Raw genomic sequence first — 239,161 nt, 5'->3', positions numbered from 1 at the left:
AAGACAGTCTGGAAGAAAGTATTTCAACCTGCTGAGTGGGAAATTAAAATCAGCACAATGTAAACATCACCAGTAAAATAGCTCACAATATTCAAAATTACTAACTTTTTATATTAACACTACTGCATATCCACACTTGAATTTTTGCGGCAACCTATGCCAGCTATTGCCGTAGTGCAGCAGCTGCACATCCAGACGAGATATACTGTAGGATTTGTGTTGGGCAGGAGTGGGGAGTAGATGTGGGTCATCCCTATGGAATCAGTGCTGCTGGTTTCCTTCCTGGCACTGCTGCAGGAGGCTGAGCAAGAAGGGGCTTATGCAGGTGACAAAGGTCATCAGCCAGAGAGAAGAGGTGCAAGGATTATGTGAGTGATGACGTGTATTTACCCCCGGGAACTGGGTGCTCTGACAGCTCAGCACACCCAGCACCTGCTGTTTTGGAGAGTTTGCAAACTAAATTGGATGGCTCTTCTGCACAGCAGACCTTACATAAACAAATGTGTGCCATTAAATTGTTGGCTCTCTTTCCCTATTGAATGGCTTTTGAGTATAAAGGTTGAATTAAACAAATGTTTTATTCCACTGTGGCTTACACCACTACGATATCTTTGCTTCCAGATGTCTGTGTTTTCTAAAGCTTCTTATTTGCCATTAATCTTTCTTTTACAGGCTTTCCAGAAGAGGAGGTTTGAGTCAATCTGAAATGTGGACACAGTAGGATAACTGGAGCCATTTGACTCTTCATAGCATGTAGTTATATCTAGCAAAGAATCTGTATTTTGTATGTAGCAACACTTAAGGACCAGAAAAAGACGTAATGTTCCACTCAAGCCTACCTACCTTATCTATACAGAGACTGAGATGGATTGGTTTCATGCTGACTGAGAAGTGTCTGAATGTGACAATTTCTCAGATTAAGATTTAGGAATATGACAGATGAAATTTTTAATAGAGTTTTTCAGCACATTGGCAACAGCCCTCATCCCAGAAGAGGAATGCTTCAGATACTGGTTAAAGACTAATGCTCAATAAAGAATTCTCCTTCCAAAGAAGTTGGTTAGACTGTTGGATACGTTGATTGCAGAATCACATAGCAGACCACAATAACACAAGGCACAGTTTGGTTTAAAAAAAATCAAACAAAACAACCACGGGGAGACTGCTTTTTATCTCACGGACATACATTTGCAGTACATCTTCAAATCGCTCATGGAAGCCTTTTGGTGCATCACAGACTATATTGCATCCTACACAGGCAAGTGATAAAAGGCATTTCACTATTCTGTAATCCTGTGCCTTCTGCCACCAGTATTTTATAACTCCGTACATTTCAGTTTCCATGAATCCTGAATCTTAGATCTTCTTTTGAACTGCTGGGTGACTTACATGTAAGGAATTCTATATTGGGTAGGAACCTGAGCCATGCAGCTCACTCAAGACCAGTTTAACTCCCATTTATGAAACTTGGGTGTCACATGAATATGTAATTCTTTGCTCTCTATTATAGCCCAGAAAAGAAAAATTGGGAAGTGGTAAGTTGGAGGAAAACAATTATCGAAATTATTTATGCTGCTTTTACATGCAAACATTGCAGAGGAACAAAGTGACCAGAAGGTAAGGAAGTATGTTGAAGCCAAGATGCTGTTCTGCTGTTCTGTACAGGTAGCTTTAAATAACCCTTCAGCAGGTGAGATGTTGTGGTATGTGTCTGCACGCCTACATTTGGGAAGGATATTATCTAGATGATAAAACATTCTAAGAGGTTTAGCTGGGAACCAGATGCCCAGAAAGATACTGCAGTCGGTTCACAGGTGGTTGTTTTCTTAGTCTTTATTAGAACTGTTCATCACAGAACACACCTCACACTATGAAGCGTTGCACAACCCTTCCTAGCTATTGTTAACTAATTGGTTTAAATTAGATTCTACCTCGAGGAACTTTCCATTTAGATAGGCTCTTAGTTTAACAGAAAGTACAAATTTAAACCTGTGGGAACCTGTCACAAAAGGGTAGGAGTTAATTTAAAATGGTGAATTAAGTTTACAATTTTGAGTTAATTTAAGACGAAGCAAAACAAGGAGTGGGAAGCTGCAATAATAGACTTCACATGGGTTAAAGAATGATTGAGTAAATCAGTGTGACTTTCTCATGTGACAAGCCCCGCCACCTCATCTAACTCAGCTGGGCTAACTGAAATACAGAAATTACATCTATAAGGGGAATTTTAACTGAAAAGATGGAGTTTTGTGTGTACTGACAAACCCAGATGCAGTCTACTTTTTTTTTATTTTTTTATTTTTTTATTTTTTTAAGAGGAGTGAAGGCTGCTAAAGGGATTCACAGGCTAAACTTTTATTTCTGTTTTCTGGCAAGGTAGAAAGGTTTGGCTGTGGGCTGAGAGACACTCTGCTTCCATTTCTGTTTCTGCAGAATCATATGATATACATTATGATTTTTTAAGGCCAGACTTTGGACTGTGAAATCATCTCTGGAGAAGATCACAAGGCAAAGTTTCTCTTTTTGTGTACATGTATATATCCCAAACAAAGGAGTGTAAATGTCTTGCTAACACTCTACCACTGGTATACAGATGTTACAAATCATGTTTATGTTCATGAATATTCATTGCCTAAACAGTAGCAGACCTGAAGAAGTCTGAATGGGAAGCTTAGCAGGAACAGTCTTGCTATCTCTTTTTTTTTTTAAATTATTATTTTAAAAGTGTTTTTATTTAAAAGTGAGTTAAAATTCTCTTTAAGAAAACCTCTTTGTTGAATTTAACAATGAGTACTTGTATTATAACTGTATGTTCCCAAGCTTGGGCTTTTTTCCTGGTTTAAGCCTATTAATCAAAAGTAACTGCAGTGCCTTAGAGCAGTGCTTTTGCATTGACTTGTACAATGTTACGTGGAAAGCTCTAAAGAACTTTGGCTTGTATTCTGAAAGGCGGAGGCAATAACAATCATACATAATTTTGCTTTGTATCCGGGTTAGACTATTTATCGTCTAGTCGTGATCCTGTATGTTTCTGATAGGTTTGAATACAACAAGATTTCTTGGTCAGTTTTCATTTTCAGCTGTTGCTCAGAGGGTATCTCGGTGGGAGCAGTTTCTTCTCAGTTATACCTCTGTACTGGGGCAAAACACCTTTTTTTCTCCTATAAGTCTCACAATGTGATACACCCTGCGCATACCAAATCTGTGGGCAGAAAAAAGTGCTGAAAAAACACTCCTTTCTTCCACTAAAACCTCCTTACAGGTTCTCTAAAGGAAACATTTCCTTATCTCTCCCCTACTGTGAACACTTTCTTTCCAAAAAAACCCCACACCCAATCAAGCGAACAAACCCATCAGCAAGCTCTGGGTATGGTACATACCTTGAAACGTTGTCTCTATGTGCTCTCATCCCTGGGTCGCTCAGTTGTGCCATAGCACACACAGCTTGAGCAGGCTGTGCCACAGCACGCGCAGGGCCAGGGCTCATGAACCATGAGCAGCCTGGAATCATCTGTGGGATGCAGCTTTGTTCCAGACACCCTTTTGCACATTTGAAACCTCCTTTGGGGTCTTACAAGAGTCTTGAGGTGCCCTTGTTGTAATCCTCGAGCATTATTCTGTACTGGATGAAGTAGGGTTGAAGCTAAAGCACAGATGAAGGACTAACCTGCAGCCAAGTTGTGGAAACATTCAGGCATCTCAGGCTCTTAGCCAGGCTGGGAGTTTCAGGATTTAGAAATGTTCTTGTCTTTTTCCCCATCTTTCCCTGGCTCTCTTGATTTTCTGTTTTGTCTCTTAAAAGGGGGAAAGGAACAGGTAGAAGAAGAAAGCTGGCAAACGTCAAAGCTGGGAATTTAAAGGCAACATCAATTCTTCACAATATTTTGATTTGAACCGAATTTTATCCAATTATTTTTATTTCTGGTGCTCTACCAAACACCAAATGACATTGTCCAGGCCTTGTATGACATAAAAACTGCCTGGAAGAGATACAACATGGTTTTTAACCATGAATCTATCAAAGGGTCCTAGACAAACGTCACAGTCCCAGCCACTGAATCTGGCTCAACATTGGGTGGAAGCATACCTTCGGGGAAAGGATATAAATAGCTTTACTAACTGGATGAGAAAAAAAGGTAGCCTGGGAAAATTCTTTTGTTCCAGGAAGAGGATGGAAATGGTACTACTGTTTATATTGATGGGGATACTCCTATCGTGTAACGTAGCTGTCATTTCAGGTTTTTTAAAAAAATAAAAGTCTAAAAATTACAACAGAACATATGTGGGCGCAAGTCATGGATCTGGCCAACGTCACCTTACTTTGGGTCAGACCCTTGGTCTCCTCATTTTGTACTGATACAATTTTCTTTCTATGGTAATATTGTGAAGTAAGAATGAGGGCTGTATGGAGGATCTGCGGGTTGCTGTTGAGGTGTTGATAGCATTTTGCAAAGAGAAAAAACTTCCTAGCACGCTAAATCTTGGCATTTATAATTTAGAAATTAATATTAAATGCAAATTTATTGCACAAAATGAAATGACAGATAGTGTATTTCAATTAATATGCAAAGTGTTCATCCTGGTAAACGGGAGAAGCAGCCAAACATCTGGAGTTACAATAAATAGCATTTCAACTGAAATTATATAGCGCCATTATAAGTTTGTAAGAGACACACATCCTTTGATATACACTGTTTTTCCTAGACTCAAGTGACTTGTGCAGATGGTTATCTGAGACTGTCCCAAAGCAGCCCAAGCTAGCATTGCAGAAAAAGTATTCTGTCTACGTTTCCACAGTGAAACACGTATAGTTGTTGCAGTCATCTGCTTTTGTGGAGCCTTCTACGACTATAGCATTGCACAAGCAGCAGAGGTCACCATGCACCCAGCTCCACCAGCCTCAAGCACTTCAGCTAGGAACTGGGCTGGGCATCAATTCCCATAACGTTGGCTCAGACCGATCCAAAACGCGAAGAGTTCTAGAGAGCAAATGGCCGCATATGGTGGGAGGAACATTATAAGTGCTTGCAGCAAAAACTGACTTCAGGAGAAAGAATACAAACATTAAAGTATTTGTAATTAATAATCATTTCAAGATGCTTGCCATTAATTTGAAACTTTTTTGAAAACTACCCTGCTCAACTAATCATCCTATACTAGTTCCTGTAATTTGTCCAGTGCTCTGAAAGAAATTGTAAAATGACTGATCCGTGCCCTTTAAAGCTCTTTAATAATAAAGTGAAATCCAAATGTTTCATTTTAGCTCTGAAGCAAAGCTCAAGCTCCATGCCGAGCACAATTACAAATAATATATGAACTAGCGTGATGCTAAGTATAGCCGTCCAGCTGGTGAAGAAGAGGGGAAACTATGTTCACTAGTACATATGCTCACAAAGTTTAAAACTTAAGACTTCTCCCATTGTATCTTGCCTTCTGAACAGTGTACAACTTCCTGCTGATACCGTGATGTACTCAGCTGCGTTTGGATATTTCCATGGACAGTCTGTAGAAGAACTGTTCTCAGATAAAGGACAACAGTAACCATAGGACTTTAATATATCTACAAATTATAGGAAAAATTCATGCCTTCATACCTTCCATTATAAATTGTGCTTTGATGCTGTCACATCCATAACAACGGTAAAAAGCATTTGGGTTTATTTATAAAATGAATAGGATGGCATCTTGAGCTACTCTGAAGTCAATAGAAGCTTTATTGACTTAACAGAACTGCAATTTCAACCTTATTCTTTGCATGGATGATACATTTGTATTAAACCTTTATTATTCTCCTTTCACAGTCATTATTTCAACATTAGAACATTCTTTGTGGTACCATGTAAATGGACTGAAACACATACTCAACAGTTTTGAGTAACTTTGAGTAGTTTGAGCACAGAAAGAATTTTTCCCCTAAAATTACATAAAATGAGTTTGGCAATTTTAAGAAACGAGTAGGAAAGGAAGGTTAAATCATCGTAGCTGCGCTTTATTTCCTTTAGTCTTATGTTATGCAATAATTCCTGATTTTGATATTATGCCAGTTGTTAAGGTATAATGTCCAATATACTGTTTTCATTATGTTTTGTTTGAGGGGGAAGAATTCAATAATTTAAATTCAATAGCCATGAAAATGTTGTTAACACTAAGTTGTCCAAGTGTTCTCTGAAAATACTGGAGTGAAGCATTTTGTATGTTATCTCTTCTAATTCTTTTGGTTGATGAGGCTTCTCTGAGGTTTTTTAAACGAGCATAAGATGAGAGCAGTTCTAGCTTTAAACTGAAGTCAAGGTGTGGCTGCATCTCATAAAGACGAGGAAATTGCAAGCACAGCTGAAATTCTGTCCTTGGGTTAGGTTGTGTTTTGACACTGGCGCAGCAGCTCAGCAGTCAGGCTGAGGAGGAGGAGGGAGTGACCACGCACGCGGCAGTGAGGAGCCTTGAGGGAGTGGTTGCAGAGACACAGAGATTAACTTTGAGATTCGTAGCCACGGCTAATTTACAAAAGGTATTTTAAAAACGGTTTGTGAGTGACGTTTTTTAACAAAGACAGTGGCTGCTTCATATCTATTTTACGGCTGAGAGCAGACGGATGCAAAACCTAATGGCTGGTAACAGTTTGGTTTCAGCTTCTCTGAACCCCTGTCTCCAGCGTTTTTTGTTTGGCCATTGCAGTAACCCCAGGTTGCACGCCGCTGAAACATTCCTTTAAATGAAGGTAAAGCTGGGATCAGCGCAAAGTCTGTTAACAATCAGTTTAGACTTGTAGAAATTAGCTAGTGGGATCTCTCTCCTAAAAAAGGAAGGGGGAGGAACACGTCTGTTTTTCCACTGAAAAACTCTGATTGGATACCTAGTGTGTGCATGTGGGATCTCCACACAGAGGTTTTCTTCTTTAAGTGATGGGTTGTCCTACACACTCATTTGTTGACAGGGTTGACAAGAGGAGACATGGTTCCTAGGTGGGGATTAAAGAAAGATAGGACAAGGCTAAAGGAGAGGAGAATTGGTTGGGGCTTAGGGAAATGGCAAGCATCCATTCTAGCCACAATTGCTTTAGGGTTCTGGTATTATTATTTCTGCTCTGCCTCTTTGGGCTTTTATTAGGGTCAGGCAGAGCCAGAGGAAATCCCATACAGCGCAGGTACAATACAGCAACGTTGCCAATAAGCCAGAAGGCTTGCCTGAGGCCAAAGCAAGCAGGAATAGACAAAGTCAGCTGCTTCAGAATTTGAACAAATTAATAGTGCTGTGCCCATTTTGGACTGAGGAAAACCTGGGCCCTCCAGTGGGAGAGCAAAGAGGTCCTCATCAAGTTGTCTTCTTCTAGAACTCTCTTCTGAGGACTGTAGCACAGAAGGGGATGATGTAGTCCAGCTGTTGTAAAATATAATTTTTAAAAAATAATTATTATGAATCTAATGAGACAAATGCAGTGGAATGCCATGGAAATTAAATTACTCTTTCTGATAAAATTAGTATTTTAAAATATTATAGAAATCATTTATAACGGTATCTACAATCAATATAAAGAATTTAACGGAGAAATATGTCGGTTCTGCTAAAAGTGTATGCTAATTCTACACTGACTCTAACAGAATTTTTCTATAAATAGAGAAAAGTTTAGTTCACATCTTAAATGATCCTTCATCCTTATGACAGTTCGTGTAGCTGCTTAAAATTTACTATAGCTTTACCCTTTCTCCCCAAACTAGACAATATTAATGCATCCTGCATTCATTTACTATACATTCCCTCTAGCCCATATACACATTATAATATTTGCAGGCAGAACATTCTGTTTAACTAGCAATCTAAAGTTTCACGTCTCGCCAAGAAACGAAAGGTTTTTGAGTAGCAGAGATTAAAAAGAAGAAGAAATCCCAGCACTGTAAATTGTAAAACTTTACACCTTACAGCTGCCAGCTGTAATCCACAAGGAGACAGAATTCTTAGGCTCCTAGGAACATAGACTGGGCTATTTCTTAGCAAATACTCTTCTTGTTCCTTCAGAAAGGAAAGGAAAGGGAAGAGAGAAGTCCCAAACCCCAAAAGAACCCCTTACATATAGAGAACATAACATCGATGAGATTTTTTGTCCTTGAGTGTGGAAGGATTGTGGTGATTTGATAAGATCTGTTAAGATTACATTTTGCTTGTTATTACAGTTGAAATATAACAGCTGAAATGTTACACAGGCTAAGTCAGACTAAGCCTGAGCGCATTTTCACAAAGTAGCATTTACATAAGATAAGGACATGGTGGTTTCTGGTTCTTTTTAGCTCGAATACCTTCATCTTAATATTATCACGTTATCTTTATCTTAAACCAGCTTTTTCTCTAAGATTAAACATATTTGTTTAAAAAGACATAACACGGCTTATTTTAATAACCCAATTTCTTAATAATTTTAATAAATTAGCATCAGACAGAAACTGCAGTGCAGTTGAGGTTCCTGAAGTTACGGCTAGCTCACAGAAGCGAAGCAACACATTTAGCACCGACGGGATGCTGGGCAGCACATTGCCACGCTGAGACCTTCAGGGAGGAAAATTATGCCCTCTTTTGAGTAAATGAGAGGGTCAGCAGCTGCCTCATTTTTCCTCTAACAAAAGAAGAAAAATGGAAGACTATTTTGGGCAGGTCCAGGAGAGTCTGAATTTAAGAGGTGTGGGCCGGGGAGGGAGAGAAGGGAGAGACACAGGACCAGTTACAGCTCTGTGTACCTGTTTGTCACGTGCCACGTGTTTGTCTGTCTCTGTCATTGTGATGAGAGAGAGAGACAAAGGGAAGAAAGAAGCATAATAAATACCGAAGAATCAGTCGAAGATCAAATCTGAAGATGAAATAGGCTCAAACGCAGAGCTCTGAGGAAAAGCTAGAAGAGGAGAGAGAAAAAAAAACCTTTTGAGCAAACCTGCGTGACAGCATGCTCTTTGTTAATGGATATTGCTTATAAAGAAATACCTGGATCCATCATGAGTTTGTTTTCCTAGTGAAAATACCCCAGAGAAACCTCTATATGATCTAGCTACTCAGGGCAAGCAGAAAAACCTGTGAACCTAATCTTATAACCCTTACAGTTCACTAGACCTTGGGAAAAAAAATCTGTATTCTTGACAACATTAAACATGTGCATTAGATAGGAAAGGGACTTTTTTATCTATGTGTTCACCTTTTTAAAAACAGTGGCTATTTATTCAACTATTTCTTGGTAGTGTCTTTTAATTGCACCCTTGCTGTCAGCTGATTTTGATTTTGTTGATTTCTTCCATGTCCATTTCTATAGGACATACTTAGCTCATCTCTCCAGTCTTGTATAGATGATTAGAATCATAAAGATAATAATTTTTGTTTGCTATGTTTGTGCTAAGTTTGCATACACTCCCCTCTTTCACACTTATTCTCTTTTCGACTGGTACTATAAATCACTTCTGCAAAATTAAATATAAAACAAATCCCTTGTATTATGGAAGAACTCCATGAAGTCCCTGGACTTTGACTGCTTTAATTCAGGTCCACAACATAGGTAGGTTTAGTGCTAGGCAGGTTTGTGAATAGAATTAGAAGACAGACACTTCCTTAAACTACACTTAAAAACTTATCATCTCCTCATCTGTGGTTTTCGACATGACTGTCACCTTATGATCTTTTCTTCTAGTTAGGAAAGGGAGGCAAGAGTCATATGGAAATCCACTCTTATTCTGTGGTTCTTTTGATATGAAGCAAGTGACAGCAAAATGGAAGTAGTAAACACAAGAGCAATTTGTGTCTGGAAGTTAGGCTTGTGTTAAGCTGCACTTACTGAGTTTGACCCAGGGATAAGCACATGAAATGCAAGATCCAAAGGAGACTCGACTAGGTAGTTCTGGAGTTTCCTTTTTTGGTCTGAAATCCTATGAAACCAAATCCCTTCATGGTGCTTTGGAGACAGGTCATTAAAAAGAACAAACCAAACAAAAAACAAAAGAAAAACCAAAAGGCATGGAAGGTGCCTTTTCCCTTTTAGCAGTCCATATGGTGTGGCTGAAAAAGGTGACTCCACCATCAGGAAGCCTGGCTATCCAAAGGACCAATGTTCGGTAAAAAATGTTTTCCTTGTAAAGAGTGAACGAACCTGCCGGCAATGTTCTAATGCTGGAATGGAGTACTTTCCAGAAGTCATATTCTTATACTAATTTGCCATCGGTATCGCCCTAAGAAAGAACGCACACTGCATTTGGTGTAAGCCCTAGAAAGCATGAGCCAAAGTCCCATTTGAATCCCACGTCAAAGCCAGCTACTCAGTGCGGAAGTATCTCCTGGCAATAGTAAAAAGAAATCTAAGAGAGACCCAGATTTCAAAAGATTTCAGGATAGTTATGCTTTTCACATTTTAATCTTTCCTGACACAACAGAACCGCTCTCCCTGCCATCACATTTCATCATTGAGTTTCTATGGCAGGAAAACTGCATACTGAAGAGCTCTTATCCTCTAGCTGAAATCATGGATAAAGGGGCTTAAGTTGGAATCTTTTAGACTATAAGTATTTTTCTACATAGGTATTGAGGAAAGCTCCAGAGAATGCATTCACTTTGAAATCATTTTGATAAGGAGCTATACGTGTTTTATAGAAAGCATTTTTAACAAGTTAACTAGATTTGTGAGGGTTTGGGAAAATATTCTTTTCTTAAAGTTTGCCAGGCTTACTAGTTCAGCAAGAGCCGTTGAACATGTTGCTTTAATAAGTGACCACCCCTGCTCTGCTCAGTAAAAAAGAAAGTCATTAGTTCTCCGTTTATCTTTTGTCTCTCAAAGGCAAAATTCTTTCCAAGTTTAAAGGATTAATTAATTTATAATTATTATTATTACTCTTGCTTGTTGTGACTATTATTTATACTGGTTACATAGAGAACACACACACACTATTGAGGTTTATAGTATGGAAAACTGCTGTCAGTTGAGATACCTACAGTACCTTGAATGATGAAGAGCTAGAGGAGCTGGGACATAAAAGCATGGTCAAAGGAAAGGAGACCGATGCACTCTTTCTGCTTTATGCAGTCAATACAATTTAAGGGTTAATTTGCTCATGTAACAACAGGTTTTGCATATTTTTCAAATAGACCCTTACTCAAAATATTTTAAATTTGTCAGTAACCATGCTTCTGTTTCATTTGCTTCATACTCAAACTGATATCATAGAGCTACGTTTTAGAAGTCACCCTGTTATCTATTTTTCGTCTTTTCAATAAAAGGATACAAGAATTACTACATATACATTCTGGAGAAGTTCAGTGGGACACGCCAAAAAGACAGGTGACTGTGGAAAGAACAGCCTCACAGCTGGCGCTCTGCTTAATAATATTTTATTAGTTTTTCCAGTATATGAATGTCTCTTATTTTATTCAAATGAAACATGTTGTCAAGGCTAACTTCTTGTAACTTTTCATTGTTAAGGTTTCTCCATTAGGTTTTCTGGGGCCACGTGGGAATATTCACTCTTTTCCTACAATTTTTGTTAGTGACAAGTTAAACTTGCAGGCTGCCACAATATCCTGCTTGGGTTCTGGACATGAAAATGGTCCTAGCTCATTTATTTTCTCAACTTTTGCAAACTGGGTATGGTTAGTTAAAAGAGTAATCGGAATATCTTCTCTGAAAAATTTCTTCTTTCTTTGACTTCTTTTCCTCCTCTTCTCAACACTATAGCGATCTAAGATTGTCAGCTTTATAATCATTTTGAGCACGGATGCCTCTTCCTCCTTTCTATTTCATCACATATCATTTTCAAGTGGTTTGGAAACACTCAGTAAAGATGCAAAATATTCCTTTTTTGAAGACTTATTGCATGCAGGTTTTTGAGCTGCACATGTTTTCTATGTATGCTTGAGTGGTTTATTACATCTCTCCCTCTTCCTTTTTCCTCCTTTAGTTCACCTGTGGCCCAAGCTGTCTTATTTGATGCACTTTTGTTGGGCCTCATTACACTGACATTTGTATTTTTATGGATGTTTTCCTTTGATGTTGACTGTGAGGTGAGTAGGTTTCCTAATGAAACGTACATCAAAGAGTTTGTTCACTCTTTCACAGATGTTCTTTGGAGAGAGATAAGGGGAAGACATCTTGAAAATTAAATTTAAATTACTCGTGAAAAGGCTTAAGCTGCAGAGTACTCATCTCAATAAAACTTCCGGCCAGTGCAAAAGGCCAGCTGGAAGAGGGCGCCAGGATCAGCCCATGCGAGTGGGAAGACGGAAGGGGTTAGTCAGGCCCTTCCACAGCCAAAAGCTTTAGCGGGAGATTTTCAAGCCCACTGTCATCACTCTTCCCTCTCCCCACCTCCTCCAGCTATCCCGCCTTTTTCCTTGGGCTCTTTCCAGCCACTGCCACTTTTTCCTTGAGCAGCAGAAGCCAGCAAGCCTTAGCCACCTTTGCCCCTTCTGGTTGTTCTCAATCTGCCTTGGCCCATGTGCACCATCACCTCCATGGAGCAGCTGTCTCCCTTCACAGCTCACCCTTTGCTTCAGGCTGCCCCTTTCTTCAGTTTCCCCTTCCTCCCGTTCTGTTTGCCCCATGCTTCGTTTATACCAAAGATGTTATTCTCATTGACACAAACTCCTCTTCACATTTCCCCTGGCAAAATAAAGGATTCACTTTGTGAATAAAAATGAATACCTGAATGCATGTACACAAGAGACAGTGAGGTGAGAAAATGACAAGTAAAGAACAAGGAAAGCTAGAACAAGGCAAGCTAGAACAAGGCATGATAGAAGCAAAAATACCCCCAAATCCCTTTTCTGACTTCACTAAGCTAGCATGCAGGAAGACAGGAGACACTGAAATAATTCAAACTGGGAAGCAAGAGGAGAAAAAACTCAATATGAGGGGGAAAATTCAGCACTTCATTGTCAAAGACTGGTGTATAATACTACCCAGAGGACTGAATCAGTAATTTCTGTTGAGGGAACATAAATTTAAAGGCATATTAAGGGCATAAGAATATGGGAAAAGGGAACGTGATAAGGGCGTTATTCACCTGGAAGAATAATGCCTTTAATCTTTTGCCATTAGACTCTGACCTAGTATGTGACACATTACAGAAAAATTATTTGTCTGAGAATATTTCTAGATAAAGAATTTCAATAGCATTTTTGCAAGGATGTAAATATTATATCTGAAATATAATTTTCAAAGGAAAGTGAGAGAGGTGCAGGTGATTTAGATCCACCGATTGTGCTTTATAGAGAATTGTATTGATTACTCGACTGCAAGTGACATGCCTGGTAATTTTGTTATGTTAAACTGTAAGTGCTTCATAAATCTGGGGAGAAAATCATGGTAATGTCACTCTCCCAAAATCAGAGACCGGGAGACTTGCTATAAGTTTGTGAAAGTTGCTGTTTTGAGGATCTGCATCAAGTGTTAAAAATCAGTTGTATCATACATTGCGGCAAATAACTTCAGTGAGAAATTATGATTTAGAAGTGAATACCATTATTTTTAACGTGGAAATAAAAGCTCTTCAATTTTAATTCTGCTTAAATTAAAGTGGGCAGTTCACAATATTGTACCATATAACAAGCTGTGGTCCAGTCCAACTGGACAGTCCAACTATGTTTGTGGAGAACCTCTCAAACGGCATGAAAAAGCCTTGAACAGAGAGGACCAAACCTTGGGTCACGTTGACAACTGTGTGCTTTTCCATTCGCAGAAAGTTACCCCAGTAGTGCTAACTACTGGTCTTGGTGAAGTTATGCGACTGCTCCTGTCCGTGCTGCTCTCCTTTGGATCGTAGCTGAGTGAGAGGCACTTCGCCAGCCTCCTGACTTTCGTGTGGACATTGATGGGGGACAGAGCTGTCTCTGAGGAAGGAGGTCAAGCTGACACAGGCTGAGTTATGGTTTTGAAACTGAGCAGTTTTGTTGCTTCAGGGTACTGATATTTGATAAAAGCCCCTGAGCAATCACACATTTGTAGTGACAGTCACATCAGAATAAAGAAAGTGATAATATATAACGGAAATCTCAGGTCATATGCTGATCTAGCCTAACACCTGTAAAGGAATGGCCTCCTGTGAAATGCCGGTGGTCCACAGAGAGATGCATATAAAATGCTTAAATCAAAATACAGCCTTCAGATAATGGCTTAAATAGGTCCCCAGAGGATCCCCTTTCCTAGAACCAGCTCTGTATGTGACAGCCTGTAAAAGGGAGGAAAGAAACACAGATCAATTTTACAATGCTGGTTGTGAGCTGAGCGCCACCAGTGGATGAGACCGCTGCAGACCTACTGTTGTAGAATTCAGCACTAAACAACACTAGCAATGGCACAAGTGAATCTTATAAACCAGATTTTACTATTAAAGGCCTCAACACAAAGGTGAAGTAATTCCAGCTGTCCTGCTGGACCACATGAAAGCAATATGTGATAGCTAACTAAGATATTTATACCAGGTGCAAGTGACAGATGCAACCAGCACGATGACAGATCAAGAGCTCTTGTAAATCTCATCAGGAGGGTCCATTTATTAAGAGCTTCAGCACCTCCAGCTGTTTCACGTCAGCAGATCTGACTGAGTTGCTGTGTTAATAGACCTTATAAAGTTTCTGTGATTATCTTACTCAGTCTTTATTCTAAATTTTTGGTTGTCAGGCTGATGAGCTACAGGAAAGACAGTTGAAAAGTTCCTTGACATAGACCTAATTTCCACTCCCGTTTTGGTTTCTATTTGGCTGTATTCAGACATTTCCTGAGGCAAGCCTTTTCCACCTGAGGAGCAGAACACAGCACAGGCATTTTGAACAACGGCAGGAAAGGAAAGTATATGTGGAACTGCTTCTATGACTGTGAATCCCTTTCCACATGCAATAGTGATCCTGGAGAGCAAGGAGCCGAACTTAGATAAGCTGCATGAATCATCCTTTCCTGAACATGTGGAGGGTAGTCTGAGGCATTAATTCGCATCTTTCCCAGTGAAAGTATACTACAGTCTGTGGAAACTGTGGACTGCATTAGCAGACATTTTCTTATAGTCTCTAGAGAATGAGTTTCCCCTGACCTAGGTATCCACTCCTGTGTCATGGCAGTCATCTTAAGAAATGACAAATTGATAATAATCTTAGCAAAATTTAGTAAAGCAACTGAGCTAGTATAAAGTGCACAGATGGGCTGAAAATTTAGTTTCTCAAATAATATTCATGTTATTGTTATACCCATTATCTGATTATTACACATGACACTATTTATATATGATGAAACAAATGCACTTTGTTCTCAGTTTTCAAGCCTGTTCTGTTTTCTCAGTTAAAAGTCTTAGTTATGGGAGTAACCACGAAGTGACAAGGGCTGCCACTGCTCTGGAGAATGCAGCCTGATCTGACATGGGTGGTACGACTTGATACTGTGACTCCGCACTGCAGAACCAGCCATGCCTCAGTTATGACAGCCATGGAGCACCAGATTGCCCTGGGAACAGGCCTGGCATGATATCTCTCTGGACTAAAGAAAGCAGCTTTACGGGTCCAGTGAGAATGCCACAGCAAAGAAGCAGGAAATGGGGCTTTAGGGGCTGGGGAGTGGTGGGATGGAACACCAATCCTTCAGTTACACTGAAGTAGCTCCAGTGACTGTTGAAAAATAAAGGTTAGAAAACTAGGTTGCATCCCTAATGAATGTAAATCAGTGTTCTTATTTATTTGGAGGTTTTGAACAAAGAAGAGTAAAAGTGAGCATGATGGTTTGCGTACATAAGGCTGTAATGTGAAGAAATAGTAAAGGAAAACAACTTCAATGCAAAACTGGTCCATTATGCTAATTTTATTCTAACCTCCTCTGAGTCTGGTGATTCTTGGCCAAGGATTTGTTTGGAAGCTGATGATTCTTCACTCTCAGTGCTACTCCAGTATCTCAGCTATTTAATTTAAAGTTAGCTTGCCTACCTCAACATTATGTTGCAGTCTCATCTATGATGCCAGTGTAGATGTGTACATCTCAGGTCTCCAACATTCATGGTCAGTTTTGGTGTGTCAAGAAACTGTTATAAAAGAATCCGCAGTGAAAGAACTGTCTCAAAAATTTCTTCTTTCATTTCTGTTTTTCCTTGCACAAAGGGTAGTCTTGTATTTTCAGTCTGCATAGCCTCAGGCAATTGATGCAGTACAGAATAATACTCTTCTATTGAGAAAAGAATTACTATGAGAGGTATTGGAGAGCTCTGTAACCTCAGAGAGCATCAGAAAGTCAGTGCTTCACAGAGGCATCGCAAAACTCCCCATTATCCAGGTATTGCAAAGCCACGGTTACACCTCTGCAAGGAAACCTTCTTAATATTTACTGAATACCGGTCCAGGCTTTTCAGGAAGGACACAAGCTCAGAATCATATCTGTAACTTAAACCTCAGAACCTGAGAATGGATTTAAGCATATCAAGATCCATTACCTGCATGTTTTCTAGCCATATTAGTAGATGTAGCCCTGCTTCTGCTCTAGCTTGAAGTCTTTTTGCTCTTGGGGGACTTCTGCCCTCCTTCCTTTTTCAGTGACTTGCACATCTCTGGCTGGGGGCAAGGGGAGGGCAAGGTGTCCAACTTCACTGCTGTTAAGTACTGGCTTTGTGCATCTACTGACTTTGGCTGATTAGGCACATGCTCATCAGGAAACCATCTGTGTCCTGAAAGCCCAACAGGGATTTGTGGACCATGCCTTCAGGCTTACTGCCTAGCAGTGTTGGTGCTGCCATCAAAACTGGCTCAAAACCAGCTTGGGCAAAAAAAAACCCCGCTATGTGACCACCTGTGACCATTGTAGACACTGTGAGGATTAGTGGGGAGTTGTTTCAGCCAGTTTCACTCTGGGAGGGTAGATAACTTTGTATAGCGCTCTTCCAGATGACTTGCAGCTCTTCGCTGTTTCTGTCCCTGGCAGGTACACCTTAGCCTTGATACATCTCTCTTAAGACTTTGCTTTTTTTATTTCTTATAACTAAACTCTAGGGCACACTATGAGATTGCAGAGGATTATCCTATTTCTTTTCCGTTTGTCTTTTCTTCCTTTTCCCCAGTTCCCAAAGCCTTCTGGTTAGCATTTTGAATTTATACCTTTATATATCTTAGTTTGAACATTATTGGATTTAGGCTGCATTTCTCTTTTGCAGCCTTCTGAAGTCACACCAATAACACCTTATTCATTATATCATGAAACACAACAAATGAATGACATTCTTATTTGATTGACAGCTGTCTTAGCATTGTATAAAAGCTTAATCTGGCAGTAAAATACTTCTGATTAATTCATTGTCCCTACCCTGTATTCCCACCATTAGTTTTACAGGGACTTCTACTGTGGGGTCTTCATCAAGGACCTCTTTGGGAAAGTGTACAGACTGAGGTGTCTTGCAATGATTAAGCCTTAGCCTTTGCACAGTCTCAGACTCTTCCCCTCTCTTTGTGTGAGCTCCTGAGGTCGATTCATCTTCTGAGCAATCATTTGTATTTATTTGACGCAAAGTATCTGCCTACTGGTCACCTGCAGATGAACCTGGAATGTCCCTGACTCTTAAAATCATTGTCCTTCTCCAGCTGCAGCAAACAGGGATTTTCTTCCTCTGTCATCACCTACAGCCATTTTCTGTCAGGGCCACCAGATTCACACCCTTTCCCAGCTCTGTGAGAATCCCACTGCAGTCCTTCTGACACACTTACCAGTCAGTACTGTCAGTATAGGAACACTTGGTAAAGTTTTTAACTTATTGTAGATTTTTTTTAAAGTATGTTTTTAGAACAATCTATCACCAAACTGCCATAGGGCTCTTTGTACCCAAAGCTCTAGTTTGTCTTTCACTGCCCTGGCCAGTGCCAAGTTCTGTGGCCACAGTGGCAAGGCAGAAATGATGTGTTGAGGCAGCTGCTTGCACACTTTTGGTCCATGAGGCAACCCCCAGCACCAATAGCAGTCCCGAGCTCTGTTGTCAGCTCTAACAGGACTTAGACATGCAGATGTCCATCCCAGGCTCCAGGACAGACTTTCATACCTGTCCACTTGCTTAGTTCCCTTATGGGCCTATCCTAACTGTTTTCTTCCATGTCTCTTAGTCCATAGGAAGGTTGCTCCCATGGGAGAATGGTGCACAGAGGTGCACATCTTCTGTGAGAAGCTGACAGCCCAGTTAAGGACAAAGTCCTAACAAGGAGCTAAAATAGATAGGGAGAGTCCTTACTGAGTCTACAAATGTCCTGAAATGTCAGTTCCCATCATTGCTCCATGCCAAAGCCGGAAGGGTTCTTTTTCTCCACCCTCCATTACAGGGCCCAAGAGCCCAACACCCTGATTGAACAGACTGTCGCTTGCTATCCAGATGTTCGCCCACTCCTGGGCAGGGACATAGGAAAATGTTTCATGTAGCAGAAACCTTAGCAGTTCCTGCACATTCCTGAAAGCTTGTAATGAGGCTGAGACTCATGAAAACACACCCAGCTCTCACACCATGGGAGCTGAAGTGAGGGCATAAAATGCCAGAGCAGCTTTACTGTGAATGAGGAGGGTACACCAAGCCTGGTCTAGAAAAGCATGTCCCATAATCATTCTGGCACTACAACAATTAAGAAGTTTGGCAAAGCCCACCTTGGCTGCACACTCTGGAAGTACGGTGGAAGCCATAGGCAGGCAGTAGTATGCCAAGGAGACAGCCTGGCAGTCTCCTCCTTATGCACAAAGCCCAATATTTCTTTCATCTCCCCCTTCCATCAATAGCTGTCACCACCTTCATCAGACGAGCTACTAAAGTCCACAGATCATTCACTGTGATTCAAGTTCATGCCCTCTCTTATCAGAACTGATCACTCTCCTTTTCTTGTCTAGTCAACATGTACAGAGATCAGCAGAGAAATCAAATGTTTCTTTCAGATGCTGCTTTCTGGATAATATGTTCAGAACAGGAATATTAATTCACAGATCTTGTCCAGAGGAAGGACTTCAAGGGAAGTGGATTAGCAGACTATATTCTATAAAGACTAGGAGGTTCAAAGAGTCTACAAACATAGACTTGTGTTATTTATTTTCTGCTTAGAATCTGCTCCACATGGGATCCTCTCTTAGGCTTGCTCTGGACCTATTTCCATGCCTCAGATAGAGGACCATGCAGAAGGACAGAAAAGACCAGGTTCTGCAGTGAAGGACAGCTCTGAGAACTTTGACCAGGGCACACAGGCCCTCTTTTTGATAGAGGTGCCAGGTTGGTATACTATGTATTTCACCAAGAATGATCAGGTTCCTGTCACAAGAGGTTAATGATCAACTAAATCTGTGAAATCTTTGCATCTTTACAACCACATTTTTCTGTCCTTCCTTCAGTGCCGGCAATACCTCCTCCACGTGCTGATGGGGTACTCCTCAACTTTCTTCTTGTGTCCCTAGATCCTCACCATCCTGCACCTGTAGACTGTAAGTGAGCAGCCACACCTATTGTGCTGCTGCAAGCGTGTCCAAACTGAGGGGGGGCCACACCACAGTGATGGGGTAAGTGTGGGAGTGTCCATTGCTTGAAAATGGATACTTCCAGCTGAAGCCCTAGATTTTGAAGACTAAATATTAGAGGGTGTGCGGCCCTTATTCCTGAATCTTCATTCCTGCCCTGGAGGACACAGCAGACTAAAGTAATTTATAAATCTTGTTTTGTTTCCAAACAAATCCTAGTGCTTTAAGCACGCTTCTTATTTGTCATATTACTTTAAGAACAAAGAGACTGTCTTTACGTTCCCTGTACACCTTTCAGCATTTTGCCTAGTCCAAGCAGGAATGCTAGTATTTATATTCTCTATATATTCACAGAGTATTCTGTGGCCAGAGGGTCTATGTATTATTGTTATTTTTGGTCCAGCTTTCAGGGCCTGCATATTGCCAACAGCTTTTTTTTTTTTTTTTTTTTTGTAAGGAGACAGTAAAAACTTTGCATTTGACAACATGTCTGTGTCTCTTGACTCAGTGCACTTTTGGAAAGCCCTCTCCTCTGGTATTCACACTATATCATCCTCCACCACAAGACAATTTAAAATAAGATATTTCCAGTCCTGCCAGCTTTCTCTAAACAAAGCCTGTGAGTTGAGAATGAGCTCAGTATACGCATGACGTGTATTGTCACAGGCATGCCAATGGGAGGGGAGCTATTAGGGTAATTTAGGATATCTTAGGACACTTTGGGGAGAACCGTGGATCTCTCCCTGTCCTCCAGCTGGCCTTCCTTCAGGGATCTGTCCCCCTTTTCCATTCATTTCAACAATGCACTTTAACCCTCAGACCATCAGTCTTACCAGGCCCTGAATAAAACACTGAAACAAAGTCCCTGGACAGCATGGTTTCCTGTTTCTGCTGCTGTCACGGAGGAATGGGGTGAGGAGGCAAAAGCAGAAAGAAATACTCCGTGAGGTGGCAGTTTGAGCTGCATCTGCCACTGCAAGAGCCAATGGATGCCCTCTAGCAAAGCTACAATAGGGGTTCTGATGCCTTAGGAAGCTGCATCAAAGCTGGCCCTGAACCTGGTAAGGACAAATGTGACATTCTCGCATCTTTAGAATGTATAAACTCTGTATTTATTGAAGATATGAGTCAGTTAATGTGAATAAAATCTGCGTGAGAATACAGGCCCTGGTAAAAAGGGCTAAACAGACACTGTTTGAAAAGTCACCTAAATGAATAACAGAGGAACCTGAAATTCTTATTTGGAACTGTCTATATAGTATCATTTAAATGACACTTAAATATCACTAACCATAGTACCATATGGTACCATTGTACTATATTTTAGAATCATTCAGGTGCATAATTCCCTTTAATATCACAGACTATGAGGCACACAAATATCTTTGCAATTTGTGCACAAGGTCTCAAATTTATATTAGCTCTGAAACTAGAGCTTTGACTTGTGGTTCTGTTGTTGTGAATTTTTATTCACAGGCTGCCTGTCTTTACCAAAAAGTTTGTCCACCAGTTGCTAGCTTTTTTTATGTTTAAGCGTTTTGAACAGTTTTGTTTGTCCTCAGTGTAACTAACCTCATAGATGGATTATTAGGCTTGCAGAATTTGTTTACATTTATAAATCTTTTCTCTCATAGCTGAAACATTTGTTGAGGGGAGAGGGAGGTTTCTGCTGAAAAACTCTCTTTCTTTATATAAAATGTTAGAAGGAGGCCATACGCCCTGGCTAGGCTGGCATGAACCAGTGTATGGCTGCACATGCAGTACACACTGTACTTTTTTGGGTAATTTTCTTAATCTCTCCCAGCCTCTGCTCCTTTTATACCGACAAACTTTAATAAGCTGAAAGAGCCTGTGAAGGCTGGAACTTTCAAACCAAAAATGCAGTGCTTGAAAAGAAACAGAATGATCTCATCCATCCCTAATTTTTAGTGCCTTTTCTATGCCTAGTAGACAGCTTTACTTTTATAAAACTTGAATCCTTGTCAGCCTTGAAAATACTACTTATTGACTTTAAGTCACTTGTATTTACTTTAAGCAATTGCCTGTTGTGTATGTCCATGCACAATAAATTTCCAAACAAAGTGTCAAGTATTTTTTTACGTTGATCAAGAGATCTAATTTCAATGTTGAGCTATTCTCCAACTGCACACAAGTGAAGAAGTTTTTCAACGTACTGTGTACAGTTTTGCACTCCTATACATCCGACATTAGCATAATGCACACAGAGAGTGGCTTTTGTGATTGTTGATCCTGGACATTTCAAGGGCCCCCCAGGCTCTAGTCAAAAAGTCTACTTTTGATTCTGATGGGAGAAAAGTGCTTCCTTCTCTGGCAGCAGGCTGCCAAATTATGCATCCCATGCTGGCTCTTTCCTGACTGGCACTGCATAATAGCTGTGGTAAAGATTTTAGTCTTTACCTCTAAAGCCAATTTGGCATGAAAGATTGATAAGCAGATGACTCAAAAGCAAATGTAGTATTTCATAAGATAACATAATGCAGGAAGAGCTGCTGAGTGTTTTCCCCTTTTGCACAGTAAATGAACTAACTAGCCGAATGCATTGTTAGGTATCTGTTAAAGGGCTTTTGTTTTCCCATAAATAACCCCTGCAAGTTTGGAAAATGAAATCAGCCGTCACAAGCAGGCTTTTGGAAATGTCACCGGAGCTGAATGCAGTCAGCATGCTCAAGAAATCATTTGTCATGATTCAATCAGTGGGCCAGAGCGAAAATGTAAAGAAGGACTGCAGCAGAACAAAACAGCTTCAAGTTCCATGCATACAACGAGTTCAAAACATGATCAATCCAGCAACAATTAAATATTTATAGTGACCTGTATATTAAAGAAAAAATAATTACTGAAGTGGGAAGAGCATTATATTTATCAAAATAAGCAGAGCAGAGCTGCAGCCAGAGATGCAGGCAGCAGCAGGAAATTGCTGGACTACCTCTGTAGGTACCTTCCAGTGCTGTGGATCCAACGCTGGACTAGGTCCCTGATTCATTGAAGTACTTAAGCATGTGTTTCATTCCCAGCAAGTTCAAAGAGACTTAATCTTGTTCTTAAAGTAAGCATCTGCTTAAATGTTTAGCTGAATGAGGGCCTACTACCTTGATCCCATTTTTATTGGAAACATCCACTGGCTTCCATGACTGCAGAATTAGACTCTTAAATAGGACTCACAGAACTGTGGATCTGGGCCTTAATCCATCGCCTGTTTTGCACTAAGGATTCTTCCTGAGCAGAGGATGTCCTGGCCATCAGCAATACATATAGCATATTTATCCAGCCTTGGGATAGTTAATGGATCAAGGAATATCCTTACATGAAATCTTCTCAGCTGATTAGGATGATAGAGCCTGACTCAGCAGAGTGTGCTGGAGCATGACTACAGAAGACAGGGTAATGGGCACATTATATTGAGGTAATGGGCACAAACTTGAGCATAGGAAGTTCCACCTAAACATGAGGAGGAACTTCTTTACTTTGAGGGTGGCAGAGCACTGGAACAGGCTGCCCAGAGAGGTGGTGGAGTCTCCATCTCTGGAGACATTCAAAACCCGCCTGGACGCATTCCTGTGCAACCTGCTCTAGGTGACCCTGCTCTGGCAGGGGGGTTGGACTAGATGATCTCCAGAGGTCCCTTCCAACCCTATGATTCTATGATTCTGTGATTCTAAGATGGATAATAAAATGAGGTTGGTTTTGGTCTGGGGATGCTATGAATAAGTAACACGGTTCCCAGTTACTCCCAGTCTGTTTTGCCACATGCAAGATACAGCTACCAGAATATGATCAGGTGGACCAAGGTCATAAAGCTCATGGGGTCACGGAGCAAGAGAAGCTCTCATGTTTTGCAAAGATGCAGACCAAGGGCCGCACTGCAGGGGCGCGCGAGGTGGAAGCGGTTGTGAAAGTGTCACGCTCAGCACACAAGATCTGTCAGGTCTATGAGTAGCCCCATTAAAGTCAGTGAGAACGAAAGACACGCTTTGCTCTGCAGAGATGGGATTACTCATGCGCCTAAAATTAAACATGTGGTTAAGTGCTTTGCTGAATCAGGGCCAGAGAGATGGAAAATGAGCACTGCCAGTACTGATTCTCTCCCATCCTCTTTTCCACACAGCTGCCTGCTGACGCCTGCCGACTCTTTTTGTAAATAAGTACTGTAGCTATAGTACTTTATTAATTACTAAAAGAAACTGGGCCGTATCCAAACTCCTGGCCTCACTGAGGTTCTGCTTAAGACAAAACCTCCGTTAATGCCAACTTAAGATTTGACTCCATGATCATAAAAATGGGATTCTGTAGCGTAAGAATGGAGCTCTTCCTAATACAATGGATGGAGATGAGGTTCCCTGTGACAGAACCAAAGTAGTGGGAAAGTATAACTGGCAGACAAGTCCAATGGAAAGGTAAATTTTCTATTGGGAAATGTACAGTAGAGAGCTTTTTCTGCGCTTTTCTTTTGTGTGCACTTAATCAGTTAACTTGTCAAATCTTTTTGCAGGAATTGGCTTTCATTTTACCATAAATAACTCTTACAATATCTGAGAAAATGACATACGTTTGTGCACAGCAGATTTATTATTAACACATTTGCTCATTTAACAGGTCTGGTAATAATTATTAATTTGATTCATCATACAAAAGATTTGTGGTCACATCAAATTGTTTCTTTGATTTTCAAACCAAAAATGCAAGCCAGAGTGTGGAATCTCTGTGTGAATCAGGGAAAATGTCATATGTGTGTGTTCAACATAAAAGACTCTTCGTATGACAAGCATCTGGAATTTATGTTACATAAATTTGGTAAATTACCATATTCTTACATTTTCTTACCACTTTCAGAATGCTGTTACAAGAGTTATAGTCAACCTTTTCTAGAATAGGCTATATTTCCTCTGCCCACGTAAACATCCCATGAGAAAGCAATTGAGATAAAGTGTATCATATAAGAATAGAAGCGGTACTACAGGTATTAGAGCTTAATGAACTGTGTGTTTTATTTTTGTGTAAATTATAAAGCTATAGATTTTCTGATAAACACACATGATAGGGCTTGTTATGCATTTTATTGCCTTTGGAAATGTGGGCATTTGGTCTTTCTAATTGAAAAAGGCAGTACAAAATAGACAAGATCTAAACCTTTAGAAGTGTTGTCTTCCCCTTTCACAGTGCAACTAAGTTTAAAAGATTTTAATACTGCATAGCGTGTGGTTTGTTCTGTTAAGCTAAATCAATATTAGAGTTGAGACTGAGGAATTCTGAGAATTTTTGCACAAGTCGTTTAACTTATCTGTTTCTCCACCTGTCAGTGGAGAAATAAAATAGTGTGTTAACTAATAACTGCCTTTGAACCAATGCAGTAAAATGGAGTTAGAATTATAAAAAGCCTAAAAAATTAGATGAAAAGTTATATGTAAGTACAAATGATGATATATAATATATATTAAATCTAGTATATAGTAGCCAATATATAAAATATGTTATTATTAATAATAATACAATTCATAAATGCACAACAATCCTTGGAAAACATGGTGTTCTTCATTACTGCCAGTAGCTCTGGATGTACAAGAGAAGATGCTCCAGCCACTTGCTTTTTAACAGAGAAAGTGAGTTGCCAGGCTGGACACTTATCAGTAAGGTTTTGCTAGACACGGACTAAACCCAGCAAACGGAGAACTGGACACATACTTCTGCCATGCTCCAGAGGTCCATAAAGCCTCAACAACCATACTCCAATGTTCATCTCCTTCTTTCTTGGTTCTTTCCTTGATAATTGTCATGGAAAGAACAACCCTAGACAGTTGGTCAGGGTTGGTTTTTGTCAATCCTCACATATTAAATGCACTGATGTTATGTCTGTGGTGTTTTAGGCATAAGGGAGATGTGCACATGCCATACACATCAGAAAAGAATTAATGGCCCTTCACAAAAGGAGAGCGCAGCTCTCACGATGTTCACATCTCACAAGAGCCACTTTTAGTCAGCTGCTGTGCCCATACTTACATTACACAATGCTGCCCAGTTGAAATTTGAACATGGAGAGGAGCAGATCCGTGTTAAGCTTCTTGCCTCTAACTGGTAGCTGAGCAACTCGGTGGCTGAAACTCAAAAGGGCTGCTATCAGACCTCCCTGTGGAAGGCCAGACCTGGGAGCTGGTGTTTGCTTTCTTTGGCTGTCAAAAAATCACCTTAAGCTGAGCTCAAGTAAAATGCATTTAAAAAAATACCCATATTTTTTCTGCATTGCTGTTTATGGGGGAATAAAGACTCTTCGGGGAATGCAATCCAGGAGAGATGGCAGAGGCTTTTGTATGAGTGTGTGTGACTAAACTAGTATTAAAGTGACAATAACTTCTATATGACCAGCTTACTGTGATATTTGGGTGGATAAGCTAAAAGGCATGGAGGAGATAAAAAGGAACAATGCTGCACTGTGCCGAGCAGGAAGGGAAGCCCAGGTGTATCCCAGGGGAAGCACTGACCTGTGACAGTTTACGTCTGGCACTGGACTATGTAATTTTTCTCTGCCTACATCACCATCATCTTCACTCCCACTTGCCCTAACCGTTTTACAGTGCTGGTATGATGATCTGAGAACAGCTCTTGCAGTCCTGTGCAAGGATGCCCCAAACTGGGTAGGACAGGACCAGTGTGCCGTGGGAGGTGAGGTGTCACACTGGACGAAAATCTACTGTACAGGGGCCAGGAGCGAGAAGCCTGAATGATTTCCCCTTCCCACCAGCGAAGACTGGAAGCTGAAGTACCGCTATCTATCAACTCTTAGAATGGTTTCAAGAAGATAAGGTCCCTCTGTCTAATGTAGCTACAGAAGCCATTGAGCCTGCAAGTCAGACAGGTCGTGTCAATTAAGAATGACCGAGTTTCACTGGACTGTCTGAGACGATGGGTGTGCTCTGAACTATGCTGGAAGGCAGCCACAAGTCACATGGCTCTGCTTGGGAAAACTGCCCGTGGAACAGTGAGATTAATTTTGGTCCAAAAAATGAAGTTCCGATAGTTTGGATTGGTATCTCACAGAGACAGTCTGGCCTCTGCCTGTGGCACCTTCAGCCTACCCAGTAGCAGGTGCTGAGCTGAGGGGTCTCAAAGCTGGATTCAAGTAATAGAAATAAATACACTTTCATGGCTGGTCATTTTCGCTTCCTGATGAAGGGAGAGCAACACAAAAGAAGGAAGCATGAGGTAAGGACCACGAAGAAAGCCTGGGGGGATGATTTGTTATGGTTTAGGATCATATGAGAAGACTTGAAAGAGTGTCAACAAAATCTGGGTGCAGTAAAAGTGCATCCTTGCAGAAGGTCTTAAAACAGGCAACAAAACAATAGCAAGAGTTCGTGTGGTCTAGACCAATGGCCAAATATAGGAAACCGCAGTGTTTGCTTGCTCGAGCAGAAGTTGGCAGAGAGGAAGAAGTGCCTGAGAGTGGAAACTCGCTGTGACGGCCAAGTGATGTCCAGCAGGGACCCAGACGCTTCCTCACATAGCACCAGGAACTGTGTGGGCGACCCTGGCTCTGTGTGCTGAAGGGTGGATCAGGAAAGATGCCAGCAGTGAAAGGAGCATCTCTGGGGGAGTGTACGTGAGGGGAGAAAAGCAGAGTGGCAGCAGGGAAAGTCAGAGCGAGACACCACTATCCATTCTGCAGCTCCCATCACACAGAGCAGTCTGTAAGAGCAATTGGGAACTGAAAACAGCTTGTCCTGCAAATGACCTTATGAGGAAGAGCAGCTGAGTAAGGGCTCTGTCAGTCAAGGAAAACACAAGTCCTTGGGTTTAGAAAGCAATGTGAGTCTGTAGGTGCTCACCCCTGGAGCACCTTCACTCAGTGATGATGAGGAACATCTGAGGGTCGTGCTGACCACGGGCCAGAGTGATCCACCCGCACACGACTTCAGCTGAGCGCAGACGTCTGAGGAAAGAGCAACCCTTCCCTGAGACCGCGTACTGATGGGCAGAAGCAGTCTAACAGCTGCCTGGGGCTGAATGGAAGGAATCACTAGGTAGACCAGCACAAGAAAAACTTATAGCACATGCTTTTTTGGTAAAAACTGCCATATTGAGGAAAACATGAAATATGTAACCTTCTTGTACGAATTTTAGGTAATGCTGCTTTTCCCAGAATATGCGGTTAATCTAATGGTATAACTTCTAGTCGTCTTCTGTGAGTGGGCTGAGGGGCTGGAAGGCTGCAGCGTACGATCTGTCAGAACACCCCTGCAGAAAAGCATTGCCTTTTTGATTGCCGCTAGCAGCTTAGTCTTTCCTGAAACCTTGTGCGGCAGAAGCATTTGGTGTTTTGCCAAACAAAAAAGGAACGGGTGTTATACCCAAACTGCTTGGAAGAATTTACCTCTCTTTGTGTTTCATGCATACCTCCACCGTGTACCCAGAGTGCCATGGAGGAGAAAGCAAAATCTGTATGCGAGTCAGAGAGGAGACTGACACTGAAAAGTGGTGGAAGCTGTCTGGATTTGGCTGAAAAATCAGGATGAAAATGGAGATGGGCACTTGTAGCCAGTCCTGTGCCAGCCAGCAGTGATAATGAAGGAGAGACCACCAAAGGGCAGCATTTTCCTAATAGTTTATCATATTGTTTCTAGGAGCTCCTTCCCTGACATCGCTACATCACAATTCAGATATCTGAAAGTGGCAGTTGTGAAAACGGCACTGAGAGCCTGTAGATGTCAGTCAACACAGGAGTGCTCAGTGCTGGCCTCTTCTCTCGTGGTAGGACACAGTGGAAAGGTCACAGAGTCTAGAGAAGATACGTAAAGTCCCCCGACTAACACTGTGAAGTTTGAGCAATGGAAAGCACCATTGATCAATATTTTATACTTCAATGTGATGAAGTGTAGAAGTGTGATTAATGGGACAATTAAATTCCTTTGCTTCCAGTGGAGACCTAAACCTGCATTTGGGTTGGTTTTTTTTTCAGTACTATAAATTTTAGCTAGTTTAAAGGTGCTCCCTAATTTCATTTTGAGCTTTTATCCCGATTTTACAGTGGTACGGTGAAAAATTATGTCACATTGTCAGCAAAAACTATTAGATTGTGATCCTTTAATCACCCATATTGAGCATTAAGGCCCTGATTCAGCGGTGCATTTCAGCATGCGCTGAATTTTAATTACGTGTGAAGACCATTGTTATTCAGAAAAGTGTTTAGGCGTGTGCTTGTATGTTTTGCTGAACTGAAGCTTGAGAGCAATAAGAAGGCATCTGGCACTTACCTAAGAGCAATCAAGGGTGAGTCATAGCAGTGAAACCGAAGCTGTGACCACAGAGAGTTATTACATCGCGCAGTCTCCCGACCCTGTACTTCAATAATCAGGGAAGGGAAAGATCTGCTTATCCCAGTCTTCAGACTCCTGAAGTGTCTTTTTTGCAGGTTGAAACCACATTATTTTGCCAGGCTCCTTTCATTTCTTGTCAGTCGAGGATGATGAATATGGGAATGGTTTTTTTTCATTGCGTTTTCCACAGGACAGATAATTCCCAGCACGCGATGGTGACTGTTGAACAAACTCCCGCTGTAAAACCAATTGAAAGGCTCCCATTGATTCTAAGGAAAGCTGTACTGGGCCCTGGGTGAGTCACTGCATGGGCAGCTCCGGTCTCAGCACTTCTTGTCTTGCCTCTGTAACGTGGCAGCAGATCAAGGTCTCCCAGCCAGTGACTAACAAATGCTTAGATCGGAGAATCACTTCCCGACCCGAAAGTCTGCTGACAGCAGGCTGCTGCCTCTTTCTAGCTGTTTCTTTCTTTCTAGCTGTTGCAGTCGTCAGTGCGAGCTGCCCCAGGTAGCCCCAGGATGGCAGAACTGTCCCTAACATCACCTGGCACAGCCGCTGGGCTGGACTTTGCCCTGGATGCTGAGCACCGTACCTGGATGCGAGGCACCACTGCTCCGCTTGCCTTAGCTGTGATGCTTAGGGAAGAATTTAATCCCTTGCCAAGTCAGAGTAATAAATGAGGTTACTCCCCAACTGATTATCAGCTGTTTTACCTGCAGTGCCCAGGACTGTTTAACTCTTACTATGACTGATTAAAAAACATAATGGAAAATTGATTTTTTTTCTGCTTTATAGGGGGAAAATCAATGCAGATTAAGAACTGGATAAACAGTGAAAGGGAAGAAATATGACTGCAAATTCCACTGGACCCAAACCCAAAAACAAGAGTATATGTTCTAAACTGCAGGAACGCACACTTTCTAAAGCCTCCTGAGTCTCTACACTGGTAAAATAATCTCAAACAAACTTGAAAGCAGATTGAAAATAGATGGGGTGTCTCTAAGTGAAAAGAGACAGTTATCCTCTGCACCTGCTAACAAACACAGTCCCTTTTTGTTATGAAATGTCTCTAACTTAAAATACCGCCTGAAAGTAAACTCCTTCATCAATTCATCACAAATTCTTCAAAGACATTTTGGAAGTCTCTTTAAGCCATCGGCTTTATTGTAGCTTTATTTAGGATTTGAGGAGAGAGAATGCTGCAATCAGAAAGAAAGAAAGACAGACAGGCAGAGGAAATGATTACCTTTCAGTCCCTGTGATTTAGAAAGAATAACATGCTTCTTTCTTGATCTGTTGTATTATATACTTACAGAATAAGCTTTGACAATGTGGCATTGAACTGTAGCTCTCTACTGAAGTGATATCATCCTGCATTGTGTACCGGGGACTTCTGGACCTGGGACTTCTGTGCCCTTCCTGGAATGCCATCCTCCCGCTGCTTTTGGATTAATCACTGCATGCTCCCCTCTGTACCTTTCCAGCAGAAGTGATTAATGCAAAGGGTAGGCAGCCATGCCCTCACCCCTGTGTAGTCACTTCTCTTCATTTAGAATAAAGGTTAGTTTTGACAGCAATACTAGTGGTTTTTTATGTTATTCTTTTTCTGTGCTATTTTTAAGTTCCTCAGACTCTTTCAAACAAACCTAGGTGAGTTTTCCTCCTTTCTCAAGTTGGGCAGCCACACAGATTTATTCCTCATGGAGAAAAAGGTTGTTGCTGCAGTGCAGTGCTCTGGGCATTTAAGAACTTCTAAAAGTACAGCAGCAAGTAGCTACTTTTTCTGGCGGGATACGTTTTGGGATGAACAGCTGAGCTTGCTGTTCAGCTTTTTAGACCTTCTCAAACACTTCACTACTTCGCCTCATAAGGAAAGTAGGCTGGGGAAAACGTTAGGCATTAGTTGTGGCAAAGAGCTTCCTGGCTCCATTTTGACAACAGGATTAAGAAAACATGATTTCTAATAGCTACACAGCAAATTAGGGATGTTTGACATCTGTTTCTGTAATTCTGAGCTCCCTAAATGCTCTCAAAAAATGTCCAGAAGCACTGGGGGTCTGTGATAGGAACACCAGAAGAAGCACCCCAAGAGGAATGTATCTGGGGAACCAGGTACTGGGTATAATGGGTACTGGCCCCAACCACAGCTGCCTGCTCAGTGTCTCAGGAAGCCCACATCAGCCCCCTGCTCCCCTTATTTTCCATCACATCCTCGGCACCGTGTATGTCTTTGTCTACCCATTGGCAAACTTTGAACATCAGAAAACTTATAAACTCAAACTAAACCATTTGGCTTAAGAAGCTGCAATAAAAGTGATCATTGGAGAATATGAATCAGATAAATGTGCTTTTTTGACAAGAGTTTATTTTTTCTACTGAAAAATAATTTACTATTCCATATGTTTTGCCACTGAAGGTTTTGCTTTTAGAATGCATGTTATAGACATTATCAGACATTTTCTATGATGCCTAGTTCAAATATATGCAAAAATGAGACATTTTTTCTTTTTTGTGTAAATAGGGTTATAGCAGTTTCCCCACAGAGTGTATGGCAAAGGTGGAAAGAGATAAATTTACAGATATCCTACGTGAAACACTCAGCCAGCCTAATTGCTGTCTCTTTGTACCAAAGCCATGCTGACTTAAGTGAACTAAGGATTTGACTACGTTTACACAAAATCAGGCTCATGACTCAGTTCCTTTTTGCTGGTAAAGCTCTTGGGTTGCTCTCAACATTTTTGGAGTCTTGTTTGGTAGCTCTTTCGCCTGGCTGGTGCTGCTCTGTAGCCCCGGGGCAGGGCTTCTCTGGCGGTATTCATGACTAGTTTTTGTCAGGAATCTCTCAAAGTTAAAGAGAGCTTTTTTATTTAAGGAGAGTTGGAATTGCAAATAAAGAAACTTTCTCTTATCTGATTTCAGCTGTGACCAAGGGGGGGGAAAAAAAGAAAAAAAGTACTTTGCGGGTTGTTTGTGGGTTATTTGTACACATAGAGGATTGTGTCACAGGAACGTTTCAGCCAACTACCATCTGCTGCTGCCACTGATGGAAACTGTCCAAATCAGCCCAAATTAGGCAAGTCCCTGAGACCAAACCGGATGAAGAATGAAGAATTTGCAGTCAGTTAAATGTTCAAAACGGCTTTCTAAGGTAGGTTGTTTTCTCCAAAGCCCCCCCGCTAAAATATGCTGCAACATACAACGGAGCAGTGTTGAGGGTGAGTCCAGGGAAAGAGGGATAACTCCGGGGTAATGGGAAAGAGTTTCCTGGAAACAGTTGAAATATGCACCATGCTCTGGATGGGTCTATATGTTGTGGGTGCTGGGAAAGGGGTGGAGAGCCAGGAATCACTCGGGGATATGTATTTCAGGATGGACTGGTGAGAAATACTAGGCCAGAACAGGGGTATTAGAGCCTTTAATAACACGAGACAACAAAGCAGACGTGGGAACCCACCCTTTGCAAACAGCGCTTCGCATGTGCATGTGATTAATGGCTGTGGTGAAGGGTTAGTGAATAACAGCCTGATGCCAAATGGATATCAATGGGATCAAACCATGCGTTTGGCAGATATAGGAAGGAGTATTCATTGTTGTACACGGAATAAAGGAGAGTGCGCAGCAACTCCCTGAACCCCTGGTAGAGCTCTGGCACGGGGACAAGAATCTGGCTGTAACCCTGTACAGCAAGGACCACGCATGTACACATGTGCACACAATTACATGGCATGAACGTAACAAGAGAAAATTGAATATAAAATATTACAGAAAGCCAATAATTCTGGTTTATATCTTTCTTTCTCCTTGAGGCAGAAAAGAACCTGGCTATTTTAAAATCTGGGATCTATTTACATAGCCAAATGTAATGCTCTTTCTTGTGCAAAATAGGTTAGGAAGGAATTTAAAATGTCAACATTCCCTAGACCTGTTTATCTCTTTTCATGCCTCTCTCTGTATTAAGTATTAAGAAATAGACACTAGATGATAGAAACTGTGACAGTTCTGCTGAAGCTATGACAAGTTATACCAGCTGCAAATATGATCCAGAATCTCTGACAAGGTACCTATGCTAGAAAATAGGGTTTTAACCACATGGTAGCTAGCATATGGGAAAATCCTTTTGTTGACAGAGCAGGTTGCATCTTCCAGTTGTTAGCAGATTCAGGAAACCAAATGAAAACTTTAACACAGAAAGTCAGTATTTTCCATGAGATGTATTCAGTAGTTTACCTTTGTTTTCCAAAAATTCCTAAGGGAAATGGAAAACACAACATTTCTTTTTTACCAATTTTACCTATAAATTATAATGAAAAACAATCTCACGATCCTAAATTCTCTTAAAGGTTGCTAGGGACTGATCAAAGTCCCAGTTCGCTGTTACCAGTGCACAAAGACCTTGGAATAAATTGGACAGTTTGGTGATGGTAAAGGTTATGGGGAGCTGGAGCTAGGTATATTTTCCCAAGCAAGCAAAGTAAGCAAACATTACTAGAAAAAATAAATTAAGGGAAGATGAAAGAAATGAAAATGCTGTTCCTTGGAAAACACAGGGAATTCTCTCCTCTGTGCCAATGTACCTGGGAGAAAAAAGTGCCTGATTAGGGTCTCCAAAGAGTTTTATTTTTGGTGTGTACACTGGAGATTATAACCTTGACTTCATTGCATCCTATGGCACACACCAAGGTAGCTGGCATCCAGCATCTGTATGTAAAAGCCTGTGGCCAACCAATTGACTCACTGATCACAGAAAGTATACAGTTCTATATCTATCTGTTTGTGTGACACAGCAGAGGAGGAATCTGTGTCACCTGCATATCCTGAGTCACTGCAGTCAGTTAAAAGCTGTGGATGCTCCACTGAACTGATTAAACTTCTGCTACAAACCTTGTGTACAAAAAAGCCCTCAACCAATTCATGTTTTGTATTTTTCCATATTTGCAACTAAAAGAAGCAATTGCCTTAGCTGTAAATCAAAGTAGCAATGTCTGTAATCCACTAAAAAAAAAAGTAGTAATATGTTGAATACACTAAAAATAAAATTTAATGTGACTTTATTACTGGCATGTGTTAATTATATTTTAAAGTTTGGAGGCAGAGGCCACCTGAGATTTCCATATAGGATTTCACGTATACTGAGAAGATATTTCTCAAACTGAGCAAGCAGAGGAGAAGAAATAATTTAGTTCCTGCTAATTTGGTTGCTGTTTCTGCTTTATTGTTCATTAGGAATCTAGAACTCCTTGACTATCCTCTCTGGACTTGTCTACATTACAGTACAAAACGTCATTTGGTTCCAACATTATTATGAAAAATCTAACTGAGTCTGTTTAGAGGGATTCAAAGGTTTGCTCCTTATAATAATTTTCCTTTGTTTATTTAACTCTTGAGAATTGTGCTTGTGCTGGTGTTAGATATGTTTCGGTAATGTTGACACGTTCTCTCTAAAATAAGAGTAATCATGGTTTTTCTGGCTTTACTTCATGCTTGTACAGCAGGAAGCCAAGATTGTACTGAAGTAAAGAAGTAAATTAGGTTATTCCATAGAAAATCTGCAGGGATTGAGGTGGAAATTACACTTGCATCTTTGGCTGGTTTTGCTCTGCCGTGGGACGAAGGTCTGATGTTGCTGCCATAGAGACGTATCATTTTTTGTCCAATTTTCACAGCCTGGATCCCAGGTTGTACATTTGAAGGACAAATGAAGTAGAAGGAGACAGATCTTGACTAAAATTAAACTGTCTTTCAACATCTGCACCACAGGGGAAATGTCAGTACCCTGAAAAGTAGAGGACTGATGGACAGCACGATGACTCACGTCTTTCTATGGGAAGGAAGATGACAAGAAACAGATTTTCAGCTGTTGATGAAGCTTTTCCATCTACTGGGCAATACATCTGCCAAGAAATGATGAGAGGCAGGATATGATATACCACTCGTACTCCCTTTCCTCCACCTGCATAAAATCCAGGCTGTTTGCCACAGGCTTCTTGGTTATGTTGCAGGCATCCATCTGTCAAGTAGGACTTTTCTCAGAATTAACGTCTTAGGCCAAATTAATCCCTGGGATAATTCCATTGTGTTTTGTCTAAGGAAATATCAATTACTGTGAACGGAAGGATGATCTCATGATGAAAGCAGATGAATGACTGGGAATCATGGCTGGGATCTCGGATACGTTCCTCTTCTGCTATAGAGTTCCTGTATGATCTAGATAAAGCGACACAGATGCCAGTTGCCTTGATTTCCACCTGTGTAAATTGAGGTTAATTATAATTTCCTTCCAGAGCCATCTTTTAGGGATGTGTATTTCTTTGAGCCGTTTTGATAAAAGGAACTACAAAAAAAGAAAACTGGTATATTGCTATTTTTATAAAGTATGAAAAAACAAACAGTAAAGAGGCTCATGTTCTGGGAGACGACAAGTTGACATATCTGCAATTAGTAAGTTTACACTGTCAACTTATTCTGAACAAGAAGGATTAAAAACTCTTTTTGATCTCACTTTGAGCTACCTCAAAGGACAAGGGAGATAAATATGTAAAGTAGACTAGGATTAGTCTAGAATGGGGTAACATTAAGAAAGTCATCCTTGAAACTTCAGAAGAGACTGAAAACTACCTTTTGCTGTGCCATTGCTCTTTTACTTCAAGCAGTAAGGGGCATACCACCAGAAATCAGTATATGAGTCAACAGTGCCCTACAGCAAATTAATTTACAGCGGCTACAGTATGGAAAACCAGAGCATCCTTCTGAGATCTGAGACACACCATTATTTCCTGCTGCACATGGTTGAAGAGAACGCAAATAGTCAGTTTAGTAGATATTCCTAAATGGGAAGGCATCTGATGATGGAATTGGCAGAGGACAGCAAGACTAGTATGGAGACACCTAAAGTACTGGGTAGGAAAAAATCTCCCAGTTTTTCCATTGAATATCTGGAGCTTTTTATCACAGGAGAGCAGAACCTAATCTGACCGTTTTTTTCTTGACTATAACAGGATATTAAACCAAAAACTTTGCAGAAATGGTGGACATATATGTTAGACCTCATTCAAGAATTTAGCTGCAAGGAACTACACACTTTTCCTTACAATTTTTATCAGTGAACTTATTTTGGAGGTAGGTGACTATATAAACTAGTTTGTTTTCATAAAAATAATCAGCTAGGAGGGAGCTCCCTCAGCCCTCGTTACAAACGCTTTATAATTTAAAGCTCTTTACCAGAGCTGTCAGGGGTCACAACCTGCCCTTTTCTTCCTGATTTGGAGTAGTCATCTGATCCCAGATTGCACGAACTACCTGAATGTCCTAATTGCCAGTGTAGAAGCAATTACTCTTGCATACAAATGAATAAATGACTATTGTATTCAAATGGAATCTTTTGGATGGGAAAATGTCCTGTCGCAGACGGCCTGATGTCGGCACAGTAACTTCAGGGTTATGACATTACAGCTCAAATCCATTCCCCAGGTTAGGCAAAGACACCTTGTGTCTCCTGTCTCCTTGGCTCAGGCTCCACTTGAGACTGGTCTGTGTTGTGTTGTTTTGCACACTCCTGTCTCAGGTCTCACAGGCACTGAGAGGCAAGAAAACACTTGTTTTGGTAACAATGATACGGCTTCAGGATATGCTAAAGCTTTAAATGACACGACAGGGTCTTTTTTTGGGTGGTTCTGAAAATATCGAGTGGCAGTCTAGATGCATAGGGACTTTAACTGTGTAGAATTAGGTGCTTTGAGACTTTAGGTTGTCTGATGTCAGCTGAACACGAAAGCCACACTGGCACCTAGATGTAAGGCATAGAAGAATTTTCTGAAGAAGGAGATATCCAAGCCCCTTCAAGAATTTAAGTTTTAGTCCTAAAATTTTTCATGAAATGTGCTATCACTTTTAATCACAGCCATCCATTTGGAGTAATCATCTCCTTTGAGATGTGCTCACCTGTGAGTTCTTCAAGTGCTCTTGCATGTTATGTGCATACGAGGAACTTCCCTATAACTATCTTTTTTCTTCCTAGAGGGAGTCCGTGTAATTAGATTAGGTCAAACTAAAATTGCATTCTTTTTTTTTTTTTTTTTTCCCCTCTCTCTCTCTCTCCAGCTCTGCAGCAATACTCTAGCTCCACTGACTGATCTAAAGTAGGAACTGGTGCCTCCTGGAAATGTACTTCCTTAGGAAATGCGTTCAGTTAAAATCTCTTCCAAGTACTGATGCAAGTCCTGCCTGTGCTTGTTTTTCCTGCGTGTCTTCAGTTTTTACAGTTCTATTTCATGTCGATTTCCATGAGATTTTACTCTTTTGCGGTTGCAGCTTATTCTTACTTTGGTTGTCATTGCTGATGTTATTATCGTAGCACTCACAAAAGAAAAAAAAAAGGCAATTTCTTAAAGAGAACAGAAATGCTGGTCTCTTTGAGAGTTAATTTGATCTTGTCAGCATTGCAGGAAAACAACAGCTTAGATCGTAGTCCACAAAATCAAACAACTTTACCTTTATGAATCAGCGAGTAACTCTGAAAGAGGCACTTGGCCGAAACATTCTTCTCTACCCCATTTTTTCCTGCGTTTGATAAAATAAGGTCATTCGTTCATCTAAGTATTCAACTAACTTGATTTCCTTCCTTAGATAACACCAGCCTATCCCTGACTACTAACAACAGCAACTGTGTGGGTGTTTTGAAATGCACCAAAGTTTACACTTCTGAGGCTCGTTAAGTCACATCTTTGGATGTAATTTAGGTTGCTCAAAATTATACACAATGTGTTATGACATTTATGTGATGGTCTCTGAGCGTAAGAACTGGCAAACAATTAGTAAATCCCACTTGATTATTCCTATAGTAACATTTAATATCCAGTTACCTCATTCTAATAAAAAAAAATCCCAGCAGCTTTCGGGGGGTTAGCCTCTCTCGTCTCAGATGCTTTGAGGAAGTTGGCACAAATATTTTCTACAAGCTCCAGCAAATGAACCCGGTGTATAGAAATTGAAGTGTCTAATCTAATCTGTTGAGGGATCTGCACCACATGCATTACCCTGACATTTAAGGTCTCATAGTCAGTGACCGGTTAACCAAATCTGTCACTGAGACAGACATGTATTTCTACATGCTGTGCCACAACTTAGTCTTTCAGGCACAGTTTAGGTGAAGTACGTCGTAGCACAGTGACTCAGAGTCTACAATGTCTTTGATGAAGAAATTTCCAGATTGGTAGTAAACCAGATGACTTTTGATTGCCCTATTTGCAATAAAGCATGGAGTTTGTCTACTAAGCTGTACACAACCGATCAGCCGTTAGTCTGCATAACGCTAGTTATCTTCACAATTACTGTTATTATTATGTGTTGTTACAACCCTCTACCTCTTCCCTTTTCCCTGATACCAGAGTCTGTGGCAATGACTTTCTGGAAGTGAAGGTTATTTTGGAAATGGCTGCTTAGTGACACATCCGAACTTCTAAATTACCTCTTTCAATACCTTGTGATTACTGTACATCACACTGTAAATCTGCTATGAGTCAGAACGTTATCTGACACCTCCAGATGATATAGTAAAATATGTTCATAACTCCAGTGCGTTTATTACTTTTAACTAACCAAGAAACAGAGTGAACTCCTCTAGCACACTTTGATTTCTACCCTCTTGCTTTCTCCTGAGGTGTTGTTTGCTTAACAAGGCCGATAATTTTTATGTTGAACTTGCCTCCAGCTTCCTGCCCAGCCTCATTCCACCCTCTGCCCCCAGCTTGGCCTGGCACACAGGGCCTCGGAGCTGACGAGTGGGGTGGTACACGCACACGTTCTCATCTATTTCTTTCCACAAAGCAGGTTTTCTCCCTCAGAGGAAGCTCTTGACTTATCCTTTGTTTATATGGAGAAATATATCTACGAGATGCAGATTTTGTAGACTGTTGTGAGTGCAGCTAAATCCACTTGGATTTAGGCTGGTGGAGCCCTAATGCCACTACCTGCGTCCATCCTGGGGCACTGGGGACGTCCAGCAGAGCAGCAATTCTCCGCAGAGTCTACACACTTCATCCCACCCTTTCTTGACATTTGGTTTTATTAGCCAGAGTCAGGCTTTGTTAAACTTTTTCCCTGGAGGATTTGTTTTGTTTCTAAAGCTTTCCTGCCTGCCCTCATCTACCCCAGCCGGTAGTCCTGCCTCTTTGAAGAAAAAATCCATACAGTTTCGATGGAGAACAAGAGACTTCTGCCACCGTGACTCAGCAGCAATTATACTGCTTTTTGTGCAGAGTTTATTAGGATGTTCCAGCGAAGGAGCTGTGCAAACCCAGTGCGTAAGCCCAGCAACCCCCCTGCAGCAAGAGGGACTAAGTCATGATGATCGGGATCTTGGGAGTAGGTCCAGAAACACGTTGAGAATCGGCGTTCGAAAGTGAGGACTGCAGGTCTTCCGACAAAGCGTACCAACTCTTTAAAATCTAGGTTACTGTGTTCTGTGCTTCAGGCTGAAAAGTTTAATGCCAGATCAATGTGATCCGCTAATGGGTTCAATAAGGCCCCTCCAAGCTTTAATATTCTGAAGAAAATGCACCCTCCCCCCATGCCTGCAATTACCGCCACTGATGGTGATAACGCACCCCCTGACTCTGAGTAAAAGCAGCTGAGATGTTTGTGACACTTGGGGCAGACTTCACAGGAGCACTTTAAGCATTGCTTGAAAGAGGTCTTAATGCACTTAATATATTTTGAGGTTGCAAAGAACAACATTAAATAATCACATAGGGGAGAACGAAAAACCTGTTAAAAGCTCCCCAATTTATTAGACACAGCTTGATGTACAGACTCCCATGCTTCTGGGACAGCATGATGTGCCACTTGATGGAAATCACAAGGAAATGCTTATAGAAAGGGCTGTCTAGCAGAAAAAGGAGGACACGTTTTTAAAACTCTCTTAAAAAAGGAAACAATCAGCTTGATGGACCCAAACCCTTCCCATAACTTCATGCCTCTATATCCCATGAATTATTGAAGATGGATTCGGTGCATTACTTTCCACAGCTGGGTTTCCTGTCCGAGCCGTTGATTTGTCCCACTCACCGCAGGCGGCTCAGGCTGTGCCCACCTCACCCCATCGTGGGGCTGCCCCGAGTGAGCTCTGGTTTGCGGCGCTCCTTGCCTTGGGGTGTGTTTCTTTCCAGTGTCCCCCGCTTCTGCCCAGTTTCAGTGGTTACCTTTGGTTTTTGCTTAACTGGAAGCCGAGCTGAGAGCTCCCCATGGATGTCGACGCTGACACAGAGGGAAATACCAGGCTCGGGGTAAGTGGGAGCGTTGAGTCCCCTGCTCTGCCATCCCATTCCCAGTGGAACCCACCCTCTCTTTCCTCCTAACGAGCTTCCATCTGACCTATGCTGGGGGGAGGGCAGGATAAAAAGAAGGAAAGGGGGGAAAAGGGGAAGAGGAAAAGAAAGATGGGTAAGGGAAGAAAAGGGGAGCAGGGGAAAGGAGGAAAGGAAAAGAAAGAGAAACTAAAAGAGAAAGAAAAAACTGAAAATAGAGAAACTGATAAGAGAGAAACTGAAAAGAAAGAAAGAAAAACGACAGAAAATAGATGGAAAGAAAGAAGTCGGAAAGAAAAAAAGAAAGGAAAAAGGAAAACAGAGAAAGGGAAAAGCGGAATGGGAAAAAACCCCTTGAAGAAGAGGGTCGTGCCCAGCCGGCGGCAGCGGCGGGGCCAGCCCTGCCCAGCGCACGAACCAGCCCGCCGCTGCCGCCGGTGCGCACACGGCCGCGGCCGCGGCCACAGACGCGGGTGGTGCCTCCGCGCCGCCGGGGGCGCAGGCGGGGCGCGGGGCGGGCACGCGGGGCGGGGCGGGCGCGTGGGGGCGGGCACGGGGCGGCCCCTCACGCAGGCGCGGTGGGAGCCCGGGGCGCCCCACGCGGGCGCTCTCAGAGCCTCGGCGGCGGCGCCCGGCTCGGCAGCCAGGGGGGCGCGGGCCGGGGCCGGGCGCGAACCGGAGCCGCGGCAGCGTCGAGGCTGCGGCGGGAGGAGGGCGGCAGCTGCTGCTGCCGCCGCCGCCGCGCCCCGCGTCGCTCCGCCCAGCCCAGCCGCGCTCTCTCCGTCGCTCGCCCCGCTGCCATGGGGTAGGGGGCGGCGGAGGAGCGGGTTGGGGGGGGCGGGACGTGCCGTCAGGCTGCGGCCGCCGGCGGAGTGCGGAGCGGCGCCCCGCGGTGCCGGGGGTATCGAGGGGCAGCCGCGGCGGGGCTGGGGCGGGAGGCCGGGCAGGGGGGGCTGCCCCGGTGCGAGCGCGGTGGCGGCGGCGGCGGCAGGCGGAGAGATGATCGCGGAGTTGTTGAGCAGCGCCCTGGGGCTCGCCCTGTACCTCAACACCCTGCGCGCCGACTTCTGCTACGATGACAGGTAGGGCGGGGGGCGGCAGGGCCGGGCGGGGGGGTGCCCACCTGCCGGGGGTGCCCCGGGGGTGGCGTTGGGAGGGTCCCGGCGGCTCCTCGGCTCCGGGTGGCCGCGGCGGCGGACGCTCCGGGGGCTTTGACAGCTCCCGGGCGGGGTGGGTCCCCTCCAGCCCTCCCCGCTGGGAAGGGACCCGCCGCTTTAACTTCGCGCGTCCCGGGCTGATCCCTCGCGCGCCGTGTCACCGGGCTGGCGGCTCCGGCGGGAAGTTGCCGAGCGCTGTCGGGCTCCTCCGGGCGGCCGCGGGCACCGGAGCCCCCCGCCGGGCCGGGCAGTAGCGGGGTCCGTACCTGCCCCGCTGCCGGGCGTACCCGCCTTCCGGAGCTGCTGAAAGGCGCTGTCAGCAGACGGGAAAGAAAAAAAAGATATTCCAATTTGTGCTTTTTTTCCGGTGGCTTAATTTGATCGCAATTAAAACGGATGCATAATTAAAATGTATCGGGGAAGGCAGCACGCCTGGCTAAACTTATTAACCGTCCTGGGGTGTTTTCATGCTCCATTGGAATTAAACCATCCAAAAAAAAAAAAAAGTGAGCAGGGATTTACTTTGACAGCTTTTCATGTGCCTCTCTCCTCGGTGGCGAGCGACCGTCTCCCCTGTGTGCGAGCGGGCAGCTGCCGGCGGCTCCGCGCTGCCCAGGCGATGGTTGCCCGCATCGCCTAGGTGGTAGCCAGCCCCCCTCGGGGGGTGCGCACGGGCGCCTCTGTGTGTGCCAGCGGCCGGTCCCCGCTTCGTGGCTCCGTTTCGCGGTGCCGGCGAGCCCTCCGTGCGGCTGCGGGGCGGGGGGCAGCGCCCTGGAGGGAGGAGGGTCCGGTGGGAGAGGACGGGGACAGGTGGGGCGAGGTGGGACAAGGGATGCGCCCGAAGCGGGAAAAGATGTCGCTGGATGAGCGGAACTTCCCAGGGCGCCGATGGCATGCCAAAGGGTCGGTTGTGTCTTTGATCCGCCTGGGGGAAGTAAGACCTGCCTGTCCTGGAGACAATTAGTTACTAAACTTGGAATTCTCTTCCCGTACGCCGTACCACGGTGCACCTGCCGTGTTTAAGGGTCTGTCACTGCTTCCAGAATAACGTGTCGTTCCCCCCCGCCCCGTTTTCAAGGGTTGCTGCTATTAAACCTATTATACTCGAAGTAAATGCCAAGTGTTAGTCCTGGTCCAGGTCCTTGGCTGAGAAACAGTGTCAGCCGCAGAATGTGGCGATTCAGGCTTCAGTCCTTCAGGTCATTTACATGCACTTGGAGCCTTGTGAAGCAATTAAGTGTTTTTAGGTTTCTGTGAACCTTCCAGTTATCCCCAGTGATTTTTTTTTTCTTTTAACCTTTCAAAACTTCATTCACAAACAGTAAAAGAAAAAAAACCTGCTGTTATCCTGATATGCGAGATCTAAGTTGGATCAATAGAAAGCAGTGAATATTTTGACACACTGACACTATTTCAAACCCGCTTGTTATAGTTAAGCACCGCAGGAGTTGTGGAGTATTTATGTAACCCTAAGGAGCATATGTTGCAATATTTAGGCAAAGCTGGGTTGTTTGAGGACATGCTTATAAGGCTGTCCTGCCAGGCTGGTTCAAATTGGCTAGGCATAGAAAACAATTTGAAGTACTAACTGGTGTTATTGATGTAGAGGTCAAGGTTACTCTTGATGTTGCCTGCGTGTGCTTTAATGCAGCTAGAAAACAGCGATATTTGAGTGTCATCTCGGAAAGGGTGGAAAAGATAATCACACGCTGTCTTTGCTAGTGCTAATCCCAGACTATTTTAAAGGTGTTCTAAAACACTGCTTTGTTTATGTGTTTACCTCCCAACTAAATAAAGTACTTCTCATCATCGTAGCTAAGATTTAGGCATTCAGTAGAGTGCTCTGAAAGCTAGTTAATGGCATTTCTGTATGTGGGGTCGTCTAATTAGGATGTTTTTTACTGCAGCACTGGAAGGGGCAAGGCAGAAATGGCTGTTGCATGCTAGTAATTGTTGAACTAGAAAGGGTTATCTATTCAAAGAGGCAGGCTCTCATCTCAGACCCAAAGTATTCTTTCACCTGTAATCACAGAATCTCGCTGCCCTGCAGGAGCTGGCTTGAAACGTAACACTAGAAAAGGAGGTCGATGCTGGAGCTGCAGGACACAGCCCTCCATGTGGGAGATGGATCACACTACTAACTTTAAGTGAATCAAGATTGTGCATTTAAGCTGGGAACCTGCACTGTTTTGTTTCATGAGGGCAGCATATTGCCATAGCTTTTTCTGCTTCCTTTGCCATTATGTTGAAATTACATCAGACTGTTCTTTTTTTAATATAGTGATCAAGCTTACTATATAAAGGGTGTCTGTAATTGCTTTCTGTATTTTTTTTTTTTTTATGTAGGTTGCGTAAGATTAAGTGGCATCGTAAAAACTTCTTATAGCAAAATCAATTTCCCAATAGTAAAACTTAATATTTTAGCAGCAGCACGGCACCAAACCAAAGACTGTATGGACAGTGATATAACAAACTTTCTTGTAGTCTGGGCATTATGACTCTATATCAAAGGGTTCAATATTTTTATTTCCCACCCTTCACCCAATTAAACTGAAATTGAATGACTTTAAAGCCTGAGGAAGTTGAGTAAGCAAATGTATACATTCTTACTTTTCAGCATTAGTCTGCTGAACTTGCTGTTTCTTTCAGGCTAGCCAGATATGTGGCATGCACATAATCAGTGCAAACATGTGATCTTTTTGATCAATTGACTTATTGATTACTCTGAATGAAAGTGACAGCCTCTAAACCCGGGAGCCAGTGTAAAGAAGAAACACGGCTTTATTTTTTTTTTTTTTTTCCTGGGGACCTAGAAAACACAAGCTTTTGCCACCCTGTTCCCTGCTACTGTTATTCTCACAGACAGCTGTGGTATTTCCTAGTTACATGTGTAGATTATTAGGGGGGGAATTTCCCTCCCCAACTCAAAACCTCCCTGTTCATCCAGGAACAAATAAATATTTCCCCCCCCCCTTTGCTTATTTGTTTTATTTGAAGCTGGATGTGGCGTGCAGTAATGTGAAAGAAGACACGAATGCAGGAAGAGGGGGAACTCTAACCATTCTAGGATTTTATGAAATATTTAGATGTTGTTGGTCTAATGCCACAGTGAGCTCAAACTGCTTGTTAATAAAGGTTTATTTATTGCTGAGCAAAATCATCTTGGAACTGATAACAAGGGGTAGGGAGAAATGCAATTTCCATTCCTGCGGCTGTATTGAAGATCTTGCTTGTTGCACTGTGTTAAATCCAGCTTTTTGACAGATTAAGGGGGGCTAATCTCTGCACATGCAGTTCTTGTTTCATGCTAATATCTACCAGTATTACAGGAGGGAAACCCATTGCTGCAATTAGGCTTACACGCCTGCGTAATTATTTTTCCCTGCCATTTAAGCCCCCCCCAAAAGGAGGCAATTTGACCTGTGGGTGCCTTGCATTGAAGTTGTAGTCCTTCGTGTGACCTGTGCTAAATAAGACAGGTCACTGACAGTTTATAGCTGGGGTGTGGAAGATGTAGTGCTCTGTGTCTCCGAGGTCATGCGTTGCTACGGCAAACACGTCACAAGCAACTCCTCTATTGAGGTGTTCCTTTCTTCTCCCAAGTGTCATAAGAAAGGCATATTTTAAGGAGAGTCTTAGTAGGAATCTCTAACCTTGAACGATGTGTTTTTTCTGTGGCACGCTGACAAAATTGGCATTCCAGAAAATATGTACAGATTTGTCTGTCTCCATGTAGGGCTCTTCCGTGAGATTTGGTAGCACTGACCAACTTTCTCCAGCTCTTGCTGCATTTTATTTAGCAGGCCTGAATGGGGCAGCCTTGCCGACAGTAGAACGTATCCAACAGCCTTGTTTCAAAGTCCCAGGGCAGTATTGCAAAATGTCTTGAAGAAATCCTGATAAATGCCTTCACTCTGTAGCGTCAGACTCGCGTCATTTAAAAATAGGCCGAGCCCATACACGTTCGACAGTACCTCTGGTGGGTCTGCCACATGAGATTTAATCTAGCAAGTGACCCAAATACGTGCACTAGAAGAACAAGTATAAGTACACTGGGGAAAATTGCTTGCCATCTGTCTCCTTGTTGTATGTGTAAATTTAATTATTAATTTACATCTGTGGTTTTTATGGCCTCTTTTTGCCATCTACTAACTTTTCAGCTCCAAGTGCACCTCTACAGTAGCTTTCAGTGGATCCAGTTTGCGGGTGGCTGCTATCTTCTGAATTCCAGCGGTGAGGCTGGTGATGGGGAGAAGTGGGGAGAAAGGGACTTGTATACGTTCTCTGTAGTATTTTCCCTTTGTCTGTTCTGTTGCATCTTCTGTGTGCTAATTTCAAATTACCATAATTTATATATGAAACAAGGACTTTAATATGTTGATAAAGAACAACGTAATCCAGAGAAGATGCACAAGTAACTGAGGCCCTGTAGTTTTCGGGTGTTGTAGTTGAGCACCAACCAAGGAAATCAGTAACTGCTTATCTAATATGACAATCCTGGCATGATAATATCCTATTAATATGATACTTGTTCTATTTTTAAATGCTGAACATCATCTAAAAATATAATTGGCTTTTGATTTTTTTAAAAAGCGTTTCTGCATAAAAATTTCTGTCGAATGAAACACTTTGATCAAAATACGGAATCTTAGTTTCATCAAAATAGTGTTGTTTTGTTTTTTTTTTTTTCCAGTGGAGATGCTGTAGTGTAGAGATTTTTGGAAGCAAAAAAGAAATTATGTCCCCGCAGGCTTTTATTTTAAGATTCTTGTTGCATATATAACACTAGCATAAACCGAGTAACTTCTGGTAGCTGGTTCAGAGAATAAATTCATGACTGTTAGCAGACGGAGAGTCTCCCTGAGCCACAGACGGGATGCGCCTCATCTGCAGGAAGTTCTTCCAGCACACAATGGAGTTACAAATTCAAATGATCCACTTTCTCCAGCATCTCCCATATGTATTCCAGCTGCACTTCTGAATCCTTTAAGTTTGCCAGAGTGAAAGTCGCTCAAAAGGCTCAGAAGTCTCTCTCATCTCAATTTGTTAACCATCTGATAGCTGCAAGAGTGCTGAATTAGAGCTCCTTTGCCTCCCTCATCTGGAAGTTTGCCCTTCCCTCCTTGTTCGCTGCTAGGATTATTTTTTAATTTTTTTTCTTTTTTTTTTTCTGTGAAGTTGACTGAAGCAGACTTTGCTGTTTGTTTATGGAATTTCTTTCTTTATCTGAAATATTTGATGCTGAAGCTGTAGATGCAAGCCTGCTGGCAACCTGTGGTGAAAGTTGCTCCAAATATACAGTTGGAGAAACAGACTAAATCTGAAGACAGAGATGCTTGTTCTTACTGTTACTTGTGTAGAAGTGAATCCGTTCTTTGGGCCAATGTTTTAGGTTAGATTTTTTCATTTTTATTTCTAAATATTTTATAGGCTTGACACAGCTTTTGGTTTAACTATCTCTTTTGAAAAAGATGTCTTTTTGGACTGTCCATTTCCGTCAATGTTCTTTTTTCACCCCTATTTTTTGTCCAAAATGGTTGTTTGAAAGATGGAAGCATTTTATTTAGAGACTGGAACCTTATGGTGGAAGTTCTTTGTTCTCCGACACTTCAGCCCTCAGGTTTTTAAATTAGTTTTGGATTGTCTCTTGATTGCGGAAGTCTATTGTTGGCCTTTGAGGCTTTGCAGGCTTTGAACTCCCTGTGCTTTCCCAATTGGGGTGAATGATCTTATAAACTCTCCTTATCTCCCTTTAAAGTGGGAGCTTGTCATGTGGGCAGGTTATTTAAGTCAGGATGACAGCAGGATTTCATTTCACTTATTCTAGATTGCATTCTTAGGTCGTATTCCTGCAGACTCACGATAGTCTTCTAGACTTATTTCTGTTATTGCTTGCCTAGGTGGTCCTTCCCCAGTAAGAGGGAGAGGGTGTAAATCCTGTAATTTCTTTCCCAGTTTCACCCTCTGCAGAACTCCATACTAAACCATATTTTCCCCGAAGGCCAGCCCATTGCTGAATGAAACTCGAAGAGACGGAGGAAATTGGTTTTTGGAATTGCACCTTTAATATTACTTAACATGTCGACTCTATTGCTCAGCTTGCTACTTCGGGACAGTTGAAATATCTTCTGGACCTGTGAATGGCTCGTAAGGGGCGTCTCCAAAGGCAGCGGCGTGCGCTTTGGCTCTGTCTTCGGAGGATGCTTCAGCCTAGCACGGGGTTGCTGTTGTTCATATATGACAGCTTAATGTGAAACAAAGAAATGTGCTGGATCACTCGGGCGGCAGCTAAGGATCAAGTAATCTGTCAATCTCTATTTTACTTCAAGGAAAAAGAAGACCAGTAAATCAGACTGTTTGAAACTGATGAAACTTGGCCACCCAGGATCTGTAACCGGGGATGGCTGGTCAATGTGCTCCGGTGCTCTGCCACCTCGGCCATTCCTGGCCTTGTTAAGCTTCAAGAGGGAGAAAAAGTAAAAGCGGCTTCCTTGAATACTAATCCTTGCCTTCCGTACGACATTGTGAATTACTCTCTTAGCCTTTGTTGTCCTATTGGCTTCATGAGATTTTTCAAGAATAGTGGAAGGTTTCAATTGGAGGTAAATAACCATCATTTACTGTCTTCATATCCCTTCTTTCCTTAATCTCTTCATCTTTTTAATTGCTATTTGTTTTATTGGAAATATTGTACTTTCAGCATACACTGTTTTGTCTTTATATCTTGATTCTTTTGATTTATTTTTGTTTCCTGAGTTTATTCGAATGGCCCATATTCATGCTTCAAAAACTGTTAAAAATCAGGGTAACCTCTTAAAACATATGGAGGTGTATATACGATCACTATAGTAAATAGAATAGCGGATTTTTATTGTATGCCTACAACTTGAGACCAAGTCTGTTTTGGCATCAGTCTTCCAGCAGAGAGCTGGACAGACTTCCCCTTAGTCTGCCACAAAGGCTCCTTAATTTATTTGCAGGGGTCACTGTTGACTGCCTCGGAGCACTTCTTTCTCTCCAGGAGTTAAGCACATTGGCCTCAGCAGTGCTCCCGGTCCCAGCTGGCCCAGGAAGCCGGAGACTGACAGGTAATTGAATGAGGGTTTTCCACATGGTGGTACACGGACCATTACTGCTAGATGAGGAGACTGGTCTGTGGCATCCCCTGTTATTCACCGACCTGTCAGCAGACCAAAAAAAACCCGCCCTGACCTCTGACCTGGTGTTCAAGGGAGGACAGATTTTTCTGAATTTAGCATCCTGTTTCCAGGATGTTTTTTTCTGAACTTAGCATTACTCTAGGCTATTTTGCTAATGAGAGGATTGTATGATTTTAAGTCCTATGTATTTTAGTCAGCTAGTCCAGTATTAGTTCAGAGGAACAACACAGTAATTGGTAGCAGAACTATCGCTGTAAAGTCTCTGCCAGTGCCTGGATGCTATTTTCATGCAGCTTGGTAGTTTGTGTACTTAAATCCTAAAAAAGGATTTGAACTCTTGAAACAGGGTCATGATTCAGGGACCAAAATGGTCATGGAAAGAAACCCACTCAGCAGCACCCTGAACTGTTCCTACATCTGTCCTGTCTTCCCACCCCCGTGGCTTTTTACCTTTAACAGTTAATGACTGCTGTGGGCCCAGGAACCAGGCTCCAGTGTGCCTTTCTCCTAACTGCTTCCCATCATTGCTGCAGAGTGACCTGCACGCTATGCTTCTGGCACCCTTCTGGTGGGAAACCAGTCTTTGAACCCCCTCAAATCCCTAAATAAAAGATAGATACGGCGCAAATGTTTGTCTGTAGTCACAACTTACAGATAGCATTTCACTTCTGTACACAGCGTTTCCACTTGCTTGGCTACCTACTCTGAGTAAGTGCGACTTCTCTGAGAATTTTCTCCCCTTCTGTTGCAGGGCAATGTAACTCAGAGTTGGATGGCTTTCTGTGAGTCAAATACTTTCTTTAGGAGGCAGCGGCTGGCTGATAAGTGGGTAGGCTTCCAGCATTGTGGTGCTTCAGGAGTGCCCTTACAGCATCTAGCCTCCAACTTCTATGCGGGGAATGTTTCTCAGTTGATGCTGTTTAAAATAGCTCTTAGGTTTTGCTCAGTAACTATTGAAACTGGTAATGGTTATTTACTTTGGTATTAAAAAAACCCAGCATGTACGAGTTCCAGTGTATGAGTAAAGCACTAAGAAATACTCTTCCACTGAAAATAGTCTCCATAAGTTGATGTTTGCAGTGGTTTGAAAAATTACTTGGTGGGGGAAAAAAACCCCAAGGCAGTGTATAAAGATTTTCAAGAATTAACACTGGTACCAGGAAAATAAACCTGTCTGTACATGGCGGGGTCAGCCAGTCCCCTTATTGTGAAGTATCACAGTTAAAACCAAGCCCCAAAATCCATCCAACTAGCACCAAACTGTTTGGTTTTATCAAAGAGCCCCTTGATATGTCTTTATCCAGATCCCAACAGGAGATGAAAAACTTCATGAGGAGACAAGCAGCTGTGTAAAAAAAGATTGGTGTGCTGGAGTGGCCTCTAGAAGGTAGACAGAGGTGATCTGTACCTGTCATCATTTAAAGTCTAAATATTCAAGTGTGTGGCTGGTCTCTGTTTTGGATGCACGTGTCTGGTGGTTCCTGTGCCTGCCTTCCAGCCTGGCGTGTTTCTCTGAGGTGTGTCTTAGAGTTCAAGGATGCTGTAAGTGAGGATGTGAGTTGTCCCATTGAAGTTCTTTATATATTCATGTCTATACTCTTGGTAGGCTTTTAGTAGTCACTTTGAAATGAAAGATGCAGTTCGCTGGATTATAAAGTAACAGGTCAACATCTTGGAGGCAGCATGGGGAGAACTAGAACTCCTAATCCAGAATTTTATTTTCTGCAAAGGACTAATTTGTTCCAGGTCTCTAACATGAAACCTTGAAATGGGAGTTCATTCTGAAAAATCAGCCACTTCTGGGACTTTGACTTTGGTGTCTTGAGTCTTGTGTGTGTGTCATTTGGTTCCATCATTTCCAGAGTGTGTTTTTGATGGTGAGCCTTTGAGAGGCCACAGGAGGATCTCACTGCCCAATGTGCAAAGCAGCACATTAAGTGATACACTTAAAAGTCTGCTTTTTGAAGCACATGGTGCCTGTGACTTTATAGGGTATTTAGTAGTGCGTCACTTCTCTTCTGCAGGCTGCTCATGTTGGTGCTTTTACCCTTTTGTGTGACATTGTGGCATTACGGTAATGTAGGAATGTTCTCAGTTTAATTTTACAGCCTGACAACATTCATGGGTTGGGATCAGTTACGTTTGGCCTGCTCCTTTGTTTGAGTGGGCTTGTACCGGCCTACTTTGAGGGGGGGATTATGTCCAGTTGGAAATTCAGATGAGATGCTGGCAGTCACCCCTGGTCATTAGAGTGGCTGTCCTAACCCCAAATAACAGTGAGGATTTTTCTTACCAAAGTGGAAGGAGCCCACGCTGCCTTGAGTGTGACTCTGTGGGTGTAAGAATCCACTTGTAGCTGTTGTTCTGTAGGTCATGAACCTTCTGCTATATACTGTTTTTCATGCTTCATACCCTTTCTAAAAACAGATTTTTTCTTTTCAAATAAAAATATATTTGAAGGAATGCTGTGCCTTGTCGTATCCTCTCATTTCCAACAGTTATGTGAAGATGAAGGTGCTGCCATGCCTTCTTTTGTACTTGATACTGTATTTATTTGATTTGACTGCCTAGTGTGGCAACAGTGTTGATTGTTTTTATTATTTTAATAACAAGATAAAGAAGAAATTAAACTAACAAGATAAAGAAGAAATTAGACTCAGAAGCGAGGCATAGGCTCAAAAGTGAGGCAGTATCTTAAGAAGCCTTATTTTATGTGTTATATACATCACCCCTCTAGATACCACTAAAATAAGAAAAATATTTATGTCTTGGATTAAGCCTTTTTGTATTGGCTTGTCTGTCCTTATTGGTGCCAGAATTTCATGAGTGAATCATCTTGGGCAACTCTCTGAAACAATTTGTGAACTCTGGAAGTTTGGTTTGTGGGTGTCTACCAAGGTCGCTCTCATTCTGCCATCCTTTCTTTGAACTTCCAAACCTCCTCCCAACTCTCACACCAAAAAGAAACACTGTACGGTTCCTGGGAAGATATTTCTAGGAATGGTATGCATCTAGCTGTATTTCCTTGCTGCAAAATCTTGAATTGTAACAAGAATTTCCTTGTAGTAAATTCCATGAAGATTCAGTGTATGTGCTTCATTTTCTTCAAACAATTTCAGTTGTACTTGAGGTAACTTTTAAAGGTTATTCATTTATTATTTTTTTCCAGGAGGAAAAGGGGGCTTGGTCTTGTGGAATTAGTGTTAGTTGCAGAAGAAAAGTTTCTTTTTTTAATTAATTATTTGTAATTAAACTTCTGATCTACATTTTTATAATTAAAGCAGAAGAAAACTCAAGCTTTTTAAAAGCACTTTGATCTGAATTAAGGTTCCAGTGCCAAAAAAAACAATTTAAATGCTGCATGGCTGTATAAATAAAGCTTGCTGAAAGAAAAAGTACTAAGAGAATGATAAGAAAATTTAATCAAATAAAATGGCATTTTTGTGTATAGCAGCCTTCATTTTGTAGCACAAACAGTTCTTTATCTTCTTTGTAACACCACTATACTTGAATAAATTTTCTATTTGTGTGAAAAGACATAGCTGTATGTTCTATTCCATTTCACACTACATTACTCATCTCTTGTATGTAAATCACTTGGCTTGTTAAAAATGGTAGTATTTCTCTTTAATAAACATCATGCTTCTGGAGAGTTCTCAAGATGCACTTTTTTAGGAGACAAAAGACTTAAGTATGGGGAAAGGCCACAAAGAAAGTGGTTCCTCGCGTTCTTGGCCTCGTGCTAAAAAAGCAAAACCCAAGCTGGATTGCCCCAGAGTACCGTCTCTGCTGTCGTTTGCTGCCAGACACGTTCATGCTTTTCCTGGGCTTTGAAATGACTGCCGAAAGCAGCTCTGCACCAGCCCTGCGTAGCTTCAGCTGGCATTACGGAGCCCGGTGGTTGTGGTGATGTAGCTTGCAGAGTATTGCTGGCAGGTGGAACCTGAGATGAAAGCCTTCTGCACCTGAACAGGCTGTGTGTCTGGATGTGCCCTGAGCTACTGTGCAAGTCATAGAATAGTTAGAGTTGGAAGAGACCTTGGGGATCATCTGGTGCCACCCCCCCCTGCTCTGGGCAGGGACACCTCCCACTAGACCAGGCTGCTCAAAGCCCCATCCAGCCCGGCCTTGAACACTTCCAGGGATGGGGCATCCACAGCTTCCCTGGGCAACCTGTTCCAGTGTCTCACCAACCTTACAGTAAAGATTTTCTTCCTAATATCTAATGTAAACCCACCATCTCTCAGTTTAAAACTGTTACCCCCTCGTCCTATCATTACACTCCCTGATGAAGAGTCCCTCCCCATCTCTCCTGTAGGCCCCCTTTAGGTACTGGAAGGCTGCTGTAAGGTCTCCCCGGAGCCTTCTCTTCTCCAGGCTGAACAACCCCAACTCTCTCAGCCTGTCTTCATAGGAGAGGTGCTCCAGCCCTCTGATCACCTTAGTGGCCCTACACCTTGTACTGCTGCTGCTTCCTCTCTCTCTGTTCCTGCTTGTAATGTGATTGCAGGCTCTTGTCAGCTGAAACCGTGCCTTTAGTAGGTCTGTTGCATTGGTTGGTTCAGTGTGGCTTGAGCCTTGATAAGGGCATCTGGCTAGTTTAAAATAATGGCTTGGGCTTAAAGAAGGGAAGTTTAATGGAGGTTGCTTTATAGGCTTTTTCCTTAGCCCTTTCCATAGAATTGCTAGTTGTCTAGATGTCTAGATGCTGTTTAGCCAGAGCAGGTTGGCCATGGCTTACCATGTGGTCTGCTGTAGCACTGTACTCATTTTTAATAAAGACAAGTCTCACTAATTCTGTCTCGATTAATGTTGAATGAGTAGGTTTGTATGCATTCAAAGCAGAACCCTAAATTACCCTGATTTATGGTGGATTTAGATGCTTGGAGCTTCATGCCTGGCAGATACAGGGTTAAAAGCAAAAGAAAGGATTGAATGTCCAGGGAGCAGGAAGCTAGTTGGTCCTCTGGAATTTAAAGCCTGCTTCTAGCACTTGACAAAGAAAATAATGTGAGGATATTAATAAAAGAAAGTTGATGTTTATAAGCAAACAGAACTGATCTGCTGAGGTACAGTAAACCTGTGAGAGATTTTGCAGGAAACTCTTTTCCTCTAGGGGACAGTCAGCTCTTTCTTTCATTTTTTTTTCTAAATGTTCCAGTTTCAATCAATGTGTGCAGTCCTTTCTGAAAACAATAAAAGGCCACCTCGTTTAGGGGCTGGGAGAGGGTCTGGTGAGGTGAGGGAGGGATCCCACAAAGAAGAAAGACCTTAAGGAATATTGTCTTTCACCTGGTTGTGTGCTGCATACCTAATCTGCTAGCTTGTAATATTACTAAGTATTAATATTTGGTATTTTATTATTTTGGAAAATGATAAAAGTACTGACTGTATAGGAGTACCTGTAGCGTTTTGTCCATCTGATACCAAGATGTGTGCTCAGCTTACTGTAATTCTGAGTTGTTGACTTGATGTGTGTGGAAATCAGAGAGTTTTGCAGGAGAAGAGGCGGCTTGCTGCTCTTTACGCAGCTCTAGATCTCAATGCTCCTCGGGGATAGTGTTGGAGAAGGAGTCTTGTCTAAACAGGAAAATTGGATAGTACAGGTCTGCAGGTACCATGGTGATGGGTATGATATACATATCTTGAAAGGCTCTGATGCAGTAGCTTGAAGCAAGGTACCACCCTGTTATGCACAGCTTTCCAGAAATCACATGCTGTGTGTGATACTTAAATCTACCAACTTGGCTCTGTGCTTGGCTTGTTCTGAACATCTTGCAGACCGAAATTTGTAGACTTTGTTGAGGCTCCCTGTACTGTAGCTTATTATAGGCAAAGAGTTTCAGTTTATGTTCGTGCTATGCTAATTTGTAATGACGTGGAAAAATATATGAGCTTATTTTACAGTGAAAAGGTTTAAAACTCATTTTCTTACTACTGAATCCTAATGTTACGGTATTGTTTTCTGAGTAAGTAAAATGCCTCTAAAGCATGAAAATAAAGAACTAAGACATAGGTAAATGTAAGTACGGAAAAGATTACAAGAATAAAAAGTATTTTATTAATGCCTATGCCTTATTCTTTCTGTAAATATTTAAGGAAAAACCTAAATGATGTAGAATTTTCAGTAATGGGTGGGATTAAAATAATTTTATTGAAATTTTATTTCCTTCTGTTCTAGTGTAATCTAAGCAGTTTGCTTAAAAGTATAAATTGCACTGGATCTTAGTGTGGGCAGGGGTGTAGGGACATCTGTTCATTGTATAGCACGGTGGGAGTGATGGCTGAGTGGTTTTGCCTGAACAAGGGCACTGAGAGCACTCTATTTTGCATACCTCTTTCAAGATAAGAAATCGTGGGGAAACATCTGTGTGTAGAGTATGAAAATGCTCAACGTTATACTTTATGTGCTGCTATACGTGGCTGAAAATTTACCAGTGGGTGGAGAGTATTTGTTTTCCATCCTCATTTTTTGTAGAGTGAAATCCTATATAAAATGCGTGAGGTAGCAGAGCACAGTCCTGTTAAGGAAGAGCAGATACTATGATAATTCTTAGCATGAACCTGAAATTGTACCAGTTAGTCCTTCGCCTAGAGTGAGTGAGCACACTTGTAGAATAAGCTGCTCAAGGAAGACTGCTTATCATCCTGTATTTTGTTTTGTCAAAAGCAAAAGAACCCTGTTTGTAACAGGATGGTTGCATTTAATATGCATATTTAATTGCCCATGTAATAACAGACATAATTTTTCATCTTATCTATAGCTGCAATGCTATCTTATGTCTGCACCAGCAACGCAGGTCATGGAGGGAGTGAAGGGACGGACCCTGCAATCAGGCAATCTTCCCACAGAGTGATTAAATTAGTATTAAATTATGCCCTCGGGAGTTTCTAAGCTCATAAATATAGTAAGCAGTATGGTAATCAGAAAAAGCAAGTTGTTTTTTGTATTCAGAGAGTCTTTATTTCTTTAGTCATTGTTCTGAATTTCATCAGGAACTCTTGTACAGCAGGAACTTAAATGGTTTTACTTTCTGCAGTGAAGGATCTCTGTTGACTTTGCTGGGTTTCCTTTTTTTTTTTTTTTTTTTTTTCTGGTGCAGGTTAGAATTTAGGTACTTGGGTCACCTTACCCTATCCATGCTAAATAAAACTAAGTGAGGAAGCAAGTGCAGAGATTATGTTTCAGCTGTTGCTTCAGGACTGACTAAACCTTGATTTAATTAAATTCAGTTTAGATTGGCTGAATATTGCTGCCATTGTAATTAAAGAAAGAAAACTGCAGTTTACTAATCTGTTTCTCTGTATGTCTCTTGTACCTGCCTGAAATTTATTCTATTTTTGAAGTGCAAATGAACAAGTGAACTCTCCAGCTAAGCAAAGTCAGTGTTTGTGCCTAGATGATTATGCATTAACTATTTCATGCTTATTGGAATGGAAAAAATGAGCAGATTGGAGAGGATGAATAGCCTGCGTAGTAATATCCAAAAAGGAGGAAAAATATAACCTAATAATACGCTTTAGTGATGATCTGTTTATTGTGTCCTAACTTAGTTAAGGGCAAGATAAAAGCAAATAATTCTGTAGGTCTTACGTGGCAATAAGAGATAAAATGGCAGCGTGTGCCTCGGCTTTGCGGCTAAGACTTCAGTTTTACAACCGCTTGGACATGTGTTCAGCTTTTCAAATGTAAATAGTCCCATTAGATGAAATCTGGGTCCTACTGGAGTCAATGGTAAAACCTGTGGCAATTTAAATAAGGCTAGAATTTCATGAATGAGTTCAGTGAGACTACTTGTGTACATAAAGTTAAACACATGGCTAAGTGTTTGCCGGATAGAGGGCCTGCAAGGATACGCGAATAAGACCCTTGCGACGCAGTTTGAAGTCTGACCCGTCTTGCTGTTGTGTGATGGAGAGCTGCAGTGAGGAAGTAGGTGAAGCTTTTGGGCATAAACAAACACAGAGTATATAAAACATCATAAATAACTACAATTCATAAAATGCTTGGTTGGTCCTAAATAATGAAGCAGTGAAAATGTTTATGGGCTGTGCTTGTAATATATTTTTATTTTATATTTTTTGGCACAAATGCATGTAAGGAATTAGTATCATTATTGTGTTTTGTTATTCAGAAGAACTTAGTAGCAGGAGACGCTTTCTTTTGGAAGGGGAAGGAAGTAAAATAGAAGTTACAGGCCAGCCCCCCCATGCCCCCCAGTCTACTGCTCAATGATAGCAATCAAGGAACATTTGGTAATTATGTCAACTGTTGTAATCATCATGTATATTAACTACTTAATTTCATATCACACTTGGTAAAGAAACACTGTGGATATTATCATAACTGTGATGGTTCTCCCCATCTGAGGCTCTCCCCTCCAGGTGCTTCACCGTTTTGCAAATTTGATTTGGAGCTGCGTGTGCAGCAAAACAACTGTCATATACACTTACAGATCTCCGCGTCCCTCTTCGTGCAGAACACCTTTGCGGAGCCTAGTTTCACCTTCCTTGGCGAGAAATGTTATTTGAACGACTGCCCCCTTAATCCTGTGAGATTTAGATAAGTGCAATTTTCCCGGTTTTTGAGGGAGTCCTAATTTACATTTCATAACACACACACAACCAAGCAATTAGCGTGAAGTCTTACGGCAGCCTGACAGTCCTTTGTGCCTGTGGAAACAGTTACACAATAGTGCATGTGCAAATAATGTTATCAGGTACCCTTTGTGCGTGCTCAGCCGTTTTACCTGGAGCATACTAAAAAGCTGCAGCCTAATTCTCATTTAAACTCAGCCTGCTCTATTGTACGATGAACTTGGAGAAACACTGAGGTCTTAAGAAAAGAATAGCTACTATTCATTCTCTTAAATGCCTTCATTTTGTCATGCCGTTCAGGCTATTTTTTCCTCCGTGCATGGTTTTAAGTGCCAGTGATGGGAGGAACGTGACCCCCGTCCCTCCTCATTGAGGTTAGGTTCAGGTTCCAAACTTACCTTACAGGTGCGTGCAGAACCTTGTCTCTTCTGCAAGTTGGAGACTAATATTGCTTCTGCTTTTGGAGAATGGAGGAGAACATGCCAACTCCACTGTCCTGCTGATTGTGCAGCCCAGTTGTTGTTGGGGAATAGACAGGCAAGACTTGGTGTAGTGGGCAAATAGGGAAAAAAGTAAAGCAGCAAGGGAGTAGGAGGTTCAGCATCGGAACAAAGCTCTTCAGCTGTTGTGTGCACAGGTGTCTAGAGCAAATACTTCCTCACTTCTCACTCAGTGTTTGTAGTTTTTAAGGTTTGAGGTGTTTTTGTTTCAGTCTGATAAGATGCTGATGCAGTTCCATTCACTTCAGTTTACATTATCCTGCTGCGTAGGGAGCGGTACCTTCAGGTGCTTTCAGGAGCACTTGAGAAGAGATTTTCTGCCCCAAGGAACTTCGTACTGAAAGGTATGAGAAGAGCAATGCATGGAAAAGAGGCAGCAGCATATGCATAGTGGTCCTGCATGTTAGAATCTGTGTCGTGTTTGTAGGTACGAGAGCCATCTAAACATTACAGTGACAGTGACGGAAGGTCTGGAGAAAGGAGAAAGCAAGACAGAAGACATGACAGAGAAGCCCTTGGTGGCTGTTAGGCATGTGGGATGCAGAAGATCCAAACCCCGTATGGAAACCGGGAGAAAAATTGCTCTCAGTGTGCGAGTGCTGCTGCTGCATTTGCTGAAAGAGACATTAGCGCTAGATTTTGGCAGTCTCAGCTGTTTCTGTTGTAGCGAGCCAGGCTGGGTCAAACTGCTTAAGCCACGGACGCCTTCCTCGCTGAAACGAATTTGAGAGGGATCACACCATCAGCTTGGCCAACGGGTCTGGAAGGTGTAAGTGCTGGCTGTGCAAGTGGGGGTGAGCAAGCGGTGCTGATAATCTGGTCAGAGGGTACCAGGGAAGGCTGGCCAGAGAGGTCTCCGTGGATTTCACTCCTGCCTTTCACGAGTTTTCAGCTTGCTCTTCTAACCTGTTCTCTCTCTGTCTCCCTGGGTGGTTTTCTCCTCTCATGTTTCCTACAATGGAAAGCTAATAAGACATATACAGAAAACAGACGCTGGAACCAAAGTAGGAAAAATGAGCAATGGCTTAGTTAATAGAGTTAGGCCCATTCAAGGAGAAAGGCACAATGTGGACTAAAAAAAGAGATAAATTGTTTGGGAAAGGAAAATGGATAAAACAACGTGGCTGAAGACAGAGGCTCAGCTGTTCCTGGGCAAAAACTAGATGGCTGCAGAAGCTACGGTTTTGTGGTTGCCTTGTTTGGCTATTCCTCACACTAAGTCCTAGTTTGGGACAGACGGCGACGATGCGAGGCACTGCTGCTTTCAGCTGGTCCTTGCCAAGGCTGCTGTGTGGCTAATGAAGCGCTGGATTTTAACCTAGTCTTGGCAATAGTGGTTTGGATGGAAGGCCAAGCTGAGCTATCAGCAGAGACAATACTATTTTTAGGGCTATGTATATGAAGAAATAGTTGATGATATAAAGCTATAGAAACTCTTGGAAAGTGGCACTGTGCCTTGTGCTTTGAAGACTTTACTCCGAAGAAGTTTTCAAATCCCTCCCAACATGAGAATTGACTGTGAATTTCAAGCACAGCATTGCACAGTATGTGGCATTCATTTATTATCCCATTATTAGATTATATGTTATGAATTAAACAAGTATCCTTTTCCCTGTGTTTGCTTAGGTTATTGTTATAGAAGACAAACATACATCTTTAATACCAAGTAAATAGGCTCTTCTCTTTCTTTTTGGACTTCATCTTCTTTTGTACCATGTCTACCTTGTAAGACAAAGGAAAACTTAATTTTTACACTAAAGAAGAAATGATTTGTAAAGACACGTTATACTGCCAGGCCTCCAAGACTTGTGGTCTGAAACTGGAAATGTAGCCGCAGCTAGTGTATTCTGAGACCAGGTCAATGTTGATTTTTGCCCAAATGTTTGATGGATGCTCTCAAGGACGTTGAATAAAGCTTTAAAAGTTTTCCTGCATTTTCCTACATATCGCCTGACTTTTGATGCTGGCACGAGCTAGGTAGAAATGCACTATGTAATTAGATTGATATCAATTTATCACGAAAAACAGAATAGCGGTAGTTCCCCTTGCCCCCACTTGCTGGTTCATATATCTCCCTCTCTGATCCTAAACCAGGAAGAAAATACTCTGAGACTTTCATGTTAGTTTTTTTTTTTTTTTAATATATCATTTTCTTAGACAGGAGGAATGCTTTAGAAGTGCTAATGGCCATGGCCTGTGTTCACCTTTAGCTGATGGGGCATTTCTTATAATACGTCTGTATTCTGTGCGTGATGAGGTCTGAGCTTTGTGCATACTGGCAGAACTGGTCGGCAAACGGCACCGGAGCAGCACAGATGAGCCAGTAAGAGCTACAGGGGAAGTTGCCTCGCGCCTTGGCAGTGCTGCTCTCACCACAGCTCTTCGTCAAGGTGCTACTATGAAGCATATTCAGGTGGTAGGCATATAATAGCAGTATTCAGAAGGCAATAAGAAGAACTCTTATAAATGAAATTAAAAAAATATTGTGAGCATTCAGGAATGCTAATGCTTTTCATAGTATGATTTCGTCGCTTGCTTTGGTTAACTATCTTAAGTCCATGTAGCAATAATATTCTATTTTTAAGGGGATTTAATTGGAGTTTTGGAGACCCTGCAAATATGAGGGATAACTGCAGTCTCTGTCTAACCTAATAGAGGACTAAAAGGAGGAAATTGTCCAGGGTAAGGGCTGACTTATGGGCAAGCACTTATGGGCAAGCACTTATTCTTGAGTTCCTCTGAGGTCTAAATATACTCGCAGACTCTGAGCTGAAACATCATTGTATTTTTGCCTCAATGTTAATCTGATTTACTTGGATTTAGATATTTCTGGCATATGGTAGAGTTGTGGCTCTGTCTTCAGGGCAGACGTAGCCAGAAAGCTGAGGTGGAGACCAGTACCGCACTTAGTAAATGGGTTATCTGCAATATGGGTGGTTCAAAAGTGCAAACGATATCCTTTCTAATTTATTTTCATAACATGAGTTTTGAAACAGTCAGATCTTTCTAGAGTTGGGTCTGCGCAATCTAAGAGACTACACAAATAGAAACTGTCCCAGTCCTAAAGTGCTTGTCGTTCAGGCCCTTATTCTGGAACAAAAAACCCCACCCAAAACCAACATACTTCATATCTACCCCTGCCCATTTTTTATTTTACTTAGTAGGTTTGCTTATATAAACCAAAACATTGGTATAGCTGTCTTATTTTTTTAAGAACATAAAAATCTTAGAGATTTTGCTCATGTTTTATTTCTGATTACTTCATGCTGTGGGTATTGATGAGGTAATGGAAATCTGTATCTGGAGCATTGGTGTGGGGAAAACAAATTACGTGCAATGTTTTTCATCAACTGTAATTAAAGGAATGGCTATTACAATCAAAATTAATTGCGTTTAATAAAGGATCACTTTCTTTCTGATTTGTAATGTATCCAAATCACACTCCAACAGAAAACTGTTGGAAAGTTGTATTTTGCTTCTTCAGTGTACCTATCTCTAGGAGAAAAGGGGATTCAGTACTTTCTGAAGGTAGTTATATTTCTTAAATCACTGAACTGAAAGGCAATGGTTAATGTTAATAAATATTTACTTTGGTTTTAAGCTTGGAATGATCAGCAGTGCCACAAGCTAATCTGTGGATTTGCCTGGGGTGGTATTGTGAGGCTTCAGAGTGATATATTTGAAGTTGCGCTCATCCGTTGAGTTACTGAATAAAATTTGCACCTTTAACAAAGACCTGCCTATAGCCTTAGCAAGGTAGATAATTTTGTGCACATTTTTGAAGTAGTATTTTACAAAATCTTTTCCCTTTTAATTGCTTTAACAGTACTTTCTTCTGTGTGTTGGTTTGTGTGTTAATTTTCTCTTTTTCATCTTCCAGTCCTAATCATGTAGTATTAGGAAAACTGTTGTTTTCAATATCAAACAAAACCCAAACCCTACCAGAAAAAAATGTTGGGAACAAAAGCAGTTTCATATCATCGTAGACCATGAACTGTGAAAGGGATGCAAGTTCAACTAATCTTCTTGCATGCCAATATTAAATTTGTTCTGTCTCCTGGGTTTTTTTTTTGTTGCTTGCTTTGTCCGTATCCGCTTGTTCTTTCCTATGTCGCCCTTAGATCGCACCTCCTGTGGGCTGAGGACGAACCTGCTTGGAGCTTGTACAGTGTCTTGCAGGAAGGTGTCTTCACTGTTGGGTTTGATTCTTTAAATGTTGTTACTCTGTTCTCTGGACCTGGTCTTTGTTTTTTTTGATTCTTATAATTCATGTAACCTTCTGGCTCTTGCTTGTGTAAGTATTTGGTAAGGACGAGTGTCAGGATTTTATGTTGGTGAATACCAGTAACGATGTCTCTTCTATGTTACCTGAAGTTTTTTAACACTAAGAGAGCATAAAATAGAAAAATAATAGGAAACAATGGTGCTTAATGTAAAATACATGCTGCTCATGAATTTTGTCGTGAGCTGCAGTACACCCTCCCGGCCGTCTTTGACCCCTTGTCCGGGGTCGGGGCCATCTTTAGATCTGGAGCATCATCGGGGCAGTCCTGAGGACACGCTGGTTCCCCCAGAGCGGTTGCTGCAGGACAGGCACGACGGCCTCGGTGAAGGCCCCTGGCTTGTCCTCCCCTGCCTGCTTTGCTCAGATAATCCTGCAGCAGCTGTTGGAGTTTCCCTTTGATTCCTCTGGCTTCGGCAAAGCTGCGGGGGCTCCAGAAACCTGGCCCTGACCCCTGCTGAGCTGATAGAGATAAGAGCAACATCATCCCCAATGAAACCGATGTGCTGTTGCCCTATTTCAACTAAATGAACGCTAGGGATTTGTTTTCCAAGGATGAGTGATGGGCACTCCCCCCCTCCCCATCGCTGGTCCCAGGGATGCCAGCTGCACGTACTGTGTCCCCAGTGCCCCCGCAGAGGGGGTGTGGATTCGTGATGTGCTCTCAGCCCTTCCCTGTGATTGTGTTCCTGCTTGGGAGAGGTGGCAGGAGAGAGCGGGTGTTTGTAGATCAGCTCATGCTCAAATTTGATGGGGACCTGCTTGTCTGTGGTGGTGTGATCTACTGCAAAAAGTGTTGTCGGTGGATGTGTGTGTGTGTGGGAGGAGCTGGGGGCTAATCATCAACGAGATCAAAAATACAGAGCGGCCAAGTTGGTCCTGTGTTATCTGGGGCTGTTTGCCAGGCTCTATGGAGCAAACAGCCCTTATTTTAGGTGATGTCTCACTGTCCCTGAAGTAAATGTTTCTCTTTTAAAAGTTTCCCTCTTATTGTTTTTAGCTTCAGCATAGATTTGTGAACCATCTATGCTTAGGAAGGGTGTTCTGCAGTTGATTCAGTCCTTTTCCTACAAAACTCCCCCAGATTTGTAAATGTCTTAATGTATAAGCTGTGTGAGGAGGCTGGCGGTGAGAAGGGTAGGTGTCATTTCAGGTGATTAAATCATTCTCTAAATACTGATAGTCAGTTTAAACATATACCGCTCAGATTAACTGCCTCCATTTTATAAACATACCTGGTTATCTGTCAAAACAGTCCACTTTCTCTTTTTGTTTTGATATCATGTTTAACTTTGCTAGGTAGATGCAAGGTAAGCATTTGAACCTGGTGTGTGAGAGCTTTTAAAGTGTATAGGTATTCCAGATTTCCCTTTTCTAGGGCTTCCATGTCACTGTTTAATAATAATATTTTTTAATGATGATACAAAGGTTATCCTTTATTATTTCAATGTACAAACACTTTTCTTTGAGCAGCTGAACTTTGCGATAACCCCCACAGCCTCTAACCTGCTAACATGCAGCATTAATCCCAGCATAACTGCTGAAGGGTGCGTCTAAAAGACTTACAAATGTATTTCCTCGCAGTCTTGTGATGTCATGAGATTAAAAATGCATATTCCTCAGATCAGTTTTTGCTGTTATCAAAATGTCAAGGTTGTGGCTTTATTACGACGCGGGTGGTGTAAGTTTGGCTTCGACCCTTCTGTGACGTGTCAGAAATTCCTTTCTGAAAACGTTTCAAGCTCTAAAGTCACTTGATCTCGAAGCGCTTCTCTTTGCCCTGACGCTGGAGGTGCTGGTCTGAGAAGCTGTGGGTGAAGGCAGTAGCCAGCGGGTCCCCATTGGCATTGCAGTGGGGGACCTCGGGCAGCCTCGTTCCCTCCTGGCTGCCCCAGAGATGATCCAAATCCCAGGCGTGGACCTGGGAACCTGCTGAGAGGCACCTGAGCTGATGATGCACCCTGTAAGAATTAGTACCTAAGTGCTTTTTGCATGAAATGTTGTGCATACCATCGTATCGGTGCTTAAAAAGCATAATGAAACAGAGCTCTTCATGATTGTTTGCTCCTTTATGTAAAAAAACCCAAACCAACCTTAATTTGTCTGTTCTTTTCTCTTCTTTTAAAGCAGTCAGAAATGTGAATTTATGTATTGGACAGGGGAGTCCATCTTTCATCCCTTTCCCTTTTCATCTCCAAAAAGTAGTAGGAAAAAAGAAAATACAAACGCGGTGTTTGAATTAATTTTCCCCTGTTTTTGAAAAGGGCTTTTCTCACCTATGGCTCTTGTTTGGGCTTTGAAAAATGGCAGTGTGTGTAACTGCCAGCGTGCCTTACAGTGACTGTGGGAGCACTGGATGGGGACTAACGCCGGATGGGGATTAAAATCAAATCCTCCTTTGACCATTCAGCCTGATCAAGCTTCACTCTGCTGTGCCGGTGGCTCTCTGCAGGTCTTCCAGATTTACAGCCCCTAATGCTGGGCAACTTTCAGGAGTTCGTTTGTGGTATTCCTTAAAAAAAAAAAAAAAGTCTTGCCCAAATGTTAAACTTTTTTATTCCTGTATATTCCTCCTGTTTGGGGAGATAGTGTACAGTAGGGAAGAAGGTCTTTTTAGTCTCATTAAAAGGCAGTTTCTCAAAAGCTTTACTTTCTGGTTCCAGTCTGATATTCCATACTTTTTGGTGTTTGGTTTTGGTTGGGTTTTTTTGTTTGGTGGGTTGTTTTTTTTCTTGATGCGGGCGTTGAGTTTATCCAGATTTTTCAATTGTGTTGTGTTGTGTTTTTCTCCCTTCCTCAGATTTTTCTCCTTTACCGTGGAAAAACTTTTCTACTACAGTTTTGAAAATGACCATGTAACAAGTGACACAAATGATACGAAAGTGCTGTTGGTCAGGCAGCTTTGCCTGAGTATTTGCAATGATGCTGCTGGGCACTGCTGGCTCTAATGGAGGCAAATCTACTGGCACATACCTCAAGGGCAATGTATTTTTTCTCTTCTCCAGGTGTTTCTACTTGTGATTTTTACTCAGGTTCTACTCAGGTATTTATTCTTTGTGGTTGTTTTCATTTTGGATTGCTGAAGCAATATTGCTGACAATGCAACGCCTGAAGTGATTTGCTTAGTTTTTAAAGTATTTTTTTAGGAGTTGACTATATATTTGCAAGATCAGCCTATTGCAGAGCATCTCGGTTTATTTATTTATTTGTTTTATCTGCCAAGACAACAGACTAAGCACGCTGTCAGCTTTAAACCAGTGCCAGTCGAATGCACAGATGGAGAAAACCTGTTGTGTGTCTGTGCTTCAGAGTGGGTGTTCCCCCAGTACAGATGTGCGTAAGCAGAAGTCACGTTTGCATTTGCTGCATTTGAGCTTTGTTTCAGATTCTGCTTCTGTTTAAGGACCTTCTCTCTAACTCTGCGATGTTTCTCTCCTAAGTAGGTGGGTGGAAGAACCAGGAGGTGAACTGCTGGTTTCAGAGGAATGTTGTACTTCTAACTGGTGTTGCAAGCTCTTAAATTTTGTATGATCTGTTTGGTCTTTCAGATCCCTTCTAGAAGAGATATTCAGCAGATGTATTGTAACTAGACTCTATTGGAAAAGGTTACAGTCTGGAGAGGAATGTCCACTCTGTACTTTAAATCTCTTTCCATTAAAAGTTTCCTTTGTTGCCAAGGAAATAAAGCTATGATTGTGTTATAGGGCTGACAGTTTTGCTAACTATCCATATTCCCAGAACAAAGCTAACCTTGTTAAACTGTAGAGGCTGATGTAAAATTCAAGGACTCTTATTAAAGTGTTTGATGGGACTGAAATATAAATCTACCCCTCTGCATCCACTTTCTCAAGGGGATAGGACCTCCTATTTTATGGATTTTGGTAATTGTAGCAAGTAATTAGGCGCTCTCTCCCCCTCTGGTGATGTAAAGAGCTCCACAGACTCTCTAAGCTGGGCTGCCTTTACTGAGGATTAAGTGTGTTGGGGTTCTCCCTGCTGCATTTCCTGCTGCTGCTTTTTACTACTCCTTGGTGTTGTAGGTCTTTGCTGGGAGGAGGAGGAGGAGGAACTGTTACCTGCGCCCCGTGCATAACTGTCCTGTTCGTACTTTATCTCTTCATAGTGAGAGGTGTTATTTTCATCCCTCTCCTTTTTCCTTTGATCCACATTCTTGGGAAATAAGATACAGAGGCTGTGGTTGTGCTTTCTGTTGCAGTTACGGGTGCTTGTTCAAGGACATTGGACTTAAAGTTTTACTATGTGCACTGGGAAAGAGGAGGAAGCAAACGGGTATCTGGGCTCATGATAAAATGATGTTGACTCAAATATTGGTCATCAGAACATCAGTGTAAGACTTGGTAGTGAGCAATCTCCAGTGAGACCATGATGCTGCATCATCATCCTCTTCCCCCAGCTGTTTCTGAGAAGGAGAGAGGAAGTGATATTTTCCCTTACTTTTGAAGTTGGCAAACTTGGTGATGGCTATTTTATTGAATAAAGAACAAACACAAGTGGAGGTAGTTTGAATTATAGTTTTTTCCTGCTATGCTTGTTCTTGCTGCATATTTGGACAGATGGTCCTCAGTGGTATTGAATACCAGGAGCCTTTGGGATCAGTGGGAAACATTCAAGTATATTAAACTGTCTCAATAGAGCGGGTTACCTGTGGCTGTTTGAGACAAGAGGGAACCTTTCTTTCATTACAAACAGTGCCAAGCTGCAGCACACCGCTGCTTTTGAAGCTATCAGCAACTGCACTGTCTTGCTGTGTAGCCCATTTCTGGTTCAGAAACTTGAGCCTGAATGACATACTAGTAGTATGAGCAAGATTTATTTTGCCTGACTTTGTAGTCTTAAAATATGTAGGTCTAGTCGAAAGTAGTTATGGGGGCGAGAACATTGCTCAGAGGGAACAAAGATGAGCAGCTCCTGCAGGCTCAGTCAATCTCCTTACGAGAGAGACTTTTCCCCTTCTGTCTCTATTCATATTTATTAAGTATTTTAAATCAAATGTCTAAAATGTTTACTTCTCCTACATGTATGATAGGATTCTCTCCTTTACCTTGAGCATAGTTATTATTAATAACCTTTGGAAATAATCATCTTGTGGGAAGGAGTGGGTACTGACTTCTTGGTTTAGACAACCAAGATATCAAAGATGACCAAATAGCATGGCTAAAATATGCAGAATATATCAAGTTAACCTTTGTTTTAAAAAAAAATCTTCCTTTGCCTGTAATACTTCATTAGAAGACCATCACGTAGAACAATGATAAGGTAGAGAGACTAGCAGTGTTGCTGATCTACTGCATATACAAATACTAGTCTTTTTTAACCAGGATTACTAAAAAAAAAAGAAATCATTACAAAATCAGTGGCACATCTTTTATCCTCCTTCCCATCCCTCATTTTTTATGCTTAAAAACAAAAAAAAAACCACCCAAAAAACCCCAACGCAGTGCTGTTAGCTCTGAGCTGGAGTTTCAGCTGATGTAAGTTAATATATAGCTAGTAAACAGAATTAGGCTGACTCACAGCAAAGAAAGATGTTCCTTATTTCAGCTTTCATTTGCAGGAAGAAGGCAGACTGATTTCTAAAAACAGCTACAATTACAACAAATTAGAGAAATCAAGATATTCCGTAGAAACACAGAGAATTCACGGGGTTCCCTTGTCCTAGGCCTGCAGGAAGAGAGAGGCATGATGCAAGTGATGTGGTTAAATTAGGTCATGGCATGAGCTTCGGTGGGGATTGCTAGTAAATAATTCGCACAGTGGAGGAGAGCTTCCTTCCTTAATTGTTTCCACCTGGTAGCAGGCTATTGTCAGACCAGGGACCCCTCTGCCCCTTCAAGCAGTGCTTTGAATGAGAAATATACAGCGCGTTGGGAGTAAGTAGTGTTTGGATAATAGCTAATTCTGTCTGGCTTCGTTCTACAAAGCTGTTTGGAAATGTGATAGAGCAGCATTCTCCCTTAGGAATACGTGCTTTCCCACTGCGGTCTCACTTGGGAGACTCTTTTCCTGGATTTTCGTGTCGCTGCTACTGCAAGAATGATGGCGTGGTTTAAAAGATGAATATAAAAACTGAAGTGTTACATCAACCTCTTAAAGCACTGTGACTTCTTTGTTTTAGAAAAATGCACTCCAAAGTTGTTTAGGAGTGTGCTGCCTTAATAGAAGACAAATAAAGTAGAGAGTCCTCTCTTATACTCTCAATTTAGTTACTGGGAAGGAGATGAGTACATTAATTTTACGCATTTGCCTTGCCTAACACAAAAAAAGAGGGAGGGGAGGGCATGCATGGGAAGTGATATCACTACCCTATCTTGAAAAAAATCATAATGAATTCTAATGCTAGCACTTACTCTTTGGAAATCAGCTCGTCTCATCTAATGCAGCTGTGGAATTGCTCAGAAATTCAGTCCAGTTTTAGTAGCTGAAGGCTAGAATATGAAAGTCACTCCTTTGTAATCTATGCCTTTTAAAAAGTGTGCTTGATTTCTGCCTTCAAAGTCTGGAGGACTTGGAAGAAGTGAAACAGGATAAGCTTTCATCAGGAAACAACTGAAATGTGGTGTTTCGAGGCAAGTATATAGCGCATAGGATTACTGCAGACTGCTGTTTTCCACCTATGGTAGTTTCACAGTCTCATTTAATTTCTCTGAAATGATGGTACTGTAGCCTAATTAATAGTTTGTTGTATTTGTTGATGGGCTTGGGATCAAAAATTCAAAATTAAATTACAGCTATTAAAAATGTGCCAGCAACGAGACTTTCAGCTCTCTAGACATATTAATAAATGCAGTCACATCGGTTACTGACAGCTGCTTGCTTGCGTTGGACCGACAGCTTTGTCACGATTGAACACACGTATTTGCTTGTACACCTCCGTCCCTGACATGAAGGAGGCAGAGGAATGTGTGTCGCTGGGGAAGCACCATCCACCCGGGCTCCCCTGGCTTCCAGGAGCTGCGTGATACTCGTTGTGGAATATTAAGCAGGGGCGAATCTGCCTCCGTATGTTGGAATGAAATTGCATATTTCATTAGAGCCTAATTTGTTTTTCATGGGGAAATACCAGAGGCTTCAGCAATTATCATACTTGTAAGACTGGGAGAAAGATGCTTGGATGAAATCTGGTAAACAAGACTTGTCAGTGCTCATTTAGTAACTCCTTTGTGAATCATTTTGAACTGAATTTGCATGATTGTAGCGGACCCAGAAAAACTTTTGCAACAATTATCCAGTGGTATCACTATGTAATCAGCTGGAGCTAATGGGTACACATCTTCCGAATCTTTTTTCATGGCCGTTTCTGCCCTATTAAGACCCTTCCTCTGCCTTCCTGGGGGTATTCTGAGACAACCTGGGGGTGCCCTAGAGAAGATACGTGAAGGATCTTGATCGGTGGGTAGGAAGGAGGAGGGATGCCAGCCTTTTGACATAAGGATTTCGCTCTGCATTTTTTTAAAATCAGCACGGTTCAAGGACCAAGGTGCTTAAATCCCTTGTATTGAAGCCTGGATTGAAAATGCTCCATACATCTCAGGTTCGTGATTTAATCTAGGAACCAAATTGAGCCCGTGTAACTTGCATGCTAAATTTTGAAATGCTTGCCAGATTAAAAAAAAGGAAATTGGAGAGTAAATAGGGCCAAGTAAACTCTGAAGTTGCAGTGATTTTCTCTTTATTCCAAGTAGTGCAGTAGGAAGTTGAGTCTTGAGCTGTAACGAAAAAGGAATTTGTGCCTTAATATTGTTCGGAAAGTTACGGATTTGTAAATGACAGAGTTCAAGACTGACAGAAAAAAAATACCTAAAATTGGAAATAGCAGTACAGGCTTTTTTGGTGGGAGGGCAGTAAAGGGAAAAGTGTGCCGGGAGCTCTGTGGGACAATGTAATTTCTGTTTCCAGCTTATGGAAGTGGTTAGCAGCTGCTTATTGCCCTTAACACTTTGTTTTTAATTGACAAGGTTCCCATCTTGAAAGTTTTTAATTGTATGCTTGTATCTCATTGGCCTTGGCTATCTCTGTACAGTGTAAGAAGCCTGGCATATCTCTTCCACCACAGCGGCAGAAATCAAATTGCATCAGAACAATCAGACATTGTGAAGTGAGTTGTTATTGAAGTCTCTTTGCTGAGACGCAGCTGTTTCTCAAGCATATGTTATCACAACAGCTACAAGCCTCAGTAATGCTGCATGGGAAAGAAAGAATTATCACCGAATTACTATTCGAAAGAGGAATAGAATCCAAGCGAACACCCATCTTCAAAGAAGCTGAAGTATAGCTTCACTTGCATTTACTGCCTTTTGGGTGTATTCTTTTTTTGTTTTTTCATTCTGCCACATAGATGGCTTGAGGAAAAAGCTACTAAATATGCAAAGACCACTTTCAAAGATGGTGTTACTGGACTGGGTAGTCTGTTCTGTGCAGATGCAATTCCAGGGTGCCATTGCACGTGTTTGTGGTCGCGCATACGTGTAAAACTGACTTCAGAAGTTTAATGCGGTTCTTAGTCCACAGCTGCTATCGTAATCACTTGATTTGATAGTTGGTATTAGGGCTGGAAGTAGCTTTGTCAGTGTGCTTGTAATGTCAACTAAACCACTCCTGGTGACTTTTTTTTTTTAACAATTCAGAGGTAATTTAATAATTTTTAAAGATATCATCATTGCTATTTAAAAGATGTGTTGGCTAACCTAAAATACAAGGGAAACATTAAAAATGCTCTGGAAACATACTTTTGAGCGCTGTCTAAAATGTTTCATTTTAAATGATGATAACACTTCACCTGCAGTACATCAGTTTCCTGAATTTCAGTAGCCTTTGGTTGGATCCCTCCATGAACAACTGATCCCTGCTAGCAGCAGAGCAATCTTTTCAAATGCATTGCCATGCTGTGCATGCATTTCTGTATTGTGATACTGTTGCCTCCAGTAATTTTTCTAAAGCCATACTTCCATATCTAATATTCTTGGTTAGTAATTTAACCAATCTCCTCTACAAATGTGATCTTTTTGTTTCCACTTGATTGCTGTTGTGTGTAGCTGTGCAATTGCATGGCCTACTTAATTTTATGGTTTATGGACAACCTCTTTTCAAAGGATTTGGGAATCCCTCTATCCATTAGATAACATCTATTTTGCCATTACTCTCATATAATTGTGTATGATAACATAAAACGGAGACTCCTAAAGCAATTTGATTATTCATTCAGATAAGATGTCTTACCATAAATCCTCGTTGACAGTGGAATGGAAACAGAGTGGTTTTAGCAGCTGAGATGGATGTACAAACTGCTCCAGCATTCTCTGAGCATGCTACGAAATGGTTTCCTATGAGGGAATTCCTGTAGGGTATGGCCATATGGTCTTTGGTCCTTTTTTCTGGAAACGATTTCTTATAAAGATGGCGGCCTCGTGTCTCTTACTAGGTAAAAGCATCAGCGTCCTCTCCTGGGGAGCAAAAACGTAATGAGGGAATGGGTTTGGTGGTGAGGCCTCTGCCTTTATGCTGCAGGGTGGCAGGGCGAGGATGTGTGCTGCAGGAGAGACGGGGACGGGCGAAGTTGTTCCAGCATTCGTGTTCTGTAGTGAAGGAAAAGAAAGGTTACAGCGTATAGCACAAGGAGTGCACTTGACCTTAATGCTCATGTTGTTACAGAGGAAGACAAAGATGCCCTTTTTGATGTAAGCATCTTTCTCTTGAACCTTTAAGCTTCACAGTTGGTGGGAAGGGGAGGAAGCTGCATGGGGCTGCTTAATTAATTAGCAGAGAATGTAATTGTGACTTGTATCCTTGATTTATCGTTGAGGACTAATAGTGAGTGACAGCCTGAAGAATACTCTTACATAGTCTGTCTCAAACTTCACGGCTGGGCATCAGCTTGTCTTTAGCATCTGTGTTACGTGTGTTGGGTGGATGCCCAGGTTGTCAGAAACATTGGTGACTGCTCTCTGCATCTTCATCACAGCATCAGGAAAACAAACCAGAGATCAGGAGGCCAGCCCAGCTTTCTGGCTTCTCCTCCTGCCTTGCGTTTGCTTTAGGTGACTGAAGGCATCCTCGATTACGGCTGCGATCTGTGCTCTGTGCTGTCAGAAGAGGTGTGCTTGGGTCGCAAGGGAAGGTAGCAGCCTGGTTCTTACTTGCTGCCTCCTGGAGGTGAGGTGGGACAGGAGAGAATCAATTAAGAAATGAAAAGCACTTTTTAGAATATACCAAGTAGATAAAACTCCCAAAAGAATAAAACTATTTGCAGGACATGGTGAAAGTTTCAAAATTTGCGTAATTACATTAACATGTGTAAATCAAACGCATTTCTTGCCTCACAGTGAGAGAGGCTGGTTTTAAATATTCTATGAAATTTTTGTTTAATATTTGATAGTGAAAGAGTTTTTTTAGAGCATGTAATTGAGTTGGATTCATGGGTAAACAAGTTAAAAGTGATTTCCATCTCTGTTTCTTGTTCCACATAAATCCCCAATTTTCTATGCTCTCTTGAGTACTCTTAGCACTTTAGAGGTAAAACCTTTATTTTAGCTGACATCAGAACCGCTTTCTCAGTGAAAGCAGTTTCTGGTATTAACTAACCGTTCCTTCTTCAGTAAGAATATTGCTTAATTGAAAATCCTGTCTGTAAATACTAATTCATACTTCCAGGTGACCTCCAGGTATGCTTCTAATCTTGTCTGTGTAGAAGAGTGCTTAAAGACCAAAGACAAAGAGAACATTTCTAGAGGGACCATATTCCCAGCTTAGTTACCTGAAGATAATTTCATCTGTATCACTTAAGACTCAGTATCCCTTGATACACGGTAGTAGCATTTTCTTCCGATTTTGTTGTATTTTGCGAGACTGTTAATCGATGTATTCATGCTTTGTGAAATGCTAGGCATAGATCTGTTGCGTATTATGTTTTTATAGGCTTCTGCTATTTTGACAGTATTGTTGCCACCAGAAATGTAAGATTGATTTGAAATTGCATCTGTACTATGCCAGTGGGTAGTGCATCCAATCTGAACATGAGCTAATCCATTTTTGTTCTGAACTCAGGGAAAATACATCCTTTTCTGAAAGACCCGATCTCCTAGAATGTTAATTACCTTTAAAACATCTTGCAGAGCTGCATGAACACAGCTTAATAATTATGCAGATTTAATCAGGAAAAAATGTGTTAACCTCCTTGATACAGGAAGCCTTGCATAGTTCTCGAGCAAAGAGATTTATATCGCACTGTCCATCAAGTTAGGCTTCCGTGGATTGTTCTGAGCTGCAAGCACAGGGATCAGCTTTGGAAATGGACAGTTTCACAACTGCTTCAAAGGTAGCTTGCAAATGAAGTGGTAAGTTTTAGTTAAGGGAGGCACATCAAAGGTTGATGTGCTTAAAGGAATCTTGGAATTGCTAAACTCTGATGTTTGGGGATAAGTCCTTGCAAGTGATTATAAAGGTAACCCTTATCAGCATTTTGCACTGAGAGGCAAGCCAGATCCTTGCCAGTGTATCTGTTCAATGTGGAAGTGTCGGAAAGTGCCTCACTAGGAATTAGTTGGTACGGTGTAAAGTCTCAGTCATCCTTTGGAAATTGTGCTTACTAAGTACAAGAATGTTCTTGGTGAGGAGAAATAACATGCTATCAGGAAATAACTGAAGAAAAGTGTATAGTGTACCATATACAAATTGTAGGGGGAGGCAAATTCTTGGCAAGGAATTTAGGAATGTTTCCATTTAAGACTGCAAAGGTCCAAACAGTTTCTTTCCTTTTTTTTTTTCCCTCTAAGAGGGAAAAGAAACACTTCCTTCTCAAAAATTGTTAAATGTTTTGTTCCATTTTGTACAGTAATGACTATACCTGTAGACTGTCAACTGGTGAATGTAAGATCTCGCCTCTTGTGGATACGGTACTCAAGATACTGTGTACTCTACATGTTAGTCACAGTTAGAAGTTCCTATCAAGGAAGCCAGCAAATGAGGAGATAAGGCTGTGCTTAAAAATGTACAAAAATGATTGTAGACTCATTTATCTGACTGCTCTGGTACACACAGCATTAAAGTGTATAATGAATAACTGCATCATGGTTCATGTAGGGTTTAACATTCTTAGGTTAGGCTTTTATCAAAGGCATTAAAAGAATGAATAGCTATCGCATGTATAAATCATATGGATAAGCAGAACGTAAAGCAGAAGTGAAGTATGCTGCACCCCTTAGTGGCTAATTGCAAAGGATAACAGCGTACTTCCCCTGGAGGATTATATAGCTACCCCTTCAGTTTGCATAGGTCCTGTGCTGAATCTCCAAGCTTCAAATCCTCTTTGTTTATTTGTTTATTTATGACACCTTATTGTTCAACTTTGGAATTATTACATGGTAATAATGTGGAGTTTTCTCTGGTAATAACCAGCGCGTACAAATAGTTAGAAGAGTAGAGTACGGTGCTGTCTCTATATTGATTCCTCCCCCCTCTTTTTTTTTTTTTTTTTTTCCTAATTTTGTCATGGGTAAGATCTATACTTGGAACACAACCAATTAAGACACTTCTTTGGTACAGTTTGGAAATAAGAGAAAGCACGTTAGAGGTATGAATGGATGGATGGTTAACTGGTTTTCCAAGACACGCTGAGAACAATGAAGTAGCTATCATAATGTATTTTCATCTCCTTCACTTTGGGAGCTAAGACATTTATTTTTGATTGGTAACCTTTCAGCTGTGCTCCATGTTTTGGTCATCATGTTTAATCAAGATCTAGATTTTGGTCTTGATTTGTATGTTACTGTACTGCTGTACTGAGCTACTGCTTAAATCTCTTGAATGAATAAAATTAACTACAAGGGTAGAGTGATTTATTTGTTAATAGTATTCCATACCATTGCTAGGTGGTCCCTACCACTAGGTCTGAGTGCACAAAACTGTCTGCGAAGTCTGCAAGAGAATCCTCAAATCAGTTCTCAGAAGTAGGTATCTTCCGCTAGCTGTTACATTGAACGTGTCTTCAGGAGAAGCACCCAAAAATCAGTCTGCTTGGAAGCGGACCGGGCTATTTGATTGTAAGGTTTTCTTCACTTTGGAATTTACTTAGTTTCTTTTTCCCTTTGATTGGTGTGAAACAGTCCAAACTGGGATTAGCTCTGAAGCAGGCTGTGAAGTCCTTCTGTTTTCCCAGGCTTTAGGAAGAGATGGTTATGTTGACTTTACTCTCCTTAACCTCTGTTCTCATCTATGGTCAGTGTATTCTGTGGATTTCTGGCAAGCAGCACACCTTATGGAAAAGAATTTATTTAGCTCTAACCTTTTTCATGAAACACTGAGCCTCTAGCTATGTATAAATATATATCCCTGTACTTTATCCTGCCTGGGGCAATGTCTGTCTGAAAAGTACTGGGTAAAAAAAATCTTATTACTCATTGAATCTGGTTTTGATGATAATAGAAAGCAAATCATATTGAAACAAAAAGAATGTAGGACTTTAAATTGTCAAATGAAATTAGAAAATTAATGAAGAGGAGTGGTATTCTCCTGCATTCTCCTTCTGCCTCTGATGTTCACATCTAAGCATTAGGATGATACGAGGTTGTGGGTTGTGTAAAGACTTAAGCCATTTCCTCTCGTACCATCATTTTTTCCTGTTTCAGTTAAATGAGCAAAACGAGGACTGACCAAGTCTCTAATACTCCCACTGTAATTGGGTTCTGTATTTGAATTATTGCAAACTTGGCAAAGAGGCGTCTGTGACTGCGCTGATATTTTGATAATATGGAGGTGCTTACAATCTGATTAATGCATGCTGCATTTTTCTTCTCTCCTGCTGGGAATAAAAGTCTGGGGCTAATAAAATGTTTCCTGACCTTGAATAGGAAGGTATAGTGTTTTCTTTCTTGATAAAGATGTAAGTATGAGTGCTGATTTTTACTGATTTTCTTGCAATAAAATTTGAGAGGCATAGGTAAAGATACAATTTGTGAGAAAATATGCATAATAAATTTGCCTCTGGCTATCCTTTTTCTCTGTAGAATTGTCAGCTATTTGTTGCAGTAATTGTCCATGAAGGAGCAAGTTTAAAAAAAAAAAAAAAAAGATTTTCCTTTCTGTAGAAGAAAATAGCTAAGAAAATAGAAAACTTTTTTGATTTAAAGGAATCTTCTATTCAAAATTTATACTTAAACCAGTGAATTAAAAATACTTAGGATAATTGTTATTCTTTTTTGTGTGTACAACAACTGATAATTCTACTTTGCCACTTCTTAACACAGGTAGCAAAGAAAACACGGAAGGAAATTGAACATGCCTGGCTTTAAAAGTTTGCTAAAAATGTATCTAAAAAATTTCTAAAGACTACATTTCTCTTTTTCCTTTATGATTTCCGAAATACTTTTAAATTTAGTGGTGCTTCCAGCTCTTTCCGGCTGTTTTGAGTTAAAGTGCTTTCCTTTGGAGCTTGGAATGACAACATAATATGAGGGTCTGCCTACAACTGAGGTTGAATTAGGAAGTGTAGATTCACTTGCAGAATCAGGAGAAATTCCCAGCTGAAAGCATTTGAGCTAGTGATTTTTAGCTTTTCATAACAATCAAAGGGTGGGGGAAAAAAAAAAGAAATCATGGTGTGTTCTTCCCTCCTGATTATGCAGCTCAGATTCCTTAAAAACAAAGGTTATCCTGGTGTAGCTAAGGTCCTTCTAAAGCAGCAGTCTTCTCAGCTGCAGGTGGTAATGGATGGGGATGGATGGAGATGCAGATGCGCTTTAAGCTGGGGAGCTGTTTGCCAATCACCCTGTTTCCCGCCCCGACACTGGCATCCACTTCTTTGAAGAGCTGGCTCCAGATTTTGTCAGGAGTCCCATTTGGCCTCCAGTCAAATCTGATCAAATAAAGATGAGAGAGAAATTTATGTCTTTGCTATACCAGACGTTCTCCTGCTCGTATTTATGTTTGGTCGTTGGCACACCCTATTTGTCAGAGAACTGCCTTTAAAGTGGTATTTGCACTGAGCTCTTGACACCTTCTAGCACAGCATAACCTGAGCCTTCTCCAGTGGTCCTTGAACTCCTACATGGAAGATGGGGGAATTGTTTGCGTCTTGTGAAACAGTAGGTCCTCCCAGCCCTTAAAAAAGGGATTAGTGCCATAGTCACTGTTTAAAAACAACAAAAATAATAGCTAGCACAGCCTTATGGCAATCCTAGAAGTTGGAGGATGATGATCGCTGAAGGTTGAGACTGAAAGGTATCTGTTTTTGTTCTGATGTGTGTGAGATGATGGCTTGGATGTTGTTTATGTTTTGTGGATTAAGGATGAGAGGAGGAGCTCCGGAAGGAGACCTTTGTTCCCAGAGTCCTCTGGCATTTAAGGTTATAGAGAGCACATCTACACCGGAGATGATAACTGAGCAGGAACTATGACTTTTTTGTTGTTATATTGTTTTTAGAGTTGGTGAAGGAAGAGAGGCGGGACACTAGTAAAAGGTGTTTTCCTCCTAGGGAGGATGTTTTTCCTGTCTGAACCTGTGACTGCAGCAGGAGGGAAATAGAGGCCATAGAGCTTGCACGAGCCGTGTTTCTCTGTAGGAGTGGATTTGTAGGTTCTGATGCAGTTACACTAATATGCAACTATCAGCTGGGGCTGATATCTCCTAAAATGCTGTGATTCTACCCTGATCACTCCTCATTCCCAGCGGTCAGCAGTTTGGTGGTCAGCTTCTGTCTATGGGTAATTGTAACTAGCTTGGTTCCTCCTTCTGGGATGGGTGGGAGGTGCAGGCATGGCTACGGGAGTGTCCTGCTCATGTTTAAATAAACAGTTGAGCTTCTGACAGCGGAGGGTAACATTTACCAAAAAGTTCAGAAAGATTTTGCTAAATGTCATCAGCCGCCTGTGCCTGGAAAGTGGAGGGAGGGATTATAGAATTTGCTATGGGTGATGTGAACCTGCTCTTCTGGCTGGTTTTGTGAGGGTGAGGGTCAAAGGTTCTTTCTGGGTGCATTTTGGAGGCTTTGAAGTGATGGTATTACTTGAGTTTGTAAGTATTGCCCATGCCCAAAGGTAACAAGGGTCAATCATGTGACACAAGACTATGTAAATTAAATACACGTTATTTTATTTAATGACATTATGCCTGACCCGCTCCTGCTCCACTTAGTGAGAAACCTTTGGTGCTAGTCTCGCAGCCTGTTCAGATAAGAAAAACCAGACCTTTCCCTGCCTTTTCGTGGTCTGACACAGCTGATCTGATTTTTACCTTGCTATTATAATACCAAAAAAAAAGTTAATTTGTGTACTTAATGATACATCTTTGAAAACAAATTTGTAATCATTATTCAGATTGCCATTCATGGCTCTGAAGTTCTAATGTGTTGTGTATTAGAAAACATTTTAATAGTTTGTCACTCTTTCGAAATAGACATGTTTATTTTTCCTTTGTGTTTTTCAAAGGCAGTTTGCAGCAGATCAGTAGTTCTTCAAATCAGGCCCCTGATTTCTTGACTTAGATTACTCCATGCTCACCTATCGCCTAACATTGTACTGTGCCTTTGAAATAAACACGTGTTGGGATGGAAGTCGCTCTCTGCAAATGTAGTATTTCTTGTAAAGTCCTCTGAAGTGATCAAGTGGTTTAAAACATTGCGTTGAGAAGAGGATTGTTTTTCTCATAAATACAAAAAGTAGTAGCAGCATTTTTTTTGCTTTGTAATGTGTGCAGAACGGTATCAAAGAATTTGATAACGTGTTTAAAAAACCAAACATGCAGAAGAACAAACATATAAAAGAAGGCTTCGAAAGGCTTTTTTTTTCCCCAGCGCTCTTATATTAACAGGCAGAAACAGGGCTCTGAGCCTTATCTTGTAGGGATTTACACCTGATAGGAAACCAGAGTGCATTTTGAGGGACAGAAGTATGTTATTGTCTTTGGAATAGTTACTAAACCTGGTAGCAGCGTGGCTGTTTACAGGGGATAATGCCTCCAGGCTTTAGGCAAAGCAATGTGGAGGATGTGAGAATAACTGGCCCTGGGAGACACCAGAGAAAGCTGGAGCTTGTCAGATAGGCTTCAGCATCCCACAGCAGCTGATCCACAGTGAAATCCAGCAGAAATAATGGTACTTTGTAACTCAGGCAACAAGAATTTAGGATCCAGTGTTGCTGCTTATTTCTTTCCTGAAGTGGTCTGTTGACATTTATGTGGTTTCTTTTGTGTGCAGATGTGACTCTCTGGGGCTATGGGGAAGGCTGGTAGTAAGATATAAATGTGTACTGTTTTCTGTGTCTTTGGCTCTGAGATCTTACATGTTTCTTATTTAATCTTTTTGAACCCTTTTAATGGGAATTTTTCACATGTAAGATGTGTTTAATTTCAGAAATACAGCTATGTGATTGCATTGGCCTTATTAATGTTTGTGCAGTTGTAATGTAACATGATTTTAACACTAATAGGATTCACAGCTCAGGGCAGCAGATTTTAGGCCTGCAGTATGACTTGGGAAAAAAAAATACCGAAAATGATTAGCAAAATTATTTATATATTCATTAAACATCAGGCCAGAGCCAAGATTCTTGTCCTGTGGGTGAGCACCCTGCTCCTCGGGCACTGGGCTCGACAGCCCTCCCAGCTCTCTCCCCGCCTGTTCTTCCTCTCCTCTGACTCTGCACGTTCGGTAGGTTTTGGCAATAGTTTCCACAGGAAAGACTGTCCCCCGCTGACCCCTGGAAAGCCTTCGAAGCTGGTACTTGTGAATGCTTTGCTGAAAGGTAAGAGATCGTGTTTCAGATTTGGGAAAAAGGGGAGTTGGAGTCCCTCTGGGAAGGGAGCAATGGCAGCCCTGCCTCCTCCCTGGCGTCCTCCCTCGCATCCTCCCTGGCGTGTCTCAGCCTCCATGTGCTAGGCAGCCGCTGCTGCTTCTCTGAAAGGGTTCATTTTTGCATGAATGAACGAGCGAGACACAGTATTTTATTTAGCCCTCAATTTACATTTACCAAAAGTGTGAAGGAGGAATCCAGTTTGTGCTGACCTATGGTAAAACTGGAGGGGTGGGAGAAAAGATACTGGTTTTCATTTTCAGTATGGCTCTGCCATTGAACTTGAGGTATGGTAGGGCCTCCATCCCATCCTTTCAGCCAACTTGAGCTCCTTTGGAGTAATAGGCTTTTCAAGTTGTTGATAGCAGTGTTATATTTGTAATTCTCTCAGTCTTCTGACACCTTGAAGTCTCTTGCACAGAATGGAAACAAGAAACAGGTTGGGTAAATATTTTGAAATAAAATGCCTAACCTTAGCTTTGACCTTCCTTACACCAACAAAGACCTTTTACTGAGAAAACGTTTTTCTCTGTTCAGGGATGTGTGCGAGGTGATTCCACTTCCACCCCGTATTTCACATAATCTTGTATGTTTGCCTGTGTTGGTTCCCCTGCTTCTTCCTCTTCAACTCTGAACAAGTCAAAGTGAGATTTCATTGATTTATCTGTACAGGGAATCCTGTGCAGGTAACACAATAGTCCCGGTAGGCATGACAACTAACACTTAAAATACATACTTTCATACAAAAATGACACTAATATGAGAGTACTATTAATAATTAAAGTCTATCTGAAACACTGTTTTGAAATTGGTTTGAACCTACACTCAATTAAGAAAACTGTGCCGAGAAACTCTACGGTTTGATACACGGCTTTGAACTAGTAGCTATACACAGTCTTCACAAATAGCTGTGCTATTATTTCCTTAAAAGTTAAACTGAAAATCTCATCCTAACCTACATAGAGAGAAAGAGGTAGATGCTTCTGCAGCAACATGCATCAAATAAAGGACAGTATAAGGCTGGTTATGCTTTCAGAGTAACATCAGTTCAGAGCGGCATAAAAATGGGAGTGTGGGGGAGCAGCCAGAAATTTGAATATTTGAGATGGAAAAGGTGACCTTTCTGCGTTTGAGCTTGTAGGGATGTGGAGTACCTTCAAACACGGGGTTGCTAGTTAGCTGGTGATAGTGAGTCTGATTCGGATGTTGAGTTCTACTGCTGTAAATTAAGTTTATTTTGAGGGGTGGCAGGGTTGAATTTGCAGTTGTGTTAGTGAGGGAAACTTCTGGCTCAGCATTTGCTTTTTAATGCCAAAATTTAGCCCACAGCGGGAAAAGCTTCTGTCATTCTGTAAGTCCCCAGATGCTATTTTCTGGAAGAAGGTAATATACAGATGCGAGAGAATTGTTCTTGGAGTACCAGCTGCAAAAGGTTGTATGTCAAAAAAAATATGTTATGGATGTCTAGCTTATAAAGAAAAGGGGAGGCAAGTATACTGTTGCCTGCGTGTTCTGCTAGAAAATATTAAACTGAAGCACTTTAAAAGCCAAGAAGGACTATCTGAGTAAAATCAGAATAAAAATATATTTTCACATAAATTCACCATGTAAGGCCAGAAAGGAATGGTAGAACATCCTATGATCTGAAGTATAGTAGATGCTATTAACTTTCACTCAATTATCCCTTTTGTAAGACATTAAATTACTCGACAAAAATGTAATTTAGGATTATATAACACTGCTGCCTGAGTGCTTTGCTATTTTTTTCAGTTTTTATTTTTAATGAAGACTTGCAATCTGTTCATGTGTGACTCCTAGAAAGCTGAAGACACATATATTCACTATCTCACCTAATGCATAATTTCTGCAGTTATGATCATTCCCACCCACCTCACTTTTCATCTTTCTTCCTATAGAGCCTAAAAGAGGTCAGTTGGTTTCTTGAACATTTTACTGCTAAAATCTAGTCTCAGGGTTTTGGATGAGCTCTGCATCCATGCTAAGGGACATGGGTGGTTAGGGAGATGTCTTGACAGGGTGTGAAATGCATTTAGGGGGTGGGTTGTGCTTATGATGGCTCTCCCTGCTGTTCTTTCCTCCAGAGGAAGGTCAAATTTTGTTCCAGATTTTGTTCCAGGGAGAAGTACCAGCTTGTGCCTTGAGATTAGTTGAAGAGCCAAATTGTCTTTCCTCCACTTCTCTTGAAGTGCTTCCTCAGTGTTCACTTCATCAGCTTTCTCAGGGGAGAGGGGGGAGCAGGGGAGTTAGATTGCCTTATAAGTACAGCAAGTTTCTATTTAGTTGATGTTAGAGTTGCAGTATCTGTAGCACAAGTAATTAATTAACAGTAATAATTGAAGCCAAACAATACAATTAGAGGGCAAGATTTCACAATCTGACTCTGTGGGGGAGAATTAGTACATCAGGTAACAAATCAATCACAGACCGCATCAGGTTATTAAAAGTCCCAATGATATTTGGAGTTTATTTATGACCAAAACATAAATCCAACTGTAAGTCTGGTTTCCACAGAAGAGTGTCAGACTCTCAAAGCAGTGCCTGTGTCTAGTTTTGTTGCCTCTGCACCTGCGCAGTGTTGTGGTGTCCTGGGAGTTTTTGACTTAGGTGGTGATGCAAAATGCAATAAACCTATTGAATCCTGAGAAAGGAAAAAAAAAAGTATTTTATTTGCATTTACTTCTTATTTTCTTTCTTTTGTTAACATATAACTGTAAAGTGGGAAGCTTAGCAGTCTTCGTCAGCGCTGCTCTGAAGGTTGCTTCCAGGTCAGCTATAGAGAATAGTATTACGTGACCTCCTGCCTGGGTCCTGGTCGGCTTTTGCTGCTGGAGGGCAGAGCAGTGGGTGGGTGCCTGGGGGCATCCCCTCGTGCCCCGGCCACTCAGGGTACGTGGGCTCTGTGGACCTGCAGGATGTGTCCTGGCCATGTCAGGGCATTTGGGCACCTGATGGGTGAGGCCGGTCAGGAGACCTCCAGTCAGCTTCCTCGCTAGGGTGTTTCTTGGGAATAAGGGTAAGAGGAGCCTTTGAAGGACTGGGAAAGCGCATTTATGTTGAACTACACAAGTTGTTGGAGGAAATCAAAGGTAGGTATTATCAGCTGAACTGACTTCTAGCTCACTTTCTTTTTTTTTTTTCTTTTTTTAATTGGGTTTTAAGATTGGTACATCTTTTTTGAAGATGAAGGGAATCTCCTAGTGATGAGGTTCAGCATTGCTGCCTAAGCAGGCACTGCAGTGGGGTTTGCTTTTTTTTTTTTTTTGCGTGTTTTTATGGGTAAACTACATTTCTCTGTGGTTGCTGACTAGCCTTCACTTTTAATCACACAGGAATAAGGGCACATTGAATACTATGCAATAGAAAAATAGGGAAAATTAAATAGAAGAACTAATGTTGAAGACATGATACGTACTCAGGAGGGAGCTTCCTATACTCTTTTACCATATAATTCTGTGTAGGGCTTTTTATTACAAGATACTATTTTAGTTCTTGACAATGCAGGTTGTCAAAGGCACTCAGCTGATATTGCCACTTGTCTCTCTATTCTGATACAAGAGTCTGTTAAAATCACTTGTAATTTTAGGTGAGAACTAGAATATCTATTTTAGCAGGGCTTTCAGCCGGAAGCAGCCATGGAGCCGAATCAGTGCTTGATACTTCATGTTTCATGAAAAAGATTTGAGAAATATTGAATGAGAGAATACAGATCTTTCAAAATGTGGAAGATGGCATTTGCAACTGTCATGTAGTCCAGCGTCTTACCCTCCGTAATGTCCAAAATCATTTACGTCTAAGGGACAGAAATGTTATTTTTTGTACAATGAGCAATACCAAAAAATGGCTAGAAATGTTTATTGTCAGAAAGACATTGTAAATCTTTTTTGCCTGAGTCATTGAATAAATGTTGCTGAACCACAACACTCAGATTTTACAGCACTTAGATTTTACTGATAATGCTTACAAAATAAGTTTTATTCTGGGTAAACATGCTTATTGTGATGTGCTGAGATTCCAGAAAGTCACTATGTGTTGCATTGTCTCTATCAAACCGCAGGTTAGTCCACTGGTACGTACTCATGTGATTTGCAGATGAGTAAACAGACTGCTTTATTATCTTGCCAGATACTCATTTTCTGTAAAACTGGCAGAAATGCTTTCTGACACTTGCTGAAAACCATCTTTAAAGGATTTTTCCACTTCTCATCTTCTTTCTCTCCTGGGATGGTACTCTAAATGATAATCCCGACTGCTCGTTGATGGTAATAAATTTGTAATTTTTATAGTGAATCCCATTATCCAGAACTCAACCATTGGCAAAACACTGCTCTGCAACACCTACGTGCTAGCCATGTGATCTCATGCAATACTATCCCGTTTCATTTAATTTCATCGGGATTGATTTTTGATTAAGCAGATGGCTCGGGTCTTCTCTAAGAGTCCATAAGGAAATGCCTTGCCAGAAATATTCTCTGTCTCAGGACATTAACGTTGCTGTGATATGAGTGTTTGTAAGGGTATATTCAGCTTTTTTGTGATGTTCATCAGGAGGGTTTCATTGCTGATCCTCGGACTCATAAATGGAGACCACGATTCGGTTGGCAGGTGCTTTTCAGAGCAAAGCTTGTTTGACCAGCAGGATGCAGGTTCTGTGGAAGCCGGTGCTCAGGCTGCTCAGGCAGTCTCTGTGAAAGCTTAGCCCTCTCTCTGGTTTGAGGATGTGGATATATCTAAGGCAGCTAGTATGAACTGAAGAAAAATAGTACAAAAAGGCAACCTGGATTAGCAAAATGTTTAGTTTTTTTAAAACCACAATGGATTCATCAAAACAGAATGATTCCAAGGTGTTAATTTTTATTGCACAAATCATTACTTTAAAAAATCAGGACATACTAACTGTAAAAAAGATTTGATTCTTTTTGACTGATAACTATTACGCTATATTGGATAGTGACTAAGTTTATAGCTATTTAGTATAAAATTTAACTTTTTATTAAACACATTCATTCTTCCAGTGTTTACTTATGTACAGTTTTGATTTTTACTTTGTTAGAAAACAGTAGATGACACTTCCAGTTGTAAGATTTTTTCCTAAATTTTTTTTCAGATTCTCTTTTATTAGGCTACTTTTGGTTAAATATTGTTGTGTTGCAGTATCTTGGCTATTATTGCATTCGTTCTTAAGACAATGAAGGCCAGTGGCATACTGTTGGGTATCAGCAAAAGAGCAGCCAGGTCAAGGGGAGTGATGGCTCCCCTCTACTTGGCAGCTGGGAGCTTGCATCTGGGGAACAGCATCCAGTTTGGAGCTTCCCAGCACAAGATTTATGAAGAAGAGCAAGTCCAGCAGAGGAATGTTGAGATGGTTTGGGGGCAAGGGCATAAGTGCAGGGGGAGGCTGAGGAAGCTGGGTTTGCTCAACTGGAAGAGGAGCGAACTAAGAAAGATCCGATTGCTGTCTTCAGGTATCTAAAGGAGGGCATTTAGAGGACATGGATCTTCTTGAAGGCGTGTAGTGAAAACAGAAGGTAACAATCACATGTTGTAGTAGGGAAATTCTGATTAGGTAAGAGGTAAAAAAATATTCACAGTGTGAGGGGTTGTGCACTGGAGGAGGTTTCACAGGTATCTCTATTCTTGGAGCCTTTAATAATTAGACTGATCAAGGTACGGAGCAAACTGATCTTTGAAATTAGCCCTGTTTGGTGCAGGGGCTTGGACAAGATGACCTTCAAAGGTCTCTTCCAACCTAAAGTACTTGATGGTTCGATGAATATCCATATGAATGATGGAAATTTTTTTCTTTTTTTGAGTTCCAGTTGTCTTGCATATCCTGAATAACTAAGAAAAATTACGTTTATAAGAACTTTCCCCCTAAAGTCTACTTACCAAAGGAGGTAGTTGTAGTGAAAGGACTAGATCTAATTGATTTTGCTTACCCATGTCCCTCCAGATTTGTTCGTGGAACTAGAAGAGATCACACTTTCATTTTACTGATGGACTGGAAAATAAGCTCTCCTGTTTCTGCAACTCCCTGTGGGTTCATCAGTTTTGCATAAATTAGTAACTGAATGGAGCTATTTGCATGAACCAAGATAAAAAAAAAATATATATAGCCTTGCTGTATTCACAGAACATGCTATAGCTGTCAAAGCTGGTTTATCTCTTTAACGAACTACACGTGCTTAGACAGACAAACAAATTATGTGGGTTTTTTAAGAGCTCACTATAAAATTTGCACTCTTGCATCACCATACAGAGAATGTTGTTCTTGAGACTGTTAGTACATTTTTACATACATAAAAATTCATCTGTCTTGGTCTTCTCTCTGCCAGGCAGACCAGGTGCATTATGTATGTAGAATAAAAGTATAAAGAATACGTATAAAGAATGAAAAGGGTGAAGAGGATTCTTTAGAGGAGAAGGACCTTAAAAAGACAGGAATTTTGTTCTGAAAATTTTTAGCAGCTAGAGTAGTCAGGCTTTTAAACTATTTAACTTGGGCTGTATGGCTGGATTTTATTATTATTACCTTTTCCCTCTGTCAGTGTAGCTCTTTGATTTTGGATTGAATGTTTGCTGAGATGGAGGGAAAGTTTTAAACAGGTGCCATGAGAGAAGCTGATTGAGCGAAGTTGTGCCTCAGCACATTTTATTTTTCAGTTGACTGTGAACTAAGTGTAGGGAAACAAAGCTGGGCAACGTCCTTGGACAACACTTGTTCAGCAGTACATCACCTTTTAAAACTGATATGGCTGATCATCAGCTCAAATTAACTGTTTGGAACTGGGATTGTTTTCATCTGTCCCAAATCTTACCTTCTCACAGTGACTGCTTGGCAGGACTACAGAATATTAAGGAAAGAAATGGGACTTTCTTTTGCGTGGCCCCAGGGGAAGTGAGGGATAGGACTGGAGGAAAAAAATGCTCATGAATTATGTTGGTATTGTCTCTGTTCCTCAATTCTTTTCTCTTTTGTCTCTTACCTGGTGACCCTCTTGGTCTCTCTGACAGACCCAGACCAGGGCTTATGTCCTTTCATTCTCATCTTCCACCTTCTTCCAACTTCTCCTGGGTCTGAATCACTCTCTTTCTCTGAAATGCTAATCAGAGGCTATACCCGTACCTCAAACTATATACTATGGCTCAAACATCCTTTCCTCATCATGTGCAATTTCCATGGGTGGTGGAAATTAGGGGGCATGTACAGTGAGAAATAGTTCCTCAGAAACCAGTAGTCATTGGTTTCTGTGTCTTCCTTACTCCATTTGCACATTTGGAGCTTCAGGGACTGAATCTGGGGGCAGATGGTGCAAGCAGCACTCCTCAGTGTCCTGGTTTCTTATGTGGACTATGAGATGGGTCTTTAAAAACATCAGTGTGTGCCTAGAAATGTGGTAATGGTAGAATCACTCCTTTCTGTCTTAACATGAATAGAGAGTGCTGGGCCATATCGTAAAGCCCCGTCTCGTTTCTTTGTTTCTTCCATAGCATTAGTCTGACTATTGCCATGTGTAGTCGTCAGCTACTGCACTATACGGGGTGGGGTGGGGAGGTGGGGGGAACACAAAAGAAGAAGAAACCCAAAAAACCAACAAAACAAACCCACAAACAAACAGCCTCCCCACAGCCTGTTGGGAAAGGTGTATAGGAAGGGGGTTTTGGTTACGTGTTGGTGTGTGTGGTCACGCTCCAACCAGCTACATACATATATTGCGGACTGTTCCAGCAGCACGTTTTGCCCTCTGGTCCTGCTCAATGATTCGTTCAATGCTGTCGGCCATAAATGCTCTTTGCTATTAAAAGGTAAAGCTTAATTGTGGATGAGACATCTTAAGGAGAGGACAGGCCAGTCTTTTCACCCAGCACTGCTTTAGCAAGATCTTACATAGTGGCTTTTTGTCTCAGACAATCTGTCCTTTCTATTTCCTCTTAATACAATTAGGAATGGAGTTCTGTTTTGTTTTATCTGCTTTTGAAATGTATTCAGGGTACTATTTTTTTTTTCTCATGGAGAAAAATAAACTGCATTTCCAGGGAGAGATTAGACCACAAGCTTAGAAGCAATGCAATTTAGATTATAAAGCATATAACTGATTTAATGCATTAGTAATAGCAGTATTTTTCCGGTATATAGCTTCACAACAAAATGAGAGTCATCACAACTACAATTACATATTTCAGATGCTTCAATGTACGTCTTTTACAAGTAAAATCAAGCAGATGCTGTTCTGTAGCAAGAAATGGGTTAGAGAGAAACAAGGTATTGGCCTTTGCAGGTGTCCGTGGGGTATGAAGTTAGATTCATGGGCTTCAATTCTGGCTTCAGGGGTCAGGGCACAGCTTTGGTGCTGTGAGATTTGTCTCCATCTCCACCGTTGGTCTCTTTCTGTATGCAGTCGTGATGGGGGTGGGGGTAATGTTGTAGCTGAAGGTCAACTGAGAAAGATGTAATCTGCTGGAAATGTTAGCTTATTCGAAAAGCATTTTTATCCCGTAATGGCTAAAATGATGGCACCAGATGCAGAGTAGTGGTTTTGAGACGATTTGTATTGATCATCTTTGCTGGTCTCCTGTTTTACTGCCTATAAGTACTGCTGAGCTTTTTGTCCTAAGCTGACGATAATATATAAGGATTGTCAATAGCTTTCATTGTCATTATTTTGAATTTGCATATTAACACACACATGTATTGTAATTACCCTATTCTTTATGGCTGTTTGCTGTATGTACAAGAGGAGAGGAAATAAAAAAAAAAATAATCTGCATTTTTCATTTTGGTCTGTAACTCTGGACAATAGTCTTGATGCAGTAGCATGTAATCATTAGAAAGGGCTATAGATAGCAGTTGCAGTTTTAGAAATTTAACATTTTTTTCCTTCGTTGTAACGTGTGACCTTTTCATCTCTTTGATCCCTTAAGCTGTGGACGGTGTAACCTTGGATTAGTAGAAACAAGAAATGCTGTGCATCATCTAATGACATATTTCTTCTGGCTACATCAAAGAAGGTCAGATAAGATCTGTTGTAGGAAATCTTCTGCATAGTCTACAGGAGTGAAGGTTGTAGCCAAGGATACTGTGACTTCCTTTTGCAAAGCAGGATAAAACTGGAATGGACTGCCATGATGGTTTATCTTAAAAAGCTTAGGGAAACCTTGAACACATTTGAAATAATATTGACAGTGCAAGAGCAGATCTTCTTAAGTGGAACTTCCTTTCCTACATGCTGACATTGGAAATACTAGTAAGAAGTTACTGAACGTTGATACGATTTGTGGCTAATTTTAGATTATTGAGAAGCTGCTGTTTAGTTCACTTGTTTTTGATACTGTGGTGTTCAAAATTCTCCTCAAGGAGAGGTGGTGAACAGTATTTTTGTCTTCAATCTGAAACTAAAGTAGTAGAAATATTACTTTTCAATGTGCGTTGCTGTTGTTTAGCCCTGAGGTTAAATAGATTTCATTATGTCCTCTAATAGGCATGGATGGCAAATCTGGCTTCATTCCAACCTCGTCTGTAAAATGGTAATAAAGTTTTTCTGGTTTGGAGATGGTGCAAAACTGGCAAAGTAAGTTCAAAGATGTAGTTAGTGAGCCTTCTTTCACTGTACATGGTGCTCTTCATCTTTAAATAAAACTACTTCCTCTCTTGAAGGCTTAAAAACTATCACATTTTCTGCTGTAACCTTGCAGAACAGGGACGTGTAGGGATTGTGCAGAAACATTTGGGATGTAAAGAATTATTTAAAAATAATATGTACAGAGGGAGAAAGGTCAGTCATGTTTTATGTAGAATTTCCAAGGTGCTTGTAGTTGGTTGGAGTTGTTGTGTGTAGGTACCTCATGGACAACAGCTGGCTTTGATGTCAGTCTGCATCTTCTGTCCTCTCCTTGTAGCTCTTTCCTCCTCTCTCTGGCAGAGGGAGAAGTGACACCTGCATTGAGCAGGCGTCCCAAGGCTTCATGTAGTGTGACAACCTGCCCCACAGTGAAATGCTTCTTCATTGGCATTGTGTATTGGTCATACCTCGGCCAATATTATTGGGTGCAACGAAGCTATGGTGGTGTTCACATTTAATTGATGGCTTTTAAGAAACCTGTGCAAAAGTGCATTTTTTCAGCTATACGATGTTGTGAGTGATGTTCACGGAGATGTTCAGTAGCCTTACTTAAAAGGTAAGCTTGATGGAATACAGAGGAGATACCAAGCTAATAAAGTACTTACTATTGGCCAATGGAATTGATGGGTTTTGAGTATTTTCTATGATAATAGCTGAATGTAACAGGTATTTTCTTTCTCTTATAAAAGAATGTGTAGTGATTGTAATGAGTAATAATCAGATGACGTTAGGAATGTTAAACATCCTGTGCATAAAATTGTTTGACAGCTGGCCTGGCCTGAATCAGCATTTTCCTTTAATCTCACACAGTGTACGAAAGGGATTCTGCTCCCATCCGCCCCTCCCTCCCTTTCCCAATGACTAAATGTTTTATCAGACATCAGTCTTCGTATCCATTAGGAAGAAAAATAACCAGTGTGGGAAGGAAGTGAGTTTCCTATAGCTGCGGTAACTTGGGCCCTTAGGATAGGAAGAGACCAGAATAGCTGTTAGATGAGAGGTAACCTTCAGGATGTAGAGGAGAGAAGAAATTGACTCAGAAAAATTCAATCACGCAGCCTAGAATTTTTGTAATAAATATTTCCAGAGGTAAAGTAGACAGGATAACAGTTAAAGAATTCAGTTTGAAAGTGTTTTTGCAAAGCTCCTTGTGGGGGAAGTGAGGACGGACTGCTATTTTTGCTCTGGCGTTTTAGCAAGTACAAATCTTTAGCTTTGGCATTTCTTATCTTGAAAATCTATTCTTAGTTTAAGCCTAAATAACAAAACTCATATGCACGCGCTGAAGTATTGGTTGTATATGACAGCTAGTGTGTAAAAGTGCCTACAGTAACAAAGCATTTAAAATAAATAAAGTATTTCAGAATTTTTCTTGGCATTAGAACTTCTGTTACCTCAGAGCAATACCTTTTAATCTCATACTCATTCTGGATGAAAATGCTTCTGATTCTTTGCGATTCATTTCTGAAGTGGAAGCTCTCAGCAGCCAAGCTGAGATCTGGATATCTGCGGTGTGAGTTCAGAATTTTTAGCGAAATGTTTTGTGTACTTCAGGAAACTTTGAGTTGAAAAGATGATGTGGTAATTCTTTAAAATTTTGCCTTTCATAGAATTCAATGTCAAACTGTATTCTGTAGTTCCTTTAGAGTCCAGTGTAAACTATTTGCTAAGTTTATGTAGAAGCTAATCACATCATGAAGTATTTCTAATCACTTAAGACATTTGGCTTCCTGGTTGTAAACATAAATGGTATTCTTAATCTCCAGGCTAGATCACTGGGAAGAGTAGATCAAAATACAATTAAGACTGTCTGTGTTTAAAGCATCTTTCTACTGATACTGGTTGAAATGGTGCAAATGGTTGCAGTGGTTGCAAGTCAGTGAGTTTGAGGTTAGCACTAGTTGTTAAGAGCAAGCTTTTCATCTGTTTTGGCTGGTCGAGGAACTTACAGCTGCTCAGTCAATGTCTTAAGTATTTCGATTTAGTACAGAATGGAACTAAAAATATTTCGTTAAAATACATATACCAAGAAAGGAATTCAAGACAGCTAGTAACAACCAATCTCTGACAAGATTTCTGTAAATAGAAAAGAAAAAGTGAAGACTTCAGAATGGGTTTCTTGGGTATTTGTGAGATCATTTAGACAAGTTTTGTCTAATGTCCTGAAAAATATCTTTGGCACTTCCTAGTTCATTAAGTTCGTACCTCTGTGACGCTTCAGATCATATGAACAGAACAAAACTTTTGGTACAAAATCTTTTTCACCAAAAAATTTTTGAGAGTGAATAAGTTTGGTTTTTGTTTTTTTTTTTTTTTTTTTTATTACTCCACTCCCTTTTTTCAGTCTAAATTCTCTCTGTACCACTGAAAGCCTTTCCTCCTTCAAGTTAGCATGGAATCACAATTTGATCATTTCCTTTCTGAGCTTCTACTGTTTGTTTAAACAGATGAAAAAAAGAAAAAGCAAATATAACTCTTTGCAGCAGATGACTCCAGCCGGTATGTTTAGAGGGGGCTTAGCTGCTGGAGACCTTTTTTGTTTGCCAGTGATTTGTTGTAGAACAGCTCTGCCTGAAGCACTTGTGGTGCTTGCTGGATTTGGTTCCTGGGTTTCAAGTTTCTTGTTACTCTTGTAACCTTAGCATGAGTTCTGTGACAAGAAGAACCGTAAAAAATGAATGTTGTGTGCTAATCAGGAGGGTATAGAGACACTTTGGGTGGATGAGACTGAATCAATCAAGTAGTTTTAGAGAGTGGTCAGGGTCTTTGGGTTTGCAAGTGTCTACCCTTATTACCTTCATAAAAGTGAAGGAGTGGGACGTAGACTATGAATACGTGCAGTATTCTGTGAGTATATTTGTGTGTGTGGTCACTGCACGGCTAGGTAGAAATTCCTGGTTACCTTCTTGTGTGATGTTTTTTTGGTCTAATTAGAGCTGCCCCTTGCTGCTTCTCGTTGTGAAGGATGCTTGCTCAGAGATAGTTTAGGAGCTTTGCTTTAAAGTGTGGTGTAGAAGTCGATGCCTTTGAAGCTGTGTCCCTCTGGAGGATGACAGGATAAAGCCTGGGAATCATGCTATATTGCTCTTAAACATGAAACCATAGTCTGGGTACAGAAAGGTTTTTTAGTGACTGAGATGAAAACAAGCATAGGAAACATTTAATTCTTCTTAAAAATTCATTGTAGCAAAACTCTTAAACTCTTCTGTAACTTAGTTCATTTTGGAGATTTACAAAGTGATAATAAACAGGACCAAAGGACTGTTACAAGTCATACTGATGGAAGGGGTTGTTTCCAGTTACTATGCGGTTTGCTGACGGGGCTGGGTAAGATGCCATTCAACTATTAAGCATAATTTTCAATATCAGCAGTGTTACTGAAGGCTTTTTGACCATTTTGCTGTCCTAAACAGTCTACCGCGTAATTTATATCTGTCTTTGGGCACCAGAACATTGGAGAATATAATAAAAATAGTGTAAGGTTTCTGAGTAGCACTCTGAAAGATGAAGTACTAAAATGAGTTTCCATTTTTAGTTCTTAATTAAGAAAATGTGCTTAAATTCACCCCATGATTTAATTTTTAAATTATTATTTTTTTTATTTTTTTCCCCGTGGCAATGAGTAAGTAGCTGCTGTCAGGTTTCTTTCTCGCTTTGTAACTTGGTTGGATGGATCAACGCGTGGCTACTGGCTACAGAAACTTGCCAAGTACCTTCAGAATGCTGTAGTTATGGATTTTATTTTTTTAGTTGATGGTAACTTTTAGTTCATATCTGATTTATGCCATGTGGTTCTGCTGTGGTACGGAAACACTCTGATTCAATGCAAACTGGACAATGAATTCTCCAAAAGAGGAAGAAACAGAGCTGAGTAAAGTCTGCAGAGTCCAGAGCAGTCGAGTCTTATGAACTGATCAATTTGCAATTGCAATGAAATGACCTCTGCCATTTGTGGCTGTTTTTTCTTGCTGGAAATGTTGGGACAGAATCATGTTTACTACAAGAGTGTGTGGTACGTGGCTGGTCTAGAGGGATTCATCTGCTTCACATACCAGTCTGCAACCACAAACCATACGTTTTTAACTGTTCAGTACATATGGGAGTTGGGAAGGAATCGTTAGCCTCAAAAAATGAGACGGAGGTTGGGGGAAGTATCTCTGCAATGGTCTGTTTCATCAGGGGGTTTTGCTTAGTAAGCACACATACCATGTGAAATAAGGGTGTGGGAAAAATATGTACCTATAAATCTCAATGTCCCTCTGTCAGTCTGGCTTGGGGAAGAGTTTTATCATGACTCAGCTGAGGTGATTTGATCAGATATTAAGTGTTTGAGCAGGGCACATCAACCTCAAAATTTAATGTAAGTAGAAACATTAAGGCATCCTCTCTATAGTTGTGACAGATTGCTGATGCTTTGGAAGAAGGTGAAATCTCCCCTCTCCCCATTAATCTAAATTAATTAATCTTCCTGGCCTGCTAATAAGAGGAATTGTGGAGCATGGAAAGTTGCCACATTCCTTTAATGTCTTGGGTAGTAGTTTTCGTTGCCTTTGCATTTTGATTTGTCCCTTCTCTAATTCTCTTGTGTGGTAGCTGCTCCGTACACATATTGCTGTGGACGCCTGAAGATCCTCCACTGTTACCATTATTAAACCTGTTAATCAGTCGGGGACAGATAAGCTGCACTTTTCTTTCCTGTACAGCCTGGGAGAGGCAAAAAGGGCTCCATGTAGCAAGAGAGACCTTTCAGAGGGAGTGCTCTGAACCTCTGTTAATAAGTTCCTTAGTCTTCCTGACCAAGCTACCAAGAGTAGCTTGGTCTGTGTGGAAGAGGTAAAGATATTTTTGAATGTGATCTGTAGTTCATAGGTGCAGTAAGGCTTAGATATAAGATTGTATTCTTAAATTGGCTCCAACTTCTTTACTATGTTAATTTTATTCAGTACATGGTACGTGCTCCATTGTGCACAGGAATCTGAAAAAAACCCAAAGTGCTCGGGTAAGCATCAGAGTATTTACATATTTGACATTTTAAAAAAAGAATTTACAGACAGAATTGTACCTCCGGATCAGCTGTCAGGCAAAGCAAATGGTAAAAATGAAACATTAACAGGTGGCAGAGAAGCTAAAAGTTTGTCTTCGTAGCACCAGATTATTGTCTGCCTCGTGGTGAATAAAAGTGCTGTTGCTGAGCTGTGTGAGTGTTGCACCTTACTGTTCCTGGCCTAAGGTCTTCCTGGCATATTAATTTTGCAGATTTGCTCTCAGCATGGACAGAAGGAAGAGTGATTATGAGCCACTTTTTTTTTTTTTTTTTTTCCTCTTTAACATCAGACTCTGAAGGCCTAGTAGCATATATAATTTGATAAAATGAAATATGGACGGGAAAAAATATTTAGAGTTCTCTCAGCCCATTACTGTACAAACCCAGAATATTTAACTTAATTTTTTTTTTTTATCGAATACTCACCGTATATGCTGTTGGTTACCCAGGGACAAGACTGAATAATCTTTGTACTTGTGTGGGAATATCTGTTCTTGGGTTTTGACTTGCAACTCCTGCTTCTACGTAAAATATAATGCCATTGTGATTATCAGGCTGTGTCAACGCGGCCACTGATACACGTCAAGATTTGTGAATGTCACTGTCAGATAAATCCAGGAAAAATCACCTGAGTGGAATGACCGCAGAAAACAAATTTTAGAGGTATTTAGTGTTGCCATCCGATATCCAGAGTGAGCTAAGGCTACTGCATCTTGCTATTCTGTAGTTGAGCAATGAAATGAGCATTTGACCAAAAGCTGACAATGGAAAACAGTGGCCTGTGTGAATGCTGGTCAGTACTACTCCTTGGGCTAGGGGTTTTAAAACAAGCTAACCTGTGAAAATAGTTCTTAAAAGAGATGGCAAGGAGAATGAAAGGTTGGAGAATGAGCTTGAAGTTCATTAAAGCAGTGAAATACTTGGATTCCTCAAATTACATTTAATGGATGCGAAAATCACAGCTTCATTTAGAAATTTCAAAGAATGGAAACCACACTCAAGAGCATCGTACCTTTTGTACATGTAGCCAGGTGCTGATAGCTGTTGTCTCCCGAGTAATAAATTTGTAACTCTTCTGGAAGCGCTTGCTGGCTTTTAATATGATTTCTAGGAGTTGGGAAGGAATGTGTTTCTGCATCATCTCAACTGAAAGAGACGATGAAAGCTGGGGGATTGCCGGAGTTGGGTAAGTGGTGAAGAGCTGTGCAGGCTGTGGTTGAATCAGAGGTTCCGTGAGATAATAGCGCAACAGACCATAAAAATGACCGTTTCCAGCTGTGCATTTTATAAATTAATCTTTTATACTGCCAGATATTTAATCAGAATAAGTGGGCTGGGAAGAAACTCTTTTTTTTTGAAGGTGCTTGAAGACTAAAACATTTCAGAATAGAAGCATTGAGCGTCAGTGTATTGAAGGTTGGCAAGTTTTAGGCAATTTTGGAAATCTGCTTTACTAAAAAGCTACTGTTATGAATGCAGATCTTACTAAGCAGCTGCACTTTTTTGGTAAAACATAATTTGTTATTTAATTAGGTAAGAAACATATTGTATTTTGATACTTTACAGTTAAAACGTCTTGTAGATTATCAGAGTACACAGTTCATCAGTGTGTTGTTCAAGGCTGTCATTGCTACCCTGACGATCAGTTCCTATCTTACAGATGCTCCCATTTTCCCATCTACTTGACTTGCCATCTCAGTTGAAGATTTTTGTAATTGCAGGTGCAAACATAGAATTTGCCTTTGTCTTCTGAAATTTAGGAATATACATTTTTATTTACCTCAGAATACTAAAGGATATTGTCATTGCCATAAAATGTCATTAATTTTTTTTTTTCTGTGATGGTGATTTGGTTACCCATTGAGGTAATTTTCTTCCTGAAAAACTGATTTATTTAGTAAAACCTGCACATGATTTGCTGGCTTCCTAATTCAGTAACTTCATTTTTTTTAATATGCTCAAGTAAGCAAACTAAGAGTTAATCTCAATGCTTAAAAAAATCAAATGCCCTATCTCTGATTTCTAGAGGTCACAGAATCTGTTGTCTCCTAAAATGTAGGTAACCATGATATGTGTCCTGATGGACCTGAAGGCTGCTCTTCCTCCAGATCAAGCTAGTAGACTTTGCTATGACTTCTTACAGCAAATTCCTGCAATGATATGCCCCTAGTATTTTGTTTTTTTAATACCAAAAATAGAAGCAAATCATTGATTCTTACAATGCTTAACTTAAAAGCGTCTGATTTGCTATCATGTAACATATTCCAATAGTGTCTTGAACTAAGCAGAGGTCTGAGCTTTCTGCAGAGTTCCTGTTGGTTTTGTGTGATTTGCACAAACAGCTTTGCAAAGTAATTACTTGGAAAAACTTGTGTATACTAATTCTTCCTGAAAATATTGAATGGAATATTAATTGGATTGTTTCACTTTGACACGTGACTTAAATCACGTGCGTTGAGCTTTTGTGAGTATAAGCAGGTTTCCTTTGTCTGCAACAGCTTGCTCACAGTTTGTGTGAGTTGATGTAGCTTTTGGAGACTGCAAGAATATTTGCCTATAGGGTTTCAAATGAAATCCGTTTTCTACAGCTGTTGGCCTGCTGATGCCAAGAGTCCACAGATTAAACTGTTTCTTTCTCTTGTAAAGAAAGATCTGCAAGTAGGCTTGTAACCCCCCGCCCCCATTTCCAATCCCTCCCCCTTGATAATGGCTATATTTGAGAATGAAAGAAAAATCTGTTAAATTAATTATATTCAGGAAAAATATGATCTTCTCTAAGTTAAAAATGTATTTAAAGTTGAAAGTCGCTGTTGAATTTGTAGGTCTTCTTCCCATCAGCTGTCTATATTAAATCATGTAGCAGTTTTAGTTGTATTTAGGATGGGAAAAATAGTTCTGTCAAAACAGTATCAGCATGTATTATGCAAATATCCAATAAGCAGATGCCAAACTTTTGAGTCTTAAAATTAGTTTGGTCAGTTTCTGGTGTGCATTTTGTAAGCAGGCTTTCAACAGGATTTTCAGATCCTGGAGTAGGAGGCTGGGAAAGAATTCATCCTTCCTGCAGACACCGCTGGAGCATCCACGTGCAGGTGTCTTACGCGTGTGGTTTACACACAACCTTTACCAACCGTACAAGCCTTTATGCTCCCCTTTTTCAATCTACATGTGTGCAAATTAGGGCACAATAATTAAAATACATGTATGCACGCATGGGCGCACATACATTCGCTGTCCCCTATGTGTACATTTACAAGGACTTTTTGGCAACTAAAACCTATGCAGTATTTGAAGCAATTTTAATTTATTGCTGTATCAGGCATACAAACCTGCCTTATTAGCAGCTAGGTGGCTAAGACAGGTGATGCTAAATTTATGTGTTGCAAAAGGAGACTCAAGTTGTCTACTTTCTAATTCCTCCTTCTTTCTCTCTTTCTATGGATTATTTTAATACTCTTCATTTAGCGAGTGGGGAAAGCAGCATTACTTAATACAGCTCACCCACACTAATGAAGTTGGCAACCAAAGAATTTGCATGCTGTAATGAGGTGCTTGTGTACAGTAGGTTTTAAAAGAAGAATATATAATGAATTGTAATGGAAAAAAGGTATGGTGGGAACAGATAATGTAGTGAATGTGCAGTCTGTAAAGACTGCAGAATGTTTTCCCTCTGAGGACGGTACAGTTTTTTCAAAATTTTAAATTCACTTTTTTGTAATCTCATTCAGACAGAGGAAGGAGTTCTCATTTCTTTGCTGCTTGTCATGTGATTAAATACTAACCTGTATTGTATTATATTTTATTACAAAAGATTAAACTCTTGAGCAAGTTTAAGAAACAGGTTAAATGCCTATTGACTTAATGAATGGCATTAAATATCAGAAAAAATGGGTTAAACTTTGAATTTGCTTCAGGGGAAAAAAATCTTGCAGGGTTCAAAGTTGATGTTAAAGTATTATAAACAGAGGGAGCAAGCAAGTTCCAGAGGAAGATTGCTGCAGCGGAGGTAGCTCATTCCAGGTTTAAGCTGGTTGCCATAATGACCTGGAGCGCATCCCAACTGCTATTCATTATAAATCTGAGCAATTATGTTATGATAATAGGATAAAACGAAGAGCGATATCATAATGGTGATATTGTCTGGGAAGATCTCAATAGAGTTTGTTAGAAAGTAAATGGGTGCAAGTCCAAAGGATTTAAGTCTTCATTAAGTGTACTTTGCAGAGAGGGGTGAGTGCTGAACGGGATTTCTGAGGGATGGATGGATGCTCTTCAGGCCAGGCTGAACCATCACGTTGTACCTCATCGCGGCTTGAGTTTGGGTAAAGCAGAGAGAGAAGGAGTTTTAGTGTCTTGTCAATATTTTCAGATGGAGTGGTAACCTTTTTCCTTTCTTTTGTTGGTTAAAAAAACTCAAACCAAACAAAGGAGTAGGTGCCATTGAGAGTTGTGACCTGGCTGCATTCACCGGGTCATAGTTTTCCTCGTCCGTTAGTCTGTAATTTCCTCAGATAAACCTCCTTAGAGCTCCCAAGTTAAAAAGAAATGTCAGACCTTGAAGAGGAGATAAGCGTTAAAACCACTAATAACGTCTGGAATAGAGGAGGATTATAGCAATGATTTTGATGGTAGAGAAAATACAAGTTTTGAAGCCTCACGTTGGTGATGCAGAATTCCCCACAATTTCGTGCAGTGTCTCTTGTTTAGGGAAATAAATAGAAGTTATGGTGATATTTAAATTTCAAAGCATATTGCATGTTACAGGGATGTCTTTTGATCTATATACAGAGTATCTGAAACTTTGAATGCAAATGTTACGCTCCTTGCTATTACTTGATTAATAAGAAGGAATGAACATAAAAGCAATTAGCATCTTCATGTCCCCAGTCTAAATTCAGCTTTCCAGAGGAACTGCTTTGCATAAACAATATGAATCAAAACTTCTTCCTGCGTGCAGAAGGAAGAGCTGTCAGTTAAATCAAAAGACCTAACACTGAACATACTGGTATAGAAGTTTTTGCTCTCTTTGAGGGTGATGTAAGGAAATATAAGCAGCTGCAAATACATTTAGGACTTCTGTGAAAGAAAATGAGATTTTTACTTGCCTACTTGCAGAAAAAGTGGAAAAATCACAAAACAAAACCCACACAGAACCAAAACCTCCTTATACCTCACCTTGATACTATCTATTTTTCAGGATATCTTGAGAATTCTGGGTATGCTCTGTAATCTGGTCCTGTGAACATTTCTTATCATCCAGCTTTGTTATGGACTTGGTCTACTTGGATGCAAACGAAACTTGCCAATTAATTTTCCTTCTTGGGGTTGCAGTCTGTCTCTTAGACTTCATTGTGTTCACACTCACCTAGCCTGAATTGAATTTACAAGGACCAAGAATTGAAACTATTTGCTTCCTCCCTAGAGACCTCCCCTACAGTGAAGCTGATTTTCTTTTATCAAAATCAGGTTTCATGAGTTTAAGCAAATTAAGCGATTTCAGTTAAGTGATTCAATAAGGATGGTACATTGTCCAGAAGAAAAAACATGAGTGAAACACTAGACTGTATTCAGTCTGTCTTTGGGCCATAAGATGCAAAATATGAGTTCAGGAAAAGCGGGGGTGAGGTGTGAGCAGTCACGGGGTCAAGTTTGTTAAATAAGTTAATTGAATTCTGTTTATGGATGTTCTTTTGTAAGCCAGCTTCATAAAGAAAGGAATGTTCTGAGAAAGCTCTACCAACTGCAAGCAAAATCACTTGGCTTTTAAAGAAGTAGAGAAGAGCATTTCCTTGCAGGTAAAGCGGAGGTAGAGCGGGGTCGTGTTGCCTCTCCGAGGAAAATCCCTCACCACTCAACAAGTTGTCCATCGCAACTCTTAGTCCTGGAACTCTGGAAAAAATGAACTGTACGTTTTCTCCCATGAAGCGGCTAAGTGGGGCTAATATAATATTTGTCCTGTGGAAAGGAACAGCATTACTGAACCTCTGGAAATAACTCCTCCAGTATGATGTTCTGTGGTCCCAGGTGGTAATCTTGTCACGTTGTCGTGAATGTCTAATAAAGCAAGACAATTTAGGGTCTAAATTAAAGACATAGCACTACCTAACAGTTGCTTTCTGTAGCTATCAGTATATAAATTGTTTTTTTAGCATATGTGAATTATTTCAAAAATAAATAGGGATTTTACAGTAATGTGTTAATTGACCGATTAATAAAACTTCCATTTAAAGTCTAGCAGTAGCTTAACTTGAGTCCTTCTAGGAAGCAGTGAATGTTTCACCTTCTCAAACCATGTAGTGTTCTATTTCCAACAAAAATGTACAAAATTACCCTTTTTTTAAATTTAAAAGTGATCTTGCTGGGTTTTTTCCCCGCCTTGTGATGGATTTGATGCATGTATTTACTGCATGAACAGCTATGGAAACATATAGCAAATTCAGACATACATTGTCCTTAGTAGCTATTTGGGTGAAATGGGTGGAACCGCATAATATTTAACAAGCAACAGGAGAGGCTTCAGTGTGTTGCAGGGCGTTTGCTGGGTGAAATGCTGTGAACTCTTGCGTGCGGGGATTGTCTGCGGGGATTGTCTGCAGGGATTGCGTGTGGGAGACAGCAGAGCTGTCTCATTTACGAGGGGGACTTGAAGAGTAATGATAATTCATAATGTAAAGTAGAAACCATTCAAGGTAATATTATACATCATAATGTAAAGTAGAAACCATTCAAGGTAATATTACACATCATGATCATCAGTACCCCTCATCTCTTGCCTTATTTACGTGCTTTCACTTGCACCTTCTTCTCCCAAAATAATAGATAATCGTGGTGTCCAACAGAGTGCCGGTGGCTTAACATTTGTCATCCACGTGATTCCTACTGGTGGGTCTCGCGTGCTGCTGGCTGTTGCAGAAATGTTTGGTGGTTTTGTGGTGTGGAACATGTTGTTTTATAGTGCCTGAGCAGTGGCCAACAGATTTGTTTCAACTGTAACCGCAGCCTGATTCAAACCAATTACCCCAGGGAACGAATCCTGGCACCTTGTGTCGGTGCTGTTACCGGGATAGATGTCAAGAAGAGAACCAGGGAGCTCTGCAGCTTCAGAGTCAATCCAGCTGCTTTCTTGTGCAGCACTGCTATTGCTGTAGGCGCGTCCTTGTTCCTCCTGCCTGCTGAAAGGAAGAAAGGTGAGGACTAACTACTTACCTAAGATTAGAGGAAACATTTTCAAGAGAAGCACTCAAAATGTGATTCACCTCCAGCTTGTTTGCCTCTCATAATTTTGAGTGCTCTTCATTAACTGAATGTTGTGCGCTATTTTTCCTGCGTAGACCTCTAGGGAAAATTTAACTTAACTAAGAGAAACATGTTAATACAAATTAAATACTTTTTTCCCCCCCTAGATAACATGCTGTCTGCCAATTGCACAGGGGTATTAAGTGTTTCCAAAGTTTAATTGTTGATTTTTTTTTTCCCTTTTTACAGTGGAAGTGCTTTTCAAGCTGTTCTCAAAAGTTGAGCCCCCGCATTCTCTCCAGGGTAGCTTATACAGTGGTGGCTTTAACTTTTAATCAACTGATAGCTTGTTCTTGCATTTTGCCCCACCTCTGGCACTTCAGCACTTGCAAGTTTGACAGTGTTTTGGCGGGACTTCACAGGCACAGTAGTTCTGGGCGATCAATAGTCTCCTAGCTGTGCTAAGTTACCTGCAATATTGCCAGCTTTCACAGTATCACTGGACATGTTCCTCGCTGTCTTTCGCTCGCTTGCTCTCCCTAGCGCAGGTGACGTACAATGAAAGAATTTGCTTGGAAAATATGAACCAAACTCCACAAAGTTTATCAAGAAATCCATATTCCAGAAATAAGACATATGTAGTCTTATTACGTGTCTGTCTCATGATGTACTACTGAAGACATTTATCATTCTGTTTTGATAGTTACTACATCTTAGTTGCTCAGTGGTGTCATGAGCAGCTAATGTTCTCATTTTTTTTCTGTCAGAAGTGGCATTCTGGGGAGTGTGAGCTAAGGAAAAATTGATGCTAACATGCTAAAAAACTTAGAGGGACTTTTTTTAACCTCTGAATGCTTACTGATTTTTTTTTTCTACTCTATTGGATCAATCCATAGAAATTATGATTCTACGTATAAAAAGCAACATATAACTGAAGCTATATATATACCACTGCCATTGGTATTGTGTGCCGCTTGATTGTAAGAACAAGGAGAGAGTAATGTTTGCCCAAGGTTACTGAAGCTAGGCCTTCACTTAGAAAAGGGAAAGCTGAAAATGATTAGTTTTCTCAGTGCACTACGATGGCAAAGTTTGAGTAAAATGGGAGAGAGTTCCTCCTGGAACTACCCATGTAAGTGATCTTCAGATGCTGGTGGTGCCCGTGAGCCTCCTAAGAGAGGCTGGAAAGGAAAGTGCTTGTCAGATGTAGAAGAGCCTGCCAGAATGGCCCTACGGGTCTTCGGTATTTCAGCTCAGTATCTCTATTTCCAGTTTTGAGGCACAGATCTCCCAGGAAGCTAAAAATCCTTCTTCTCCTTGTAATATACCCATTAAAATGTACACTAGAAGTGTCAACATTTCCCACTGATCTGCCGTTGCAATAGCCAGCACCAACGCGGTGCTGCCTGTTTGAGGAAAGGCTGGACTTTGAGCAAGGATGAGTGTCATTCCCAGAGTCTCTTGCTTTTGGAAGCTGTTCTCATCCAGGCCAGACCAGATGGTGTTACGATAACCACCTTGAAGATTCACGGTGCTGAAGGAGGATATTGTTCTTTCTGTTCTTTATTGTGTTAAGCTGAGAGCTCAAACTGTGGTACCTGCGGAGACCCAAGAAGCAGAGCAGGAAGAAAGGGAAATCTTTGATCTGGCCATGAGGATGCTGAGCAATACTCTCCCTGGTATACTTTGGCATCTGTGACTCAAAGTAAAATTTTTGTATTTTGATGATTCCTCCTTGAAGTGAAACAAAATTTCTTTTTCTCAAGAGCCTCAACAGGAGTTTTGCCTCAAGTATTTATTTTCTTTTTAAACGCAACTTAAGTTATTGAGCAACTGAAGTGCTTAAGATAGTGCTTGTGTTGGAGCTGCTCAGTAGCTTAAAGTAGGAAGCCTTGTAGGGTCAGGATTGAAAAGGAGGGGGGGTAACGTGTATTTGCCCCAGGTGTGGGTGAAAATAGTGGAATGCCAGTCTGTTTTCGGGGGGGCAGATATGAAATACTGACTGCTGTTGGAGTGCTTGTTTGCTCCCCTTGTGGTTATCCGAGAAACAAATTTTTAATATCCATAACTATATCTGACTCTGGGACCGGATTGCAATCCTTTCTCTGAAGTATAGGGCGTTTATTATTATTGCTTTATATTAATGGCTTATGTTCTCTTTGAAGTGTAGATTTTTTTTTTTTTTTTTGCTTTTGACAATGTGTGGTTTAGGTTCTTGTACACTTACTGGCCAGAAGCTGTTTGGGTAGTTCAAAAAAAAGCGTGAGAAGGAAGTCCTTTCTGCTGCCTTCGGTTTGGTTTCTCTCTGGTTTCTGGAGCGATGCAGAGGAGAAGGAAAAGAAATATTCTTGTTGTTATAGTTTTTAACATTGAACAGCTGCCTTTTAAATTATTATTATTTATTTATTCCTACACGTGCATTCTGGCGTGACTCGCAAGTGAAATAGAGTTCATGGGATTCATCCTGTTCCCTCAGGGACATTTGTCCTCATTGGAGAAACATCACACATTGTGACAGCATTGGCAACCTGTCTTCCGTAGAGGCTCAGCGCTGGAACCGGAGGGTAATCGTAGATCAGGAGTGAGGCATATTGGCAGAGCTTTCTCGTGCTTACGCAGCACCTGCCTTTACTGTGACTTGATCTGTCCCAATAGCAGTCACAATAGCAGTACAGGAACCAAATTCACAATCGGCGTGGCATGAGGGAGAAAAGAATTGAGTAATTATTGCATCGTGCTTGTAAATTCAACTACAGAACTCCACTGGTGACTTCCAGAGTTGATTCTGTAAGCACCTAACGTGCAATGTGAATGCCCTGATGAAGGATAGCTTAAAAAGCACAGTCAAGCAAATATTCTGATCAAGATTATAAATGGCACCTAGGAATTCCTTTCCCCCATACCTTAATATGTCAACACGCTAACAAAATAGCCTTGTAGAGCACAGTGTGGATACCTACTGTAGTACGTGACTTCTCTGAAAGAGAGGCCACCTTTACAGTAAATGATAATTTCAATTGTTGTATTTTGCAACCAGAGCTATGTTTCAGGAGAGCTTCTGATAGAGGCAGTCAGCAAACTGGCAGGTTGAGGGGTGAAGAAGTGCTACCATCAGTATTCTTGATATTCAATTTGCTTGTGCAAAGCAGGCTTCTATCCAGACTCATGAAGTCCTTTGGAAGAAAAGTCTCAGAATGTGGAGGGTTTTTTATGTCATTGCAAAATACTAAGCCTGTTTTTCCTTTTTAGAGAATCTTGCTAAAGGCTGTCTTCACTCTGGTTTGCAGCTTCATTCAATCACATTCTGTTTTTGCTCTTTTAAAGGTTTGGTTTCACTGCAGTATAACTTTCAGCATCTGTAAGAACTCTCTGTGGATCGCTGAACAATAGCGGGGAGCAAAATCATTGCCAGCTCCGCATGAACTGAAGCCTGTACTTTAAAATCTTCTGGGCCTTAATGCATCCATCTAACTTCGAGGTCCTGATTGATCAGTGCTGGGAATAGCATCAAATTCCAGCTGGTTGTGATGTGCCAGGTCACGATTAAACTGTCTCGTTTGGGAAGCGGGAAGGAAAAGGAGATGAATAAATCCATATTTTGCAATTCCTTAAAAAGGCAGGAATCCTGTAACTCTACAGGTGTGGAATAATTTTGTCCACTTATTCCTTAGTGGCTCAGAGCTTTCCTAGACTGAAGTCAGCAAGGAATGGCCTTATGGGATCAAGCTGCTGTTAGAGAAGTTGGGGTATGGCGTTGCCTATGATTTTTGTGTATGAAAACCAAAGTGGTCAAAGCTGGTTTAGCAAAGTTCTGAACTCTTGTCCAAGCTGTGCCCTTGCAAAGTGTGCAGTAGTATTGCAAATAAAAGTTTTTTGTATGTAACTTAAAATGCTATCTTTTTGCTTTCTGTTTAGTGTTATTAGATGAGGAATCCCTTAGCTGGAAGAAAGACCTGACCTAAATGAATCCCTCTCAAATAAATGAATTGCATTAAGGTCCTGAGTATGTTATCTCAAAAAAGTTTCTTCACCAAATGCCTTTTTTTCTAAAATACTGAACTTTGGAGTTATTAGATATGTTAAATGCAGGTGCAGTGTAGTGAAACTTTAGCCCAGTGTAAAATAATGCATTTGTTTGATTTTGTCCAAATGCATAAAACTTCTAAAGATGGAACTCAAGATGGAACTGCGGGTCAGAATTTGAATGTACTGCAGTGTTTTGCTATGGAGGTGTGGTGTAAGTGACTGAATTCACAAACAAAAATAAAGCAAGTTTGTAGGTTTCTAAATTACATTTAATTTTAAAGATGGTAACTTCTTGTGTCAAGTAATAGAAGATAGAAAAAGCTATTATGAAGAAAATGAAGAAACGTTGTTTTCCTTTATATTGATAGGCTTATTTCTGAAGTTAATTTTAAAATCTATGGTCTACTTCTTCAATCGGTCCCAAAGTACTATTTTGAAAGGTGCTGCTGAATTGCTAAAACCACAGAGTGGATATTCTGCTATTATAATGTTTGCTCCTTAATTTCTTTGAGTTGAGTATTTAACATAGCTCGCTACTTGCTTATAATAGATAATGTTACAATTAATTGCCACCTCCATTCTCTTGTCTTTTCTCCCCCCTCAACTTTGCTTAACTTTCCGGTCTAAAGATTCATGAAAAAAAGATCTTTCCTGAAGCTTCAGAATAATTAGTCTTTTGACTTTAATGGTAGACGTTGATAAAGGGAATTTAGATGCACTTTCCCTGAAGTTTAAATTCTCCTCCATCCTTTACAGCAGGATAGTATGATGTTGCACATAAGCAACTGGAAAAACACATCTTTGTGCCCCATTACATTCAAAACTGGTCCTTAAGGAGACGCTATTAAAACCAAATTGCATTTAAAAAACCAACTTTGTTTTTCAAGAGAAAAGAATGTGCTCCAAAATCTGAACTTTTAATGACATTTATATTTTTTTCTTAATTCTTATCTATGACTCAGATGAGGACTGAATGCATGTTTAACATATTATACATATGGCATGTATTAAGTGTATACAGTATTGTGAAAGTTGTTTTTTTTCTCCTTCTTGGGACAAAATTTCCTGAAAGATCCAATGAACTGTATTAGTAATCACTCTTAGACATAGTATGAGGCATTTCTTAAATTCTTAACTTGAACCAATAGGAATATAGGTCTGCATTTAGATGTTACACTCTCTAGAGCATTTGTTGTGGTTAAGTTAAAAAAGTAATATATGAAATATGCCAGTTAATAAACAGTTAATGTACAGGTGTTGTTACAGAAAAGGCCCCATTGCATTGTTCTGTTTGGCAAGGTTATTCCCTTTCCAATTCGTCTATCTGTAAACAACGCTTAAATTTGAAAGAACCGATTTATTTTAACATGCTGAACTGCTGTTCCTGACCTATATTGTTCTGAAACATCTGTTGCCCTAAATTTTTAGGTTTAGAAGTAGACTAAAGCCTACAATATTTAGTCAGGTCTTGTATCGACTTTGTTGTCTGAAATTCCTCTTTGATGTTCATTTTGCTTGAATGATGACTTCAGATTTTGACTCCTAAAAAAAATAAAAGACTTTCTTTCATTGTTCGAAGGTTTCAGTCCATTTCCCCCCTCCCCTTGTGAATTCAGAGATTTAGAATTATCTCAGCATTTTGGCCCGTTCCTCTCGGTCACTCAGCTGTGGCTCTGTTCATTTGTATCTTCCTTCTGTCTTTGGAACAGTGGCTACCTGTTTACTCTTACTAGAGTGCTAATTATATTTTCAGGAGTCTCCTCATTTAGTCACTCGAACACTTAGAAAAACATACTGAGTGATACTTCCTGAAGCCTCCAAAAATGTGGAAATATTTTAAAAAATCCTGCTTTTTATTCCTTTTAAGATAAAATCATGTTTTCCCATTTGTTTATAAATGTATGGCTTATAAGATTAGCAATGCAACGTATACCTTCTTAACTAAACTAATTATGGGATGGGTTGCTATTTAGTCATTGAATTTCAACAAAGTTCCTTAACTGATTAGGAAGATTTGGGTCCTGCGAAGTGTTTTTTTTTTTTCTCCATTTTCTCCGAGGATGATGACTTCGATCCTGATTGGTTTTATAATAATTGAGATACAACACCAAATGTGACTGGACTCATAATCCCTTCTGGATGTCCTTTGGTTCCCCATCCACTGTTGTTTTTAGCTGCCCTGCGTTCCTCTGCACTTCAGTGGTCCAGCTCTCCCCTTGGTCTCCTACTGCCTCACCTCCCTTCTCCTCCCCTCTGTGTAACCCTGGTTCTTGCTCTCCAGATCTCCGCAGCACACACTCGTTTCCCATTGCCGTTTCCTGACCGTGCTATGTATTATATAGAGGTTTGGCCCGTTGGGCATAGGGTAGTTTGACTTGATGCCAGGGAAGCCATGAGAAGCAATGGGCTTGCTGGCTGCTGACAGCTCGTTCCTGAGTGAAGCAGCTGCAGGTAAATTTCATTCTCTGATGAGAGCAACCCTTTTTTTCCCCTCTTTTTCATTTTTCCTTTGGGAAATTTGACCTTTTTGAAAAAGGACAAACATCTCATCAAAGTTTAAGAAAGATATGGAGTTTATACAATGCTCCAATTTTAAGAGCGTAGCAAAACCATGCAGTGGTGTGTTTACCCCACTCTTAGATTAAATTTGAAAAAGGTAAAAGAAATCCACCATCAACAGAGGTCCAATATATATGTTAACATCTAAGCTGGTGTTCTGGTCTCCCTTCAAAGCCAGTGGAGGAAAACAGGCACTCTGGGGATGACTCACTTAAAGATGATGTCTAAAATGATCAGATGAATGCTTATTTCTCAAAGGTAGGCATCTAAAGTTTGGAGTGTGTAATCACACTGGAGAATCCCTTCAGGGATGTGGAGCGTTCCCTCTGGAGCAACAATCAATAGTAATTTTGTTTTTGAGAAACAAACATTATGATCTGTAATTACTGTCTTTTTTTTTTTTTTTTTGCCTTTCTTTTTAAAGCATCAGTCTTTGTAATGAAATAAAGCAGAGTGGCTGAATAGGTACAATTGATTCTCTTCCAGAAACGTTTCTGTATAGTTTCCATCCTCTGTATGATGGGAAGTGTGAAGTTTTGTGAGGAAATGTTTGTGCTGTCTTAATGCTCTGCTAATTTGGCCCTTATATACAACATAAACATTTTTGGCTGCAAGTGATGTGGACTTGGCCTCCGTTTATTTGTGTTTATTCAGAAAATTGTAACTGCTAATTAGTGATCATGTCACACTGACAACAGAGCCATTTAATTTTGTTCTCCACTTTGGAAGGGGGAGGGAGTGAGAGGGAAGAGGAGGGTTTAGAGATTTTTAGCATAGCTTATTGTCTACCCAGATGAGAAGCTTTGCTGCCCTGTAACTTGTGTATTGTCCCATAGAGTTTTGGTAGCTTGACCCACTCTTCAGTCTGTTGACCCTTGTCTTTCTGCTCAAGCTTGTGCCTGTCTGATGCTAATTAGAGAGCTGTTTTCAGCCGTGTCCTCCTGAAAACAGGATCTTGTCCAAAGACCGCATTGGTGGTCCCAAACAGAGTGATGCAACGCATTTTCCCAGTTGCCCTCGCTGCCTGCACTCTGAGCATTTACCATACGAGACGCATTATGTAGTTATTAAGCAATGAGGTTAAGACACCAAGTGCTTAAGCACTCTAGCGTTGGCGTGGTCTCCGACTAGCTAGATAACACATTCATAAAGGAGTACGCTGGTGTCCTGCCTGTCCGTGGTTAAATTCTGTTTTAATTCTTTTAAATGTAGCTGTTGATTCAAAACACTGAGAGTGCTAGATAAAAGACTATTATGTTGGAGATTCAAATAGTGCAAGACTTTTTGTCTGCTGGGGTGCCTTTGCATTCCTCCTAAAAGTAGTGCAGAGAAACTAATAGGCATTTGGTGTCAGGGCTCCACAGAATAACTTGAATATTTTGCAGCAGCTGGATGAATAGAGCCAAAAACAATGTATAAATTACCCTCAAAGATATGTTTCTATTCTTTCTTTGTTCGTGGAGGACTTGGTTAAAACTGAATCTTGCCGACAGAATTTTTGGTTTCTGAATAATTACTATAAAGCTGTTGCGTTGCACCAGTCCGTTAGACTATCTTGTAAATATATTGTCAAATACTTTGATAGAAAATGGACTTGCCCAAGTCCATTACAATAAGGTAAGTATTGTCTTTACAAGTACATCCTGAGATAGCTAGGCTGGCTTGGAAATCAGATGAACTAAAACTTATGTCTATAGGTTTCTGTCTTTTTCATTGTGTTACGATTTCATAATAATTTGAGGAAGGTCAATGATGACGTTAGAAACTGCAGATGCTTTGTGGGTTTTTTTTCTGTGTGTTTTTTTGTTTGGGTTGTTTTTTTGGTTGTTTTATTGCTCATGGTCAGTATTAGGAATGATGTGATAAAATCTGCTTATTAGTCCATTATAAATTGAAAACCATTTTTAAAATCCAAGCTACTTTTCAGTTAGGAAAGGCACAAAAATTAGTTTCTGTTATCTTGAAGATTGCACTATGTATTAATCAAATGAGTAACTCCAGAATACTTATACTCAAAACCAGGTGAAACTGAGTTTTACGTGCGTATTTACAGGTGTGTAAAGTTTATTCAGTCAAGAAAACAGTCTGCAAAAACTTTAAAAATGTTACAAGTTTTACTTCCAAAAATTTCTGTTAGTGAAACTTCAGTGCCTTCTTCAGTGAAGTTTTTGAGCAAAGAGGACTTTGCACAGTCCCTTTTTAATTGGGAGCTGTGGGCCTTATTATTTGGAACTTGATTAGTCAATGCTAAAAGATCCAGTCAACTGAGACGGAAAACTTACTTTCTTGCTGAATAGTTTTAAAAATTGCAAATAGCAACCTAGAATGCAGTGGGCTAAGGGTGATTATTATTGTGTTAAAAGTTTGTTGGTATGTTTGAATATTTAGAGAAGTACTATAATAAGTAGGTTGCCAATGGGATGGAAAAAAACGTCTCCTGGTCTTGAGTCATCTTGTTTGTTCATCAGATTGAAAAATTACTACACAGAAGAAAAATTACAGGAGTAAAAGCTTTTTAGCGCGTCTGTCTGTGGTTTGTAACGTAGCAATGCGGATTTCGTGTGTACGCATTTTGTTTCAAGTGTCTTTGCTGTGAGTGATTACTGCTGAGCTTTCTGTGATCCTATCACAGCCCCAAATTGCTCTTAAACAGGAAACTTTGTTCGATGGCTTTTTAAAAAAGAGTGCTTTGGCTGATGTATTTGGCATGTACCTTGTCTGTGACTAGAGTTACAAGATATCTTATTATTAAGTGAACAAGAAGAAAAACTGTAATATAGAAAAATGTCATGACACACAAGGTCTCTTCAGGTGTTTTTAATCACAGCACTGCTTTCCTCTTCCTAAAGCAGCATGGAGCTTTTCACCCCTTCATCACTCTCTGCTTTACAGATATCTTCCTGAATGTTACATCACTTCCAAAGAGCTTCATTTTTACTCTATTAAAGAAAAAAGCAGAGCTAAACTCATCCCTGCTTAGAACCCATGAATCTCTGAACTTTTTTTGGTTTTCTAGTAACTGAACATTTGTATAAAACATAAAGTACTTTTAAATGTTGATTTGAAAACTAGTATGCTGATGCCATTTGATCTAAGGGCCAGCTTAATAGTTTGTTTAGAAACTTTATGTTCTACTTATGCAGGAAATGTACTCAAATATTTTGCTTCTAAAAATGAGCAAAACTATGTAAAGAGCAGTGTGAAAATCTCTGCTTTTATGAGCTAAATATAGACTACCTAGAGGTTGTTTAAAAAAAACCAAACAACCTGGAACTTGAGTACTGATAGCCTTTGTAATTTTATTTTATTTTACTGCAACTGTGGATGTTGTTATCTATATTGCTAATCTTTTATAGTCTTACTAAACTATTTGAGTCAATATCCTTCAAGAGTTAATTCCCCCTACTCCGCTTTCTTGCTTCTACTGTGAAAACTTTTTTTTTTCTTCTAAATTAGAGACCTGTCTTCCTCCACTATTTTTCTGTAAGAGCATTGTTTCATTATTCCTGATGCATTCTGAATGCTTTATTTATTTATGTATTTCTCCAGTGGAGTGGGGTTGGAAAAGGTCATTAAATAATTGGGCATTTTCCATCCCTTTTTTCTCACAGTAAATCAGGCCTTAATGCTCAATTACTCTTCAGCTATTCAGGCTATTCCTGAGTAGGTATGAACCACTACATTCTAATTTGGCAATATTTTATAATTTCTCTATCGGCTTTTCTACTGACACTTCTGCTATTGGTATAAATGGCCGCATGATGCAAAGAAAAGAAGAGTCAAACTCAAAGTGTAACAGAAGCTGTTCTTTAATACTAAATTTCTAGATGTGCATCTTTTGCTACAGTGCCCATGTCTTCAAGTTGTCACTTGTGACGCCTTTTGTACGGCTGTGTGTAAAATTGTGAATAAGCCTTTTAAGTTAAAGAGAGTAAGTTCTGTGATGATAATTATCAGCAAAATTTTGCTTTTAAACATTTCACTTGTTGACACTGATTTTCATATTATAGCACTTAAAAACCAGAAGGTCTATTGTATGTGGCAGTTTATCGTATTTAATGCTGACTCGTACAAATTCTAACCCCCAAGCTATCATTTCTTTAATAATTTTCCCAGCATTCTTTGATCATAACCTTTTTTCTCCCTAATAAGAATGTACGAATGGTCATACTAGATCAAATTGTGTATCCATCTAGCTTAAAATTTTGTACACAGGAGTGAACAGCAGGTGATCAGGGGTGTGTAGGAGAGCAGAGGAAAACGTGGTGATACTTCCTCAGACCCTTAATACCAAAAACCTGCATTTTGAATCTGCTCTGAATGCCCATTAGAGCATGTGTGAGAAACAGTAAAGCAAAAACCTCACTTCGTATTCACTTCTTATACACCATCAATTATTTACGCACCTTTGTCCTGTGGCTTTTCTGTGGTCTTTTTTCCAGTTTGAAGGATCTCAGTCTGTTTAGTTGCTCCTTGTAGGTAATATGTTCATCTTTTTCCTATCTATGTTTTCTTATCTCCCCCTTTTTTTAAGAAAAGGGAAACAACGCTGTATGTGGGGCTTTTAAATGAATAAAACCCACCAACTGGGTGCACCCATAAGTATATAGCATGACATAATGATTAAAAAAAACAGTCCTTATATTCTACTTGAACAGTAAAATAATTCTTAAACTCAGGTTTTAGAGTGTTTTATAGCTCCTGAGATTTTTTTCTTCATGGGCAATAGCTAGATCAAAGTTCATTACTTTGTGTGTAGGTATACTCAGGATAAGTTCTGCTTGGCTATATGCACATCTATAGACTATATGAGGGTTTACTAATATTGAATTTTGTCATGTAATTTGTTGTATGATTGCAAAATATCATGAGGATTTTCTGCAGCTCTTCAAAGGTGGCATTAATTTTTATTATTGGATTAACAATAGCAAACCTTGTCATATCATTTTCACTGTTATTCCCTTGTTCCCCTACTCCTGTTTTTCAATAATATATTAATAAGAGGAACAGCAGAGGTGCTTTCTGTATCTTTCTAGACATCTTTTATTGGGTGTTAAGAATTTATTGTGAACTTTTTGTAATGTTTAATTGTTTCTTTTAGCTGCCATGTTTTAAATGAAAATAGCATTTTCTTCAATTTCTTTCAATTCCATTCCTTACATATCAGTACTGACCTCTTGAGCTTTTTGTCAAAACCAGTGAAAGGCAGTGGAAATTCACTGTCTTTTAGAAAAAATCACCAAAGTTGAATCTGTTAGGATGAAAACAAACCTTTAATTTATGTAGTAAGTAGCCCTATTATACATTTATTTTCCTAGTTTAATTGCATTGCTAAATTGCATTTAGCTCCATTTGAAAGTATTAGAAGATCTGATTCTCCTTTTGTTGAATTTTTATATCAGAATTTTCACCTACATAAATGGTTACTCCCACTTAATACAAATTAAAATGAGAAGACTCACCATCTTACTTGCACCAGATATGGTTGTGAACAGATTTTTGAGAGATAAACAGGAAGCCTAGGAATGTACAAGCAGTTTGTCCTTCATGAAGGTACATGTGCTTTATTTAAATATGCAGGAAGATTTACCTCTAACTTAGTTTTGCTAGGCTGCTTGGGAACTTCTCACAGTGCTGTTTCATCTTGACTAACCTACATAATTTCCTGCCATCAGCGTTTTTTCCATCTCCTCTAGGTCATTAATAAATACATGGAACAGTGTAAGTCTCAGCGCAGCTCCCCAGGGCACACCGCTGTTAACTTCTTTCTGTGCCGAGAGTTGGCCATTTATTAATACTCCTTTGCTTCCTACCTGTTGGTCTGCTTTCAGGCCATGACAGGACTTTACTACTCACTCTGTGGTTACCAAGGCTGTATATTCTTTTTCTTTTAAAAAAAAAAAAAACAAACAACAAAACCAACAGCCTCTGATGTAGGACATGTAACCTGCCTTCAGGGCTTCTTCCTTATCCGCTGTTTTCTTAACTCTCCCAAAGAGTTCTAACAGCGGAGAGAGGCAATATTTCACTTGTAAGGGTTGTACTTCTTCTCATCCCTGTAATGCTCATCAAAATGCTTTATATCTCCATGTAGATTCAACCTCATGGTCCTCAACATCCAGTTATTTTTCACTTTTAAGTATGCTACATTTTACCCTTCAATAAAAGAGGGTAAGCAGAAAATCATAATTCAGGTTGATGGTGTGTGGTAATTAATGATGCAGCTAAATGTTTTCCAGTGAATGTGTAGCACCGGTGTCCCCTTATTCTGGTGCCTACTAGCAAAGAAAGTGAAATTATATCTACATAGGTTAAGGATTTTTTTCAATTACCTTTTTTGTAAAGCATATACTTTTGGTTACTTGAAATAAAACTGAAATTGTACCCTGAAGGTGATTTACAGCATATAATGCACACTGAATAAAAGAACCTCCTTCTTCCTATCTACTGTAAATAATTCAGCTTATTAGGAACTGTAAAATAGTTTAATTTTTAATTTGGTGTTATTACAGCATTTCTTTTACGTAGTATTTCTCTTATATGGTATCATCCATTTGGCTTCCAGTTTACCTTCTCTGGTTTTCACCGCTTCCAACAGCTGACGTTGTTGCTTTTTTTTCATTTTGGGTTCACTGCCCCATTTCACACTTGCTCCTGATTCTCTCAAATGTGAGAGCTAAGTAGGCTGTTTGCTTGTTTTAGCTGAGTTGCAATTTATAAAAAGAAAAGCTTTTTGTTTAGCGGCAAACCCCATAGATGTAATAAGTGCCATAGCTGGTGTGTAGAGAAGCAAAGCTGGGTTTATCTTTTTCTAAAACATTTCAGAGTGCTGCAACTGTCACTTTGAATTCAAAACCATCAAAATTCTGTCTTTAGTCTGTTCTAAGGTGATGTAAACTTTGTTTCAAAAAAGGTAATTCCCATGACATTTGCCACGTTGGTACTTCAAAGATTGTGGGCAAGAGCAGTGCGATCACAGGATTTGTGTGTATGCATAGACTAAATGTTGCCGTATGCAAACACCTTACTGGTTTAATATTTAGAAATTTGGATTATTTTGAGGCAGGCAGGGGTATTTTAAAGCATGATGGATGTGTTACCTGCTTTTTCTCAACTGATGTTATTTAGATTATAAACTTTTCAAAGTAAGAAAACAAATAATGTGGATGAAAGGAAGATTAGCTGCAACAAGATAATGTGCTGATGTACTAGAGTATATCCTTGTGTTTCAGTATTGAAGTGCGTCGTTGCTCTAATTACACGGATATGTATGGGGATACAAGTGTGTGGATCACTCAAAGCTTGCTTTTATTTAGAGAACTACTTTAAAAGCAGAAGAAAAATGATTGCATACCAAGTATTATCATGGATTTGTCCCTAAAGAATGTGTGGGGATAAATAGATTTGAAGAGAGGGGTGCCCACTTCTGTTAATAACCTGATCATAAATTTCAATGTCAGAAGGCTGCTGAGGAGGTGAAGACCTTGTCTTTTGGCTTCATTTGCTTAATTCTTCATAGAGACCATTCCTTTGGGAAATACTTAGGTAATACCGTTTATTTAGAGTGCTGAAGGTAACAAAGTAAGCAATTTGTAGCAGACTGCTTTGATTGATAATGAGTGCTGCTGCTTCTCATCTTGATCTGCTACTGAGCAGTGAGCTGGGCAGAGATACGTAGCTCTTCTTTTACACAAGGACTAGTTTCTTAAAGCTTGAAGCCATTCCTTGTCACCCTCCCTTGCCTCCTCCCAGGTGAGGTACCATGTTCTATCTGAAAACATCCAACCTTCTCCCTAATAAAGAAGAAAACAGGGAGGTGGTGGGTCTTCTGTCACTTATACTTGCTCTGGAGTTGTGAGGGGTTCCAGTCGAGAGCAGGCTTCATTGTGTAGCATCTAGTGTGATCACACAGGAGAGAAAGACCTCGTGCTAAAGAGATTTGTCCAAATAGATGAAGGGATAGATCAGTGGAAACTAAATTCCTTCCTTTTTTTTTTTTTTTTTTTTTCTGGAATGTAATGCTGTACTTCAGCATTAAGAAAAGACAGACATCTTCATCCTTTGAGAGCAGTCAGGGGCTCACCTTGCAGGAGAGCTGGTGCCTGAGGGAGTCACTCAGTTAGGTACATGCGTATGGAAGATGTGAATGTTAGGTGTAAGCATTGATGCTCTCAAATGGTCCTTCAGAAGACCCAAGAGGTAAACTAGAGGAGGGTGGTGAGAGGTTTTCTTCCCCATTGTGGCAGGAGCCTAACAGTCGGGCTGATAAACCCTGTGGGCCTGTGGATGCTGAGCTGTAACGTGTGAATGATCAGCCTGGCTCACCGTGTCCTTCTGGACAGGTGTATTTGCACCTGAAAGTGATTTTTAGCTCTTGTTCTTCCTTCCTCACAGTTACAAACAAAGGGATTTCTCTCACTTTCTTCCTTTATTTAAGACTTGGTTCATGGTTCCTGCTCTTTTCCCTCCCTCACCCTTTGTGGCGTCATGGTAGCAAGGAAAGGTGGCCATGCAGGTCTTTCCAATATTCTGGGCAGGCCTTGCTGAAGGAAGATAATTGGGTACACGCGGCTCCAAGTACGTGGTGACTTATCTTGAGTTGGGGAGGGGTGTGCGGGTGTTGGGGGGTGGAGCAGCCCTTCATTTGTTCAGCTGTTAAAAGCCTCCAGGACAGGCGTGCTTTCTGCAAAGCCTTTGTCTGCTATTGTTCACTTGCTGTCGCTGTAAAATCTGCTTCATGCTTTTACTTCTGCTGAAAGTTCTCAATAGAATATGCTCATTCACACCTAAATCATCCCATCTTTCCGGCCAAAAAGTAATTCCGCATTCTCATAATGAAATAAAAGAAAAAAAAGGCATCTAGTCCTCTGGGTCATTTGTTAGAGGATGACATCTTATAGGTCAGGGCAGGAAAAGAGCTGCTGCTATATTGATTTGGAATGCCACAGAGTATTTCTTGAAGGCTGGAAGTCATTACTTTTACAGACCTGTTATGTCTTATGTGCTCAGCATAAGCTTACTCTTTTGGCCCTCGCTGTATGCTCTCCTGCTGTGGTCCAAATGTTTCATGCGCTGGCTACACAGCCTTGCTTCCGCCTCCTATCAAACACAGCTGATTCACAGATCTGTGACCTTTCCCTGATCTGCTGGTGTATAGTCCGGGGATGTGGGAGGGACAGAGGAGCTCTGTGATGCTTTGGAAAATGTGTTATAAGAAACAGATTCTCAGTACCAGCTTTATAAAATAGGCATTCCCTTTCATAGGGTTTAATTTGCCTTTGGCAGAACAGCCTCACAACTCCGCATGGGTTGTGTTGTGAACCCATGCATAAGTGCGTGTTTGTTGTGTGAATAGATGCCTTTTTCCCTGGATGCTGCTTCCATGGAATGATGTGTTAGACTTTTATGTCAGGCTTCTAAGAACTGGGGACGTTTGCTTTTGTGTAAAATCATTTGGGTAAAAGTCCTTTAGAGCTAATCTGGGGAGGAATTAAACAGAGATGTCTTTGCTGCTTATTTGGGAAGTATTGAGCTGCAACTTGTTTCATAGTCTGAATAGAGAGGTAGGGAACGAACTACACAGAAGTTTAAGAAAACAAAGGAGGAATTTTCGGAAGAGTTACAGGCATGATTCAAGCTGATTAGCTCAAAAATTGTGAGAAATTAAGTGATCTGCTGCTGATATCTTCTGCTTACAAATGCAGATCATTAGTATAGGTTGTTATCTGCATGCACTCTGTATTGCTTTCAGTACATTTAATTTTGATGACTGGAAAGCCTTTGCATTCCTCCACCTGCTGCTTTTTACAGTCTTTAAACGTCATGAAAAATGCAGGCTTCTTGTTTCAGGCTTAAAAAGATTTTTGTGTACCTTCTCACTTGGGCTGCCATAAAAATGTCAGTGGCTTGATAATTGCAGACTTCAAGTTATTTCATGTGATGAAACATGAATGTTTCAGATAGTTGGCATGGAAAGGGGCACACAAGATTTGCTTTTCTGATAATAAAGGTATTTCAGTATTCTAAGTAATGTACAGTCCAATATTTACAAGTAAGGTGTATACGTGTAAATAAACAATTCACAATTCTTGTGTACGTACAGGGCTTCAGGGCTTGTGTACATGCAGGCAGGTACTGGATGTACTTGCTCAGTAGTAACCACTTCCAAATTTGTTTCAAGTAAACCAGAGTTTAAAGAAATTCTTGGGTAACACGAGTGATATTTTGTTATTGCATTGTTATTGGTATTGTATCATAAGCACAGAGCAGCCATTCTTGCATTATATATGATATTTTTAAAGCCTGTAACCTAACTCATGTGGTAAGAGGACACAAACAGTCTTTGAAAGGAGAATTTGGCATGAAACGTGATTGTTTGCAAAGCTAACTGATTCATTGCTGATCTTTCATTTTTCATACTGCTAGGCTATTCAGATAAATCCAGATCTTTCTGTAGCTAATTCATTGTCGAAATCCCGTTTCCGTCAGCAAAGCAAGATCCAGATATGCACTTCCACTTAAAGCTTAAAAGCTCTTTTACATATCTTTTCAGTTTTTCTGCCCTGAAAGATCGTTCAATGAAAACATTAACACCTAATATTTTTCTTCCAGTACTATTATGTTTGCTTAGGCAATAAGTAGAATTTTATGTCCCTCCGCCCACAACAGAAGAAAGAAAATTCCCAAATGGGATCTTCTGTGGCGACGAGTGCCTTCAGCTCAGAGCTCAAGCGGAGGCCCCAAAACTGAGCCGCTATTTTTCTTTTCCACTGGAGAAAAACGTATAATGTCTTAGCGATATTACTTGTACACTTCCCACTAGTGATGTAATCCCTCTCCATTCCATCAAACTAATGTCTTCCAAAGAAAATATATAAAGGAAAAAGGGAGGAGGTAGGACTATTTATAATTATTTTCATTTGTCAAGCAAGTTAGTGCTTGTTCTGTCTTTATTTTACTTCTTGTGCTTGAAACTGAGCTCTCCATTAACAATGTATTGGTACCCACATCACTATAGTATTTGAGCTCCTCACAGTCTTTGTAATATTCATCCTTACAGCAAGGTAAATAATTTTTTTTATTGCTCTTCTACAGACAAGGAATTATGGGTCAATAAGTTTTTTAAAGTTAGATCCCCAAAGAATTTTTCTGTGCATTTCGATGATTTCAGTAGGCATTAAAATTCTGGTAATCTGAGTTATGTGACACCACCAAGGCTAGAGCTGCATCCCCTTCGCTTGAGGTGAGCGTGACAGACAGTACTGATGGGTACCCGTCCTCTGCGCGGTGTTTCATTAGACCACAGAGATAAGGTGTTTGACAAAGCCAGCTCCAAAAGCCCCTCCAACTTGTGAGGCTTCTGTTGGTCTTTGGGACATGGAGGCATAATTTCCTGCTTTTCCAGATGGTTCGATGTGACCTGGAGCTGCAGCAATCAGCTGATATTAAGAGACAACCTTCTTACCCATCTCTCTAACAAAATGTACAGCACTCGTTATCTAAGCAGTGAACCGGCAACAAATTAAATAGTTGTGCTGTTCATCACAGAACCTTAATTAATAAAATCTGACTCAACGTTAGCAAGCCTGCCCATAGGCACTTTATTGTGATTAGATATTGGAAAGAATCATGGTAACTTTTTTCATACGTTGTTGTTACTGTATTTATTATATTTTTGGTCCTGGGATTTCATTCTTGCTTTCAAGGATCCTGAAAGTCTACAAACTTACAGAGGCAGGAAGGAATACTGTACTGTTGTGTAATAAAGTATTGCCCACATTGTTCTTTCTGGTTTTATTTATCCCCTCTGGTTGCTTGATGCTTTATTCCATGCCTCATGTTGATATTTTTAAAAGGAGACTGAGGATGAAGTAAGAATTGACTGAGGATAGATAAACTGCATCAATAAAATGGTCTGAAGCTCTTTGACTTGTCTCTTTGGGGCGGGCCTTGCAAAAAGCCTGGGGCAGATGCATTAAACTACTGCTACTGTCAAAATAGTAGCATGACTCCACTGACTTTAAAATATTTGCATTAAGATGCAGGAACTCCCTACAGATTTTTAAAATATGATTTTTTTTTTTTAACATGAAATTGTAAAATGAACTTATTTTTAGCTTAATAATATAAAAGAAAAGCCTCATCAGTGAACAGCTAGCTTTTTGGATTCAAATATCTTAGATTTTTCAAGATTTTTTTTTTTTTCTAATTATGTGTGTGTGGGATGACAGTGAAAAGCAATCAAGTAATGTAGTATTGTGGGGAGTATTCTAGCTGTAGTATTCCAGTAGTAGTCTTTTTGCCATTAGAACATGGTAATCACTCTGTATTCTCAAATTGCTTACAGTAGCAATCTACTTTATTCATCCTTTTTAAAGGGAATTTTTACTCTGGAAATTAATCTGGCTGTATTCAGTTCTGTTATTTGCCATTTTTGGACCTCTGTCCTAACTATGGGTAGCAGTGTTCCTTTTGACAGACTATGACCTGGACATAAATGTGAGAAGACTTGGAGGTGCCAATAAAATGGGACCCATCAGAAGTAGCGGACTTATTTGGGCTGTAGAAATCAGGTGCCTAAATAATGGTGCTGTTGGTAGAAGGTAGCGGTGTGCACGGCTTGTCTGAGCAGTGATGGCAGGACTCCAGTGTGTATTCAGATGTCTTTTTAGGTGTGGGCCCCTAAACCAACATCTGACTGACCGCTATTGCTGCTTATGAGTATAAAACTCACTAGTGGTGAAAGTTGCTACTAAAGTCTTAAGAACAGAAATGATGTTCTGAAATGAAGTCATGACTCTCTTAATGTTGCTGTTGAAGCCAAGCATCTGGAACTAGAGATTTAAGCGAAATGTGAAAGCCAGGAACCCTTTTTTGTGCATGCTGCATCAAACTTTGGCACTGCTGCGTTAGTACCAGACATTTGAACTCTGAAATGTATCAACTTCTGCAGAGTGTAAAAGGGTCTATTTGTGCAGTCTAGAAGTGGTAGCAAAGAGAACTGCACTGATTTCCTACTGATCTTATGAATGCATATACGAGGTATGATTTTTCTTTTTTTTAATGCTGATTTGAAAATGTGAACTGTTTAGTGTCGTTTCAGACCATCTTGTTCAATGAAGCTCATTATTACACGGCTGTGAGAGGTTTAAATTTAGGTATGTTTCTGTGTAGACTACCAGTATGTTTACTGATCTCTCTGCAGGAAATAAGGTGGCAAAGATGAGTAATACCTCTATCTTCTGTATACAGGTATAGAACAAAAGGAATATTTTCAGGCCTTTTTGGTTATACCTTTATTAGTGTGAGTCTTCCCCTTGTTGCTCCAGCAAGAGTTACATTCAGATGTCTATTCTTAAGTAATTTCACCATGTAAATTTTAATGGAGACTATTTTGGAATGGAAGAAACTATCCTGCTGGAGCGTTAAAAAAACCCTTGTGTAAATAGTGCAGAATGGAGTGTTGGTTTTTAACCTGTTTCTGTTGGGAAGCATGGCCAGGTAGAGGACCGTTGACAAGAAGATGTCACAGTGTGTATTAACACCCAGCATTGGTCCTTTTGGCCAGAAGCATTTCTTCTGTTGAGGAATTGGCAGCGCTGTCTGAAAGTGATGTTTTTCTCTAACTGTACCGTTTAACGCAAGGTTGATAAACTTAATGCTGTTCTTGATTTGGTTCTGGATAAAGGAATCTATTTTTCACATTGGTAATGGTTATGTAGGTTGCATGTCGCAAGGGTAGGTGCCAGCTCCACGTGTGCTTGTTCCAGGTGGCCTTTCACACTTTAGAACCTAGAAACCTTTACAGCGCAATATGAAAACAAAAGAACATCATGTTGTACAGAGACTGGGAGTAGGAGGAAGGAGGTGGTATCGAGGAGGTGTTACAGGAACTGCTTTTTCTACTGCATTGAATTTTTCAGGTAATGAAGATGCTAGCTTTTTTTTTTTTTCTTTTTTTTTTTGTTTTGTTTTGTTTTGTTTTGTTACTCAGCTAATACTTTTTGACCTTTACAACCTGATTCGAAGTTCAGAGTAGTTAAAGCAGTCTCATTGCCCTCTGTGGCTTTTGGGTCACCGCAGCAGAAAAGGCACTCAGACTCCTTGCCCTTTTATTTGGGAACTGTGATTTCATGTGGGCTTCCTGTTCCTGTGAGATGATTGCTCTGAGTTGGCTTCATTCAGAATTGATTACAGAAATGACAAGTTGAGGCTGTCTGTGCTTTCAGTGTGCTATTCAGTGCCTATTAAGTGTTTGTCAGGCTTTTTATAGACAGTCTGTGAACTTTAAAAATATAAAATGCTTATATGCAGTATGGTAAATGGGGATTTAGCTAAACTACTCTTATTAACATTAGCTGAATGCCTTTAGTATTTATATAGTATTTTATGCTTTTGAAGTGCTGTACTAACATTAATTAATTTTCAAAATACCCCTGTACAGTGCTGTAGGTGAGAAACTTGGTGGCTAAACACCCATCAGCAGTACTGAGAATGTCCCCACGAGGGTATAGCAAAATGACTGAACAAGGACGTTCTAAATTAAAAACCGGTTTAATTTAGTTTAAACTAATTCACTAGCTCTAACTTTTGTTCATGCAGAACAGTAGATGACTGTGCTTGCTTTTAAGACTCCTGGCCCTCCTGGGCATAATGGGACAGTAGCATGAAAGAAACAATTCCACGTTTCTTTGCTTCCCCCTCTAGATTATGCGGCTTTTTTTTTTTTGACAAATATATTTAATGGGTTTGTAGTGCCTAGAGAGAGGGACACTGGAAGGTGTGAAGCTCATATGTATGTTAAAAAGAACATAAAACAACAACATACTTAATGATAGAGCTGTTGATGTAATTGGATAAAAGTAAAGGGGTGCATACTCACAGCAGTCCACAGTCAGATTTGAAAGTTTTCTCATCTACCTTTAGGAGCAAGATTTCAGAACTTGGCATGAAGAAATTCTTAGCCAGATTATTAAAAGCTGACACCATCCAAATGGGTAGATTATTTGAAATTTTGATCACTTGCTTAATAGAGTGGTTAAGTTCCTAAGAGCCAACACTGCATCGTAAATCAACACTTGGTGAGAGCGGGCAGCACCTCTACCATTCACTCCAACTATCAACAAGGAAAAAACCATTGTTTTCCTGTAAATTGGTTCGTTTCTAGATTATTACAGCATCTGTTAAAAACCAACCAGCCCTTACCCCACCTAGAGTTGTCCATAAATCCAACACTAACACAAACTAGGGTAAAAAGGAAAAAATTAAGAATGTTTAACAATTACTATTCCTTTTAGTTATACTAAAATGTTTTTGCTTTTTTTGCTCTTAAGTAAAATATGGGGGGGAAAGATCCCTCTGTTTTTAATAGTGGAAAGGAAAAACTGTCCAACATTTAGTTTCAAGTTGTCAGGCCCTTACTGTTCTTAAACCATACTCTTTCTAAAAAGAAGACGTTTTTCTATAAATATTAAAAAAGTTACCATACCTGGTACCTCTCTGCAGATCAAGGTGATAATAGCAGTGAAGATCAAGGCAGTTACATACCGGTAATTTTTGTTTAGATTTATTTCCGACCTCTTGGGCTGAGGAAGTCACTCTGCAATTTATCAGGGAAAGGTTTTCCGACACATAATTTCTTTTCCTTCCGAGCTTGTCTGTGACTCTCGCATCCACTTCCTCCTGTGTTTCTAAAGGTGCACAGGAAAGCTATGAAGCATAGCATCATTTTGTTGACTAAAAGGAAGTTTATACATAGTTATTTCTGAATGGTTTTGCAAGGGAGGAAAATGGCATAAAGGCATCTTTCCCCACTTTCCTTAATTTTGGCCATCTTAAGAGCAAGCTTTAGCTTCATGAGACTTATCGGAACCTAAGGGCTTGTGCAGAATGACTAAATTGGGGAATCGTGCTCAGTGAAAGAAATATGTGTGTCTGTGGCTGCATGCCTGTGTGTGGCTTTTCTTTTAGAACAGCTAATTTCACTCAGTGGGGTAATCAAAGCTGAAAAAGGGAGGTGGAAACTTTCTTTTAAAAGTAATTTGTAAAAAAAAAAAAAAAAAAAAAAGAAATCTAAAACATTAATTGCATGGAGTTGATGTTTCTAACAAGAACTATCATGTATTTAGGCAACTTAATGGATTTGTATTGAAATTTCATTTCTTCAGTGGGGGGAAGTAATTGTATTAATTATTGTGTGGTCTTTTTTTCCCCAGTATGGTTTAGTAATCCTACATTCTTAGATGGAAATGAGAGAATATAGAAGCCAAGAAAAAAAAGCAGGAGGAGGGGAAAAATGTCTCCTAATCTGATGTAGAACTGGAGAAATGTTAAAGGCTTTGGCTACTTAGAGCAGAACAAATCTGAACTCTTACAGCAGCAAAATACTTGAGGCTCTGAAACTGTAATTCTCAAAATTACAGTGCTGAAAGCCAGTTTGTGCCATTATAGTATTGAATGTTGTTGTGCATGAAAGCATCACTTATAATAGAAAAACGTTACTGAATGTTAGATTGCTGCTGCTGCTGTAATTATCTTCCTTTAGATTATCTTTGTTTAGCTAGATGACTCTTAAAAAAAGAACATCAACCAGTAAAGCATCATTCACATAAAACAAATTCTTTACAGGAATATTTGTCTTGGAATGCCTGAATTTTTGTTCGTACTTACCACTTTACCCCTTGAGCTAAAGATTTCTCAGAAACTTGATCAGTTGGACTTTTTTTCCTGAGCACTAGTTTCTAGTGGCTGTTAAGTTATTGTACCTTTCCCTAGAAATCAGAACTAGGATATCAGTGAGTATTTGAGTTGTTTGGATTAAAAAAATAAAAACAAAAATCCTCAACATGTATTTAAGTTATTTTTCTGTAAGACAAGATCTCCCTTACTTTTAGAAAGGCGTTGACAGGTTAGACAATGTTAATGGCAAAACAAGGAGATCCGAGTTTGCATCATAATATCCCCTTGGCAGTGAGTATTGAAGTTCAAAAGATGATTTCTGTCATCTGACCGTAACCACACTTCCAAAAGGGCTAAATGGCTGCTTAAAAAATAAACCACATCACTTTATTGAGGGTGTTGAAAAGTGGTGTTCTGTGTCTTTATGATTCTAGCTATTATGTCAGTTTTACTACTGCTAGCCTGGCAGAACAGGTAGAGTCATGAGGCTGAACTGGTTCATACATCACCTAGAGAATTGCTAATGAACTTCCAGCTGCCAAATTCTGCCTGCAAATTAAAAGTATAGCACGATTTCACCTTGTTTATGTGGCTATTTAATATTCTGCTTTGCCTTTTAATATCTAATGAAGCTGCTTGCTGCTCCAAAGCCTTACTCTTGTTCTTATGTTCGACTCAAGATGGTTGTCCTGTACATTAATTTTGAGTGTTACTGTTTGGGGCACAGCAGATGTACTCCGATGCACGTCTTGTTGATATCTGTAGTGTTTAGCGCTGCGTTATATAAAATGTCACTGCAGTTGGAGTTAGCCCACCAAACTTTTGCTCCTAAGTCATCACAATATAAGCTTCAGAGGGGAACAGCTTGATTTGCAGACCCCTGGTTGATTTTGTGGAGTTAACAGTTGGGGAGTGATAACTTTTTTTTGTGAGCACATTTGATCTGGATTAGAAGACTATAAACCTAGAACTAAACAGTCATTTTCACATTTGCTTTTCCAAGAAGCAGCGCTCTTTCATTTCTGGTTAAATGACATGTAATTAAACAACTGTGACAGATGAGGGAATATATCTATGTCCAATTATGAATTCCTCTGTTTTATAAATAGGAGCTATGATTGCAGCCACCAGTGTGGATTAGAACTTCCATTTTGTAGCAGAAAACAGGCAATGCCTGAGGACCTGCAAAAGGAACGTAAAGGGACTTGTCATCAATGGGTAGCTCTATGTTTGTAGAACATGGGTTGCTCGAGGCGACCATTAATTTTTACCTAATTTCTGTCCCTATTGGGCTCCAGCATGGGAAATCTTAACAGAAGGGTAAGAACAATGAAAAGTGTGTTAGACTGCTTTTAAAGAGAGATGCCGTCATAACACGGTTTTCTAGGACTGGAATCCAACAGCTCCGTGGGAGAAATAGGGGTAGGCAGAAACTGGCTTCCCTGAATTGTAAATCTAGGTAACAACTTGATGGTCCCTTCCCATCTTGTCTTTCCTTCTCCTCCCAAATGAATCTGAGTTTGTTGAAGGGAATGGATGAGGTTTGAGTGATTCAGGATTAGCTCTGGGTTTAGGGATGGGATTTCACTGTTCAAGGAAGAGGGTGGGAACTAAGCAGTGGCTGGGTTCTGCCTTGGTCCAGCCCCATGGGAACATGCAAGATTCATTGCATTTGTTCTCCAAAATTAAGACTCACCATTAGAAAGACTAACAAAAATCTTCTCCCTCATTCCCTCCCTGGCCTCAGCTGATAAAATGAGTACCAAAGTGGTGCTAGGTAGCTTTTTGTTCAGAAGAGCTAAAAGCACCTGGTTTTAGGAAATCAGTTGCGATACAATAAGGATTTCACTTTTGCATGAGGAGCTTCTTAATATATGATCTAATTAATCATAATAACCTCTGACTTCTTTATCTCCGCAATACAGAGCTTTGCACTGTCTCCTTCACTGTAAATCCATACCTGTAAAAATAGTTCAAATATTATTACTGGTAAGTGCATTGTTCTTTCTGAGTTGTTGCAACTTCTCTACTGGAATATTTCTGGCTATATTCAGAGAAGAGTTTATCCACTTAAGCAAGGCTTTTTATATTAATGCTAAGTAGGCAAGCCACTGAAACACTCATGAAATATGTAGAAGTAATACTTGTACAATATTATATTTAGAGAGAGATCTTTCCGTATTTGTGAGAGTTTCAGAAGTGTTGGGGGAACGTGCCAATATTTGAATATTCTATTTATTTTTCCTATAAAATCACTCTCCTAAAGCCAAGGAGTAATTTAGTTGTATATCAACACCAATGACCAACTTTATCTTCTTTCCAATCATGGACATCTGGGAGTATATACTTAGGCCTGTACTGAATGGCAGGGATGAAAACGACTGCACTTACAAGTCCATCTGTATAGGAGTTTGTACATCACAGCAGTGAAGTTCTTCATTTCCCACAATTGAAAAAAAAATAATACATGCTTATAATTTCCTAGCAGAAAAAAAACCCAGAAGCCTAAAACTAAAAAGCCTAATTATAATTAATTGAAAAGTTTTCTGCAGAAGCTAGTGTCAGCAATTTGCATAAATTCTCATTAAGGTGAATAATATATTTTCTTCAAGATCCATTAAACAAGCTTGAATCAGTTGAGCTTGAAAAACATCACCATGAAACTTCAGTTTAAAAGTCATTACACAGCATCTAAAATAAGTTCTGAAAAATTAACAAAAACGTATTCAGGAGACATCAGCATCCTTCAGACGGTAAGAAGCCATGTAATAAATACCAAGAGGAAGGGTGGATTGTTGTTCCTGGCTTTAAGTTAATTCCACAAAGACAAAACATGCCTGGTGGGAAGGAAGCCTTGTGTCGCCAGCACAGTGGGGTGTCGTACCGGAGCGAGGTATCTGCAAACTACTTTTTCTGCTAGTTTCAAGAAGAGAACATGAGGAACTGGCAGGTACGCTACAAGCTGCAGTACCTACCACCTCTACCTTATGTAATGGATACCCTACTGCAGGTTTGGTTTGTGTTTTTTTTTTTTTCTTTTTTAAACAGTTAAGCTAAACTGGCCTTTAAAACATTTATTTATGTATGTAACCTAAACAATTTTGTGTATTTCTATCCACTTTTACTTTTCAGGATTAATTCAGATGCGGTCTTTCAAATCACAGGTTCTCACTGGTTGGATGCGTTGCCTTTACTCTTTGTTTAATGAGCAACTTTCCTTTTTGAGTTAGTCCATTTGGTGATAGGAGCTGTGTGAAATTCACTTTAGAGCAACTGTTATCTTCTTTTAGCAATCTTTTGTGTGCCAGGAAAGGTGGAGTGGCAGAACTCAGAGTTTCTGCTGTTCTTGGCAATGCTTTCCTCTCTTTATTTAAGGCCATAAAGAAATGCACACTTAAAATAATTACACAAATAAATAATAGTTCTGTTTTATTAATTGACTTTTATTATTGCTGAGAGGTGCACTGGATTCCTTCCTTGCCATTTAGTGAGCAGTCATGCTTCTGTACCCTTTTCTGTTGCAGGAGCCAAATTTAAAGCTTTAGACGTTAGCACTGAATCAACTTTCTAAAGCAGCAGTTTCTAAATTGCAGCATATGTTTATACACATTTGTATAATTTATGACTGTCCAAAGTGGTAGTTGGCCAGACTGGAACTGGTACTGCTGGAACTGGTACCTGCCAACCTTTATTGTGGTACCCGGTCAAAGAAAAAAATAATCTAAATTTGGTCCCTGTTCTAGAACATTTTGCTTGCTACTTTCTTCTGTTCAATGTTTACAGTCTAAAATACAGAGATGGGGCCATGAATTTCAGGATGGATCAAGATGACTACTATTAGCGAGTTCTAAAAACATTATTCTCTTTATCTGTATCAATTTAACACTTGCTGTCTTTGAGAGAGACCTTTTATGGTAAAAAGCGGTACCACTGTCAAGAAAATAGAGTAGTAAGTATAGCTTTATGTGTTATTTGTGCTATCAAGGTTGAATCATACTTCTCCCTGCTTATCATTAGGCATAGCATTATGCATTTTTTCCTTGTGAATTTGTCTTACTTCTTACTCGAGAGAGATCAGCTGTACAGGTAGAAATGCAATACACTGATTTTTTTTTTTTTTTTTTTTCTTATATTATGGAAACCTCCCTCAATTAAAAAAAAAAAAAAAAGTTTGAAGCATCTGAAAGACAATGTAATTCATGATTACTTTTGTGTCTCTGGAGCCCAGATTGAGAAACTGATTGATTGTTTATTTAGTAGCAGGGTGTCCTTAAGACTACTGGCAAATGCCAGTTATTTTTGAATGTTCAACTCAGAATTTGTTTCTGATGTCCCCACATCATTGTGGTATTCCTGATTATATGAGTTGGCTGTTCAGCTTCTTTTTGTGACCCTGGAGAAGAAAGGGAAAAAGAAGTTCTTTTGTTTATTTATTTAAAAAAAAAACACAACCCACAATTATTTTACAATATGGTGACCTGAAGTACTTTCTTTGTTTTCTGATAATTGTCACCATTATTTCTTATTTTATTATATTGGACAGTTTGGTTTTTAGTGTGTATTTCTTTTGGCTTTGTAACAGCATTTAGATTCTTTATCTTATTATTTTAATTAAACTGCACCCAAAATGTTGCATGACTCATCTGTAGAGGAAAATACACAGTAAAATGTCTCCAGATAAACTCTGTTTTGATGGTTTTTTTCCCCATTGCTTTAATTTTTGATGCTTTTACATCTTGTTTAAAGAGCTTGTGTCCCACGTCTGACTGGTGTATGCTAAGATTCGGCTGAACAGTTCCTCTAAGTATTATGGGAGGTCTATAAGTGATGGGTGGCCCAATACCCAAAGTCACCATTCTATTCAAATAAACACACAATGAAAGTATGTGCAAGACCTTTAACTCTTACAGGAGCTTGGCTGTGTGCCATGGTTCTGACTTAATGGAATGGCTGATTTCAGGGTTGCCTGGGGCCGCAACCACAAATAAGCATATATATCTCTGAGGTCATTGAAACCAATTTTATTATTTTCATAGCTATTGGAAATAAGTCACCTGGCTTGATTTATACATAAAGTTGCAGAATATCAGCCCACAGAAGTGACCTTTAATTTAAAACTTTCATCTGTTTTGTTGGCCTGTAACATTGGCCTGTAATATTACAATAACAGCAGCTTGCGTCTCTAGAAATGCTGTTCTGTCTTTCTCGGTAGTTGACGGTTAAGCAGTCGCTGTAAGTTTGGGATTCAAGTTGAATATCTTGAACGTGAAATGATCCTCATACTCAGCACTGCTGCAGTTCCCAGCTAGATTCATTCCGTTTTCCAGGGGTGGGACTTTAAACTCCCAGCGATTTTGAAAACGCGATGGTGAGTTTTTGGGTTTCCTATGGGCTCCCAGTGCCTCTCATGAGCCAGGAGCTGTCTCTCTTCCACATTGATTTCTACAGGCTTTTATTCTACAAGCCTAGAATTGACAAGGAACTAGAGTGGGTCATTAAGTTGATTTGAATGAGGTGCGCATGGCTGATTACATGCAACATCTGGGTACATTTTTCTAAAATAGTTGGATAGCAATAGCTTACTATCTCAGTATTTCTTCAGATTTCATTAAAAGAACATGGGTGTCTACACTGAAATCTTCATATGCCTTCAGTGCTACATTGTCTTAGTGGATGGGATGTGTGGGTTGGATAACTGTATTATTTATTGGCTATATGTCATAATTCATTTTTCAGTGTCTTTCTGTCTACCACAACATGTTAGGAATCTGGGAAATTTATGATGCATACACAGCATTGTATTATTTCAAACAACTAATTTCCTGTGGCGAGAAATAAATCTTGAATTCCCCATTACTTTCTAGCAAGATCAATGTAGAGCCCTAGAAAAAAGAAGCAAGTCTCGTAGAGAAGAAACTGCTTATTCCTTATGTTACTGTAGGTTGGTTTTAATATGCAGAAATAAATACGTCCTGCTGTTTTATATGGTTTGGCAAACTAGAATTTTCTTCATTAAATTTTCAGTGGCTTGTAATGCCATGGGAGACAGCAAAGAGGGAGCCTGAACTCTGAAAAGGTAACATTCCCCAGCTTCGTAGGTAATAGGTATGTGCTGTAGTTTATATATAGATTCAAATGGACTGTTGCTCTTTGAGGAAAAAAGAAATAAAAAGGGCATTACAATATTCTTTCTTAAATGATATATATAAAACATGTGAAGATCCCTAGTAGAAAACAGACATTGTTCGAGCTCAGGCATGTCAAGTTGAAGCTGCTTCTTTCCAAGGTGAAATTCTGTATTTCTTCCATCCTTATGTGAGAAGCTGAGATATTTGAAGAGAGTACGTTTGCCTTGTCAACAAATGCGGCAACACAGTACCCACTGTTTTTCTCTTTTTGAAGTCTTAATGTGCTGACTGACCTCTCCAGGCCATCTGTTCTCTGGTTCCTTTGGGTCACCTTCATTGCACGGAGCTGCATGTGTTTCTCTTAATCTACCCTTGATTTATTTTTTTTTTTACCATATTGGAAGTTTCTTCTTACTGTGATCTCAACCAGTCCTCCTTTGAATAGAAAATGCAAAATTATCACTGTCCATTAGCAGTGCTGGAATCTTGAGAGAAGACTTACAGTTTCTGTCTTAATAAAATGCTACACATGAATTGTTTCCCCACAAACCATTTCTGTGTTTAATGTAGGCTACTGAAAGAAGCAAACTGTTCACTTTTTTAAAGCTTTCAATAATTTTCATAAAGCTTTGTGTTCGATCAGCTTTCCTCTGTAGGTCTCTTTAGACAAAACTTATTGCTGTGGTTGTCTAAAGGCCAGAGCTATGAAATGCCATAACCTTTTGTGGCACTCAGGTTCCTCATCTACCAGGAAAAATGCAGTCCTCCGTTGTGCTGCTGTCAAGGATCATTGGACTTAAATGTTACAGTAGGGAAGTTAAGCCTAGCAGTTAAATATTGGTTTGATCTTCCGGTAGATCTTCAGGCTTTCATTTTTTAGAAGGATATTTCTTAAGTTAAAGCTGCTTAAAAAAAATAAATAATAAAATGGCACACAAATCACTAGTGGAGAAAAGCGCAAGCGGTTGGCCAGCATAGAATTGCACTTGAAAATCTGGCACTGTTTCAGTTCAACACTAGCTGCTTTTTGTAGTTCAGTTTGATTTGACTTAGCTGTAATGGTATCGTCAGGAAGGTTGATCAGGTATGTGATTCTGTCAACGGCTTCAGTTTACCTGGATTGCCATCTGAGATCCTTTTTACTTACTGCCTGCCTCCAAACAGCTGCTCTAAAACATACTAAGGCATGGTTGTTTTGGTTTTATGCTCGGAAGCCTAAGGAGTCCACTGAAAGGCTGTAAAAGCTTACGCCAATTGCAGTTGATTATAAAACCCTACTGGTTTCAGTGACATAAATTGGAGGTTATTCCGTTACTAATGTGGATTAACACTAAGATAGCAGAAATCAGAATTTGATCCTGTGTGTTCTGATAATATAATTCAACTAATTTATCATTTTCTGGCTTGTTAGCTCAATCTTTGACAGCATCCAGTAAAATTCTCAAGAACATGCTTGGTGTGGACTTGCATATAATGGCAGCTATAAAGCCCATATTTTCTTGTGATAACTGTGATTAGTCCTTTCGATGTCACTCCCAAACTGTTGCCTGCTACCTGGCTGCTCTTAACCTAGGAATTAATAGAAAATAAAATTTATTTTGAGCATTGCTATGGTTTCAGTTTCTAGTGTTTCACAAAAGTTGGTTTACTCTAGTAGGTCCCTGCATCTGGATAAGCTTATCGAGGCACAAAGATGAAGCAAATCAGTAAAACTCATTTGAACCTTTTTCAGTAGGATCAACAGTTTCCAAATGGGTGGGTGCCAGTCTGCTCTATTAAAGTACATTTATGTAGGGCATCCCGCAGTGCTCCTGTAGAGAAGTTGGAGAGCTGGAAAGAGCATAGTTCATTCATCCAGGACTATGCTGAACAGTCACTATGTTCACTAGAAGTCCTTACACATCTTTGTGGGACCAAATATTGTTTTTAATTATCTGGATGGTTTTACTTTTTGGTAGAATTTAGTTTTCATAAAAATTGGTTTTGACGTAAGTCTGTAGCAAGTTCCTTTTTTTTTTTTCCTGCTAAAAAAATTAAACATAAAGTTTCCAGGAATTTGTCTGACATGGCTATGGCACAAACTAAGGATAAAGTCTAACTCTGTCCATCACAAATGCTTTCTAGCCAGTTTTTAGCCCCTCTATATATTCTGTAGAAGCTTTGCCTAATAGGAATCTGAGATGGAAAAGTGCTGCACTATTTTTAATTTGGAATCCTCTGAGAAAGTACTTCAAATATTTTGGTTGATTCACTGGTGAGTAAACTATCATCACAGAGAAATGTAAGCCTTGGGTTTTATCTCAAGTATATGTTAAAGTTTCTTGATGATTTTTTTATCAAGTTAAGCTTGGTTTGTTTGGTGTGTTTCCTCAGACTATTACACTGAAACGTCAATACATCATCTCTGGTTCATGATTGTGTAGCTGGACTTTGGAGCTGACTCAGGATAAGTTTTAGTCCACGGGAGGGATTTCTCTTGCCCTAATGTTATTTAGTATCTGGCTATAAATAGGGCTATGACCACAACCATCTGTGACTGCGTATCAGAGAAGCTGGTAAACTAAACTAGGAAGACAGTAATAATTCTGAAGACCAGTGGCAACTGTTTGGTTCCTTAGACCAGACTGATTTCAGGAAAGAAAAAATTTAAGCATTGTGTTTTCACTTACCCCTTTATTTGGAAATTGCTGTCTAAAAGTGGTACCTTTTGTAGTGTGTTAATACATTTATGGACAGTCTTTCATGTACATAATTGGGCGACTTTTGAGGGCAGTTATACTAAAAATAGGAAATACTACAAGAAAAAGATACCCAAGAGTTCTAGTTTTTTGCCATACTAAATAGTCTTTTAAGGCCTCAGCATAAATATTTGTAAGATACAAAATGTGCTTAACCTAAATGGAAAATACTAATTCTGTACAATGTTATTTAAAAAAAAAAAAAAACACCCCACAAATCTGCTAGCATGGTATCCTTTCGGTAGGAAAAGCGATGAGAGGTGCACAATTGGTGTCGGAACATTAGTTTTATGGATTTATGCATTTTGTGGTGGGGATGAAGGGAGGGAATGGGAGACAGCACGATTTTGGGTGGGCACAAATTCCAGAGCTGATAGTTCGGAGTGTGTCGAGGTTTCTGCTTGGCATTTCTTTGGATAATGAAAGCCCGGGTGGGTCTGACTGCTCTCTTGAATCACTTGATTCTTACAGTGAAAAATAGGAATGGTAGCTAGGTCTGCGATTGGGGTTTTTTTTCCCCCTTTCTCCCAATAAGGACAATTTTTCACTATGAGTTCTAAAGCCAGTATAAAGGTTAAATTGACCTCTATGTATATGCATACACCAAATTGTTTTCACTAAATAGATTTTGAATAACACCTTTCAGTTAAACCAGTAAAACTATAAGTTTAGACCAGACCTTGGTTAATGAAGGGGTTTTTTGGTGCTTAAATAAAAGGCTTGAAGAAAGGAACTTACACAAAATAACTTGATGTTTTTCTTTATCCTCCACCACCCTCCCCACCCCCAAATATAAAAAGGAGAGTGTCTCTATGTTATGTTGTGGTTCAGAAATCTCTACTCATTATTTCTATATTTGTATGTGTACGTGTTCCTGGGTATTCTGTTCAATGCTTCACTAAAAATAAAAGTCAAAGTGCTGCCTAAAAATTCTTTCAGGCTTTAAGTTTAGAGTACACAAGAGGCGTGTGTTTAGGCATAATTATGTACAATCTCCTTGAACTTTCTGTAACTGCTGTGTCAAAAAATAAATTGAAAGGAAAAAAAATTGGGTAATTTTTCAAAAATTAAATTACTGAGCTTCTTTTCTCAGTATAGTCTGCCACGTACTGAAAAAAAAAAGAGAAGTGTATAGTCATGGGACTGATGTATGACTGATAAACTATTCTGTAGTGGCACCTGCATAGTGTGCCTCTATTTTCAGATAATCGCTTAAAAATGTGTGTGTCTTGGAAAGGCTTGATGTATATTCAGAAGGTGGGTTGTCAAAAAAAAAAAAAAGTACCTTAATATCTATACAATGAATCTGGTTAAGAAATTCAACATGTCTACTCTAGTACTGTATTCTCAGGCCTTAAAATGTCTGTCTTTGTACTGTTGTGAGTTACTGTATGGAGAAATGGCAAAAATTATTTATGTTTTATTTTTTCAAAGGAAAGTGAGGAAGAGAAATAGTGTAGTGCTGTATTCTGCTGCAGAACAGTAAATCTAATAAGGCCTGCTGGGCCCACTTTTCTCATCTAAAATAGATTTGAAAAGGGCAGCAGAGGTTCCAATATGAATTCTGACCATGCTTCAGAAGCTGGTATTACATATATATATATATATATATTCATATATATATATATTAAAAATATAAACAAATGGTGAGTTATTGCCAGGCAGTAGTTTGGCACTGAAGAATATTTTAAAGAATAACTTTGAATGTGTGTTTGAAAGAATATGTTATCGGGTAAATACTAAGTATCTTGAAGTCTTAGAGGAACAGAATTTGCAATTTCGCTTTGTATGGTGTAGTCAGGAGAGAAGGTAGCTTATGAAACAGCTGTGAGAACAGCAAATAGCGTTTTTTGGTTTAGGATTTTAAGTATTTTTTCAATAAATGTATTTTCACAGACCTACTGTTCATGCTGTGGTGAAGAAACGCAGGGAGCCAGACACAAAGCCAGGAGCCCTTCTTCTCCCCCTGTTTTTATCTGCTCCCTCCTGAGAGGAAACTGATAGTATCCCATTGTTCAGCATCAGAAAATATTAATTACTTCTCTCACTTCCCTCCAGCATGCGTTTTTTACCTATGCATGAATAATGAAGTGGTACTATGCCAGGCAGTTGGTATTAATTAGGGTTTCAAATTTCACATAGTCCATCTTTTAGTGTTTGTTATGTCAGGCTAAAGCTTAAACTGAGAGGGAGTGAGGTGCACTTAGGGTTAATATTACAGCCAGATTCTTTCAGCATATGAGGACACACTTAGAAGGTTTATGTTATGGAGAAAGATACAGTTCAAAGCCTTTATAGTTAACTTTTGAAATATTTATGTTCCGGATGGAAAAGATTTTTCAGGTCATCTCAGCCTTCTTGTAACCAGAATGTTTTGAACCTTTAGTTACTTAAAGTTTTCAAAGCTCTTTTGGTCAATAAGAAAATCAATACATGCAGCATACTTCAGTGTAGTTAAGGCAGTGCCGAAAAACATTTAGTGTTATATGTAACTACTTCCACAGCTTCCTTCTTCTGAATAACACAGTCGCAAAGGTATAAAGTCTAAAAGTCTGCAGCTGATGGGCTGCTGAATCATAGCCTACTGGTGGAAGATGGAAATGTTCATGGAAATAAACGAGGAGCACATTACCTTGCTTAGATGTCTTCCCCCCCCAACACATTCTGCAAATTTATGTTGCTTACTTTAAAAGATCAATTCCTTTAAAAGACATTGTGCAGCTTAGAAAATCTTAGAATGTCCATATGTCTTTATACTGTGGTACAACAAGACCATAATCTTTCTCTGTGGTTTTGTTGTTTGTTTTCTGGAGGGCTTTTTGTTTATTTCTCTGTGTATTCATTTTTGACAGTGGTTGCAATCATGTGAGGGTATAGTTATAGTTGTCTCATTCATCCATCTTTCCACTTTGCTTATACCTAATTCAGGAAAGTCTCACCCACGAAAGTTTTATGACTAAAACACTACTTACAGTCCTGTTATTTCTAGTTCCTGTTTGTTCTGGTACTAAACGAAAGTTGACTATGAAATTACTGCTATAGGACAGTAATAGTCTGAAATTTACAGTATATTATAATTTGTTAATATATTCTTCTGAAACTCTGTACTAATTACATGTTTAGCTAATAGTTTTCACTATGAATTACACAAGATAGGAATATTATCTTAAAAATATATGTTGTCTTCAATGTTTGAGCTCTGAGTTTGATGTATTCAGGTATTTCTATACAGTTAGAAAAGGACCATGCTGTTAGTAGAAGATAGCTAGGCACTTGTTTACTTGAACTTTATTTCCCTTTTGTGATGTTAGGTTTTCCTTTAATTAATTTAAAATATAATTTGAACTTAGGTGTTTCCTTCAATGTGTTTGGTACATACAGTCCTATCCTCAGGGCCTAGCTAGCAGCTCAGGATCCTATATATCACGTAGCTAGTTGTTACCCAGTATTTCCCATCTGAACACAGCTGAGTTATTAGCTGTTCCTTAGAGATTCTCCTAAGAAAATTTGCTTTTAAGAGAATCTGAAAGCTGCAACTTGAAACCCAGAGGACGCACAGAATTTGGTCTCCTGCAGGTGTCCCTAGTTGATATACAACATAGAGATCTTTTTTTGAGAAGTGGCATGGATAAAACTTTACTGCCTGCTGGATTTGTAGATAAATTCCACTTTCACAACTGTTGTGAAGGAATGAACTTTAATACAGAACATGTAAGACATAATTGCCACCAGAAATCTACTAGAATGGCAGATAGTTCCCTTGGGTCTATAATTGATCATGTAAATGAATGTGTTTTTCTGTACTTATGCTTATCCTTTCTTAAGACATCTCTATGTACTAGATAGTATTTTCTGATTTTTCTTTATCCTATCAATACAGACTATGTGTATATTGTAGTCTAAGGCAAGTATGAGAATTGTCCAAAGTATGACAAGCTCTACTTGCCTGGTTTCTGGCCACACACCTGCCTAACAGGTAGCCAGTAGTAGTTTGGAGGGTTGACTCAGCTGCTCTGTGTTTTGGGGCATGTGAAGCTGTTTGTACTCTAAAAAGTAGGCTCTGGCTGTGTTTTCAGGCTTGTCATCTATACAAGTAACATACAATCTTGAAAGCATCCTTAGGATGACTCATTAAGATCCACTGTAAAAATACTCCAGGGTGCTTTCCCATTGCTATTTATGAAAAAGGAGTAAATGAATAATATTCAGAAATGATATTGAGGAAAACCAATGAAGAACCTCCAAGTAGAGACTTGACAGTCCATCACTGCCTATCTGTTTTATGTGAGAGAGGGCTGGTCAATGGCTTCCTGTGTGCACGTTTGGGAGTTCTCCTTTTTCTTTAAAATATGTTCTCTACTTCAAATGCTGATGTTCATTTTCAGCATATGGGGACCATTAGCAATATTGAAGCTGGACATAAGGCTTAACGCGTTAAATCACTTTAGAATGTCGCATCTGTTTTTTTACCCCGACGTTAACACCTGGATCAGTTTAGCACTAGCGCAGAAGTTTAGGACATATATAGCTGTTAATTTTAAAAACATCTGGGATTTTTTTGGTGTGTGTATGCATGTATATGTGTGTGTGTGAACTGCTGGATCTCTGGCATTTTTGAGTTTGATGAAAAAAATCTTACTGAATTGCGTTCAAGGTGTGTACCAATCTAGGCAAATAAGCGGTTTATAGGAGGAGGCAGAAGGATTCTTTCGAGTGGATTAGAAATTATGATTTTGCCTTCACAGCTTTTGTCTTTCTTCAGACTTCCATTTTTGAGGAACTGATAGCTGACACTGATTCCTTCCACACACACCACCCCCCCCCCCCGAACCCATCCATTTGTTGTACACTGAATAAGATATCCCACTCTCCCAGGATGCGTGAAATGGGCAGGCATTAAAAATTGAAGAAAGCAAGTTCCCTGACTGAGTCTGCAAACCTTATCTGAGGCTGCTTGAAAGTAAAAATGCCAATTGTGTTGGAGCTTTGAAAAATGACTTTCCCTTGTGACCCGCTGCCTTTTAGCGAGAGCAGAGTTTAGGGCTGTGTTTGAGTGATGAGTGCAGTTGGAGAGTTTCTCTTGTTATGCCCATTAGCAAGACTGGACTAATCTGCGGGACGTAACCTGAAGGTAAACTGTAAGTGAAGGAGAAGACAAGGCTAATAAGGTGTTTTGTAGTTTCCTTTATCCCAGAGTCTTTCCCGGAGCCAGCAATTAATATTATTTTCTATCTGCGGAGAGACCAAGTGGCTGCTAGTGCGGGAGGCTTTACGAAGGACATGTCAGCACAACCTGCTAGGCCGTGAAGAGGGACTGCATTCAAATTTGCCATTGAAATTGGCGGCTAAGCATCAATACTGCAGCAGAGTTAACAGCTTGTTAATTTAGTAATTAAAGAAAAACAGGGCCTTGCCCCAGACAGGTGTCGGGCTGCCAGGGGCCAGACACAGCCCTGGGCCTTGGGCACCTCCCTGGGGCTGAGGCCGGGCTGGGACATGGGCCAGCAGGTGGGCCTGGCTTGGCAGGGCCCATGGCTGGGCAGGGCAGGACTGTGGGGAGCTGGAGACTGGCTCTGGGGCACGGGCTGATGGCCCCAAGGGGCTGACATGGGGTCCTGAGCCAGGCAAAGGGTGGAGGGAGGCCCAGGGGGCTGGTGTGGGGTCCTGGTCTGGGGACAGGGTCGGGGGAGCTGGCGAAGAGAGGTCAGGGCTGTCAAGGCCTATTAGTGCCCTTCAGGGTCCTGAGACGAGCGATTTGTTACTATTTATTTTTATTCTTTTATTTTATTAGATACAAAGCTTGTATTTCTCTCCCCTTCACCGAGGTAAACATTTCATTTCCTTTTTTTTTTTTTTTTTTTTTTGCCAATGCTGTCAGACAGCCAGGCTGGGCACAGCCAAAGCTGGTTGTGGGCCCATGGGCTGTTTCTGTCTGACCCACCATAACGGTGCCCAGTGTGGTGTTGTCCTTAGTCTTACTGACACCTTATTTGCTTTTGAAGGAAAAATGATGCAGAGTTGCCTGGCTCCAGTATCTCAGGTGCTCGTATTCCTGCATCTTCTGCACAGTCAAGTCTAATCTTGGCCAATTGTGTTCTTTAATACATTTTATAATGTGGAACGTGGTAGTTGTTGAACATTAACAAGCAGACTATGTGAAAGTTGCTTTTTTGCTGTAGGACATCTAGTTTCACTCTTGTATTAGACTCTTCTAATATCCCAAAGCATTACACAGACTTTTTTTTAATTCCTTTTACTTTCAAACATTTAGCAAAAAATAACTGTATGGAAAGAACTTTTAACTTTATTTCAAATCTTGACTCAGAAAATTAAACATTTGGCCTGACTGGACCACTGAGTAAGCTGGAACTGGCAGCTTCTGTATTTTTCGTGCTGACTGACAGGTATTAGTAAGGGCTTAGAATCTGTTACCTTTATGTGCAGGAGAAACTAGGAGCACTTCACAATTTTTTGCTGAATTCAGTACCCAAATGTGGAGTGATCAATACTGTATCGTTCAAGGCTTCTTGTTGTAGGGTGGGATGGGTTTTTTGTTTTTTCCTTTTTTTTTTTTTAATTTTTAATATGAACAGGTCTGAACAGGAAGGGATCAGGGTTGCATCAAGTTTGTTAATAGGCTGTAAATAAAATTTGGCTGAATTAATGCCTTCAGAATGTACAATAAGTTTCTTTATGATTTGGAGAAAAACAGTTTACTTTTGGTGGGAAGCAGTCCAATATGAGTATGTGCTGCATGAAAATGCTCAGTTTAGAGGGAGAGGGCTGGTCTCTTCTTAACAAGTGTAGCAGCTAGCGTGGAGCTTTTTGTACATGTCTACTGATAGCTGCAGTTCCGTTTTTGTTTTGTTTTTTAAAGTGGTTGCATGGCTTCAAGTATTGGAAATGGCCACATTTGCAAACAATATAATAAAATCTACCATTTCATGGCAACGACCTGTGCACCATCTAGGCTCTTTGTAGCAGAATGCTCTGCCTCAGGGGAGGGCAGTTGTGCTGACATATTAGTGCCACTTATTTTCTTAGTATTTCCCCAAGAAAAAACACTTTTGCAGTTCAAGGTTTCAACTTTAAATCCTGACATCTGATAGCCATTCTTAGCATTTGGGAGTCTGTAGTCTAACATATTATGTTTTTCTCAGAGGAAGGACTCTTTCTAGCCTAACACCTGCTTTATTCTTGCTGAATTCCCAGTTTTCTGATAGTGGTTCTGAGAGTGATACTACAAACTGAAATCACAAACAGAGGAATTGGATTTCAGGAAAGGACTACACCAAAGGACAAGATAAATAATGTGAAAACAAAGATCTTGTTTTCTTCCAGTGTTCTTTTGTGACTGGACTAAAATGAGAAAAATGGGTGTGTGTGTGTGTGAAAACAAATACAAGCAACCCGATCCGCTGCATAAGTAGAAGTCAAAATGAAAATTTTCAAGTATTCTAGAAAGCATCATCAGATCTTTAAAGGATTTAAGCTGACCTCTCTGTAACCTCCATATGCTCGCAGACAAAAGGACATGCGGAGAGGAAGCATGTCTGAAAGCATTACAGCAATGTGCTCCGCACAATGGAAATGCTGAGCTGCGTGGTATTTAGAGTATTTGCATGGAGATTCTGTGGCATAGTATATCAGTGTTTGAGCATTTTTCTTTACAGAACAAGACAACATTCCTGAAACTAATACCATAAAAAAATGGGATTTGGATACAGGTTCCAAGGGACTTGTTTTATTGGGGGTGAGAATGTGAGGGGAGTCTTGGAGTATGAATTAGACTAGGGCATTTCAAACACCGGTCTGAGTTTCACACCAATTTTCTTTCTTCTTCATCTGAATTGAAAAATTGTTAATTACGGGAATATATTTATTGGAAAAGCAGAAAGAGAGAATGAATAAAGAATTAGATATAAATCATCTCTCTTGTTTAATATTTTTAATAGAAGAATCTTGAGCTGGCTGGATTCTTACTTACCCTGGTAAAATAAATGCTAAATGAGTTAAGCTCAGTAGTAACAACAATGCATCTTTAAATAATTGCTTCAATACAACTTTGGTTATGAAGGCAAGTAACTAATTAAATTCTAGTCATCTCTTTGCGCTAAGCAGGTCTCACACCTTCTCCCACAGCATAAATTTTAAATGCAAATGATTTGATTTGGACTAACATTATAGGGGACAGATTTTTACAATGCTGAATTAGACATGGAGACTGCTAATGGCTGGCACCAGTCCTTGCCAGGATGGTTGGGAACATAAATGCTGAAAGCCGCAACATTTTTTTTTTTCTTTCCAATCAAGCTGACACAGACTTGAATTCATAAGCTTATACAACCTAAAAATGTTTTTTTTCCTCACTTGTAAATATCAGAAATTTGAAGAGAAGGTGTATTTTCTTCTGTAAAATATTCTGCTGTCTGCCCCCAGCAAGGTGTTAGCAGAAAAAGTTGTCAGTCAAAATATGTATGAGACAGTTGTGGGAGTGCCCTGTACAGCACCAGCGATTTGCATGCTCCTACCAACTTCTGTATTTATTGTTCGTCCATGTCAGTGAGATTCATTCCAACATCTAAATTAAAATTTCAATATAAAAGGCCAGTTGGGGTTTTAGTTCTGAATTACTGGAGGATCCGTTCTTTCAACAATAATGTTTGTCAGTTTTTCATATTTCTTTTACATTTTAATTATAACTCATCAAATCTTAACTGATTACTCCTGGGTTAGACTCAGAAGAATGTCACTGAAGGGTGTTTTAATTTAATGGAAGCAGCGTAACATCTGTTTCTAATGTTTTAAAAGCCAATTTATATGGAAATTTTGCTTTATTGAGAAGTCAATAGATATGTAGCTTTCTAGCACCTCCTGTAAAAATTCAAAACTTGAATTAAAGCAGCACCAAAGCGATGCCATTCTTTCTCATGGCAGCAGTGTGATTGCATTTTCACAGCCTTTCATTTGTACCCTTTTCTTTCTGCTGAAATTAAGTTTTCATTTGTCTTTTGTAGTCGAGCTATCAAGACAAACCAGGACCTTCTGCCTGAGACGCCGTGGACCCATATCTTCTACAATGACTTTTGGGGGACACTGCTCACTCACAGTGGGAGCCACAAGTCATACAGACCGCTCTGCACGCTTTCCTTCCGCATTAACCATGCCGTCGGAGGGATGGACCCGTGGGGCTACCACCTTGTAAACGTCCTGTTACATGCTGCAGTCACAGGCCTTTTCACAAACTTCTCCAGGATCCTGTTTGGGGATGGGTACTGGACCTTGATAGCAGGCCTGCTGTTTGCATCTCATCCGATCCACACGGAAGCCGTAGCAGGGATTGTAGGGAGGGCAGACATTGGAGCCTGCCTCTTCTTTCTGCTTTCCCTGATGTGTTACGTGAAGCACTGCTCTACCAGAGGTTCCTCACTGAGTACTTGGGGCTGGATCTTGGGAGCAGGGCTGTGTGCAGGATGCAGCATGCTGTGGAAGGAGCAAGGAGTGACTGTTCTGGCCATTTCAGCAGTGTACGATATCTTTGTATTTCATCGGCTGAAAATGCGTCAGATCGTTCCTGCTTTATACAAGGTGAGTCTCCTTTTCTTTCCCATAACTGATCAGTTAAACAGGTGCTAAATGAGTTTTCAAGTACACAATAATTCTTAGTAGTTTAGTCAACTCCCAAAAATAAGCACAGATGTCTAATGCTGAAATAACATTCAAAGCAGTTTAGTATGGGGTTTTTACATTGTGTTTAAACAATGTGTTATTATCCATCGCTATTACTTGGCGCTGGGGATGTATTTTTTTCAATTACTTTCCCTACTTCCAGGAGCTCCCTCCTCATTCTGTTTAGCGTTGAGCTCTGGATATCTGGCTGCCTTTTGCAAAGAATTCATTCATGCTTTTATCCTCTTGTATCTTGCAAACTCAGCTTAGTATGGTCGGGTGCAAGTTCGACAGCTGATATCATCTTCAGGCTCCCTGAGGCAAAGGTAGAGCTCTTATTGTTCTAGTTTAACACACATGCATAGGACCTGGGTGCATGCCTTTGGCATGTATTTTTTCTCCCATTAGTAGGAGCTGTGACTCAAATGTATTATTGCCTTAACAAAATATCTATTTATCATTTTTTAACTTCTCGCCCAAGAAAACGTAGGATAGGCAAACAAACAAGCCCACCCAAACCCCTTAACTTCCCCCGCCCAAAACCACATGTATTTTAGTGGGACCCAGAAACCCCAGCTGAAATCAAAACTCATTTACATCAGTTGCTGTACAAATGAGTAAGTTGAGTATATGTAATTTTATTTTCAGTGAAATGGCTTTCTTTCAGAAAAATACTAACTTAAAAGGAAAATGTTTCACAGGGACATGTGTTGTTACATTTTTCAGTGAGACATAATCAAGAAAAGCAATAAAACAAAATAAGGCTTTGTGATTTATCTCAAATACTGTGATTTTAAAATTTTGATTTCTCACTCAAATGAATTCAAAAGAAATTGTAGATTTTGATAAAGAAGTGATGGCTTCTGCTTGTATAGAATACGTATCTGTAGTATACAAGGAAAATAGCAGTCAAAAAAACAAGTAGTATCTGATGGTTCCCTCTTAAACTGCTGTGACATGTTGACTTGGTTATCATGCTCTTTTCTGACGAAACCAAAAAGGAAAGAATAATTTCTTCTTGGTGTTTGTTTTGTTTTGTTTTACTCATATCTATTGAAGTGTGTAAAACTGTTGAATATTAGTAGCCAAATACTGTATGCTACATTGTTTACCTAATGCTGAGCAAAACCAAGCAGTCAAGCAGTTAAGTTTTTTTTAAATAGTGCATCTGTAACAGCAAGCTTTATTCTGAAAGATACAGGATGAGATTTTTTTTTAAAGTGCTTTGAGGAGTTTGGTTCATAACTCAAGTGTTCACTTATCGTATAGAATTAAACAGTGGTAAAAACATTCATACGACATATAGAAAATTCTGAACGCCTTGTGCATGACTTCACACCAAATCTAAACTGGTGTTCCTCGCAGCCTCTCCTCATTGCAGCCTGCAATGGCTAAGAGACAGTCATGGAGCTGGGAAGTTTTTTATTACGGAGTACTCATTGCTCAAAACCAAAACCTTTGCAGACATTTCTGATGAACTTTTCATGGGGAAAAGCTTTTTTTTTTTCCCCCCTTTTCTGCTTCAGGGACAGGGTAAAATTGGTCCAGAAAAAACCTAAGTGACACAGGTGAAATCCAAGCTTCTACATCCTAACTCTTTGAACACAAGGCCTCATTTCCCATGTGTGGAGATTTACATTTGGACACCTGGCTTGTGTGTCGTTGTTTTGTTTTTTTTTGCCTCGCATCAGACTTGTCTTGGAAAGCAAACTTGTGTCAATGCCTCAATGTTTTTCCATCTGTAACGATAGAAATAGTAATTATGTGCTTTGTAAATTGCAAACCTTTATGGAAATTGGATTGTAGCTGGAGGGAATTTTATGGGGAGGATCCACAGTGAACAAAAATATGAATGTTTTTCTTAATTTGCCAGAAATGCATTTCCTAAGTCACTAAATTACTAGGCTACATTTTCCTTGTACATCTGTTCAGGCTGAGTGCTGCTGACCAAGTTTTACCTCAATTCGAGGGGAGCTTCTGTTCAGTCATTTTCAGTGATGAGGAGTTCAGCTGGGTGCTTCAGTTATAAAATATCTTCAGTAATATCTTTTTTACTTAAATTTTACAAAAATCATTGACAAATTATGTAGGTTTTTCGAAGAACACATGGTCCTGCAGGGCTTGGGATGCCAGGAATATCTTAATTGACCTAGCCTGCTATGAGAAGTCTTTCTCTTTGAGTACTTGTCCGTATACTCTTGTACTCCAGCTTTGCATGGCCTCTACCTTTAACATCTCAGTTTCCTGTTCCCAAGCACTCCATGGGAAGTAAAGGAGTGAAATACAAGCCTTCTGTAAGGGTAATCACTGTAAATTCAAAATAAATAAATAAAGACAGACAGGTGTCTCAAAGAGGAACAAAGGTAGCACCTTAAAAGCAAATTAAAGCAAATGCTTCAGTCTTCTGGAGAACTCTACACTCTATGATAAAAACATTTTAGGGCAATAAAAACATTAGAATTGACCTAAAAACGAAACTGAAAATAATTATTCTAGTGGGTTGCCTTCTTTTCAGTCAGTATTTTCTGAAACACTTTCTCACTGTGTTTATATTTTCTTTGGTCTTTGAGTTTTACCCTTTCACATAAAATACTGTTTAGAGAATGTTCGGGTGAGTGAGACCTGACCTGCTCCATCCGAAGACTGGAAATTGTTTTTGGAGGATGCTATTTAGTTGATATTGATGCTTGATTTGAAAATGGCCAATGCACTTGTAGTTGAGAAATTTGGGTTTTGATTGTAGCATGTCTGACCAATGTTTGACAACTCCTGACCACGAAGGCAAGTTAGATGCTCACCTGTTGATTTGAAGTTACTTTTTAGATTTATTTTCAAGTAATTCCAAGATGATTTCACTGTAAGATTGGCATTTTAAAGTGATAACATGGCTCTTCTGAAACCACTAGTAAGAACAGAGCTAAGTTTTCTTACTGAAAGCTTTGGTTTTAGTTTGATTCTGTGTGTTTATGCATGCAATGATGAAGACAAGTGGAGTTTTTTTTCTTTGTTTTTTTTTTTTTTTTTAAGTTTTGTATTTAAAATAATCAAAATAAGTGCCCAAGACATTAATTTTTGCCAACAGATTAATTTTTGCATTATGCAGATTTAAAGCACAGATTCAAACAAAAATGAAGAAAGCTTTCAGCTCTGCATCTGTTTGGGATCATTTGGGTGTTGCCTTTTTCTTGCTGCTTTGGCCTTAAATAAAATGTATCTCTAGTAAGAACTGACAAATTCTTCCTTGAACAAACTGTAAAATCTCCTTAAGCAAACAAAATCAACTTTTGGATTAAGGGTTTTATTTATTTTTTCCATGTTGGTGCCTACACTTTTTCGTACTTGAAAAGACATTCCTGCATTGCAAATTGCATGAGGCCAAAGTAGCCATCTACAGATGAGTCATCCTGTGGTGTTCAACTGGCTCGAGCATACGAAAAACTGTACGGTTTAAGCTGAAAGAAAAAAATCTCCCACCAAACAAAACCCCATCTCATCAGAGAACTCTTTATTAGAATGTCTGGGCAATTAGGAAGAATTGCGTCCATTTACCTGTTCTGAAATTTTTTTTTACTGTGTTTTCCCAGTAGGGAACTGGGGGAGGGCAACTGGGAGGAGGAAGGTGCGGGGGGAACCATCAAAAAGGGCAGTCCAGGAAAAAATTATGGTCTTTTGTAGTTCATTGGAGGGAAGAAGTGTAGAATGGAATCAAGGAAGAAATGAAAATAATTTTAAGAGCTGGTTAGCTTAAATCTGAACTAAATAAGTAAGCAGTAACAATATTAAACTGAATGCAGAATAAACAGCATGCCACTCCAGCTTTGTAAGAGAATGGTGAAAAGGAGCTACCCCTTTCAATCCACCTAACCTTAAGCTAAACCCGGTCCAGCTGAGCTGACACAACTGTTTCCTAGGCTGTGCTGCAAACTGGAGCTGAGAGGAAATGCAGGTAAAAAATAACCCTTAAAAAAATCCCCCCAGATATCCCAGGTATATCTCTAGGAGTTATTTTAAAACTCAATCAATTCAGTTATATGGAGTCCTCATCATTGCCCTACAGACAGCTATACTGGCAAATATTGAGAGGAAAGCTGAGGTGCGGTGGCAGAAGCAAGGAGCGGAGAGTGAGGGATTTGGGGGAGTGGGTTAAAAGACCTGGGTTGCCTTGCTGCCAGCCTGTGGCTTTCGGCTTCTATAAGCCATTTCAGAGTATATCAGGGCAAACTGAAACACAGTTAATTATGTTTAAAGAACAATAAAACCACTGGCCTTCTTCAGGATGGTCAGTGAAGGATGAGCTGGAAAAAGCTGCTTTAAAAACACTCCAGCAGATGGTAGGAGATGGCATTGGGGTGACAAGCCGTTTTTTTTCCATTTTGTTCTTATCTTTGGGTCGAGCATCCAATGAATATGAAATGGTGGGTACTACACAATACCAGTAGCTGTTTACTGGGCTCACACCTATTATCATGTGAGTCCTGATTTGTCACATCAAGTACATGACAGCATCCAAGTGCGATTTGAATAGACTGGCAAAGCTTCTGAACAAGGCAGCTGCAGAGCAGGACCACCAGCAGAGCAGATGAATATTACCCCTTATTTAGAAGCTATTCTTAATGCACTTTAAAAATGTATATCGTAGCTACTTATTAAACTATGCAGCTCTTTCCCCTGTCATCTGCGTATTGGTTGTTCGGTAGAACTTGGCTGCTGATTTTTTTCCTTTTGCCAAGTCTTGTATTCCCGTCTGTCTGTGATGTTCTCACTCTGGCTGGCAAAGTTGTCAGTCTGGACCCCGTTTCATTTGGTTAGCTCTATTTTATTCCGTCTGCCTGGCTTTCGAAGCACATGCTGACAAGAATGTATTCTCTGTCTTTAAGGCAGCAGATTTTGGTGGAGGTGTGTTTATTGTGGTCATAAATGAGTTGTCTGAAATAAGAACAGTTAAAAAAAAAAAAAAAAGTGGTGCTCTACTGGAGCCAAGCATTTGTTATGGAAGAAAGTTAGGCTTTTGTTTGATTTTTCAGCATTTTAGACCTTGAGTCATTTCCAGTGTAGGTTGCATAGCAGGTACGCAGATTGATTGAGTTGTCGTGTATCACACGTATCAGATGATGGTACCTGTCAGCAGCTAGGCTTGCACATGTTAAACCACCAAAAGTGTAGGAGGAGGAGAGGGGAACCTGACTACTGGAGAGAGCTGTGATCAATTTTGTAATTATAGAAAATATGCAAATTCAGAGGCCTAATTCTTTTGTACTTGCAATCTCCAGCTTGAGAGCAAACCCATTAATCAACATTGCAGTACACAGTCTTCTGTCCAATTAGTAGTACAAAGCTAATATAAACCCTACTGTGCTGCCCTTTTTTCCTTTTTCTCTTTTTTTTTTTTTTGTTTCTTTTTTTAAGTGGGAATGGAGCTGGACAACATTAGCAGTTAAAAAGATGGGGCAAATGCATTTAAAGTTCATTTTTAATATAATGGTTATGATAAAGTATTTATTGCTGTGTGGTTTATGTGTACAAACTGCCTTACAGAAATAACTAAACCAGATGCATGTTCCACTAATGTTTCACTGCTACAGCATGGTAACATTTTACCAGATCAACATATTGTTGGTACAGAGGGTTTGCTACACTAAAATAAGGAAAACTCTCTTTTCCCATCACTTATTTGATTAAAATCCCACCCCCGCCCCGGGAGCCCGGTCTCACATGTGGAATTAGTTATTGGTATCTATAACCTAACGTGAACCACAAATTGGATTGCAGAATGCATCATCTAACCTTCTGTGCTATTATAACAGTATTGGTTTTGTAAAAAGCAATTTTCTTGGAGGCCCATATTTTATTTAAGGTAATGATGTAAACCTGGGGTCTCCGTGGATGACATGGTCAACCACCAAACCAAGTTTTATAAAACACTACTTTCTTTTATGGTCCTGGAACAGCCTTAGTTGTGGGTGATGTGTATGATTCCTGCTCAAAGTAGAACTTGCTGGGTATTAGATGAAGCTACTGATTTTTGAGAACACTCTAACCTTGAAATAAGCCACTTTATGCATTCTTTACTCTTTGAAGTCGCTACTTTTAGAATTTATCATGCTTTGGAAAGCAATTTCAAAGTAAAATGCTGTTCTTGATTTAAATTTGCAGTTTTGTCATTCTCTTCCGAGGAACTCCAAAGCGTTAGCAGTGTGGTTGTCGGTCTTGCTGGTTTTTCACCTCTTCTCCATCTACAAGTTATGCCATTCTGCAGCAGTGTTTTATCACTGTTTAAAATATAGCTTGATGGTTTATTTTCTGCTTGTTTTCTGCAATCTAAGGAATTTTATTATGCTTGAACTTACCCACAGGCCTGGATATTTTGGCAGATCTGATTGGTAAGCTATTATTTTGTAAGTTATTTCTCTCAAACACTTGTGTGGGTATGGTCCAGCCTTAGTCCTGTGGCTTTGAAATGCAGTGTTAGGGCAGCAGCCGCTCCCTTGAAGGACAGACCTCGTCCTTGGAGTCACATGTTTAGTAAATGTATTTTTCCTTGAGACTGCTTTTGTCTCACTTAAAAATAATAAATAACTTACAGCTTCAAAACATGACCTGACCTCTTGCAGGTTCATTTTCTCTAACGAGAGCTGCATATTCAAGTGCACTAAGCTGTTAAATGTTGCATTTGTGCGCTGTAACCTTTTGTATTTGAAGAGCTGAGGAAAAGATTGGGAGCTCCACTGCCAGCTGGGGCCCCATTTGTTCCCTAGCTGTGATCTCTCATTCTGTGGTGGTCAGCTGGGGGTTAATTCTTCTGGCAGCTTTAAATCTGTACAAAATCGTGGAAATGCTGAGACGAATGTGCCTGCACATACATTGCTCATATTTGCGGATGAGCCAGCCTGGTGCTTTTCTCTTCACTCTGCTGGATGGCAGCAGCATGAGGCCTGTATGGTCTTGACCATCGCTCCCCCTCCCCCTAGCAGATATTTCCTAGACAAAAGAAGCTTTTTGCAATTTACTTCTTTCTTGACAATTTCAAGTAGCTAATACTGTTGTTTCCTGTAGTTCCCACAGCTCCTTGCTGCTTTTCCTTTTGATCCTGAAATAAGAAAAGCAAGATTGGCTTCCACTATCTCTCTTCTCAGAGATATTGATCTCCTGCAGGTCCCTGTGATGTCAGTGGAGTGGTACTGAATTGGACATCAATATGTATAAATAGCTGTTGTTTCCTGAAAATATTTTCACAGGGTGTTTTAAACCACTGAAACAGATCACATATGACAGAAATACAGCGTCCTAAGGCAAATTTAGCAAATGTTGTGTTTTGTGGTTTTTTGCCTTTTTTCTTTTTTATTGTCTTTTTGTTTGGTTTTGGTTTTGTTTTGTTTTTAAATGAGGAAACATAAGATATCTTGCTGAAGTCACTGGCTTAAAACGGATTATATTTTAATATTAAATCTGTAATGTCTGTCGTAGAATTGCTACTAAAATCTGCATTACTTTTGTCTACCTGCTTGAAGTCTACAATAATATTTTGGAGACTGTATTTGAGAATTCCTCTCTGGAAAGGTGGAAAAGACAAAGGCTTCTTTAATAAACGAGTAAGTAAGTGGAAAAAAGAGAAGCCTTTTTCATATTCACAGGGACTGTGAAGACATGAAGAACCTTCAGTTTAACAGAGAGGTTAGTTTGCAAGATAAAGGTTGTCACTGTCTTCAGTCTTGCCTAAGATTTATACCGCATCGTAGCATGCAAAGTATGCTGTGTGTTCTTCCATTCTTCCCTCTGGTTTAAAAGGGATCTCTTTTCAGGCGCAGGGTGAAAAAGCTTCCAGGGGATTGCACAGTTGGTGTTAGCACTTATTTTTCATTCTGAGGTTACATGCTAATTACTAATATCAAGAACGGCGTGACTTTTTCATGGTGCTGTTTAATTACAGGTTATTGGTGGGCTTGCCACTTTGCAGTTTACAAAACCTGTGCAAATAGTATCGATCTGGCAATGTTACTCTCCTAGCTTTTAATGTTTTCAAAATCAAGTTCAAACTTACCACAGTGTGTAACAACTGTGTTTCAGAACATTAGGAAGATTTGCAGGTGTTGGATTTTCTTCATCTTAGTGATTACTTTAGCTACCTAATTGAAGAAACTTTGTAAAACTGTGTTTTTCTGACAGCTGGCAATTTTCCTGTTTAAAATATCAGTATTAAAGAACAGTTATATTTCATGCTTTTTGGTAGGGATGGTCAATGTATTAAGTATTTTATGCTGGAGATAAGGGGACTGTGAACTTTGAGGTGTAGGAAATACATGCAGCTTTGGCCCATCTTCAGTTTTCCGTTTGTTCACGAGCTGGAAAGCTGTGTCCTGTTTCCCTCTAGCTCTGCTTCTCCCATGTGTCGGTTGTCTGGGTGCTGGCCACAAAATGGGAAAAACCAACATACAGTGCTAAAGCTAAGTGGTGTCTCAGTGAGTGAAATGTCTCCTGGTGTAATTCCTTTCATGTAGATTTGCTGCAGGAGTTACACCTTTCTGCTTAAACCTGTTTTGGTGCCTTGGTTAAAATGCATGCATTCATGATCATATTCGTCAAGTATGTATCCCTTGTGTTTGTTAAATGCCAGAAATTTTATACCTGCACCTTGCATACAAATGATCAGTCGTGAGTACTTTATATTAGCCTCCTAATGTCATGTTTAGGCACTTAAATGTCCTGATTTGATGAAGTGCTGCGTGCTTGTAGTTCCTGGTGAGCTTTACTGAATGAACCCGTGGCACTTGGTTGATCACAGCTAAATAGCAAGCTAGACTGTCTGCTCCCAGCAGTCAGGGCACGACTGAGTAGTGTCAGAAGAGAAAAATCTGTATGTCCCCAGTCAGAATCAAACAGATTAGGGAGCAGGTGCAGCTTCTGGATGCTCTCAGTTCTGACTCCCAGCAGTGCGTCACAGCACCTTTGGGAAAGATAACAGAGCTGAGAGTATGTGAAGATCAGGCTTCTGATTTTTTGAGCACCTTAACTGCAGTCACCTAAGTTTCAGAACTGTAGTGCTCGGAAAGCATTGCCCGCATCTATTCGATAGAACTGGATTCTCAAAGACACTTGTCTTCTTGGAGTCCTACCCAAGACTACTCATGTACTCCTGGTACCTGAGCATGATCTCTGATTCCAGACCTGGGAGAACATGCTTTGAAGGAGCAGGAACAGATGGAAACCCCGAGCCACGAGGGAGACTTTTCTCTTGGTATTAGGTTTAATTTTGAATTTCCTGGCTTATGCTCATTTTTGCTTAAGTCGTAATGATTTAATGATTATGTGCACGCTTTTTCCAAGGTGAGTGATTCTAAACATTAACCTATGTAGACAGTTACAATATTAAAAAGAGGGAAAATATAAGTATATGAGATTTACTGTGGAAACAGCCAGTTGTGATAGAATGCAGCAAACACTTTCTGGCATATTTACTGGAGGAACTGAATGATATTTTGTACGTATGCCTGTATTTCTTTTTCCAGCTGCAATGTAGATTAGGTATGGGGAGAGAAGGAACACAGGCTTGCAATCCTGTAGCTGACTTTATGGGTCAGTTGTTTGGAGGTAAATTTCTAGCCTCAGTAACCTTGAATGTCTCTTAGAAAAGAGAAGAATCCCTCGATGCTGTGGATAGTCCACATTGGGCGAAGGGAGGAAACAAAATATTTTTTGTTCCGAAGTTTCTAGGAAACTAATTGAAAATGCACATGAGGAAATGATGTTAAAATTATCCAGAAGCTTTTGGGGGAAGGGAGGGAGAATTTGCGTACTTTGTGCTCTTAAATGCCAGGTAGAACATGTGTACCTTTTTATGATCAGAATGGTAAGACTTTCAGACACATACACTTCTAAGGCTGTAGATTTGATTGGGTTGTGCAAAAGTCAGAGCTTCTGTGACATTTAATCACCAAAATCTTGTTTTTCTCCTTGACAATAAAATATAGAAATAAATTCCCATAGCAACGAAGTCTTTAAAGTGAGTGTAGGGGCATATTGAGTTAATAAAGGCAATGAGGGAGCAGAGGAAAAGAGAGGGTAGAATTGTATTGAGTCTCTGTAAATTCTTTCTCTCCCAGAAAACAGGACTTCGGGGGTTATGGATAAATTTTTTGCATGTTTTAGTCTGCATGTTTTAAAAGTATCTTGGGCAGCTTGTACTGCTGTAGAGCACAATGAAGCTTGCATCAACAGCAGTGTTTATTTAGTAGGAATTGTGAGATTATAGTTTATTTTTAAAATATACATTTATTGTAGTTCCATCTCTTATTTGGAGACTTTTATCCTTAAAAGACATTATTAGAAGTGGCAAAACACCGCAACAAAATAGCTCTCAAGAGTTTTAAAATAGAAGCAATGCCAATTTTTTTAACTGTATTTCTTGTTTCTTTGGACTACTTTATATATAGTATTTTTGGCTTCTTGTAATTTGAAATCTGTGGAAAGTAAGCATTAGCAATTTTGTAGAGTGATTTTTGTTGTTATTGTTGCTTTTGTTTTTTGTTTAAACCATTATATATTTTTACCTCTTCTGACCCGAGCTTTTAACCAAGAACTTGACTTTTTGTCAGTAATTCTGGTTGAGAATATGGATTAAAAAATACCTGGTTCCATGGTTTTGCAATCCTGTTTATTTACAAAGAAAATCCCAAGTATAATTTCTCCTAGAACAAAAAGTATCAAATTCTGTATTTTTATCCCAGTTCTAAATCCCTTTCACCTAGCATTGCAGAGCTCCCTCTTGTATCTTACTCAGGAGGAAGTTACCTGCATAATGTATATTTTTATCTTGCTTTCTTTGCACCTTATGTGATCTCTTACTGATGCACATGTATACATATCTCTCATGTAAGAAAAAAACCAAACAAAAAACCCCCCAAAACCCCTAAAAGCCCCACAAACAAGCTAAATAAAACCACTCACTCCAACACAAACAAAAAACCCAAACAAAAAAGAAGTCCAAACAAAAGCAAAACCAAAAAAACACCCTCAAAACCAAAATAAAACCCACCCTACCTTCTGTGCATGCATCTTTTTTCTGGTAGTGACGTCTTTCCTTGGAAGAGGAAATCAACTGATTATTTCAATCAACTTCTGTAAAAGATATTAATGGTAAGAAACTCTTATCTTAATGGTAAAACGTAGAAGCATCCAAGCTAGCTAACTCAAGGAACCTTGGTACAGACTGCAAAAACAGGTCTAAAGGCAAGGTAAGTAGATGGGGTCCTTGGCTGGCTGATACTAGATTGGTGTTAGTGCACAAAATTTGAAGCTGGCCAGGCAGATACATATACATTGGTCGTGATTTGACCTGAGTATTCATGAGCCCTCTTTCTATCAAGATGCACTGCAGTCAAAATAACTTAGCACTGTCATTGTCTCCGGCCCTCTAAAATCAGAAGAAAGTGTTAAGAATCGAGAGGTAAATGTTAACTTTGGAAAGTTTTCAGTTGCTTTCTGTTTTGCAAATCTATAGAGTAAATCTTTTCAGGATAATCCTGAAGTTTGAAAAGGGGGAAAAAAAATTCCTTGCAGGATGAAAATTGTGCTGCTTACTTGCTTTTAGGCTTTTAGGGTACAGTAAAACGAAACTGTGAGCTGGCTGCAGTTGTGGCAGATTACTTCATCTCTAAACAGCACCACTTTTTACCTGCAGTTACACTTTAGGTGTTGTATGTAAGCCAAATTTAAAAAAAAAAAAAAAAAAAAAAAGAACAAGCTGCTATGTTCGTATTCTAATTATTGTTTTGGTAGCTCTGTGATGATGTATTTTGAAGATGTGTAGTTTCTAAATTGAAATTTAAAAAAACACGCCTCTCAAATCCATCAATTTTTACTCTAGAAAATTGTTTTTGCTCCATCATAGACCATGATATATATGGTACTGTATTAGCTCTAGACCCTTTCAAATAACTGTATGTACCTTGGCACTGCCGTGCTCGTGATATGGTGTGTTGTGAACAATCTGTGCATAGTAACAAAAAGGTTGATGTGTCCTTGTGCTCTCAGGTGGGTCTCCAAGGCTCTGCAGTACCCAGATGGCTCCTCTGTGCTCTGATAATTTGATAATAACCCTTGCCATCATCATGTGAAATAATGAAGATATGAGTGTCTGTGTAGCTTCTTCACTAATACCTGCCTTGTTCATATTTATGACTGAAATCTCCATCCAGTAAGGAAGTGATGTATTTGTTAATAGCTACATGGAATAGATCTCTCGTTCAGTGGTAGCCTGGTTTCCTACTAGAAATAAATTCAGTCTGAAATGATAGCCTTATTCTGAAACAGCAGTGATTTGGTAGGTTTATTAATGAAAATAATGCTCCTTGACATAGTCCTTAATGCTCAATGTTTTTAGCTTCAGGTCTAAACCAATCCTAATTAAAGCTTCTTTCCCCGCCCCCCCCCCCCCCCAGCCTCTGTATTCAGAGGAAAGAGTTTCTGTGCCTGCTTAAGTCCAGCTCTTTGGTCTAGCTGCCTAAAGTGTAAGGAAGAAAGGGACAAATGAGTAATGAAGGGTTGATTAAAAAGCTGGGTGTACAACATGGAAGCAAAAATTTGAGAATCTATACAGGCTAACCATTCCTATATTAATCAGCAGAGATGTTCTTATAAGCCAGAAGATGTAGCACCTCTCCTCTGCCCTTATTATAGGCAGTGTTTGTAGGTTTGCTTATGAGTTTTGGCAGACTAGTGAAAAGTGAAATTTTATAAAATTTTATTTGATATGTGACCTTGCGTTCTGTGGCACTTGGTGGTTAGCAACCAACATATTGCCTTGCTGGTGTAATAAATTCGTGTTTTAATACAGTTGTTTTACTTGTAGTGTAGCAGACAGCTTCAGACCCTCAGGGGGAGCTTTTTAAGTCTGTCTGTCTGTCTCTCAGATGGTCTGCTTTGCTATTTCATCCTCTTGGCTTGGTTACAGTATTTTGATTAAATGTTACATTAGTATGATAGACAAACCCTTTGAAATATTCAGATTTGTTTTTAAAAAAGGTATTTAAAAAAACCCAACAACCCACAAAGCAACATAAATGTCCAAAACCTCATTGCAGACTTAACCTTTTTGAGTGTCCCAAAGCTTTGCTGCTTGGCATCAACAGGCTTTTTGTGAGCTCGTTAACGTGAAGAGTTGCAGCAAAACAGCTCAGAAATTTTCTCACTAAAAGTTCTAGAAATGCTTTTTAAAATAATATGCATTTGCATCTTGTATCTTGTTGAATCCTTCCAGGAAACTCAATTTTCTATGCATTAAAGCAAATAAGTAAATTGTTTTCCATTATTTTTTTTTCCTGTTGGTAATGTTGGTGGCTGTGGAAATTCAAGTACATTGTTTTCTCTATACATAGTTTTTTGGTAATCTGATATATTCTGCCATTAACACTCTGCTACAGCTAATTGTGAATTACATAGGCTGCTTGCAGAAGTATAGACTCCTTGTGGAAGTTTGTTTAAATGTAAATGTCCAGTTAACATTATCCCAACTTCAGCAGTTCCGCACTTGAATATATATGTGTGTGTATATATATATATAGTATCTCTCTCTCTCTATATATAGAATATATATATATATTCTATGTGCTGTCCTAAGAGTGAAGCCCACATGGTTTTAAAATGGGACTGTAGTATTTTTCTGTGTGATGTTTTGTGAATATCCTACTGAACCCAGAAGGGGGGCTTCATGCTCAAAAGTTGTTCTTTTTTTTTTTATTTTTTTTTATTTTCTAACGGTATTTAATGATCTAATAGAAGCTGTCCTTATGATATGCTTAAGCCATCATAGGTGCAACTCTACTTGTGTGTAGGAAACAGTGATATTCTTCCTGGCTGTGAAAATGATTTGAAAAGTAGTCCTTCTGTCACTAATGCTAAACTTTTTTTTTTGAATGAACAAACATGTTTGCAAGATCCTGAAAGTTCTTAGTCAAGATTTGCTTCTCAAATTTTGCTTTGGTTGCTGTATTTTCTTGGTGCGTAGGCCATGAATGACTGGGCCTGAAGACAGAGTATCTAGAGATACACCCCTCAAAATGGGAGGCTGTTTAAACAAGATCTAAACTGTCAAAGGATTGGCAAAAAGGCTTTTTGACTTATGACAAGTTAATGTGTGGTTTTCAAAGTCCTTCTGCAACAAGTTTCTCTTGATATCTTTCAAGTTACGAGAGAAATAGCAGAATAGGGAAAGATGACTGTGTTTTGGGTAGCTCTTCCCTAATGTGCAGAGAGAAAATCTTTCATTTGTTGGAAACTATTGTGTCTTTTGGATGGTAAAATATTTAGGCGGTGGGTAATACAGGTAAATAAATCCTAAATGTTTACCCACAGCTACTTCAGATAGGAAATGTCAATGCAGCCTGGCTGCCACTCAAGTCTGGTTAATCAATTTCCACATTAAGCATACCATTTGGACCCCACTGGACACTAAGGACTTTCCATCTAAACTTAACAGCAGCAATGGACTTTAAAGGATTATGGTTCTACTAGAAGATTTCTCTGATATTGAAGTATGGGATTATTGTATGTATGCCTTAATTTGGGAGTTTAGATTTTTTTTGTAAGGTTTGTCGCCATCTCTAAAAAACTGCGATGTTTTTCAAAGACTGCTCAAAAAATTATGTGGATGAAGATCACATTGAAATGCTTGATGCAAAGTCAAAATTCCTATTGCATAATCACAGTTAATCTGCTTTAGCCTGTTTGAACTGCCTGTCAGGGACATCCAGATTTGATATGTTGCAGAAAAGAATACAAGATTGTCATGGGGCTACTTAAATATGAGAGAAAGTGGTGGGTAAGTGACTGGAAAATACCAGGATCATGACGTGATTTTGTACCCAAGTGGCATTTTTTCATGAAGTTAACAAACGCTTTTAATAACAAACAACATTACTTTTGTAAAGGGGAAATAAAAGAATACATGGACAGATAAATCTTTCAGAAGAAACCCAAGGGCAGTGAAAACCAGAATGATTTAATGGTTGCCAAAAAGAGTGACGTGAAAGACACTGTTAGCAACAGAGAAAGGGAAGAACTTCATTAGAGACTGTGAGGAGGGGCTGAAAAAAACAACCCTCACCCCCTGAAAAGCCCCCCTCAAAAACTATGCAAAATCAAGATGCAGACTTTGTTACTAAAATAATTTTCTAAGAATAACAGACCAGTTTGAGCAGCTGGGAAACAAGGAAGAATGTACATGAAGTTAATCCTATTTTTTTTGTTTAGAAAGATTGTAAAGTAAAACAAGATGATGAAGAGAATGGAATGTAATAAGAAAAATATGAATTCATAATGTTGTCGAATCTTGAGTTCAGAGTTTAAATTAGAGCTCAGGCTTTAAAGTTTTAGTTTCCCACTCAGTAGAAATCTTAGTATACAGAGAGGAATGTGTGTGTATTCATATTTTGATATGCATTCATTTAGTAAGTAGATCATACACTGTGCTAGCACTAGACTTCTGAAGGGATGGTGGCTCATCTTACCAAGAAATTCTGAATTTTTAAATGTAAAAATTTAATTAAATACACAGATTCTTTGCAGTAGTTTCAAAAGTTTGTTGTCTGAATTTTGAATCCTACATTTCTGTTATATTTCGTATCCTTCTCAATTTTGCTTTAAAAATAATTCATATTGGTTTTGTTAAGACTGTTACCACGGGGATGAAAACCTAGGTAGCTGACAGACAAACCAGAGGGATAAATGACTGTCACAAATAACTGGGATGTTAGAGGCTTATATTTGGGTCTGTATTATTCTATGTCTTTGTAAGTATTTTATAAGAGTTGCTTAAAATGCACTAAGGAAATTTATAGAGGATTTTGTAATTAAAGGACTCAAGTATACCACAAGTGAAAGGAGATAGCACAAATGACAGCTCTCAAGCTAACAGAGGTAATCTTTTTGAGGTCATTTGAAACATTTCCAGATGACTAAGATAAATACCTCTTTTATGTATCTTGTCCTTTTATTACAACAGAGGATCTCAGAAGCATGCTTTTTTTGGTTTTGTCCTACTAAACTCAACCCCTGTGCCTTTGCACCTTGCCCATCTGCTGCGGTTTTTATGCTGCCAAGTGTTTCTTTAATAGGTGCTCTGTTGTGCTCAAGTATACATTTGGAACTGGAAGAGGGGACCTAAACTTAATGACATGAAATTTCAAAGTGGCTTTAAGAGATGAGAGCAAATTTGCTTGTAAGAAATGATAATCTAAAACTAATGATCACATATGTTCTCTCAGGTAAATGAAATTATTACCATACCTAAAGTTGCAATACAGATTTGCCCTTCCTATCTTCCACTTACCATTTACAAGTATTGCGAAGTTATACTATTAACTGTGATTTCAGAAGAGTGCCATTGGGATTGAATTAAAGAGGGTTTAGGCTCCTGGAATTTATGAAGATATGTGCAAACATTTAGGCACTACTACCAAAAATGGATTAGAAATGTGGATATGAAAATTTGTTTGAAAAAATGCTAGTTAATGCAGTGGATTTGTTTGAAAACAGGCCAGCTGTGTAAAGAAAGTTTGGGTGGTGGTGGTAGAAAATACAAACCAGATGTTAGGAGAAGAATATGAAAATCCTAATTGTGAAAGCGTGTCCTACTATATCTTCCTAAAAATGATAAGGATCAGTGAATTTAACCTGAATGTCTCTGTGCTGTGGTAGGAGAGAAACCATCACTAAAATAGATTCTGTGGGCTATATCATTCTGCCATAATGCAAGAATGAAGTTATTCCTTGCTATATAACTTTTTGACATTGAAAGCCAAAACTTTTTCAGAATTTTCTCCACATGAGATGATTATGGGTAAAAAAAGTTAGACACCAGACCAGAGCAGCAGCAAGTCAGGGGCTAGATACTTTGATGTTTTTTTATCTATAAGGGAAGCTAGAAAAGAAAATATGCCAGGTCAGCATAAAGATGATTGAGAGTTGACTGTTAATTTATAAATAATTGAATAACAATGCTTGAATGGACTTTTTTTCATGTCCTCTAGCAAGGAATGAGCCTCTCTTATACCCGATTGTGGCAATATTCCTCCAAGTTAAAGATGGAAACCTATTATACAGGATGAATAGAGCCAGGTTGGAAAAGTTTATAATCAAGAGGAAAAAGGTAGATAAATCATGGAAGCGGAATGTGTTATTAATTCATAGTGAATTGTCTCATATCTTTAGATCTTGCCTTTACCTTCATGCTTTGTCAGAAGAAACACATCCTATAAAAATATAAATCTGAAAAGAGAGAGGAGAAAATACAAGTTGGCCATATATGCTCATTTGTCAAGACAGGTCAGTCCTGACTCTGCCATAACCACACAATAGATCAGGCCAAGACCTGAACAAGACATTTCTTCAACTAGTTTCTGCGAAATAACCCTTTGCTTTAGAATAACAATATCATACACACCAAATGTAGACACAGTTCATTTATACATACCCATACAGTAGACTTGTCTTAGAAGGCTTTCTTTTAGTAAAAATAAAAGCAATTGCTCTCCTGTGAGCTCTGTTGAGTCCCAAGGACACAACTGTTTATTGTTGTTTTAATGTGATCAATGATAACCTCAAGGTGAAAATTTCAAAGTCTTATCTAAATATATAATCTTTAATATTCCAGCAAGAAAATGAAGTAGCAAAAAAATCGCTGAACCTGAGAGACCTGCTAATTGTCTGTGCATCTCTATCAACCATGTCGAAGAGATACTTTGCCAGTGAGATTGCGGTGTGCATGTCTCTCTCTAGGGCTAGTAGAAATTTTTATTATGAAGAAGGATTTTAAAATGCATTTGACCAATCTTACTTTTTATTGTCAACTGTTTGGATAAATAGCAACTGATTTAAAGCAACTCAGCCAGACGTCTGAGTGACAGCAGATTTTTTGAGTTCATGGGATATGCTGAAGAGCTTTTAGCATATTTTAACATTTTATTGCGTATCTCTGGAAAATACTAGCCTCTCAGAAGGTTATGCTGTTGTGTCTCTCTCCTGTCAAGTCATCATAAAAATATGTGTGTGGAGCACCAGGGGGTCCTCACTTCCTCTACCCATCAAACCTAAAAGGGAAAATATTATTCCTCCAAATTAGTGAATGTTACATTTTTACAGAAAGTTGAAGTCCCCTGCCTTCTGTTTTGTTAACTACTTTATGTATGATGCCACTTAAAACCAAACTTGTCAGTCTGAAGGTAACATCACTAATGAAAGTTGATGAGTCGGTGTATGTATAATGAAGTCTTCAGACCCCAGGGTGCTTTTCAATTATTAAGCAAGAGTAAAGCTTGTTGAGATCTGCATCACTGAGATGGCTTAGGAAAAAGCCAGTGGGAAAAGATAAGTCTTAAGCTGACAGTTTTAGCATTTAATCTGTAACTGCACAGATTACTGCTAGTAGCACATTCCAGGCATGAACCAGGGAAATACAGTCTCATCAGCCCAGAGCTGTAGGGGGTATCAAGGTGTCTGGCACAACCATGGCATAAAGAGCTGCAGAAACCAAGGGAACAGGCTGGTTCAGCAGCATTGTCCCTTGTGCAGAGACGCAAGGGGACAACATTTTTGAGCTTGCTTCACCCAAATTCGAAACACAGACCTGATGCCAAGTACTGGAAGTAGATAATTTGTTATGAGTCAGAGAAATAGAAATTTATTAAAACCCATGTCTGCGAGTTACAGGTGATTAACACAATTATTTTCCCTTCTATGTATATTCCTTTTCTAATTCTTCAAGTCCTGTTTTGTACTCCAGAGGGAATTTAATTTCAGAACTCTTCCTGATAATACTAGAACCTCAGCATTTTTAGCCATCGTAACTTCTCCCCACCCCTTCAACAAAATAATATTGTTGATACCGTCCTCACAGTATCCTCCTAAAGCAGCTTCAACAAGAAGATGCCACCTCCAAACTTATTCCTAGAATTTATAACCCAGCTATAAAAATCATCTAGGTGAAAATTTAGCACAGAGCATAAAGTTTGATTCTTTGGAAAGTGACAAAAAAAATAGATTTAAATTATAGATAGAAAATTACCAAGTTTTAGCTCACAAAATAGTTTTAGAAAGTTAATCTTCAGATGGTGTTGTATCAGAAACTAGTAGTGGTGTTTTAGTGTAAGTTTATTTTAAAGAATACACAGCTTACATTACCTTGCTTGGCATTTCTGTCCACCTTTCTACTCATTTACTTTAGTGTCCATCAGTCAAGGTGAAGGGAATTTGACAGAGGAACAATGCTCTCAAAGGTGGAGCCCTTACAAGCTCTATTAAAATTGGGACTCAGAATAGAGAAGAGACATCAAGTTGTCCTGAGAGAAAAAATAACTCAGGAGCACCTTGTTAGGCACCCAAAATCCATGTAGCAGCAATGTGTTCTGAGTTCTGAAAAATTGCATTGTAGCAGGCACTAAGAGTCTGGTCGTGGGATGTGCCTTCAGTGGAGAGCAGGCTTCGTTAGTGCTACTTCTTACAAGCTAATCATGTGTAGATGTCTTAAAATATTTTTTTTTGTCCTTTTTCACTCCTCCAGAAATACATAAACTTTTAAGTATTATGTAATATTGATATGTATTCCTACTGCCCAGGTGCTATCAGGCAGAAGTAGGAAGGTATTCTGTAGGAAAATCTGAATTTGAAACAAAATTTTCTTTCCATCCTCATCACTTACATGGGAGCTGTTCTTATGTAGCCCAGCATCAACTGATACGAAAACCCTTCCTCATTCAAAATATTCAGAAACAAATAATAGAATAGGCTTTGTCGGAAGGTGTGTTTTCAGTCTGGCTTTTTTTTAAGGCAATCCTGGAAAAGGATTGCTACTAAACTATTCCTTTCCATATGGACCCGTGTCCAGTGTGACCCATGTCATGTTGTTTTCTCTTGTCATTTTGCTTTCCCATCTTTTGCGATGGGAATTCCAAAGCAATACTCTGTGTATGGTTTTTAGGAGAGTCTGTATAGTATGCATGTACAAAAAAGTTAATTTTAATACAGTACAAAGAGAAATGCTCATCGATTAGCTGAAAAATTCTCCACCTTGCGGCCAAAATTTTAAATATTTACAGTATCTATTAAAAATGTTCTTTAGGTTTTCTAGCATTTATTAATTGCTATAAAGGATTATCTCAGAAATGTATCCAAACAAGGAATAAAATGTTTGTCTCACATGACAGTGCCTCAAAGTCTAGATTTTGTCCCCAGAAATCTGGAAATATTTGCCCCTTTTTTTTTTCTTTTCCCTATTGGTCAGCATTCTCTGCTAAAATAGTTCCCATGTGCTATGTTTACCAACACATATTCAACTTCTGGCGTGGCAAGACAAGTAGGAGTTTTAGGTATCTCGGGGACTGGCAGGCAATACCATTGAGCCAGTATTACCATTGGCAAGTTCATTATTCTGTCTAGATTCTTTTTCTGTGGATTAGGAATAATAATAGTACGCTATTTCCATGATTTCTAATTGCAGCTATCCTCTAAAAATCTTAATTTCTATAGGCTGGTTTCCTATAAATTTATTGATGTATTTCTGGAAGTAGTAGAGATAAACAGCTCAGAAGATTTCAGGGCGAGAAACAGGGAGGAATGGGATTGTCTGTAAATGGTATTTATGGTGTAAATTCTTCTTCCTTGAAAGTCATGCTTTATTTGTGGTTTCAGGTTTCAAGTATGAATGGAGTCCTTTTATGAAGTTTCTAAGAGACCGGTAATTTTGAAGACAATCTTTTTTATCTGTATGATGCTTTTACTGAGAAACTTTCCAAATAAGTCTTAAGGAGAAAACAGATATATGGAATATCCAGTCTTAAAATTTGGAGATTAGTGTGTGTCAAGAAAAGGCTTGGTGTTGGAAGAATTTCAGAACATGGTCGTTTTGTCTAATGGTAAAATTACAGCTTTTCCATTTATAGTTTTACATCCTGAATTGAACTCCATCAGTAGAGGTGTTTGGTAACTTTTCTCATCTACCTCTTTATTATAGTACGTTTAGGCTCCACTGCTTTAAGAGGAGTGAATGCCAGTTAAATTAAGTGGTGGATCTTCCTTTCTTTTATGGATGTTAACTTTATCAGGCTCTAATCAGTTCTGCCAAGTTGCATGATTTACAATGGCTGTGAAGATAGCACTATAAAGATTGGAAATACCTTAGTCTTTAGGGAAATGTTGTGATTTGCATATAGATCTTGTAGTTTATGGAGGAGATATATATGCTATTAAGTGATAAGTTTCTTCATTTGAGCTTCATCTGTTGCACTGGATACTGTAGCAGCACAAAAACCTGCTCTATCTTCATGTTTCTGTTAGCAGGTCTTGCAGTTACCCATCAAGAGTTTGCTGTTCACCGAAGATAAGTTAGTTTGGTGCAATGGAGGTTTTCTCTTAAAAAGGTGGTAATTTCCCACCTGTACAGCCTTCCTTACTGGCCTACAGATTTGCGGCCTCAGGTGGGTCATGTTTGCCCGTTATGCCAGATGTGCAATCCATTAGGAACTTGCACTGAACACTTCACTCTTACTTAACAAAAGATTTTTGTAAAATAGCATGACTGTTGACCACCTGGGACAAAGCCAAAATGCGAGGAGGTGCCCAAAACGAAAGGTCAGATTCCATGGGTTTACCCAGTGCCTCCCCTGCTGCTTCCCTCCTCCTGCTCTCTGTACAAGCGCTACACCTGATAAAGCACCACCCAGCATTTCCCAGCAGGGTCATGAGTGCTGAAAGCCTGTCAGGAGATGATTGACAACTTGGTGGAAGTGCCTCAGCTGGACCATGATGGCCAAACCAGGCAGCGTTCCCACTAGACATATTTATCTAGGAATTAACACAATTACTCTAATCCATTGGACAAGTTGTCTAATCTCATAGGTTTGTATAGCAGAGAAGGTGTCTGTAAGAGTGTCAGAGCTGTAGGCATAATGAACACACACTGATGATTTGCAATCGTTGTGGAAAAATTGTGTGGGGCCAGGAGATAGCTTTCTAAATAACTTCTGAAAATTATTTGTTAATCTTTTTTAGGCTTTCTCACAAGACCTTGTTTAGTGCATGCAAAGTGCTTGTTACATGATTTAGAAACAAACAGGTATACCATTGCTTTAAGTTATTCATGAAAGTATTTCCCCGATAGCAGGCTATTAAGAGAAATTTTTGGAAGGTAGCCAACTTTTTGTACAAGCTGTTTGTAGTTGCCCAATGGCTGTACAAAGTAGCATCCAAGACAGACATGAGAAGGTAAGAAAAACTGAGCTAATTCCTAAAAATAGGCTTTACATTCCCAGAGATGTACATGTTACACTTTTCAGGCTCGTGTTCCTATTTGAACTTTGTTTCCAGGATAAAGCACTATTTGAGTTGTCTGTGAACATTGCTCCATGACCAAGCACAGTGTGCGCATCTTTCTCTAGGTATAAAGCTGTCCCAGAGATCCAGCTGACTGGTCATGGAGAAGAGATATGCTGCCTTACAAAGTACAACTTTTGTAGACATTCAGTAATTTTTAGTGTTTGCGTGTCAAACACACGTTCACTGTACCTAGTTTGCTCTTCATGATCTCCACTGTCCAGTTTCCTCTAGACGTAGTGGAGGAACATGGGGGGATTTTGGGGCAAGTTATATGTTTGGGTGAATGATTGGGATTGCTCTGATTTTTCAGGTTTTTCATCCTCTAATATCTGCTTTTTATGGGCGAGACTGTTGAAAAGGCATGTGATTATGGCTATGAAAACAGCAGTTAAGCATATTCAGTAATATTTTTTATTTATCACTCTGTTTACAGTTCAGGCACACAAACTGGTGAAGGCTTAGAGGAAGTTTTTGACTTTGGATAACGTAAAGACGATTAGCCAACCAAAAATATCTCCAAGTAGCTCCCTTCATTCTCCATTTGCTTATCTACCCCAAAAGCTAAGCTTGGATTTCTCAAAGCTTTTTTAACCCTCTTTAGACTCTGCTGGAAACTTTCAGGCTTATCGCTAAGCAGTTAATGTTAATGAAACAATGAAGGTAGTTAATTCACAAAAGGAAATCTGTTTAAGCTGGTGGTTATGGTCAGTTGGGAGCTATCATGATCCTCCGAAGAACAATTGATTCATTCAGCCGAATTAATTTACCATTGTAATGGCGTAAAAAAACCAAAACCAAACCAAACCAAAAAAAGCAAAACAAACAAAAAAACCCAACAACAAAACCACCAAACAAAAAAACCCAACCAAGCACTGAAACCCTCAAATTTATGAAAAATTATGCAGTCTCTTTATGTGTTGTGGAGATTGTCTATGTCTAGTTGAAGATGTTCCTGCTCATTTAAAGGTCCCTTCCAGCCCAAGCTGTTCTATGTCTAGCAGAATGGGAGAGTTCTCAGTTACTGCAGCGCATCCAGCTGAGTCCCTGCCAATTCATTGTATGTGTGTTGTCTCTGCCTTCAGTATCTGAATTTTTTCTCCAGTCTGAACAAGGATAGTTTATCAAAAATGTCAGTGCTTTAAACACTTCATCTTTAGTCCAGTTACTGGCGCATTTTTCTTTTGGCTCACTTCAGGCTGTGTTGTTTCACTGTCACACAGGTGCCTTGCAAAGCTCCTTCTGCTTTGTTTTATTTCCTGCTGCCTTGCCGTGCTCTTCCCTTACTCCCTACCAATCTGCAACCAAAAGAGGTGACCCAGCCGGCTGCCAAAGAGGGAGTTCTCAGGTGGGACAGCTGGTGGGAAGGGAGAGGAGAGAAGAGGGGTCTGTATCCCACTGAGGGTCGAAGTGGGCAGGGGAGGAAGAGCTGAGACTGAGGTGGGAGGGCAGGGAGGGAAAGCAGAGTTTTTAGCTGCTGCTTCTGCTCAACTGGAGCAAATACAACAGGTCTCAGGAGTAGGTTCCTGTACCGTGTCTTAATCCCATTCATGTTTTGTTCAGTGACATTTCTTATTCTTCAGAATACGCTTCCTGAAATGTTTTGCAATGCCCTTTGAGAAACCTCGCTATTAAACTATTGGTAAAAAGTTTTACTAGGTATGTGGAGGGGAATTACTTTAATGTTAGCAAAGAAAGAACATAGGGACAAGGGGATTAAATAGTGAAAGATTATGTAACAGAAGTAAAGAGTAACTTTATTGCAGAGTTATCTAGTAGCTACGCTTGTGCTTGGTGCAAGTTCTATAACCTTCTACTTTATGCTTTTGAATTGCTGGTTTTGTTTGGTGTGGTTTTTTTTGTTTTGTTTTTCTTTTTTCGCTAAGGTTATTAATTTTGCGTGCTCTCACAATCTGCAATCCAAAATGCAGTTACTGTGTAGGGGAAAACAAGCATGATTTTGCTTATATATTTATTCTTTACTGAGATTTTCAATGGTATGACTTAGCAGGTATATGCCAGCTATTCAGATAGTTCTGAAGAGGTTTGAATGGTACACTTTCAAGCCAGTAAGATTTAAAGCTGGGCCATTATGATTCAATTATGGCTCTTAGAGGATATAAAATCACATTGCTGAGTCAAAAGAAACCATTTTTCCTCCCGTCTATTTTGGGCTGGAGGGAGAAGTGTTATATTGTCAAATTATTTTAATCTAGAGAATTTTGATTAAAGTTCAGAAAGACCTTGCACATTCGTAGTTGGTGTTAACACAGTCACAATGACATGGTCAGGACTGCAAATGACTTATTATCTGGAAACTCATTCTATGGAGAAGGCAAAATGAAGTTTCAGGGGATTTAAAGCGTAGTGTTCCACTCTTCAAAATATGTTCTTCTCTTGCTCTTACAAATTTCTTTTCTTTAGCAATCAGTACTCTTTCCATTTATTAAAACAAGCTGAAATGGTCGTCTTTCTTTGCTTTTCATTTTTTTTTTTAATTTTTTTTATTTGTTTCAACCCTTCCATTAATGTATAGCACAAAGGAATCAAACAGAATGGTTGCATAATGACACATAATATGTTTATACTTGAAAGAACATTATTTAAAGTACTCAGTCATGTGTATCTGTCCAGATCAAGAACTCAGTCACAGCATAAAGGGTTTTGGGGTTATGTTTTTAACATTCCTCACATAAATACATCAAAGCTCAAGTATTTCAAGAGCAACCCAAGTTTTTTATGCTTCAACACGCTGATGGATCTGAAGCAAAAACAATGTGCCACTTTTCCATTTGTTTTTTATTGAAGAAAGGATATTTGCAGGAAAAAAGATCTCTGTGTAGTGATGCAAGTTACCTCGAGCGTTAGCTAGATGGCACTGAAACACACTTGTGCTGCTGTATTAAAGTGACTTGTTTGGAGCTATCTTTGTTAAATGAAATTTCAGTAATAAGGTATCTCTTAGCTGATTCTTTTCCTTTTCAAACCATACATATATATCTGTAAGTCTTCATCTGTATGTATGCTCCTGAATGTACAAGCCTTTTCATATCGATTAATTATGTTGTCACAGAAAGACAACATGAGATGGACAATGCTGGAATTTTTGCAAGCCATGTTACATTTTTGGATTTTTATTTTCAGAATTTGAAAGTCTGTATTTTAACATACAAGGGATATCCTTTTCTTTTTCACTGATTTGTAAAATAATCTTTTCCAGGTTACAGCTATAGAAGGACAGCATGCTTAGCATTAATGGCTCTTTAAAATAAAAATTCTGCATGAATTGCAATTGTGGGATAAAAGAGAAAAATTACTCTCTAAGAAGTTAGCAGTTGTTCCAGCGATACTAGCTGCATCATCAGAAAAGGTTAGATACTACCCTACTTGGGGTCTGCTGCTGTCTGGCGTTGTAAATTGTTAGGAAATACTCAGAAGACAGGTGAATTGGCATAAAATATTCTTGTTGGATAGCTTCAGGGTAAAAATGAACAAATTCTAGCATGCAAAAAGCAAAGCTCAAGCACTTTTTCCTCATCTGCATTTCTTTCCAGGAAAAAACTTCATTCTTGCAAAATGCTTAGACATCCTGCATTATTCTGTACTCATCCACAGTGACTTAAAGAACCTTAATGCACGCTTCTGCTGTCTCCCTACCTACCTCCTCCTCAAGCTGCGACTGTTGTCACTTTTGAATTTTTAGAACTAATCCTGATACGCTGAACCACTTGTAAACAAACAGGTGTTTACTTAAAGATCTTTGTCGTTGTACTTTTTTGGGGGGGGTGTGGTTTGCACAGCCCAGCCAAGTTGGTTATTAGGTTCCTGTCCTCAAAGGAAATGATTAAAAGGCAATAATTGAATCTGGCGGGGAAGTGACAGGTCATGAGCAAGTGTACTGAACATCTTACAGGCTCAGGTTGCAGCCCTGGGCTGGAGGAAACTCCTCCAGGACTGTACCCTAGCTTAGATTCCAAGCGAAGACAGCCCAGCTTTCTGGGCTCTCTTTTTAATCTCTTCTCTACCTGGTGCGGTAGGTTTTGCTCCTGACCTTAGAGAAATGCTAGATTTTTGCTGTTAGTTGCAAAATGCTGTATGTTGGTTTATCTTTTCTATTTGGAAAATCAGAAGTTAATACAAAGAGAAGTTGCCCTTTTATTCGATAAGGTTTCTTTCTGTCAGGACCAATAATATTTTTAAAACAAATGTCTTTGTATGCAAAGAATAATTTATTGACAGTACTTTCAAGATCACTTTGTGCAGTTACAATTGGTGTGTCAGTTTTCTCAGCATTTTAAGCCTTACGTCTTAGGCTGGTGAGGCTGTCTCAGACAGAGGTCTGAGGTGTGTCCTCTCTGGACGAGAGCATGCACCAAGAATCTTTAAAACTTTTAGAGGTTGTTTTTTAATACAAATATTAAAATAAAGCAGACTCTCATAGAAGAGAGAGAACAGATATGCTGGGCAATGTATACTCAAATAGCTGTGTTTGAAAGCAGGTTTTGTCCTTGACTATTTTTGTCCCTGCAAGGGGAAGGCCTCTTTATTTTTCCCTTGTTTAGATGGATCCTTGTGGTCTCCGGTAGGTGTCTAGAAAAGTCTGCCTGTTGTCTCAGACACCTGTTTCCCTGCTTTACTCAAGCCTCCTGTTCTCATTCTCATGGCTTGTTGCTTCCCACAACTTTGTCTGTTGTCCCCTGCACTGCAGCAGCATTTTCCAGTTTGGTGCTCTCTGAGAGATTGCTCCCTCCGCCTTCCCAGCGTCCCACTTGGACCAGCGTGTAGCTGCCTGGTAAAACAAGCTGTCAGCCCAATGCTCTTCTGACAAGCCACAGCCCTTTAGCAAAACATACTCATACTGTAAACTGTGAGCAACGAATTATACACTTGTAACATCTGTCCCAGTGAGAATCTCAGCTTTCACGGGGAAAAAAAAAAAACCCAAACCATTATACATAGTCCTCATGGTTTTGGCCAGTGCTTAAGAATGTAAACGTTTTTAATCTGGGATTTCAGAAAGCAAATAACAAAAATTAAAATGAAGTGGGTTTTCTAGCTTTCCAGTTATTTCTGTGATAAGATTCAAAGGCTGACTGTGGGTTTGACAGAAGTGAGGTCAGACCCAGCTGTTAACGTTCTTGTCTGACGGAGGTCTGCTGCAGGCGGTAGGTGGTGTTCTTCATAATTTAACTGTTGGTTTAAAGCCCTCTTTGTGTATGCTTGTAGTATGTGGAAAGTATGTAAACCTTTCACACAAGCACTTGGGCCAAGATGCAAAGAAGGACTTAGGGGCACAGTTGATCCTAAATTATTACATTTGCTCAAGTCCAAAAGGTGGGTCTTCAGGTCCTGTTCATCTGTCACTTGCAGTTGAACAGGGTCCCTAGACACCATCCTGAAGTCCTTAAGCAGCTGCTTTTAGGCATACACTGACAAGTTTAAGTGCAGAGCTCTTGTGAAGCCTATCTAGGTCTGCATACAGCACCCACCTTTACTTCTGTGCCATCAGGATTTCAGAGTGCTTTGTCCCGCTTGTGGTCTAGCACACTAGGGCTGCTGTATGCCCTATGAGCTCTAAGCAATGAGTATGTATGTGCTCAAATAGATACTAAATTAATTACTTTTCTGTGAGATACCAGAGCTCAGGTGTCCTCCAAAACAAAGGACTCAAGTCATGCTTACTTATGTTCTTTGTCAACTTAATCACTGCATTGCATGCAGAATCAATCAACTTTGAGAAAAGAAAATGACAGTCTTAGGAGGACAATATCTGTATAGTCTGGGGTCTGTCATAACAAATACAGACTGACGTGGAAATTCTAGTTTTCCCTTGAAAAGAAGGGCATCTCCATGATTCTGGAAAGTCACTGACAGAAAGGAAGGAAAATACATTGTTTTCCAAAAAAAGGTCCAACTGCCTAATTCTTCCATTGGTGATTTTGAGACTCGAGTAAAGTTTCTAAGAAACTAAATCAGGCATTTTTTAGAGACTAGCCTAGATGTAACTTCACCTAGAATGTTGGTTTCTGTGGAGTCCATCCTTAAGGCATTTCGCTTTCAAACATTTAAGATGCTGATGCTTCCAATCTGGTAGGTGATTAAAAATGGAGTCACTGGAGTTTTCAGCCTTGTGATGTTTTTCATTATTTTCATAATTTTCATCATTTTAATATTAGAAACATTAATCTCGGAAATACCTCAGACAAACAGGACAGCAATACTGAAACTCTTTGTTTCAGAGAAGTACAGATACCACTACAGGGTAGTCTTTAAGTTTAGTTCCTGTTTAGATATGTGAATTGTGGAAGATGTAATTTTTAATAACTGGAAAAATGTCAAGATCCCTTCAGAGGGACTCCTGAAAAATTTAGCAGTTGTCACTTCTGTCACTGCATGTATTTTAGTTAATGATTTTTCTGTTCTTGTGCAGATAAGAAGGAATTTTAATGAAACTCACAGGTATGTAATTTAAAAATGTTAGCCTTTTCAGTCAAATTTTTCATCACTGAAATGAATATTGCTATCCAGATAAATCCATAATGTGTGAGTACTCCTAGTCTTAAAGGTTATCCACATTTTTTCTGTAAGCAAGGTCAAGAAATGTGTTTGCTGCATTGATTGGCAAAGTTGAGAAGTACGTAAATGATTAACAACCTCTGACTTTTTTGCAGCCTAGTTGCTGTCTTGAAAATCAATTGAGCGTGGTCAGTCCCTTTCTGTGACATCTCAGGATGCATAATGCTAAAAAATCCTGGGTAGCCTGCTATGCCGACTCCTCCTGAGCCAGAATTCTATGTAGAAAAGGAAGTTTAGAATTCATTACATGGAAATTAGTCATGTCCTCATTAAGCAATTGGACAAAAAAAAAAAAAAGAACAGAATATAAACCCTTGACATGCCAGAGGATGTACGTGCCACAGTGTCAGCTTCACCTACAGAGGGAGGTATATATAGAAGAATAAATAAATAATATGTATATATATATGTACTGTTGGGTAGGAGTCTTGGCACTTCAGTACAAGTTGTAGTAGTCCTGTTTTAAATTTTTTCACTTTTCCCTCTAAATTTCCTATAGTCTCTTGGAACTAGTTTTTTAGTGACTGCGCAGGTTTCTAGCTTAGTGGAGAGCAGAAGAGCTTCACTGTGGAGCTGGCAATAGGAGAATCTCGTCATGTCAAGTGTTGGAGTTACTTCTGTTGTACCCACCCAGGATAGGCAGAATTTGGGTCTATTTTAAAAGACTGAGTCCTAGTCAAATTGGAATTGGTGTCAGCCACTCTCATAGCATATATTTACATGTTCAAAGACAAGGAGAAGGGAGAAAACAAGGAAGAGAGGTCACAGAAGAGGTTCTCAAACCAAAGCTGACTTTCTGGTTTTGTTCTCGTGTTCAAATTCATTTCAGTGTCTTTTCCTTTACTTTGTGATTCATTTTGAATAGCTCTGCTATGGAAGAGTTTGTGTACTCTTCTGCTCCACCCCCCATTTTTTTCAAATTCATACCTCTCTCTTTGGGAAAGAAAAGGATTAGAATTTGAATTTCTTCTTATTTTAACCCATTACTGTTCTCCTTGATATCTGCGGTGTTGCCCTTTTCTTCTCTTGCTTTCTGATCTTTGTTCCTCTCTTTTAAATTATGATTCTCTTACTTGTGAGATTTCCTTCCATTCCCATCATATTTATAGCTTTTTACTCCATTTCTTCCCCTCACTAAAGCAAAAACAGCTGTCTGAAATATCCCTGTTCAATATTATTTTAAAGGAAAGAGAATTCTGGGATTATTTTGGCCATTCCTGTGTGAGGCAAGAATTTGATAGAAGTGCTGTGTATTAAGAAGAGAGCAAGCTCCTAGTGTTTTCCAGTTGTATTGTGCTAAAAGCTTCATTTCTGCTTTGGACACTACCTGAAAACTATGCAATGATGAAGAGACTTCTTTTGGTAGCTAAAATTGCTTTAAGTTCTCTAGACTCTTTTATTCCTTAATAGCAAAAAGCACTAGTATAATTGTTGCTGTGATGGTAAAAAATATAACCACCTTTATTGGAAGGGGGTCCATTTTCGGACTATTTTTTTCCAATTATAACATGTATGGTTTTCTAGCTATGCTGCTCTCTCTCCCTTCATACCTGGCTTCACTCATATGTAAGAACAATAAGTCTTTTGTCTTTTTTCTTAGTGAGATTCTGGCAAACAACGTAACCGATAATGGTTCAAAACTGATTAATTCTTTCATATCAGTTTTTCTGTAGTAGAGTACTAGTAGCTGAAATTGTCAGCTAAAGGCTACAACCTGAATTTAGCTGGACTTGCTTCATATCTTTCTACCAGAATATTTAAATCATAAAATTCTGAAAGCATAAGTGGTAGGTGATATTATACGTGGGCTTCCCAGGATGCAGTGTTGACTCATATTAATTAGATTTTACAAGATGTTAGGCATAAAGGTGGACACCACCATTTCCAAAGCACCATTGCATTTCAGTGTAGTATGTTGTAGAAGCAAACAGTAAAAGGAGTTAAGGGTGTAGAAAGATGAAAATAAAGTCATTGTAAGCTATTACTTATGTTAAATAGATGTGCAGTGGAAGCATATTAGAGGAAAATTTCCAGATCTCATAGTAAAAGGGGTCACTGTCTGTAGTGCTTAATTATTTGCATAATTGACACTTAGGAGGTAGCAGAGCCTTCCTGTGCACCATAGAAAACATCATTACAAATTTCTGCTACTTCTACAAATACAGTATCTGAATTTAAAGGGAGTAGGGAAGGATTAGAGCAAAAGGAGACAGAAGGTGGTTAAGCAATCTGCTTAATGGAATTCAGAATATCTGTGTCAGAACTGGTGACAGAAGAAACATCTTGATCTGGTATCAGGTGCATTTCGTCGTAGTACTTGTATGAAGAATCTCCACTTTTTGGAACTATTTGAGGATAGCTATTTCATGCATGAGCGAGATATGGAGAAGGTTTAAGACAGAGTCTTAAGGTGCTTTTGACAGGAGAATGATGAGATGATGGTGGCTCTGTAGGTGGGGCAGATGGTTTGAAGCACAGACAAAACACTAGCAGTGAAGTTCATCTTACTATTTAAAGATTATCACGGAGCTGAAAATGTGCATACTTCCAAGGGTTAAGGAAATGTATCACGCAACTTTCTGCAAGACTAAGGAGTTTGGACCTTTACTAGCATGACATTTGGGTAACTTCTGTACTGACCTTGAAAACAAGCAGCTTTTGTAGAATGGTCATGCTTAAGACTGCCAGGCGGGAGGGAATTTTGTGGCCATGTAATCCTTCTTTGTGCATGATGGCTCAAGGACTTCTTGTTTTAATGTAAGTTATTTTACGTTTAGTGCTGCTTTGGTTTATTTCAAGACTTAGAAAAACAAAATGTTACTGCTTAAGATATGATAGTTGTAACTGCTCTCATGTAAGTATTGCCATTATGCTGAAGAAGCAGGGATGTGTGTGTGTTTCGCTACAGTGCATACCAAGAGTGCAGCCGTCCTAGTGATATTCTTGGAAGTCATGGTTTGATAGGTGTCTTTGGTAGCAGTCATGGCTTAATGAAGTCACACCGCTTCCTTCAGCTTTCCACCCCAATACGCTGTTCCCTCCACTGGGCTGTCACTTTGTGCAAGGAACTGATCACCCTGAAAACTGTAAGAAAACAAATAAACAGAAGTTCCTCAAGTAGCATTGCTGTTTAAATTCTCATATTGTGAAAAAGCCACAGTCTGAATTTACTAGTTAGAAAACAAATGTTATTTGAGTGTTAGTCCAGTTATGCCTGCATTTTGATTTTAAAAAGTCTGGCATATTCTGCTCCACTGTCTTCTCCTTCCCACTGCCATCCTTCATTAGCAAACTCAGTAATGTAATCTGAAAGCCAGGTGATTAATTTCTAACACACAGAGCTCTTATGTGTCAAATTTATGCATGAAGATTATGGCATATGGGTTACTGAAATTTATTTAAAAAAAAAAAAACAAACCAAAACGTTATTAGGGGGTGGATGTAGCTTTCATCTGGACTGGATTAAGGGGAGGACTCAGGTTTGTGTGGAATTGAGTTTGGGTGACCAGCATGCTTAGCGCTCCCCTGCAGGGGAGAGTGCTGTAAGGAGGCAGGTAACTGCCGCAGGCTTCTGCTGAATTAATGGAGGAAAGTTACCCCTCTGCTCTTTTGTGGCTGCTTTGCCAGCCAATGTCTTGCTTCAGGGCACAATTTTTTTCTTGTTTACGCTATGGAGTGCCTGACCTTAGGCAACCTAGTTTAGTTCGCTAAACCTTGCTAAGTTTTATATACTGAATTATGTCTATTTGCTAATCTCTACAAATCTGTGTTTTACATTTGAAAGCACTTACTAAAAAGAAGCCAAAAGCTCCACATAGGAACAACTACTTCGAGGATTTTTATTTTGATGGTTTTACTGTAGCAGAAATGTTCAGTGATGTGGGTGTCTGCATAATGTAACACATCCTTTTCCAAATCCTGCCTTTTTTTGAATTCTTGAAGAAATCCCACACTCATTAAATAGCTTTCTATTATGATAACTTGGAGAGAGAACTGCTGTACTTCGGCCTTCCCACTGAGTGTAATCTCATTATAAATCATCTCTTTATGGCTCCAAAATGCTGTGCTTCCAAACTTTACTCGTTAATGAGACTGGAATGAATTTCATAATGGCTGGCTGTTTGCACCAGAGCCGTGCTCAGGAAAGAGTGTTGCGTTTACTTCCTCGATGCCTGAAACACGTTTGCAATGCATTGGGCCTACAAACCAGGAATTAATAAGGAAGGCTCTCTGTGTGTGTATGAATATGGATGCATGTGTGCAGGCAAAATGATTTCCATTTGCATCATTTTTATTTCTTCCTCCTTTGTTTTGTCCAAAAAGCTGTTATTTAAAACAAATGTTTTGATAATGGTACTGGATGTGCTTAACAAAAAATAAATATCTTCGTTTCTTCTAAAAGAATATCTAGTTTTTAGTTCCCTTCAGAGAGGATGGATTGTTTTACAGCTAAACTGATTTGAACACACATCATCACCCAGCGGGAAATATTAAAGATCTTATAATAAACTAAACAAGATAACTGTGCAGGCTTTCAAGTAAGTTTGATGTAATCAGTTGAGGGGCTTCAGGGTACCTCTTACAGGACCAGTAATTGACCTCTTTTAAGTACTTTACCCCCTAATAATTTAGTTGAGAAGTATCTTGTTATTGGCTCACAGGAGATTGCTAACTGCCTTATTTCTTCACATTAGCTTAATGGAGAGTAATGAGTCACCATGTCAATTACAGTCCCATGATATGAAGTAAGTTTTGTCATCCATATTCTGCTTCACCATTTTTCATCTATCTTTATTTGTATTATTAAGGAATTGGTTTTGCATTACTGAGGTCAGTAATTGCTTTACCTTTAACTCTGTCTGTCTCTGGATCAGACCCTAATAATACAGTTCATGTTTTTAAAAGAGCTGTGCTTAAATGTCCTTTTAAATACCCCTTAAGAAGGTATCTAGGCTAAGGGCAGAAAAAATTAACACTTTTTTTTTTTTAAGTATCTTCATATTTCATATGTGGGAATCAGAGTAGAGGACATTCCATTGAAGGTGTTCTATCATTTTTATCAAACATGCTTTTGAGGAAGTCTGCTGAAGTGCTTGCAGTTTTTATTATTGGCTAAATATTCTTATATTTGTGCATTTCTATTCCTGTGATATCTTTGCAACAGTCTTTGCTATCATTGGGTAGTCATTACTTACATAGCTAGCCAGTGCTATTTGCTGCAAAAAGTTTAATTTGTTCTCTCTACCCATTTTCTAATAGGTATTCATTCCTGTTTCCATTTAGTGTATTAAGTAGGGAATGAATATAAAAAACTTCCCCAGTAATTAACAGGACATAGCAAGATCTCTTCAAATTAGTCTTTGAGCATAACCGATTCTGTAAGAGACTACCTTGATCTCATGAAAAAGAGGAACAAATGAAATTGATATTAAAATGTTAATTTTCCCAGTCTTGCTTCTCTGAGATTGCAGTACTTACTGGTCAGGTTTTACAAAGGTTGTTTGTTTAATTTCTTCTATATTTTTTTTCCTCTCCGTTGCGTTATTCTTCAAACATCGAAGCATATATACTTTGAACCTCAAAGGTATGTAGTTCTCACTGTAAGTCACATTTATGAAGGCTTTCTGAGACTAATAGTCATTGCTACATTGCCTTTAGCTTCTCCAGTTCGTTGTGGTTACCATTGTTTGAAATGCGATGCTATTGTAGCATAGAATAAGTAGAAATTATATAGAGGTTTTATCCAGACCGTAGGAGATGTCCTTAAGCTGTTATTTATAATAAGCACTGCATCTGAAATAAATGACTAGTATAAGTGGCTGATACTATGAAATTTTTTGCTGCTTCTAAGGGTACTGACTTCAGGTATAACAGTTGCGCTACTTGTGAGTGTCTTTTGGCCATCCTTTTGTACCACCTCATAAATAGATGTATTTTTTGTGGGTGGGTAGGTGTAGAAGGATGGGGGTGGGTGGGATTTATTTTTTTTTAATAATTTCTTTAATCACAACATAGATTGTGTTCAGTTTCTCACACAAATATGTTCTGAGTCACTTCACAATTTTTTTCCCCTATCTTGCTGAACCACTGGAATCTGAAAATAAAATATCTGCACATTAAACAGCTTTAAATACTCTTTTTTTCAAAGGAAATAAGGACTACTTGTATGATCTTAAATGAATCTTCCTTGATCGTATAAAGCACCTTCTGAGTTGATAAGCAGGTTTTGTATTTCATGTGGACTTTCAATATTATTTGTGTTTCTCTTTGAAAATGTTGTAGGTGTTTAAGCTTTACTAGAAGAATTATAATTAAGTGTTAAAATTTGTAATGTATTTTCTTTGTTATGAATATAGTTTGAAGATAATTTTGCCTCTTGTTCTCTTGCTATATTTTAAAGGTACAAATAATACAAACAAAACACCTCTATTTTTTAGTTGCAAAGGGAGTAAAAAACCCCCACATAAGACGCTTCTTGTGACCCACTGTAGAAACTGACTTTTGTAGCTCGATGGGCTTCCAGCTGATGGATTTCTATTGCACCTAGATAGCATATTTTGTCAAAACTAGAACGAACTTGCTATTTATCCCATGTACAGAAATTGGTTATTGATTACTTCCTTCTTCCTGGATTGATAAAGTTGTTTAGTCATTGCCAGAGGCTGAATCTGGGATTAAATGACATTTTTGCTCATAAAATCCATTTCTGTTTGCTTTAGTCAGTTAAAAAGTATGTGTCTATTTACATTCAGTGTTTTTTTTCCCCACTGCATATTAAACCAGCTTTTAGGCTTTAATTTTCCTTTATTGCCATCCTATTAGTGTAGGAAATATGAAATGTGGCATAATAATTTTTGGCGGTAGGTTTATAGGTAGGATTGCAGTATGTGCTCTAAGAGCCATTTTATACCTTGCTTCCATTTTTCCTTAAGCATGCCTGTACGTTGTACAGAAGAGCGGAACAAACCTCCTTTAGAAGCAAAAATGCTTATCCATCTGTTCAGGTGAGCAGGGCTTTAGTAAGTTGCCAACACTTTGTACAGCATGAGTAGTTCAAAAGCATTGTCAGGTGAGATTTACTTAGTACGGTGTAGGAGATAAAAATGCTACAGTTGGCCTCAGCCTTGGGTACTCATTTTCAGGTGTGTTTGTTACTCCAGAGGCCAGCCTGGCTATTCCAGCAGATACAGCCTTTGCCTTTCCAGGACTTGGGCAAAGCTTCATTTCTCCTCAGGGCTCTGCAGGCTACTCATCAAGTTGCTCAAGCATCATGCTGAGCCATGCTGCCCACCGCAGCTGCGCCGCGCATCTCTGACACTGTCCTGCTTCCTTGTTGTTCACACCGCAGAGGCGAACTGGTGCTCTTTTACACAGCTGGAATTTTCCCTTGGTTCCCTTTGAATTTATATGAATTGCTCTGTCACATCGTGCAGTTGTGTATGCTAATTGGGTTTCTTTGCATGTTGGTAATAAGAGTTTTTAAAAATTTCAAGCATGTTTTTCATCTCATTATATGTGCTCATAGCTTTTTGCAGAGTCTTACTTGGATTGTTTACTTTTACTCTTTATTCCTTTTTTTTTTTTTTTCTGTCTTATAAGTTATCAAGAAGTTATAACATTATAATGCCAACTTTTTGAGTCAGTATTGCTGGTAGCATTGTCACTTGGTGAGCTTGAGAGGTGGCCGTTAACTGATATAAATTGCTGACATCAATGGCACTATTCTACTAACCAGAAAGCTTGGTATTTTTAATTTTAATTATTATTATTACAAATAGAAATCAATATTTACAGTGTTTGATGTTGCGCTAAAGCTCTCAGCACAAAATATCTCTCTTTCTATGTGTTTTATTTTTATTTTTGCAAAGTCATGTATGCATATGTCTGGGGGTAGAAGGATGCTTATGGAGAAGCTGAGGAGGGCAGAAGAGGAAATGTAGCAAGAAAAAAAATGCAGTTTTTACATTATCGTGTCCAGGTTAGAAATAATTAATTGTCTGCCCCAGAATGTTTATAATTAATCTTTTCTTTGCCCTTTTTTTTTTTTTTTTTTGCTTTGCAGAAGTATTTATACACAGTAGTTTTTAAGAAATATGCTCTAGGATGAGATAATATCTTAAGAGTGTGGGTGATTGGGGAAAAAAGAAGTGTTAGTTTGTAAGAAGTGGATTTTAGAAATGTTCAGAAGGTGCTAATGTGACTGGGCGAACAAAACACGAGGATCATATTAACTAACATTTTGCCTGAGTTGGAGGGAAGTGAAACAAATGTTAAGACAAAGTAGGACTGCAGGAAGCTCTAGTACTTAATGCAGAAATGACCAGAGCATGGATGGATTATCCTTTAAAAGGTCACAAAGAGAGAAAAGTATGCTTCTTTTCAGTAGAAATGCTGATGATACTGTTATGGTAATCAGAGGAAGTTACGCCCAGAAGTTACCTCAAGAGGCCATACAGTGCGTTATTTTGTCCCTAACTCAGGACTGACAATACTTCTATCTTTCCAAAAAGTTACACGTTTAATTTATTCTTAAAGGCAGCATAAAGCCACAGGGCCAACTTCCATGGCAAATTTTTCCAGTGCATCCCTATATCAGACAGTGGAAAGTGTCTCTTGATAGCTGACCTGAATCTTCCTTTCTTGAACTGAAGCTTATTATTCTTTTGGACATGGGTATAGATAACAGATTATTCCTTTCCTGTTTGCAGCAGTCATTTATGTGCTAGAAGGCAGCTGTCGTGTCTAAACAGCATACGTTCGTTTTTTCCTCATGGGATGTGTTTTTCTAGATCACTAATCAGTATCATTGCCCTCTTCTGACCTCACTCCAGTGCCTCCATTTATTTGTGAAAGTTCTGTGCTGAAATCAGACACTTTTAGGATTTACCGGTATTGAGAAGAGTGGAAGGATTACTTCACATGTCTCGAAGGGTGTGCTTTCATCTGTAGTCTCAGTATAGTGTTTTACCTATTTAGCAGCATTTTTTAAACTATGCTGCTTGTGATCTGTGATAATCCCTGATGCTTCTCTGAAGAAGAGCCAACTACTTGTTCCACATCTCATACTTGTGTAGCTTTAGGCAGTCATCAGTTTCTCAGCTGAGAGGTTAGAGGTTTAGCTGTGTGTTTTCTTGGTGTTTTTTTTTGTGTTTTTTTGGGTTTTTTTGTTTTTTTTTTTTTTTTTTTTTAAATTTAAAGATTCATATTAAAGAATTAAAGATTTTTTTAAAGGAAGACTTTGGGCAATTTTAGATGCCCATATTTATAACTCAATTTAAATTTTAGTAAGGCAAGTCAGCAGCCATAAGGACTGCTTAGCTTGTGCTACTTGCTAATTGCAATAAAAATACATACACATAATCTTCAGTTGTTTTATGAATGTACCAACTCCCTTGTTGAGGAAAAATTGTGTGGGTTCATAACACTAGAAGTAAATGTCATTTAATATGTATAGTCGGTCACAATATTGGATAAGCTATAGGCAGAGTTCCAACTCAGAGAAAAAAAACGACCTTTAGGCCAGCTGCTGTTGTATCACCAGTGTAAATGAGTGAATCTCATTTAGTGGGTCATGCGAGTAGGAACAAACTGGGTAGGTGGAGAGGGAGCTGTAAAGCCCAGTACCCCTTCCAGCCCATACTCAAGTAGGAGTTGTGTCAAATAGCTTTGCCCCTGGTGTGGATGTGTTTTGAACTCTAGTTCAGCTCAGACTCATCTGAGCTGTGATCCAGGAGCCTCTACCTATCCTGGAAACGAGACGCTGTCAGTCTAGTGATTTGGGAGCATTTTGCTACTTTGGGAAGCCCCGGTTCTCAAGCCAATGTATATTCAAGGAGTTCTAACTTGGAAAAGAAACTCCTGTGAGTAATGCCTTGTGACTTAACTACTTTCTGCATTTCTTGAGTTCTAAAAATAACATTTTGTATGTGGTTAACCCTGGTGATTTTGATATCTGGACTGTCTTGACCGTGTACTGTATTTAATGCTGCTGTGTGAAATGGACAAGGTGAGGTTAAAAGAACAGTGTCCTTTGAAAATCCTTTGGATACCACTTAGGTGATGAGTGAGCTTTGGCAGGGGCTGCCCAATCAAGAAATTTGCTGCAGTGCCATATTTAAGAGCAGTATAATGGAGTGAGGAATTAGCATTTAATGCAAGGGAAATGTGCAATGTGGGTGGGTCATGCAGATGGATTTTCGTGGGGAGATGAAAAAGGTTTCTGCAGTCACAAACACTAAAATTGTAGTGCTGGTACTTGACTGTTAGCAGGCAGGAGAGATGTTAAGTCTGATCTAAATCAGTGCTCATTTTTTCCCCAGATGAAAATGACTACTTATGAAAGGTTAGAGGATTTATGGGGGTGTCAAAACATATGGCAGATGGGCCGGATTAAGGCTCATGAGTACAGTAATCCAAATCCTTTCTGCCAAGCATTACAGAGGATCTCTTCCTGCTGCTGGGTTACTCTAAATGTACACAGTTGGAGGAGCACAGGCTGTCAGGAGGCTCAGAGGAAGAGTTGCTGGTGAAAGTGCTTGTCTGAGCAGAGTTGGTTTTGAAAGCACTTTCTCTGCAGGCAAAAGTCTACTGGGGAACTGATTATATTATTTAATTTTAATAAATTGCTGTAACCAGTTGGTTGTTTTGGTTTTTTTCCTTTGGTTTGCTATACAAAGCCTGGAAGAAAGTGAAGCCTAAATGTGAGCTAAGCTTTTCTAATTATCTCTGACTATATTAGTACAGAGGGATAAAAGCTGTGCAAAAATCATGAGTGTTGAGAGACAGAAAAGGGGGAATGAGTTTGTCATTCCCCTTCTGAGCCAGCACTATCTATGTGTGATTAAAAAAAAAAAATAATAAAAAGGCATCCTACTTTGATTTTTGTGACAGAATTTTAAGTCTTAGTGACAGTTTTAGTCTTGGTTTTAGACCGAGTCCTTTGAAATCTGAAAATTCGTAATGGCATGTCAGTGTTACACAGTATATTGGTAGCAGTAGTTAACCTGTAGTTAATTTTAAAAAGATGTAAAGCTACTGGATTTTGAGAAGATCCACGTCTGAAATAGTTTCTGGGGAAGGACGCAAACCATTTGTGTCTGAGGCAACAAGAGGATATTTGCACTCCACTTCTGTAGTCAGGTAATTAAGCTAAAGAATCCATGAGAGCTCCTTCTCTAGTTAACTAGTATTTTACAGCATGATAAATAGATAGGCTGCAGAAAACCACCTACTTGGATATCTCTGAGCTCCATGAGTGAACACTTAGATATTTCATTTGACGTTGGTGTAAATTTTTTTTTATTTTTTTTTTTAAATGAAGTTTTATTAAAGCATGAAACACAATACTGCATATAGAAATGTTGTGTTCTTTGTAGAACCAGGAAGTGTAAAGATCCAGACCTTACAGATCTTAAATTTAAGCTTAAAAGAGAGGCTGCAAGTAGTTACTCCAGCAGTGAGGATGGATTAGCTCTGAGGTACAGATTATTTGCATTCTAGGGCTAGGAGCAAGAGGCAAGCTTTTCATTGTTACTGTTTTATGATGTATGAAGAAGACCTGAAAGTTTTTAGCAGGTTTTGCTATTATCCATGAGAAACGACGTATCTGCTCTAACATGGTTTTGTCAAAGAACTTTGTAATGTGAACTTTCTCTGCATTTAATTGAAAAGTGCAATTGTTAGATCTTTAGGAAAGAGAGATTTTCTTCCAGTTTTTAAGTTAGTAGTCTAAGCAATCCATGAAAGCTCTCTTCTCATCTGTTAATCAAGTTTCACTTGCTTAGCATTTGGGATGTCTTAATCTTTCGAGTGGTATATAGTCTTCCAGCAAAGACCTGCTTTGAATTTCTAATTAAAACAAAAAAAACACCACAAATGAACAAACCCCCCTATCTTTTACTTCCCTGCCTCTTTCTTTCTAAGCTGCTTCCTCTTACAAGACTATAGAAGGGTGTATAAAAAGAGCAAAAAGGTCACATTTAACATTTGAGAGTTGTTTATATGCATGTTTGAAGGAAATGAGTTTGAAAATAATTGAGCCAGAGGGGTGGGCAGAAAATTTTTCATGTAGCAAAATATGACAGGAATGAAAGGACAAGTTGAACCAGGGACATAAGGCTCTACTATGAGGGCATACATGCAAATCCATGAAATCTGAATAATCTTTTTATTCCAAATATAAACTTAGTTGGGAGTTTTGGTGATAACCAGTTTACACAGCTTTATAACATTAAAAGCATTTAAACAGTCCTGGCAGGCAGGGATGAAACAGTATCTGAGATGAGTTGTGAAGTATTATCCAGCTTACAAACACAAGTAGGTTGTTACAGTAGGTTTTCCAGGGAACATATTCATCTAAAAGTGTAGATGTGGGTTTTGATTGATTTATTACCAAAAAAATGTTGATTTTCCAGGATATAGAAATGTACAAAAGCTAATAAATCAAACTGGAATTAATATGGCAAATGAAATATGTGGACTCACGCTTTGCTTCATGTATAAAACTGCCAGCATTTTTAGGAGGTTCTGATACAAGTATGTAAATATTCTCATTATAACTTTGTTCCCTACTAATGCCTCCATTGAATTATTCCTTATTGCCTCAAAATTGAATGAATTAGTCTAACTGCCATAAAATACTTTAAACATCACAAGGAGAAACTCTATAGACATATGAAAAAGAATAAATTTCTTCATAAGGTAAGCAGATAAATTATGATGACTAGACCACGTCTTGTTACTGGAACATCAGTAACCTGATGGTAGAAAACTATTGATAATTGATCTAAAATGGAGCAACACAATCATCTGTATTTCATGATACTGAGGGAGAGTCCCCCCACAAAGAAGAAAAATGAGCTGTTTGAAAGAAATATGATAAAACATTCCAGTGTGAGGTCCTGCTTCTGAATAACTGAGGAAATATTGAATAACCATCCCAGGAATGTGTAGTGTGAGATGGAAAAAACAGACTTAATAAAATGAAAAATGATTGACAAATAATTCTTTGTAATAATGGGGGGAAAGATTATCAAAGTGCTTATGCTGTATCTGGAGCTATTTGGCAAATAGTTTTTCTTTTCTTACAAAAGGCACCTGAGAAGTTGAAATATAAAAATACACGTATTTTAGCTTTTACAGATTCTTCTGCAGAGAGAGTAATCCAAAACAGGTTTCATTTAGGGTGCCCAGTATAATTGAGAGCAGAACTTAAGCTCATCAGTCCTAGAAATAGGTGAGAAAATCTTGATTCCTGATTCTCATTTAGGCAGAAGTGGTATGTTTCTGCAAGCACTTGAATAAGTAAGCGCTTTTGGATGTGGTGGGAGGCAACGCAAAAAGGAGCTCCAGCTGGCAAATGTTGAGTTATTCCATAAATAAGTGGAGGTTCTTGGAGTTGCTAGCATGATGACATGGGCAGGTGGAGGCAGCTGCATGCTTCACATGATATTATTTAGATGGGTATGAAAATGTGAAAGGTTTTAGAGCTCTTATTAAAATGGTGTGCTTGAAGAAAAAACCCCAATATACTGTTTGGCTGTAAGATGCAAAATGAAGTGCGGCTTTCAGTAGTAGGCAGATCTGAAGGATCCAAATGGTCACTGTAGTTAATAGGTAGGAGCTGGAAGACCTAAACATGGAATCTGTGTCTGATTTCCTCTCTTGCCTTCTTGGAAAGTTTATTTGGTTCTCAGGTGAAATACCGTAGAGGAGACTTTAATTAGGGAAAACAGAACTAGAACATTCTTTAAACTTTAAAAATAGTTAAGGCAAACTGGTGTTTTGGCCACAGCTAGGAGCAAAGAAAGGATTTTGGAGGTTATGTAGGAACTATTGTAAGGTTCCAAAAATTTCTCTAAAATAAAGGGCTTTCAAAGGGTTACACAACTAAATCTTAAGCAAGGACCGACAGCCCTAAGATCTTTAAAGGCTTGACTCTGATACAAGCTTGATATAGCTTAAATGAAAGAGCCTATTATTTTAGTCTATGGTCAATATCATATCCCAACATTTCGTGATGCAAATGTCAGCAACGAAGTTCTATAGTGCTTGTTTCCATTACCAAGGAAAAAAAAATGTATCTGATATTTCTAGGTTCCTTTTGTTTATAATTTACAGAATTAAACACCTGATGTTAATTTATACTGATGGGTCTTTTGTTTTGTTTTGTTCTTTCAGAGAAAGAATTTGACCCTCTTCTTCAGCATTGGTTTATTGACCTCCTGGGGGACTGCACTGCTGGGTGTCCGCTTATACTGGATGGGCAACAAGCCACCAAGTTTTTCCAATTCTGACAATCCAGCAGCTGACTCGGACAGTTTTCTCACACGTACGCTGACCTTCTTTTACCTGCCAACAAAGAACCTCTGGCTGTTGCTGTGCCCAGATACCCTCAGCTTTGACTGGTCTATGGATGCCGTGCCTCTTCTGAAAGCAGTCAGTGACTGGAGGAATCTACACACTGTGGCCTTCTATGCTGGACTCCTCCTCCTTGCCTACTTCAGTTTGAAGGGCTCCAGCAATGAGAGAGAATGCAACGGGAGAACTGTAATGAATGGCAAGCAGAATGCTAATGGGCATAGCTGCCACTTAGAGACAGAGTACAAGACACTGGAGGTGAAGTCAAGCTTTGCATCAAAAGAAGAGAATGGTATAAAAAAGCATGAAATGCAGAAACTGCAGCTTCCTTCAACTGAGAACCTTGTCATTCTGTCTCTGTCTTTGTTAATAGTGCCCTTTGTTCCTGCCACAAACCTATTTTTCTATGTTGGCTTTGTAATAGCAGAGCGTGTGCTGTATGTTCCTAGTATGGGCTTCTGCCTGCTGGTTACAGTAGGTATCAGGGCCCTTTATGTCAAAGCCCAAAAGCGCTGTCTGAAGAACTTGGTTTTTTGTTCCACAGCTGCATTAATTGTTTTCTATGGACTCAAGACTGTGGTCAGGAATGGGGACTGGCAGAATGAGGAGATGCTGTATAGGTCAGGGATAAAAGTAAACCCTGCTAAAGGTAATTTCTGCTCTTTATAGTGAATGTTTTATTTATTCCTATCTGTCTTTGCTTTTGAATTGTCTGATTTTATCAACTATATCTAAAAAAATTATATCACTTCAGGAAATGTCCTTTTAAGTTGCAGTAGTATGTACAGTAGTAAAAAATGAGGAAAAGCAGGAATGTGTTTTGATTAGGTGTTACAGGTTTGGCATTAACATGGAGAAAATGAGACCCTAAGGTAAGAGGCTACTTTGTTTTTCATTGATCCTAATTCTGTATTTTGGAATTAAAGAGGCATTACTAGTATTACAGACTCCACCCTGGTAATTTTCCATTTGGAGTCTGATGTCTATCACGCTAATGAAGGTTTTTCATATGTTCACCGAATGTTCTGTTCTCCATGACTAGAAAATATGAGAAATAGTAAAGGACAGCGTCAGGGAGGTGCTGTTTTTTTTTATTTCACCTGATGCAAATAACGTCAATACTACATAATAAAAATGAGGAAATGAGGTCATGTCATTCAGTCTAGGAAATGACTGCAGTTCCTCCTGCATACAAGTACTGTAAAGAGTTATTGTCAAATAGTAATGCCTTCACGTTAATATCTAAATGTCAGCTATTCGTAACGTTGCCCAGCTACTTCTCTCAAAGGTTGTATCTATACCTTAATGAAATGTGACTACACCTAGTGTAAACACATCCAAAGAGGCAGTAAACCAGCTAGTTTGGGGTTCAGTAACAATGTTTAGCTGTGGCTCTGTGGTTTCAGCATATATGGCAGATCCAGCTGCGATCCTGAAGTCCTTGATGCCTGGCTGTACTACTCTTGGCATACGAACAAGTTTATATGAGAACGGTCAAAATACCACCTGTGAGTGCAATGTAGGCATTGACTAAACCTTCGTTATTTACAATTCATCAGAAGTGAGAAGGGATGACTTGATTGCTTTGCCTTTCTGTAAAGAAAAATTTGACAGTGCTTGGCCATATTGCATTTGAGTTTTTCCAGTTCTTTGCTCAGTAGCCCATTATATGATGCAAAGTCATTTGCTGACAGAGGTGTGCTTCTTGGTTAGACAGTTATCATACCATAGTCTAAAAGCTGTGATAGTATGAGGCAAATGCTGACAGGGAGTGGAAAAAGTAGATATGGCAGATAAGATGCCTTGCAAAGCAGCATTATAGTAGCTTGTCAGACGTCAGTCTGTATTTGTAACTCTTCTTCATATGCTTTGTTGCCCTAGGTAAAATTCTTAAACTTATTGCTGCAGTAAGTGACTTTTTATTAACCATGAACAAGCACATCCCATTTCTTTTACTTTTTTTTCAAAACTAGAGCAGGAGGGCAAGAAATGAACAGCAAGATAGTGCACTGGAATGATTATATGATGCTATGAGACTTACCAGTTTAGTGATGATATAAAGCTTGCATTAAAACACTGGCGTTTATTGGAAAGAAAAGAGTATGTGTGCACTTAATTAAATAGTTAATGTGTGTTCCATTTTTATCCTTGGTGGAGATCCCCATATATCCTAGACTGTATTAATAGTTGTCTGCTTGCTTTGAGCCAGTTTTTGTGGTTAAAAAAAATAATTCTAATTTTTGTTCAATAGTAGGATTGGCTGCAGTGTTGTCTGGAAACTAAACTACTGGGTATTATGCTCTCAGGAGACAAGGCGAGCTATTTTCATCGTACACGTCTCAGTATGCACAGGCTTATGTATATGTGATCGTCTGGTTTCTTGCCATATAAGCTGACATTAAGTTTCTTGTAAGATATGCAAAAGCAAAGACAGCACGTCAGTGTGATGATATAGACATGACTGAGCTGACTGTAAATCTCCTTAAAATATCCTGTTAAACTTCTGCTGAATATTTACTAGCCCACACACATTGTAACAAGGCTGGGTATCTGAAAATCCCAGCTAAAGCGACCTGTCACCCAACTCTATTCATTATTGTGAATACTTCCTAGATTATCCCTGGCTTTGACTATGCTAATTTTATTTTCTATTTCTCATACAATCAGGCAAGCCTGACTGGACTAGACTGGCTGCCAATCCCGGCAAAGCATTAGAAGATCAACAATTCAAACTACTCTTCAGTAATTAAATGAGGTTGACGTAGGAAAAACAATTTATTTTTGTTTGCCTGTTTTTTTTTTAGTTTTATGAAAGCTAGTGATAAATAGGCTATTCAGACAGTGAGACAATGGACTGCTCAGTCAAACGGTAGAGTGGAGAAGTGTTCTCCTTCCTTTTAGGCTATTAAGAAGAGGCTGACGTTCCTTGTTTCTCTGTTTTCCTCAACTTGCGGTTGTTTCTCCTCATGAGTATTTTCTTACTTCTGATCATTTTTGAGCGGCGGGATTATTTTCCCTGATGGTTCTGCTTTTCCTCAGTCCTCCTGCAAAAAGCTTCTGAACAAGAGCTTCTTCTGTCCTAGGCTAAAAAGCAAAGAGGGATCCCTTCTAAAACTTCCTGTGTGGGAACTGATAAAGAAGTAGAAATGCACGAAGACTGGTGTTGCTCAAGCAAGGAGCCGAGTGTTTTGTTCCACTTCCATCTGTATTCTGGCCTAGCAGGATGAAAGCCCCTGTGTGTCTGGATGCCGTGCAACAACATTGAGCTGATGTGCTGTACTAATAAGGTCGTTTGAGAGGCAAGCTATTAGCACAGGTGCATTTGTGTACTAATGCAACTGAACTGCTTTGGAAATGGAGTTATGTCACATGGTGATGGTTTATAATCAGGTCCTCTGCATTTTAGTATGTGTAAGAATATAATCTCCTCTGCTGCTGTGGGATTTACAGGCAAAGTTGTTCAGAGGCTTCTCCATCTTCAATCCTCAGTGAAGAAATGGGCAATCGATGCCTCATCAGCGCTTTCTTCTGGCCCCTCACAGGCACCTTGCAGGCAGAGGAAAAGCTTTCTGCCTCAGGTGAGAAAGCATCTACCCCCCGCAGGCAGCCACAGCCTTTCTGTAATTTACATTTCTCCAGGCTGCTCTTGTCAATCACTAACAATGTCGAAAAATACTCAAAAGCACTGTACAAGGCTCATCCCTCAAAGAATCCCAAAATACACCATGGGAGAGTCAAGTAAGTAGAAGGTGGTGACACGTACATGCCGGCTTTCCTGGCTGCCCCGCTGTGCGGCAGGCAGCTGCCGGCCGTTAGCTGGTGGAGTCGTAGGAGGACTTGGGATGGCCTTGGCTGCATCTGTTACTCGGCTTGTTCATCTGCCGTTTTGCTTATGAGTAGTATTTCAAATATCTTTAAAGTGATCTGAGGCTTGCCTCGTTATGGTTTGTCAGCACTTGAGGGAAAAATAGGCAAGATTGATTAATGTAGTTTATGGATCCAGAAGTGGCTGTATACGTGTTTTGACACTAGGGAGGGAAAGGCGCAAGTGTTTCTCTGTGCTGCCTTCAACTTAATGAGCAGCCCAACTGACATAAAACAGCTCACATTATTTGAGAGTTCTTTGATAGTGAAGAAAGCCTCCCAAAATGTAAAAGCAAACAAAAAAGTTAAAAATGGGTGGTAGCTCTCACATCTTTTTCAATTAGACTGAGAGTCATTCTGTGGTGATGATTACCTTGTGTTTAATATAAAATTATAATGACACACAAAATAATTGTTCCCATTATGCCTTGTTATCTCTAGTTTTCTCTGTAATACCAAAAGTTGGCTTCAAAAAGCATAATCTTTTTCCTCCAGGCCACTTTGTACCTTGCAGTCCACATCATAATGATCTTTGATGTTCAGATATATTTGCTGTGCTGTTATAGACACTGATTAAAGAAGTAGAAGATAACAGAGAAAGGCTTAGCCTGTTAGACTGCTGCAGAGGTATTAATTGCTTGGTCATATTTACTGATGAAATTTTAGTCTCCTGGTGTTTGCTGTGACATTTGTCAGTAAGCTTTGAACATCCTTTCTGGAACTAGTTGACCTGCTACACCGGGTTATCAGGTCAACGCTAGTTCATCTGCTAACTTTAACCGTGCGTTCAAGTCTTGCTAAATTCATATATGTGACTTCTCTTTTCAATGGAATGTACAACATGAAATGGATACTAGGCTGCTTCCAAAAGCAGTATTACCACAGAATTGTGGTGCTATACCCTCTCTGATAAGCCCTGTCTCGCACATGGTACTTTTGGCTTCAGAACCAGTTCTGCATGTTGCTCAGATGTTTGTCTTTGTTCTGTCACGTATTAGTGTTAGTGAAACATCATATGTTCACATCTTGGGCAGGTCAGTGGGACTTGCATGTGTGATTCATTCCCTTCCTGACTCCGTTCTGCAAGGAAAAAAATAAAATCCTTAATATCTGTCACATGAAGACAAAGTTGGGGTGAGAAGGCCGTGTTTCTTGGTTCAAATAAACTCTACTGCTGGAGTGAAATTGCTTAGATGCTCCTGCTAGGTGATTGACACAAAGACTGAAAAAAAAATATAAATAATAATAATAAAAATATCTTTCTGGCAAGATCATTCAGATAATTTGTGGTCTTATAGTCCTACTTAGAGTTAAAAATCCTGTTCTCAGCATCTTGCTTCTTACATCAATTATCCTGCTGTTCTCAGTGGGCAGCAATAAGACGAAGACATGGTGTTGACAGAGAAGAATATAGAGATTGTTCCATAAGAATATAGAGAGCCACTTTCCTTCTATCTTTCCACTCTTCCTCCTACTCCCAGTTCTCGTCAGTGTGAATCATTCAATTCTGCTTAATGTTTTCAGAAGATATTTTAATACTGAAATACTCTTCTGGACCGCAATGTTCCTTTTCCCTGTCCTACTTTTCTCTTTTTTTTTCCCCTTTGCCAACAGGGTTGTGAGATCTTCCTGCCTCATTCTGCTATATTTGTGCCTGTAGAAGATTTAAAGATCTTCCTCTGCTTTCTTGGCATCTTTGGCATAGCATTCAGCCTTGATCAGTTTTGTTCCCTGGAACTTCATGGATATTTTCCTTCCCCCTCCCTGCTTCCACCCCCCCCTCCCCTCCCCTCCCCCATTTTTTTCTTTTTTTTTCTTTCCTTCCTCCTTATCATTAGTTTATCATAGGACTGGTAAGGACTGCTTCTGTATGTGAATGTCAAGATAGGAATATGAAGTTCAGATTCTGAAGTATCTTAGGTGAACAACAATGTATGGAGTAGCTGTATGCTCAGCTGTCATAAAAAAGTAGCAATTGTGGTTTTGTTTCATTTATAGTTTTAATGTAATTTTATGTAATTAGCTTACTGTTTAGTTGACTAATACCATCTGCTAAATAAAATTGAAGGAATTCTTAAAGCTGAGTTTAGAATTTAGCTTATTTAATCTCATCTATGTAGCATAATACTTGCTTTTTGATCTGAACTGCAAAAAAGATACTCTTTGTTTTTAGTATTTTTTAAAACACAAAATTTCATTTGTTATCCATGTTTGTAGTGTTAATTTCCTCTATTTTACCAATACTAATGCAGCAAGCAAATGTATTTGCTATACAAACTGTTTCAAGTGTTAGTGTAGGGGGGGAAAAAAAATCACGTGGGTTAGTTTTGTTCTATTTACCTAATTTTTTTATCATTAAACAGGTACCCAAATTTGTTCTCACCCAAGAGTTGCTCCTCTGATTAAAAAAATAAATAAATAAAAAAAAATCCATGCCTGTCATTGTAGAGATTGTGCACTCTAGTTCTGTGCACTTGGGTAAAAGTAAATACTAGAAGCTGTTTCCATCTGATTTGACAGCTTGCTGCTCTTATCCTTATCTACTCTTAGAAAATGATTTCTTGCCAACAGTAGCTGTCAGTAAGAGGTCCCTTCTTCAGCAGACAATGAAAATGCCAACTAATAGTGCAGCGAGGAAAAATAGTTATAATACCTTGTAGTAAACTAGGTAAAGAAGCCATATTTCCCTCAAAACAAAAAGGATGCAAGAAACCAGTATTTTCCATGATTATTAATGTTTTCGCATCAGTAGTGATGACTAGAGAAAAAAGGAGAAGAAATATTTTAAAGAAGTATGGCATTCTTAGAATATGCTTATTATTAAAAGGTTACATTTTACTGACAAGAAGCAGCTGGATTCTCTTGTAATACCTTTAGAGTTTAGTTTTCCATAGCTATTGTTCTGGCACACAGCTAGTTGTTCACCACACTTTTTTTTATGCCTCCTAAACAGAATAGTGTTTTTTAACAAACACCGCATCGGGCATTTAAACATACTTCGAGCATTTGGGATTGCATTTCAATGTTTTTGTGCATATATTCTTTTTTTTATAAGCAATTTGGTAGTAAAACGCCAACTCATCTTTGGGCTAATAGCCCAAAATATCACTCTGCACAGTAATTATTTCTTGCTCCTTTGGTTCATTTCACTTCAATAATAATAAAATCACTCTAAAAGTGGTAAAGGTCTGACTCAAATAATACTGCAGTGAATGGAAAATTCTGTTTTTGAAAAACAAGGCTTAAGAGAAAAGTAATTTCAGTGCACAGATTGCCATAAACCAGCAGATTTAAAAAATATATAAAACCTGTTAATAATTATGCGGAAAAGTTTTGCATAGTATTATCACTATTAAGAAATATCAGTGATATGAGCATAGCATCTGAATTAGGTATTCACAAGTTTGGTTTAGGTTTGCTAATGAGCTCTTCTTCAGCCTTTGAACAAGCCACTTAAATCTTACTTTTCCCCTCTGGAATGGAACTCGTACTAACTATTTCCATTAGATATTGGATCATTTTTTAAATTTTGGTGACTCATTATTGTATTAAAACCTCACCGCATTTATGATGGTACAATATCCCTAAGAAGCTAGTTGCTAAATAAATATCAGGATACATAGTCATTACGGTGATTCTTGGCATAATTTTTAGTCCACTTTGTCAGAGAAACGTAACACCAACTAATCATCAATCTTCCCAACACCTTCACCAGAACTTTCTGGTACTTAATCTTTTGACTAGATGTTGCATGGATGTTTTCCTTGACTTCCATTATTATTTTCAACTTTGGTCAGAAAGTTAAGTTTGGCTATGTTTTTAAGAAGAAATTACTGTAAAGTTACTGTGGGAAATGCACCTGATAATGATCTCATAAGTAAAAAATTCAAAGGTTATAATTATATATTAAAAATATAATTAGTAATGTATAAATTTATGTAGCTACATAAGTCTGTTATTGCTGTATATAAATTATGTAAGATATACCGTGGTAAATTTGGTGTCTTTGTTCTTAACGAAATGGCAGAATTTGAAGGATAAATGTTGTATTGCATGCTTCAGAGTTCTTGAAATAAATAGGAAATAGTTTTTTCTGTCTGCCACTTGTAACAGCTTTAAAGAGAAGAATTGTTTGAAAGTTAAATACAAAGATTACTCTCTGAAAACAGTGTAGGGCTCTCTAAATGGGTGGTACTGCTGCTGTGGATGATTAGAAAGTGTGGAAGGAATGGCCATTAGTAAGTTGTTTGGGAAACAGCCATAGTTATTTAGAGCACTGGAGCAGCCCACAGGCAGCCCAGCCTCAGCAAAACAGTCTGGTTATGCTAACTATGTCGGAGAGCTGAAGGAAAGTGGTTTACACTTCAGTTCAAAGTCTGAATTTATTCTCCAGTGGCAGTGTTCTCTCTCTCAGTTCTACAGTAGTGCTGTAATTTCCTTTGAAACCCAAGTCACTGTGGGATATCTGCTTCTCCTTCAGCAGGATACCAGAAAGCCCAATATTCTTCCTTTATATAGAGAGAGGACTGGAGACAAGGATACTATTTTTTTTCCCTTGATTGTAGTCCAACAGCATCTCTAATCTGTGAATCCTAAATAGCAGGGGAATAGGAAGAGAGTCTGTTATTAGCTACTAGCTAGGCTTTTTATCACCTTTGCATATACTAAGAATTTAAAGAAATAAACAATTCTGAGACGTGGACTCTATTACTCTGTTTTGAGACATGGACTCATCAGACTGTTATTTCTTCCCCTGCCTTCCGGGTGGTGCTCTGCAAAATCATTCAGCAAACTCATCTGTGCTGAAAACTACAGTGCAAACAAATGCCACCGCTGGTCAAGGAGGGATTGGCTTTGTCAAGATGGGTTTCTTTTGTAGCATGTCAAGTGAGATGGACTAAGTTCGGTATTTTCTTTGCCAGAAAATGACAGATCTTTTTTCCTGGTCTGATTAAAAGTCAGGCCTTCCATCTATATTCATGTGTTCTATGGAACTAGCCTGATTTTTTTTCTGAGGGAAAGTTACTGTTAATTAGAGGAAAATGAAGTTATCCAGGTTGGTTCTCAAGCTGAGCATGTTTAAATGCATTAGATAGTCATCCAGTTGTTTCATTATTTTCCCTGTCTTCAAAATATGCCAACGGTGAAAAATCGTTCTTTACATACTTATTTTCGCCATGGGTTACATGTCTTCATTTTCCTATCCGTAATGGATTTCATACCAGTATGTGCTGAGGTCCCATTACATAAATCTGGTAAAGAAACTAACCTTTAGTGTGGACAGGACAATAATTTACACACATGCCTCTTTGTACCTCTTCTGGCAGTGTAAAATCCCAGTGTAGATTGAGTAATACAGGTATTTTATTAAGATTTCCAATAGCCTTCCTTTGTAACAGGGAGTTTTATTCCCACTCAAGCTTGGACTGTCTTCATTGCCAGCCCTCACACATGTAAAAATTAAATGATGGCTGATGCAATTATACTATGTGCAAAAAGTTTGCACATAGCTTTGTTTTAAATTACAGAAAAGGTCACAAAATAGAGGGACTGAGTGCTCAGTGTCCTTCTCTTTGCTTGCATGCGCTACCACACTGAACTTTTCTTTCAGTTCTTAGAACACAGAAGGTATTTGGAATATGAACTATTAAAGATGCTAGTTAATCATTTTAGTGTCTTCAGTTGCACTGCTGGCAAAAGATGGAGAAAGTCATTTTATGACTCATCTTCTTCCCTGCCACCTGTATTTCCATACCAGTGTGGATGCGTATTGACTGGCAAAGCTTCACAGGCTCTCTCTTGCCTTAATAAGTTATTTAAAACAAAACAAAACCATACAACTTAAAGTGTCATAAGAAGCCTGCTTCCTGGATAGGCACTAATTTGCCTTTTCCAAGTCTGACATACGTCCTTTGAGCACTCTGATTCTCTTGGTTTGACAAACCCTAGCACTGATTTCCTATCCCCTGCACTGTGGCTCCTCTGGCACGTTTCCAGGATGCTGTCCTTTCTGTTCCCCTTTCCTGGAAAGGAGCTAACATGATCCATCTACTTTTAGCTTTGAGGACCAGAGCTGTCATTTCAGTTGGTTAAGTGCACCCTTCCATTTCTGCAGGAGGCTGTCTCACAGTTCACCACTCAGGACATAAGTGATGATTTTGAAATATATGATAATTTTTTTTTTTAGAACAATGCCTGGTGTTTAAAAAGTGCATATTTTGGCATCTTTAGTACATGGTTGCCTCCTTTCCTGAGTCAGTTTGGTGCTCTGAAGTGTTCCTCAGGGCCAATCCTGAGGTGTCTGGGGTGCTGAGAGTTCTCCTCTTCCACTTGTATTTTTCTGCTGCCGCGGCCTCCTCTCGCTTTCTTGAATGATTTGAGCTCATCGGTGCTACAAAATACAATTCCTTGTGAGAGTTTCAGGTCAGCGCTGGTTGACTGCTTTGTTCCTGACCCTTGTGAAGTTTTATGGTATGGGAACTTTATGGCAGTAATGGCTTACAGTGTTTACACACTTGCAGTGCACGCATAGTTAACCAAGCTGTGCAAATCAAGGTGTCTTTGGGCTCTGCCGTCAGTTCGTGCAGTGACTAGGTTAGATGTTGAAGGTGTTGTGATCTACCTTTTCTCTTTTTATTTTTTTTTTTTTCTAACCTGGATCACTTCATTCATCTGATTCATACTATAGCCTTCCTAAAAACGTTAGTGTGAGGGATAGGATGGCAGAACTGAATGGCCTGGAGGGTGGTAGACGCAGGAATTCCTTAACATTTTAATTCCACCAGAGTTGCTGTGTCATAGAGCACCGCCCTGAAATAACCCCCAGCAGTTATCGCCTTTGACAATGGGATTTCTATTGAAATAAAATGTAATCTGTGTTTATCAATCTTTTGTCATTACCTTTCTGTCAGCTGAGAAGCTGTTTCCTGGTGCGTTGGGGTGTACCAGCACAGCTCGGAGGTAGAAAACTGTTGTATTTTCAAGTCCATGATCTTGCAGTAGTTTTAGCTTAATCGGAGTATCTACATCAGAGGAGAACATTAAACAAAACTGAATTGTACAAAGACTGGGAAATGGGAGGACATATTCAGAACAATGTGTGTGTTGGTATTGTGTTTATTTGTTCATTTATGAAGAATGCCTACAAAGTTGCAGTGAGGTTGTGATTTCTGGTTTGAATCTTTTTCGAGGTTCTTGCAGTATAAGCAGTGGTTTCGTGGGCTGAATCTGGTTTACAGGACAGCTTTGTCTGGAATTTTGTCTTTCTTTTGTGGGAGAAGTGGAAGGACTGTTCATGTAGCACTCTGGCTGCACTGAGGCAGCTCCTGGGAGACATGACATGGTACCTCCATCTGAGAGATGAGTGGTTGGGAAGCATTTTTCTTCCTGAACTTGTTTGTTGACCAGTCCTGAGTGAGGGCTATGCTGTTAAGAGTTTCTATAATGTTACCCTGAAAATATTTCACATAGTTGATACATAACTATAAACAGTAAGGAAGTGTTATTTGATCCTGTGGCACCTCAAGTAAAGGTACTGGTGAGATTTTTTTTCATACAGTAGTCTGTCACGTGTAGTGAATCAGGGTGTCTAGCAGAAGTGGGAGTATGTGAGTATACCTATCATTTTTCTTTGATGGCTTGCTTTATTCTGGGTGCGTGCTAAAGACTCCATTAATGTGATATTTACTATTTAGTTAGATTGTAGAGCCCTCACGCATTTGAGATTAGGTTAAAGGTGATTGGATTGCCAAAATCTGCAAGTATGTCCTAGGCAGAACAAGGAGTCCATACTCTAGACTAAACAGAGTAAGTGGTGAAGCCTACGAACACTTTAGCAGCTGCACAGCATCATCTCTCAGGTTTATTGAGCTGACAGAGCCACTGTACTATCATTTGAGGAGGAAAAGTTAATTTTCTGTAACCTAGCAAGTGGAGCGGGTATATCAGAAACTACTGAAAAAGTGTCATGCATTCATACCCATTTGCATCAGGGTTTCAAAACCAAGGAACAGAAGTGAAGCGCTGTCAGCCAAAAGCCAGTTGGTTCAGTACCCATGCTGATATGGTGTTGGATAGCTTTCAGAGCTCTGCATAGTTTTCAATTATGTTTTTCTTTCACCTGCTGTCATTCCAAAAGCCCTGGAATTGATCAAGAGATGAAGTGTTGAACAAACAATATAAATAACACTCTTAATAAAAAGAAGAATAATATATGAAAGTTGGGAGGTGGTAAATCTCTAATATACAGGCTGTCTCAACATTACCACATACCCACTGAAATAATAATAAAAAAATCAATGTATAAAGTAGATTAAACTCATAAATTATGAGTATATAGAAACCATTTATCCCTTTAGGAAAAAAGAAACAGGGCACTTTTGCTGTTGAGTTAGCAAAATGAGGTAACTTGATCAAAATATGCCTATTAACAAGCTTTTGGAGGCAAATTATTGCAAATGGTATGAATACTTGTATGACATTTTGAAAAATTCATTATTTCTTTGGAATAATAGGAAAAACATAAATACCTTGTACAAACCATAATGTTCTCTTAGCAGAACTTGTACAAAACCTGTTCAACTTTCAAAATAGTAACCTTTAGCATTTGCATGAACTTTTCTGTTCTCAAACCACTCAACAAACATTATCTAATTTGTCTTCAGAATATCTTTGTGAGAGATAGTGTGTCTGTATTGTAGAAAAACTATTTAAAATGTTGGGCGCTCTTCTTTGCCTTTTTTTGAGCGTGCAACTGAGCTTCCAGAATTTTTATTGTGCCTCCGTTCATGAAACTCTTTCCCTCTCTAGAGCAAAGTGAATGCCTGATGAACTGTGAATGCTAAAGAGTGGAGCACCACTCTGCTTTATCAAGTAGTACCCTTGAAAGGAAAAAGCCATAAGCTGCTGCTGAATCTAACCTTTTGACAAGGAGGAAAAGGTGTTGTTCTTTATAGCTATGGTTATAACCTTTCAAGTGTGAACGATGTAACTAGTGTTGTGCTCTTTCTTTGTGCATTACCCAACAAAAGATAATTTAGAATATTTGGATATTGGAAACTTGTTGACCTCTGTTGCAAATCTCAGCCTTTTTTTTTTTTTTTCCCCCAGTAGGATGAAGTAGACCACACTCAAAAGTCCTCAAAAGACTCAAAGGAATGCCAGATTTTACTTTTTATTTTTTAATTATTTTTTTATTTTAACCAAATGCAAGCTTTGTCTTCTGTGTTTTAGGAAGGATGATCCTTTAACAAAACTTCAGAACAGAGATAAAAATATAAAATGCATACACAAATATCAATGTTCCCACAATGTTTAAACTGTAAATAACTTAGTTTTCTTGGCCCTCATTTTGTGAGAATACTAATTCTGTGGGGAAATGTTCCTTTCATCTCTCAGCTGTATTGCAGAACACTTCTTCCACTTCCTTTACTTCATTCCTCCAGAGGTTATCACACGTTTATGTTCCATTAGCATCCAGCTGTATTGTTGTAGTAGGCACTGTGCAAACCCATAGTGAGATACCATCCATGGCAGAAAAAGCTTGCAGTTAATGGATGAGTAACAAATGCCAAGAATACAAATAGAAAGGCATCAGGAGGGGAAGCCTCCCGAACAACAGGTCCGAACAACAGACCAGCAACAGAGCCGGGAGCAAAATATAACTCTCTTAATTCCTAGTTTAGCACCTGTAATTTCATCAGGAGGGAGCTGAGTCTGATTACAGGAATGTATCTGTTTTAAAGGTATAATCTTGAAGAACATAAGAAAAAGAATTATTTTTTTTCTATACAAGCCACATGCTACGTCAAGTTTATTTATACTGAGACATCCTCTGCTGTCAGAATTGTTTCACAAAATTCTCTAATTCTTGAATAGTCTGTTAGCCGTGGCCCAGTGCTCCGTGTAGGGCAATATGGAGCTTTCAGCTGTTAATGTGGAGCTTCAGGTGGCTGGTAAAACAATTTGATTCATAAAATATCTGATCTAGAAATATTCAGTGTAGGTGCTAAGAGTGAATAGAAAAAGAGATTTAGTGAAAGTTCCAAGAATATTCAATATTGTGTTTGCTCCCCTTTACCGTAGAGCTGTGAGATTCACAACGTGCTGCTGCACTTGCCTGTGCCTTCATTGTGGTGATACTGCCACAGGGTGAGGTGGCAGTGTGAATGCGTGTGATTCATGACTTTCCTAGTGATAGCTGTAAAAAAAAAATTAATAACAAAAGAGAAGAGGTTATTTCTTTTGGGGTTTGGTTTTATTTTACGCTCCAAACTTTTAGAAGTTAATTAGTGTTCATCAAGCCTTTTATGGTGACAGCAACATATAAACTGAAGCCCTTTAATACAGGCATTGTGGTCAAGGCCAAAGGCATCTTCCCCATGCTATTTTTGTCACTTTATCAGAAGCATCAACTGGAAAGTAGTAAGATTTCCTGGTTTTCCATAAAGTTATTTTAGTTCTTTGAGATTTGACTCCATTACATATTACATTACATATCTTACTTTTAATTGACTTGTAAGACTGTAAAGGGAAGAGAAGAGAAGCAAATGTAAAATCCTTTTGGAAGATATTGGAAATCGATGAAAGTGGTTAAGAAAAGTAAAATGAGAATTCTCACCCTTCAGTTATCATGCAAATAAATGTCTTACCAATGATAACGGCTAGGAATTTCCACAGGTTTTGAGAAGGATGCTTCTTTGGGCCTTTACAGCATCTATTGGGCCCATATGCTTAATTGTCTTTGAGTCTTGATATCTAATGTGTGCAAATCAAATAGGGGAGCAGAAATAACTTTTTTATTAATTTCAGAGTACTGATGGTTTAGGTGTAAAATAGTAGGGGAATATGGAGGAGCTGCCCTGTTTATCAACCTGATGAGGGCTTTGATACCAATCAACATTACTTTCACAAATTAAAACTAAAAGCGCCTCTGAAGTGTTGATAACTTTGTTGATAATCACTATAGTTCTCTTTCCACTCCTTTTTTTAGCAGGGGTACAATATCACCCTCCTCCCATTCTTTTATTTAGAGGGAGAGGAAATAAAAAATATTCTTCAAAAGCCTAGCCTGTCAGATACAAGCCTATTTTATTCAACAAACAAAATGACCTTAAGGAGTTAGACTCAAAAATACTTTCTCTTATCATCCTTTTATGTAGTTTGGAATTGTGGAAAATTTTTAAAAACTGCACATCTTTGCTCTTTAATGGGTTTTACATAAGTTAAAGTGGGTTGGTTGTTATGTTCTTGGTCATACTTGCCTCCTCTCTCTTGTCCTTTGCCATATGTGGCAGGTAGGCTTTCTTTCCAAAAGAGAAGACAGAGATCAGTACTACTTATAATTAACAAAAAAGACAAATGCTGTTTCTCTACTGAAGTTGAATATTAAAGGCATTCATAAACTTTTTTTTTTTTTTACTTTGAAGTAGAGAGGTTTTGGGTTTTTTAAATTATTTATCCTGTCATCCCCCCTGTAATGGGGTAATGCAAATATTTACATTGCTAAAGAAATTGTTACAGCTCTGAAATGGGTTATTTGTTCAAATATCAGATTCGGATTTTCTGCTGTGCTAGTGATTTTTTTTACAATCAAGGATTCAGTTTCTGAACTCCCACTGTATTGAGATTCTTGTGTTAGTGTCCCTTATCATAAATGTTGCCTAGGAGCGTCTTTTTCATGGCTGTTACTTGGGAGATAAATGCAATTGGGATAATAGAGAATAACAGACCTCTTGCAGAACTTCCAAAAAACAGATGTCATTGCAAAAAAAAAAAACAACCTAAAAATTGAAGGCTTTTTTTACTGGACCAGCATCTTTTCATCCCTAAACTCTACTTATGAAAAAACAGAGATGATGATTGTTATGTATTCAGTTCTTTTTCATAGATGAGTCAGGAGAAATGCAGAAGGATTGTAAAGAGAGGGAATGCAATCTGTAACGGCTGTTATTAATTTTACAAGCTAAAGAGTAGTAAATAATGCACAAATATCTGTAGAACTCCATAGCAGTTTTCTTGACTTGATGTGCACTTTTCTGTGAATTAAAGTTGCTAGTTTGGAACTTCTGACAAGTTGATTACAAATGACTTGGCTGTTCCCTAAATACATCAGTCTTTTTTCAAGGAGTTTGCTTCACTCAAGTAGTAATTTAGTTCACATTTTTTGATACGTTCACCAATTTGTTTTAACTTTTATTTTGTGAATAAGTCAGATAGTTTAAGGTGAGAAGAGTATTACAAAACTTCAGTAACTTGTTGATGTGAGTTGTGAATGTCATGTATCAGTTTTTTTAACTTTGAGTCCTACATTTTATTTAGTACGTTGTGAGTTTCCCAATAGATTTTATTATTAGCTCATTTTTCATGGATTATATAGGGGTGACAGGTAGGAAGGGGAATGCTTCTCTTATACTTTGTGTTGTCTTTGTTAATGATTTGTGATTATTTTTTAAACCTTTTTTCTAAAGCAAACTATGGGATCAAACTTTACGTTGTTGCTTTTTATTTCCATTTCACTAAATAGTAGTAGATTTCTACTGATTCAGTAGAAAGGGAAAGATTTATTTAAATGAAGATATTTGCACGCATTCATTTCCATTTCTCATTTGGTTTCATAACTCAATTGCAAGCTGAAATTCCAGCTGTTCTCTTTAGTAGGATGTGCTTCTTAAATCCAGGCAGATTAGATTGGACAAGGTTGTTCCTGCTCCACTGTTGTTTGTCTTGCTCTCCTCTGAATGAAAGTGCTTTAATATGCCAACCTGGTGTTTTTCAGGCTTGTTAAATCTTAATCCTCAGTTTCAATGAGATAGTTGAGAAATTCATCATGTTCAATTTGAAGCTGAAATTTGTCATATTCATTTTCATTTTGAAAGCAATTAAATGCCTGAGAACTTGACCTACTCTCACTGCAAGGTGGCATAAATGTCATCTTTAAAGTTTAATGGAAATCTAGTTTGATGTGGCCAAATGTGTAACACTTGAACAATTGCTTATTTTCCTACTTAGTGCTACGTAATTTTTCCTGCTATTTATTTAAAAACAACAGCAGCAACAAAACCCCTTGAAAATGTTCCATTTTCCTGCAACAAAATGTAACTAGCATCAGAATTCTCAAGCATTAGGAGATTTTTCAGTTTATAATTGGTTTAGGATAGAAGATGATAAAATGGATTTAATTTTTAATATGCCCATTTATATTGAGTATGATCTATGGACAAAAGGTAGGCAACGAAGTAAAGTTTGAATGGATTGATTGTTTTGTAGCTGTGTGAGATATGTGAATGTTACCTTTGTTCCCATGCTATGATGGAGTGCTATTTCTAAAAGACCTGGGACTGTTTTGGTCTCGTTGTTGGTGCACAGGGAATTAAGCAGGAGGCAAAAAGTAAATATTACAAAGCTGCTTCATTCACAGCTTGCTTTTTTGCTTGTGCTGAATAGGGTCTCCGACAGGGGAAAAATTGAATTTGTAATTAAAGGTTAAATTGTGGTGTATATATATACTTTAGCATCTCCTGAATATTAAATATTCCCTTTCGCAATTTCAGGTATTACAGATTTTATATGAAAAAAAAATATAAAACAAGTGGAGAAAAATCCATTTCAAATTCTAGAATTACTGACCTAGTTTCTTTTTCTTTTGAGAATATTAATTTTTAATTTTACACCGTGTGCAGATGGAAAATAGTTGAGTGTTGAAATTTAGTTGGAGTCATGGGGTACGTTTTTAATAGGGATGTGGCTTCATTCATGTGTAATTTCATTTCTATTTCTGAATGCACGCATAGTGGAACAAATATTGTTACAGTTTTGCAGGAGAAATTTGTCTTGACATATGGATTGAGAAATTGGATGGCAGAGTTGTAGGTAATAGTTGAAACTATTTGTTTTTCCTAAGGTTAGTTGCACTACTTAAGACAAAAAAAAGGAGTGAAGTTCCTCGAGTAGCTGACGTAGCCTCTTTTCCATGTAGAACGTCCTCTTTTTCTGTCCCTGATATACCAACAACCAAGAGGATGTGGTTGCTGCAGGTAATAGCTGTTCGTAACTTCTTAGGCTATGAGTAACATCTCTACAAATAAGCATTTATTCTAGCAAATGTTCCGTGTAACTTCATCTTGAGCCAGAACTAGGTTATTCGTATACCTAATTCTGTATTTAAATAGATGTGAAGATTTATACGAAGCTTTTATAGTTTGGGGAAGTAAAAAGACCTTGTTTTTCATGTTTCTTTTAATAATAAATTGTGAGATTGTCGTGTTTTACGTTTGTTATTTTCTGCTACTATCACTTCTTCTAGTATACCACATTAAGTTAAATTAATCATTCAGAGCTTTACAAGTTTAGACAGAAGTCTAAATGGAATACATTTCAAATGAAATAGCGCAGATTAAATATTGATTGATATTAAAAACATGACACAGATTATTCTGCAGAGTGTAAAATAGAGTATTGCCTTAAAAATTATATTAACTCAGATAAATAATAAACCATACAGCATGAAATGAAGTCTAGAGGAGAAACTATTACATTAAACAATGTTAATAGGGTTTTTCCAGTCTAACAGATGAGAAGATGAACTAAATAATTCTTCTATACATCCTTTCCTTTACTGACCTTCAAAGTGGTTAGGAGCAAGTAACTATATAGCAGGAAATTGTTGTCAATAGTCCAAATGATCATTTGATGTAATGCTCTGTTATGGAAGATTGGAGTGAAAACAAAAGTAGCTACAGATTGGAATGTACAACTGTGGGAAATTGGATATCATGCACTGCAGAAGCAACATGAGAGTGTGTTTTCACAAACGAGGTTTTTAAAAAAATAATAACCGTTTTCCTTATAAGTGTTAATGCTTACAAGCTGGCTAGTCATCTTAATTGCTGCTTCCAAAATGTTTTCTACCTGTAAAAAAGAATAGCAGCAGTAATGGGGAAATAAATTCAAAACTCTGCATATATCCTAGCAAAGAGTGTAAAAATCAAGTGAATCTGAGAATATTTTTAGCAGCTCATTTTATTAAACAAGAGAATGATGGAACATTTTTGTGACTTTTATCAGTTAAGTGATAAATAACTTTTGAATTATTTCTCATCTTATAAAATACTAGGCTAAAATGAAGTGACTCAGAAGTGATAGCTTCTTTTCCCATGAAAATATTGTATCTATTTCTTTGTCTTTACAAAATATGTTGTGCACAGTTGGATAACATTATTTTTGTGAATCCTAAAAGGTTTACATCAGGTTTTTTCCCAGCAATGATTACTTTATTCTGCTCAGAGGGAAATGCTGTGTTTGCTCCTGTTTCCATCCCCGTGGCAGGATGCTTCTGCAGCAAAACACAACAGCTTGAAAACAAAGCACTTTCTAAGGAAAAAAACACGTATCTGAAATAGTTATCAACCTATTTAGTGGTGTTATGTTAAAACTACATTGAAAGTTTGCATTACTCAGGATTGATACACATTCTTGTAAAGAAAAGGGCTTGAGTAACTGAAGAAGCAGAGTTTAACTGCTACTTGAGCTAATGTTTATGATTAGTGCATCTGGAGGGAAGAATAGCTTGCCATACATTGTGTGTTTGGTGGAAAGGACGTGCATCATCTTTCCATTATTCTTGCTCGTAAAAAAAATACTTGCGAAAGTAGAACTGTTTTATGAAACAACTTTGATGTATTTATAAGCATAATGTGTTTTTTTCATGGATACACATAGACTATAATTATAATGCCAGTTAAATTAGCTTCCTAAATTGTGAATAACATGGGCTATGTTTTCTATAAAACATTAGTTCCAGTTTCTTTTGTAAGTGCAGTTTTTGAGTCACTCAACAAAACTGCAAAGGGAACACATGTGGAGCCTTAAATATATTTTTACCTCAAGTCCTTTATAGATGGGATATAAAAGCACATTGTATAACATAATAAATTGTACGGAAAGGAACCACATGTTTTCCAAGTAGAAAAAATGTGGTTTAGTGATTTGCGTAGTATGTTTATATCCATATGGCATACTTTTAATCCTGCTTACTTACCTAACCATTCTTTCAATTTCTGTGTCATTTGTCAGTTTTCAAACTTCAGTGAGAGCTGAGTCTACTCTAGGAAAAATTCTTCTGTTTAGAGTAGGTAGGCTTAAAAAAAAGCTAAAACTATGAAGATGCTCTAGTTCCACATTTTACTCTGGGGATTTTTATTTAGAGGCAATATAAAATAAAACGGTCCTTTCCCTTTACTAGAGTAGTTTCTAAAGCATAGAGACATATTTTGTTCTTAAAGATCCTTTTCCCACCCAAAAGCTATATGTATGCAGAATGTATGCAAATCACCACTATGAAATGTGAGTCTCACAGTAAGATGCGGAGATCCAGAGACCTGGAGGAAAAACCCAACCAACCTCCCCTCCCCTTTCATAAAAATAGTTTCTTTGTGGGGTTTGTCTCCCTGAGGAACTTCCTGATACTTGGATACTCTGTCATGTGTAATTGGATTGTAGCTCTTTCTGAATACTGTTTTCTCCTCTTGACAGCATGGGGTAACCTTGGAAATGTTCTCAAGAGCCAGAGCAAGATTTCTGAAGCTGAAAGCGCCTATAGAAATGCCTTGTACTACCGCAGCAACATGGCTGATATGCTTTATAATTTGTAAGTATGCATGGCTTTCCTGGAGTTGGATCATCTGTGAGACCTGTTGTGAATGGAGCTATTGATTTACTTGCTGGAAATGGAGATGATCTTAGCTGGTGCTCTGTAATAGTAGTTTCATTAATCATGCTCCTTAAACTATGGGGCGGGCAGAACCTTTTCTTGTCAACATTATTGTATATTCATGTGTTGAGTATGGAGAAGGTGAACTTACAAATCTGTTTGCTTTAAAAGAAGCAAACCCACCCCCTCCACTGAACAAAGTATAGATAGATGAGCTGGCAACAGTAGCACTCCATCTGTTTCTGACTCTGCTAAAATATAAAGGTGTTATTTAGACTTCTTTTTTTTAAATCTGAATAACACTTGGTGGGGAGAGTGGGTGTAAGCACTTCCTAACATAAGCCAATACCCCTCAGTTAGCTCCAGAGGTCTAAAATGTTAAAATAGCAAATTACTTTTCTCCTGTGACTGACTTAAGAGCAGCGTAGGTTCACAGAAATTTAATTACTAGAATCCTGTTGTAGGTGGGTAAGAGAATAAATATCCTGAGCATCAAAATAATTATGCAGTGGGGGAAGAGATTTCCCAACTCATTAACACACCAAATCGTGAACATGGAAGCTAGCGTCGTGCTAAGCTTCTCACTGAGGTGTGATCGTGCCACGTGCCCCAGTGGGGAGGAGGCTGATTCTCGTGTGTCCTGGCTGGGCTCCTCACCTGCTCCCTGCTCAGCACTGCTCCTCGTGCCGGCCCTCGCCCTTCCTTCCCCTCCTGCCATCACCCACCCAGCCCGAGCCCCCCTCGGAGGGCTCTGCTGCCATCAGGCTCGATACCTTCAACAGCCATATGCTGTTGTTTCATGATGTGTGTGGAGAACAAAATCCAGGTGGCTGCCGTTCATTCAGTAGTAGCATGAAAATAAAGTCTCGCGTGCAGTAGAAAAGTATGTATGTGAGAGAAACAACATGCGCAAAAACTAAATGCCAATAGTAATCCTCTTTAAATAAATAAATAAACAAATAATGTTCTGCCTGGAAGTCTAGTTTAAAATGGTTGTTTATAATATCTGAAAATTAAGTTTATCATAATATACTTTTTCTTCTTTTTTCCTTGATTAATGGGGAATAAGTTGACCATTTCATTAATTTACCTTACAGGTAAACGTACTGGAAACTCAAAATAATGTATTGATAGAATTTATTTTGCAAAATCAAATTCATATCTCTCTCTCTATATATTTTTAATAATCATACAATTGCAAACATATATGTATGCACATAATTTTTTTGTCTCTGTTAGGCAATGGAGACTGTGAAAAGTGTATTTCTACAAAGCAAATCCTCCTGCTCACATTTAAAAGATAATTTCTGAACCTGGCAGAAAATTGTAGGGAAAAAAGTGATAAGATTGATAGTCCTAAATTTCTCATATGCCATTAATTTTGGGGATAAAAATTATAACTATTACAATTTTTTGTATGCCTATACCGTACTTTTGTCTCCTACTCACTCACTGTGTCATAGAGGGAAACTGAAGTTAATACCGGGGTAAGAAGAGGAAAGGGGGTTGAGCAACAAAGACGGGCATAAAAGAAATCAGATTTCATTAGTTTTGCTGTTCTCAGAACAAGCTGATAATCTTCCAGCTTTCCATTGATACACAAAGTATATGACTACAAACCTTCATTTCTGTTGAATAGGAAATTGCTTGGAATTCTACTGAATTTGTGTGAAAGGAATTTAATTGAAATGCTGGTTGGGATATATAGGGCATGAAGTTACCTTACATATACCTGTGAAAGCAAAGGAAGTATATTCAGAGGGAAATGTTTGTGTATATGTATGCATATGCAAAAGAGGATCTCTAGTTCTTAATAACCTTTCTACTATTATCTTGAATGCAATCGCACCCTTTCTTTTCTTTTTAAGCTTCACAAAGCTATTAGTTATTCAACAGAAATTGAAAAATCTTGCATTACTTTTTTTTGTAGTCTTTCCCTATGTTTGATACTTCCATATCCAGCATGAAAACTAAGTGGTGAATGGAGTGGGCTTCGATATTATGAGACCGCATACAAATCGATTATTTTAAGCATAAACTTTGAAGAGCTCCCTTGCAAGCTCAGCCCATCCTTGGCATGCAGTTCTGTGGGAGGCTTTTACAAAATCTACTGTAATGGAAAAATGTGGCTTTTATGTGCTTATGAGAGGTCAGTTAGATTTGCCGTTTCTGTTTTTTAGTATGTGCCTTTGGAACTGAAACAGTCATTTAATAGAACTTTAGGAAAAAAGGGACCCTTACAGTAATTTCTAATTACTGTGTTTTGGCCATAATATGTCCTAAGTATATTGTAGTCTCACATGCTCTTTATTTTTTCTTAACACTTATGCCTCAGTATTTGACAAAAATTAATTGGCACATGCAGCCCAATGTTCACACACAGCAATAACAAATCAAAGTGCTATCAGATCGGGGAACAAATTAGTGAGGATTAACTCACAATTTTTAATGGGTAGCAATCAAAGAGAGAAACTACATAAACAGAAGCATTTGATGATCTCTTCCTTCTTTTTCAAGAAATGAAAATGTGAGGTTTGCAGCCAGCTATTAATGCATTAAAATCTAGAGATTTTAACAGATTAGGTGAATGGCTGATTTCTGTGGTGTATTTTTATTTTCTGATGTTATACCTTATAGCTCTGAGTTACAGCTGGTTTTGCCATGTAGGACAACTTAAACTGGATTAATTTAGATTACATAATTACATAATCTCCATTTGGAGCTTTGTCTGGTTCTGAACATGTCATTTCCCGTAGTGTTCAAACATGTCAATTCTGGAACCTTAAATATATTCCTAAACTTTTGGAGACTAGCAGAAAATTTTATATTATTATTTTTATTTATAAAAAAAAAAAGCTCTTGCTAACATTAATATTGGGTTAGTGGTTCATCACTACTTTAGATATGGGTTAAAAAGTGTTTGTTCTGTTGACGTTTTCTCAGGTACAAGTACGTATAAGTGAACCTTATGCATAGCTTATACCTCAGGATAACTAGTAACCCAGCCTGTCTTGATGATAGGATCTGTGGCCTGGAATTTAGGAAACTTGAGCTCAGTCTAAGGACTTGAATTCTTGTTTGGAAGCTTGTTTTCTGAAACTCTTATGGAAAACCCAGAGCGTAAATTCTTGGTGACTCTGAAAGCATTTGGGATCTTCATAGCAATTTCAGTGCAGAAAGGATTTCAGTTGTTTTATACTGTAGTTGGAGAATGTGTTATAATACGACACTAATAAGGTAGTTTGTACTTGAAAAATACATATAAAATGGCCTCCTATCAATAACTTCTCTGATGTCTTGAGACTGCACTGCAGGTAATTTTTACAAATAAATCTCAAAGCCGACTTCTCAAAGCTGTGTAACGCTGCTGATTTCAGCTAGATTTCATAGGGTAGTAAATCAGCATAAACGGAGATCTCTTTCCATGCCTTTTTTTTTAAGCAGAGAAATCCATGTATTTTAATACTGTGAAGTACCAAGCACAGAGCTGTAGAAAACCAGTAGTTTCTTCTTCCAAACTAAACAATGTTCAGTAGATTAAAAACAATTTTTATTTTTTTAGCTTTTCAGTCTTTGTTGTCTTATGATTGTTACCTGAAGCTCATGAGTTTTTTTGTATTGTTTCAAATTGCTTCTAATTAATGCCTAAAGTAGAATTGCTTATCAATCAAAAGACAGTTTTGCATACATTATTTCACTTGTATTTAGGCCTGCCTCTGCTTAGAGTATTCTTTTGTCATCTGTATCAGTAATCTATATTACCTTGAGTTTCTCAGCCGATTTTAAGGATGCTCACAATCTCGCATAAATATTGAATATTCCTCTAAAATGGTACTAATTACTTTAAATGTTGTATTTGAGTATACAATGCCCTATAAAGGATAATTGTCTATAAAACAGCCATCCCCTTGCTTCTCTCCTAAAATGTCTCATTTTGCCTTTAGTGATATAGGGCTGTGTGTATAGTTTATAATTCAAATAATTTAATTTCTTTGAATAAGTTGAAAGTATGCATTTCCGTAAACTTTACCTTGGCAAACTTAGGGTATTATGTCAATAAATGTGGATTTGTTTAGATTTCTCTTAGATAAAGTCTTCAATGGTATCTCAAATTTTAATTCTGTAAAGTCTGGGATTGCAGAAGTGTTTTGTATGCAAAGTTGAACTGCGTAAAAATCAATATGAGTAAAGTTCTTCCTTGTCTGTTGTTGTTAGCCTGTATAACATCTGAAATTGTGTTCCCTTCTGCCTTTTAAGGGTGCTGACATAAAAATCTCCTTTGCTGAGCTATCATCAGAGATGAAAAGCACTAAAAGCGGGATAACCTACTAACCCATGTTGAACTGTATTTGAACCTACCCCAGACAAAGGTGCTGCACCACTTCACGTAGTAGGAAATGAGTCAAGGTTATGGTTCCTCTTCCTTGATAGCCCACAAGTTTTTATAGTGCAGGATGTTGAGTTAAAAAGCAAAGAGGATGTGTCGTCTGCTGTCTGTTTAAGTACTTGATTATTTTTTTCTCAGCTGTGAATGTAAACTTGTTACAAGCTTGTTTGGAATTAATCTCTGCTCTGCCAGCTAGTTCTTCCTCTGTCAGACAGTGGCTGAAATTTGTGCCTTACTGTAACCAAAGTTGTCGTGATAAAATCTTGCTGTAGTGTGAGACTGGCTCTTGAGGTAGCACCCAAAGGTCACTTTGGTGATCGGTGGTGTCCTGCAGTGCTCCAGGACTCTTCATAAAGCCTGTGTGATACTTCTTTAGTAATATTGTAGATATTTTTGTTAGTAATATTGGGAGCTGAAATACATTTAGTGACCTAGCGATTCAAGTACATGCCTCAGTATTTGAAATTTTGATGGTTGATAGTCCTTACATAAACTTTGTCCATTTTATAAATTAAGGAAAACAATTTTTGGACTCAGGGACTGAATGGGAGACATTCAGTTTCATAAAAAGAACCTCTTCATGTCAGAGGTTCTCTGAAGCTCTCAACCCAGGTTGCCTGCTGGGGCATGTGAAGGGGAATAGGTGTCTTGTTTGAGGACTGCTGGCACAGCTTACCACTGCCCAGTGTCCAGAGGAGGGAGAAAGGCAGAAGCCAATGCTACTCTTCATCCCTATGGCAGCCCTCCCTCTCGTCAAATCAATGAGGGTTGTGAGAGTTGATGCAGTGCTGAAATGGTAGTAATCCCAACTGAACTGCCCCAGTAACAGAGAAAAGGACAGGACTATCCTTGCCGACCAATTTGCTTGCATTTGGAAAGCTCTTCCCTAGAACTGGGAGAACATGACAGAGTTTTGACTGTGGTATCTGAAAGACTAGAGGTTGTTTTGGGGCTGATTGTTTTCTTTTGATTTTTTTTTTTTTTTTTCTTTTACTAATGGGGTTATGGACGGCTGTGCTTAGTGAGTTCCGCAAATGGAATGGTCATTTTGTGTTAGTACCTACTGGGTATGTTTGGGTTCTTATTGATTGAAAAAGTAGGATTTATGTTCCATTTACATATTTGCTAACAGGATGTTATTGGAAAACATTAAACATGTTCCCTGTTTGTCCTTTTCCTTAATGATTGGCTTTCTTGTTAATGAAACCTAGTTATAGGCTCTTACGAAAGGTTAGCACTTATTTGGTTGAGTAACTAAATGGCTTACTTACATTAAAACAAAACAAAACAAAAAAGACTTAATTAAAGACCAAACTTAATGGTTTCATGTACCGGGCTGCTGTAGCATGCAGACCTGTCGTTCTACCCACTAGTTTTGCAAATGACAGTGAAAGAGTTGCCTTAGGCAAAGCACATCCTCTATTCCTGCGTGGCTGGAGACACATCTGTGTGAGGAATAAATGAGGATTTTCTTCCGTTTCTTTCTTTGCCAGCATAGCACTGAGGTAAATATATTTCTTTGTAGATGATCCCACCTGAAATCAATGGGATGAATGTAGCTTGAGGCATGGATGAACTGCAGTCATGGCAAAATAATAGCGATCAAGCCCTGTATTGGCTGTTATCAGCCAGTAAACAGAATTGATAAAATTATTTCGGTATTTTACCTGGCTTGAAAATTTTACAAATATTTCACTAACATACATGTTTACCTTGATGACAGTTATGGTTTCTTGTATTTGGTCAATTTACACCAGCTTTAGTCACTGAGGAGTTTGCTTTGTAAGGAGACCAGCTGGCTTTTATAGGACTACAACAGGAAGAAATTAATATGTAACTTGAGAAAAACGGTAGACTTTCTACTTCCTGTTTATATTTTGTGACTGCTTTCCAGACCCCGAGAACAGTTTTGTGCCATAAGTATTGAGTGACTTTAGGTCAAAACTAAGGCAGAGAAGGAAGACAGGAGGATTTTTCAAGTTGTTGGTCAAGCAAGATAGGTAAAAGTTGGCAGCTTAAAGAATTCAGGATGGTTGCAAAGAACTCATTTGGGGGAAATATTTTCCTGCACGTATTTGAATGAGCAATTCTATCTATAGACATGATGTGCATCATTTCTAGATAGTGAGAACTTGCTTCTCATTTTTTTCTTCTTTTTATTTTTCTTCCTATTAGACAAACAGGATTCTGAGACACTTCCTAAGTCACTGGGTGAAGTCTGCTACTCTTTCAGGCAGTCAGCACATATCCTCCATTTCATAAATGATTCACACTCTACTGTAAAATTAGCTAGAAGCAATGGAGGCCAAAAAAATCCTGTTGTAAGGTTGTTCCAGAATCTTGCTACTGTGATAGAACTTGTCTCCTAATTAATCCTAAATTAATTCGTGGAAAATTTATAAACGTTTACTTTTTGTCCTGTGGTTTAAGTAGCATTTTCTTATCCAAGTAATTTCATCCTCATGTGTTTCTAGACAGAAATTATTTTTCCGCAGTACTTGTCTTACTAGGCTAAAGGAGGCACTGACTGACTCCCCACCCTCCTTCCGTCTGATAGACTTTACATTTTCCCAGTTATGTCAGTAAACTTTCTTTGAAAGGAAGTTGCATGTTGCATGACTGGAGAGAAGATGATGTTTTGGAACTACAAACTTCAAGCAATTGCTCCTGTGTTTCATTTTTTGGGGGGTGTTTTAGGGTTATGCTCTTTTGTTTATTTAGCTTGGTATTCTTAGCAACTGTAGAAAGTTTATTAAAAAGTGCCAGAATACTTTAAGCTCATCATCCAAGTTTATCATTTGAGCTTACTCTTCTGTGTCAAGCATCCTTATTTCAAGGGCGTGCTTTCCTTTGTTCATCCTTGTCTAAGGAAGAAGGAAGGCTTTGTGTCTCTGTAACTACAAAAGATAGGTGCGTACTCGGCACATGCCAGTTGCTCTGCTCCAGCACTGGCTTATGTTCAGCGCTTTGCACTGTATCACTCCTTTTGTATTCTTTCAGTCTGCTCCTTCTCCCCTCTGCCAGCAATCTCCAAAGAGCAGTTATCATTTTGAGGTGCGAACAAAGAGGGGGAAAGGCACATCAAGAACAGATTCACTGTTGGCTATAGGAGGGTATTTAGCTTGCATGGCAAAGTTTTGGCAGCAGGGGGCGGGGCTACAGGGGTGGCTTCTGTGAGAATCTGGTGGAAGCTTCCCCCATGTCCACTAGGACCAATGCCAGACAGCTCCAAGATGTACCCACTGCTGGCCAAGGCTGAGCCCATCAGCGATGGTGATAGCACCTCTGTGATAACATATTTAAAAAAGGGGGAAAAATGCCTGCGTGACAGCAACCAGAAGAGAAGAGGTAGAGAAACAAGTCTGCAGACACTAAGGTAAGTGAAGAAGGAGGGGGAGGAGGTGCAGGTGCTCCAGGCACTGGAGCAGAGATTCCCCTGCAGCCCATGGTGAAGACCATGGTGAGGCAGGCTGTCCCCCTGCAGCCCGTGAAGGTCCACGGTGGAGCCCATGGAGGACAGGTGGATACTTGAAGGAGGCCTGTGACCCTGTGGAGAACCCATGCTGGAGCACGCTCCTGGCAGGACCTGTGGCCTTGTGGAGAGAGGAGCCCACACTGCAGCAGGTTTTCTGGCAGGACTTGTGACCCTGTGGGGGACCCATGCTGGAGTGGACTGTTGCTGAAGGACTGCATCCCGTGAAAGGACTCACATTGGAGAAGTTCATGGAAAACTGTCTCCCTTGGGAGGGACCCCACCCTGGAGCAGGGGAAGAGTGTGAGGAGTCCTTCTCCTGAGGAGGAAGGAGTAGCAGAAACAATGTGTGATGAACTGACCAGAACCCCCATTCCCTGTTCTGCTGCACTGCTTGAGGGGAGGAGGTAGAGAAAATCAGGAGTGAAATTGAGCCTGGGAAGAATGGGGAGTGGAGAGGGGAAGTGTTTTAAGATTTAGGTTTTTATGTCTCATTACCCTACTCTGATTGGATTGGTAATAAATTAAATTTATTTTCCCCAACTCAAGTCTGTTTTGCCCGTGACAGTAATCGCTGAGTGATCTCCCTGTCCTTATCTCGACCCCCAAGCTTTTTGTTATATTTTGTCTCTTCCTATCCAGCTGAGGAGTAGGGGTGATAGAGTGACTTTGGTGGGCACCTGGCATCCAGCTGGGGTCAACCCACCGCAAGGAGGAACTTCCTTATGCAGACCACTGGGAGCAGTGAGTTACTGAATACTTGGCAGTGCCTGCACGGTGTGAACTCCAGCTGAGGGATGTTATTTCTCTGCATGTAGAAACTGGTCATTCAGAGCAAACTTTCCCCCCCCCGCGTATTTGCTATAGGCAAAGGAAGCGGCAATGTGAGGTGAAAATCAACTGTCTCCTTTAAAAGGAAATGGAATAGAACTATACATTTGTTGAGCTTTACAAATGTACCCTGAACTTTTCAAAGATGTCTTCAGTGTAATAAAGCATAGTAATTAGTATGACAAACAAACTTTAAATTATTTGATTCTGCAATTAGATAAATTTGCTAGACAAGTTGTAAAGTTTTGGCTAAACGTTTAGTCTTTTTTTTCTCCCCACAAAAAAAAAAAAAAGATGGAAATATGCATGCACCAAGCCTTTTTTAGAAAGAGTTTACCATTTTTTACAGACTCACCATTAATCTGTTGTCACTTCTTTCCAGGTGAGGGGAAGGGAACTAGTTTTTGTCTAAAAGGTTTGAGAGCCACTAGACGAGGAAGCCCACACTCCATCTGCCATTGCCAGTTGCTGACTTCAACCCTAGCAATCAGTTGGAGGGAAATGGGTTGTCCAAGGAAGGAAGGAAGGAATTGAAACTATCAAAGTGGGGCTAAACAACAGATGCTAAGAACTTCAAGGAGGTCATGGACTTTCATTGTTATTTGCCTTGGGTTTCATTTCATCTGCCTCTGTCCATGCTTCTCTATTCTATAGCTAGTCAGCTCGTTTCTTGCAAGCCTAGCTGACTATGGTAATTATGGAGCTGTTAGTTCCCAGTTTATGACACTACAAGTTCTTTCTGTACAACCATGGTCAGTTTGCTTGAAGGATGTTTCACAATTCTAGTTGAATTGGCATAGAAAAGTTGTATTTCAAATTTTGCCCTTAATGTATCTTTATAAAGACACTTCAGTTTTATTTTTAGTGATTTTGAAGTAACTTAGAGTATCTGATGAAAATTCTCTAGATGAAATATAGTAAATTCTAAAGCATGTGAAAATAAGACATAGGAGACATATCAAACTTTCCTCTCTTGGCTTTGGCCTCTGTTCTGAAGTGAAAGAGACTCTAAATGAAAAAGGAAGTGTTTCAGTGGCAAAATAACCCATACTTGACCTATTTTTGAAGGAGAAGGAAAGAACATATAATCAAACCTCCAGTTGAAGCTTGTTGAAGGTTGAAGAGTTGTTAATATAACTTAAAAGGCTGCAAAGGTAGTTGAGTTCAACCTCTCGGTTTCTTTGGAAAGAACTTCAAGTTCTGAACAGGCTCTTTTGGTAGTATTTGCTCTAATGACCTCTTTACAGCCATGAAGTGAAGGACACTTTCCCTTCAGATATTACTCAGTTGAGCCCATGTCTCTGATTCGTGTTTGTCTTGACAGTGGTGAACAATTTTCAGGCCCAACCACTTTCAGAGGCAGCCCCGGGGTTTGCTGCCTGAACTCGGCGTTGCTGGAGCAGCTGGCAGAGAGCCTTGAGAAGGAGATCCCTGCTCTGCTCCCAGGGCCCTTCCCTTGGGCTCTTGTTCCTTCGACGGGCCCTGCTGTCTCTGCTGACCACGTCCAGTGATTTAGCAATGCAGTAGCAAGGCTGAACTGCGTTGTTTCTCAGAACCTCGGGGGTGTACCTCGGATGTAATGCCTAGCTGAAAATCAGCATGATTTAGCGCGGCTTAGAAGCTGTGAAATGCAGCAATGGAAAGATGAATATAGGACCTGAGGACTTGGAGATTTTCTTGAGCTAATTGTAGTGGTAGTTCGTCATTTGGTCCTGGTGCTTATTTTGTGTTTTGCTCAAAAAGGTAAATATTTATAAGAAGGTGGTGGTTTTTTGCTTGTAGAAACTGGAGACAAAAGCAAACGTTGAACTATCGCTCATTTATATTCCTTCTGTGTGGTAAATGAGACAGTAGACTTGTGGAAATAATAGTGAACAATAATGTAGTTGGAGACCGGGATTATAATACATGCTCTGAAAAGACAAGTAGGACATTTCACAGGCAGTATTCATTTTGGCAGTAACGAAATTTGAAGCGTTTGGTTTTAGTTTTAGTTGCATCTTGTGAGTAATTTGGTAGAGGTTGGTGAGCCTGTTTATATGCCTGCATTTTGTTTGGGCTTAAAACTAGAGAGGATCTGATTTTTTCATCTTGGAAGTGAAATATATCTGCTCTTTGAACCTTCTAATATTCACTGTAAATTCAGGAATGCTTTGCCAGTTTAATGCAACGTTCATCATTTTAACTTTTTATCTATTGGCATAACTGTTTATTCCTTCAGAGGTGAACATCCGAGCCAGTTGTCTCTTAGAAGCATACCCCCTCTAAGTGTTAATTGTATTCAACTAAATAAATTCTTTTTTAATTTTCCTTTAAGCCTTTTCCTGACTTTGTTTAATCTGAAACTAGAACTAGAGGCTCATAAATCTAGTAATTTTTCTACTGTCAGAAGCCACAGGGAAAACCAGCGATCAATCAGGACCAATTTCACAAGGAGAAGAGGCAGTTTCATGCCTTGTCAAGGTTTATTTAGATTATATAATTTTTTTTTTTCTTTTTTTTCTTCTACCAATCCTCATAACAAATAGAAATAAAACATTAATTATTTGCTGGAATTTAGCATTCAGTCTTGCATCTGCAGCTTGGGGTTTTAAATATATATACATGTATATATAAAAATGTGTGCATGTGTGTGCAAGAAATTGTCTGTTAATGGAACAACTTTTACAAGAAAAAAAAAAGTCTTCTGGAAGAGGAGTAGAAAAAAAATCCCACTTTGAAATATCAAGTAATTAATCAAAAGTGCTAGTATTAGTGCATGTAGTGAACACAGAAGATTAATTTGGTAATAAGTATAAATAAAAGTTCTTTTAATCAAAAAGCACAAATGTCATACATTTACCAAAGTTATCTATTATTTTGTTCAAGTTGACCAATTACTGTATTGCTTCTCTTAATATGTGAAATTATTTATTCCAGAACTAAAATAAGAATGGAATTTCTTTGATAAATTTGTCGCAAAATTGTGGTTTTGTTTTTTAAAAAAGTAAGAAGCAGCTTAAATGTCAGACCATGCAACTCATTTATTTTTATGCTAATTCTACTGCTATCAATAGAAAACTGGATCAAAATCCCATAATAATAATAATAATAATAGTAGTAATAATAATAATAATAACTTTCCTTGGAGTAATTGCAGTCTAAAAAAGTTTTTAAAGTAAACAAAATTCAGGTTCTAGAAAATTTAGAAAATGTTATTTCTATCCTGACGATCATACATCTTGCCAGCTGCGAGATGCTCAACATTACTTAAAAACCTTGGTGCCATGCCAGGAAGTATCCTGAATGCTTCTCTGGTTAGAGACTGGAGATGGAAAAAGTCCAACCTCTTTGCAGTTCAAAATGCTATCGGCAGATAAAAGCATAGAGGAAGAAGAGAAAATTGCTGTAGGTTAAGGAAACCGCAAATAGATGTGATAACCCTCCCACCTAAAAGAGATAGTTACGTTTATTTTTTCATGGCTACTTTGAGATATATGAAGAGGGACAACTACCACTGGATAATAAGTTCTGAGTCTGCACTCTGAAATTAGTGATTTTTCGGGATTTTTAAATCTTTGTGATTTTAATACAGTTGCATATGCTTTTTTCAGTCTCAAAACTTTGGAAACTGTAATGCTTTGAGCATTCTTTTAAGCATACAATTGTGAATTCATGTCAACGATGTCCAGACGACTTATTTCTCAGAAATTTGTGGGTGGCTGGTGTAATTTATAATTCACAAGAATGCTTGTCTTAAAAGCTTTAATTAAAGTTCATGGACTATGAAACTAACTGAGAACTGCAAGTATTTGGTACCAATTTTTGTACCACTTCAGATACCTCTTCAGTTGTTAAATTTGTTTGGAGCACAAAGACAGGAAAAAAATGAACTGATGTAGGTGCTTAGCCATATGATGAATAATCTAGTGAAATTGCTCAACAAGGGCTGGTTAGGGTAATACATGTGAAGTGTTAGGTGATTCACTTTATTGTGCATTTAAAAAAGACTGGCTTATTTCAAGTCAAGAAAAGACCAGGCTAAACATGAATGACTTAGTTGCAAATAGCTCCACCATGCTCCCATCCGCTTTAAAATGTCTCCCAGTCTACTGGTTTCCAAGGAAGTCAAAACTATTGCATTTAACATCTGCTTTGTTAAAGCCATATGGATGCACCTGATGTCTGTGAATTAATCCTGTTTTCAGACAAAATAATTTTCCCACTGAATTGTTAGTAACATGCAGAGTTGTTACATCTCTGAAATACCAGTCAGCATATTTTTCTTTCTTAACTTAGTTTTGTTTTTAATATTTATTTTGAAGTTACTCTTGGCAGTAACCTCCTCTCTCTCTCTCTTTTTTTTTTTTTTTTTTGTCCTTATGCAGGGGATTACTTCTTCAGGAAAACAGCAGGTTTTCAGAGGCATTGCATTACTATAAACTGGCAATTGGTAGCAGACCCACACTAGCTTGTAAGTATTTCAACTATACAAGCTTGCATAACATTGACTGTTGTTTTTTAAGGAAATCTTCCTGCTCCTTAATAACACTTTCTTTTTTTGCAGAAGTTTTTAATTCAGAAAGCAAAAGGTAAAATTGTGCACGTTTTCAGTTGAAAGCACGTGTTTATTAGTCAATGACTACATTTCATGTGGTGCAGGGAAGAAGCAGATAATGATTTAACACTGGGCAGTACCGGTAGAACCCAAAATGCTTCTGAGCTGGGGTGGTGAGCCATAGGTTCTATTGCCCAAATTTTCAGGCTCCTGTTTTCTGTTTCTTACAGCCAGTCCCTGATTTTTATGGTGTGTGGTGCGGGTAAATAATACAAATAATACTTTTTAAGACCTTTCATTTTCCCTTTCTTGCCTAAGGGAAATGGGAAATAATCCATAGGATGTTGCCCGTCATCGGTTCCAAAATTAAGTGGGTGCTTTTTAAGATTGCTGAATGTTTTGTAGCTTAAGTATTGAGACTTCTATATATGCATATATACACATACACATATATATGTATAAATATATGTATATATTTTTGTAACATTTCAGACAAGGACTGAAAAGGAGCACCCTGCGGAACAGTGTTCCCTTTCTTCCTTCCTCAGTCTTTGTAGCTACTTTCTCCTTTCCTTGTCTCTGAACTTTTTCCTTTTATATGTTCCCCTTTACACCAGTAATTGATCTATATACAAAAGCCAAATTAGATAACTGTGGGATGTCTTTCAGATACTACTTTGAAGTAAAACAAAGATCAGATCAAACATAATGGAACCCCATTAAAAGATAACGTTTTTTCCCTCTTCACAGCTGCCTATTTGAATACCGGTATTATCCTGATGAACCAAGGGAAGACAGAAGAAGCCAGGAGGACTTTCCTGAAGTGTTCAGAGATCCCTGATGAAAATTTGAAAGATCCTCATGCTCATAAAAGCTCTGTTACTAGCTGTCTTTATAATTTAGGAAAACTTTTTCATGAACAAGGACACTATGAGGTAAGACTCCATATTTGTCTACAATATCATGATAAAACCTTCATATATAAATAATACCTATTGCTTCCATCCAGGCTTTCAAAATCACCAAATCAAGATTAGCATTCTCTACAGAGAACATTTTTCTCTACAGTCACAGATGTGACGATGTTAATTAGCAGTGTGATGTTCTGTCGTCAGAATCAACATTAGCAATGGTCACATCTGATATGTGTTAACTCATTCTTTTTGGCTTTGCCCCATAGCTGGTATGCAAAGGATATAGCCTGATTGGAACTAGGTGATCTTTAAGGTCCCTTCCAACCCAAACCATTCTATGATTGCAGACCAGCCAACCTAAAGTGTACTGGCTTTTTAATTCAAAATAGAGTAAGTCCATCTTTAGTTGAAAAAATGCAATTATGTTTGCTTTTGACTCTCCAAAAATAAGACCTAGTTGAAATAATTCAAAATTTCAGTGATTAAAAACATCCTGTTATGTGCTATTTTCAGATAATTTGACCTAAGTAATGTAACCATACACTGCACCAAACCCATCCCATCTCATTTATGCGTGCAAATGTAACTGTTGTGATTCCTCTCCATTCACCCTGATGAAATTACTAAAACTGGACATTCGCTTGAGTTTTGACCTTTAACAATATTTGAAAGAAAGTCATTCTGTCTTTGCATTGCCACGCATACTTCATAACAGGAGTTACGCATGATTTTGATCCATATAACTCTTCCTGACCGTGACAGTTACCTCAGCTGTTTAAGATTAGGCATGCACAGGCTCTATGGATTCTCTGTCATCTGTCTGCTGAATTCAGCTCTGTCGGATGGCAGTTACTAATTGGTTAAAACGCAGACACAGACAGCTAATACATCCATAAAGATAAGAGAACAGCAGCATGTTGTCTGCATGGCTGATAGAGTGTAGAGTTGGAGTGCAGTGCCTGGGAGGTGCAAGGGATTTTAAGAATATAAACCATCAGATTTCTGCTTGTGGTCAGTGCAGTCTGACCCAGCTTTGATTTTTTTTCAAGCATATTTCAGCCTTCACAAGCAGTGACTGTTCGATGGGATGATGTAGGAAATGATGCAGAACTAACAGACTGACCAGTAAGCATGCGAAGTGCTGAATGAATCATAAATGTGTAATCAAGTAATTCAAGGCACAGCACATTTGTGAAGGGAATCCAATTTTGGCATTCTTGACACTATAGTCTATCTCATTCTTTCTGTGAAGCAGACTTCAGTTGTGAGGATTATGTTTTGTTATTACTTGGCAGTAGACAATGATTTCTTTATGTTTAGGTCACTTACTGTAGCTTAGTCATCAGAAAGTCCTTTGTCTGCAGTTTCATATTATTTCATATTCTCTGACAGCCTATAGAATTTTATATATGTTTATAAACTTGTGAGTCATTGAGGATTTAAAAAAATATTCCTTTTATTTCCACCTGGAAAAAGAGCTGCAATATTGGAGCTAATTTCGTCTCTTGTCAATAAGCTTCACTGAATTTGGTAAAACTTCTGTAAACGAGAAATGTCAACTTTCTGTAATATTTATGACACCAATGTGTTTTCTTTCTCTTTGCACCTTTCATTTGAGAAAGGAAGATAGTTTGGTTTTACTTTATATGTGAAAGGCGAAAGACTGCTTTTGAACTTGGTTCTTTACTAATGATCTGTCCCACTTGTGTGTTTCTTTTCAGGATGCCCTGACGGTTTACAAAGAAGCAATACAAAAAATGCCAAGGCAGTTTGCACCACAGAGCTTATACAACATGATGGGTAAGTACGTTGTTAGTGCTTCAGAAAGATACTTGAGGAGTAAGACGGGGTGGAACAAAAGAGCTTTGCCAGGCAACTGATGCTCAAATGAATTAGCTAATAAAAACAAAAATAATTGCCTTCAGTAGATATGAGCCAAACCAGGTTCAGAGCTTAAATGCCAGCAACTGTAATGCTGGATAAGATGCAATAAATTATGAGGCTCTTAGATACTGGACATTTTTAAGAGTGTCCATGCAGCACTTTTACATGTAGAATGCACGGTGTTTTTCTCTGCCTCCAGAATCTCTCATGCGCTATCTTGGAGACCTTGTGCAATTCATACATATTTTTTTTATTTCATCCATTATCCTGGAGACATTGTTCAATTCATACACATTTTTAAATCTCCCGTCTTTGAAACTAAGAAGAAATTGTATTTACTTCATAGAAAATGGAGTGAGATTGATAATAACATAAAATTTAGTGTGGGTGTTGGATGTTAAATTTCCTTGTAAACCAAGAAGATGTCCAAATAGGCCCAGAGAGATAGATAGTTGGATTTTTTTTTTTCAGGTTGTGCCAAAAACTATTTTCCAAGCTCATGTACTATTAGTTAGACATCAACAATGAGAGAATTCTTCTTTCAGGACCAGGCTGTTTGTTCTTAAAATTTTAGCAGAGTCTCTTGAGTACTGCAAGTAACATTAATTTAGCTGAGGTGGTTTTTTGTTCTTTAATTCCAAGTCCTCATGTTCTTCATTGCATCTTTATACAGGATACATTAAACAGATAAAAGAAAGAAGATAATATGGATTATTATTTATAGTATTCAGATCTGACAAGATCTGAAACAAGAGGGCAGGTTCTCCATTGCTCCAGAGGTGCTTTTAAGTGGAATTCTCTCTGAAAGGGCGTGTGTTTGTGTTAAGCAACCTCAGTGTCTGGCCCAGTAGACTCTGTGAGCTCCTATCTGCAACAGAAGAGAATGTAAGATGCCTTTAAAGTAGTTTAAAGTAGAGCAATTAGAAATGTATGTAGAAACAATTAGGATCAACAGGAAGCATGTGGGATTTTGTGCCTTTTTTTACCCCCTCCCAATGCCTAAAATACAAGGGAATATATTGGTTGATACCAATTGGTTTGACACAGTTGTTGAAAGGAGGCACCACTCACTCTACTACTTAATTAGGAAAGGCATCTTTTATTAGCTCCTTACAAGTACTTGGACATAGGAAAAAATATTCTAAAACTGTAGTTGTTAACTGATGCTACGTGTTTGCAAATCTCTGTAAATGCTAAATTGAGTACTTCTCTTGTCACAGTGATAAAGTATCTAATGTCAGTAATAGTATAAATACTTCCTTAACAGTTCATACAGTTCCATGGAGAGTTACTTCTCCCTGAATGCTGAGCATTATCAGATTAATGCAAATGATTAAAATCCCTAGAACGCACAAGTTGATTATTGCATGTACTTTTCTTCATAGGGAGTCTTAGCTGAACTATTGTTTCATCAGTTTTATTTACCAGCATTTGCTGATAAATTTGGCGGGGTTATCAACGGTCACCACTCCATGAGTTAAGCCTCTGCTTGCTATTGGTGTTCTATAGTGATTGCTGAAGAACCGCAGTGCTCCAGCGAAACCCTCTGAAGTTTGACTGCCCTCTTTAGTGCAGATATATATGTCACAATTCCAATAAAAGTTCTCCTCAGAAGTACAGAAATTGGAAAAAGTAAAGTAAATGCTGTTTCTAGCATGATGGTTGTTCCATCACAAAGCAGGCCTGTGCCACCGTTTTTCTTTTCCTGTGAATAGGTGCTCCCTTTAGAACCACTACGACCTGTAAGATTCTTTAGTTTTTTACTTTTTTGCCCATTGGTTACTTTTTTAGGTTCAGGAGGCCTTTCTCAGCTTCCTTTATAAGCACAGTCCGTGACGTCCAAGTTCACTCTGTTCCTGGGATTTGCATTTATTAACTCACAAAGCAATAGTGAACACAAAAAACAGCTTAGTCCTTTGCCTGGGCTTGGCTGCTGCTACACTTCCTCCCTCCCCTGCTTAGCCCATACTCTGGCTTCTCTTTGCTTTAGGCGGCTACCGGCACTTCACGGATGTCCTAGCGGCATAACAAATTAGGGTCAACTAAGATTACCTTAGCCCCTTTCAGCCTATTGCAAAGAGCAACAGGCTATTATGGAGCTCTGTAAAGTACAGCTTATTAACGTAGCATATATTTGTATTTTGTTTGCTGTTGTGATGGCAGCTGTTGCAGGGAAACCGGAACTTGGTTCACAGTACTTGCTGAGGGGTGGCTTGTTGGCTCTGCTGCAAAGGCAATCCAAGAGGCTACGTAAAGAGTTCGGTAGTGACTTGAGTTGAATGCAGTGTAGCCATATTAACAGCAGGACTCAGACTGATTTGTTTAAAGCTGTCCTGAGTGCGTCTGCATGAGCGTACATGACTGCAGTTGGTTTCTCCTACCTGTAATAGTGTAAAGGTTAGATGACAAGACAGATCTTGGTAGTAGCTAAGCTCACTTTATAGTGTCGAGAGAAAAAGATATCTCTGGGGAGTAATTAAGCCCATCTGACTTAGACATCTATTTCAGATAATACAAATAATCCCCTGCAAGCACACTTCTGTAAAAGAGGCTAAGATGACTAGCTTAGACTTGCTAGCTCAACTTGTGTGAGATAAATCCTAAACACCTATTCAGTTATCTCTTTGCATCGGGTGTGACAGGAGAACAAGGCAACGAAATCCATTATCAGGAGTGCATCCGCTCTGCAGCTCATATGCTTTCACTGGGCACCCGAAGGCCAACCGGATTGTTTATTTCTGTTTGATGTTCAAGATAAAATTGTAAACCCATTCACTATAATGCTTTCTTTGATGAACAGCATTACACAAACTTGTCTGCCTACTTCTTGCCTTTAAAAAGGAGACTAGAGGAACTGAAATTGGCCAGTCCCGTCTCCTGTGCTTGGAACTGTGTGAACCTAACTCTGAGCTGTACCCGCTCACTGTGTACTCATTGGTGGGGAGGAACAGGGGAAAAACTGGGGAGCGCTCCCCATCTGCTCAGGAAGGAAGGGTCCTTCCCTGTCACTGCACCTGTGGAAAAAGTCTTCACAGTTTATCATTAAATCCCAGAATAGCTACAGTTTGAGGATTACCTGCTGCAGTTGTCATTGTGATTGATGCATTCTGAGTCTCTGGCAATCACTCTTCTTGGTTCGGTGTTAGGTATTGGCATGTGATGTAAGAAAACAGTGCTTTGTCTAATTTTTAAAAATCATTCAATCATTTCATTGAAGATTTTCTGAAGGCTTGTTTCCTTGTATGATGTATATGACATACTCAAAAGAGAATAAACAGGAGACAAACTGTTTAAACTGAATTAGGGGTTGAACTCCAGTGCTCTGAGTGCAGTAGCATTAACACTCCAGCAGTGTTAAGCCTTTACACCACCTGCTTTCCCTGTTTGCGTTACACTTCTTTTCCTGTGCTTGCTTCTATTGGCCTTTCTCTCTGACAGGCCCATGGACTCATTCCTCTGGTGCGCCAACTTGCCTGGCTGACTCTTGTCCTTTAAGACTCTAAGTAACTTGCCTTTTAGAGGAAGAAGTAGTATTGGGCCTCAAGAAGCAAACCATCCTTTTGACTTTGCATTTTATTCATGGTACAAAAGGCAGGGCCAGAAGACCAGCATCAGACGTTCTAAGCTTGTGCATATGAAAAGTTGCAGGGTAGATTTTGGTCTCCTGTTGCTGTGATTTATTTTGCCAGGTGTGCAACAACTCAGCTAAGGAAACCATATGTTTCTCTGGCTTTGTACCAAGAAGTAAAACCTTTTCTTTTTTTTTTTTTTTCTTTAAAGAACCCAAACCAGCTAAAAATTAAAACTCTAAAACTAGAATCAAAATAATTATTCAACAAGCTGTATAGGGTTGGCTTGGTATTTATTTTCTCTATGTCATATTTCTTTGATGTAAATTAAAAAGTACATGCTAAGGTTACACAGATTAATTTGCTTGGCATGGCAACATGCACTACAAAAGCCAGAGTCCAGCTCAGCTGCATTAAATAGGTAATATATTTTGTTTAAAGTTTCAATTAAAACCTGGGGTCAAAAGATAAAATGGTCCCTGTGGGATCTTGAACACTTTAATGCCAATATTAGGATTACTTAAGGATCAGCCTCTGCTCTAGATGTCTTTTGCGTTCCTTGAAATCTGATATTGTACAGTTGATTGTATTACATTGCTTTTAAAACCACACTGGCCCACCTGCTACAGTAATTCATACTCTTGCCAGTTAAGTGGCGTGAGGTGGACCATGGAGGCTTTATTTTAATACTGAACGGTAACAAGAAGGATGTTGGGGTGGCATTGTTCAGGTTTAGATTGGCAAGATGCTGTCATAAAGACAAATGTCTTGATCACACTTCATCTGCCCTTGACAGCTAACATCTGAATGTCTATTTTCAAATGCATTTAATGCAAAGCCTTACAAACATTTTTCATGAGAAAAGCAAGTTACAAAAGAAGCTAACATTGCAGGAGTGAATACAGTTAATGATGCGCAGATTAGAGTTCAGATTTCTCCTTGCTAATCTGCTACATTGGACATGGACAGAAAACAAATCATACAAAAGTGGCAGCCAGGTACAGAACAGGAAAGGGGAGCCAGATTTTACATCTGGTGCAGAGGTTTGCATCATAAGTACAGAGGCTTAGCATGCAGAGAGACTTTCTCTGTTGATGATTATAACATAACTATCGCTTTATTTGATTATGCTTTTGGGTGGCTGTAGCTGTTTGTACAAACCTGTTAATATTGTTAAGGCTCCTATGCCATTTGTCCCTTGGTCCCATTAAATGCTTTTTTATTGAATTACTTCTAGATATTGTTTAGAACCACAAGAAACACTTTTGCTGGTATAGTTTTACAGTTCATGCTGTGCAAGACTTACTTTTTAAGAGGCAAAGATGATTAAGCGGTGAAATACATATCTCACATCATAACTTACGCAGAGTGTGGTACCTGCACTTGTCTGAGCTCCAGTCATCAGTGTGCTTCCTGTGCATCTCATGAATCTTTACTGGTAATTTCTTACTAAGTCTACATTACAAACTTTTAAAACTAGTTTGATTCAAGAAAAGGGTTTTTTTTCTTTCATACGTATATTTTATTATACGTTCTAGGGAAAAAAGAATGGAGTCCACTCCGATAGTGATGGGAATAAAAGGTTGTGCTTCCTTCTCTCCCCCTCCCTGCTCCCATCCTGATACTTTAACTCTTCCCCCTCTGAGACTTTTGTGGTAGTTTATATCTGCTGTCCAAAGCTGAATATAAATCTCTGGGCTGATTGCAATGTCTCCTGTTTTTTCACTTTGTTTGAGACATTCAAGCTGGGTATGAAGGTTACAGCAGTGGGTTGCTGAGGGGGTAGTGGATGCAATGTTTGAGACCAGGCTTTTTTTTTTTCCCCAGATTCTCAGGTTTTTTTAGTTTTATCTCTTTGGACTGTTGATCTATAATTTCATGTGAAATGCTTGAGTTTTCTTAGACAGAATTGTGAAAAAGCTAAGAGTCTAAGCCTGAAATGCATTTTTATTTTAAACATATGGTGTTTTGTATGAAAATAAGTATAATTGAAGGTTTGTAGACCAAAAATATGGTCCAATGTTGAAATTGGACTACAAGGATCCCAGTTAGGCATGATTCTAATGGAAAGTGCTTCTATTAAGAGTGTTTTAAAGAAACCTATACTGGCATAATGTCCATGTTTTGCTGACGAAATAATAATCTTTAAAAGGTGTGTAAAGTAAAAGGCAAGAAAAAACTACAATCACTTGTTCAGTTATGAATTCTTATGATTTACTGCTGGTTGCACATCTGTTGGAAAATGAAAACGAAATTATCTATGTCAGGTGAGCTCAATGCCTGTATTTGTGTCAATGTACTTCTCTCACTGGAAGTCTTTGTACAACAGGAAGCAGCTGTGCAAAGTCCATGCTGTTCCACGCTGCAACTGATTTTATTTTGCCTTTCATATATATCTGTTTTCCTCTTAGGTATTTTCCTTCAAAAGTAGCTTAGTGGTCTAATTAAAACAGATCAAAGGCTTTGCTTTGGCTAATTGAGTCCTATAAGAATCTGCTCAACGCAAGTAAATGTGGACTGACTCCTATCCATCAAAAGCCCTCTTAAAATACAATGCATTCCTTGGAATCTTGAAGGAGATTGTTCTGTAAAAGTCAAAAAACCCCAAACAGAATATGCTTAGTCTATGCAGAACTTGACGCTCATTAAGTTCACATGCTTCAGCTGTTTCAGAGAATGTGTGCATGCACTGCATATTTATCATCGAGACTGTTAATCTTCTGCAGTATATCTTAAACATCAGTATAGTATAACATCAAACTGTGCTTCTAGATTTACGATGTTATTGTACGCACCGGTACCTAAGGGAAGAAAGAAGTAAGTTATATATCTAGGGAGGTGCATTTATGCTAAATGCATCTGCAGCCTTGATTTGCACAATGAGGCTGCACGGTTGCATTATGAAAGACACAACCCTCTTGTGGTATTGTAGTGCACAGGGATGCACACCTCTCCATTATTTTCTAAGGCAACCTCTTTATGTTCCCAATTCAAAGAAATGATGGAAAAATGAAATTTAATTCCTCACTGAATGTATATATTAGAGATTTTCCTTTTCAAAGTGCATCTTCATCTTCCTTTCTGTTTTGACTTCTGCTCTTGTCAATGCCAAATTCTATATTTTCTATATTACATTTTTACCATCCAGCAATTTGAGTGGCAGATAATGAACATGCCCAAGGATGATGTAAGGCGGATTTATCCTGCATTGTCTCCTTCACAGGGATAATTTTTCAGTTGTCTTTTCAACAACATCTTTTGGGATCCTAAGAGGAAGGCCACAGGAGGGACATATGTTTTTAATCTGAAAGTATGGGTACATGGCACCTATAGAGGCACAGTGCTATTCCATCCATAGTTTCGTTGTACTTGCTCATAGATCAGTCTAATGTGCTCCTGCAAGGAGATGGCCTTTGCTTGGTATGACAATGTGCATTGGAAACAGAACAAATCTGAAATCAGCAGATGAGAGGTTAATCTAGAGCCATATAACATACGTTCATGTAAACGGTACCTAATTTTGGTTTTTAACAATGTGTGATATGTAGTAGAAAATCTTAAGGGTTTTTTTTTTTTTTTTTTTTGAGGATTTGTATTAAGCTCATATTGCACTTGAGTATAAAGGTAGCCTTTCAGGGGAAATAGCTGCTAGCAAGCTGATCCGTTATTAGTATTACTATTTAATATAAATATTTAATATTTAATATGACTGTTATTGTTCTTTAATTATACTTAATTAATTTGTCCTGGGGTCATTTAAGTAGAGGTTGTTTTGTTGTTGTTTTATTTGTTGGTTTTTTCTTCTTTGTTTTATTTTGAAAGATTATTTTTCAATCCCAAAGATTATGAGGAAATATTGCTTTGGAGGATGGTAAGTAGTCTTGCAATTGGTCTATCTCTATAGCAAAGAAAATCCACTTGAGTATCAGGATTTTAGTGTGTGTGGTGTAAATCTAGTTAAAAGGTAGCCCATTTCTCATTCCTTTGTCATAAAGTATTAATGAAGTATGTATACACTCCTTTATAAAGTGCTTCAGTTGCATATTAATGTGTTTTCTTGTACTACATCAGTAAATGACAGTTACAATTAAATAATTTGTGTTCCTCATTTTGGAATAGGCTAAGGAATTGCTGTATAAATAACAGAAAATGTTAGTTTGAACTGTAAAACTAGAAACATTTTTGAATGCCTCACTTGTCTCCTTTTACTCCAGTTAGCTGTTGAATTTCTTGCTACCACTCATCGTGCAGGCAATGCTGCACGTGGCTGCATGTTGATATGGATTAGGGAACTGAAATAACTGTCAATTTATGTCTTAAGGTTTTCACTGCCATGAATTTCTTTCTCTGTTGTTGTTACCTTTAGTAGAAAAGTAGAATACATCATAGATCAGACAAGTTTCATTAATAAATTGTGTGTATGACCTTTCAGATTTTTAACATGAGTTTTGAAAGGTTTTTCAAATTAAATAATTGTTAAAGTAAATATAGAAACCTGCTCACAAGTACCATTGGTTTGCATGTTTTCTGCCAATGGACATTGTGTTATTTTCCTAATGAATAAATCATTCATGTTGCAAGTTTATAAAAATACACTATTTTAAATGACAAATATTGTTTTCTTATTTTAATCTCAAACACTCAAATACCCAAATGCATCCTGAATGGCAGAAGTCAATCCATACATGTTTTCTCTGTCATTTTGTTGGAAAACTGTCTTAAGCTGGAATAACTTTTATTAAAATTGCATCAGTCTAAGACTTCAATTAGCAGATGTTTGATTTTATTCTGGTCTTTGAGTATGGCAGTGGCAGAGCCTTTAGAATTGTAGAATCATAGACTTGCTGAGGTTGGAAGGGACCTTTCAGATCATCTAGTCCAACCATCAATGTAACTCTGACAAAAGCCATCACTAAACCATATCTCTAAGCACTATGTCTACCCGTCTTTTAAATACCTCCAGGGATGGTGCCTCAACCACTTCCCTGGGCAGCCTGTTTCAATGCTTAATAACCCCTTCAGTGTAAAAATTTTTCCTAATATCCAGTTTTCAGCTTACTTTGATTTCTTTTTAAATAGGATTGTCACTGTAAATCATTTAGAAAATGAAATTACTATCAGGCACCCTAACAGTGCTTCCTTCTGCAGTAATGACATGTTCTAATTGCTCATAATATAGCAGTTCTTGATGATATGGGGCTTATGGGCAGAAAACAGACTCTTCAGAAAAAAAAAATGTTCAGCTATAGTGAATTCCTGTAAAGTCTAGAGGGGAATAAAATTCCTTTCTCTACAGTTTGACATTTAGATTGATATATTTCTAGATGTGCCACTCAGAAATACCCTCAAAGTTTTAGGAGGTTAACTTGTAAAGTAGCTGAGCTCTTAAAACGTATTAAAAATTGAATTTGCCAGTTCTCTGAAGATGTTAATCTCTTTTTATATCAGAATCCATCATGGAAAGTAGATGAGAACCTTGGATCTTTTTTAAATTTGGCAGTGCATTCAGCATATACTACCAGCAGATAATAACTCCATCTCTTATGGCTGCTTACATTACTTTTTAAAGGATCTTGTTGTTAATTGCTTGAAACTTTGCCAAGAGCTGGAATTTTCCACTTTAAGAAAAGAAAGGGCAATATGGATTCCTCATTTCCTGTATGCTAAATGAAGCAGGGGCTCATGGGAAAAATAGTATGCAATCAAATAATTAAACATTCTGCCATAAAGCGTATTACTAGGGAGAGGAGTTGAGGGGAGCATATAGCTTGAGTTCTGGCTTCTTCCATCCTTTCGACACTTGACTTCATGACTTTGTTTTGTGCATAACAAGGTGTAATGTTACGTCACTTATTTGTGAGTGCTGACATGGTGAAAAAAATGCAAGTGACATTGATATCCCTCAATGTGATTTTGGTTTTTGGGGAGTGTTCGTGTTCTTTTGGGATATCTTTCCTGTTTGCTTGGTTTTGTTATTTTTTTAAGTTGTTCTTTTAGTTTGGCCGTAACCAGCAATAGAATGATTTGAGTACTTCTGGGACTGAAACATCAGCTACTTCTGTGTATGTAATCAGATACGAACACCAGTGCATGAGTACAGAATGCTCTGTATATCCTTGAATTAGAAATCCTGGTCTGCTAGATTTACAGGCTTGCACCCCATTTTGGAAATACTGTATTTGCTCATAAAAATCACGTTGGCTTCCCTTAGCCTTGGCTCAGTGTGACTTGTGACTTCTGACTCTATATCTGCAGGCTGTGGTTAGGTCATTTTGCATGCACTGCACCTTAATTCCTGAAACTCAAATTTATGTGGCACATTTTGCCTGGGATCCCTACTCTCTGCTGACAAAGATAAAAACAAACAAACAAACAAACCTGGACCTAGGCCTAATTTTTTTTTTTTTGAGGATTTGTATTAAGCTCATATTCCACTTCATATCCCCTGTAGATACTCAAAGTAGCTCCCGTGGTAAGAGTTCCTTCTATTTTACGTCTTTGAGCATGTAGGTGGCACCTTTTTCTCTGAGTTTTGGGGGTGTGGTAGTTGGCTTCAAGCTTGAATAAAGAACATTGGTCTTTCTCTCTCTCCCTGATGCCCTCAAAGCTATTAATTTCCATGTAATCCAGAACTGGAAGCAGTGACTCAGCTGGCAACAGCCTTAGCTGACCTCTACTTTGGTCAGCTGTAGTCCTCTCTTGATCCTCCAGTGGTGGCACTGGATAAACTGTGACATCATAATTTTGGGAAGAAACTTAGCCATTTATTTGGAATTAATCAGCTGGGAGATTATGAAATGCTGGCTCTCCTGTAGGCATTTTTGGTCTGTCTTTGGCTTGGGCAAGGGCACAGTTATATCCCTCATGAAAGAGCTGTGTAAATGCAAGGTATTAATCTGAAAGCTGCTGCTCTTCACCATTACATGCTTGCTATTGCTTTCCAGCCTTTGCAAAATTTGGTGGTTTGCTTCTTGGAGAAGCTGCTTCTTTGTATGCTAAATTCTTTCTCAGAAACTTCAAGACTACAATTATCTGTACCACAGTATATGGCTTTCTGACATCCCATTCATCTGTTCTTCAATATTGCCTGCCTCAGCTTCTCATAGTAAAGGATTTCACTTTGAAAAATGTACAATTTTGGTCATTTCGTACGTGACTTCTTACGACTAGCAATTTTAAAATTATGGATGTTATATTCTAATTTAAACTAATTGTGGCACATGACCTAATTTAACTACATTTAGAGATTAAGTTTTTAATGTCTTGCCCCTCCCTCCAATTTTCAGGACTCTTAACCTTTCCTAGTTTTTTAAAAAAATCTAAGTTCTGGATGTATTATGTTTAAAGGCAAACACTTTTCATATTCTCCCTACCATTCCATGCTGTGAAATGTAGACTGATGGAAGAAAAGTAACTTTTCTACAGTAGATGTGATGAAGTTTTTGTTACTTTGAGACTTCTGACTGAAACTTAGCAGCTGGAGCTCTCTCGTGCAATTCTGTTCCAACAAGACTTTCATCTCAACCATGCTCTTTCAGCCCTAATAAGGCAATAACTCAGTATCTTCCCTCAAGTGTCTGTAAGGCTTTTTTGGGGTATGTGTCATTGCAGGTGTTCAAAGCGCTTCACCCTTTTCAAGATCTCTGGTCATTTAATACATAGCAAATTATAAATGAGATAATAAATTATGGAAGCCTTGAGAAATTTTGGGCATTCTCACTAGCATTTGTTTCACCCTGTAGGAGAAGCCTATATGAGAATGAGCCGGCTGCCAGAAGCAGAGCGCTGGTACGTGGAGTCACTGCGATCCAAGAGCGACCACATTCCAGCCCATCTCACCTACGGAAAATTGCTGGCTCTGACGGTGAGTTAATCAGCAGCTCCTGGGAGCTGGTCCCAGGCCCTTTGAGTAGATGAGGTAAAGGGACAAGAAGACTTTGGCCTAAAAATTGCTTATAGCCCTATTTGCCATGCTATTTTAGTCACGCCTTTTAATTAAGGATTTTGACAGTGTCGTTTTTTTGTGAAATATTGCATCCATTCCTGAAATATCGCCACCTCTGTGCTGGAAGAAAACAGTTACAATAGTGTAGGAGTTCTCTGATTGAAAAAGCCTTTATTATAAGTAGTCTAGATCACAAGTAATGATACTCAGTGTTTGACTCAGGGTTGTTGTAGCAGCCTATGGCAGAGCTAGGGAGTGTCACCTATACATGTTTTCCATTTCTCATTCCCATTTTTCCGACCATATCCTCTTTCCTGTTTATCTCTGCTACATTTGCTTTCATTGTTCATCCCATCAGTTTCATATTTTCTTCCTATGCTCTACTGATGCGCCTTTGTGTGGCTCTTCCATCCTTGTGCCTCAGTTTGAATATCTTCCTCAACTTTTCACCTAGTCGTAAGCTTTTACTCTGACCTTGCTTACGCCCTGTCCAGTCTTCAAGCAAAAAATTACACAGGGTAGATAAATAGCTCATAATTAATTTCCACAGATACATTGCTGCTAAAAAGTACCCGAATCTGGAAAAGGGGACACAAGTTTTCTATATGAGTAACAAGTGTCAACATAATTGGAAAGAATTAAAAATTGTTCAGTGTTGTCATGTAATGTCACATACAGAGTTTGATTAAAAACTACTTGGATGGGAATTTTTAGCTTGTAATGGAAGTCAAGATGTTAGTGTTATGTCCCCGCTCCCTGTCAGTTCCAGACCTTAGAAAGGCATTTTTTTGCTACAGTTTCCAGTTGCAGTTAAAATTTCTCAGATATTGAGAAATACATGCACTCACTGATTACCTTCCTCTGGGATAGAGCTGCAAGTAGGTTATACAGCAAAATTTCCTAATGTACCTTGCTTTTCTGGAAAATATCTTCATATCTTGCACCTAAGAACAATAGGAGAAAGTCAGCATTATTGGTTTCTTCGTAGCAGATCTATTTCTATTCCACACACACACCCCAGCCCCAGTACTCCTCTGGTTAATGTTGCACATTTTCTGAACTGCTGTGTATATGAAATATGAGGTGTGGTAGTGAAAGTCTTGCAGTTATTCTGGTAAGCAAGGTCTCACAGTTTTCTTCAAAATAACAAAATCCCCAAATCCCATAACTGTACAAATGTTGTGAGCCATAGTTGTGGTTTAACCCTAGACGACAACTAAGTACCACGCAGCCACTTGTTCACTCCCAACACGGTGGGACAGGGGGGAGATTCAGAAGAATAAAAGTGAGAAAACTCGTGGGTTGAGATAAAGACAGTTTAATAAGTAAAGCAAAAGGCACACGTGCAAGCAAAGCAAAACAAGAAATTAACTCACTGCTTCTCATTGGCAGGCAGGTGTTCAGCCATGTCCAGGAAAATAGGGCTTTGTCATGCCTAACAGTTACTTGGGAAGACAAACACCATAACATCTTCCCTTTCCTTCTTCTTCCTCCAGCTTTATACACTGAGCATGACATCACATGGTATGGAATATCCCTTTGGTCAGCTGGGGTCAGCTGTCCCGGCTGTGTCCCCTCCCATCTTCTTGGGTGCCCCCGACCTTCTTGTTGGCAGGCCAGTATAAGAAGCTGAAAAGTCCTTAACTGCTTAGCAATAACTAAAATATTACATAAACACAGCACTATAGCAGCTACTAGTAAGAAAATTAACTCTATCCCAGGCAAAACCAGGACAGCCACTAGAAACAAATTTTTAATGTATTAAAGTTAACCTTATTATGAAAGTTCAGGTATAGGATTAAACATTAGTGGCATACCCCAACTTTGGGAAGGACATGATGAAAAATATACACAACCCCTTATAGCAGAATTGAACTGTTCACTTTCCTCCAGGGCTATAAATGCAAGATACCTATGGGGTGGATTGTGCCTTCAGGATCTGAACTATGTGGAACAATGTGTCTCATTAGCAAAAAGGACAGGAGCTGTATAAAACTTTGGACACTGAATACTGCACCATGACAGGCAATAAAATACCTTACCTATCTTTTCTCAACACACACTTGTTTACCTGTACTTGCTCTATGCCATAATTGTAGTCCCTTCTCATTATGTTTCTTATTATATCTTGACATTTTCTTTCTTTTATTACTGTTGCTTCTTCTCACGTTCATGGCAATATAGGGTTCATGTCTGTTCTATTAATTGCAGCATAAGCTGAAAAGGTGGTGCTGATGTCCTGTTGGCGTGTAGTGATGTAGGACTTCATAAACACGTAACAACACATCAACACATGTTGATTACAAAGTAATTAGATATGGCAGAAAAATTTTCAGGTGTTTATTCATTCATGAAAAAAAAGTTCATTTATCTTTGATCTATTGAAATTTGGCTTTTATTTCATTTAATTTTTTCAGCTGCAAAGTCTGAAAAGACATTCAACAGGAAAATGGAAGATGAAGAGATTTGGCAGTAGAATATGGATTTTTGTCTCCATGTTGGTCACTTATGCTTAATCAGTTTTGCAGCCTACCATCTGCTCAGTGATTCACATTAAATGAATTTTGTCTAGTTTCTAGTGTACTTAACTATACTGGTATTAGTTCCTATCACAAATATATGCTTGCTGTAACTACATGCTTCCTGGAAGTCTGCATAGACTTCCTTGGGACTCAGTAGCATTAGAGCTGCTCCCTTTGGCATAATTGTTTCAGCCTATACCTAACCTGAGGTACCACTGTGATTTATTCTTCTATTAAACTTTGCTACCGAGACTCTTGACCGTTTTCTCGCAGCCTGTATACTTAGGAGGCAGAAAAGCTTACTTCAGTTAGTATTCAGATGTTAGAGGAGAGACGTTTTAGAGGCTTCTTGCTCCTCATTTGTTGGAACCAAACCTTCAGACTTTTTGCAATCCTGTTTCTGAATATAAGTGCTGAGACAAAACTGTTGATAACACTTCTCTGTGTCTCTTTTCTAGGAGAGAAATGTGAGATGATTGATGAAGTGAAGGGTGGAAGTGGGCACTAATATAGATAGAAAATTTTTCTCTCTCAGTGAAATTGGGGGCTGAGGGAGGAGAGGAGGAAGGTTTCAGACGGGTTCCTAAGTTCCAGCCAAAGTCAATTCTAGTATAAAAGTCCCTAGCAGTAAAGTCAAACCTGTAAAGTTCACAAATTCAGGTATATTTTACTTCCTGACTTAAGTTCCAATGAAGTGGCTTTAACCCCAACTTTTCTGCTTCCTCAAGTCTGTCGCCAGTATTAATGCTTACTAAAAGCAGCATAACATAGAATCATAGAATCATTTAGGTTGGAAAAAACCCTTAATACCATTAAGTCCAACCATTAACTGAACACTGCCAAATCCACCACTAAATCGTGACCCTAAATGCCATATCTAGAAATCTTTTAAATACCTCCAGGGATGGTGACTCAAGCATTTCCTTGGGCAGCCTGGTCCAATGCTTGATAACCCTTTCAGTGAAGAAATTTTTCCTAATATCCAATTGAAACCTCCCCTGGCACAACCTGAGTTGTTATAGAGATAACAACTATCACTTGTTATTTGGGAAAAGAGGCTGATACCCACCTCGCTACAACTTCTTTCAGGTAGTTGTAGAGAGCGATAAGGTCTCCCCTCAGCCTCCTTTTCTCCAGGCTAAACAACCCCAGTTCCCTCAGCCGCTCCTCATAAGACTTGTCTTCTAGACCTTCCAGCATCTTTGGACACGCTTCAGCACCTCAATGTCTGTCCTGTAGTGAGGGGCCCAAAACTGAACAGAGTATTTGAGGTGCAGCCTCACCAGTGCTAAGTACAGTAGGATAATCACTTCCCTAGTGATTATCTCCACTAGGGAGACTCACTAAGTGAGACTCCACTCACTCCCCACTATTCTTGATACAGGCCAGGATGCTGTTGGCCTTCTTGGCCACCTGAGCATACTGCTGGCTCACACTCATCTGGATGCTGACCAACACCCCAGGTTCTTTTCCACCAGGCAGCTTTCCAGCCACTCTTCCCGAAGCCTGTAGCATTGTATGGATTTGTGACCTCAGTGCAGGACCTGGCACTTGGCGTTGTTGAACTTCATACCGTTGGCCTTGGCCCATCGATCCAGCCTGTCCAGATTGCTGTGCAGAGCCTTCTTACCCTCAAGCATATCAACACTCCTGCCCAACTTGGTGTGATCTGTAAAGTTACTGAGGGTGCACTCGATCCTCTCATACAGATCATTGATAAAGATATTAAACAGAACTGGCCCCAATACTGAGACCTGGGGAACACCCCTTGTGACTAGCCAGCACTCCATTCACCACATGAGTCATTTAATCCCTTAGTGCCAGTCTGGATACTTGGACTGCCTTCTTGTACCTTCTGTTTTCTTTGCCTTCCCATAAGGCGCAGTGAGGGCGACCTATGCCCAGTGTGTAGAACAGAGATTTGCAAAATTGCTTGCTTGTTACAGCA

At 39.2% G+C, this 239,161-nt stretch overlaps 1 protein-coding gene across 2 annotated transcripts; it reads left to right on the top strand.

Moving 5' to 3' along the window:
* Positions 1-40,938: 40,938 nt before the first annotated feature.
* Positions 40,939-234,634, top strand: TMTC2 (transmembrane O-mannosyltransferase targeting cadherins 2). 2 transcript variants are annotated; one of them, XM_054207348.1, is made up of 8 exons: positions 40,939-41,161; positions 142,639-143,209; positions 186,401-186,872; positions 206,975-207,089; positions 220,210-220,295; positions 221,130-221,314; positions 223,015-223,093; positions 234,489-234,634. In XM_054207348.1, exons 1-8 carry the CDS (start codon positions 41,079-41,081, stop codon positions 234,617-234,619), a joined length of 1,722 nt encoding a protein of 573 aa, XP_054063323.1. In that variant the 5' UTR covers positions 40,939-41,078; the 3' UTR covers positions 234,620-234,634. The 2 variants fall into 2 exon arrangements, with proteins under 2 accessions (XP_054063323.1, XP_054063314.1); XM_054207339.1 differs by having other exon boundaries at positions 40,940-41,161; positions 186,401-187,229.
* Positions 234,635-239,161: the final 4,527 nt, after the last annotated feature.

The sequence above is a fragment of the Rissa tridactyla genome, chromosome 1 (assembly GCF_028500815.1).
Source record: "Rissa tridactyla isolate bRisTri1 chromosome 1, bRisTri1.patW.cur.20221130, whole genome shotgun sequence".
NCBI classification, from domain to species: Eukaryota; Metazoa; Chordata; class Aves; order Charadriiformes; family Laridae; genus Rissa; species Rissa tridactyla.
The sequence above is the reverse complement of the archived record's forward strand: the minus strand, read 5'-3'. Positions and strand labels throughout refer to the sequence as shown.

Coding starts and splice junctions, on each gene's coding strand:
- TMTC2 (XM_054207339.1), top strand. CDS start 41,079: ATGATCGCGGAGTTGTTGAGCAGCGCCCTGGGGCTCGCCCTGTACCTC. Junction 143,210..186,400: donor TCGTTCCTGCTTTATACAAG/GTGAGTCTCCTT, acceptor TTGTTCTTTCAG/AGAAAGAATTTGACCCTCTT. Junction 207,090..220,209: donor GCTGATATGCTTTATAATTT/GTAAGTATGCAT, acceptor GTCCTTATGCAG/GGGATTACTTCTTCAGGAAA.